The 288,358-nt window shown below is 38.8% G+C and overlaps 2 protein-coding genes, 12 non-coding genes and 3 pseudogenes across 15 annotated transcripts; 5 read left to right on the top strand and 12 right to left on the bottom strand.

Annotated features, from left to right (window-relative positions):
- Nucleotides 1-45,500: 45,500 nt before the first annotated feature.
- Nucleotides 45,501-45,608, bottom strand: LOC148545892 (small nucleolar RNA R71). The gene has a single exon (XR_015901959.1). It is a non-coding gene; the product is annotated as a small nucleolar RNA R71 (small nucleolar RNA).
- Nucleotides 45,609-55,980: 10,372 nt separating this feature from the next.
- LOC148545891 (small nucleolar RNA R71) lies at nucleotides 55,981-56,088 on the bottom strand. Its single transcript, XR_015900284.1, has one exon. It is a non-coding gene; the product is annotated as a small nucleolar RNA R71 (small nucleolar RNA).
- Nucleotides 56,089-97,369: 41,281 nt separating this feature from the next.
- LOC148545880 (4,5-DOPA dioxygenase extradiol-like) lies at nucleotides 97,370-270,910 on the bottom strand (annotated as a pseudogene).
- LOC107617010 (lectin pseudogene) lies at nucleotides 101,757-102,461 on the top strand (annotated as a pseudogene).
- LOC148545890 (small nucleolar RNA R71) lies at nucleotides 127,448-127,555 on the top strand. The gene has a single exon (XR_015900964.1). It is a non-coding gene; the product is annotated as a small nucleolar RNA R71 (small nucleolar RNA).
- Nucleotides 134,553-134,660, top strand: LOC148545889 (small nucleolar RNA R71). Its single transcript, XR_015900821.1, has one exon. It is a non-coding gene; the product is annotated as a small nucleolar RNA R71 (small nucleolar RNA).
- Nucleotides 138,930-139,037, bottom strand: LOC148545888 (small nucleolar RNA R71). Its single transcript, XR_015901403.1, has one exon. It is a non-coding gene; the product is annotated as a small nucleolar RNA R71 (small nucleolar RNA).
- On the bottom strand, nucleotides 164,176-164,279 carry LOC148545887 (small nucleolar RNA R71). Its single transcript, XR_015901700.1, has one exon. It is a non-coding gene; the product is annotated as a small nucleolar RNA R71 (small nucleolar RNA).
- On the top strand, nucleotides 197,848-197,951 carry LOC148545886 (small nucleolar RNA R71). Its single transcript, XR_015901824.1, has one exon. It is a non-coding gene; the product is annotated as a small nucleolar RNA R71 (small nucleolar RNA).
- LOC148545885 (small nucleolar RNA R71) lies at nucleotides 213,436-213,543 on the bottom strand. Its single transcript, XR_015900271.1, has one exon. It is a non-coding gene; the product is annotated as a small nucleolar RNA R71 (small nucleolar RNA).
- Nucleotides 222,731-222,838, bottom strand: LOC148545884 (small nucleolar RNA R71). The gene has a single exon (XR_015900276.1). It is a non-coding gene; the product is annotated as a small nucleolar RNA R71 (small nucleolar RNA).
- Nucleotides 231,995-232,102, bottom strand: LOC148545883 (small nucleolar RNA R71). Its single transcript, XR_015900982.1, has one exon. It is a non-coding gene; the product is annotated as a small nucleolar RNA R71 (small nucleolar RNA).
- Nucleotides 242,578-242,684, bottom strand: LOC148545882 (small nucleolar RNA R71). The gene has a single exon (XR_015901306.1). It is a non-coding gene; the product is annotated as a small nucleolar RNA R71 (small nucleolar RNA).
- LOC148545881 (small nucleolar RNA R71) lies at nucleotides 259,939-260,046 on the bottom strand. The gene has a single exon (XR_015902143.1). It is a non-coding gene; the product is annotated as a small nucleolar RNA R71 (small nucleolar RNA).
- Nucleotides 270,911-272,464: 1,554 nt separating the features above from the next.
- On the bottom strand, nucleotides 272,465-282,034 carry LOC107616667 (SET domain-containing protein). 2 transcript variants are annotated; one of them, XM_016318620.3, is made up of 6 exons: nucleotides 282,003-282,034; nucleotides 275,729-275,826; nucleotides 275,048-275,420; nucleotides 274,402-274,598; nucleotides 273,707-273,983; nucleotides 272,465-273,249 (listed from the first exon to the last, which is right to left on the bottom strand). In XM_016318620.3, exons 2-6 carry the CDS (start codon nucleotides 275,737-275,739, stop codon nucleotides 272,575-272,577), a joined length of 1,533 nt encoding a protein of 510 aa, XP_016174106.1. In that variant the 5' UTR covers nucleotides 275,740-275,826; nucleotides 282,003-282,034; the 3' UTR covers nucleotides 272,465-272,574. The 2 variants fall into 2 exon arrangements, with proteins under 2 accessions (XP_016174106.1, XP_088356426.1); XM_088500300.1 differs by lacking the exon at nucleotides 282,003-282,034 and having other exon boundaries at nucleotides 275,639-275,764.
- Nucleotides 276,675-280,560, top strand: LOC148545879 (uncharacterized). Its single transcript, XM_088499105.1, has 6 exons — nucleotides 276,675-278,474; nucleotides 278,626-279,220; nucleotides 279,297-279,718; nucleotides 279,865-279,927; nucleotides 280,021-280,134; nucleotides 280,228-280,560. Exons 1-6 carry the CDS (start codon nucleotides 276,690-276,692, stop codon nucleotides 280,558-280,560), a joined length of 3,312 nt encoding a protein of 1,103 aa, XP_088355231.1. The 5' UTR covers nucleotides 276,675-276,689.
- A 3,345-nt stretch (nucleotides 282,035-285,379) lies between the features above and the next one.
- LOC110266892 (uncharacterized) lies at nucleotides 285,380-286,003 on the bottom strand (annotated as a pseudogene).
- Nucleotides 286,004-288,358: the final 2,355 nt, after the last annotated feature.

The raw sequence follows: 288,358 nt of genomic DNA, 5'->3' as shown, positions 1-288,358 counted from the left end.
TCTTACCAACAATCTCCGTGGGATTCGACCCTTACTCACGTAAGGTATTACTTGGACGACCCAGTGCACTTGCTGGTTAGTTGTATCGAAGTTGTGACAAATTATGAATGTGACATCACAATTTCGTGCACCATCAACCAACTCAAAGATCAACAAAAACAATGGGACCAAGTGAATGAGAACATACAACAACTCCAAGGGAGTATAGAGCACATGAAGGAGCAGCAAGACCAGATCAATTGGGGAGAGATGCAAGGCAGCCTAAGAATAATTCTGGAACAATAACAACATCAACTAGGGAGCCTTGCTGAGTTTAGGCATCTTTATGAAGCAAAAACCATAGCAAGAGGGGAATATGACTGCTACGCACAAACGAAATTGAGCTACTTATGCAATGAAGTAGCCAACATGAATCCCAATTATCCTACCTATATGCAGAAGATGGAGGAACTTAGTGCAAGGTAGGAAGAAATCACATACCAGCACAAAGAAAATGTGAAATCCTACATGAGAAGGCTAGGATTTTGGAAGCCCAAGGACAAAAAGGCACAAGAGGGATCCTCCAAGAAAGATGACTCCTCCCCCTCCAAAAATAAAGACAAAGGAAAAGGGCCAATGAATTGAAGCTGCTCAAGGTTGTTAAGTCTCATGGTTGACACCCTCAAATTTCTGAATTCCGTTTAGTTTTCTTTATGTTTTAATTTCTGTTTAATAATAAATAGCAATGTTAGGATAGTTTATGTTTAATGCTTAGTTTTCTTATATCCTGAAGTCTTTTATGAGTCCTTTGAATTACAAGAAAGAAAATGCAATGTTAGTTCAAGTTTCATCAACATCAATAAAAGAATAGTTTGTTTCCAAAAGAGTCATTGTGAGTTGTTACAAAAAACAAGAGTAAAAGAGACTAAGACCAAGATAGACCATTCAAAAACTAAGAGACAAGGAACTAAGTGTAGAACCTTGAATGAACTAGAAAGAAAATGAGTCATGAAAAGCAACTAGGCTGATGAGCGGATAATTTATATGCTTTTTGGCATTGTTTTTACATAGTTTTTAGTATGATTTAGTTAGTTTTTAGTATATTTTTATTAGTTTTTAAATAAAAATCACATTTCTGGACTTTACTATGAGTTTGTGTGTTTTTCTGTGATTTCAGGTCATTTCTGGCTGAAATTGAGGGACTTGAGCAAAAATCAGATTCAGAGGCTGAAGAAGGACTGCAGATGCTGTTGGATTCTGACCTTTCTGCACTCAAAATGGATTTTTTGGAGCTACAGAAGTCCAAATGGCACGCTCTCAATTGCGTTAGAAAGTATACATCCAGGGCTTTCCAGAAATATATAATAGTTCATACTTTGCCTGAGTTTAGATGACGCAAACTGGCTTTCAACGCCAGCTTTCTGCCCTATTCTGGCGTTTAACTCCAAGGAAGACCTCTACACGTGAAAGCTTCAATGCTCAGTCCAAGCACACACCAAGTGGGCCCGGGAGTGAATTTCTGCATCATTTACTTATTTCTGTAATCCTAGTAACTAGTTTAGTATAAATAGAACTTTTTACTATCGTGTTAAGAATCTTTTGATCATTTTAGATCTCTAGACCTCCATGGGAGGCTGGCCACTCGGCCATGTCTACCCTATTTTCACTTATGTATTTTCAACGGTAGAGTTTCTATACACCATAGATTAAGGTGTGGAGCTCTGCTGTTCCTCATGAATTAATGCAAAGTACTATTGTTTTTCTATTCAATTCAAGCTTATTTCTTCTCTAAGATATTCATTCGCACACAAGAACATGATGAATGTGATGATTATGTGATGCTCATCATCATTCTCACTTATGAACGCGTGCCTGACAAACACGTCCGTTCTACATGCAAACAAGCTTGAATGCATATCTCTTAGCCTCCTGATCTACGATCAGAGTCTTCGTGGTATAGGCTAGAATTATTGGCGGCTATTCTTGAGATCCGGAAAGTCTAAACCTTGTCTGTGGTTTTCCGAGTAGGATCTGGGAAGGGATGGCTGTGACAAGCTTCAAACTCGCGAGTGCTGGGCGTAGTGACAGATGCAAAAGGATTACTGAATGCTATTCCAGTATGATCGAGAACCGACAGATGATTAGCCGTGCGGTGACAGCGCATTTTGGACCATTTTCACTGAGAGGACGGGATGTAGCCATTGACAACGGTGATGCCTAACATACAGCTTGCCATGGAAAGGAGTATGAAGGATTGGATGAAGACAGTAGGAAAGTAGAGGTTCAGAAGGAACAAAAGCATCTCAATACGCTTATATGAAATTCTCACCAATGAATTACATAAGTATTTCTATCCTATTTTATATTTTATTTATATTTTAATTATTAAAACTCTATAACCATTTGAATCTGCCTGACTGAGATTTACAAGGTGACCATAGCTTGCTTCAAGCCGACAATCTCCGTGGGATCGACCCTTACTCACCTAAGGTTTATTACTTGGACGACCCAGTGCACTTGCTGGTTAGTTGTGCGAAGTTGTGACAAAGAACTAAGATTATGAACGTGCGTATAAAGTTTTTGGCGCCGTTACCAAGGGATGAGCGATCACGATTTCGTGCACCATAGGCTTAGAAGGTATGACAAGTAGAGGCTAAGGGGTGTCCCTTGAATATCCATAGAACCAAAAAGTAGTAAGAAATAAAGACCCAAGGCTCTGAGCATCAACTACTAGGATAGAAAGAAACACTAACTAGCTCAAAAGAGTTGGAACTCCTAGTAGATGCTTGTGGTGTAGATGTGTCAAGAAAAGAGACCTGGGCAAGTAAATTCTTAGGGGTGTTTCAACACCTAGTACCCTAAAGCCAACTGGTTTGGGAGTGCTAATTAAAAGCCTAACTAATGGGTCGTCTTGAGACAAAACACTTAGAGTCGTGGTCAATGAAAAGAAAAATTGAAAAGGAAGAACAACCAAAAGAGAATGGAATAACTCTTACTACTTCAAGGTGACAATCAATAAAAAGGGCCCCTGAGGCATATACTTTGAAGAAACTTCAAGGATCTAGGACTTCTTTATGACATTGAAACAAAAATATTCATGCATGTGTTAAACACTTAGCCCTGTCCTTAGTCATATTTGCATCCATTCAACGTCAAGTCTCAATTCATATAAGAATTACTCACATTGATTTGCTTGGGACAAGCAAAGCTTAAGTTTGGTGTTGTGATGACTTGCATCATCTACTCTCATTTAATCAGTGTAATTTATGAATTAATTGATGAATATTATGGTAAATTGCTTTGAAATAGGTTTGTACTGAATTTCAGCTAGAAAAAAGCAACAAAAAGGGGAAGAAAACAACAAAATAAGCTGAGCGTGTGAAACTGGCATGCCACTTGGAACAAACGCCACGAAAATGTATGGGCGTGGCACACCAGTATTGATTTCCAGAGAGGACTCCCAAAGCCTTTACATGGGCGTGGCACGCCAAGAGCTGGGCGTGGCTGATGAGAGAAACTTTTGCGTGGTCTAGAAATTTGCGGATAAATTCTCGTTGCAAGTATAGTTTCTAAACCTTCAAAAGTCCTTTCATACAAACGTTTTGGTTGTCACAAGTAACAAACCCCTTTTAAAATTGATAACCGAGTATTTAAACCTCGGGTCGTCTTCTCAAGGAACTGCAGGGAAGTATGTTCTTATTATTGGTTATGGAGATTATAAATTTGGGGTTTCAAGAATGAGGAACAAATATGACAAATAATTTAAATGGTAATTACAAATAAATAAATAACTGTAAAATAAACTTTTGGCAAGGTATGAGAAATTAGAGGTCCTATCCTGGCTATCCTTATCAATGATGATAATAATTGAATCTTAATTCCACTTCGTTAGCCTTTACTAATATAAAGGAAGGTTAAGGGATTAATTGGTTTGATCTTCAGATCCTATTTATTTCCTAAGAAAAGATTGGGATTATTGAAGTTCAATTCAATTAACAAGATAACAATTATCAATCATGTTTAAGTTTGACAACTCCTGAGTTACTAATTTCTTAACCAAAACCAAAAGGGAGAAAGTAAATCTACTGGAATAAAAATGTCTTCAGAGTAAAAGCAACAATAGCATAAATAAAAAAAATCAATATTAAACTGAAATACCTCAAATAACATTAATAAAAGAGTAATCTGTAACATGAAAGGATTCATAAAGCGACTTGCAAAAGTAAATAAAAGGAATATTGAACCTGATCAAAAGAGGTAATCCTAAAAGCGAATAAAAATCCTAAATCTAAATCCTAGTCCTAAAGAGAGAGGAGAGAGCCTCCCTCAAAACTAATTCTAAATCATGGAAAGTAAAAATTGGCGAGCTCTCTATGAATGGATGCATTCTCCCACTTTATAGCCTCTGGTCTATGCCTTCTGGACTTGGATTTGCGTCAAAAAGGGCTTCAGAATTTGCTATGAGCGATTTTTGCAATTTCTGGTGCGTGGCCTCTGTCACGTGTCTGCGTGGGTCACGTGGTCGTGTCATTCGGAGCTTTCCTTGTCACGCGGTCGCGTCAGTCATGCGGTCGCGTCATATGTGTTATGCTTAAGGCGCGCGGTCGCGTCAGTCATGCGGCCGCGTCGCCGCTTCTTCGCGCTTGGCATGCGATCGCATCGTCCATGCGATCGCGTGGATGCCAGTTTCTTCAAGGACTCCGTTTTGTGCTTTCCTTCCATTTTTGTATGTTTCCTTTCCATCCTTTGAGTCATTCCTGCCTTAGAAGATCTGAAACTACTCAACACACTAATCACGGCATCGAATGGAAATAAAGGTAATTAAAATAATTTATTTTAAAGCATAGGAAACATGTTTTTCACATACATCACATAATAAGGAAGGAAAAGTAAAACCATGCAATTAATATGAATAAGTGGGTGAAGGATTGAATAAATCACTCAAATTAAGTACAAAATATATCATAAAATAGTGGTTTATCAACCTCCCCACACTTAAACATTAACATGTCCTCATGCTAAGCTCAAGAGAAGCTATAAAGATGAAGAGGAATGGTAGAATGCATGAAATGCAACCTATCTGTATGAATGCAACTATATGCAGAATGTTTCTACCTACTTGGTTAAAAGTAAACAAATCTTTTAAGAACATACATGAACTAGATTTCACTAATTCAAATCATAAAAAATGAAGTACAAATAGACTTGCAGAAGAAAATAGCTCATGAAAGTCGGGAACAAAGAATCGAGCATCGAACCCTCACTGGTAGTGTATACACTCTAATCACTCAAGTGTTTAAGGTTCGATTCTCTCAATTCTCTACTAACCTTGCTTTCTAAGGCTTGCTCTTCATCTAACAATCAACATAAATTTAATGCACAAATACACAAATCAAGAGGTCTTTTAAGGGTTGTAATGGGGTTAGGGTCAAGGTAGGATTGTATTTGGCCAAGTGGACTAAAATCTGAATCCTTAATTAACTTAAACTTGCCACCTAACTTTAGACAATCCATGTAATCATAATATAGTATCTAACTATCCATTAACCATGTTTTCCACATATTCATGCATTCTAATTTCAAGTACAGTACATATGCATTGCTTTCACTTACTTTGGGGCATTTTGTCCCCTATTTGCTTAATTGCTCTTTTTCTTTTCTTTTTCTCTTTTTCTTCTATATATATATATATATATATATAATTTTTTTCTTTTGTTTTTCTCAATGCATATGATTAAATTATTGAATGCATGAACATGTCCTAAACATTTCTTTCACCTTTTCATAAAGATATATAACACCCAACTCTTAAACCAAATATTTTCAAACCCACTTTTCCCCACACTTAATTCATGAGCACTCTCACTAGTCTAAGCTAACCAAGGATTCAAATTAAGGACAATATTGTTTTCCTCTTAGAGTTAATGATGTGCTAAAGTAAAGAACAAAGGGGTAAAATAGGCTCAAATTGGTTTGCAAAGGATAATGAAAGGTAAGGCCATATGAGTATGTAAGCTCAGTGAAACAAAGGCCTCAATCATATAAGTGCGTGTATACATCAAACAATAGAAATATAAAATTAAGCAGGACAAAGATCACAATTTTAGAGAGAAAAATACACACTAAAACAGAATTTTGGTTGATAAAATGTAACCAATTCAAATAGGCTCAAAAATCTCACAGGTTTTGTGTGTTCGAGTTCTAAACCATGTTCCAGTATAATATCTCTTCAAACAAGTGTAACATTAAATTTTATTCAAATTAGTGAAATTTTCTAAAAATTTTCTTGAAAAAGAAAATATTACTTCAATCAAGTGGTAAAGTATGCAAAAAAAAATCAAACAAATATGCAATTAAACATGCAAATGCAACAACTAACAAGGAAAATAAACCATTGGTGTTGAGATAGAAGAGTAACTAACCCATGGAGATCGGTATCGACCTCCCCACACTTAAAGATTGCACCGTCCTCGGTGTATGCTGAGATTTGCAGGTGGACGGGTTGTTTCAACTATTGCTTTTATTATGCAGATGGACTTGTCTGTCTCTCCATGTAAACGTCTTCCGCTTCCCGTCCGGGTGGCCATCCTAAAAGAAAAAGGGAAGAAAGGTAACCCAATAATAAAGATAAGAAAATAAATGAAGTATGGTTGGGTTAATGCCAAAGGATAAGGGTCTCATTTACATGGTAGCTACAACATGCAAATGAGAAAACAGTAGAAGTACATGGCAAATCAAGAGTGCAAAAATTTGCAAAAATAGGGAAGAGAGTGTGGGTAAGGAGAGATAATAAAAATTCATGTCAATGTAAAAGTAATACAGGTATAAAAGATTGGCATTGATATAAATAATATTACCTATCCAGAATAAAACAAGTCACTAAGCACCCAAAATAATTCAAGAGAAGATGCAACAGTTAAATAAGAAAATTTGAACACCAAAGGGAAAATAAAGAATTTAGAAAAGAAAACAAAAATATGCACAAAATTAAGATGCAATGAATGAAATATGCAAATAAATTAAGTAAAATAAAATAAAAGATAAGAAGAATGAGAAGGGAAAGAAGGGAAGAAGAAGTAAGTAAGAAAGGAGGGAGGAAAAATTAGGATTGGGGGAGAAAAGATAAGATATTTGGCAAATTAGGATAAGCTGTCGGCGCAATCGACACGGAAGCGTGGGGCACGCGGTCGCGTGACTTGCACTTATAAGGATTGACGTGGTCGCGTCGATCACGCGGTCGCGTGACACAGTTTATGCTACTGGCGCGAGGGCAGCCTCGCTCTCGCACAACTCTCTGTTCAAAAATCATTAATTGCCAAATATTGGGTGACGCAATCGCATAAGGCATGCGATCGCGCGAGTGGCCACTTAGTAGGATGTGACGCGGCCGCATGGGGTACGCGGTCGCGTGAGATGGACTGCGCGTCCAGCGCCAGTCCAGCACCACTCTAGCACAACTTTCGGCTGTGCACCATTATGACGTCGAATTCCAGGGCACGCGGCCGCGTGGGGCATGTGGTCGCGTGGAAGGCCAGTATTCCCATTCGACGCGGACGCGTCAGCGATGCGGTCACGTGGGATGATTTGTGCCATTGGCACGCCTCTAGCACTGCTCCTGCGTAACTTTCTGTTCATTATTCTCTCCCAATACCTGCGATTTTTTTTATGTAGAATGCAGAATGCAGTATGCAGAATGCAATGCTTATTGTGAATGCTATGCATGATTCCAGGTTCAATATTATAAAATAAAATAAAACCTTAAAACAAACAAAACGAAATAGAAATTTAAAAAAAAAAAACGATCATACCATGGTGGGTTGTCTCCCACTGCTTACTGTGAATGCTATGCATGATTGCAGGTTCAATATTATAAAATAAAATAAAACCTTAAAACAAACAAAACGAAATAGAAATTAAAAAAAAAAACGATCATACCATGGTGGGTTGTCTCCCACCTAGCACTTTTAGTTAAAGTCCTTAAGTTGGACATTGGAGGAGCTTCCTGTTATGGCGGCTTATGCTTAAATTCATCCAAAAATCTCCACCAATGCTTGGAATGCCAATAGCCTCCGGGGTCCCAAACTAGGCATGTAAAGCTTCTGAGTAGCTTCAAACAGATTGTCAAGCTCCCGGGGTGACAAATGTCATAATAGAATCCATGATCCCAAGCCTTGCGTTTAAATCCGCCTCTGTCTTGATATATATTTTTCCATCCGGGCGGTTTAGAAAGTAGATTCTCACCATAGTGACCAAACGTTTTCCGAGATCCATTCAATTGAGCTTGATACCAATCCGTGCGCTTCAATTTGAAGCGTGGAACCTTATTGAACCTTGTACACCAGCTCTGAGTACGAGCCATTTCCCTCTTACTCTTAAAGCCGCAGAGAGCTCTAAGCTGGCCATCTGTTTCAAGTAAACCATATTCAAGTGAATAAGTAAAGTTAAAGGTTAAGGATTGTACCCACTTGAAGCTTTTATTAGGTGGTAATGGCCGTGGGGTAGGTGTTTCTGGTGGTTCTGTAAGTTCTTCTCCCTTGTGCTCTTCTGTGAATTCCTCCACTTCCTTGTAAGGTTCTTCAAATGCATCTGAGTCCTGGTCAAAGTCTTCTATGTCTTCCTCATCACTTGAGTCATAGATTGGAGGTTGAGAGAAATCTACCTCCGCGTCATCTTCGTATTCACTTGGGGAAGATTCTTCGATCTTAGAGAATTCACTTGCGGATGCAAGTTCATTACTAAGAGAGCTAGACTTGTGACTATCATCATCAAGGGAATTTGTGTCCTGGGTTATTCCGTCTAGTTCTTCATAAACGACTTGCCTTGGGGATTGTGCAATATCCTCCTTAGCATTAACTGTAACGTCCTTAACGGAGTTCTCCTCAACTCTGGATTCCCATGGAGGTTCAGCGTCTCCTAGATCTTCAACCAACTCTTCTTCTTGTACAATGACAGCTTCTTCTACTTGTTCTGGTATGAATTCATGCTCTGTCTTGTCCACTGGAGTTTCTAGTGTCTCCTTCATGCTACGCTCTTCATTAGATTGTCCACATGGGGCTGTGGTTGGTCCTTGAATGTTCGCGCGTCTAGAAGCTAATTGAATTACTGCTTGCTCCAGTTGTCGAATGGTTGTTTGAAGTTTATTTACTGTTGCCTTGAGGGGAACCTCGGATTCTCGGGGTGATGGATTTGAACATGAAACATAGGGAAGTGGTGGTGCTTGGGGGTGATTGGATTGGAACTGGGGTAGGAAAGGATCATACGGTGGCGAATGGTGAAAAGAAGCTTGTGAGTGTGGTGGTTCGAGGTTATGTTGAGAAGATGGTCTATAGGCACGGGGTGGGGCTTGTTGGTAGTTACAAGGTTGTCCACCAAATCTTTCAGCTGGGCATGCATTGTAGAATGGTCGTTGTCCGTGATATCTTGGAGGGTGTTGTTGCCTAAAGGGTTGATTAGATCCTCTTGGCTCTATCCATCCTTGATTGGTCTGACCTTGATGCATGTTCCTGCTGTAACTTCTATTTCCTTCAACAAAGTTAGAACTAAACTCAAAGCAAGAGGGGTGAGAGTTCATAGTAGCAAATAAAATTAAAAAGGAAAAACAGAAATAAATAAACAAGTAGAAGAAAAATATGTACAATAACTAATAATAAGGCACACGTTAGCAGATCCCTGGCAATGGCGCCATTTTGATGAGAGGAACTTTTGCGTGGTCTAGAAATTTGTGGATAAATCCTCGTTGCAAGTATAGTTTCTAAACCTTCAAAAGTCCTTTCATACAAACGTTTTGGTTGTCACAAGTAACAAACCCCTTTTAAAATTGATAACCGAGTATTTAAACCTCGGGTCGTCTTCTCAAGGAACTGCAGGGCAGTATGTTCTTATTATTGGTTATGGAGATTGTAAATTTGGGATTTCAAGAATGAGGAACAAATATGACAAATAATTTAAATGGTAATTACAAATAAATAAATAACGGTAAAATAAACTTTTGGCAAGGTATGAGAAATTAGAAGTCCTTTCCTGGCTATCCTTATCAATGTTGATAATAATTGAATCTTAATTCCACTTCGTTAGCCTTTACTAATATAAAGGAAGGTCAAGGGATTAATTGGTTTGATCTTCGGATCCTATTTATTTCCTAAGAAAAGATTGGGATTATTGAAGTTCAATTCAATTAACAAGATAACAATTATCAATCATGTTTGAGTTTGACAACTCCTGAGTTACTGATTTCTTAACCAAAACCAAAAGGGGGAAGTAAATCTACTGGAATAAAAATGTCTTCAGAGTAAAAGCAACAATAGCATAAATAAAAGAAATCAATATTAAACTGAAATACCTCAAATAACATTAATAAAAGAGTAATCTGTAACATGAAAGGATTCATAAAGCGACTTGCAAAAGTAAATAAAAGGAATATTGAACCTGATCAAAAGAGATAATCCTGAAAGCGAATAAAAATTCTAAATCTAAATCCTAATCCTAAAGAGAGAGGAGAGAGCCTCCCTCAAAACTAATTCTAAATCATTGAAAGTAAAAATTGGCGAGCTCTCTATGAATGGATGCATTCCCCTACTTTATAGCCTCTGCTCTATGCCTTCTGGACTTGGATTTGGGTCAAAAAGGGCTTCAGAATTCGCTATGAGCGTTTTCTGCAATTTCTGGTGCGTGGCCTCTATCACGCGTCCGCGTGGGTCACGCGGTCGCGTCATTCGGAGCTTTCCTTGTCACGCGGTCGCGTCAGTCATGCGGCCGCATCATATGTGTTATGCTTAAGGCGCGCGGTCGCGTCAGTCATGCGGCCGCGTCGCCGCTTCTTCGCGCTTGGCATGCGATCGCGTCGTCCATGCGATTGCGTGGATGCCAGTTTCTTCAAGGACTCCGTTTTGTGCTTTCTTTCCATTTTTGTATGTTACCTTTCCATCCTTTGAGTCATTCCTGCCTTAGAAGATCTGAAACTACTCAACACACTAATCACGGCATCGAATGGAAATAAAGGTAATTAAAATAATTAATTTTAAAGCGTAGGAAACAAGTTTTTCACATACATCACATAATAAGGATTGAATAAATGGGTGAAGGATTGAATAAATCACTCAAATTAAGCACAAAATATATCATAAAATAGTGGTTTATCAGTGGCACGCCAGCGTAAGTTTCCAGAGAGCAGTGCTGAAGGCCACAAAAGGGGCGTGGCACGCCAGGTCCATTACACACTATGGGCGTGCCACTTGAACCATGGGGCGTGGCATGCCAGTTCATCAATCCAGAGGGGACAATCACTTGGGCGTGCCACTTGGTATCGAAGGCGTGGCACGCCAAGCTTAAAAGAGCCACTTTAAAGTGGGCGTGCCACTTGAGCATCAAGGCGTGGCACGCCAGTACAAGTTTCTAGAGAAGAGGTTGAAGGCCCAAAAGGCTGGACGTGCCACTTGGTATCGAAGGCGTGGCACGCCAGTTTCAAATCATCACTTGGCCGTGCCACTTGAAGACCCAGGCGTGGCACGCCAGCACTCAAGAAGGCCAAAGCAAAGCTGGGCGTCCCACTTAGTGTCGAAGGCGTGGCACGCCAATCTCTCATCCTCACTCAGGCGTGCCACTTGAGCATCCAAGCGTGGCACGCCAATGTTAAAGAAGGCCAAAGCAAAGGCTGGGCGTGCCACTTGGTGTCAAAGGCATGGCACGCCAGCACTAAATTCTCACTTGGGTATGCCACTTGAAGGACCAGGCATGGCACGCCAGCTACTGGACCAAGGAAGACTGTTGGGTGTGGCACGCCACACACTAGGCGTGGCACGCCAGTTCTATTATCCAGAAAAGAGAGTGGAGCACACATAATGGGCGTGGCATGCCAGACCCTGGGCGTGCCACGCTAGTTCAACTGTCCAGAGAAGAAAAGAAGAAAGAAAAGGGTCGGGCGTGCCACTTGGGTTCGAAGGCGTGGCACGCCAGGCCAACACTAACACTTAAGAAGACCCTAGGCATGCCACTTGGACTCGAAGGCGTGGCACGCCAGGGACATCAACACATGGGGCGTGCCACTTAAAGAGCTTGGCATGGCGCGCCAAGCCAAATTAGAGGCTGGGCGTGGCACGCTACTCAAACGCCTCTCACACGCCAGCCTGGAAGGTCATGCTCATTGAGTTTTCCTTTCCCTCCAAATTGTAATTTTCTTTTCTCTTTTGTATTTTCTTTATTCTAGTGCTAGGAGTAGTATAAATAACCCCTGGAAGTATTCAGAAAGGGAGTTGGGGTTGTAGAGTAGAGTTTTGTTAAAGTATAGTTTGATTTACTTTTCACATCATCTCTTCCATCTCTTGTATTTTTCTCTGAGCTATGAGTAGCTAAATTCCCTCTCATTGAGAGAGGGAGCTCTGTTGTACTTGATGGATTAATGATAGTTAATTTCTTCTTCTCTTCATCTTCTCTTTGATTTGCTAGAAGGAATTTCATTTTAATGTTAGTGTTCAATCATCTTGGGAAAGAGATTGAATGCAAAATGGGTTTCATGGGAACCTTGGAAAAGGAAACATGAAACCATGCTAGAAATCCCTTCTCACACTTGAGTATGATCTGGGTTTTGGTGTTTGGATATGGTGACATATAATCCTCCCTCTACTTAGACCTATGATGATGTGTGGTATAATCAGGGACCAAGCATATCTCTCTTCATGAGCAATTAGACCAAGAAATTGGCTAATGATCAAGATCTAAGAGATTGAATCACCAAGGGATTGGGGTTCAATCAATCATGATTGCCAAGAGGTCAATGAGTTGCATGATTGAAGGTGATATGAACTGGATTTAATCCAAAGAGAACAACAGCTCCTAATCTCAATGAATCCCCCTATTCTTATCTTCCACATTCTTTATAGCTTTCTTTATATTCTGTCAATCCCCATTCCCATTTACAATTAAGTCATTTATGTTTCTGCACTTTACATTATTGCCATTTCCTTTTCTACACTTTACTGTTTATCTTTGCTTTTGAGTCATTTATATTTATGCCCATTTAAAATTCTGCAATCACAATGCTCAGCTTGACTAATTCACCAATTGATTAAAATTGCTCAAATCTACCAATCTCTGTGGATACGATCCCACTCCATTGTGGGTTATTACTTGACGATAATTTTGGTGCGCTTGCCAAAAGAATGGATTCATCATTTTTATATGGGGAGTGAATTCCGGTCATCAGATATTTGGACACTGTTATCATGCTGAGAACATTCGGTTCTCACCCATGCAGATTTTGTGGTTTTCAGATGCAAGACGTGAGGCTCCTCGCTGAGGCATGCTGGAGACTTCCTTTTGGAGGAGATCCTTAGCATTTTGGGATTTTATTTTGATCTTATATACTTGTTTAGATACTATATTCTTCACTGTATATGTATTTTGTATTAACTCCTCCTAGAGAATATTTTGGAGAAACAGGTCCAGTATATTGTCTTTTGGGTTCTTTTGGGCAATTCCTTTATATATGTATGTATAGTTGTATACTCAGACCAGTTATCTTCGCAAGCCAGGTCCCGAGTCTTGATATATGTATTTTGGCACTCTTTTGTATATCTCTTGGTGTCAGTTTACTCTTTTTCTGTTTCATTTACGCTATCGATCGGATTGTTGCATTTTTTATTTAACTATTTTGATTTATCCCTTTTTCTTCAAAGGCTCCTAGTTATAAACATCTTTGCAATACTATACGTATTAAATTTCATTTTTAGAAGTCGTAATACCTCGCCACCTCTGTTTTATGACTTAAGCATAAGACTTTGTGTAGTAGGGTGTTACATTATGGTATCAGAGCAGTTCGTTCTTGTAGAGTCTAAGGGACGGACTGACTATGCTTTTGTGCATTCTCTGTGTTTGTGTTTATGTGCTATTAGGATATCTGATTGATATGACTAGCATAAACGTTCATGAGCATACATTTGAGACTTTGGAGCACTAGACATCCGATATTGAGACTAATCAACTTGATATCGATTGTTTGGTGTGTATAGGGACTAGATGGCACCTCGTGGACGCATTCGAGGCCGTGGAAGAGGACGTGCCGGTACTCATGGGCCGGAAACCAATCCGAATGACCCCGTGAACTTCATGGCTACATTGCAGAACATGGCTGCTACTATGCAGGCTACTGCTGAGGCACTCGGGCAGCACATGAACAACAATAATCATAATCATGAGGGAAACGGTGAAAACGGGACTCAAGGTCCAATGACATTGGCAACCTTCTTAAAGGTCAATCCACTGAAGTTCAAGGGGACTACTAATCTAACTGAGGCTGATACATGGTTTCATGCCATGGAGCGAGCACTGCAAGCACAGTTAGTACCTGAGGAACAATGCACTGAGTTTGCTACTTATCTGCTCACCGGGGAAGCATCACATTGATGGCAGAGAACCCGACATCTCATACAGCAGGGCGATGACCCTATCAACTGGGATACCTTCCAGGAAGAATTCAACAAGAAGTACTTTCCAAATTCTACCAGGACGGCCAAAGAACTAGAGTTATTGCAGCTGAAGCAGGGGACTATGTCTGTATTAGAGTATACAGATACCTTTGAAGAATTGTTTAGATTCTCCCGTATGTGTCAAGGAACTCCGGGAGACTTTGAGGAGTGGAAATGGATAAAGTATGAAGGAGGGCTCCGAAGTGACATCTACAGATCTGTAGGGCCTATGGAGATTAGGACTTTCTCTGAGTTAGTAAGCAAGAGCAGAGCCAAAGAATGTGTGAAGAAGACAACTGCAGAAAGAGGAAGCTAGAGGGGATCATTCCCACTGAACTGAGGAAAGAGTTTTACTCCTAGAGGTTCGCCCTTCAAGCGGAGAGGCTTCGCACCACAGAGGACTCAAGGTCAGAACAGCTTTAGAAGGCCCAGCAACAACAACAATGCTTCAGGGAGGAGATTTGGGAAGCAGCCTTTGAATGAGCAGGCTTGCACTAAATATGGGAGTTACCATCCTGGTGTGCCGTGCAAGGCTGGATGGAGATTGGGTTACTCATGTGGCAAGCTGGGTCATAAAGCCTCCAACTGTCCAGAGAAGTAGAAACAGGGTGCTAGAAGAGCACAACAGCCTGGTCTGGTGTTTACTACTTCAGCTATAGGTGCCGAGGGGTCTGAGGCACTTATCAGAGGTAAATGTGAAATGGCTGGTCAAATTTTAAATGCCTTGTTTGATTCTAGAGCATCGCATTCATTCATTGCATTTGAAAAAGCTAGTGAGTTAGGATTAAAGATTGTGGTCTTGGGCTATGATCTGAAAGTGTATAATGCCACCCATGAAGCCATGGTAACTAGGCTAGGATGTCCGCAAGTTTCATTTAGGGTCAAGCAGCGTGACTTTGTACATGATTTAATTTGTCTGTCGATGATCGGTATTGATCTTATCTTAGGGTTGGACTGGTTGTCTAAGAACCACGTTCTGCTCGATTGTTCTGCAAAGTTGGTGTACTTTAAGCCGGGAGATATAGAAGGGCCGGTGGTGGTAAATAACTATTACTTGAATTCTATGGTAGTGCATTGTTCTGGAGCTGAATGTCAGGGTATTTGTTGTTAACCGCGGGAGTCTCGGGTGATGATCAGAGCTTGGAGCAAATTCCAGTTATGTGTGAGTTTCCGGAGGAATTTCCCGACGATGTTGATGAATTCCCACCGAACCGAGAGGTCAAGTTTGCTATTGAGTTGGTACCTGGAGCGGGACCAATCTCAGTTGCCCCTTACCGAATGTCGCCCTTAGAAATGGCCGAGCTCAAGTCTCAGCTAGAGAATCTGTTGGGTAAGAACTTTATTCGACCAAGTGTTTCACTGTGGGGAGCGCCGGTGTTATTGGTGGAGAAGAAAGACGGGAGTATGCGGCTTTGCGTGGACTACAGACAACTGAATAAGGTCACAATAAAGAATAAGTATCCACTGCCGAGGATTGACGATCTCATGGATCAGTTGCAAGGGGTCGGGGTTTTCTCCAAGATTGATTTGCGATCCGGTTACCACCAGATAAGAGTGAGAGAAGAGAACATCCCTAAGACCCCTTTTAGGACTCGTTATAGTCATTACGAGTACACTGTAATGTCTTTTCGGTTGACAAATGCTCCTGCAGTGTTTATGGACTATATGAATAGGATTTTTCATCCGTTTCTGGATAAATTCGTTGTTGTCTTCATTGATGATATACTGGTTTATTCCAAGACTGAAGAAGAGCATGCAGAACACTTGAGGACCATGTTGCAGATACTAAAGGAAAAGAAACTCTATGCGAAACTATCTAAATGCGAGTTCTGGAAACGTGAGGTGAAGTTTTTGGGTCACGTAGTGAGTAAAAAGGGGATAGCAGTTAATCCTGCCAAGGTGGAAGCGGTGATGGAATGGAAGTGACCGACCTCAGCTACTGAGATAAAGAGTTTTCTGGGATTAGCTGGCTACTATTGGAGATTCATCAAAGGTTTCTCACAATTGGCTCTGCCATTGACAAAGTTAACTCGTAAGGACGCGCCGTTTGTTTGGACTTCCAAGTTTGAGGTAAGTTTCCAAGCGTTGAAGCAAAAGTTCACAACTGGTGCACGGAATTGCAATCACACCTTTGCAACTCCGCATAACTAACCAGTAAGTGCACTGCATCGTCCAAGTAATACCTTACGTGAGTAAGGGTCGATCCTACGGAGATTGTCGGCTTGAAGCAAGCTATGGTTATCTTGTAAATCTTAGTCAAGAGATTAGTGATCAAAATGATTTTTGTTTATGAAAGGTAAATAGCATGAATTGAATGATACTTGTGATTCAGTAATGAGGAACAGGTTGAGGTTCCGGAGATGCTCTGTCGTTTGAATCTCTGCTGTCCTAATATTTTCTTCTCCAAACACGCATGGCTTCCTTCCATGGCAGGCTGTATGTTGGTGGATCACTGTTGTCAATGGCTACCATCTGTCATCTCGGATGAAAAATACCAGGTACGGTTTCTGTACGGCTAATCAACTGTCAGATCTCTCATCTTGGATGAAAAATACCAGGTACAGCTACCGCAGGCTAATCATCTGTCGGTTCTCACTTGTGCCGGAATAGGATCTCTCTATCCTTTGCACACTGTCACTGCGCCCAACATTCGCGAGTTTGAAGCTCATCATAGTCATCCCGTTCCAGATCCTACTTGGAATACCACAAACAAGATTTAGACTTTTTGGATCTCAAGAATGCCGCCAATTGGTTCTAGCCTCTACCACGAAGGTTCTAATCTCACGGACTCGGTCCGTGGATTAGAGACCCAAGAGATACGCACTCAAGCTGTCGCCTAATGACTACGTTGAGCTCGGGTAGAACGAGAGTGGTTGTCAAGCACGCGTTCATAAATTTGAGAATGATGATGAGTGTCACGGATCATCATATTCTCTATATTGAAGTACGAATGAGTATCTTAGAATAGAATCAAGCGTGAGTGAATAGAAAACAATAGTAATTGCATTAATCCATTGAGACACAGCAGAGCTCCTCACCCCCACCTATGGGGTTTAGAGACTCATGCCATAGAAGATAAAATATGAAATGTAAAAATGTCATGAGTTTTCAAATAAATCTCTAAAAGTAGTTTTTATACTAAACTAGTAACTTAGGTTTACAAAAAATGAGTAACTAAGTGCAGATAGTGCAGAAATCCACTTTCGGGGCCCACTTGGTGAGTGTTTGGGCTGAGCTTTCAAGCTTCCACATGCATGTGCTTCAAATTGGAGTTAAACGCCACCCTGGGTGCCAAAATGGGCGTTTAATGCCAAGAAGTGTGCTTATTATGGCGTTTTACGCCAGAAAAAGGTCTCTCACTGGCGTTTAACGCCAGTTTGGGCCATCAGATCTCGGGCAAAGTATGAACTATTATATATTGCTAGAAAGCCTAAGATTTCTACTTTCTAACATAATTGCGAGCGCGCCAATTGGGCTTCTGTAGCTCTAGAAAATCCATTTCGAGTGCAAGAGGGTCAGAATCCAACAACATCTACAGTCCTTTCTCAGCCTTTGAATCAGATTTTTGCTCAGGTCCCTCAATTTCAGCCAGAAAATACCTGAAATTACAGAAAAAAACACAAACTCATAGTAAAATCCATAAACGTGATTTTTGCATAAAAACTAATAAAAATATAATAAAAAGTAACTAAAACATACTAAAAACTACCTAAAAACAATGCCAAAAAGCGTATAAATTATCCGCTCATCACAACTCCAAACTTAAATTGTTGCTTGTCCCCAAGCAACTAAAAACAAATTAGGATAAAAAGAAGAGAAAATACAATAAATTTCAAAAATATCAATGAAGATTAGTTTTAATTAGATGAGCGGGACTAGTAGCTTTTGCCTCTAAACAGTTTTGGCATCTCACTTTATCCTTTGAAGTTCAGAATGATTGGCATCCATAGGAACTCAGAATTCAGATTGTGTTATTGATTCTCCTAGTTTAGTATATTGATTGTTGAACACAGCTACTTTATGAGTCTTGGCCGTGACCCTAAGCATCTTGTTTTCCAGTATTACTACCGGATACATAAATGCCACAGACACATAACTGGGTGAACCTTTTCAGATTGTGACTCAGCTTTGCTAGAGTCCTCAGTTAGAGTTGCCCAGAGTTCTTAAGCACACTCTTTTTGCTTTGGATCACGACTTTAACCACTCGGTCTCAAGCTTTTCACTTAGACCTTCATGACACAAGTACATGGTTAGGGACAGCTTGATTTAGCCACTTAGGCCAGGATTTTATTCCTTTGGGACCTCCTATCCATTAATGCTCAAAGCCTTGGATCCTTTTTACCCTTGCCTTTTAGTTTAAAGGGTTATTGGATTTTTCTGCTAGCTTTTTCTTTTACTCTCTTTTTGTTTTTTTCGTAAGCTTTGTATTTTTCACTGCTTTTTCTTGCTTCAAGAATCAATTTTATGATTTTTCAGATTATCAATAACATTTCTCTTTTTTCATTATTCTTTCAAGAGCCAACAATTTTAACATTCATAAACTTTACTATAAAAAATATGCACTGTTCAAGCATACATTCAGAAAGCAAGAAGTATTGCCACCACATCAAAATAGTTAAACTAATTTCAAGATAAATTTTGAAAGTATGTACTTCTTGTTCTTTTGTAAATATAAACATTTTTCATTTAAGAAAGGTGAGAGATTCATGGAATCATTCATAGCTTTAAGACATGGACTCTAAACACTAATGATCATGCAATAAAACAAGACTTGGACAGAAAATAAACATAAAAACCGACAAATAACAATAAAAGAAAGGAAATTAAGGAGCGGGTCCACCTTAGTGACGGCGGCTACTAATACTTATGGAATAATAATTAAAGACATAAAAATAAACAACTCTAATACTAATGCTCATGTAACTCTTAAAATAGGTCTCTAATAACAAAAATTATCATAGAGTTAGGACTCAACAACCTTTATTTTGAGAGATACGTGCTCCTTCAATCTATGGGACGTCTAGCTCTTCAAGGGGCAGCCTCTGGCGCTTTAGCTCCTGTATCTCACGCCCTTGATTCACTTGTTCTTTGAACAGTTTACAGAGCATGCTATTTTGATTCTTTTGCTCTTCTTTGAGTTGATCCATAGCTTCTTGCAGCTTGGTGACAGATGCTTCTAAGCGGGCCCAATAGTCAAATTGAGGAATTTCTGGGAGGAGCTCATGTGCCCTCCTCTTGATGGGGTTGTCTTAAACTTGAGGTCCATCCATCACCTTCTTGGTGATTGAGCATTCAACTGGGATATATTCATCCACACCCATCTTTACCCCCGCATCATTACATAACAGACTAATTAAGCTTGGGTAAGCCAATTTGGCCTTACTGGATTCCTTGTTTGCAAATATGTAAATTTCACCAGGGATCAGCTGATGAATCTCTACCTCTTTCCCCAGCATAATACAGTGAATCATCACTGCCCTCTTGATAGTGACTTCAGAGCGGTTGCTGGTTGGGAGTATAGAACGTCTAATGAAATCCAGCCAACCTCTAGCAACTGGTTTGAGATCTCCTCTCTTTAGCTGGTTTGGGACACCTTTTGAATTAGTAATCCACTTGGTTCCAGGGAGACATATGTCCTCTAGAACTTGATCTAGCCTTTTATCTTTGGTCATTCTCCTATTAAAGGACTCTGGATCATCTTGTAGTTGAGGAAGTTTGAGAACTTCTCTCACTTTGTCAAAGTGGAAGTAAATAATCTTCCCTCTGACCATAGTCCGAAAGGAGTAGAAAGCAGTTCCCTCTAATCTTTGCTTATCCGTCATCCACAGAATTGCATAGAATTCCTGGATCATGTTTCTTCCAACATGTGTCTCAGGATTAGCCAGGACTTCCCAACCCCTGTTTAGAATTTGCTCTTGGATCTCCGGTTATTCGTCTTCTTTTAGATTGAACTTAACTTCCGGGATCACTGATCTTCTGCACACAATTTTGAAGTAATGGTCTGCATGTTCTTTGGTGCATAAATTCTCATGCATCCAAAGTGACTTTGGAATGCTTTCTTTCTTGCCTCTTGAAGTGGTTTGTCTTCTTTTGGGAGCCATGAGATTCGTTTGTTTTAGCTCAGGGATCATGGAAATCACACCAAACTTAGAGATTTGCTTGTCCTCAAGCAAAAATAAATAAAAAGAAGATGAATAGATGGAGAGAAGGATTCAAATGATGGGTAAAAAGGGTTGGCCGAATGTAAATTTAAAAGGGAGGGAGGGAATGGGTTTCGAATTTTTAGAAAAAGATATGATTGATAAAAGATAAGATTTTTAAAATTTAAAAGATTTGAAAAAGATATGAGGAAGTTAAATCTGAATTTTTGGTTAATGCACCTAAGAAATAAAAGATAATATGGATGAATTAAAAAGATTTGGAAAGAAATTGGAAAGATAAATGAGTTTTTAAAAACGTTTTGAAAAGGAATTGAAGAGAATTTATAAGATTATTAATTTTTGGAATTGGAAATTGAAAGATGAATATTTGAAACATTTTTATGTAGAAAATTATGAATTAAAACATGAAAATTCGAAAAAAATTGAATTGGAAACGAAATTACCTCCCCTTTGCTGTTCTGGCGTTAAACGCCCAGAATGATAGCCATTCTGGCGTTTAACGCCCATCTGGTAGCCATTTTGGGTGTTTAACGCGTTAAACACCAGAAATCCTTTGTTACTGGGCTTTTTTTTTTCTAAACGCCCAGGATGCTGCTGTTTCTGGTGTTAAACGCCCAGAATGCTACCCATTCTGGCGTTTAACGCCCAAAATGCTCCTTTAATGGCGTTTTAATGCTAGTGAGCTCTTTTTCTCTGTGATTCCTCTATTTTATGTCCTGAACCTCCATTTTTCTGACTTATTCACTGAAATGTATTAACTAACATGAGTAACAAAATTAAATAGACTTATATAATTGTTATAAACATCTAAATTTTTATAATGGCTGGGTTGCCTCCCAGCAAGTGCTTCTTTACTGTCTTTAGCTGGACTTTTACTGAGCTTTTAATTTAGTCTCAGTTTTGAGCACTCTTGCTCAACATTGCCTTCAAGATAATGTTTGACTCTCTGTCCATTAACAATGAACTTTTTGTCAGAGTCAATATCCTGAATCTCTACATATCCATATGGTGACACACTTGTAATCATATATGGTCCCTTCCACCGGGATTTCAATTTCCCAGGGAACAATCTGAGCCTAGAGTTAAACATTAGAACCTTCTGTCCTAGCTCAAAGACTCTAGATGACAGCTTTCTATCATGCCATCTTTTTGCTTTCTCCTTGTAAATTTTAGCATTTTCGAAAGCATTGAGTCTGAACTCCTCCAGCTCATTCAACTGGAGTAATCTTTTCTCTCTGGCTACCTTAGCATCAAGGTTTAGGAACCTAGTTGCCTAGTAGGCCTTGTGTTCCAGTTCTACTGGCAGATGACAGGCTTTTTGATACACCAGCTGGTATGGAGAGGTCCCTATAGGAGTCTTGAATGAGGTTCTGTATGCCCACAGAGCATCATCCAGACGTCTTGTCCAATCCCTTCTACAGGTAATTACAGTCCGTTCCAGGATTCGTTTTAGTTCTCTATTTGAGACTTCAGTCTGCCCATTTGTCTGTGGATGATATAGAGTTGCCACTTTGTGGTTAATTCCATATCGGATCAGAGTAGAGTCAAGCTGTTTATTGCAGAAATGAGTGCCTCCATCACTGATCAGTACCCTAGGGACACCGAACATGCTGAAGATATGCTTCTGGAGGCACTTCATCACTGTCTTAGTATCATTAGTGGGTGTTGCAGTTGCCTCTACCCATTTAGATACATAGTCTACTGCCACCAGAATATAAGTGTTTGAATATGATGGTGGAAAAGGCCCATGAAGTCAATACCTCATACATCAAACAACTCAATCTCTAAGATCCCTTGTTGAGACATGGCATAACCGTGAGGCAGATTACCAGCTCTCTGGCAACTGTCACAGTTACGTACAAACTCTCAGGAGTCTCTATAGAGAGTAGGCCAGTAGAAGCTACATTGGAGAACCTTTGTGGTTATTCGCTCACCTCCAAAATCTCCTCCATATTGTGATCCATGGTAATGCCATAGGATCTTTTGTGCCTCTTCTCTAGGCACACATCTACGGATTATTCCGTCTGCACATATCTTAAAGAGATATGGTTCATCCCACAGGTAGTACTTCGCATCAGAAACCAATTTTTTTGTTTGCTGCTTACTGTACTCGTTGGGTATGAATCTCACAGCTTTATAGTTTGCAATGTCTGCAAACCATAGTACTTCCTGAATGGCAAAGAGTTGCTCATCCGAAAAGGTTTCAGAGATCTCAGTAGGAGGTATGGACGCTCCTGCTACTGGTTCTATCCGGGACAGGTGATCAGCTACTTGGTTCTCTATCCCTTTTCTGTCTCTTATTTCTTTATCAAACTCTTACAGAAGCAGCACCCATCTTATGAGTCTGGGTTTTGAATTCTGCTTTGTGAGGAGATATTTTAGAGCAGCATGGTCAGTGTACACAATCACTTTTGATCCCACTAAATAAGATCTGAACTTGTCAACGGCATAAACCACTGCAAGCAACTCCTTTTCTGTGGTTGTGTAATTCTTCTGTGCGTCATTTAAAACACGGCTAGCATAATAAATGACATGTAGAAGCTTGTCATGCCTCTGTCCCAATACTGCACCAATGGCATGGTCACTGGCATCACACATTAGTTCAAATGGTAATGTCCAGTCTGGTGCAGAAATGACTGGTGCTGTGACCAACTTAGCTTTCAGAGTCTCAAACGCCTCCAGACATTCTGTGTCAAAGACAAATGGTGTATCAGCAGCTAGCAGATTGCTCAGAGGTTTTGCAATTTTTAAAAAATCCTTTATAAACCTCCTATAGAATCCTGCATGCCCCAGAAAGCTTCTGATTGCCTTAACATTAGCAGGTGGTGGTAATTTTTCAATTACCTCTACTTTAGCTTGATCCACCTCTATTCCCTTGTTCGAAATTTTATGCCCAAGGATAATTCCTTCAGTCACCATAAAGTGACATTTCTCCCAGTTTAAAACTAGGTTAGTCTCTTGGCACCTTTTCAGAACAAGTGCTAAATGGTCAAGACAGGAGCTGAATAAGTCTCCAAATACTGAGAAGTCATCCATGGAGACTTCCAAAAATTTTTCTACCATATCAGAGAAGATAGAGAGCATGCACCTCTGAAAGGTTGCAGGTGCATTGTACAGACCAAATGGCATCCTTTTGTAGGCAAATACTCCAGATGGACATGTGAATGCTGTTTTCTCTTGGTCCTGAGGATTTACTGCAATTGGTTGTAACCTGAATAGCCATCCAAAAAGTAGTAGTATTCATGCCCTGCCAGTCTCTCTAGCATCTGGTCTATGAATGGTAAAGGAAAATGATCCTTCCTGGTGGCTGTATTGAGCCTTCTGTAGTCAATACACATACGCCACCCTGTAATTGTTCTTGTAGGAACCAGTTCATTTTTTTCATTATGAACCACTGTCATGCCTCCCTTCTTCAGGATAACTTGGACAGGACTCACCCAGGGGCTATCAGAAATAGGATAAATAATCCCAGCCTCTAGTAACTTAGTGACCTCTTTCTGCACCACCTCCTTCATGGCTGGATTCAGCCGCCTCTGTGGTTGAACCACTGGCTTAGCATCATCCTCCAATAGGATCTTGTGCATGCATCTAGCTGGGCTAATGCCCTTAAGATTACTTATGGACCACCCAAGAGCTGTCTTGTCTGTTCTTAGCACCTGAATTAGTGCTTTCTCTTCTCATGGCTCTAAAGCAAAACTTATGATCACGGGAAAAGTGTCATTTTCTCCCAGAAATGCATATTTTAGGGATGGTGGTAGTGGTTTAAACTCGGGTTTAGGAGGCTTCTCCTCTTCCTGAGGAGTCCTCAGAGGTTCTTCTGTTTTCTCTGGTTCCTCCATATCAGGCTGAATGGTGCATAAAATTGTGATTCACACTTTTCACAACTCCGCACAACTAACCAGCAAGTGCACTGGGTCGTCCAAGTAATACCTTACGTGAGTAAGGGTCGATCCCACGGAGATTGTCGGCTTGAAGCAAGCTATGGTTATCTTGTAACTCTTAGTCAGGATATCAATTATAATTATCAGTTGACTTGCAAATGAACAAGAGAGCATGGATTAAATACTTGTTATGCAGTAATGGTGAATATGTTGGAGTTTTGGAGATGCTTTGTCTTCTGAATCTCTGCTTTCCCCCTGTCTTCTTCTTCACGCACGCAAGGTTCCTCCTATGGCAAGATGTGTGTTGATGGATCACCGTTGTCAATGGTTACCATCCGTCCTCTCAGTGAAAATGGTCCAGGTGCGCTGTCACCGCACGGCTAATCATCTGTCAGCTCTCACTCATGCTGGAATAGGATCCATTGATCCTTTTGCGTCTGTCACTACGTCCAACCCTTGTGAGTTTGAAGCTTGTCATAGTCATTCAATCCCTGAATCCTACTCGGAATACCACAGACAAGGTTTAGACTTTCCAGATTCTCAAGAATGCTGTCAATGGATTCTATCTTATACCACGAATATTCTGATTAAGGAATCCAAGAGATACTCATTCAATTGAAGGTAGAACGGAGGTGGTTGTCAGGCACACGTTCATAGGTTGAGAATGGTGATGAGTGTCACGGATCATCACATCCATCATATTGAAGTACGAATGAACATCTTAGATAGAAACAAGTGTGTGTGAAGAGAAAACAGAAATAATTGCATTCATTCCTCGAGACACAGCAGAGCTCCTCACCCCCAACAATGGAGTTTAGAAACTCATGCCATCAAAGAGTACAAAATTCAGATCTAAAATGTCATGAGATACAAAATATATTTCTAAAAGTTGTTTAAATACTAAACTAGTAACCTAGATTTACAGAAAATGAGTAAACTAAGATAGATGGTGCAGAAATCCACTTCTGGGGCCCACTTGGTATGTGCTGGGGCTGAGACTTGAGCTTTACATGTGCCTAGGCTGTTTCCAGAGTTGAACGCCAGGTTGTAACCTGTTTCTGGCGTTTAACTCCAACTTGTAACCTGTTTCTGGCGTTTAACGCCAGAATGCAACATGGAACTGGCGTTGAACGCCAGTTTACGTCATCTATCCTTGGACAAAGTATGGACTATTATATATTGCTGGAAAGCCCTGGATGTCTACTTTCCAACGCAATTAAGAGCGTGCCAATTGGACTCTTGTAGCTCCAAAAAATCCATTCCGAGTGCAGGGAGGTCAGAATCTAACAGCATTAGCAGTCCTTTTTCAGCCTGAATCAGATTTTTGCTCAGGTCCCTCAATTTCAGCCAGAAAATACCTGAAATTACAGAAAAAAACACAAACTCATAGTAAAATCCATAAACGTGATTTTTGCATAAAAACTAATAAAAATATAATAAAAAGTAACTAAAACATACTAAAAACTACCTAAAAACAATGCCAAAAAGCGTATAAATTATCCGCTCATCACAACTCCAAACTTAAATTGTTGCTTGTCCCCAAGCAACTAAAAACAAATTAGGATAAAAAGAAGAGAAAATACAATAAATTTCAAAAATATCAATGAAGATTAGTTTTAATTAGATGAGCGGGACTAGTAGCTTTTGCCTCTAAACAGTTTTGGCATCTCACTTTATCCTTTGAAGTTCAGAATGATTGGCATCCATAGGAACTCAGAATTCAGATTGTGTTATTGATTCTCCTAGTTTAGTATATTGATTGTTGAACACAGCTACTTTATGAGTCTTGGCCGTGACCCTAAGCATCTTGTTTTCCAGTATTACTACCGGATACATAAATGCCACAGACACATAACTGGGTGAACCTTTTCAGATTGTGACTCAGCTTTGCTAGAGTCCTCAGTTAGAGTTGCCCAGAGTTCTTAAGCACACTCTTTTTGCTTTGGATCACGACTTTAACCACTCGGTCTCAAGCTTTTCACTTAGACCTTCATGACACAAGTACATGGTTAGGGACAGCTTGATTTAGCCACTTAGGCCAGGATTTTATTCCTTTGGGACCTCCTATCCATTAATGCTCAAAGCCTTGGATCCTTTTTACCCTTGCCTTTTAGTTTAAAGGGTTATTGGATTTTTCTGCTAGCTTTTTCTTTTACTCTCTTTTTGTTTTTTTCGTAAGCTTTGTATTTTTCACTGCTTTTTCTTGCTTCAAGAATCAATTTTATGATTTTTCAGATTATCAATAACATTTCTCTTTTTTCATTATTCTTTCAAGAGCCAACAATTTTAACATTCATAAACTTTACTATAAAAAATATGCACTGTTCAAGCATACATTCAGAAAGCAAGAAGTATTGCCACCACATCAAAATAGTTAAACTAATTTCAAGATAAATTTTGAAAGTATGTACTTCTTGTTCTTTTGTAAATATAAACATTTTTCATTTAAGAAAGGTGAGAGATTCATGGAATCATTCATAGCTTTAAGACATGGACTCTAAACACTAATGATCATGCAATAAAACAAGACTTGGACAGAAAATAAACATAAAAACCGACAAATAACAATAAAAGAAAGGAAATTAAGGAGCGGGTCCACCTTAGTGACGGCGGCTACTAATACTTATGGAATAATAATTAAAGACATAAAAATAAACAACTCTAATACTAATGCTCATGTAACTCTTAAAATAGGTCTCTAATAACAAAAATTATCATAGAGTTAGGACTCAACAACCTTTATTTTGAGAGATACGTGCTCCTTCAATCTATGGGACGTCTAGCTCTTCAAGGGGCAGCCTCTGGCGCTTTAGCTCCTGTATCTCACGCCCTTGATTCACTTGTTCTTTGAACAGTTTACAGAGCATGCTATTTTGATTCTTTTGCTCTTCTTTGAGTTGATCCATAGCTTCTTGCAGCTTGGTGACAGATGCTTCTAAGCGGGCCCAATAGTCAAATTGAGGAATTTCTGGGAGGAGCTCATGTGCCCTCCTCTTGATGGGGTTGTCTTAAACTTGAGGTCCATCCATCACCTTCTTGGTGATTGAGCATTCAACTGGGATATATTCATCCACACCCATCTTTACCCCCGCATCATTACATAACAGACTAATTAAGCTTGGGTAAGCCAATTTGGCCTTACTGGATTCCTTGTTTGCAAATATGTAAATTTCACCAGGGATCAGCTGATGAATCTCTACCTCTTTCCCCAGCATAATACAGTGAATCATCACTGCCCTCTTGATAGTGACTTCAGAGCGGTTGCTGGTTGGGAGTATAGAACGTCTAATGAAATCCAGCCAACCTCTAGCAACTGGTTTGAGATCTCCTCTCTTTAGCTGGTTTGGGACACCTTTTGAATTAGTAATCCACTTGGTTCCAGGGAGACATATGTCCTCTAGAACTTGATCTAGCCTTTTATCTTTGGTCATTCTCCTATTAAAGGACTCTGGATCATCTTGTAGTTGAGGAAGTTTGAGAACTTCTCTCACTTTGTCAAAGTGGAAGTAAATAATCTTCCCTCTGACCATAGTCCGAAAGGAGTAGAAAGCAGTTCCCTCTAATCTTTGCTTATCCGTCATCCACAGAATTGCATAGAATTCCTGGATCATGTTTCTTCCAACATGTGTCTCAGGATTAGCCAGGACTTCCCAACCCCTGTTTAGAATTTGCTCTTGGATCTCCGGTTATTCGTCTTCTTTTAGATTGAACTTAACTTCCGGGATCACTGATCTTCTGCACACAATTTTGAAGTAATGGTCTGCATGTTCTTTGGTGCATAAATTCTCATGCATCCAAAGTGGCTTTGGAATGCTTTCTTTCTTGCCTCTTGAAGTGGTTTGTCTTCTTTTGGGAGCCATGAGATTCGTTTGTTTTAGCTCAGGGATCATGGAAATCACACCAAACTTAGAGATTTGCTTGTCCTCAAGCAAAAATAAATAAAAAGAAGATGAATAGATGGAGAGAAGGATTCAAATGATGGGTAAAAAGGGTTGGCCGAATGTAAATTTAAAAGGGAGGGAGGGAATGGGTTTCGAATTTTTAGAAAAAGATATGATTGATAAAAGATAAGATTTTTAAAATTTAAAAGATTTGAAAAAGATATGAGGAAGTTAAATCTGAATTTTTGGTTAATGCACCTAAGAAATAAAAGATAATATGGATGAATTAAAAAGATTTGGAAAGAAATTGGAAAGATAAATGAGTTTTTAAAAACGTTTTGAAAAGGAATTGAAGAGAATTTATAAGATTATTAATTTTTGGAATTGGAAATTGAAAGATGAATATTTGAAACATTTTTATGTAGAAAATTATGAATTAAAACATGAAAATTCGAAAAAAATTGAATTGGAAACGAAATTACCTCCCCTTTGCTGTTCTGGCGTTAAACGCCCAGAATGATAGCCATTCTGGCGTTTAACGCCCATCTGGTAGCCATTTTGGGTGTTTAACGCGTTAAACACCAGAAATCCTTTGTTACTGGGCTTTTTTTTTTCTAAACGCCCAGGATGCTGCTGTTTCTGGTGTTAAACACCCAGAATGCTACCCATTCTGGCGTTTAACGCCCAAAATGCTCCTTTAATGGCGTTTTAATGCTAGTGAGCTCTTTTTCTCTGTGATTCCTCTATTTTATGTCCTGAACCTCCATTTTTCTGACTTATTCACTGAAATGTATTAACTAACATGAGTAACAAAATTAAATAGACTTATATAATTGTTATAAACATCTAAATTTTTATAATGGCTGGGTTGCCTCCCAGCAAGTGCTTCTTTACTGTCTTTAGCTGGACTTTTACTGAGCTTTTAATTTAGTCTCAGTTTTGAGCACTCTTGCTCAACATTGCCTTCAAGATAATGTTTGACTCTCTGTCCATTAACAATGAACTTTTTGTCAGAGTCAATATCCTGAATCTCTACATATCCATATGGTGACACACTTGTAATCATATATGGTCCCTTCCACCGGGATTTCAATTTCCCAGGGAACAATCTGAGCCTAGAGTTAAACATTAGAACCTTCTGTCCTAGCTCAAAGACTCTAGATGACAGCTTTCTATCATGCCATCTTTTTGCTTTCTCCTTGTAAATTTTAGCATTTTCGAAAGCATTGAGTCTGAACTCCTCCAGCTCATTCAACTGGAGTAATCTTTTCTCTCTGGCTACCTTAGCATCAAGGTTTAGGAACCTAGTTGCCTAGTAGGCCTTGTGTTCCAGTTCTACTGGCAGATGACAGGCTTTTTGATACACCAGCTGGTATGGAGAGGTCCCTATAGGAGTCTTGAATGAGGTTCTGTATGCCCACAGAGCATCATCCAGACGTCTTGTCCAATCCCTTCTACAGGTAATTACAGTCCGTTCCAGGATTCGTTTTAGTTCTCTATTTGAGACTTCAGTCTGCCCATTTGTCTGTGGATGATATAGAGTTGCCACTTTGTGGTTAATTCCATATCGGATCAGAGTAGAGTCAAGCTGTTTATTGCAGAAATGAGTGCCTCCATCACTGATCAGTACCCTAGGGACACCGAACATGCTGAAGATATGCTTCTGGAGGCACTTCATCACTGTCTTAGTATCATTAGTGGGTGTTGCAGTTGCCTCTACCCATTTAGATACATAGTCTACTGCCACCAGAATATAAGTGTTTGAATATGATGGTGGAAAAGGCCCATGAAGTCAATACCTCATACATCAAACAACTCAATCTCTAAGATCCCTTGTTGAGACATGGCATAACCGTGAGGCAGATTACCAGCTCTCTGGCAACTGTCACAGTTACGTACAAACTCTCAGGAGTCTCTATAGAGAGTAGGCCAGTAGAAGCTACATTGGAGAACCTTTGTGGTTATTCGCTCACCTCCAAAATCTCCTCCATATTGTGATCCATGGTAATGCCATAGGATCTTTTGTGCCTCTTCTCTAGGCACACATCTACGGATTATTCCGTCTGCACATATCTTAAAGAGATATGGTTCATCCCACAGGTAGTACTTCGCATCAGAAACCAATTTTTTTGTTTGCTGCTTACTGTACTCGTTGGGTATGAATCTCACAGCTTTATAGTTTGCAATGTCTGCAAACCATAGTACTTCCTGAATGGCAAAGAGTTGCTCATCCGAAAAGGTTTCAGAGATCTCAGTAGGAGGTATGGACGCTCCTGCTACTGGTTCTATCCGGGACAGGTGATCAGCTACTTGGTTCTCTATCCCTTTTCTGTCTCTTATTTCTTTATCAAACTCTTACAGAAGCAGCACCCATCTTATGAGTCTGGGTTTTGAATTCTGCTTTGTGAGGAGATATTTTAGAGCAGCATGGTCAGTGTACACAATCACTTTTGATCCCACTAAATAAGATCTGAACTTGTCAACGGCATAAACCAATGCAAGCAACTCCTTTTCTGTGGTTGTGTAATTCTTCTGTGCGTCATTTAAAACACGGCTAGCATAATAAATGACATGTAGAAGCTTGTCATGCCTCTGTCCCAATACTGCACCAATGGCATGGTCACTGGCATCACACATTAGTTCAAATGGTAATGTCCAGTCTGGTGCAGAAATGACTGGTGCTGTGACCAACTTAGCTTTCAGAGTCTCAAACGCCTCCAGACATTCTGTGTCAAAGACAAATGGTGTATCAGCAGCTAGCAGATTGCTCAGAGGTTTTGCAATTTTTAAAAAATCCTTTATAAACCTCCTATAGAATCCTGCATGCCCCAGAAAGCTTCTGATTGCCTTAACATTAGCAGGTGGTGGTAATTTTTCAATTACCTCTACTTTAGCTTGATCCACCTCTATTCCCTTGTTCGAAATTTTATGCCCAAGGATAATTCCTTCAGTCACCATAAAGTGACATTTCTCCCAGTTTAAAACTAGGTTAGTCTCTTGGCACCTTTTCAGAACAAGTGCTAAATGGTCAAGACAGGAGCTGAATAAGTCTCCAAATACTGAGAAGTCATCCATGGAGACTTCCAAAAATTTTTCTACCATATCAGAGAAGATAGAGAGCATGCACCTCTGAAAGGTTGCAGGTGCATTGTACAGACCAAATGGCATCCTTTTGTAGGCAAATACTCCAGATGGACATGTGAATGCTGTTTTCTCTTGGTCCTGAGGATTTACTGCAATTGGTTGTAACCTGAATAGCCATCCAAAAAGTAGTAGTATTCATGCCCTGCCAGTCTCTCTAGCATCTGGTCTATGAATGGTAAAGGAAAATGATCCTTCCTGGTGGCTGTATTGAGCCTTCTGTAGTCAATACACATACGCCACCCTGTAATTGTTCTTGTAGGAACCAGTTCATTTTTTTCATTATGAACCACTGTCATGCCTCCCTTCTTCAGGATAACTTGGACAGGACTCACCCAGGGGCTATCAGAAATAGGATAAATAATCCCAGCCTCTAGTAACTTAGTGACCTCTTTCTGCACCACCTCCTTCATGGCTGGATTCAGCCGCCTCTGTGGTTGAACCACTGGCTTAGCATCATCCTCCAATAGGATCTTGTGCATGCATCTAGCTGGGCTAATGCCCTTAAGATTACTTATGGACCACCCAAGAGCTGTCTTGTCTGTTCTTAGCACCTGAATTAGTGCTTTCTCTTCTCATGGCTCTAAAGCAAAACTTATGATCACGGGAAAAGTGTCATTTTCTCCCAGAAATGCATATTTTAGGGATGGTGGTAGTGGTTTAAACTCGGGTTTAGGAGGCTTCTCCTCTTCCTGAGGAGTCCTCAGAGGTTCTTCTGTTTTCTCTGGTTCCTCCATATCAGGCTGAATGGTGCATAAAATTGTGATTCACACTTTTCACAACTCCGCACAACTAACCAGCAAGTGCACTGGGTCGTCCAAGTAATACCTTACGTGAGTAAGGGTCGATCCCACGGAGATTGTCGGCTTGAAGCAAGCTATGGTTATCTTGTAACTCTTAGTCAGGATATCAATTATAATTATCAGTTGACTTGCAAATGAACAAGAGAGCATGGATTAAATACTTGTTATGCAGTAATGGTGAATATGTTGGAGTTTTGGAGATGCTTTGTCTTCTGAATCTCTGCTTTCCCCCTGTCTTCTTCTTCACGCACGCAAGGTTCCTCCTATGGCAAGATGTGTGTTGATGGATCACCGTTGTCAATGGTTACCATCCGTCCTCTCAGTGAAAATGGTCCAGGTGCGCTGTCACCGCACGGCTAATCATCTGTCAGCTCTCACTCATGCTGGAATAGGATCCATTGATCCTTTTGCGTCTGTCACTACGCCCAACCCTTGTGAGTTTGAAGCTTGTCATAGTCATTCAATCCCTGAATCCTACTCGGAATACCACAGACAAGGTTTAGACTTTCCAGATTCTCAAGAATGCTGTCAATGGATTCTATCTTATACCACGAATATTCTGATTAAGGAATCCAAGAGATACTCATTCAATTGAAGGTAGAACGGAGGTGGTTGTCAGGCACACGTTCATAGGTTGAGAATGGTGATGAGTGTCACGGATCATCACATCCATCATATTGAAGTACGAATGAACATCTTAGATAGAAACAAGTGTGTGTGAAGAGAAAACAGAAATAATTGCATTCATTCCTCGAGACACAGCAGAGCTCCTCACCCCCAACAATGGAGTTTAGAAACTCATGCCATCAAAGAGTACAAAATTCAGATCTAAAATGTCATGAGATACAAAATATATTTCTAAAAGTTGTTTAAATACTAAACTAGTAACCTAGATTTACAGAAAATGAGTAAACTAAGATAGATGGTGCAGAAATCCACTTCTGGGGCCCACTTGGTATGTGCTGGGGCTGAGACTTGAGCTTTACATGTGCCTAGGCTGTTTCCAGAGTTGAACGCCAGGTTGTAACCTGTTTCTGGCGTTTAACTCCAACTTGTAACCTGTTTCTGGCGTTTAACGCCAGAATGCAACATGGAACTGGCGTTGAACGCCAGTTTACGTCATCTATCCTTGGACAAAGTATGGACTATTATATATTGCTGGAAAGCCCTGGATGTCTACTTTCCAACGCAATTAAGAGCGTGCCAATTGGACTCTTGTAGCTCCAAAAAATCCATTCCGAGTGCAGGGAGGTCAGAATCTAACAGCATTAGCAGTCCTTTTTCAGCCTGAATCAGATTTTTACTCAGCTCCCTCAATTTCAGCCAGAAAATACCTGAAATTACAGAAAAATACACAAACTCATAGTAAAGTCCAGAAATATGAATTTTGCCTAGAAACCAATAGAAATATACTAAAAACTAACTAAAACATACTAAAAACTACATGAAATTAACCCCAAAAAGAGAATAAAATATCCGGCACCACCAAACTTAAACTGTTGCTTGTCCCGAAGCAACCAGAAAAATAAAATAGGATAAAAAGAAATTAAGAAGTAATAATATCTCAGAGTTTTGAGTGAAGCTCAGATTCTAATTAGATGAGTAGGACTAGTATCTTTTTGCTTTCGAACAGTTTTGGCATCTCACTTTATCCTTTGAAATTCAGAATGATTGGCATCCATAGGAACTCAGAATTCAGATAGTATTATTGATTCTCCTAGTTTAGTATGTTGAGTCTTGAACACAGCTACTTTATGAGTCTTGGTCGTGGCCTTAAGCACCTTGTTTTTCAGTATTACCACCGGATACATAAATGTCACAGACACATAGTTGGGTGAACCTTTTCAGATTGTGACTCAGCTTTGCTAAAGTCCCCAATTAGAGGTGTCCAGGGTTCTTAAGCACACTCTGTTTTTGCTTTGGATCTTGACTTTAACCACTCAGTCTCAAGTTTTCACTTGACACCTTCACACCACAAGCACATGGTTAGGGACAACTTGGTTTAGCCGCTTAGGCCAGGATTTTATTCCTTTAGGCCCTCCTATCCACTGATGCTCAAAGCCTTGGATCCTTTTTACCCTTGCCTTTTGGTTTTAAGGGCTATTGGCTTTTTCTACTGCTCCTTCTCTCTTCTTTTTTTTTTCTTGCTACTTTTTCTTGCTTCAAGAATTAATTTCATGATTTTTCAAATCATCAATAACATTTCTCTTGCTCATTATTCTTTCAGGAGCCAACAATTTTAACATTCATAAAATTCAATATAAAAAACATGCACCATTCAGGCATTCATTCAGAAGACAAAAAGCATTGCCACCACATTTAGATAACTAGAATTTTCATTATTAAAAACTCGAAAAAAAAAATTTTGCCTCCTTATTCTAAAAATTTGCTATTTTATTCATGTTTGATGATGATGAGAAAAATAAACTATAGCTTAATTGGAGATAAAATCAAAATAGAGATACTAATTACTACCACTCATATATGACTTCTAAGGTAAATTTCTAATAAGAATAATTATCACAGAGTATAGGCTAAGATTAGAACTCAACAACCTTGAATTTGGGATGTGGATGCCTCTTTAGTTTGTGGAGTGCTTGGCCCTTCAAGAGATAGCTTTTGGCGCTTCAATTCCTTCAGTTCACGCCCTTGCTCTTCTTGTTCTCTAAGCAGTTTGCAGAGCATGCTGTTTTGATTTTGCTGTTCTTCTTTCAGTTGATCCACAGCTTCTTGCAACTTGGTGATAGATGCTTCTAGGCGCTCCCAGTATTCAATTTGAGGGATTTCCGGAAGGAACTCCCGTGCTTTCTTCTTGATGGAGTCATCCTGCACTTGTTGTCCTTCCATAGACTTTTTGGTGATTGGTTGCTCAACTGAGATATACTCATCTACTCCTATTTTTACCCCAGCATCTTTACATAACAGAGAGACCAAGCTTGGATAAGCCAATCTGGCATGTTTGGAGTTCTTGTTTGCAATTTTGTAAATCTCACAAGCAATCAGCTGATGAACTTTCACTTCTTTTTCCAGCATAATGCAATGAATCATCACTGCTCTTCTGATGGTGACCTTAGAGCGGTTGCTAGTGGGTAGTATAGAGCACCCAATGAAGTCCAGCCAGCCTCTGGCGACTGGTTTGAGATATCCTCTTTTGAGTTGGTTTGGGGCACCCTTTGTGTTGGTTGTCCATTTGGCTCCAGGGAGACATATGTCCTCTAAGATTTTGTCCAAGCTCAGGTTTGATCTCATCATTCTCCTATTAAAGGAGTCTGGGTCATCTTGCAGTTGAGGCAGCTTGAAGATCTCCCTTATTTTGTCAGGGTGGGTGTGAACAATCTTTCCTCTGACCAGAGTTCTATAGTCATAGAATGCGGTTCCAGCTATTCTCTGCCTGTTCGTCTGCCACAGATTAGCATAGAATTCCTGAACCATGTTTCTTCCCACCTTTGTTTCAGGATTAGCTAGGACTTCCCAGCTTCTGTTTCGAATTTGCTCTTGGATTTCTGGATATTCGTCTTCTTTCAGATTGAATTTAACTTCCGGGATCACTGACCTTAGACCCATTATTTTGTAGTAATGGTCTGAATGTTCTTTGGTTAAGAACTTTCCTTGATTCCAAAGTGATTTTGGAATATTCTCTTTCTTGCCTCTTGAGTTGGTTTGTTTTCCCTTGGGGGCCATGATCTTAGTGGGTATTGGCTAAGTGATCACAGATAAACACACCAAACTTAGAGGTTTTCTTGTCCTCAAGCAAAAGAAAGAAAAGAAGAGGGAGATAAGGAGAGCCAAGTCCAAATGGTGAAGGTGGGGGGGAGGCCAAACTAGGATTTAAAGGGAAGGGGGGTGGGTTTCGAAAATTTTGAAGAAGATATGATTTGTAAAAGATAAGTATGATAGGAAAATGATGCACTTTAAAATTCAAAATATATGAATAATATGAAAGATATTTGAAAAAGATAGCTTTGTTTTGAAAAAGATATTGTGAAGATTAAAAAAAGATATTGATGAGTTGAAAAAGATAGGAAAGGAGATAGATTTGTTTTGAAAAAGATTTGAAAAGAATTTGAAGAGGATTTTAAAAAAAAAGTTTATGTTTAGAATTAAGATACATTTGATATCTTTTGAAAAAGGATTTGAAAAATTAGGATTTGTAATATGTTTATGCAAGAAATCATGAATTGAAACATGAAAAATAGAAAAAATTTGAAGTGAAAATGAAATTACCTACTCCCCACAATCCTGGCGTTAAACGCCCAACTACTGCATGTTTTGGGCGTTTAACGCCCAGTTGGTGCTTGGTCTGGGCGTTTAACGCCCAGCTGTTGCTTCTAGCTAGCGTTAAATGCCCAGTAGATGCTCCTTTTGGGCGTTTAACGCCCAAAACAGCTCTTACTGGCTTTTTTTTTCGCACCAGTGAGCTTCTTTTTTCTGTTTTGTATTCTGAATCCTTCTACAACCCTATGAACTTATGCAATTGATTCTTTACCTTGAAGATTATTTATAATAAACCTGTATAAAAATAAAAATAAATAAGAAAAAGTTTTGCTAATGGCTGGGTTGCCTCCCAGCAAGCGCTTCTTTATTGTCTTTAGCTGGACCTTGCTGAGGTTTTAATCTAGCCTCATCCTTGAGCAATCTTGCTCAACATTGCCTTCAAGATAATGCTTGATTCTCTGTCCATTAACAATGAACTTCTTATTAGAATCAATGTCTTAAAGCTCCACATAGCTATATGGTGACACACTTGTAATCACATATGGTCCCCTCCACCGGGATTTCAGTTTCCTGGGGAATAGCCTGAGCCTAAAGTTAAACAGCAGAACCTTCTGTCCTGGTTCAAAGACTCTAGATGATAGCTTTCTATCATGCCACCTCTTTGCTTTCTCTTTGTAGATCTTGGCATTTTTGAAAGCAGTGAGTCTGAATTCCTTTAGCTCATTCAGCTGGAGCAATCTTTTTTCTCTGGCTAAATTGGCATCAAAGTTTAGAAATCTGGTTGCCCAGTAGACTTTATGTTCCAGTTCCATGGGCAGATGACAGGCCTTACCATACACAAGCTGGTAAGGAAAGGTCCCCTATAGGAGTCTTGAATGCTGTTCTGTAAGCCGACAGAGCATCATCCAAGCTTCTCGCCCAATCCTTTCTACGGGTACTTACAGTCCGTTCCAGGATTCTTTTTAGTTCTCTATTAGAGACTTCAGCTTGCCCATTTGTCTGTGGATGATACGGAATTGCCACCTTGTGGCTAATTCCATACCGGACCATAGCAGAGTAAAGCTGTTTGTTACAGAAGTGAGTGCCCCATCACTAATTAGTGCTCTAGGGACACCAAACCTGCTGAAGATATGTTTCTGGAGGAACTTCAGCACTGTCTTAGTATCATTAGTGGGTGTGGCAATAGCCTCTACCCATTTGGATACATAGTCGACTGCAACCAGAATATAAGTGTTTGAGTATGATGGTGGGAAAGGCCCTATGAAGTCAATACCCCATACATCAAACAACTCAATCTCCAAGATTCCTTGTTGAGGCATGGCGTAACCATGAGGCAGATTACTAGCTCTCTGGCAACTGTCGCAGTTACATACAAATTCTCGGGAATCTCTATAGAGGGTAGGCCAGTAGAAGCCACATTGAAGGACCTTAGTGGCTGTTCGCTCACCCCCGAAATGGCCTCCATATTGTGACCCATGGCAATGCCATAAGATCTTCTGTGCTTCTTCTCTAGGCACACACCTTCGGATTATTCCGTCTGCACATCTCTTAAAGAGATAGGGTTCATCCCACAAGTAGTACTTTGCATCAGTAATTAATTTTTTCTTTTGTTGCCTGCTGTACTCCTTGGGTATGAACCTTGCAGCTTTATAGTTTGCGATGTCTGCAAACCATGGCATTTCCTGAATGGCGAACAAATGCTCATCAGGAAAGGTTTCAGAGATCTCAATAGAGGGAGAGGACGCCCCTTCTACTGGCTCTATCCGGGACAGATGATCAGCCACTTGGTTTTCTGTCCCTTTTCTGTCTCTTATTTCTATATCAAACTCTTACAGAAGCAACACCCATCTTATGAGCCTGGGTTTTGAATCTTGCTTTGTAAGTAGATATTTAAGAGCAGCATGGTTAGTATACACAATCACTTTTGATCCTACTAAGTATTATCTAAACTTGTCAATGGCATAAACCACTGCAAGCAATTCTTTTTCTGTGGTTGTGTAATTTTTCTGGGCATCATTTAAAACACGACTAGCATAATAAATAACATGTAGAAGCTTGTCATGCCTCTGCCCCAATACTGCACCAATGGCATGGTCACTGGCATCACACATTAATTCGAATGGTAATGTCCAGTCTGGTGCAGAAATAACTGGTGTTGTGACCAGCTTAGCTTTCAGGGTTTTAAACGCCTGCAGGCACTCTGTGTCAAACACAAATGGCAGGTGGTGGTAATTTTTCAATTACCTCCACCTTAGCTTGATCCACCTCTATTCCCTTGTTCGAAATCTTCTGCCCAAGGACAATCCCTTCAGTCACCATAAAGTGATATTTTTCCCAGTTTAAAACCAGGTTAGTTTCTTGGCATCTTTTCAGAACCAATGTCAGGTGATCAAGACAGGAGCTAAATGAGTCTCCATATACTGAAAAGTCATCCATGAAGACTTCCAGAAAATTTTCCCCCATATCAAAGAAAATAGAGAGCATGCATCTCTGAAAGATTGCAGGTGCATTACACAGCCCAAATGGCATCCTTCTGTAGGCAAAGTGGATTACACAGCCCAAATGGCATCCTTCTGTAGGCAAAGTGCATTACACAGCCCAAATGGTACATTAGCACTTGAGGTAGTGCTTCCTCTTCCTGTGGATTTAAAGCAGAGCTTATGATCACTGGAAAAGTGTCATCTTCTTCTAGAAATGCATATTTCAGGGATGGTGGTAATGGTTTGAGCTCGTGTTTAGGAGGTTTTTCCTCTTCCTGAGGAATTTCCAGAAGCTCTTTCAATTCCTCTGAATCCTCCAGATCAGGCTGAATATCTTTAAAGATGTCTTCCAGCTCTGATTCGAGACTCTCAGCCATGTTGATCTCCTCTACCAAAGAGTCAATAAGATCAAATTTCATGCAGTCTTTTGGTGTGTCTGGATGCTGCATGGCTTTGATAGCATTTAACTTGAACTCATCCTCATTGACCCTCAGGGTTACTTCCCCCTTTTGGACATCAATGAGAGTTCGTCCAGTTGCTAGGAAGGGTCTTCCTAGAATGAGAGTAGCACTCTTGTGCTCCTCCATTTCCAGCACTACAAAGTCAGTGGGAAAGGCGAATGGCCCAACCCTGACAATCATGTCTTCAATCACGCCTGATGGGTATTTAATGGAGCCATTAGCAAGTTGGAGACATATCCTGGTTGGTTTGACTTCTTCAGTTAAACCAAGCTTTCTGATAGTGGATGCATGTATTAGGTTGATGCTTGTCCCAAGATCACATAAAGCTGTCTTGGTGCAATCACCCTCTAATATGCATGGTATCATAAAGCTCCCGGGATCCTTAAGCTTTTCTGGGAAGCTTTTCAAAATGACTGCACTGTATTCCTCAGTGAGAAGAACTCTTTCAGTTTCTCTCCAATCCTTCTTATGACTCAAGATCTCTTTCATGAACTTGGCATAAGAGGGTATTTGCTCAAGTGCCTCTGCAAACGGAATCTTTATTTACAGAGTCCTGAGGTAGTCTGCAAAGCAAGCAAATTGCTTATCCTGCTCCTTGATAAACCCATATTTCATGAGTTATTTTGTGCTTAGTTTGAGTGATTTATTCAATCCTTCACCCACTTATTCATATTAATTGCATGGTTTTACTTTCCCTTCCTTATTAGGTGATGTACGTGAAAAATATGTTTCCTAAGCTTTAAAATTAATTATTTTAATTACCTTTATTTCCATTCGATGCTGTGATTAGTGTGTTGAGTAGTTTCAGATTTTCTAAGACAGAATGACTTAAAGGATGGAAAAGGAAACGTACAAAAATGGAAGGAAAGTGCAAAACGGAGTTTTGAAGAAACTGGCATCCACGCGATCGCATGGACGACGCGATCGCGTGTCAGGAGCGAAGAAGCAGCGACGCGGCCGCATGACTGACGCGGCCGCGCGACTTGAGCATAGCGCATTCGATGCGGACGCGTGACCGACGCGACCGCGCCACAAGGAAAACTCCAGATGACACGACCGCGTGACCCACGCGGACGCGTGACAGAGGCCACATATCAAAATTTACAGAATACACCCCCAGCGACTTCTGAAGCCCTTTTGGCCCAGATCCAGGTACATAACACACAGAATAGAGGCTATAAAGTGGGGGAATGCATCCATTCAAAGGGGAGCTCGCCAATTTTTACTTCCCATGATTTAGATTTAGTCTTGAGAGAGGTTCTCTCCTTTCTCTCTTAGGATTTAGGACTTCTCTTAGTTTGTAAGAGTGACTCTCGATCCAGGTTTTACGTTTCTTTGTTTTAGCTTCCCTTTCACTTTTATTTATTCCAGCACTTGAGTTGATTATTTACTTTTATAATTGAATTTATGAATTATTCCATGTTACAGATTATTATTTGAATTAATGATATTTGAGGTATTTTTAGTTTATGATTGCTCTTTTTAATTTATGTTATCATTGTTTCCGATCTGAAGATATTTTATTCCAGTAATTTACTTTTTCCCCTTTTGGTCTTGGTTAAGAAATCAGTAACTCAACAATTACCAACTCAGCAAAATTGATAATCGTTATTTTGCTAATTGAACTGAACTTCAATAATCCCAACTTTTTCTTAGGAAATAAATAGGATTCGAAGGCCAAACTAATTAGTCCCTTGACTTTCCTTTGCTTTAGTAAAGGTCAACTAAGTGGAATTTAGATTCAACTTTCATTATTGTTGAGAGAGATAATTAAGTTGGACTTCCAATTTCTCTTACCTTGCCAAAAGTTTGCTTTACAGTTTTATTTATTTTAATTTCCAATTACTTTACTTGTCATTTAAATCACTAGCTTCTCACCTTCTAAACCCCGATTACAACCTTTATAGCCAATCATAAGAACATACTTCCTTGCAGTTCCTTGAGAAGACGACCCGAAGTTTGAATACTCGGTTAACAATTTTTAAGGGATTTGTTACTTGTGACAACCAAAATGTTTGCACGAAGGGTGATGAGCGGATAATTTACACGCTTTTTGGCATTGTTTTTAGTATATTTTTAGTAGAATCTAGTTACTTTTAGGGATGTTTTCATTAGTTTTTATGTTAAATTCACATTTCTGGACTTTACTATGAGTTTGTATATTTTTCTGTGATTTCAGGTATTTTCTGGCTGAAATTGAGGGACTTGAGCAAAAATCAGATTCAAAGGTTGAAGAAGGACTGCTGATGCTGTTGGATTCTGACCTCCCTGCACTCAAAGTGGATTTTCTGGAGCTACGAAACTCAAAATGGCGGACTTCCAATTACGTTGGAAAGTAGACATTTAGGGCTTTCCAGCAATGTATAATAGTCCATACTTTGGCCGAGTTTAAATGACGTAAAAGGGCATTGAACGCCAGTTCTACGCTGCTATCTGGAGTTAAACGCCAGAAACAAGTCACAAGCCAGAGTTGAACACCAGAAATACGTTACAAACTGGCGTTCAACTCCAAGATTGACCTCTACACGTGTAACATTTAAGCTCAGCCCAAGCACACATCAAGTGGGCCCCGGAAGTAGATTTATGCATCAATTACTTACTTTTGTAAACCCTAGTAACTAGTTTAGTATAAATAGGACTTTTTACTATTGTATTTGACATCCTGGGACGTTTTGTTCTTAGATCATGGGTGCTGGCCATTCGGCCATGCCTGAACCTTTCACTTATGTATTTTCAACGGTAGAGTTTCTACACTCCATAGATTAAGGTGTGGAGCTCTGCTGTTCCTCAAATATTAATGCAAAGTACTACTGTTTTTCTATTCAATTCAACTTATTCTGCTTCTAAGATATTCATTCGCACTTCAACTTGAATGTGATGAACGTGACAATCATCATCATTCCCTATGAACGCGTTCCTGACAACCACTTCTGTTCTACCTTAGATTGAATGAGTATCTCTTGGATCTCTTAATCAGAGTCTTCGTGGTATAAGCTAGATTGATGGCGGCATTCATGAGAGTCCGGAAAGTCTAAACCTTATCTGTGGTATTTCGACTAGGACTCTGGGATTGAATGACTGTGACGAACTTCAAACTCGCGAGTGCTGGGCGTAGTGACAGACGCAAAAAAAGGGTGAATCCTATTCCAGTATGATCGAGAACCTCAGATGATTAGCCGTGCTGTGACAGAGCATTTGGACCATTTTCACAAGAGGATAGGATGTAGCCATTGACAACGGTGATGCCCTTACAGAAAGCCAGCCATGGAAAGGAGTAAGACTGATTGGATGAAGACAGCAGGAAAGCAGAGATTCAGAGGAACGAAAGCATCTTTATACGCTTATCTGAAATTCTCACCAATGAATTACATAAGTGTTTCTATCCTTATTTTATGTTTACTTATTATTTAATTTCGAAAACTCCATAACTATTTTATATCTGCCTGACTGAGATTTACAAGGTGACCATAGCTTGCTTCATACCAACAATCTCCGTGGGATCGACCCTTACTCACGTAAGGTTTATTACTTGGATGACCCAGTGCACTTGCTTGTTAGTTGTATCGAAGTTGTGAATGAAAAACGATTTATTAAGACGTGCGTACAGAGTTTCTGGCGCTGTTACCTGAGATCACAATTTCGTGCACCAAGTTTTTGGCACCGTTGCCGGGGATTGTTCGAGTTTGAACAACTGACGGTTCATCTTGTTGCTCAGATTAGGTAATTTTCTTTTTGTTTTATTTTCAAAAATTTTTCAAAAACCTTTCAAAAATTTCTCATCTGTTTTCGAAAAAAAATAATAATAATAAAATAAATCTTTTTAAAAATATATTTTTCTTCAGAATTTTTAAAAATGAATTCTAGTGTTTCATGATGAATTGTTGAATCCTGGCTGGCTATGAAGCCATGTCCAAATTCCCTTGGACTGAGGATTCAACTAATCACTCCAATGCATGTAATTATATACTAAAGCTTGGCTGGCTATTAAGCCATGCCTGACCCTTTGATTGGAGCTTTAGTTTAAACAGCATAAGATTCCTGGAATTCATATTAAAAATTTTGGAATCCTTATTTTTCTTTTTCAAAATGATTTTCAAAAAAAAATTAAAAGAAAATACAAAAAAATTCATAAAATCATAAAAATCAAAAAAATATTTTGTATTTCTTGTTTGAGTTTTGAGTCAGATTTAAAGTTTGGTGTCAATTGCATGTTTATCTTGTATTTTTCGAAAAATTCATGCATTCATGGTGTTCTTCATGATCTTCAAGTTATTCTTGGTAAGTCTTCTTGTTTGATCTTGATGTTTTCTTGTTTTGCATCTTTTCTTGTTTTTCATGTGCATTTTTGCATTCATAGTGTCTAAACATGAAAGATTTCTAGGTTTGGTGTCTTGCATGTTTTCTTTGCATATAAAAATTTTCAAAAATAAGTCTTGATGTTCATCATGACATTCAAAGTGTTCTTGGTGTTCATCTTGACATTCATAGTGTTCTTGCATGAATTCATATTTTTGATCCAAAATTTTCATGCATTGAGTCATTTTCATGTTTTTCCCTCTCATCAAAAAAAAAATTTTCAAAAATCAAAAAATATCTCCCCCTTTTTCTCTCATAAATTTCGAAAATTTGGATTGACTTTTTCAAAAATTTTTATAAATCTAGTTGTTTTCATGAGTCAAATCAAATTTTCAAATTTTATCTTTTTCAAAAATCTTTTTCAAAAATCATATCTTTTTCACTTTTCTTATTTATTTTCGAAAATTTTTAAAATATTTTTCAAAAATATTTTTCTTATCTTTATCTCCTAATTTTCGAAAATAACATCATCAATTAATGTTTTGATTCAAAAATTTCAAGTTTGTTACTTGCTTGTTAAGAAAGATTCAGACTTTAAGTTCTAGAATCATATCTTGTGATTTCTTGTGAATCAAGTCATTAATTGTGATTTTAAAAATCAAATCTTTTTCAAAACTAATTTCAATCATATCTTTTCAAAAATATCTCTTCATCTTATCTTTTTCAAAATTTGATTTTAAAATATCCTTTCTAACTTCTTATCCTCTTATCTCTTCAAAATTGATTTTCAAATTTGTTTCAACTAACTAACTAACTTTTTGTTTGTTTCTTATCTTTTTTAAAACTACCTAACTAACTCTCTCTCTCTAATTTTCGAAAATATCTTCCCTCTTTTTCAAAATTTCTTTTTAATTAACTAATTATTTTAATTTTTTATTTTAATTCTCAAAAATTACTAACCTTTTTCAAAAAATTATTTTCGAAAATCACTAACTCTTTTTCAAAAATTATTTTCGAAAATTCTCCTTCTCTCTCATCTCCTTCTATTTAATTATTCATCTACTAACACTTCATCTCACCCAAATTTGAACCCCCTCTTCCATCTGTGTTCGAATTTTTTCTTCTTCTTTTCTTCTACTCACACAGGGACCTCTATACTGTGGTAAATAGGACCCCTATTATTATTATTTTTCTGTCCCTCTTTTTCATATGAGCAGGAGCAAGGACAAGAACATTCTTGTTGAAGCAGATCCAGAACCTGAAAAGACTCTGAAAAGGAAACTAAGAGAAGCTAAATTACAACAATCCAGCAAGCACCTTTCAGAAATTTTCGAACAGGAAGAGGAGATGGCAGCCGAAAATAATAATAATGCAAGGAGGATGCTTGGTGACTTTACTGCACCTAATTCCAATTTACATGGAAGAAACATCTCCATTCCTGCCATTGGAGCAAACAATTTTGAGCTGAAACCTCAATTAGTTTCTCTGATGCAGCAGAACTGCAAGTTTCATGGACTTCCATCAGAAGATCCTTTTCAGTTCTTAACTGAATTCTTGCAGATCTGTGATACTGTTAAGACTAATGGAGTAGATCCTGAAGTCTACAGGCTCATGCTTTTCCCCTTTGCTGTAAGAGACAGAGCTAGAGTGTGGTTGGACTCTCAACCCAAAGATAGCCTGAACTCTTGGGATAAGCTGGTCAAGGCTTTCTTAGCCAAGTTCTTTCCTCCTCAAAAGCTGAGTAAGCTTAGAGTGGATGTTCAAACCTTCAGACAGAAAGAAGGTGAATCCCTCTATGAAGCTTGGGAGAGATACAAAGGACTAACCAAAAAGTGTCCTTCTGACATGCTTTCAAAATGGACCATCCTGGATATATTCTATGATGGTCTGTCTGAATTAGCTAAGATGTCATTGGATACTTCTGCAGGTGGATCCATTCACCTAAAGAAAACGCCTGTAGAAGCTCAAGAACTCATTGACATGGTTGCTAATAACCAGTTCATGTACACTTCTGAAAGGAATCCTGTGAATAATGGGACGCCTATGAAGAAGGGAGTTCTTGAAATTGATACTCTGAATGCTATATTGGCTCAGAATAAAATATTGACTCAGCAAGTCAATATGATTTCTCAGAGTCTGAATGGAATGCAAGCTGTATCCAACAGTACTCAAGAGGCAACTTCTGAAGAAGAAGCTTATGATCCTGAAAACCCTGCAATAGCAGAGGTGAATTACATTGGTGAACCTTATGGAAACACCTATAACCCCTCATGGAGAAATCACCCAAATCTCTCATGGAAGGATCAACAAAAGCCTCAACAAGGCTTTAATAATGGTAGAAGAAATAGGTTTAACAATAGTAAACCTTTTCCATCATCCACTCAGCAACAGACAGAGAACTCTGAACAAAATACCTCTAATTTAGCAAACTTAGTCTCTGATCTATCTAAGGCCACTGTAAGTTTCATGAATAAAACAAGGTCCTCCATTAGAAATTTGGAGGCACAAGTGGGCCAGCTGAGTAAAAGGATCACTGAAATCCCTCCTAGTACTCTCCCAAGCAATACAGAAGAAAATCCAAAAGGAGAGTGCAAGGCCATTAACATAGTCAACACGGCCGAACCTGGAGAGGAAGGGGAGGACGTAAATCCCAGTGAGGAAGACCTCCTGGGACGTCTAGTGATCAATAAGGAGTTTTCCTTTGAGGAACCAAAGAAATCTGAGACTCATCTAGAGACCATAGAGATTCCATTGAACCTCCTTATGCCCTTCATGAGCTCTGACGAGTATTCATCTTCTGAAGAGAATGAGGATGTTACTGAAGAGCAAGCTGCCAAGTTTCTTGGTGCAATCATGAAGCTGAATGCCAAATTATTTGGTATTGAGACTTGGGAAGATGAACCTCCCTTGTTCACCAATGAACTAAGTGATCTGGATCAACTGACATTGCCTCAGAAGAAACAGGATTCTGGAAAGTTTGTAATACCTTGTACCATAGGCAACATGATCTTTGAAAAGGCTCTGTGTGACCTTGGTTCAGGGATAAACCTCATGCCCCTCTCTGTAATAGAGAAACTGGGAATCTATGGGGTGCAAGCTGCTAAAATCTCATTAGAGATGGCAGACAATTCAAGAAAACAGGCTTATGGACAAGTAGAGGACGTGTTAGTAAAGGTTGAAGGCCTTTACATCCCTGCTGATTTCATAGTCCTTGATACTGGGAAGGATGAGGATGGATCCATCATCCTTGGAAGACCTTTCCTAGCCACAGCAAGAGCTGTGATTGATGTTGACAGAGGTGAATTAGTCCTTCAATTGAATGAGGACTCCCTTGTGTTTACAACTCAAGGTTACCCTTCTGTAAACATGAAGAGGAAGCATAAAAAGCTTCTCTCAAAACAGAGTCAACCAAAGCCCCCACAGTCAAACCAAACTCTAAGTTTGGTGTTGAACTCCCATATCCAAACTCTAAGTTTGGTGTTGGGAAGTCTCAACAATGCTTTGAACATCTGTGAGGCTCCATGAGAGCCCACTGTCAAGCTATTGACATTAAAGAAGCGCTTGTTGGGAGGCAACCCAATTTTTATTTATCTAATTCTATTTTTCTTGTTCTTTCATGTTTTATTAGGTTCATGATCATGTGGAGTCACAAAATAAATATAAAAATTGAAAACGGAATCAAAAATAGCAGAAGAAAAATTACACCCTGGAGGAAGACCTTACTGGCGTTTAAATGCCAGTACGAAGCATCTGGCTGGCGTTCAACGCCAGAACAGAGCATGGTTCTAGCGCTGAACGCCTAAAATGGGCAGCATCTGGGCGTTGAACGCCAGAATTGCACCCTAGAGAAGAGCTGGCACTGAACGCCCAGAACAAGCATGGTTCTGGCGTTCAACGCCAGAAATGGGCAACAAATGGGTGTTCAACGCCCAGAACAAGCACCAATCTGGCGCTGAATGCCCAGAGTTGTGTGCAAGGGCATTTTGCATGCCTAATTTGGTGCAAGGTTGTAAATCCTTGAACACCTCAGGATCTGTGGACCCCACAGGATCACCTCAGGATCTGTGGACCCCACAGGATCCCCACCTACCTCCACTCACCTCTTCTCACCCCTCTTTCACACAATCCCATAAACACTCTTCCCCAAAACTCTTCACCAATCACCTCAATCTCTCTTCCCTATCACCACTTCACCACTCACATCCATCCACTCTTCCCCATAAACCTACCTCATAAACACCACCTACCTTCAAAATTCAAAATCAATTTCCCACCCAAACCTACCTTATATGGCCGAAACCTTACCCCCCATCCCTTCCCTATATATAGCCCTCCATTCCTCCTCATTTTCACACAACACAACCCTCTCTTCCCCTTCTTGGCCGAAACACATCTCTCTCTCTCTCCTCCATTTCTTCTTCTTCTTCATCTCTTCTTTCTTCTCTTGCTCGAGGGCGAGCAATATTTTAAGTTTGGTGTGGTAAAAGCATAAGCTTTTTGTTTTTCTACTACCATTGATGGCACCTAAGACCGGAGAATCCTCTAGAAAAGGAAAAGGGAAGACAAAAGCTTCCACCTCCGAGTCATGGGAGATGGAAAGATTCATCTCCAAAGCTCATCAAGACCACTTCTATGATGTTGTGGCCAAGAAGAAGGTGATCCCCGAGGTCCCTTTCAAGCTCAAAAAGAATGAGTATCCGGAGATCCGACATGAAATCCAAAGAAGAGGTTGGGAAGTTCTAACAAACCCCATCCAACAAGGGCATCCTAATGGTTCAAGAGTTCTATGCCAATGCATGGATCACTAGGAACCATGATCAAAGTAAGAACCCAAACCCAAAGAATTATATTACAATGGTTCGGGGGAAATACTTAGATTTTAGTCCGGAAAATGTGAGGTTGGCGTTTAACTTGCCTATGATGCAAGGAGATGCACGCCCCTACACTAGAAAGGTCAACTTTAATCAAAGGTTGGACCAAGTCCTCATGGACATATGTGTGGAAGGAGCTCAATGGAAGATTGACTCCAAAGGCAAGCCGGTTCAATTAAGAAGACTGGACCTCAAGCCTGTGGCTAGAGGATGGTTGGAGTTCATCCAACGCTCCATCATCCCCACTAGCAACCGATCTGAAGTTACTGTGGATCGGACCATCATGATTCATAGCATCATGATTGGAGAGGAAGTGGAAGTTTATGAAGTCATCTCCCTTGAATTCTACAAAATAACCGAAAAGCCCTCTCCTGGGGCAAGGCTAGCTTTTCCTCATCTTATTTGCTATCTATGTTACTCAGCTGGAGCTTTCATAGAAGGAGACATTCCCATTGAGGAAGAGAAGCCCATCACTAAGAAAAGAATGGAGCAAGGAAGAGAGCCCATTCATGGATCTCAAGAGACGCATGAAGCTCATCACCATGAGATCCCGGAGATGCCTCAAATACATTTTCCTCCACAAAACTACTGGGAGCAAATCAACACCTCCCTAGGAGAATTAAGTTCCAACATGGGACAATTAAGAGTGGAACATCAAGAGCACTCCATCATCCTTCATGAAATAAGAGAAGATCAAAAAGCAATGAGGGAGGAGCAACAAAGACAAGGAAGAGACATAGAAGAGCTCAAGGACATCATTGGTTCCTCAAGAAGGAAACGCCACCATCACTAAGGTGGACTCATTCCTTGTTCTTACTTTCACCATTTTTCGTTTTCTATGTTAAGTGCTTATCTATGTTTGTGTCTTATTACATGATCATTAGTATTTAGTAACTATGCCTTAAAGTTATGAATGTCCTATGAATCCATCACCTCTCTTAAATGAAAAATGTTTTAATTCAAAAGAACAAGAAGTACATGAGTTTCGAATTTATCCTTGAACTTAGTTTAATTATATTGATGTGGTGACAATATTTTTTGTTTTCTGAATGAATGCTTGAACAGTGCACATGTCTTTTGAAGTTGTTGTTTAAGAATGTTAAATATGTTGGCTCTTGAAAGAATGATGACAAGGAGACATGTTATTTGATAATCTGAAAAATCATAAAAATTATTCTTGAAGCAAGAAAAAGCAGCAAAGAACAAAGCTTGCAGAAAAAAAAAGAAAAAAATATAGGCGAAAAAAAAAAAAGAAAAAGCAAGCAAAAAAAGCCAATAACCCTTAAAACCAAAAGGCAAGGGTAAATAAAAAGGATCCCAAGGCTTTGAGCATCAGTGGATATGAGGGCCTAAAGGAATAAAATCCTGGCCTAAGCGGCTAAACCAAGTTGTCCCTAACCATGTGCTTGTGGCGTGAAGGTGTCAAGTGAAAGCTTGAGACTGAGCGGTTAAAGTCAAGGTCCAAAGCAAAAGAAGAGTGTGCTTAAGAACCCTGGACACCTCTAATTGGGGACTTTAGCAAAGCTGAGTCACAATCTGAAAAGGTTCACCCAATTATGTGTCTGTGGCATTTATGTATCCGGTGGTAATACTGGAAAACAAAGTGCTTAGGGCCACGGCCAAGACTCATAAAATAGCTGTGTTCAAGAATCATCATACTGAACTAGGAGAATCAATAACACTATCTGAACTCTGAGTTCCTATAGATGCCAATCATTCTGAACTTCAATGGATAAAGTGAGATGCCAAAACTATTCAAGAGGCAAAAAGCTACAAGTCCCACTCATTTAATTGGAGCTATGTTTCATTGATAGTTTAGAATTTATAGTATATTCTCTTTTTTTATCCTATTTGATTTTCAGTTGCTTGGGGACAAGCAACAATTTAAGTTTGGTGTTGTGATGAGCGGATAATTTATACGCTTTTTGGCATTGTTTTTAGTATGTTTTTAGTAGGATCTAGTTACTTTTAGGGATGTTTTCATTATTTTTTATGTTAAGTTCACATTTCTGGACTTTACTATGAGTTTGTGTGTTTTTCCGTGATTTCAGGTATTTTCTGGCTGAAATTGAGGGACTTGAGCAAAAATAAGATTCAGAGGTTGAAGAAGGACTGCTGATGCTGTTGGATTCTGACCTCCCTGCACTCAAAGTGGATTTTCTGGAGCTATAGAACTCAAAATAGCGCGCTTCCAATTGTGTTCGAAAGTAGACATTCAGGGCTTTTTAGAAATGTATAATAGTCCATACTTTGGCCGATTTTAGACGACGTAAAAGGGCATTGAACGCCAGTTCTACGCTGCTGTCTGGAGTTAAACGCCAGAAACAAGTCACAAGCCAGAGTTGAACGCCAGAAATACGTTACAAACTGGCGTTCAACTCCAAGATTGACCTCTACACGTGTAACATTCAAGCTCAGCCAAAGCACACACCAAGTGGGCCCCGGAAGTGGATTTATGCATCAATTACTTACTTCTATAAACCCTAGTAACTAGTTTAGAATAAATAGGACTTTTTACTATTGTATTTGACATCCTGGGACGTTTTGTTCTTAGATCATGGGGGCTGGTCATTCGGCCATGCCTGAACCTTTCACTTATGTATTTTCAACGGTAGAGTTTCTACACTCCATAGACTAAGGTGTGGAACTCTGCTGTTCCTCAAAGATTAATGCAAAGTACTACTGTTTTTCTATTCAATTCAACTTATTCCGCTTCTAAGATATTCATTCGCACTTTAACCTGAATGTGATGAACGTGACAATCATCATCATTCCCTATGAATGCGTGCCTGACAACCACTTCCGTTCTACCTTAGATTGAATGAGTATCTCTTCGATCTCTTAATCAGAGTCTTCGTGGTATAAGCTAGATTGATGGCGGCATTCATGAGAGTCCGGAAAGTCTAAACCTTGTCTGTGGTATTCTGAGTAGGACTCTGGGATTGAATGACTGTGACGAACTTCAAACTCGCGAGTGCTGGGCGTAGTGACAGACGCAAAAGGAGGGTGAATCCTATTCCAGTATGATCGAGAACCTTAGATGATTAGCCGTGCCATGACAGAGCATTTGGACCATTTTCACAAGAGGATGGGATGTAGCCATTGACAACGGTGATGCCCTTATAGAAAGCCAGCCATGGAAAGGAGTAAGACTGATTGGATGAAGACAGCAGGAAAGCAGAGATTCAGAGGAACGAAAGCATCTCTATACGCTTATCTGAAATTCTCACCAATGAATTACATAAGTGTTTTTATCCTTATTTTATGTTTACTTATTATTTAATTTCGAAAACTCCATAACTATTTTATATCCGCCTGACTGAGATTTATAAGGTGACCATAGCTTGCTTCATACCAACAATCTCCGTGGGATCGACCCTTACTCACGTAAGGTTTATTACTTGGACGACCCAGTGCACTTGCTGGTTAGTTGTATCAAAGTTGTGAATGAAAAACAATTTATTAAGACGTGCGTACAGAGTTTCTGGCGCCGTTACCTGAGATCACAATTTCGTGCACCAAAGGGATTTTTGTTGGTTTAGAGACTATATCTACAACGCGACTGTTTTTATGACATTCTTTACTGGCAAAAATCCCAACGTCAAAATGGCGCCGTTGCCGGGGAACTGCTAACGTGTGCCTTATTATTGGTTATTGTAAATATTTTTTTTTACTTGTTTATTTGCTTATTTTTATTTTTATTTGCATTAGTTACCATGAACTCTCACCCCTCTCGCTTTGAGTTTGGTTCTAATTTCTGGAGTTCAGCGCCAGAAATGGATCAAAAACCAGAGTTGAACGCCAGAAATGGATCAAAACCTGGCGTTCAACTCCACAAATGGCCTCTGCACGTGGAAAGTTAAAGCTCAGCCCAAGCACACACCAAGTGCGCCCCGGAAGTGGATTTATGCATCAATTACTTACTTCTGTAAACCCTAGTAGCTAGTTTATTATAAATAGGACATTTTACTATTGTATTTGATATCTTTGGACGCCTGGTTCTTAGATCAGAGGGGCTGGCCATCTCGGCCATGCCTGGACCTTTCACTTATGTATTTTCAATGGTAGAGTTTCTGCACTCCATAGATTAAGGTGTGGAGCTCTGCTGTTCCTCAAAGATTAATGCAAAGTACTACTGTTTTCTATTCAATTCAACTTATTCCGCTTCTAAGATATTCATTCGCACCTCAACCTGAATGTGATGAATGTGACAATCATCATCATTCCATATGAACGCGTGGCTGACAACCACTTCCGTTCTACATTAGATTGAATGAGTATCTCTTAGATCTCTTAATCAGAATCTTCGTGGTGTAAGCTAGAATGATGGTGGCATTCAAGAGAATCTGGAAAGTCTAAACCTTGTCTGTGGTGTTCCGAGTAGGATTCAATGATTGAATGACTGTGATGAGCTTCAAACTCGCGAGTGCTGGGCGTTAGTGACAGACGCAAAAGGAGGGTGAATCATATTCCAGCATGATCGAGAACCGACAGATGAATAGCCGTGCCGTGACAGGGTGCGTTGACCATTTTCACTGAGAGGAGGGGATGTAGCCACTGACAACGGTGATGCCCTTGCATAAAGCCAGCCATGGAAAGGAGTAAGACTGATTGGATGAAGATAGCAGGAAAGCAGAGATTCAGAGGAACAAACGCATCTCTATACGCTTATCTGAAATTCTCACCTATGATTTACATAAGTATTTCTATCCCTATTTTATTAATTATTTTCGAAAAACCCCATTACTATTTTATATCCGCCTGACTGAGATTTACAAGGTGACCATAGCTTGCTTCATACCAACAATCTCCGTGGGATTCGACCCTTACTCACGTAAGGTATTACTTGGACGACCCAGTGCACTTGCTGGTTAGTTGTGCGAAGTTGTGAACCATGGTATTGGCATCATGTTTTTGGCGCCATTACCAGGGAAAGAAAGAGCGATGAATTTTACATAACTAAAGTGTAATCACAATTTCTGCGCACCAAGTTTTTGGCGCCGTTGCCGGGGATTGTTCGAGTTTGGACAACTAACGGTTCATCTTGTTGCTCAGATTAGGTAAATTTTCTTTTTGTTTTCTTTTCAAAAATTTTTCAAAAATCTTTCAAAAATTTTTCTTTTGTTTTCGAAAAAAAAAATATAATAATAAAAATAATGTTTTCAAAAATAAATTATTCTATGACTTCAAAATTTTTAAGAATGAATTCTAGTGTTTCATGAAGCATGTTGAAGCCTATCTGGCTGTAAAGCCATACCCAAACTGCTTTGGGATTGGCCTTCAACTAATCACCTCAGTGGAGTCATGCCCAATCCTTCTGGATAGGGTATGTCAGGCATGTCATGTCTAAGTCACATTCTAAAGCTTGGCTGGCTATTAAGCCATGCCTGACCCTTTGATTGGAGCTTTAGACTACCATGGCAAGATTCCTGGAATTCATATTAAAAATTTTGAATCCTTATTTTTCTTTTTCAAAATGATTTTCAAAAAAAATTAAAAGAATCATAAAATCATAAAAATAAAAAATATTTTGTGTTTCTTGTTTGAGTATTGAGTCATGTTACAAGTTTGGTTTCAATTGCATGTGCATCTTGCATTTTTCGAAAATTTCATGCATTCATAGTGTTATTCATGATCTTCAAGTTGTTATTGGTAAGTCTTCTTGTTTGATCTTTGCATTTGCATGTTTTGTGTCTTTTTTTTTGTTTTTCATATGCATTCTTGAATTCTTAGTGTCTAAGCATTAAAGAATTCTAAGTTTGGTGTCTTGCATGTTTTCCTTGCATTAAAAATTTTTCAAAATTATGTTATTGGTGTTCATCTTGACATTCATAGTGTTCTTGGTGTTCATCTTGACATTCATAGCATTCTTGCATGCATTCATTGTTTTGATCCATAACTCTCATGCATTGCATCATTTTTCTTGTTTTTCTCTCTCATCATAAAAATTCAAAAATCAAAAAAATATCTTTCCCTTTTTCTCTCTTAAAATTTCGAAAATTAGATTTGACTTTTTCAAAAATTTTTAAAATCTAGTTGTTTTTATGAGTCAAATCAAATTTTCAATTTAAAAATCTCATCTTTTTCAAAATCTTTTTCAAAAATCAAATCTTTTTCATTTTTCTTAGTTATTTTCCAAAATTTTAAAAATATTTTTCAAAAATCTTTTTCTTATTTTTATATCAAATTTTCGAAAATAACAATAACAATTAATGTTTTGATTCAAAAAATTTCAAGTTAGTTACTTACTTGTTAAGAAAGATTCAAACTTTAAGTTCTAGAATCATATCTTGTGATTTCTTGTGAATCAAGTCATTAATTGTGATTTTAAAAATCAAATCTTTTTCAAAACTAATTTCAATCATATATTTTCAAAAATATCTTCTTATCTTATCTTTTTCAAAAATTTGATTTCAAAATATCTTTTCTAACTTCTTATCTTCTTATCTTTTCAAAATTGATTTTCAAAATTGTTTCAACTAACTAACTAACTTCTTGTTTGTTTCTTACCTTTTTCAAAACTACCTAACTAACTCTCTCTCTCTAATTTTCGAAAATATCTCCCTCTTTTTCAAAATTTCTTTTTAATTAACTAATTATTTCAAATTTTAAATCTTAATTTTCGAAAATTACTAACTTTTTCAAAAAAAAACTATTTTCGAAAATCACTAACTCTTTTTTTCAAAAATAATTTTCGAAAATTCTCTTCTCTCTCATCTCCTTCTATTTGTTTATTCATCTACTAACATCTCTCCCTTATTCAAAAAAAAAAGAGGATCTCTATTATTATTATTTTTCTTTGCCCTCTTCTTTTTCATATGAGCAGGAGCAAGGACAAGAATATTCTTGTTGAAGCAGATCCAGAACCTGAAAGGACTCTGAAGAGGAAACCAAGAGAAGCTGAATTACAACAAACCAGCAAGCACCTGTCAGAAATTATCAAACAGGAAAAGAAGATGGCAGCTGAAAATAATAATAATGCAAGGAGAATGCTTGGTGACTTTACTGCACCTAATTCCAATTTACATGGAAGAAGCATCTCCATTCCTGCCATTGGAGCAAACAACTTTGAGCTGAAACCTCAATTAGTTTCTCTGATGCAGCAGAACTGCAAGTTTCATGGACTTCCATCTGAAGATCCTTTTCAGTTCTTAACTGAATTCTTGCAGATCTGTGATACCGTTAAGACTAATGGAGTAGATCCTGAAGTCTACAGGCTCATGCTTTTCCCTTTTGCTGTAAAAGACAGAGCTAGAATATGGTTGGATTCTCAACCTAAAGACAGCCTGAACTCTTGGGATAAGCTGGTCAAGGCTTTCCTATCCAAGTTCTTTCCTCCTCAAAAGCTGAGCAAGCTTAGAGTGGATGTTCAAAACTTCAGACAGAAAGAAGGTAAATCCCTCTATGAAGCTTGGGAGAGATACAAAGGACTGACCAAAAAGTGTCCTTCTGACATGCTTTCAGAATGGACCATCCTGGATATATTCTATGATGGTCTGTCTGAGTTATCTAAGATGTCATTGGATACCTCTGCAGGTGGATCCATTCACCTAAAGAAAACGCCTGCAGAAGCTCAAGAACTCATTGACATGGTTGCAAATAACCAGTTCATGTACACTTCTGAAAGGAATCCTGTGAATAATGGGACGCCTATGAAGAAGGGAGTTCTTGAGATTGATACTCTGAATGCCATATTGGCTCAAAACAAAATATTAACTCAGCAAGTCAATATGATTTCTCAGAGTCTGAATGGAATGCAAGCTGCACCCAACAGTACTCAAGAGGCATCTTCTGAAGAAGAAGCTTATGATCCTGAGAACCCTGAAATAGCAGAGGTAAATTACATGGGTGAACCTTATGGAAACACCTATAATCCATCATGGAAAAATCATCCAAGTTTCTCATGGAAGGATCAAAAGCCTCAACAAGGCTTTAATAATGGTGGAAGAAACAGGTTTAGCAATGGCAAGCCTTTTCCATCATCCACTCAGCAACAGACAGAGAATTCTGAGCAGAACTCATCTAATTTAGCAAACTTAGTCTCTAATCTATCCAAGGTCACAGTGAGTTTCATGAATGAAACAAGGTCTTCCATTAGAAATCTGGAAGCACAAGTGGGCCAGCTGAGTAAAAGGATCATTGAAATCCCTCCTAGTACTCTCCCAAGCAATACAGAAGAGAATCCAAAAGGAGAGTGCAAGGCCATTGACATAAGCACCATGGTCGAACCTGTAAGGGAAGGAGAGGACGTGAATCCCAAGGAGGAAGACCTCCTGGGACGTCCAGTGATCAATAAGGAGCTTCCCTCTGAGGAACCAAAGGAATCTGAGACTCATCTAGAGACCATAGAGATTCCATTGAACCTCCTTATGCCATTCATGAGCTCTGATGAATATTCCTCTTCTAAAGAGAATGAGGATGTTACTGAAGAGCAAACTGCCAAGTTTCTTGGTGCAATCATGAAGCTAAATGCCAAATTATTTGGCATTGATACTTGGGAAGTTGAACCTCCCTTGTTCATCAATGAACTAAGTGATCTGGATCAACTGACATTGCCTCAGAAGAGACAGGATCCTGGAAAGTTCATAATACCTTGTAGCATAGGCACCATGATCTTCAAGGCTCTGGGTGACCTTGGTTCAGAGATAAACCTCATGCCCCTCTCTGTAATAGAGAAACTGGGAATCTATGGGGTGCAAGCTGCTAGAATCTCATTAGAGATGACAGATAATTCAAGAAAACAGGCTTATGGACAAGTAGAAGACGTGTTAGTTAAGGTTGAAGGCCTTTACATCCCTGCTGATTTCATAGTCCTGGATACTGGAAAGGAAGAGGATGAATCCATCATCCTAGGAAGACCTTTCCTAGCCACAGCAAGAGCTGTGATTGATGTGAACAGAGGAGAATTGATCCTTCAATTAAATAAGGACAACCTTGTGTTTACAACTCAAGGATCTCTCTCTGCATCCATGGAGAGGAAGCAGAAAAAGCTTCTCTCAAAGCAGAGTCAAACAAAGCCCCCACAGTAAAACTCTAAGTTTGGTGTTGGGAGGCCACAACCAAACTCTAAGTTTGGTGTTGAACTCCCATATCCAAACTCTAAGTTTGGTATTGGAGAGTCTCAACAAAGCTCTGCACATCTGTGAGGCTCCATGAGAGCCCACTGTCAAGCTACTGACATTAAAGAAGCGCTTGTTGGGAGGCAACCCAATTTTTATCTAACTATATTTTTCTTAGTTATATGTCTTTATAGGTTCATGATCATGTGGAGTCACAAAATAAATATAAAAATTGAAAACGGAATCAAAAATAGTAGAAGAAAAATCACACCCTGGAGGAACCATCTGCCTGGCGTTCAACGCCAGAAATGGCAACAAATGGGCGTTGAACGCCCAAAATGGGCACCAACCTGGCGCTGAACGCCCAGAGTTGTGTGCAAGGGCATTTTAAATGCCTAAATTGGTGCAGGGATGTAAATGCCTTGACACCTCAGGATCTGTGGACACCACAGGATCATCTCAGGATCTGTGGACCCCACAGGATCCCCACCTACCTCATCATCTCTCTTTCCATTCATGATCATCCCTTTTGTTTTCCATTTACCACTCACATCCATACACCCACTACCTTCAAAATTCAACATCTCTCTCTCTCCCACCCAATCCCACCCATATGGCCGAATACACACATCCATCCATCTCCTCCATATCTTCTTCTTCTTCTTCTTCTATTCTTTCTTCTTTTGCTCGAGGGCGAGCAACATTCTATGTTTGGTGTGGTAAAAGCATAGCTTTTTTGTTTTTTTCCATAACCATTGATGGCACCTAAGGCCAGAGAAACCTCTAGAAAGAGGAAAGGGAAGACAAAAGCTTCCATCAAGGGTCTATAGCTCAGTGGTAGAACATTTGACTGCAAATCAAGAGATCCCTGAGATACCTCAGGGGATACATTTTCTTCCACACAATTATTGGAAGCAACTAAGGGTGGAACATCAAGAGCACTCCATCATCCTTCATGAAATCAGAGAAGATCTAAAAGCAATGAAGAAGGAGCAACAAAGGCAAGGAAGAGACATAGAAGAGCTCAAGGACATCATTTGTTCCTCAAGAAGGAAACGCCACCATCACTAAGGTGGATTCATTCCTTGTTCTTATTTCTTCTGTTTTTCGTTTTCTATGTTATGTGCTTATCTATGTTTGTGTCTTCATTAAATGATCATTAGTAGTTAGTAACTTTGTCTTAAAGTTATGAATGTCCTATGAATCCATCACCTCTCTTAAATGAAAAATGTTTTAATTTAAAAGAACAAGAAGTACATGAGTTTTGAATTTATCCTTGAACTTAGTTTAATTATATTGATGTGGTGACAATGCTTCTTGTTTTCTGAATGAATGCTTGAACAGTGCATATGTCTTTTGAAGTTGTTGTTTAAGAATGTTAAATATGTTGGCTCTTGAAAGAATGATGACTAGGAGACATGTTATTTGATAATCTGAAAAATCATAAAAATGATTCTTGAAGCAAGAAAAAGCAGCAAAGAACAAAGCTTGCAGAAAAAAAAATAGGCGAAAAAAAAATTAGAAAGAAAAAGAAAAAAAAAGCAAGCAGAAAAAGCCAAAAGCTCTTAAAACCAAGAGGCAAGAGCAAAAATGCAATAACCCTTAAAACCAAAAGGCAAGGGAAATAAAAAGGATCCTAAGGCTTTGAGCATCAATGGATAGGAGGGCCTAAAGGAATAAAATCCTGGTCTAAGCGGCTAAACCAAGCTGTCCCTAACCATGTGCTTGTGGCGTGTAGGTGTCAAGTGAAAACTTGAGACTGAGCGGTTAAAGTCAAGGTCCAAAGCAAAAGAAGAGTGTGCTTAAGAACCCTGGACACCTCTAATTGGGGACTTTAGCAAAGCTGAGTCACAATCTGAAAAGGTTCACCCAATTATGTGTCTGTGGCATTTATGTATCCGGTGGTAATACTGGAAAACAAAGTGCTTAGGGCCACGGCCAAGACGCATAAAGAAGCTGTGTTCAAGAATCATCATACTGAACTAGGAGAATCAATAACACTATCTGAACTCTGAGTTCTTATAGAAGCCAATCATTCTGAACCTCAATGGATAGAGTGAGATGCCAAAACTATTCAAGAGGCAAAAAGCTATAAGTCCCGCTCATCTGATTGGAGCTATGTTTCATTGATAGTTTAAAATTTATAGTATATTCTCTTCTTTTTATCCTATTTGATTTTCAGTTGCTTGGGGACAAGCAACAAATTAAGTTTGGTGTTGTGATGAGCGGATAATTTATACGCTTTTTGGCATTGTTTTTAGTATGTTTTTAGTAGGATCTAGTTACTTTTAGGGATGTTTTCATTAGTTTTTATGCTAAATTCACATTTCTGGACTTTACTATGAGTTTGTGTGTTTTTCTGTGATTTCAGGTATTTTCTGGCTGAAATTGAGGGACTTGAGCAAAAATCAGATTCAGAGGTTGAAGAAGGACTGCTAATGCTGTTGGATTCTGACCTCCCTGCACTCAAAGTGGATTTTCTGGAGCTACAGAACTCGAAATGGCGCGCTTCCAATTGTGTTGGAAATTAGACATCCAGGGCTTTCCAGCAATATATAATAGTCTATACTTTGCTCAAGTTTAGAGGATGCAAACTAGCGTTCAACGCCAGCTATCTGCCCAATTCTGGAGTTCAGCGCCAGAAATGGATCAAAAACCAGAGTTGAACGCCAGAAATGGATCAAAACCTGGCGTTCAACTCCACAAATGGCCTCTGCACGTGGAAAGTTAAAGCTCAGCCCAAGCACACACCAAGTGGGCCCCGGAAGTGGATTTATGCATCAATTACTTACTTTTGTAAACCCTAGTAGCTAGTTTATTATAAATAGGACATTTTACTATTGTATTTGATATCTTTGGACGCCTGGTTCTTAGATCAGAGGGGCTGGCCATCTCGGCCATGCCTGGACCTTTCACTTATGTATTTTCAATGGTAGAGTTTCTGCACTCCATAGATTAAGGTGTGGAGCTCTGCTGTTCCTCAAAGATTAATGCAAAGTACTACTGTTTTCTATTCAATTCAACTTATTCCGCTTCTAAGATATTCATTCGCACCTCAACCTGAATGTGATGAATGTGACAATCATCATCATTCCATATGAACACGTGGCTGACAACCACTTCCGTTCTACATTAGATTGAATGAGTATCTCTTAGATCTCTTAATCAGAATCTTCGTGGTGTAAGCTAGAATGATGGTGGCATTCAAGAGAATCTGGAAAGTCTAAACCTTGTCTGTGGTATTCCGAGTAGGATTCAATGATTGAATGACTGTGATGAGCTTCAAACTCGCGAGTGCTGGGCGTTAGTGACAGACGCAAAAGGAGGGTGAATCATATTCCAGCTTGATCGAGAACCGACAGATGAATAGCCGTGCCGTGACAGGGTGCGTTGACCATTTTCACTGAGAGGAGGGGATGTAGCCACTGACAACGGTGATGCCCTTGCATAAAGCCAGCCATGGAAAGGAGTAAGACTGATTGGATGAAGATAGCAGGAAAGCAGAGATTCAGAGGAACAAACGCATCTCTATACGCTTATCTGAAATTCTCACCTATGATTTACATAAGTATTTCTATCCCTATTTTATTAATTATTTTCGAAAACCCCATTACTATTTTATATCCGCCTGACTGAGATTTACAAGGTGACCATAGCTTGCTTCATACCAACAATCTCCGTGGGATTCGACCCTTACTCACGTAAGGTATTACTTGGACGACCCAGTGCACTTGCTGGTTAGTTGTGCGAAGTTGTGAACCATGGTATTGGCATCATGTTTTTGGCGCCATTACCAGGGAAAGAAAGAGCGATGAATTTTACATAACTAAAGTGTAATCACAATTTCTGCGCACCAGATATCATGGACAAGGACCATTCTACAATGCATACCCAGCTGAAAGATATGGTGGACAACCTTGTAACTACCAACAAGCCCCACCCCATGCCTATAGACCATCCTTTCAACATAACCTCGAACCACCACACTCACAAGCTTCTCTTCACCATTCGCCACCATATGATCCTTCCTTACCCCAGTACCAATCCAATCACTCCCAATCACCGCTACTTTCCTATGTATCATGTCCAAATCCGACAACCCGAGAAGTAGAGGTTTGCCTAAAAGAAACAGTAAATAAACTTCAAACAACCATTCGACAATTGGAGCAAGCAGTAATTCAATGGGTTTCTAGGCGCTCAAATACACAAGGATCAGCCACAGCCCCATGTGAACAGTCTAACGAAAAGCGTAGCATGAAGGAGATACCAGAAACTCCAGTGGACAAGACAGAGAATGAATTCGTACTAGAACAAGTAGAAGAAGCTATCATTGTTCAAGAAGAAGAGTTGGTTGAAGATTTAGGAGATGCTGAACCTCCATGGTTATCCAGAACTGAGGAGAACTCCGTCAAGGACGCTACAGTTGATGCTAAGGAGGATATTGTACAATCTCCAAGGCAAGTTGTTTATGAAGAATCAGACGGAATAACCCAGGACACAAATTCCCTTGATGATGATAGTCACAAGTCAAATTCTCTTAGTAATGAACTGGCATCCGCAAGTGAATTCTCTGAGGTCGAAGAATCTTCCCCAAGTGAATATGAAGACGCTGCGGAGGTAGATTTCTCTCAACCTCCAATCTATGACTCAAGTGATGAGGAAGACATAGAAGACTTTGACCAGGACACAGATACACTTGTAGAACCTTGCAAGGAAGTGGAGGAATTCACAGAAGAGCACAAGGGAGTAGAACTTACAGAACCACCGGAAACACCTATCCCAAGGCCATTACCACCTAATACAAGCTTCAAGTGGGTACAATCCTCAACCTATAACTTTACTTATTCACTTGAATATGGTTTGCTTGAAACAGATGGCCAGCTTAGAGCTCTTTGCGGCTTTAAGAGTAAGAGGGAAATGGCTCGTACTCAGAGTTGGTGCACAAGGTTCAATAAGGTTCCACGCTTCACCTCGAAGTACACAGATTGGTATCATGCTCAATTGCATGGATCACAGAGAACGTTTGGTCACCATGGTGAGATTCTACTCTTTAAACCGCCCGGATGGAGACATGTAGATCAAGACGGAGGCGGATTTAAAAGCAAGGCTTGGGATCTTGGAGTTTATTCTGATGTTTGTCACCCCGGGAGTCTGACAATCTGTTTGAAGCTGTTCAGAAGCTTTGCATGCCTAGTTTGGGATCCCGGAGGCTATTGGCATTCCAAGCACTGGTGGAGATTTTTGGACGAATTTAAACACAAGCCGCCATAGCAGGAAGCTCCTTCAATGTCCAACTTAAGGACTTTAACTAAAAGTGCTAAGTGGGAGACAACCCACCATGGTATGGTCACTTCTTTTTCAATTTAATTCTTGTTAATTGCTTTCATTTTTATTTTCTTTTCATTTTACTTTATTGAACCTGGAATCATGCATAGCATTCATATTAATCATTGCATTCTGCATTTATCTTACATATAAAAAAAAGGGATTTTCGCACGCGACACGACAGCGTCGCCGACGCGTCCGCGTCGTATGTGCATCGGGAAGAAAAGAATTGAACAGAGAGTCACGCGAAAGCGTGGCTGGAGGCGCGCTAATGGCACAATTTGATCCACGCGACTGCGTCGCTGACGCGGCCGCGTCATTTGGAAAAATAGCTTCCCACGCGATCGCGTCACCCACGCGACCGCGTGGCTCTGAGAAGTCGACGTAAATGGGCGTATGGCAGAAAGTTGAGCTGGAGTTGGGCTGGACTCGTGCTGGAAGCCCAAGCCTCACCATGCAAACGCGTGCCCCACGCGTCCACGTCGTTTTTAAAAGATGGCCATTCACGTGATCGCATGCCCCACGCGATCGCGTCACCCAGATTTTTGGCAAAAGAGTTTCGAACAGAGAGTTGCGCGACTGCGAGGCTGCACTCGCGCCAATCGCACAAAACAGGCCACGCGTTCGCGTGACCCACGCGTCCACATCACCTGACCTTATGGCGCACCACGCGACCGCGTCACTCACGCGTCCGCGTCACAAGCGGCTGCACAGAATACCCTGATCAGCCAAATTTCTTATCTTTTATTCTCTAATCCTTATTTTTCTTATCTTTTCTTATTTCTTTCTTCTTGCTTTCTTATTTTCTCTCACTTCCATTCTATTTTATTTAATTTATTTGCATACTTTCATTCATTGCATATTTTTAAAATTATTATTGGTGTTCAAATGTTCTTATTCAACTGTTACATCTTTTCTGGTATTTTCTTGGTGCTTAGTGACTTGTTTCACTCTTATTGAGTAATATTATTTAAATCAATGCCAATCTTTTATATCTGTATTACTCTTGCATTGACATGAATTTATATTATCTCTCTTCCCCACTCTCTTCTCCATTTTTGCAAATTTTGCACCACTGGAATGCCATGTGCTTATATTGTTTTCTCACGTACATGTTGAAGCTTCCATGTAAATGAGACCCTTATCATTTGGCATTAACCCAACCATACTTCATTTATTTTCTTATCTCTATTATTGGATTACCTTTCTTCCCTTTTTCTTTCAGGATGGCCACCAGGAAGAGAACCGGCAGACACTTACATGGGGAGACAAGCAAGTCAATCTGCACAATCTATAGCGAAAAGCATCAGTTGAAGCCACCCATCCACTTGCACATCTCAGCATGCACCGAGGACGGTGCAATCTTTAAGTGTGGGGAGGTCGATACCGATCTCTATGGGTTAGTTACTCTTCTATCTCAACACGAATATTTTATTTTCCTTGTTAGTTGTTGCATTTGCATATTTGATTGCATATTTATTTGATTTTGTGCATTTAGTTACTACTTGGTTAAAGTAATAAATTTCTTTTTAAGACCCTATTTTTGAAAAATTTCACTAATTTAAATTGAAAATTTTTGTGTTAAATTGTTTGAAGTTGTATCTGGAACATGGTTTTTGAGCCAAAGAACACACAACCTGTGAGATTTTGAGCTTATTTATATGGTTACATTATTTAACCATAAATATTTTATTCTTGTGTGTTTACTTCTCTATAATTGTAATCTTTATTTTGTTCCATTCTATATGTCCAATATTTAGTGTATTTACATGCTTGCATATGATTGAGGCCATTATTTGATTTTAGCTCACTTATCCCAAAAAATAAAAAAGCCTACCCTTTAAATCACCCTTGTCAGCCACTTTGAGCCTTTTAATCCCCATTTATTCTATATTTTACCACATCACTAGCCTTAAGCAGAAAAACAAATTAAAAAACCCCAATTGAATCTTTGGTTAGCTTAAGATAGAGATTGTGTATCAACTAAGTGTGGGAAAATTGTGGGAACATGGGTTAATAAGGGAATGTAACATGTTTCTAATTTATTTGAATATTAGAAATTTGGGAACCTACTCATGAAAAACCAAAAATAGAAAAATAATAGAAAATCCATGTGCATTGATAAAATATGTTTATTTCTCTACAAAAAAAAAGAGAAAAAAAAGAAAAAGAAAAAAAGAAAATATATATATATATATATATATATATATATATATATATATATATATATATATATATAAATAAGGGGATAAAATTACCCCAATGTTAAGTTAATAAAAGATCAATGCACATGTGATAAAAATTAAAGAAAATTTGGTACATGAGTATGGGAATTATACAAAAGTGGGAATTATGGGTAGCTAGGCATGAATTTAAAAGTATATAGAGTATATGTATATTAGGTGAGAGCTTAGGTTAATTGAAGATTCATATTATAGCTCACTTGGCCATACATATATCCTTACCTTTACCTCAGTCCCATTACAACCTTGAAAAGACCTCATGATGTTTGCATTGGTACATTAAATATTTGTTGATTGGTTAGATGAAGAACAAGGTTTAGAAAGCATGATTAGAGAAGAGTAGAGTGAATAACCCTATACACTTGAGAGATTAGAGTGATATACACTACCAGAGAGGGTTCAATGCTTGATTCTATGTTCCCTGCTTTCATGAGCTGTCTTCTTACAAGTTTACTTGATTTTTATTGTATAATTTGAATTAGTGGAATTTGATTTATGTTTGTCTTGGAGAACTTATTTACTTTTAACCAAGTAGGTAGAAACATTTTGCATTCATATACATAGGTTGCATTTCATACATTTTACCATTCCTCTTCACTTTTATGGTTCTCTTGAGCTTACCATGAGGACATGCTATTGTTTAAGTGTGGGGAGGTTGATAAACCCATATTTCATGAGTTATTTTGTGCTTAGTTTGAGTGATTTATTCAATCCTTCACCCACTCATTCATATTAATTGCATGGTTTTACTTTCCCTTCCTTATTAGGTGATGTACGTGAAAAATATGTTTCCTAAGCTTTAAAATTAATTATTTTAATTACCTTTATTTCCATTCGATTCCGTGATTAGTGTGTTGAGTAGTTTCAGATTTTCTAAGACAGAATGACTTAAAGGATGGAAAAGAAAACGTACAAAAATGGAAGGAAAGTGCGAAGCGGAGTTTTGAAGAAACTGGCATCCACGAGATCGCATGGACGACGCGATCACGTGTCAGGAGCGAAGAAGCAATGACGCGGCCGCATGACTGACGCGGCCACGCGACTTGAGCATAGCGCATTCGATGCGGACGCGTGACTGACACGACTGCGCCACAAGGAAAACTCCAGATGACGCGACCGCGTGACCCTCGCGGACGCGTGACAGAGGCCACGTATAAGAATTTATAGAATACGCCCCCAGCGACTTCTGAAGCCCTTTTGACCCAGACCCAGGTACATAACACACAGACTAGAGGCTATAAAGTGGGGGAATGCATCCATTCAAAGGGGAGCTCGCCAATTTTTACTTCCCATGATTTAGATTTAGTCTTGAGAGAGGTTCTCTCCTCTCTCTCTTAGGATTTAGGACTTATCTTAGTTTGTAAGAGTGACTCTCGATCCAGGTTTTACGTTTCTTTGTTTTAGCTTCCCTTTCACTTTTATTTATTCCAGCACTTGAGTTGATTATTTACTTTTATAATTTAATTTATGAATTATTCCATATTACAGATTATTATTTGAATTAATGATATTTGAGGTATTTTCAGTTTATGATTGCTCTTTTTAATTTATGTTATCATTGTTTCCGATCTGAAGATATTTTATTCCAGCAATTTACTTTTTCCCCTTTTGGTCTTGGTTAAGAAATCAATAACTCAACAGTTACCAACTCAGCATAATTGATAATCGTTATCTTGCTAATTGATCTGAACTTCAATAATCCCAACTTTTTCTTAGGAAATAAATAGGATTCGAAGGCCAAACTAATTAGTCCCTTGACTTTCCTTTGCTTTAGTAAAGGTCAACTAAGTGGAATTTAGATTCAACTTTCATTATTGTTGAGAGAGATAATTAAGTTGGACTTCCAATTTCTCTTACCTTGCCAAAAGTTTGCTTTACAGTTTTATTTATTTTAATTGCCATTTACTTTACTTGTCATTTAAATCACTAGCTTCTCACCTTCTAAACCCCAATTACAACCTTTATAGCCAATAATAAGAACATACTTCCTTGCAGTTCCTTGAGAAGACGACCCGAGGTTTGAATACTCGGTTAACAATTTTTAAGGGATTTGTTACTTGTGACAGCCAAAACGTTTGCACGAAGGGATTTTTGTTGGTTTAGAGACTATATCTACAACGCGACTGTTTTTATCACATTCTTTACTGGCAGAAATCCCAACGTCACTCCTCTTGGCGGAGTTTTTGAGGATAAGGCATCTTGACTTTGTATTCCTCAACCTTGGTTGCTGCAGGTTTATTTCCTGCAGAAGTGGTTGGAAAAGCCTTTTTAGAGGTGTTGTTATCAGCACTTATGTGTGTCTGATCCCTCACTGGCATTTGAATGCCAGGGTTGGAAGCTTGATTGGCGTTGGACGCCAACTTCCTACCTGTTTCTGGCGTTTGAACGCCAGAACTAAGCTTCCATTGGGTGTTTGACGCCAGCTCCTTGCCTGTTCCTGGCGTTTGAACGCCAAAGCTGCGCATGGGTTGGGCGTTTAACGCCAACCTTGCATCCTCTTCTGGCGTTTGATTCAGAAATTTGAATCAGAAATATTGATTCAGAAATTTGTCTGATAACTGTTTCCATGTCCTTATGCTTGCTGTGGGTTGGTTATTTAACTACCTTTTAGCTTGATCTTTTACAGCAAACAGAAACAGTAATAGTCTATATACATCCTGATCTACCTCCTTGTCACGTACTGTGTCAGCAATTTGCAAGAATTTTGCCAGAAACTCAGTAGGTTCTTCCTGTGGAAGACCGGAATACTAGCAGTTTTGCTGCACCATGACAATGAGCTGAGGATTTAGCTCAAAACTGCCTGCTTTGATGGGGGTATACAGATACTACTCCCATATGCAGTAGTAGTGGGATTAGCATATGATTCCAGAGTCCTTCTGGACTGTTCATTTCCACTTAGATCCATGATGGATAAAATGAAATTGATGTGAATTGCAAAGAAGATATATTTTTGTTTTTATTTTATTGAAGTAGAACAAACCAAATTATTAAGATAAATAAAAATAATAAGATAAAATAAAATAAAATAATTAGAAATTAAAATGTAAATTTCAAAAACCAAGGGAAAAATAAATTTGAAAATGAGAATAATTGGTTAATTGAGAAGATTTGAAAAACTCTGGATATGATTTTTGAAAAAGATTTTGAATTTTGAAAGGATTTGTTTTTAAAATAAAAATCTGAACTTTTTTAAAAGTAATTTTCGAAAATTAAATTTAAAATAAAGAGAAAATATATTTTTGAATTTAATGAGGAAAGAGAAAAATAATAAAATGACACAAGACTTAAAATTTTTAGATCTAATGCTCCTTATTTTCGAAAACTTGGAGGAAAAACACCAAAGAACACCAAACTTAAAATTTTTAGAAAACCAAAAACAAATTTTTGAAAATTAAACAAGAACTAACAAGAAAACACCAAACTTAAAACTTGACACAAGATTTAATCAAAGAAAAATTATTTTTGGAAAAGTTTTAAAAGGAGGATACCCAATCACCAAAAACATAAGCGCAACGCTCTAACCAAATGAGCTATAAACTTAATGTGTTTTACTAAGGTATTTAATAAATAAAAAAAAATTTTGAAAAACTAAAAATTTGAAAAAGCACAAGAAAAACAAGAAAAGACACAAAACAAGACAAACCAAAGATCCATCAAGTAAAATAAACAAGAACAACTTGAAGATTAAGAAAGAACAATGAACACAAATTCAAAAATTTAAAAGAGAATAAAAACATGCAATTGACACCAAACTTAAAATATGAAACTAAACTCAAACAGAAAAACTCAATTATCAGTTTATAAAATTTTTGAAAAATTTAAAAAGAGAAAATAAGGCTTAAAGAAAAAGGAAATTTCAACCAAAAACAATAATAGAAGACTCTAAACCAAAAAGAAAAATTTTTCCTAATCTAAGCAACAAAATAAACCGTCAGTTGTCCAAACTCGAACAATCCCCGGCAACGGCGCCAAAAACTTGGTGCACGAAATTGTGATTCACACTTTTCACAACTCCGAACAACTAACCAGCAAGTGCACTGGGTCGTCCAAGTAATACCTTACGTGAGTAAGGGTCGATCCCACGGAGATTGTCGGCTTGAAGCAAGCTATGGTTATCTTGTAACTCTTAGTCATGATATCAATTATAATTATCAGTTGACTTGCAAATGAACAAGAGAGCATGGATTAAATACTTATTATGCAGTAATGGCGAATATGTTGGAGTTTTGGAGATGCTTTGTCTTCTGAATCTCTGCTTTCCCCCTGTCTTCTTCTTCACGCACGCAAGGTTCCTCCTATGGCAAGCTGTGTGTTAATGGATCACCGTTGTCAATGGCTACCATCTGTCCTCTCAGTGAAAATGGTCCAGGTGCGCTGTCACCGCACGACTAATCATCTGTCGGCTCTCACTCATGCTGGAATAGGATCCATTGATCCTTTTGCGTCTGTCACTACGCCCAACGCTTGTGAGTTTGAAGCTCGTCACAGTCATTCAATTCCTGAATCCTACTCGGAATACCACAGACAAGATTTAGACTTTCCGGATTCTCAAGAATGTTGCCAATGGACTCTAGCTTATACCACGAAGATTCTGATTAAGGAATCCAAGAGATACTCATTCAATCGAAGGTAGAACGGAGGTGGTTGTCAGGCACACGTTCATAGATTGAGAATGGTGGTGAGTGTCATGGATCATCACATCCATCATATTGAAGTACGAATGAACATCTTAGATGGAAACAAGCGTGTTTGAATAGAAACAGAAATAATTGCATTAATTCCTCGAGACACAGCAGAGCTCCTCACCCCCAACAATGGAGTTTAGAGACTCATGCCGTCAAAGAGTACAAAATTCAGATCTAAAATGTCATGAGATACAAAATAAATTTCTAAAAGTTGTTTAAATACTAAACTAGTAACCTAGGTTTACAGAAAATGAGTAAACTAAGATAGATGGTGCAGAAATCCACTTCTGGGGCCCACTTGGTGTGTGCTGGGGCTGAAACTTGAGCTTTACACGTGCCTAGGCTGTTTCCAGAGTTGAACGCCATGTTGTAACCTGTTTCTGGCGTTTAACTCCAACTTGTAACCTGTTTCTGGCATTTAACGCCAGAATGCAACATGGAACTGGCGTTAAACGCCAGTTTATGTCGTCTATCCTTGGACAAAGTATGGACTATTATATATTTCTGGAAATCCCTGGATGTCTACTTTCCAACGCAATTGAGAGCGCGACAATTGGACTCCTGTATCACCAAAAAATCCATTCCGAGTGCAGGGAGGTCAGAATCCAACAGCATTAATAGTCCTTTTTCAGCCTGAATCAGATTTTTGCTCAGCTCCCTCAATTTCAGCAAGAAAATACCTGAAATTATAGAAAAACATACAAACTCATAGTAAAGTCCAGAAATATGAATTTTGCCTAGAAACTAATAAAAATATACTAAAAACTAACTAAAACATACTAAAAACAACATGAAATTAACCCCAAAAAGCATATAAAATATCCGCTCATCACTGAACATCTTTAAAAATGTTCTCTAGCTCTGATTCGAGACTCTCAGTCATATTGACCTCTTCCACCAAAGAGTCAATAATATCAACGCTCATGCAGTCTTTTGAGGTGTCTGGATGCTGCATAGCTTTGACAGCATTCAACTTAAACTCATCCTCATTGACTCTCAAGGTCACCTCCCCTTTTTGGACATCAATGAGGGTTCGTCCAGTTGCTAGGAAAGGTCTTTCTAGAATGAGAGTTGCACTCTTGTGCTCCTCCATTTCCAGCACCACAAAGTTAGTGGGAAAGGCAAATGGCCCAACCTTGACATCATGTCCTCAATTATGCCTGATGGAATCTTAATGGAGCCATCAGTAAGTTGGAGGCATATCCGGGTTGGTTTAACTTCATCAGTCAAACCAAGCTTTTTAATAATGGATGCAGGTATCAGGTTGATACTTGCCCCAAGATCACATAGAGCTGTCTTGGTACAAGCATCCTCTAATGTGCATGGTATCATAAAGCTTCCGGGATCTGTAAGCTTTTCTGGTAAGCTTTTCAGAATGACTGCACTGCATTCTTCAGTGAGGAAAATTTTTTCAGTTTCTCTCCAATCATTCTTATTACTTAAGATCTCTTTTATGAACTTAGCATAAGAGGGTATTTGCTCAAGTGCCTCTGCAAATGGAATCTTTATTTCAAGAGTCCTGAGATAGTCTGCAAAGCAGGCAAATTGTTTATCCTGTTCTGCTTGGTAGAGTTTCTGAGGATAAGGCATCTTGGCTTTATATTCTTCAACCTTAGTTGCTGCAGGTTTACTTCCTACAGAAGTGGTTGGAGAAGCCTGCCTAAGGGGGTTGTTATCAGCACTTGCAGGTGTCTGATCCCTCATTGGCATTTGAACGCTAGAATTGGGTGCTGTATGGGCGTTTAACGCCGGATTGCCACCCTTTTCTGGCGTTTGGACACCATAATTGGCCATCCACTGGGCATTTAATGCCAACTTTTTACCCTTTTCTGGCATTTAAACGCCAGAATCATTCTTCTCTGGGCTCTTACTGTCCTCAGAGGGATTTTGGGCAGTGGTTTGGTCATCCTCTGTCAGTTGTTCTTTCTTGGCTTTCTGCTGCCTTGAGTTGGGACATTCAAGGTCTTTCCACTCCTCAAATGAATAGCTTGGCAATCTTCTATTATCTGTTTAGATAACTGTTGTCTTGTCTGATTCAATTGTGCTTCCATATTCTTGTTAGCCTTTTTAGTGTCTTGTAACATCTCTTTAAATTCTGCTAACTGTTTTGTTATAAAAATCAATTGCTGATTGAGTTCAACAAGTTGTTCTGAAGGACTAAGTTCAGTAGATACTGCTTTAGCCTCTTCTTTCATGGAGGACTCAGTACTTAAATACAGATGTTGATTTCTAGCAACTGTATCAATGAGCTCTTGAGCCTCTTCAATTGTCTTTCTCATGTGTATAGATTCACCAGCTGAGTGGTCTAGAGACATTTGGGCCTTTTTTGTAATCCTGTAGTAGAAGATGTCTAACTGCACCCATTCTGAAAATATTTCAGAGGGGCATTTCCTTAGCATCTCTCTGTACCTCTCCCAGGTATTATAAAGAGATTCATTATCCTCTTGTTTAAAGCCTTGGATGTCCAGCCTCAGCTGTGTCATCCTTTTTGGAGGAAAATATTGATTCAGAAAATTGTCTGATAACTATTTCTATGTTCTTATGCTTGCTGTGGGTTGGTGATTTAACCACCTCTTAGCTTGATCTTTTACAGCAAATGGAAAGAGTAATAATCTGTAGACATCCTGATCTACTTTCTTATCACATACTGTGTCAGCAATTTGTAAGAACTGTGCCAGAAACTCAGTAGGTTCTTCCTGTGGAAGTCCGAAATACTGGCAATTTTGCTGCACCATGATAATGAGCTGAGGATTTAACTCAAAATTGCTAGCTCTGATGGGGGGTATACAAATACTACTCCCATATGAAGCAGTAGTGGGGTTAGCATATGACCCCAGTGTACTTCTGGACTGTTCATTTCCACTTAGGTCCATGATGGAGAAAGGGAGATGATGTGGATTGTAAATAAAAAAAAATTCTCTTTTTTTTTTGAATACCGAAATTAAAAGAAAATAAAATAAAATAAAATAAAATAAAAAATCGAATATACGTTCAAAAATTAGAAGAAAAAGAAATAAAAGAAAATTGAAAACTAAAATAATTAATTAATTAAAAAGATTGGAAAAATTATGGGTGAGGATTTTCGAAAAATGAAGAGAGAGAAAGTGGTTAGGAAGTTTTGAAAAAGATATGTCTTAAAATTAAAGATACTTGTAAGAAAATAATTAAAAGAAAAGATTTGAAAAAGATATGATTTTAAAATTTTAAAGATTGAAACTTTCTTAACAAGGAAACACCAAACTTAAAATTTTTCAATCAAAATAATAAAATAGGACAAGTAATTCAAAAATTATAAATAAAAAGAAAAAGATTTTGAAAAATTTTATAAAATATTTTCAAAAAAAAAAGAAAATTGAAAAAGAATTTGTTTTGAAAAAGATTTAAAAAGATAAAATTTTAAAATTGAAATTTTAACTTGACTAACAAGAAACTACCAAATTTTAAAAATTTTGACTAAGTTAACCTAAGGAATTCGAAAATGATGAGTAAATAAAGGAAAAGATATATATATATATATATATATATATATATATATATATATATATATATATATATATATATATATATATATATATACTTTTTTTTTGAATTTAATGAGGAAAGAGAAAAACAATAAAAGGACACCAAACTTAGAATTTTTAGATCAAAACAAAGAAAACAAACAAGAAAACTTTGAATGTCAAGATGAACACCAAGAACACTTTGAAGATCAAGATGAACAACAAGAACAAACTTTGGAAATCTTTAGGAAAATAAAAACACAAAGGACACCAAACTTAAAAATTTTTATACTTTGGACACTAATAATTTGAAAATGCACAAGAAAAACAAGGAAAGACACAAAACAAGAAAAACAAAAGATCAAACAAGGAAAATAAACAAGAACAACTTGAAGATCAAGAAAGAACAAGGAACATAAAACTCGAAAATACGAAGAATAAAAAGAACATACAATTCGAAAAATTGAAGGAAAATAAAAACATGCAATTGACACCAAAATTAAAACATGAAACTAAACTCAAACAGAAGACTCAAATGTAAATTAAAGATTAATAAAGAAAAATAAGATTTTTGAAAAGAAAATAAAAGACTCAAATTTAGTGACTCTAAACCAAAAAGATAAATTTTTCCTAATCTAAGCAACAAGATGGACCGTCAGTTGTCCAAACTCGAACAATCCCCGGCAACGGTGCCAAAAACATAGTGCACGGAATTGCAATCACACCTTTGCAACTCCGCACAACTAACCAGCAAGTGCACTGGGTCGTCCAATTAATACCTTACATCAGTAAGGGTCGATCCCACAGAGATTGTCGGCTTGAAACAAGCTATGGTTATCTTGTAAATCTTAGTCAGGAGATTAGTGATCAAAATGATTTTTGTTTATGAAAGGTAAATAGCATGAATTGAATGATACTTGTGATTCAGTAATGAGGAACAGGTTGAGGTTCCGGAGATGCTCTGTCGTTTGAATCTCTGCTATCCTATTGTTTTCTTCTCCAAACACGCATGGCTTCTGATAAACCACTATTTTATGGTTTATCTTGTACTCAATTGAGTGAATTTTATCAACCCTTTACCCACTTATTTATAATATTTGCATGGTTTTATATTTCCTTCTTGATTTTGTGCTATGATTGAAAACATGCTTCTTTGATCTTATATTTGCTTATTATTAATCCTCTCTTATTACCATTAGATGTCTTGATATGTGTGTTAAGTGATTTCAGAGATTACAGGGCAGGAATGGCTCAGAAGATGGAAAGGAAGCATGCAAAAGTGGAAAGAATACAAGAAGTTGGAGAAATTGCTAAGTTGTCCAGCCTGACTTCTTCGCACTCAAACGGCTATAACTTTAGCTACAGATGTCCAAACGATGCGGTTCTAGTTGCGTTGGAAAGCTAACGCCCGGGGCTTCGATTTGATATATAATATGCTATGGTTTCCCTGACGCTAGGTGACGCGACCGCGTGCTCCATGCGGCTACATCGCAGTGACGGAAATCCAGCGTGATTGAATTCGAGACCAGCGAATTCTGGGCTATTTCTGACCCAGTTCTCGGCCCAGAAAACACAAATTAGAGGCTATAAAGTGGAGAAATGCATCGATTCATAAGGAGGCTCATATAATTCACAATTTTAGCAGTAGATGTAGTTTTTAGAGAGAGAGGTTCTCTCATCTCTCTTAGATTTAGGATTTAGGACTTCTCTTAGTTTTAGGAGTGACTCTCAATCCCAGGTTCAATGTTCCTTTTATTTATTTCTCCAATTTAATTTGTATGTCAGATTTAAGTTCTTTTGTGAATACAATTTGAGGTATTTTCAGACTTAATTTTGCTTTGCTCTATTTATATGAATGCTTTTAATTTAATTTAGATATTTTCCCTTTTGGTCTTGGTTAAGAAATCAGTAACTCAGGAATTATCCAACTCAATAGCATAATTGTTAATTGTTATCTTGCCAATTGAGTTGAACTTTAATAATCCCAATCTTTTCTTAGGAAATAAATAGGATTCGAAGATCAAACCAAATTGTCCCTTGACTTTCCTTTGCCTTAGTAAAGGTTAACTAAGTGGAATTAAGATTCAACTTTCATTGTTGTTGATAAGGATAACTAGACTGGACTTCCAATACCTTGCCAAAAGTTTATTTTACAGTTATTTATTTATTTTATTTGTCATTTGAATATACCTGTGCCCATTGCCCAAACTCAACATCCCCCAGTTTACAAACTCATAACCAATAATAAGAACATACCTCCCTACAATTCCTTGAGAAGACAACCCGAGGTTTAAATACTCGGTTATCAATTTTAAATGGGGTTTGTTACTTGTGACAACCAAAACGTTTGTACGAAGGGATTTCTATCGGTTTAGAGACTATATCTACAACGCGACTGTTTTTATGAAATTCTTTACTGGCAAAAATCCTGATCGTCAAAATGGCGCCATTGCTGGGGAATTGCAAATGTGTGCCTTATTATTGGTTATTGTAAATATTTTCTTTTACCTGTTTATTTGTTTTTATTTTTGCTTTTTTCGTAAATTAAGAGGTTATTGGTTTTTATTTTAAAATTTTTATCTTATCTTATTTCAAAAATCAAAATTCAAAATTCAAAAATTCAGAATTCAAAATTTACATAACCTTTTAATTTAAATTTATTTTTATTTTCGTTTTTAATTTTTATTTGTTACTATGAACTCTCACCCCTTTGGCTATGAGTCTGGTTACAATTATGTTGCAGGAAGAATAAATTACAATAAGAACAGGCATCAAGGTTGGAACAATCAAAGATGGGAGGAGCCACAAGGATTTGATCAACCCTCATGGCAACAACCACCTTCAATGGACTATCAACACCCACCACCATACGCCTATGAACCCCCTCCTCAACATAACTTTGGACCACTAAACTCACAAGCCTCTTTCCGCCATTCACCTCCATATGACCCTAACCCTCAACCACCATACCAACCACCTTATGAGCCATATGAACCATATATAGAACCACCCCAATTCCAACCCAATTACTCACAAGAACCACCACTTCAATATTTACCATCTCCATATCCATCAATCCAAGAGCACTATGATCCTATTTATGAAAGCCGAGTGCATCAAGAGACAAAGGATCGTTTCAAAGAAATAGTGGATCGATTTCAGGCAACCATTCATCAATTGGGGCAAGCAATAATGAGTCAATTAGTTTCCCGACGTTCGGACACTCAAGGAACCCCCATGGCTTCATGTGGACAATCTAATGAAGAACGTAGTATGAAGGAGATACTAGAAACTCCAGTGAACAGTACAGAGCATGACTTTGTACTGGAACAAGTAGAGGAAGCCGGAATTATTGAAGAAGAAGAATTGGTTAAAGACTTAGGAGATGCTGAACCTCCTTGGGAAAGTCAAAACATAGAGCCTCCTTCCAAGACGGTTGCAATTGATGTTGAGGAGGGTGTACAACCTCCAAGGCATATCACAGTTGAAGACTTGGAAGAGGTTGATCAAGAGATGGAGATTCAAGAAGAAGAAGCACAACCTCCCATGCCCTTGGAAAGCAATGAAGAGGAGATTGAATTGGAAGAAAGCTACCAAGAGGAAGAGGTTGAAATTGAAGAAGCTTGCAAAGAGGTGGTAATTATCAGAGAAGAGCACAAAGGAGTGTCGCTTGCAATTTCATTGAAAATACCTCCCCCTAAGTTGCCATCATCCTTCACAACATTCAAGTGGGTAAATTTCATATCTCTTAGCTTTCTAATCCCACTTGAATATGGGCTACTGGAGACGGATGGTCAACTTAGAGCTCTTTGTGGCATTAAGAGTAAGAGGAAGATGGTCAGTGGTAAGAATTATCCTGCAAGGTTCATCATGGTTGGAAGCTTTAAGTTTAAATGCAAAGGTTGGTGTAAAGCTCAACTGAATGGGTCTAGGAAGTTGTTTGGCCGCTTACGTGAGAATTCAGACTGCTTGCCACCCGGATGGAACAATATTGCTCAACCAAAAGACGGGTGCAAGGGCAAGGTCTGGGACCCCGGAATCCATTCTATCAATAACCACTCTTGGGGCCTGGTCACTTGCTTTAACTTACTTGAAGGCTTTCTGCGCCTAGTTTGGGATCCCGGAGGTTACTGGAGATACAAACTTTGGTGGAGATTCCTGGATGAGTTCAAGCACAAGCCACCATAACAGGAAGCTCACCAAATGTCCAACTTAAGGACTCTAACTAAAAGTGTTAGGTGGGAGACAACCCACCATGGTATAATCATTCCTTTCTCAATTTTAATTTTATTTAGTTTTATTTGTTTTTGAATTTTATTTTATTTTGTTATATTGAACCTGGAGTTTTGCATCACATTCATATTAACACTACATTCTACATTTTTCAGATTACAAAAAAAAAGGATTTTCGCACGTGACGCGACAGCGTCGCCGACGCGTCCGCGTCGTATGTGCGTCGGGAAGAAAAGAATTGAACAGAGAGTCACGCGAAAGCATGGATGGAGGCGCGCTAATGGCAAAATTTGATCCACACGACTGCGTTACTGACGCGGCCGCGTCATTTGGAAAAATTGCTTCCCACGTGATCGCGTCACCCACGCGACCGCGTGGCTCTGAGAAGTCGACGTAAATGGGTGTATGGCAGAAAGTTGAGCTGGAGTTGGGCTGGACTCGTGCTGGAAGCCCAAGCCCTACCACGCAAATGCATGCCCCACGCGGCCGCGTCGTTTTCAAAAAATGGCCATTCACGCGATCGCGTCAACCACGCGACCGCGTCACCCAGAATTTAGGCAAAAAGAGTTTCGAACAGAGAGTTACGCGACCGCGAGGCTGCACTCACGCCAATCGCGCAAAATAGGCCACGCGATCGCGTGACCCACGCGTCCGCGTCACCTGACCTTCTTGCGCACCACGCGACCGCGTTACTCACGCGTCCGCGTCACAAGCGGCGCACAGAATATCCAGATCAGCCAAATTTCTTATCTTTTCTTCTCTAATCCTTATTTTTCTTATCTTTTCTTATTTCTTTCTTCTTCCTTTCTTATTTTCTTTCACCTCCATTTTATTTTACTTAATTTATTTGCATATTTCATTCATTGCATCTTAATTTTGTGCATATTTTTATTTTCTTTTCTAAAATTAATTATTTCTCCTTTGGTGTTAAAATTTTCTTATTTAACTGTTGCATTTTCTCTTGAATTATTTTGGGTGCTTCATGACTTGTTTTATTCTGATTGGGTAATATTATTTAAATCAATGCTAATTTTTATGTTACTGATATTCCTCTTACAATGACATGAACTTACATTGTCTTTTGTTACCCACTCTCTTCCCCATTGTTGCAAATTTTGCACCACTGGTACGCCATGGCTTCTATTGTTTTCTCACATACATGTTGAAGCTTCCATGTAAATGAGACCAATATCATTTGGCATTAACCCAACTATACTTCAATTATTTTCTTATCTCTATTATTGGGTTACCTTTCTTCCCTTTTTCTTTCAAGATGGCCACCAGAAAGAGAACCGGAAGACGTTTACATGGGGAGATAGACAAGTCCATCTGCACAAATCTTTGGAGAAAAGCATCAGTTGGAGCAGCCCATCCACTTGTACATCTTAACATGCACCGAGGACGGCGCAATCTTTAAGTGTGGGGAGGTCGATACCGATCTCCATGGGTTAGTATTTTCTTTTCAACACCATTGTTTTATTTTCTTTGTTTGTTCATTATTGCATCTGCATATTTAATTGCATGTTTGTTTGATTTTATGCATTTAGCTATTGCTTGGTTGAGAAATAATAAGTTTCTTTTTAAAGACCCTATTTTTGAAAAATTTTCACTAATTTAAAATCAAAATTTTTGTGTTAAACTTATCAGAAGTTGTATTTGGAACATGATTTTTGAGCTAAAAAAACACACAACCTGTGAGATTTTGAGCTTATTTACATGGTTACATTATTTAACCATAAATTTTTATTCTTGTGTGTTTTATTCTCTATGATTGTAATCTATATTTTGTTCCAATCTATATGTCCATTATTTAGTGTATTTACATGCTTGCATATGATTGAGGCCATTATTTGTTATTAGCTCACTTATCCCAAATAAGCCTACCCTTTAAATCACCATTGTTAGCCACTTTGAGCCTTTTAATCCCCTTCTGTTCTATTTTACCACATCACTAGCCTTAAGTAGAAAAACAAAAGTAATATCTCAATTGAATCTTTAGTTAGCTTAAGATAGAGATTGTGCATCAACTAAGTGCGGGGAAACTGTGGGAACATGGGTTAATAAGGGAATGTATCATGTTTCTAATTTATTTGAATATTGGGAATTTGGAAACCTACTCATGAAAAACCAAAATAGAAAAATAATAGAAAATACATGTGCATTGATAAGTTATGTTTGCTTTTATGTTAAAAAAAAGGAGAAAAAGAAAAAAAAAAAAATATATATATATATATATATATAAATAAATAAATAAGGGGACAAAATTACCCCAATGCTAAGTTAATGAAAATATCAATGCACATGTGACAAAAGTAAAGAAATATCAAAATTTGGTACATAAGTATGGGAATCATACAAAAGTGGGAATTATGGGTAGCTAGGTATGATTTTAAAGTTATATAGAGTGTATGTATGTTAGGTGAGAACTTAGGTTAGTCAAAGATTCAAATTATAGCTCACTTAGCCATATATATATCCTTAGATTTACCTTAGCCCCATTACAACCTTGAAAAGACATCATGATGTTTGCATTTGTATGCTAAATATTTGTTGATTGGTTAGATGAAGAACAAAGTTTTAGAAAGCATTATTAGAGAAGACTAGAGTGAATTACCCTATACACTTGAGAGATTAGAGTAATATACACTTCTAGTGAGGGTTCAACGCTTAAATTCTATGTTCCCTGCTTTCATGAGCTGTCTTCTTACAAGTTTACTTGCTTTTTATGGTATGATTTGAATTAGTGGAAATTGATTTGTATTTGTCTTGGAGAACTTATTTACTCTTAACCAAGTAGGTAGAAACATTTTGCATGTAGTTGCATTCATATAGATAGGTTGCATTTCATACATTCTACTACTCCTCTTCAGCTTTATAGCTTCTCTTGAGCTTAGCATGAGGACATGCTAATGTTTAAGTGTGGGGAGGTAGATAAACCACTATTTTATGGTATTCTTGTGCTCAATTGAGTGGATTTTATCAACCCTTTACCCACTTATTCATAATATTTGCATGGTTTTATATTTCCTTCTTGATTTTGTGCTATGATTGAAAACATGCTTCTTTGATCTTATATTTGCTTATTATTAATCCTCTCTTATCACCATTAGATGCCTTGATATGTGTGTTAAGTGATTTCAGATATTACAGGGCAGGAATGGCTCAGAGGATGGAAAGAAAGCATGCAAAAGTGGAAAGAATACAAGAAGTTGGAGAAATTGCTAAGCTGTCCAGCCTGACCTCTTTGCACTCAAACGGCTATAACTTTAGCTACAGATGTCCAAACGACGCGGTTCTAGTTGCATTGGAAAGCTAACGTTCGGGGCTTATATGCTATGGTTTCCCTGACGCTAGGTGACGCGACCGCATGCTCCATGCGGCCGCATCGCAGTGATGGAAATCCAGCGTGATTGAATTCGAGACCAGCGAATTCTGGGCTGTTTCTGACCCAGTTCTCATCCCAGAAAACACAAATTAGAGGCTATAAAGTGGAGGAATGCATCCATTTATAAGGAAGCTCATATAATTCACAATTTTAGCAGTAGATGTAGTTTTTAGAGAGAGAGGTTCTCTCCTATCTCTTAGATTTAGGATTTAGGACTTCTCTTAGTTTTAGGAGTGACTCTGAATCCCAGGTTTAATGTTCCTTTTATTTTTTTCTCCAACTTAATTTGTATGTCAGATTTAAGTTCTTTTGTCAATACAATTCGAGGTATTTTCAGACTTAATTTTGCTTTGCTCTATTTATATGAATGCTTTTAATTTAATTTAGATATTTTCCCTTTTGGTCTTGGTTAAGAAATCAGTAACTCAGGAATTATCCAACTCAATAGCATAATTGTTAATTGTTATCTTGCCAATTGAGTTAAACTTCAATAATCCCAATCTTTTCTTAGGAAATAAATAGGATTCGAAGATCAAACCAAATTGTCCCTTGACTTTCCTTTGCTTTAGTAAAGGTTAACTAAGTGGAATTAAGATTCAACTTTCATTGTTGTTGATAAGGATAACTAGACTGGACTTCCAATTTCTCATACCTTGCCAAAAGTTTATTTTACAGTTATTTATTTATTTTATTTGTCATTCGAATATACCTGTGCCCATTGCCCAAACTCAACATCCCCCAGTTTACAAACTCATAACCAATAATAAGAACATACCTCCCTGCAATTCCTTGAGAAGACGACCCGAGGTTTAAATACTTGGTTATCAATTTTAAAAGGGGTTTGTTACTTGTGACAACCAAAATGTTTGTATGAAAGGAATTTTGAAGGTTTAGAAACTATACTTGCAACGAGGATTTATCCGCAATTTCTAGACCACGCAAAAGTTCTCTCATCAGCTTCCTTCCATTGTAGGTTGTATGTTGGTGGATCACCGTTGTCAATGGCTACCATCCGTCCTCTCAGATGAAAAATACCAGGTACGGTTTCTGTACGGCTAATCAACTGTCGGATCTCTCGTCTCGAATGAAAAATACCAGGTACAGCTACTGCACGGCTAATCATCTGTCGGTTCTCACTTGTGACGGAATAGGATCACTCTATCCTTTTGCACACTATCAATGCGCCCAACATTCGCGAGTTTGAAGCTCGTCACAGTCATCCCGTTCCAAAACCTACTCGGAATACCACAGACAAGGTTTAGACTTTCTGAATCTCAGGAATGCTGCCAATTGGTTCTAGTATCTACCACGAAGGTTCTAATCTCACGGACTTGGTCTGTGGATTAGAGACCCAAGAGATACGCAGTCAAGCTGTCGCCCAATGACTACGTTGAGCTCGGGTAGCACGGGAGTGGTTGTCAAGCACGCGTTCATAAATTTGAGAATGATGATGAGTGTCACGGATCATCATATTCTCTATATTGAAGTACGAATGAGTATCTTAGAATAGAATCAAGCGTGAGTGAATAGAAAATAATAGTAATTGCATTAATCCATTGAGACACAGCAGAGCTCCTCACCCCCACCTATGGGTATAGAGACTCATGCAGTAGAAGATACAATATGAAATGTAAAAAGGTCATAAATTTTTAAATGAATCTCTAAAAGTAGTTTTTATACTAAACTAGTAACTTAGGTATACAGAAAATGAGTAACTAAGTACAGATAGTGCAGAAATCCACTTCCGGGACCCACTTGGTGAGTGTTTGGGTTGATCTTTCAAGCTTCCACATTCATGTGCTTCAAATTAGAGTTAAATGCCACCCTGGGTGCCAAAATGGGCGTTTAACGCCAAGAAGTGTGCCAGTTCTGGCGTAAAAATACCAGAAAAAGGTCTCTGGCTGGCGTTTAACACCAGTTTGGGCCATTGGATCTCAAGCAAAGTATTGACTATTATATATTGCTGGAAAGCCCAAGATGTCTACTTTCTAACGCAATTGAGATCTCACCAATTGGGCTTCTGTAGCTATAGAAAATCTACTTCGAGTGCAGGAGGGTCAGAATCCAACAACATCTACAGTCCTTTCTCAGCCTCTGAATCAGATTTTTGCTCAGGTCCCTCAATTTCAGCTAGAAAATACTTGAAATTATAGAAAAACACACAAACTCATAGTAAAGTCCAGAAATGTGATTTTTGCATAAAAACTAATAAAAATATAATAAAAAGTAACTAAAACATACTAAAAACTACCTAAAAACAATGCCAAAAAGCGTATAAATTATCCGCTCATCAACGACCGTGCCTGTGTTGGTGTTACTGAACCGAATGAACCATTTGAGGTATTTTGTGATGCCTCATTAAAGGGTCTGGGGTGCGTGCTGATGCAGCACCGGAAGGTGGTGGCTTATGCCTCACGGCAGTTGAGACCTCATGAAGTTAACTACCCAATGCATGACCTAGAACTTGCTGTGGTTGTGTTTGCATTGAAGGTGTGGAGGCATTACCTCTATAGAGTTTAGTTCCGAGTTTTCTCTGATCACAAGAGCTTGAAATACCTCTTTGATCAGAAAAAACTTAATATGAAGCAGAGGAGGTGGATGGAGCTACTGAAAGACTACGACTTCGAGCTGAATTACCATCCGGGGAAAGCGAATGTTGTAGCGGATGCGCTAAGTCAGAAATCGCTGCATGTTTCATGGATGATGCTTCGAGAAGAGGAGTTGCTTAGAGCATTTGAGAGTTTGAAAATCGGTGTTCAAGAAGTGTTTGGAACTCTGTGTTTGAGCCAATTACAGATCTCAAGTAATTTTAAATCCAAACTCCTGAAGGCTCATCAAAACGATGACGCGTTATCGAAGGTGTTGCCGGCTATTGAGCAATGGAAGCAGTGGAGAGTGTTCGAGGATCAAGATGGATTATGGAGGTTCAAGGGTAGGATCATTGTGCCGGATGTTGGAACCTTGCGGCATATATATTGAAGGAAGTGCACAAAAGCGGATTTTCTATCCACCCTGGGAGTACCAAGATGTATAATGATCTAAAGGCTATGTTCTGGTGGCGTGGTATGAAGAATGATGTGGTGGAATACGTCTTGAAGTGTTTAACTTGTCAAAAGGTGAAGATTGAACATCAGAGACCTTCCAAGATATTGCAGCCCTTAGAGATTCCACAATGGAAGTGGGAGAGCATTGCGATGGATTTCGTGTCGGGATTGCCGAGAATTAGAACCGGTCTTGATGCTGTCTGGGTAATTGTGGACTGGCTGACAAAGTCGGCTTACTTTCTACCCATTCGGATGAACTATACTCTTGAGGAGTCAGCGCTTGTATATCAAGGAGATTGTGAGACTTCATGGTGTGCCTACGACTATAATTTCCAACAAAGATCCCCGTTTCACTTCGAGGTTCTGGGGTGCATTTCAGAAAGCTTTTGGAACCTGTTTGAGCTTAAGTACAGCTTACCACCCTCAAATAGATGGTCAATATGAGAGGACGATCCAAACCCTAGAGGACATGTTGAGGGCTTGTGTTTTGGATCAGCCCACGAGCTGGGATCGGTATATGCCGCTAGTGGAGTTTGCGTACAACAACAGCTACCATGAGAGCATCGGAATGGCTCCGTATGAGGCTCTGTGTGGGAGGAAATGCCAATTTCTGCTCTGTTGGAATGAAGCTGGGGAGAAAAGTCTGTTAGGGCTGGAACTAATAGCTGAGACTACTGAGCAAGTTAAGAAAATCAGAGATAGGATGCTCACTACTCAGAGTCGTCAGAAGAGTTACGCCGATCAGAGGTAGAAGCCCTTAGAGTTTGAGGAAGGAGACCATGTTTTCCTTAAAGTTACTCCGACAACAGGAGTAGGTAGAGCGATTAAGACAAAGAAGCTGAATCCCCGATACATCGGTCCATTCCAGATTCTCGAGAGAGTTGGACCGGTGGCGTATCGGGTAGCTCTACCGCGTCACCTTTCGAACCTGCACGACGTATTTCATGTGTCGTAGCTTCGGAAGTATACTCCTAATGCTAGCCATGTGTTAGAACCAGAATCGGTTCAGTTAAGAAAAGATTTGACCCAGTTTCCAGCCCAGAAAACACAGATTAGAAGCTGCAGAATGGACGAAACAAGTGGTCCCCATCCATCAATTGAAGACTTGCTGATTATTTGATTAATTCTGATTTAAATTCAAATCTTATTTTGAAGAAAATATATTATTTTAGTTTTAGAAGATAGATTTTAAATTAATTAAGATTATATATAAAAGGGAATTGGAATTATTCCAGAAGAGAGGATTCCATTCTAGACTACCTAAATATATTTTATCAGAATCCTTATTTTTCTCTCTGAACCATGAGCAACTAAACCTCCACTGTTAAAGTTAGGAGCTCTATCTATTGTATGGATTGATTTTATTATTTTTCTATTTTAATTCATGACTTGATTTATATTTCAAGAATTGTTTTCGTTCTTTATTTTATGAATTTGGGTGGAACGGAAGTATGACCCTCTTTCTAATTGAGTTCTTATATAACTTGGAAAAGCTCTTTACTTGAACAACAGCTTAAAAACATATTCTCCTAAATTTTAATTATCTGGATTTAACGGGATATGTGACATATAATCCTCTTATATTTGGTTAATTAGGATTTTTGTGGCATATAACTAGAATTGAACTTCACCCCCTAATTGGAATTAATTGACCAAGGAATTGGCTGTTGATGAATTTTAGAGGAGACTAGAAAGGTCTAAGGAATTAGGGTCTAGTCACATATAGTTGCCATAAATTAAATCTTGCATGATTAGAATAAATTAATAAGAAAAGTCAATCCAGAAAATAGATAACTCTGAAGCCTTAACTACTTTCTCAATACTTTATTCCCAACTTATTTACTTGCTTTTCTTTAATATTCTTGCTATTGTTTAATATCTTTGAACTCTCAAACATTATTTTCTGCTTGTTTGACTAAGTCAATCACCCAATTATTGTTGCTTGATCCATCAATCCTTGTGCGATCAACCCTCACTCACTTGAGGTATTACTTGGTATGACCCGGTGCACTTGTCGGTTAGTTTGTGGTTAGAAAATCCGCACCAAGTTTTTGGTGCCGTTGCCGGGAATTGATTGTGATTAACAACTATCAGTTGTTTGATTGCTTAGATTAGGCATTTTTGTTTTAATTTTATTTAAATTTTGCCTTATTATTTTCGAATTTTTCTTTAATAATAGTATTAATATTTTTCCTTAATTTCTAAAATTAAGTTTGGTGTTACCCAGTTAAATTTACTATAATTTTCCTATTAATTTTCAAAATTTTGTTATTTAATTTATATTATTATTTTTGAATTTATTTATTTAGTATTTTTATTTTATTTCTTTACACAAGTTACCTCACTGGGAGTTCTCTACACTCTGACGTAGAGAATCCCATTTTTTCTTGTCTTCTGTCTGTTTATGAGCAGAAACAGGGACAAGAAACCTCTGTTAGACTTTGATCCTGAATCTGAAAGGACTTTTAGGCGACGTTTACAACAAGCAAGACTTTACAAGGCTGCAGAGTCCACTATGGATCCTAATAATGCTGTTAATGCCAATGTGGTAAATCCGAATGGGGATGAGCAACAAAGGAGAATGCTTGGCTCTTATTCTGCCCCTACTGCGGATCTTTATGGAAAAAGCATTGTGGTGCCTCCTATAGCTGCAAACAACTTTGAGTTGGAGCCACAATTGGTCACCCTGGTGCAACAAAATTACCAGTATCATGGACTTCCTCATGAAGATCCAAATCAAGTTATATCTGATTTTCTACAGATTTGTGATACTGTGAAGACAAACGGAGTGAACCCAGAGGTGTACAGACTCATGCTCTTCCGGTTTGCTCTGAGGGACAAAGCAAAGTTATGGCTAGATTCCTAACCAAAGGAGAGTTTGAATACGTAGGAGAAGGTTGTTACTGAGTTTTTTACTAAATTTTTCCCACCAAAGAAGCTGACTAAGCTTAGGTTGGAGTTCCAGACTTTCAGGCAAAAGGAGGGTGAAACTCTTCATGAAGCTTGAGAGAGATATAAGCTACTGACTAGGCAATGCCCTCCAAACATGTTCTCCAAATGGACCCAACTAGATATCTTTGTTAAAGTGGGACCATTTATTTTTCCTGTTGACTTTGTTATATTAGACATGGAAGAGGAGGTAAAATCCTCTATTATACTTGGTAGACCCTTTTTAGCTACAGATAGAGCTCTGATTGATGTGCAAAAGTGTGAATTAACCCTGAGGGTCAATGAAGAACATGTGGTCCTTAATGTTTTTGAAGCTCTCAAGCACCCTAATGATTCTGAAGGGTGTATGAAAATAGATGTTATTGAACCATTTGTTCAAGAGGTACTGGAAGCTGAGGTACTTGATGACATCCTGGATCCTATTTCTGAGTATGAATTAATGGAAGTTGATGATTCACCACCCCAGAAGGCTGTGATTCACACGCCTAAAATAGAGAAGGAAGCCCCCAAGCTTGAGCTCAAACCCCTACCTCCCTCTCTGAAATATGTGTTCTTGGGTAAAAATGATTCCTATCTAGTGATAATTAGCTCTTCCCTGAAGCCTGAAAAGGAAGAGGTGCTTATTTCAGTGCTCAGGAGCCATAAAACAGCTCTTGGGTGGACCATTAGTGACTTGAAAGGGATTAGTCCAACCAAGTGTATACACAAGATCCTCCTTGAAGATGATGCTAAACTAGTTGTGCAACCACAAAGGAGACTCAATCCAACCATGAAAGAGGTGGTCCAAAAAGAGGTAATGAAATTATGGGAAGTAGGTATTATTTACCCTATTTCTGACAGTCCTTGGGTAAGTCCTGTGCAGGTGGTTCCTAAGAAAGGAGGGATGACAGTGATTAAGAGTGAAAAGAATGAGCTTATTCCTACAAGAACAGTCACAGGATGGAGAATGTGCATAGACTACAGGAGGCTCAACACTGCTACAAGGAAGGATCATTTCCCCTACCTTTCATTGATCAGATGCTTGAGAGATTAGCTGGTCATGCTTTTTATTGTTTTCTAGATGGATATTCTAGATATAATCAAATTGCAGTAGACCCTCAAGATCAAGAGAAGACAGCATTCATATGCCCCTTTGGAGTATTTACCTACAGGAGAATGCCATTTGGACTTTGTAATGCTCTAGCAACTTTTCAAAGGTGTATGCTTTCAATTTTTTCTGACATGGTTGAAAAGTTCATTGAGGTATTTATGGATGACTTTTCTGTTTTTGGTAATTCTTTTGAATCCTACCTTAAGCATTTATCTCTTATCTTGAAATGGTGTCAAGAATCAAACCTTGTTTTGAATTGGAAAAAATGCCATTTTATGGTCACAGAAGGCGTTGTTCTTGGATACCGGATTTCAAGTAAGGGGATTGAGGTTGATATAGCAAAGGTAGAGGTAATTGAAAAATTACCACCACCAACTAATGTTAAGGCAGTTAGGAGTTTCTTGGGTCATGCAGGATTTTATAGGAGATTTATAAAGGACTTTTCTAAAATTGCTAAACCATTAAGCAACATGTTGGTTACTGATGTTCCTTTTGTCTTTGATTCTGATTGTCTGCATGCTTTTGAAACTCTGAAAGCAAACCTTACCTCTGCTCCCATTATAGCTCCCCCTGATTGGAATTTACCATTTGAATTAATGTGTGATGCTAGTGACTTTGCTATAGGAGCTGTTTTAGGACGGAGGCATGGTAAGCTTGTACATGTCATTTACTATGCCAGTCGTGTGTTAAATGATGCCCAAAAGAATTACACAACTACAGAAAAGGAATTATTAGCTGTTGTGTATGCTGTTGATAAGTTTAGGTCCTATTTACTTGGTTCTAAGGTTATTGTTTATATTGATCATGCTACTTTAAAGTACCTTCTAACCAAGCAGAACTCTAAACCAAGATTAATCAGATGGGTGTTGCTCCTTCAGGAGTTTGATATTGAGATAAAAGACAGGAAAATGTCAGAAAATCAAGTAGCTGACCATCTCTCCAGAATTGAGCATGAAGCAGGAGTGCAACCACCCACAGCTGTGACTGAGACGTTTTCAGATGAGCAATTGTTCCTCATTCAGTAGGCTCCATGGTTTGCAGACATTGTAAATTATAAGGCCACGAATTTTATTCCAAGGGAGTACAGTAGGCAACAAGTGAAGAAGCTATTGACTGATGCAAAGTACTATATTTGGGAGGAACCATACCTTTTTAAAAGGTGTTCAGATGGTATAATCCAGAGATGTGTCCCAGATGAAGAAACACAGCAAATCCTTTGGCATTGTCATGGTTCTGATTATGGAGGCCACTTTGGTGGTGAGAGGACAGCTACAAAGGTTCTTCAGAGTGGGTTTTACTGGCCGAATCTCTTCAGAGACTCAAGAGCATTTGTGAAGCGCTGTGACAGATGTGAAAAAGCCACAAATCTCCCTGTCAACCATGAAATGCCATAGCAGGGGATTCTTGAAGTTGAGTTGTTTGATATGTGGGGTATTGATTTCATGGGACCTTTCCCACCCTCACATTCAAACAACTATATTCTAGTGGCAGTTGATTATGTGTCCAAATGGGTGGAAGCTGTGGCTCTACCCACCAATGACGCCAAGGTGGTAATGAGCTTTCTTCAGAGATATATCTTTAGCCGGTTTGGTGTCCCAAGGACACTCATTAGTGATGGAGGCAGTCATTTCTGCAATAGACAGTTAGACTCTCTTCTGCAGAGATATGGAGTCCGTCATAAAGTGGCAACCCCCTATCACCCTCAGACAAGTGGATAGGTTGAAGTTTCCAACAGGGAACTTAAGAAGATTCTAGAGAAGACCGTCAGTGTTTCAAGAAAGGACTGGCCTAGGAAGCTTGATGATGCTCTCTGGGCATACCAGACAGCGTACAAGACTCCCATTGGCATGTCCCCTTATCAGTTGGTCTATGGCAAAGCCTGTCACTTACCAGTTGAGCTAGAGCATAAAGCTTACTGGGCAATTAGGTATCTGAATCTTGATTCAGAAGTTGTAGGAATCAAGTGAATGCTTCAGTTGACTGAGCTTGATGAATTCAGATATTCAGCCTATGAGAATGCCAATCTCTATAAGGAGAGAACCAAGCTACTGCATGACAAGAAGATTTCCATCAGAGTCTTTGAGCCAGGACAGAGAGTGCTTCTATATAATTCAAGGCTCAAATTCTTTTCCGGGAAGCTGAAATCCCGATGGTCAGGACCATTTGTGGTTACCAGAGCTTCACCATATGGTCATATGGAAATACAAGAAGAGAATTCTGACAGAAAATTTCCAGTAAATGGCCAGAGGTTGAAGCATTATCTGGGAGGCGAGATTGATCGCCAGAGGTCCACTCATCTACTGAATTAGCAGAACTGACCGTCCAGCTAGTGATGTTAAAGAAGCGCTTATCGGGAGGTAACCCCATAATTTCGTATCCTTAGTTACTTTTCATAGTAGTAGTTTTTCTTACTTGTTTGAATTTTATTGAATTTTTACTGTTTTTCTGATCATGCAGCTATTTATCACAGGAACCGAATACTTCAGGCGAAAAAAAATGAGCACACGACGCGCAAGCGTCGCTAACGCGTACGCGTCATATGTGTGTGTGTCAAAAAATAAAAGTAAACAGAGAGTTACGCGGGAGTGGCACAGGAAAAGTGCCTTGCGCACAAATATGCTCACGCGTACGCGTCCATGACGCGTGCGCATCATTTGCGATTTTGGCACTCCACACGTACGTGTCAAGTACGTGCACGCGTGGATGAGTAAAATCGACGTAAAAGGTGTTTGGGCAGAGAGTTGTGCTGATTTGGGGCTAGAAGTGTGCTAGAAGCACAAACTTGATCACGCGAACGCGTCCCTGACGCGTGCGCGCCCTTTGCACAGACTGCCATCCACGCGTGCGCGTGCATGACGCGCACGCGTCGTATGAAAATTTTGGTCCCCCAGCCACGAGAACAGAGAGTTACGCGTGAACGCGGTTGTCTTCGCGCGATGCACACAAATCATGGGCACGCGTACGCGTGCCTGACGCTCACGCGTCATTTTGAAATTTTCGCGCCCCACGCGTACGCATGCTGTACGCGTACGCGTCGCATGCACCGCACAACTCCATTAGTTTGCCGTCCATCTTTTAAATTTTCATTCTCTCTCTCCCAAATCCTACTTCTCTCTTGTTCTTTTATCCTTTTATTCTTCTTTCATCATAATATTTGTTTCTTTTTGTTTTCAATTCTTCTTTGCTTGAGGACAAGCAAACCTTTAAGTTTGGTGTTGACGCTTCACTCATGGGTTTTCTCTCTAATTTTATAATACCAAAGGGAGGCGAATCATCTTCACGGAGGAGCACAAACCGAAGAATAAAATGACTGCTAGGATAACTAAGGTGGTTGAGTTCCTTTCATTATATATTCCCTCCCGCTTTCACTATGTTATGTTCTGGTTTTCTGCTATTTTACTTTGTTTATTGCATGATCCTTTATTAGTTAGATTCCTAGGTTCTATTTTAGTTTTCTGTTAGTTGCTTTAATTCTGAAAGATGTCTCATGTATTGCCCACTAAGCTTGAAATCAAAAAAGAAAGAGAAAAAGAGGATGTAATGCATGAGAATTTGAGTTAATTTTAAGAGTAGTCTTATTTACTTAAATGTGGTGGTATTAATTGTAATTCTGAATGCATGATATGAACAGTGCATAGTTGAATCTGAATCAAAAAATGTTAATGTATAAGAAACAGGAATTTAGAGAACTATTATGATTTCTCTGAATTTAATGAAAGTTTAATCCTTGAAGTAAAAGAAACAGCAAAAGAAAAATAAAAGCAAGGTCCAAGGCTCTGAGCATCAATGACTAGGGAGGTTAGACATAATTAAAAGCTCAAAGAGTTATTTGCCTAGTTACATACTTGTGGTGTTCTTGTGGCAAGTAATCCTTGAGACAAAATATTTAGAGTCGAGATCAATTGCATTTAACTGAGTACGCCAAAGGCTTTGAGCACCACTGTCTGGGAGTAACTGAAAAAAAATATCTTAGAACTTAAAGAGAGTTCCCCAGTTAAGTGCTCATGGTGTTTTTGTGTCAAGTAAAACTTGAGACAATACATTTAAAGTCATGACTAGGCTCAAGGTGCAAAGCACCAAGGAAAAGAAAAAAAATTGTTGTGTTCAAGGGTTAAATTGAGTTACAAAAGATCAGAGAATTCATAATATTATCCGGATTCTAATTCCGAATGACAATAACATCCTTCTGATTCAAAGGAGAGTGAGATGCCAAAACTATTCAAGATTGCAATTGTAAACCCCACTATAAGAAGAGACATGAGCTTAATCGAAGTCTCATTCTCATGCAAATTCACACCCTAGGCCTATATTAGTCTTGGTTGCTTGAGGACAAGCAACAATTCAAGTTTGGTGTTGTGATGTGTGAGCATCTTTCCTATCTTTTTCTAGTGAATTTGCATTGAATTTGTTGAGTTTAATCAAGAATTAATTATATTTTAGCCACTATGGATGCTACTTTGAGTCTTGTGCAATTCTGTTTATTTTAGGTAGCATTCGGCTGGATTTGATGGAGTTTCTGCAGCACAAGAACTAAAGGAGATGACAGCGAGGAGCGACGCATACGCGTACCTGACGCGTGCGCGTGATTTGGAACTTTCCATGGTGACGCGTGCGCGTACTTGACGCGTATGCCTGAAAAGCAAAGATGCACAGCGACGCGTGCGCGTACCTGACGCGTACGCGTGAATGACGCGTATGCGTGACATGCGCCACGTGCAGAAAACACAGAAAAATGCTGGAGGCGATTTCTGGGCTGTTTTGACCCAGTTTCCAGCTAAGAAAACACAGATTAGAAGCTGCAAAATGGACGAAACAAGTGGTCCCCATCCATCAATTGAAGACTTGCTGATTATTTGATTAATTCTGATTTAAATTCAAATCTTATTTTGAAGAAAAGATATTATTTTAGTTTTAGAAGATAGATTTTAAATTAATTAAGATTATATATAAAAGGGAATTGGAATTATTCCAGAAGAGAGGATTCCATTCCAGACTACCAAAATACATTTTATCAGAATCCTTATTTTTCTCTCTGAACCATGAGCAACTAAACCTCCACTGTTAAGGTTAGGAGCTCTGTCTATTGTATGGATTGATTTTATTATTTTTCTATTTTAATTCATGACTTGATTTATATTTCCAGAATTATTTTTGTTCTTTATTTTATGAATTTGGGTGGAACGGAAGTGTGACCTCTTTCTAATTGAGTTCTTGTATAACTTGGAAAAGCTCTTTACTTGAACAACATCTTGAAAACATATTCTCCTAAATTTTAATTATCTGGATTTAACGGGATACGTGACATATAATCCTCTTATATTTGGGTAATTAGGATTTTTGTGGCATATAACTAGAATTGAACTTCACCCCCTAATTTGAATTAATTGACCAAGGAATTGGCTGTTGATGAATTTTAGAGGAGACTAGAAAGGTCTAAGGAATTAGGGTCTAGTCACATATAGTTGCCATAAATTAAATCTTGCATGATTAGAATAAATTAATAAGAAAAGTCAATCCAGAAAATACATAACTCTGAAGCCTTAACTACTTTCTCAATACTTTATTCCCAACTTATTTACTTGCTTTTCTTTAATATTCTTGCTATTGTTTAATGTCTTTGAACTCTCAAACATTAGTTTTTGCTTGTCTGACTAAGCCAATCACCCAATTATTGTTGCTTGATCCATCAATCCTCGTGGGATCGACCCTCACTCATCTGAGGTATTACTTAGTATGACCCGGTGCACTTGCCGGTTAGTTTGTGGTTAGAAAATCCGCACCACACAACGGGGCGTCACGGATATCGCCGGTTGCACTCTACTTTTGATGAGTTGGATTTATCAAAGATTTCCTCAATGGTGTCCACCAGATAGAGGAATCTACCAGTATCCGCTAGTAGCGAGGTAACCAAATATTATTTTTGTATTTGCATTAAATATTGTTGTCAATTCATATGGTTTGTTACTTAACGAATCGTACATATCTCCGTTACTATCAGGTTGGTTGGATTGCAGCAACAGAGTAGGGATCAGCATCAGGCCAGGGTCTTGCTTTGGAGGGTTTCAATCGACCGGTTACGGTTCGATGAGGTAAGTCATGAATAAAATATATTGTGATTTTAAATACTTGCTGTGTAGTATTACGGTATATTTTCGACAGTTAGATAGATAGGGTATGGTTACTGATGTCGAACATATTTTTTATTCAGTTTGCATGGAGAGTCTACGATGATCTTGCGATGCAGGCCTTGTGCCTACTCTGGTTCCGTGAGAAGGAGGAGGAGTGGGGTACCTAGTTGTCAGCCGTCCCGCTGGTCTGCTTCAACATTGTCCGGTTTCACCACGTTGATCAGCTGAAATGGCAGTTCAACGCGGAGGAGCAGATGCCAGGCACTCCAGTGAATCTTGACAAGTATGAATCGTGGATAATTTCTTGAATTTATATGACTGTAGTTGTTTGTTATTCTGATAGTGATACTAGTTTATTTACTTACTGTGTTGAACAATAGGTATCTGACCACCACTGGCCGTGGTGAGGATGTCTGGTGGCCGGAGCGACTTCAGCAGTGGTGCGATGGTTGGACCCAGAAGTTCGATCCCGGTCGTAGGATCACCGTGCATCATACGTTTGACACCAAGCCTACTAGAGAGTACTATGATTGGTGGCGTGGGGCTTGCCGTGTGCGACATCTATCGGGGCAGGAGGTTTTGGAAGACCCGAGGCTAGTAGAGTTGCCCCCCGACGTCTAGCCCACTGCCAGCCAGCCGAGAGACAATCTTACCCTCCCGAGGGGCGTGCCGGATCGGAGGAGACGTGCGACGGAGGTTAGAGAGGACACTCGACGACCTAGTAGGAGGGAGCGGGCCAGGCCTCAATGGGCTAGGGGTGATGCAGAGTCTGAGGAGGAAGCGGAGTACAACCACCAGGAAGATAATAGTGATCTGACATCCCACATCACAGTGTGGCTTCACCTACGGGACCGACTGCTCCACCTCCTCCCCCTCCCCCGGGGCACAGAGCGTGGCATTCATCCGGTTCCGCGCGGGCAGCGATCTCGGCCAGCTTGGGATACATCACCACCGGGTTAGTATGAGGGAGGTCCATCCGGGACCCAGCAGGAAGAGGAGGTCCTCCTTGACAAGATCCTCATTGACGACGCCTTCAAGCTTCACACCGTCCTACCCGTCACCATGGATCGGTTAGCCGAGTTATTCCGTACAGGCAGGGAGGTTGGCATCGGGGATTCCCAGCACCCATCAGCTCCCGCCCAGACCACGTTCTGGATGCCCCAGATTTCAACGGCTTCTGGCTCGTCATATGGGACAGGTCTTTGAGCAGGTAGCCAGTACGCGACACCCCCTTTCCACGACTATGTATGTACCTGACCCGGTCCTAGCCTCAGGTGACCCCACTGGCAGCTCCACATTCCCAGCCCCAGCTTCGTTTACATCAATATGCCACAGCTCCACCGTTTGGAGGGCTCCAGCCATATCATGCTCATATTCACCAGGATCCAGCTGCCCTAGTCGGAAATCTTCGACCATCTCGACCTCAGCGCCAGGCTCAGCCTCTGCCATGTGGCACCGGGCACAGGCGCCACCACTAGGATCCCCACCAGCGATGATGATTGCGTATGTGGATTGGAGTTATTTTTATTATATTGTACTTTAGTTAGATTAAGGTTATGTATGTACTTTTGTATTTTAGTTGGATTGTAATTATGTATATTGTTACTAGAACATAAAATATTGCATTCGAAGTTAAAATATTACACATCCAAAGTTACTAGAACATAAAATATCACACTACCAAAAAAACACCAACACATGCCAACTACAGTAAATCTAGAAGCATTGTACGACTTAGGCATCTCCCGTGGGCTGATTAGGACATTCCCTTCTTGAATGACCGACTTGCCTACAGAGGCCACACCGCTTCTCATGTCGCTCGGTCTCGTCCATATCATTCCGGAATCTGGTGGACACGGGTCTTACAGTCGCCTTCCGACGCATGACTAGGTTAGGATGCAATATCGTCCTATGCCACTCCGCCCACATCGACTCGTCAGGGATAGGGGAAAACTCATTCTCATACACCTTGAACACAGCTTCCTATTTGTACACAGGATGCACATACGGGCCCACTCAATGCTAGCTGCGGCGCACCCGGCAAGTGCGTGGTGGCATGGATAGTGGAGAGATTGGAATAAGCAACAATCACACATACCGTCCGAACGAGATACATGAATTGTCATCTTATTTACACTGTAAACGATATATGACTTGGAAATGCAAAACGATAAATATTTTTTAAATTATTTATTTCGATAATTGTTACATTTATTTTATTTCTTTAAATAAAAAATCCTATTCTATATATATACATAAAACATTATATAAATAGTTAAATTGATTACTATCTTTTAGCCTACATGAAGCGCCATATAATATTATATCATAGTAAAAGATTATGATTTGATAAAATATTTTGATTAATAATATTTGAATTAAGTTACACCAATTAAAAAATAGCAGTTCATGTTACTTTTTCGGCTTAATCCTATAAGAAATTATCAACTTCAGCCAATATTTTCTGAAACTGTACTGTTATTTATCTTTATATTTTTCTTTCAACCAATATCATCAGTTTCATTTCTTTCTCCTTTCTAACGCACTATAACTTTACCCCCATGCTATCAGTCATATACTTCCATACCTGATTACCGTTGTTGGCCAATCATTATTAGCCACCCTAAACCTTAATACAAACTGTCATAAAATATTTTTTTCTAAAAATTTAAATTAATAAAAAAAATTTATATAATATATATATATATATATATATATATATATTTTTTTTTTTCAAGAGCTTTTTTTAATTGATTTTTGCATAAATTTTTTTTATTAACTTTATAATGAAGTAATTATTATTTTTTAAAGTTAAAAAAATTATTAACTCTAGAATGTTATGTCACAAAAATTCTGATATTATATTATAAAATTATTTTTTTAAATAATTTAAAATAATAAAAAATATATAAATAATTATATCTCTAATACCAACTATATATGAAATAAATTTCAAAAATTATATATATACTAGCATTTACAAGAAATCAATAACAAATGCTCAGGTACCATCAACGACACGTCCTTATTATATAGATGACAATAGCACTCTGGTTTTATTAAGGATCCATGAAGACTAAAATTAATTAAAGATTATGATTTATGAAATAGAATCGGAGGTGAAATCAAAAGATGCATAAAAAATGAAATTACCATCCCAATTATCATGAATAACTGTGGCCTTACAGTTCTGACCAGCAGCCCACAGCCACATGCAATGGATACAAGTCATCATCAGACCAAGGATGAGCCAATTTTCATATGGAGCCTTCTCTTCAAAATGATTTAATTCTTCATATCTATAACCATATATCACGTATATGAATAGTGTTATATCTTGAATCAACAGTTAAAATAACAACAGTATTACTCTCAAAGTAATTAATAAGTTATTATACCATGATAAAAGAAACAAGAGAAATAGCTAGATTAGCTACTTATTATTCTATTTTTACAAACGGTCTAACCGTCAATAATTTATTAAAATTAATAGAATGCGATTATAATTCAAAAATAACTAAGTCGTCAATAATAAATTTAAGAAATCTTTAAAACAATAAATTTATTTTTAAACATAATTAGAAACGACTCGACTATGATAAGTTAACATTTAATCATAGTCATTAAAATAAGTTACCAACGACTTCAATAAAGTATTTAAATATATTTTTTAATTCAAGTTATAGACTGGTTGGTCATTGATACTTTATTATTCAAATTATACACCTATTGTTTTCACTCAAGGTTCTAAAAACTGGTTTGAATCGGCTGATCGAATCGATCAAACCGAAAACCAGCAAAAAAAGCAGTTTGACTAACATGCATAACCGTCTATTTTAAAAGTTGTTTTTGAATTGTTGAACTGGTTGAGAATCATCTTTCGGTCGAACCTAATCGGGATTCGGATGGGTTTGCTTTTAACAAAGAAACGGTTTTGTTTTGATCAATTAAAAAAAAAAAAAAAGAAAACAGTAACCCTAGGCACTCAGCCACTCTCAGTAACAGCATCTCCTTCCTCTTGAGCTCCTCCCGCACTCCCTCAAAAGCACCTCACTATTGCTTCGTCTAGCCACCGCCGTGTCACCGCCATCATCGCAACTGTTTAAAACCGCCGTCTCACTACGATCATCTCTGCCACTGCTCAAAGCCGATGTTGCCATTGCAACTCGTGTTGTGTCGCTGTGCCGGCTCTATTCTACCACGCTCTAGCCCTTCTCTACTCTAGTCCCGCCGTGCACCACCCTCCTCGGCTTCAGTGTCGCGGTTCAAGCCACTTTTTCTCCAGTTCTACCGCGTCCAGCCTTTCGTCATGCTCTCATTTCTGTGCTCTAGAAGGTATTTTTTTACTATTATTGTTATTTTAATTAGTTTAGGATTGTTAATATGTGATTTTCTTCTTAAATAATTGTTGTCATTATTGTGGTTTAGGATTTTTGATGATGTTCTTGATTCCGTTATGCTATTGTTGTTCTGTTGTCTTTAATTGGTCCTTCCGTTGCTTGTTCGATTTCTAGGCCTCCATTCCTCTGTTGTTGCCACGCTTCTGCCTCTGTTTTTTTCGAGCTTTCACTACAGTATCATCGTGCTTCTGTCGGTGTCCAGCCCTCATTTGAGCTACCTTTTCACCGCGTGTTTGAGCTCCAGCATCATCTGTTCAAGTTTCATCAGAACTTGTGAAAGGTGATGATTTCTTTTTCGTGTTTTTTTTATATTTGGTTGATATTCTTTCTTGGTTTTAACTGTCTTAATTATTGTTGTGGTGCTAATCTTAATTCATGTTGTTGTTGATATTGTTAATTTGATAATTTGATAAATTGTTTGTGGTACTGTTCTTTGACTTTGTTATTGTTAAATTGCTGTATTTTTGCTTAAGTATTGTTGATTTGAACAATTATTTTGATCTAATATAAATTCATGATCTTGATCTTATTAATTTGAAACTTTGATAAGTTGTTGTGGAGGTGCTTTGTGAATTGTGATTGCTAGGCTGTTGTATTTTTGTCTAATTATTAATTTCAATAATTATTTTTATCTGAGTTCATATTTTTAAATTTAGTAATTTGATAAATTATTATTTTTGTTGTGCTATTTTTTATTTTGTGATTATTAATTTGAATAATTGTGATTTTTAATTGTTGTGAGTTTTTATTTAGATGAGATTATATAATTGTGGTTGATGTAATACTTTTAATTTAAATGACATTTTAAAGATTACGTTAGACTATAATTATGTTTTAATATATTTATTTATATTTTATTTATTATTTTATTATAAAATAATTATTTCAGTTAAATTACAATTAAATTGATTGGACTGACAAAATAATAAACTAATAATTAAAAATTCAATGACCGGTTTGATTAATAAAACCTTATTTTTATGAGATAGTTGCTCTCTCTCTCAACCACTACCTAATTAAAATGTCTAAACTATGAGCTTGGACTAGATTATCATGTATAATATACCTATAAAAAAAATGAGGAATGATAAGAGTCAGTAATTTTGATATTTTGTAACCATTAATTGACCATCAATAATATTTTTAATGGTGTGAAATTACATCTAATAATAGGAGATCACTCACATTTATTTTAATAGTTAAGTGCTAACTAAAAAACATAAAAGTTACTGACGCTAAACTTTTCTTAAAAAAAAACCTCTCTCTCACACACATATACACACGCGCACACACACATTAATCATTATCTAACTAAAATGTCTAAAACATGAGCTTGTACTAGATTATCATGTCTAATATACCTATGAACAAATCTCCTCCGATCCCTTTTCTCTCTCTCACACACACAAATTAAAATGTCTAAATTATGAGCTTGTACTAGATTATCATGTCTAATATACTTATAAAAAGAAATTTCCCTCTCTCTCTCTCCACTACTTCATTAAAATGCCTATAATATAAGTTTGTATATACTAGATTATCATGTCTAATATACCTATAAAAAAAAATCTCCGAAGTAATACCAATTTTGACATAATAATTAAATATAAATAGAATCTAAATAATCCATCTGCTTGTGCCCACATACACATATAAATAATCAAAATTATAATTAAAATTTTTTGACAAGTTGATTTTCTTTTCTTTCTTTTTTATTTCATTGTTGTGCCTTATGTCCTAATTCGGGAAATACTTGTTTGCTATTAACTAATGATTTGTGATTAATTTTCATATAAATAATATATTTGGTTTAAAGATTATTTCTCTAAACATGATTTAAAAGGAAATAAATTCATGATTTTATTTCGGTAATTTAAAAGTATAAAATATTTTATATCAAAATAAATTTTAAAACAAGACATATTTTTTTATGTTGCATTAAATATTCAATGTTCAAAATAATTTTTAAGAGAAATAATAATAAAAACCAAAGAAATGAACAACCAAGTTAAATAATCCCGTGATATTATTATGAATATAAATTAAATACTAGTTATCAAATTTGTTTTTATCATTTCTTATTAATTATCTTCTCTCGTCATGCAGCCACCCAAAACAAAAAATCTTCTCTCGTCATGCAACAGACTTAGATGAAGAAGGGAAAAATTAAAGAAAAATTCCACGCGGAGGATGGTTGGAACCCAGAGGAATAGAGGATTAATATATGTTGCTAATTTATTAGAAATGTTTAATAATAAAAAAAGATTAATAAAAAATAGTCCGAATTTATTATATTTAATATTAATTATTATATAATTAATAAATATTAAATAAGATAAATTTTAATTATTTTTTTTATTTCTCTAAAATCACCGTCAATAAATATATTCATATAACGTGTATCGTCATGCATGCAAGTCGCAATAGAAATAATAAAACTAATTTGTAATGTAGAAAATTTTCATGTATTATGTACTATGTAGCTACTTAAATAAAATTGGAGACTATATTAGCACGGTCTTATTATAATAAATCTAGTTTAAGGGCTCTTAGATTGTAATCGTTTATAATTTGACACCTATGTTGCATTATATAAAAAATAAATAATTGAGTTTGAATAACGTGTATTTTATATAGAAGCATTATTTATGGGGAGCTACTCAAATGAAGATGCAAAAAACATCTTTTTATGAAGATGCTTTGTATAAAAATGTGATTTATTGATTTGGCCACACTTCAAATAAAAACAACACTTTTATAACATATCAAAATCTAACCCTACACTCTATCATCTAAGGGTCAAAAAGAAAAATCATCACATGAAGATAATTATAATATCTTCATGGGAGTACCCACCTTATTTATGATAGGTGATGAGGCTAGAGGATGACACCATATATGTTACCGTATGGACGTGACGTAGTGTTAATGGTTGTTAGAGACCATGCATATGAAACTACCTAATTAAGAAGCTAAGATTGCTTACCCCAATCGCCACACTATAAATACTGAGCCGCTGCGGTAGGCTTGACATCCCAACCCAAACTCACATCTCATTTCATTTCCAAAAACCACAAAGCCATAGCCATGGGTGTCTCCTTTAACTTGCACAAATTTGTCCCTAATAACTCCAGGGAGATCATATTCCAAGGGGATGCAACCATTACCGATCATAATGTCATTCGACTCACCAACTTGGACAGCGATGGCAATCCACTAGGGAATAGAGTTGGCCGAGTTTTATTCTCCAACACTGTGCACCTCTACGACCACAGTGGCTTTCGAGCAGGCTTTGAAACCACTTTCATCTTTCGCATCTCAAAACCCTACAATAGCGAATTTGCTCCCGGACCTGGTGACGGTCTTGCCTTTTTCATTACTAATGCCGGCACTGAAATTCCACCTCAATCTTCTGGAAAGTTTCTCGGCCTCTTTAACGATGCATCTGACAGGATTGTTGCTATTGAATTTGATACCTTTTCCAATTTTGAGATTGGAGATCCCAATTATCCCCACATTGGAATTAACATCAACTCTATCAAGTCATCAGCTATTGGTTACTGGAATTGGCATGATGGAGCCGTAACCACTGCAAAAATAACATATAACTCTGCTCTTAAGAAGATAACTGTCAGTGTTTCTACATATCTTGACAGCCAACCCGACACTCTTACATACGACATCGACTTGAGCACTAAGCTTCCTGAAAAGGTTGTGGTAGGGCTATCTGCTTCTACTGGGCAATTCTCACAAAATACCGAGATTTTATCTTGGACCTTCAAGTCCAACTAAAGAGGAACAACGATAAATATTGAATAAGGCGATCCTCTTCCTATCTTGTCGTCAGACTATGTTGTGATTTTTATTTTAATTTGAGTCAATAAGAACAAGCCTACTAGTCTTCAGTTTACCTGAGTAAGTGATATGCCACTACGGATAAGGCAAGGGTAGTCCACTGTAGTTATTGGTCTCTTCAGTGTGCATTTCGTCCATGTTTCTTTGTTTGGGTTTAGATTGTTGTCTTCAATGATATATGCTTGCTTTTCTTTCTGTTTGCGTTTCTGTTTTTCTTTTCTTTTTGTCTTTTCTTTTCAAAAGTAATATAAAATATCATTTGAATAGTTTATACTTTTAGTTAATTACATTGACAAACGATCAAGTGCTAAAAGTTAATGAGTTAGAGGAACAAAATCTTTAAGATATCAAATTGTATATACGGGCGAAGCTTGATAGTTTTTTTTATATAGGTTTTACATCTCCAATTTAGATTACAATCCCGGCTTGTCAGATAATCAATAGGGGTCCAGCTAATTTCTACCAACTCTTATTGGGCTGGACCCAAAATCCTACTGCAATAAAAAATATTTCACTAGAATAACTCAAACCTAAACTTAATTTCATCTTTTACCTTAGTTCACAATACAGATTAAGAAAAGACAACCGTACTGCCCCTGATGAGCCGAATTCACTCCCCATATAAAAATAATGAATTCGTTCTTTTGGCAAACGCACCAAAATTATCGTCAAGTAATAACCCACAGTGGAGTGGGATTGTATCCACAGAGATTGGTAGATTTGAGCAATTTTAATCAATTGGTGAATTAGTCAAGCTAAACAGAATAGATTGTGATTGCAGAATTATAAATGGGCAGAATTATAAATGACTCAAAAGTAAAGAAAAGCAGTAAAATGCAGAAATGGAAATGGCAGGAATGTAAAGGGCAGAAACTTAAATGACTTAATTGTAAATGAGAATGGGATTTGCAGAATGTAAAGAAAGCTATAAAGAAAGTGAAAGATAAGAATATGGGGATTCATTAAGATCAGGAGATGTTGTCTCTTTGGATTAAATCCAGCTCATATCTTCTTCAATCATGCAACTCATTGACCTCTTGGCAATCATGATTGATTGAGCCCCAATCCCTTGGTGACTGAATCTCTCAAATCTTGATCAATAGCCAATTTCTTGGTCTAATTGCTCATGAAGAGAGATATGCTTGGTCCCTGATTATACCACACATCATCATAGGTCCAAGTAGAGGGAGGATTGCATGTCACCATATCCAAACACCAAAACCCAGATCCTACTCAAGTGTGAGAAGGGATTTCTAGCATGGTTTCATGTTTCCTTTTCCAAGGTTCCCATGAAACCTATTTTGCATTCAACCCCTTTTTCAAGATGATTGAACACTAACATTAAACAGAAATTCCTTCTAGAAAATCAAAAAGAAGATGAAGAGAAGAAGAAATTCACTATCGTTAATCCATCAAGTACAACAGAGCTCCCTCTCTCAATGAGAGGGAATTTAGCTACTCATAGCTCAGAGGAAAGTATAAGAGATGGAACAGATGATAAAGTGAAAAGTAAATCTAACTATATCTAATAGCTCCACAACTTAGCTACCTAACTGCTTAACCCCTTTTTCAGTATCTTCATGGGGTATGTATACTACTTCTAGCTCTAGAAAATAAAGGAATTACAAAAGTGAAAAGAAAAATACAATTTGGAGGGAAAAGAAACTCAATAAACGTGATCTCCCAGCTGGCGTGTGGTTGGCGCTTCAGTGGCGTGCCACGCCTAACTCTGAATCTGGCTTGGCGTGCCATGCCTAACTCTCAAATGGCACGCCTTCCTTCATTGGCCTCCCTGGCGTGCCACGCCTTCGAGACCAAGTGGCATGCCCAGGGTTCTTTAAACACTTGTATAGCCTGGCGTGCCACGCCTTCGACTTCAAGTGGCACGCCCAGGCCTTTTTGAAAACCTTGGATAGCCTGGTGTGCCACGCCTTCGAGCCCAAGTGACATGCCCTGGCCTTCTCCCTCTTCTTCTTGCTTCTGGAAAGTTGAACTGGCGTGGCACGCCCAGGGTCTAGCGTGCCACGTCCATTATGTGTGCTTGGACTTCCTCTCTGGAAAATTGAACTAGCGTGGCACGCCCAGGGACTGGCGTGCCACGCCCATTTGTATGCTTGGTTCCAGTAGTTGGCGTGCCACGCCCAGAACTCAAGTGGCACGCCCAGGCCTTCTCTTGGTTGATTGGTGATGATGGCGTGCCATGCCTGAGACTCAAGTGGCACACCTTATATGGTTGGCCTCCCATTTTCCTCTCTGAAAAATATAACTGGCGTGCCACGCCCATTATTCCTCTTTGTTCCAGTGGCTGGCATGCCACGCCCAACATTCAAGTGGCATGCCTAAGTAAGAAGTTAAAGCTGGCGTACCACGCCTTCGACACCAAGTGGCACGCCTAGCCTTTGCTTTGCCCTTTTGCTCATTGGCGTGCCACGCCTTCGACACCAAGTGGCACGCCCAGCCTTTTGGGCCTTCAACTCCTTCTCTGGAAACTTGTACTAGTGTGCCACGCCTTGATGCTCAAGTGGCACGCCCATTGGTGTGTGGCTTTCTCAAGCTTGGCGTGCCACGCCTGGCTTATCAAGTGGCACGCCCAAGTGACTTTTGAAGCTGGCGTGCCACGCCTTCGATACCAAGTGGCACGCCCAGGTGATGGTCCCTTCTAGAGTGATGGAGTGGCGTGTCACGCCCCATGGCTCAAGTGGCACACCCATAGTATGTGAGGGATTAGGCGTGCCACGCCCAACTTGGCGTGCCATGCCCATTCAGTGGCCTTCATCATTGCTCTCTGGAAAACTACACTGGCGTGCCACGCCCAGCTTGTTATGTTGTTTTCTCCCCTTTTTTTATGTCTTTTTCACCTGAAATTCAGCACAAACTCATTTCAAAGCAATGTACCATAATATTCATCAAATGATGCAAGAATTGAAATGATCAAATGAGATTATGCTCTTTTATGGTCCTTTTTATGCAATAAAAAAGGGTAGATGATGCAAGTCATCACAACACCAAACTTAAGCTTTGCTTATCCCATGGAAATCAATGTGAGTAATCCTTAATTGGATTGAGACTTTGACCTTGAATGAATGTAAAAAATTACTAAGAAAGGGACTAAGTATTTAACACATGAATATTTTTGTTTCAATGCTACAAAGAACTCCTAGGTCTTTGAGGGTTTTTCCAAGTATAAGCTTCAGGGCCCTTTTCATTGATTGTCACATTGAAGTAGTAAGAGTTATTTCATTCTCTTTTGGTTGTTCTTTCCTTTTCACTTTGTCTTTTTCATTGACCACGACTCTAAGTGTTTTGTCTCAAGACAACCCTTTAGTTAGGCTTTCAATTAGCACTCCCAAATTAGTTGGCTTTAGGGTACTGGATGTTGAAACACCCTTAGGAATTTACTTGCCTAGGCCTCTTCTTGACACATCTTCACCACAAGCATCTACTAGGTTTTCTAACTCTTTTGAGCTTTTTAGTGTTTCTTTTCACCCTAGTAGTTGATGCTCAGAGCCTTGGGTCTTTATTGCATACTACTTCTTGGTTCTATAGATATTCAAGGGACACCCCTTAGCTCTTACTTGTCATACCTTCTAAGCCTAGTTGCTTTTTGATGAGCGGATAATTTATACGCTTTTTGACATTGTTTTTAGTATGTTTTTAGTAGGATCTAGTTACTTTTAGGGATGTTTTCATTAGTTTTTATGTTAAATTCACATTTCTGGACTTTACTATGAGTTTGTGTGTTTTTCTGTGATTTCAGGTATTTTCTGGCTGAAATTGAGGGACTTGAGCAGAAATCAGATTCAGAGGTTGAAAAAGGACTGCTGATGCTGTTGGATTCTGACCTCCCTGCACTCAAAATGGATTTTCTGGAGCTACAGAACTCGAAATGGCGCGCTTCCAATTGCGTTGGAAAGTAGACATCCAGGGCTTTCCAGAAATATATAATAGTCCATACTTTGGCCAAGAATTGACGACGTAAACTGGCGTTCAACGCCAGCCTTCTGCCCAAATCTGGCGTCCAGCGCCAGAAAAGGATCCAAAACCAGAGTTGAACGCCCAAACTGGCACAGAAACTGGCGTTCAACTCCACAAATGGCCTCTACACGTGCTACACTTAAGCTCAGCCCAAACACACACCAAGTGGGCCCCGGAAGTGGATTTATGCATCAATTACTTACTCATGTAAACCCTAGTGACTAGTTTATTATAAATAGGACCTTTTACTATTGTATTAGGTATCTTTTGATCATCTTAGGATCTTAGGATCATCTTTGGACGCCTGGTTCTTAGATCAGAGGGGCTGGCCATCTCGGCCATGCCTGAACCTTCACTTATGTATTTTCATACGGTAGAGTTTCTACACTCCATAGATTAAGGTGTGGAGCTCTGCTGTTCCTTAAAGATTAATGCAAAGTACTACTGTTTTCTATTCAATTCTTCTTATTTCGCTTCTAAGATATCCATTCGCACCCAAGAACGTGATGAAGGTGATGATTATGTGTGACGCTCATCATCCTTCTCCCTTATGAACGCGTGCCTGACAAACACTTCTGTTCTACATGAAATAAGCTAGAATGAGTATCTCTTAGATCTCCTAACCAGAATCTTCGTGGCGTAAGCTAGAATGATGGCGGCATTCAAGAGAATCCGGAAAGTCTAAACCTTGTCTGTGGTATTCCGAGTAGGATTCAATGATTGAATGACTGTGACGAGCTCCTAACTCGCGATTGCAGGGCGTTAGTGACAGACGCAAAAGGATAGTAAATCCTATTCCAGCATGATCGAGAACCGACAGATGAATAGCCGTGCCGTGACAGGGTGCGTGAGCATATTATTCACCGAGAGGATAAGATGAAGCCATTGGCAAGGGTGATGCCTCCAGACGATTAGCCGTGCCGTGACAGGGCATTGGATCATTTTCCCGAGAGATGACCGAAAGTAGCCATTGACAGTGGTGATGTATCACATAAAGCCAGCCATGGAAAGGAGTAAGACTGATTGGATGAAGATAGCAGGAAAGTAGAGGTTCAGAGGAACGAAAAGCATCTCCATTCGCTTATCTGAAATTCCTACCAATGATTTACATAAGTATTTCTATCCCTATCTTATTATATTAAATTCGAAAACACTATCATCACTTTATATCTGCCTGACTGAGATTTACAAGGTGACCATAGCTTGCTTCATACCAACAATCTCTGTGGGATTCGACCCTTACTCACGTAAGGTATTACTTGGACGACCCAGTGCACTTGCTGGTTAGTTGTATCGAAGTTGTGACAATTATGAATTAAGATCAGAGCACCAAGCTTTGGAGCCATTACCAGGATCTATTCGAGCCTGGAGATCACAATTTCGTGTACCAAGTTTTTGGCGCCGTTGCCGGGGATTGTTTGAGTTTTCGGCAAGCTTTTGGTCCGGTAACATCAGTGCCAAGTCTGATCCGGCAACAACGCCAAGTTTTTGGCGCCGTTGCCGGGGATTGTTTGAGTTTGGACAACTGACGGTTCATCTTGTTGCTCAGATTAGGTAATTTTCTTTTTATTTTCTTTTCAAAAATTTTTCAAAAATAATTTCAAAAATCTCTCATCTATTTTCGAAAAAAAATAAAAATGTTTTCAAAAAAATTTCGTTCAAAATTTTTAAGAATGAATTCTAGTGTTTCATGAAGCATGTGAAGCCTGGCTGGCTGTAAAGCCATGTCTAAATTTATTTGGACTGAGGCTTGCAATTTGTTATCAAAGAGCAATATACTCTCGTGTTAAAGGCTAAGGCTTGGCTGGCCATTGGCCATGTCTAGTGTTTTGGACCGGAGCTTTCATTGAAAGCTTGGCTGGCTAGTGAGCCATGTCTAATTCCTGGACTGAAGCTTTAGACTAACATGGCAAGATTCCTGGAATTCATATTAAAAATTTTGGAATCCTTATTTTTCTTTTAATTTTCGAAAAATATAAAATAAAAATCCAAAAAAATTAGAAAATCATAAAAATCAAAAATATTTTTCTGTTTCTTGTTTGAGTCTTGAGTCATGTTATAAGTTTGGTGTCACTTGCATATGCATCTAGCATTTTTCGAAAATATCATGCATTCATAGTGTTCTTCATGATCTTCAAGTTGTTCTTGGTAAGTCTTCTTGTTTGATCTTGATGATTTTTTGTTTTGTGTCTTTTCATGTTTATCATATGCATTCTTGAATTCTTAGTGTGTAAGCATTAAAGAATTCTAAGTTTGGTGTCTTGCATGTTTTCTTTGCATTAAAAATTTTTCAAAAATGTGTTCTTGATGTTCATCATGATCTTCATAGTGTTCTTGGTGTTCATCTTGACATTCATAGCATTCTTGCATGCATTCACTGTTTTGATCTAAAAATTTCATGCATTGCATAATTTTCATGTTTTTCTCTCTCATCATAAAAATTCAAAAATAAAAAAAATATCTTTCCCTTTTTCTCTCTCATCAAATTCGAAAATTTGAGTTGACTTTTTCAAAATTTTTTAAAAATCAAGTTGTTGCCAATGAGTCAAATCAAATTTTCAATTTGAAAATCTTATCTTTTTCAGAATCTTTTTCAAAATTCAAATCTTTTTCAAAATTCTTAGTTATTTTCGAAAATTCCAAAAATATTTTTCAAAAATCTTTTTCTTATTTTTATATCAAATTTTCGAAAATAACATAATCAATTAATGTTTTGATTCAAAAATTTGAAGTTTGTTACTTGCTTGTTAAGAAAGATTCAAACTTTAAGTTCTAGAATCATATCTTGTGATTTCTTGTGAATCAAGTCATTAATTGTGATTTTAAAAATCAAATCTTTTTCAAAACTAATTCCTATCATATCTTTTCAAAAATATCTTCTTATCTTATCTTTTTCAAAATTTGATTTCAAAATATCTTCTCTAACTTCCCAACTTCTTATCTTTTCAAATTTGTTTCAAATAACTAACTAACTTTTTGTTTGTTTCTTAACTTTTTCAAAACTACCTAACTAACTCTCTCTCTCTAATTTTCGAAAATATCTTCCCTCTTTTTCAAAAATTTCTTTTTTATTAACTAATTATTTTTATTTTTTAATTAAAAAAAAATTTCGAAAAAAATACTAAACTTTTTCAAAAACTATTTTCAAAAATCACTGACTCTTTTTCAAAATAATTTTCGAAAATTTTCCCTCCCCCATCTTATTCTATTTATTTATACATCTACTAACATCTCTTCCTCACATCATCACCAAATTCGAACCCCCTCTTCTATCTGTGTTCGAATTTCTTCCCCTTTTCTTCCACTCACAAAGGGATCCCTATACTGTGGTATAAAGGATCTCTATTATTATTATCATTTTTCTGGCCATTCTTCTTTGTCATATAAGCAGGAGCAAGGATAAGAACATTCTTGTGGAAGCAGATCCAGAACCTGAAAGGACTCTGAAGAGAAAATTAAGAGAAGCTAAAATACAACAATCCAGAGATAACCTTTCAGAAATTTTCGAACAGGAAAAGGAGATGGCAGCCGAAAATAATAATAATACAAGGAGAATGCTTGGTGACTTTACTGCACCTAATTCCAATTTACGTGGAAGAAGCATCTCCATTCCTGCCATTGGAGCAAACAAGTTTGAGCTGAAACCTCAATTAGTTTCTCTAATGCAGCAGAACTGCAAGTTTCATGGACTTCCATCTGAAGATCCTTTTCAGTTCTTAACTGAATTCTTGCAGATATGTGATACTGTTAAGACTAATGGAATAGATCCTGAAGTCTACAGGCTCATGCTTTTCCCTTTTGCTGTAAGAGACAGAGCTAGATTATGGTTAGATTCTCAACCTAAAGACAGCCTGAACTCTTGGGATAAGCTGGTCACGGCTTTCTTAGCCAAGTACTTTCCTCCTCAAAAGCTGAGCAAGCTTAGAGCTGATGTTCAAACCTTCAGACAGAAAGAAGGTAAATCACTCTATGAAGCTTGGGAAAGATACAAACAGTTGACCAAAAAGTGTCCTTCTGACATGCTTTCAGAATGGACCATCTTGGATATATTCTATGATGGTCTGTTTGAGTTATCTAAGATGTCATTGGATACCTCTGCAGGTGGATCCATTCACCTAAAGAAAACGCCTGCAGAAGCTCAAGAACTCATTGACATGGTTGCTAATAACCAGTTCATGTACACTTCTGAAAGGAATCCTGTAAGCAATGGGACGCCTATGAAGAAGGGAGTTCTTGAAGTTGATACTCTGAATGCCATATTGGCTCAGAACAAAATATTGACTCAGCAAGTCAATATGATTTCTCAGAGTCTGCATGGAATGCAAGCTGCATCCAACAGTACTCAAGAGGCATCTTCTGAAGAGGAAGCCTATGATCCTGAGAACCCTGCAATAGCAGAGATAAATTATTTAGGTGAACCTTATGGAAACACCTATAACTCAACATGGAGAAATCATCCAAATTTCTCATGGAAGGATCAAAAGCCCCAACCAGGCTTTAATAATGGTGGAAGAAACAGGTTTAGCAATAGCAAGCCTTTTCCATCATCAACTCAGCAACAGACAGAGAACTCTGAACAAAATGCTTCTAATTTAGCAAATCTAATCTCTGATCTATCTAAGGCCACTGTAAGTTTCATGAATGAAACAAGGTCTTCCATTAGAAATCTGGAAGCACAAGTGGGCCAGCTGAGTAAAAGGATCACTGAAATCCCTCCTAGTACTCTCCCAAGCAATACAGAAGAGAATCCAAAAGGAGAGTGCAAGGCCATTGACATAAGCGCCATGGCCGAACCTGTGAGGAGAGGAGAGGACGCGAATCCCAAGGAGGAAGACCTCCTGGGACGTCCAGTGATCAATAAGGAGCTTCCCTCAGAGGAACCAAAGGAATCTGAGACTCATCTAGAGACCATAGAGATTCCACTGAACCTCCTTATGCCCTTCATGAGCTCTAATGAGTATTCCTCTTCTGAAGAGAATGAGGATGTTACTGAAGAGCAAACTGCCAAGTTTCTTGGTGCAATCATGAAGCTGAATGCCAAATTATTTGGCATTGATGCTTGGGAAGTTGAACCTCCCTTGTTCATCAATGAACTAAGTGATCTGGATCAACTGACATTGCCTCAGAAGAGACAGGATCCTGGAAAGTTCATAATACCTTGTACCATAGGCACCATGATCTTTAAGGCTCTGTGTGACCTTGGTTCAGGAATAAACCTCATGCCCCTCTCTGTAATAGAGAAACTGGGAATCTATGGGGTGCAAGCTGCTAAAATCTCACTAGAGATGGCAGACAGCTCAAGAAAACAGGCTTATGGACAAGTAGAAGATGTATTAGTAAAGGTTGAGGGCCTTTACATACCTGCTGATTTCATAGTCCTGGATACTGGAAAGGAAGAGGATGAATCCATCATCCTAGGAAGACCTTTCCTGGCCACAGCAAGAGCTGTGATTGATGTTGACAGAGGTGAAATAGTCCTTCAATGGAATGAGGACTCCTTTGTGTTTAAAACTCAAGGATCTCCCTCTGCAACCATGGAGAGGAAGCAAAAAAGGCTTCTCTCAAAGCAGAGTCAACCAGAGCCCCCACAGTCAAACTCTAAGTTTGGTGTTGGGAGGCCACAACCAAACTCTAAGTTTGGTGTTGAACACCCATATCCAAACTCTAAGTTTGGTGTTGGAGAGTCTCAACAAAGCTCTGCACATCTGTGAGGCTCCATGAGAGCCCTCTGTCAAGCTATTGACATTAAAGAAGCGCTTGTTGGGAGGCAACCCAATGTTTATCTAATTCTTATTTTTATTGTTTTTCATGTTTTCTTAGGTTCATGATCATGTGGAGTCACAAAATAAACAAAAAAATCAAAAACGGAATCAAAAACAGCAGAAGAAAAACCACACCCTGGAGGAGCATCTGTCTGGCGTTCAAACGCCAGAACAGAGCATAGTTCTGGCGCTGAACGCCCAGAATGGGAGCATCCTGGCGCTGAACGCCCAGAACAAGCATGGTTCTGGTGTTCAACGCCAGAAATGGCAGCAAAGGGGCGTTGAACGCCCAAACTGGGCACCAACCTGGCGCTGAACGCCCAGAGTTGTGTGCAAGGGCATTTTACATGCCTAAATTGGTGCAGGGATGTAAATGCCTTGACACCTCAAGATCTGTGGACCTCACAGGATCATCTCAGGATCTGTGGACCCCACAGGATCCCCACCTACCTCCACTCACTCTCTTCTCTCTTCTCAATCATCCTATATTCCCAACAAACACTCTTAACCCTTTACCACTCACATCCATACACCCACTACCTTCAAAATTCAACATCTTTCTCCCACCCAATCCCACCCATATGTCCGAATACACACTCCCATCCATCTTCTCCATATCTTCTTCTTATTCTTCTATTCTTTCTTCTTTTGCTCGAGGGCGAGCAACATTCTAAGTTTGGTGTGGTAAAAGCATAGCTTTTTTGTTTTTTTCCATAACCATTGATGGCACCTAAGGCCAGAGAAACCTCTAGAAAGAGGAAAGGGAAGACAAAAGCTTCCATCAAGGGTCTATAGCTCAGTGGTAGAACATTTGACTGCAAATCAAGAGATCCCTGAGATACCTCAGGGGATACATTTTCTTCCACACAATTATTGGAAGCAACTAAGGGTGGAGCATCAAGAGCACTCCATCATCCTTCATGAAATCAGAGAAGATCTAAAAGCAATGAAGGAGGAGCAGCCAAGGCAAGGAAGAGACATAGAAGAGCTCAAGAAGGAAACGCCACCATCACTAAGGTGGATTCATTCCTTGTTCTTCTTTCTTCTATTTTTCGTTTTATATGTTATGTGCTTATCCATGTTTGTGTCTTCATTACAGGATCATTAGTAGTTAGTAACTGTGTCTTAAAGTTATGAATGTCCTATAAATCCATCACCTCTCTTAAATAAAAACTGTTTTAAATCAAAAGAACAAGAAGTACATGAGTTTCGAATTTATCCTTGAACTTAGCTTAATTATATTGATGTGGTGACAATGCTTCTTGTTTTCTGAATGAATGTTTGAACAGTGCATATGTCTTTTGAAGTTGTTGTTTAAGAATGTTAAATATGTTGGCTCTTGAAAGAATAATGACTAGGAGACATGTTATTTGATAATCTGAAAAATCATAAAAATGATTCTTGAAGCAAGAAAAAGCAGCAAAGAACAAAGCTTGTAGAAAAAAAAAATAAGCGAAAAAAATAGAAAAAAATAGAAAGAAAAAGCAAGCAGAAAAAGCCAAAAGCTCTTAAAACCAAGAGGCAAGAGCAAAAAAGCCAATAACCCTTAAAACCAAACGGCAAGGCCAATAAAAAGGATCCCAAGGCTTTGAGCATCAGTGGATAGGAGGGCCTAAAGGAATGAAATCCTGGTCTAAGCGGCTAAACCAAGCTGTCCCTAACCATGTGCTTGTGGCGTGTAGGTGTCAAGTGAAAACTTGAGACTGAGCGGTTAAAGTCAAGGTCCAAAGCAAAAGAAGAGTGTGCTTAAAAACCCTGGACACCTCTAATTGGGGACTTTAGCAAAGCTGAGTCACAATCTGAAAAGGTTCACCCAATTATGTGTCTGTGGCATTTATGTATCCGGTAGTAATACTGGAAAACAAAGTGCTTAGGGCCACGGCCAAGACTCATAAAGAAGCTGTGTTCAAGAATCATCATACTGAACTAGGAGAGTCAATAACACTATTTGAAATCTGAAGTTCCTATAGATGCCAATCATTCTAAACTTCAAATGGATAAAGTGAGATGCCAAAACTATTCAAGAGGCAAAAAGCTATAAGTCCCGCTCATATGATTGAAGCTCTGTTTCATTGATAGTTTCGAATTTGTAGTATATTCTCTTCTTTTTATCCTATTTGATTTTCAGTTGCTTGGGGACAAGCAACAATTTAAGTTTGGTGTTGTGATGAGCAGATAATTTATACGCTTTTTGACATTGTTTTTAGTATGTTTTTAGTAGGATCTAGTTACTTTTAGGGATGTTTTCATTAGTTTTTATGTTAAATTCACATTTCTGGACTTTACTATGAGTTTGTGTGTTTTCATATGATTTCAGGTATTTTCTGGCTGAAATTGAGGGACTTGAGCAGAAATCAGATTCAGAGGTTGAAAAAGGACTGCTGATGCTGTTGGATTCTGACCTCCCTGCACTCAAAGTAGATTTTCTGGAGCTACAGAACTCGAAATGGCGCGCTTCTAATCGCGTTGGAAAGTAGACATCCAGGGCTTTCCAGCAATATATAATAGTCCATACTTTGGCCAAGAATTGACGACGTAAACTGGCGTTCAACGCCAGCCTTCTGCCCAAATCTGGCATCCAGCGCCAGAAAAGGATCCAAAACCAGAGTTGAACGCCCAAACTGGCACAGAAACTGGCGTTCAACTCCACAAATGGCCTCTACACGTGCTACACTTAAGCTCAGCCCAAACACACACCAAGTGGGCCCCGGAAGTGGATTTATGCATCAATTACTTACTCATGTAAACCCTAGTGACTAGTTTATTATAAATAGGACCTTTTACTATTGTATTAGGTATCTTTTGATCATCTTAGGATCTTAGGATCATCTTTGGACGCCTGGTTCTTAGATCAGAGGGGCTGGCCATCTCGGCCATGCCTGAACCTTCACTTATGTATTTTCATACGGTAGAGTTTCTACACTCCATAGATTAAGGTGTGGAGCTCTGCTGTTCCTCAAAGATTAATGCAAAGTACTACTGTTTTCTATTCAATTCTTCTTATTTCGCTTCTAAGATATCCATTCGCACCCAAGAACGTGATGAAGGTGATGATTATGTGTGACGCTCATCATCCTTCTCCCTTATGAACGCGTGCCTGACAAACACTTCTGTTCTACATGAAATAAGCTAGAATGAGTATCTCTTAGATCTCCTAACCAGAATCTTCGTGGCGTAAGCTAGAATGATGGCGGCATTCAAGAGAATCCGAAAAGTCTAAACCTTGTCTGTGGTATTCCGAGTAGGATTCAATGATTGAATGACTGTGACGAGCTCCTAACTCGCGATTGCAGGGCGTTAGTGACAGACGCAAAAGGATAGTAAATCCTATTCCAGCATGATCGAGAACCGACAGATGAATAGCCGTGCCGTGATAGGGTGCGTGAGCATATTATTCACCGAGAGGATAAGATGAAGCCATTGGCAAGGGTGATGCCTCCAGACGATTAGCCGTGCCGTGACAGGGCATTGGATCATTTTCCCGAGAGATGACCGAAAGTAGCCATTGACAGTGGTGATGTATCATATAAAGCCAGCCATGGAAAGGAGTAAGACTGATTGGATGAAGATAGCAGGAAAGCAGAGGTTCAGAGGAACGAAAAGCATCTCCATTCGCTTATCTGAAATTCCTACCAATGATTTACATAAGTATTTCTATCCCTATCTTATTATATTAAATTCGAAAACACTATCATCACTTTATATCTGCCTGACTGAGATTTACAAGGTGACCATAGCTTGCTTCATACCAACAATCTCTGTGGGATTCGACCCTTACTCACGTAAGGTATTACTTGGACGACCCAGTGCACTTGCTGGTTAGTTGTATCGAAGTTGTGACAATTATGAATTAAGATCAGAGCACCAAGCTTTGGAGCCATTACCAGGATCTGTTCGAGCCTGGAGATCACAATTTCGTGTACCACTTTTCATGACTTATTTTCTTTCTATTTCATTCAAGGTTCTACACTTAGTTCATTATGTCTTAGTTTTTGAACATTCCCACTTGGTCTTAGTCTCTTTTGCTCTTATTTTTGTAGCAACTCACAATGACTCTTATGGAAACAGCTATGCTTTTGTTGAAGTTGAAAAGGCTTAATCTTAACATTGCATTTTCTTTCTTGCTTTTGAAAAGACTCACAAAAGACTTCAGGCATAAAAAAAACTAAGCATTAATCATAAACTATCCTAGCATTACTATTTATTTTTAAACAAAAATTTAAAACATAAAGAAACTTAAACAGAAATTTCAGAAATTTGAGTGTCAACCATGAAACTCAACAACCTTGAGCAGCTTCGGTTCATTAGTCCCTTCCCTTTGTCTTTCTTTTTGGAAGGGGAGGAGTCATCTTCATCCTTTTTGGAAGATCCTTCTTGTGCCTTTGCATCCTTGGGCTTCCAGAATCCTAGCCTTCTCATATAGTTTCTTTCATCCTTCTTGTGTTTAGCTAGAATTTCCTCTTGTCTAGCACTCAACTCCTCCATCCCTTGCATGAATGTTGGGTATCCGGGGTTTAGAGCGGCCACAGCATTGCACAAGTGATTTAGCTTCGCTTGTGTGTTGATATCATATTGCCTCCTTGAAATGGTTCTGGCATCATAAAGATGCCTGAACTTAGCAAGGTTCCTCTGTTGCCATTTGTTCTGCTCTACTATTTTGTTGAGTGCACTTTGCATCTCTCCCCAGTCGAATTGTTCTTGCTGCTCCTTCCTCATGTGCTCCAAGCTCCCTTAGAGTTGTTGTATGTTCTGATTCATTTGGTTCTATTGTTGTTTTTTATTATCCTTGAGTTGGTTGACATCCTCTCTCAGATGGTGTATGTATCCTTTTATTTGTTGTATGTCTCCTTGCACTTGCTCCCAGTTGAATCCTTCAGGAAATTGTTGGTGTTGTTGGTATGGTGGAGTTGAAGTGCTTGGTGGTATGGTTGCTCCTCAGCCCCTTCTTCTTCTTGTTGTGGTTGCCCTTGTGGTATATGAGCATGAGCTTTGTGTTCCCTAGCCCTTTGAAGTGGGTTGACAGCCACCACCTTGGCCATCTTCTTGGCAATTATGGGCTTTTCTTGCTCCACTAGCACTTCATCAATAATTTTTTCCACCCCTGCTTCATCACACAGCCTTTGGATGATGCTGGAGAATGCCAACCTTGAGCTATCTTTGGTGCTTTTCAGCACTTTGTTGATGTTGTTGGCAATCAACTCCCCAACATTGATATTTTCTCCCTTCATTATGTTGTATATGAGCACAGCTCTCTCTTTGGTTACCTCTAAAGTGTTGGATATGGGAATTAGAGACCTTCTCATAAAATCTAGCCACCCTCTAGCTTGGGGGCTTAAATCCCTTCTTCTCAGCTGGTTGGGCCTCCCATCCTTGTCATTTATCCATTGCACATTCAGTACACAGATCTCATTGAGGATCTCATCAAATCCTGGGTCTTGTTGCTTCATTCTTTCCTCATAGCTCCGGGTGGAGTTTGTTTGCTTCACCATTAGCATCCTCTCTATGTTGGAGGGGCTATAATCAATGGACTTCCCTCTCACATAGCTAAGATAGCCATGTGGTTGCCCTGGCTGAGGCATAGCGTTGGCATAGAACTCTCTCACCAAACTTTCCACTACTTTTCTTGGTGGGTTGCACAAGAGTGCCCAGCCTCTATTATTTATCTCCCTGTTGATCTCAGGATGTTCATTTCTTCCCAGCTGAAAACCAACCTCTGGGATGATTTGCCTCTCACTCATCCAACCATAGAATTGGTTTTGGTTGAATGAGGAGAGGAACTTGTACTCATTGAAGCTTGAACTTGAGGATCCAGAAACTGGTTCCTTGGTCTTTCTTTTCTTTGATGCTGAGATTTTTGGTGGTGTCATTGGGTTGAGGAAAGATGTTTGAAGGTTTAAAGAAAGTTGGAAAATATTGCAAGAGAAAGCAAGCAAAACACACTTTTGCCTCAACACCAAACTTAGGACTTGATTGTCCTAATCAAGAAAAAGAAGAAAGGTAAAGAAAAGAGGAAAGAAACGAGAAGAAAGAAGGAATTGTGAGGCTGGGGTTTGAAGTGGGAGGAGAGGTGGGAAAAGTAGAGGTTTTTATAGGGATGGAAAGTGTGGTCTGAATGGTGGAAAGTGAAAGTAATTAAATATTTTCCCACTTGGGAGTGGCGCCTAGCGTGGAAAGAGGCACCAATCCTTATCTCACTTTGCTTTCTGCATGTGTTGAGTTCCAAAGTGCAAGTACACTTTGACTCTCTTCTTGATGACTTATCAATCATGTGGGCCCATTCTCTCTCCTGGAAAATGAAACCGAAACCCCATCAGTAGTGACAAAAGAGTCCTCCACATTCCTTTTTATATGAATGAATGAGATTGCAACTGATGAGTGTCCCTTGGGACACCAAACTTAATCCCATTGCATCTTAATAAATTGGGTTCATCATTGGGTTTTTAATGTGTTCATAAGGGTGAATTAAATCTCATCCTTTCACATTCCATTGCTTTCAACCCCTTCCAAACACATTTAAAATCTACTTTCATGCACTTACCAACTTATTAATTGCTTTCAATTTGGATGGTATTGGGCTTGCTAGATGGGATTTTGTATGGTGGTGGCCACACCAAACTTAATCTCTGGGCTTATTTTCAAATTTAATTTGCTCAAAAGGTTGTAAGTCTAGATTAAGTGGGTTGGTGGCCACACCAAACTTAGCTTTTTAGCTAGTTCTCATTCCAATTACTCATCCTTAGAATTTATGTTCATCAAATTGCATTTCCAGAAAGAAAAGAAATAGAATGTGAAGATTTTCTAACTATCAAAACTAAAATTTAAAATTCCTAATCTACTACCTACGATCTACCTTTAGAAAGCTATGAAAACAGAATATTAAACTAAAACTTAAACTACCTAAATTGACAATTTTAATCTACTTCTAAGAAAGCAGTAAATAAAAAGGATATAAAGTGTTAGTGTGCCTCCAACTAGCGCTTCTTTAGCGTCACTAGCTTAACATCCTTCCTTCTTTAGCTGAGATGGTAGCTCACTCTCTCTTCATCCAGTGAGTCTCTGAAGTAATGCTTAAGTCTATGGCCATTCACATTGAAAGTTCTTTGTGTTTTGTCCTCCATGAGCTCTACATGACCATAGATGGTGAAGGGTCCAGACCATCGAGACTTGAGCTTCCCTGGGAAGAACTTAAGTCTTGAATTGTATAGCAACATTCTTTGTCCTTCTTTGAACTCTCTTCTTGCTATCTTTTTATCATGACACCTCTTTGTGTTTTCCTTGTAAATCTTTGCATTGTCATAGGCTTGATTTCTGAATTCCTCCAGCTCATTGAGTTGCCTTAGCCTCTTTTCTCCAGCAGCTTGATCATCAAAGTTTAACATTTTTAAAGCCCAGAATGCTCTATGTTCAAGCTCAACTGGTAAGTGACAAGCCTTGCCATACACCAGTTGGTATGGAGACATCCCAAAAGGTGTTTTGAAGGCTGTCCTGTAGGCCCATAATGCATCATCCAGCTTCTTAGACCAATCCTTTCTTGAGCTTCCAACAGTTTTTTCAAGAATTCTTTTGAGCTCCCTGTTTGAAATCTCAGCTTGTCCATTAGTCTGCGGATGGTATGGAGTTTCCACTTTGTGCTTGACTCCATATTTAGAGAGGAGTGCTTCAAGTTGCCTATTGTAGAAGTGTGTTCCTCCATCACTGATGAGAGCTCTAGGAACTCCAAATCTACTGAAGATATTCTTTCTCAAAAAGTTCATCATAACCTTATTGTCATTTGTTGAAGTGGCTATGGCTTCTACCCACTTTGACACATAATCTACAGCCACCAATATATAACTGTTTGAGTAGGAGGATGGGAAATGTCTCATGAAATCAATTCCCCACACATCAAACAACTCTAACTCCATTATGAACCTCTGTGGCATCTCATTTTTCTTGGGTAGATTGCCAGTCCTTTGGCATTCATCACACCTTGATACCAAATCCCTTGCATCCTTGAACATGGTTGGCCAATAGAATCCACATTGTAGCACATTTGCTGCAGTTCTTTCTCCACTGAAATGACCTCCATATGCAGATCAATGACATTGCCAAAACACTTCTTGTCCTTCTTCATGGGAGATAGCGACCTTCTCAAGATCCCAGCTGCACACTTTTTGAACAAATAGGGCTCATCCCAGATGTAATGTTTAGCATCTTTGACTAGCTTTTTCCTCATGTGTTTGTTGATGTTAGTTGGTAGTTCTCTAATAGCCTTGAAATTGGCTATGTCCGCGAACCAAGGGGCCTCTTGGATCATCATCAACTACTCATCAGGAAAGCTCTCATTCACTGCAAATTGGTGTGCCCCATCATCTTCTTGTGGGATCCTTGAAAGGTGATCAGCCACTTTGTTCTCTGCTCCACTCCTATCTTTAATTTCAATATCAAACTCTTGGAGTAGTAGGACCCACCTTATTAGTCTGGGCTTGGACTCTTGTTTGATAAGCATGTATTTGAGTGCTGCATGATCAGTGAATACAATTAGTTTGGAGCCAATGAGATATGATCTAAATTTATCAAAAGCAAAGACAATGGCAAGTAGTTCCTTTTCTGTAGTGGTATAGTTTCTTTGATTTTTATTGAGGACTTTGCTGGCATAGTAAATAACATGCACCAATTTGTCCTTCGTCTGTCCTAAAACAGCACCCACAGCAAAATCTGATGCATCACACATCAACTCAAAGGGTAAATCCCAGCATGGTGGTGCTATGATAGGAGCAGAGGAGAGTTTGTTCTTAAGTTCTTCAAAGGCTAGCATGCATTCATTATCAAAAACAAAAGGTACATTAGAGACAAGTAGGTTGCTCAAAGGTTTGGCAACCTGGTGTGCGAAATCGTGATCATTCCATTCCTTCGTAACGGTGCTAAAAACTCAATACGCACGTTAATGATCTTATATCTGTTTCACAACTTCGTACAACTAACCAGCAAGTGCACTGGGTCATCCAAGTAATAAACCTTACGTGAGTAAAGGTCGATCCCACGGAGATTGTCGGCTTGAAGCAAGCTATGGTCACCTTGTAAATCTCAGTCAGGCGGATTAAATTGTATTAAGAAATTATAGTGGATGAAAATTAAATAAAATATAAAATAGGATAGTGGTATTTATGTAATTCATTGGTGAGAATTTCAGATAAGCGTATAGAGATGCTTTCGTTCCTCTGATCTCTGCTTTCCTGGTGTCTTCATCCAATCAATCCTACTCTTTTCCATGGCAAGCTTTATGTAGGGCATCACCGTTGTCAATAGCTACATCCCATCCTCTTGTGAAAATGGTCCAATGCGCTGTCACTGCATGGCTAATCATCTGTCGGTTCTCGATCATACTGGAATAGGATTTACTATCCTTTTACGTCTGTCACTACGCCCAACACTCGCGAGTTTGAAACTCGTCACAGCCATCCCTTCCCAGATCCTACTCAGAATACCACAAACAAGGTTTAGACTTTCTGGATCTCAGGAATGGCCATCCATGGGTTCTAACTTATACCACGAAGACACTAATAACTCAGACTCGGTCCCCTGTATTAGATATCCAAGAGATATCCATTCAATCTAAGGTAGAACAGAAGTGGTTGTTAGGCACGCGTTGATAAGTTGAGAATGATGATGACTGTCACGATCATCACATCCATCATATTGAAGTGCGAATGAATATCTTAGAAGCAGAATAAGTTGAATTGAATAGAAAAACAGTAGTACTTTGCATTAATCTTTGAGGAACAGCAGAGCTCCACACCTTAATCTATGGTGTGTAGAAACTCTACCGTTGAAAATACATAAGTGATGAAGGTCCAGGCATGGCCGAATGGCCAGCCCCCGAACATGATCAAAGGACCAAAAGATAATCCGAACATCCAAAGATGTAAATACAATAGTAAAAAGTCCTATTTATACGAAACTAGTTACTATGGTTTATAGAAATAAGTAAATGATGTAAAAATCTACTTCTGGGGCCCACTTGGTGTGTGCTTGGGCTGAGCTTAAAGTTTACACGTGGAGAGGTCATTCTTGGAGTTGAACGCCAGTTTCTAACGTGTTTCTGGCGTTGAACTCCACTTTACAACTTGTTTCTGGCGCTGAACGCCAGTTTGCATCATCTAAACTCGGGAAAAGTATGGACTATTATATATTTCTGGAAAGCCCTGGATGTCTACTTTCCAACGCAATTGGAAGCGCGCCATTTGGAGTTCTGTAGCTCCAAAAAATCCACTTTGAGTGCAGGGAGGTCAGAATCCAACAGCATCTGCAGTCCTTCTTCAACCTCTATAAATTCCAAAATATCAATGAAACTTAGCTCCAATCAGATGAGCGGGACTTGTAGCTTTTTGCCTCTTGAATAGTTTTGGCATCTCACTTTATCCATTGAAGTTCAGAATGATTGGCATCTATATGAACTTAGAATTCAGATAGTGTTATTGATTCTCCTAGTTCAGTATGTTGATTCTTGAACACAGCTACTTTATGAGTCTTGGCCGTGGCCCTAAGCACTTTGTTTTCCAGTATTACCACCGAATACATAAATGCCACAGACACATAACTGGGTGAACCTTTTCAGATTGTGACTCAGCTTTGCTAAAGTCCCCAATTAGAGGTGTCCAGGGTTCTTAAGCACACTCTTCTTTTGCTTTGGACCTTGACTTTAACCGCTTAGTCTCAAGTTTTCACTTGACACCTTCACGCCACAAGCACATGGTTAGGGACAGCTTGGTTTAGCCGCTTAGGCCAGGATTTTATTCCTTTAGGCCCTCCTATCCACTGATGCTCAAAGCCTTGGATGCTTTTTATTACCCTTGCCTTTTGGTTTTAAGGGTTATTGGCTTTTTGCTCTTGCCTTTTGGTTTAAAGAGCTTTTAGCTTTTTCTGCTTGCTTTTTCTTTTTCTTTCTCTTTTTTTTTTGCTATATTTTTTTTCTTCTTTTTTCTTTCTGCAAGCTTTTGTATTCACTGCTTTTTCTTGCTTCAAGAATTATTTTTATAATTTTTCAAATTATCAAATAATATTTCTCCTGTTCATCATTCTTTCAAGAGCCAACATATTTAACATTCTTAAACAACAACTTCAAAAGACATATGCACTGTTCAAGCATTCATTCAGAAAACAAAAAGTATTGTCACCACATCAAAATAATTAAACTAGTTTCAAGGATGAATTCGAAACCATGTACTTCTTGTTCTTTTGTAATTAAAACATTTTTCATTCAAGAGAGGTGATGGATTCATAGGACATTCATAACTTTAAGGCATAGACACTTAAATACTAGCGATCATGAAGACAAAAACATAAACAAACATAAAGCATAAAAATCGAAAAATAGAAAAATAAATAAACAAGGAGATTAAGGAATGAGTCCAGCTTAGTGAGGGTGGCGTCTTCCTCTTCTTGAAGAACCAATGGTGCTTTTGAGCTCCTCTATGTCTCTTCCTTGTCTTTCTTGCTCCTCCCTCATAGCTCTTTGATCTTCTCTAATTTCATGGAGGATGATGGGGTGCTCTTGATGTTCCACCTTAATTGTCCCATGTTGGAACTTAATTCACCTAGGGAAGTGTTGATTTGTTCCCAATAGTTTTATGGAGGAAAGTGCATCCCTTGAGGCATCTCAGGGATTTCATGGTGAGGAATTTCCTCATGCTCATGTTGAGGTCCATGCTCTCTTGTTTGCTCCATCCTTTTCTTAGTGATGGGCTTGTCCTCTTCAATAAAGATGTCTCCATCTATGTCAATCCCAGCCGAATTGCAGAGGTGGCAAATGAGGTGAGGAAAGGCTAACCTTGCCAAGTTGGAGGACTTGTCAGCCACCTTGTAGAGTTCTTGAGGTATAATCTCATGAACCTCCACTTCCTCCCCAATCATGATGCTATGGATCATGATGGCCCGGTCTATAGTAACTTCAGACCGGTTGCTAGTAGGAATAATTGAGCGTTGAATAAACTCCAACCATCCTCTAGCTACTAGTTTGAGGTCAAGCCTTCTTAGTTGAACCGGCTTGCCTTTTGAGTCAATTTTCCATTGAGCTCCTTCCACACATATGTCCATGAGGACTTGGTCCAACCTTTGATCAAAGTTGACTCTTCTAGTGTAGGGGCATGCGTTCTCTTCCATCATTGGCAAGTTGAACGCCAGCCTCACATTCTCTGGACTGAAATCTAAGTATTTCCCCCGAACCATGGTGAGCCAATTCTTTGGGTTTGGGTTCACACTTTGATCATGGTTCCTAGTAACCCATGCATTTGCATAGAACTCTTGAACCATTAAGATCCTGACTTGTTGAATGGGGTTGGTTAGAACTTCCCAACTTCTTCTTTGGATTTCAAGTCGGATCTCTGGACACTCATTCTTTTTGAGTTTGAAAGGAACCTCAGGGATCACTTTCTTCTTGGCCACAACTTCATAGAAGTGATCTTGATGGACCTTAAAGATGAATCTCTCCATCTCCCATGACTCAGAGGTGGAAGCAATTGCCTTCCCTTTCCTCTTTCTAGAGGTTTCTCTGGCCTTAGGTGCCATGAATGGTTATGGAAAAACAAAAAGCAATAATTTTACCACACCAAACTTAAAATGGTTGCTCGTCCTCGAGCAAAAGAATTGAGAAAGAAGTAGAAGAAGAAGAGAATGGAGGAGATGGAGGGAGAAGTGGTTTCGGCCAAGTGGAAGAAGAGAGGGTTGTGTTGTGTGAAAATGAAGAAGGAATGAGGGGTTTATATAGGAGTGGGGAGGGGTTAGGGTTCGGCCATTTAGGGTTGGTTTTGGGAGGGAAATATTTTGAATTTAAAGGTAGGTGGGGTTTTTGGGGAAGAGAGGATGGATGTGAGTGGTGAAGAGGTGATAGGAAAGAGTGATTGAGTTGATTGGTGAGGGGTATTTGGGGAAAAGTGATATGAAAAGGTGTGAAGAGGAGAAAAGAAAGGTAAGTGGGGATCCTGTGGGGTCCACAGATCTTGAGGTGTTTGAGGATTTCTCATCCCTTCACCTTTGAGGCGTGTAAAACGCCCTATATATGCAATCCTGGCGTTTAACGCCAGACTGCAGCATATTTCTGGCGTTAAACGCCACTTCCATGCTTGTTTTGGGCGTTCAACGCCAGTCTGCAGCATGTTTCTGGCATTGAACGCCAGTATGGTGCATGTTTCTGGCGTTAAACGCCAATCTGATGCTTGTTTCTGGCGTTTAACGCCAGCTTTTCTCTGGGTGCAATCCTGGCATTTAAACGCCAGACTGCTGCTTGTTTCTGGCGTTTAACGCCAGTTTCATGCTCTGTTCTGGCGTTAAACGCCAACCAGATGCTCCTTACTGGCGTTTAAACGCCAGTAAGCCCTTCCTCCAGGGTGTTCTGTTTTCAATGCTGTTTTTCATTCTGTTTTTGATTTTTCAGTAGTTTTTTTGTGACTCCACATGATCATCAACCTAATAAAACATGAAATAACAAAGAGAAAATAAAATAAAAATGATTAAATAACATTGGGTTGCCTCCCAACAAGCGCTTCTTTAATGTCAATAGCTTGATAGTGGGCTCTCATGGAGCCACACAGGTGATCAGGTCAATTTTATAGACTCCTAACACCAAACTTAGAGTTTGACTGTGGGGGCTTTGGTTGACTCTGCAGTGAGAGAAGCTTTTCATGCTTCCTCTTCATGGTTACAGAAGGAGATCCTTGAGTTTTAAACACAAAGGAGTCCTCATTCAGTTGAAGGATCAATTCTCCTCTGTCCACATCAATCACAGCTCTTGCTATGGCTAGGAAGGGTCTTCCAAGAATGATGGATTCATCCTCATCCTTCCCAGTATCCAGGATTATGAAATCAGCAGGGATGTAAAGGCCTTCAACCTTTACTAACACGTCCTCTACTTGTCCATAAGCCTGTTTTATTGAGTTGTCTGCCATCTCTAATGAGATTCTGGCAGCTTGCACCTCAAAGATTCTCATTTTCTCCATTACAGAGAGGGGCATGAGGTTTATCCCTGACCCAAGGTCACACAGAGCCTTCTCAAAGGTCATGGTGCCTATGGTGCAAGGTATTAAGAACTTTCCAGGATCCTGTTTCTTCTGAGGCAATGTCAGTTGATCCAGATCACTCAGTTCATTGATGAGCAAGGGAGGTTCATCTTCCCAAGTCTCATTACCAAATAGTGAATAGAGCTTCATGATTACACCAAGGTACTTGGCAACTTGCTTTCAATAACATCTTCATTCTCTTCAGAAGAAGAATACTCATCAGAGCTCATGAATGGCATAAGGAGGTTCAATGGAATCTCTATGGTCTCTAGATGAGCCTCAGATTCCTTTGGCTCCTCAAAGGGAAACTCCTTATTGATCACTGGACGTCCCAGGAGGTCTTTCTCACTGAGATTCACGTCCTCCTCCTCTCTTGTGGGTTCGGCCATGATGGTTATTTCAATGGCCTTGCACTCTCCTTTTGGATTTTCTTCTGTATTGCTTGGGAGAGTACTAGGAGGGGTTTCAGTGATCTTTTTACTCAGCTGGCCCACTTGTGCTTCCAGATTTCTAATGGAGGACCTTGTTTCATTCATGAAACTTAAAGTGGCCTTAGATAGATCAGAGACTATATTTGCCAAGCTAGATGGATTCTGCTCAGAACACTCTGTCTTTTGCTGAGTGGATGATAGAAAAGGCTTGCTATTGCTAAACCTGTTTCTTCCACCATTATTAAAGCCTTGTTGAGGCTTTTGTTGATCCTTCCATGAGAGATTTGGGTGATTTTTCCATGAGGGATTATAAGTGTTTCCATAGGGTTCACCCATGTAATTCACCTCTGCTATTGCAGGGTTCTCAGGATCATAAGCTTATTCCTCAGAAGATGCCTCTTGAGTATTGTTGGATGCAGCTTGCATTCCATTCAGACTCTGAGAAATCATATTGACTTGCTAAGTCAATATTTTGTTTTGAGCCAATATGGCATTCAGAGTATTAATTTCAAGAACTCCCTTCTTCTGAGGCATCCCATTACTCACAGGATTCCTCTAAGAAGTGTACATGAACTGGTTATTAGCAACCATGTCAATGTGTTCTTGAGCTTCTGAAAAGGCATTTTCTTTAGGTGAATGGATCCACCTGCAGAAGTATCCAATGACATCTTAGCTAATTCAGACAGACCATCATAGAATATATCCAGGATGGTCCATTCTGAAAGCATGTCAGAAGGACACTTTTTGGTCAGTTGCTTATATCTCTCCCAAGCTTCATAGAGGGATTCACCTTCTTTCTGTCTGAAGGTTTGAACATCCACTCTAAGCTTACTCAGCTTTTGAGGAGGGAAGAACTTGGCTAAGAAAGCCGTGACCAGCTTATCCCAAGAGTTCAGGCTATCTTTGGGTTGAGAGTCTAACCACACTCTAGCTCTGTCTCTTACAGCAAACGGGAAAAGCATAAGCCTGTAGACCTCAGGATCAACCCCATTGGTCTTAACAGTATCACAGATCTGCAAGAATTCAGTTAAGAATTGAAAAGGATCTTTAGATGGAAGTCCATAAAACTTGCAGTTCTGCTGCATCAGAGAAACTAATTGAGGTTTCAGCTCAAAATTGTTTGCTTCAATGGCAGGAATGAAGATGCTTCTTCCATGTAAATTGGAATTAGGTGCAGTAAAGTCACCAAGCATCCTCCTTGCATTATTATTATTTTTGGCTGCCATCTCCTCTTCCTGTTCGAAAATTCCTGTAAGGTTGTCTCTGGATTGTTGTATTTTAGCTTCTCTTAGTTTTCTTTTCAGAGTCCTTTCAGGTTCAGGATCTGCTTCAACAAGAATGTTCTTGTCCTTGCTCTTGCTCATATGAAAAAGAAGAAAATAGAAAATAATAGGGATACTCTTTGCCTCAGTAGAGAGAGGTTCCTTTGTGTGATTAGAAGAAGAAAAGAATGTAATGTAAGGAAGAAAAGAGGGAAAACTTGAACACAGAGAGGGAGGTGGTGTTCGAATTTTTGGATGGGAGAGAAGTGTTAGTAGATGAATAAATAAATAGAAGGAGATGAGAGAGAGAATTTCGAAATTAATTAAAATAAAAATTAAATTTAAAGTTAAATTTCGAAAATTAAAGTTTGAAATTAAATTAAAAATTAAAATTTAAAATAATTAGTTAATTAAAAAGGAATTTTGAAAAAAAAAAGAGAGAGAGATTTTCGAAAATTAAAGGTAGAAAGTTAGTTGGGCAGTTTTGAGAAAGATAAGAATCAAACAAAAAGTTAAGTGGTTAAGAGATTTTGAAAATCAAATTTTGGCAAGATAAGATTGAAATTTGAAAAAGATGTGATTGAAACAAAAAGATAAGATTGATTGAAAAAGATTTGAAAGTCAAATTTTGAAAAGATAGGGAGTTAGAAAAGAAGTTAGAAAAGATTTTAAATTTGATTTCGAAAAAGATATGATTGAAATTGAAAAAGATATGATTGAAAATTATTTTGAAAAAGGTTTGAAAAAGAAATTTAAAAAGATTTGATTTTGAAAATTAAAGTTGATTACTTGACTAACAAGAAACTAAAAAGATATGATTCTAGAGTTTAAAGATTGAATCTTTCTTAATAAGCAAGTAACAACATGAAATTTTTCAATCAATCATATTAAATGTTAGTAAAGATTTTGAAAATTAAGAAATAAAATAAGAAAAATATTTTGAAAATCAAATTTAAAAATTTTTCAAAAATATGAAGGTAAAATGAAAAAGATTTGATATTTGAAAAAGATTTTGGAAAGATAAGATTTTTAAATTGAAAATTTGATTTGTTTCACAAGAAACAATTACATTTAAAAACTTTTTGACTAAATCAAATCATATTTTCGAAAATTTTGAGTAAAATAAGGAAAAGATATTTTTTTTTATTTTTGAATTTTAATGATGAGAGAGAAAAACATAAAAAAGACTCAATGCATGAAAATTTTGGATCAAAACATGTGATGCATGCAAGAACACTTTGAATGTCAAGATGAACACCAAGAACACTTTGAAGATCAAGATGAACATCAAGACTTATTTTTGAAAATTTTTAAGAAAAGAAAAACATGCAAGACACCAAACTTAAAAATTTTTATTCTTTAGACATTAATAATTCAAGAATGCATATGAAAAAAAGGAAAGACACAAAACAAGAAAATATGAAGATCAAACAAGAAGACTTACCAAGAACAACTTGAAGATCATGAAGAACACTATGAATGCATGAATTTTCGAAAATTTTTAGAAAAATAAAAATAAAAATATGCAATTGACACCAAACTTAAAAATTGACTCAAGACTCAAACAAACAACATAAAATATTTTTTATTTTTATGATTTTATTAATTTTTTTGGATTTTTGTATATTTTTATTTTTCAAAAACATATAGGGAAAAGGAAGCAATGAATTCAAAGTCCTCAATCAAGATTCCAGGAATCATACCAGGTTAGTCTAAAGCTTGATGGCCAGCCAAACTTCAGCATACCATTTTGAAACTTTAGAATTCATTCTTAAAAATTTTAAAATAATTTTCAAAAACAAAGGAAAAAAATTTTTTTTTGAAAGATTTTTGAAGATTTTTTTGTATTTTTAGAGAATTAAGAAATAAAAACAAAAAGGTTACAATTAAAATAAAGTTACCTAATCTGAGCAACAAGATGAACCGTCAGTTGTCCAAACTCGAACAATCCCCGACAACGGCGCCAAAAACTTGGTGTGCGAAATCGTGATCATTCCATTTCTTGGTAACGGCGCTAAAAACTCAATACGCACGTTCATGATCTTATATCTGTTTCACAACTTTCTACAACTAACCAGCAAGTGCACTGGGTCGTCCAAGTAATAAACCTTACGTAAGGGTCGATCCCACGGAGATTGTCAGCTTGAAGCAAGCTATGGTCACCTTGTAAATCTCAGTCAGGCGGATTAAATTGTATTAAGAAATTATAGTGGATGAAAATTAAATAAAATATAAAATAGGATAGTGGTACTTATGTAATTCATTGGTGAGAATTTCAGATAAGCGTATAGAGATGCTTTCGTTCCTCTGATCTCTGCTTTCCTGGTGTCTTCATCCAATCAATCATACTCCTTTCCATGGCAAGCTTTATGTAGGGCATCACCGTTGTCAATGGCTACATCCCATCCTCCAGTGAAAATGGTCCAATGCGCTGTCACTGCATGGCTAATCATCTGTTGGTTCTCGATCATACTGGAATAGGATTTACTATCCTTTTGCGTCTGTCACTACGCCCAGCACTCGCGAGTTTGAAGCTCGTCACAGCCATCCCTTCCCAGATCCTACTCGGAATACCACAGAAAAGGTTTTGACTTTCCGGATCTCAGGAATGGCCATCCATGGGTTCTAACTTATACCACAAAGACACTAATAACTCGGACTCGGTCCCCTGTATTAGATATCCAAGAGATATCCATTCAATCTAAGGTAGAACGGAAGTGGTTGTCAGGCACGCGTTCATAAGTTGAGAATGATGATGACTGTCACGATCATCACATCCATCATATTGAAGTGCAAATGAATATCTTAGAAGCGGAATAAGTTGAATTGAATAGAAAAACAGTAGTACTTTGCATTAATCTTTGAGGAACAGCAGAGCTCCACACCTTAATCTATGGTGTGTAGAAACTGTACCGTTGAAAATACATAAGTGATGAAGGTCCAGGCATGGCCGAATGGCCAGCCCCCAAAGGTGATCAAAGGACCAAAAGATAATCCGAAGATCCAAAGATGTAAATACAATAGTAAAAAGTCCTATTTATACTAAACTAGTTACTAGGGTTTACAGAAATAAGTAAATGATGCAAAAATCCACTTCCAGGGCCCACATGGTGTGTGCTTGGGCTGAGCTTGAAGTTTACACATGGGGAGGTCATTCTTGGAGTTGAACGCCAGTTTGTAACGTGTTTCTGGCGTTGAACTCCACTTTGCAACTTGTTTCTGGCGCTGAACGCCAGACTGCAACATGGAACTGGCGTTGAACGCCAGTTTGCATCGTCTAAACTCGGGAAAAGTATAGACTATTATATATTGCTGGAAAGCCCTGGATGTCTACTTTCCAACGAATTTAAAAGCGCGCCATTTGAGGTTCTGTAGCTTTAGAAAATCCACTTTGAGTGCAGGGAGGTCAGAATCCAACAGCATCTGCAGTCCTTCTTCAACCTCTAAATATGATTTTTGCTCAGGTCCCTCAATTTCAGCCAGAAAATACTTGAAATCACAGAAAAACACACAAACTCATAGTAAAGTCCAGAAATGTGATTTTTAATTAAAAACTAATAAAAATATAATACAAACTAATTAAATCATACTAAAAACATATTAAAAACAATGCCGAAAAGCGTATAAATTATCCGCTCATCACAACCTTGGAGAAGTCTCTAATAAACTTCCTGTAGAAGCCAGCATGTCCTAGAAAACTTTTAATTGCATTGACATTGCAAGGTGGGGGTAACTTTTCAATCACCTCTACCTTAGCCTTGTCCACCTCTATGCCCTTTTTTGAGATCTTATGACCAAGAACCACCCCTTCTGTGACCATGAAATGGCATTTTTTCCCAATTTAAAACAAGGTTGGTTTCTTGGCATCTCTTTAGCACCAAGGCCAAGTGGTGCAAGCAATTAGAATATGAATCACTAAAAATAGAAAATTCATCCATAAACACCTCAATGAATCTTTCAATCATGTCTGAAAATATGGAGAGCATGCACCTTTGGAATGTTGCAGGTGCATTGCACAATCCAAAGGGCATTCTCCTATAAGCAAAAACACCATATGGACAAGTAAATGAGGTTTTCTTCTGGTCCTTGGGGTCTACAACAATTTGGTTGTAACCAGAATAACCATCCAAAATACAATAATATTCATGTTCGGCCAGTCTCTCAAGCATCTAATCCATGAAAGACAGAGGGAAGTGATCCTTCCTGGTGGCTGCATTAAGCTTCCTATAGTCAATGCACATGCACCAGCCAGTCACTATTCTTGTGGGTATCAGCTCATTCTTCTCATTTGGTACAACAGTGACCCCTCCTTTCTTTGGCACTACCTGCACAGGGCTTACCCAAGGGCTGTCTGAGATGGGGTAAATCACCCCTGCTTGCCACAGCTTCAACACCTCTTTTTGGACCACTTCATTCATGGTTCGGTTCAGCCTTCTTTGTTGCTGTCTTGAGGGCTTAGCACCTTCTTCAAGTAGGATCTTGTGCATGCACATTGAAGGACTAATTCCCTTTAAGTCTGCAAGTGTCCATCCTATAGCATCTTTGTGTTATTTCAGCACTTGGATAAGCTCCTCTTCTTGTTCCTTACTCAAGCTTAAGTTAATGATCACTGGGTAAGTGTTGTTGTTACCCAAATATGCATATTTCAAACTTGGAGGTAAGGTTTTCAGCTCCAGTTTAGGTGCTTCCACTTCCTTGTTGTCCTTGTGGTTCAGCATGATTGAGTTCTCTATGGTTCCTTGTGGTAATTCTCCACCTTGTGCGTGTTGTTCTAGCTCCATAATCTCTTCACATTATTCTTCCTCCAACACTCTTTGAACTATCTTCTCTATGGTATCTACCATCATACACTCTCCTATAGATTCCTTGGGGTAACTCATTGCCTTAAAGACATTGAAGACCATCTTCTCTTCATGCAACATCAAGACTAGCTCCCCTTTTTGGACATCAATAATGGCTCCAGCAGTAGCTAGGAATGGCCTTCCTAGGATGATTGATGTGTTGGCTTCTTCTTCCATATCCAGCACAACAAAGTCAGCTGGGAAAATAAACTTTCCCACCTTCACCAACAAGTCCTCCACCACCCCATGAGGGAATTTGAATGTTCTATCAGCCAATTGGAGTGCCATCCTTGTTGGTTTGGCTTCCTCAATCTTCATCCTTCTCATCATGGCCAAGGACATGAGATTGATGCTAGCTCCCAGGACACATAATGCTTTTTCAATGTTGATATCCCTATGATGCATTGGAAACTCCTAGGGTCTTTCATCTTCTGAGAGAGCTTCTTTTGTATGATGGCACTACATTCCTCAGTTAGCACTATGGTCTCTTTTTCTCCCCAGTTCCTCTTTCTTGTCATAAGCTCCTTTAAAAATTTGGCATAGAGTGGCATTTGCTCTAATGCCTCAGCAAATGGTATGTTGATTTGGAGCTTCTTGAAGATCTCTAAGAATCTAGAAAACTGGCCATCCTTCCCATCCTTCCTCAGCCTTTGTGGATATGGTGCCTTTGGCACATAAGGCTTCAAGACTGGCTTTGGTAAGGATAGGGCAGGGGTTTCTTCTTCATTCTTGTTTCCAGGCTTTTCTGCAGCTTCTTTTTCATGGTTGCTCTGGCTTGGGGTTGCTTCTTCTACAACTTTCCTGCTTCTAAGTATGATGGCCTTGCACTCCCCTCTTGGATTAGCCATGGTATCACTGGGAAATATATGTGTGGACATTGGAATTTGCTTGGATAAAATCCCTACTTGTGCTTCCAATTTTGAGATTGCTGTGCCTTGATTCTTTAGATTTGATCTGTATTCTTCTTGGTTGGCATCTATCTTTCTGTCAGCCTGTGTTTGTCTCTCCAAAAGAGTGGAAATAGCTCTTGTCAGCTGTGATGACAGTTGTGCTATTGCAGCCTCTATTCTCTCAAAGTTGCTCTTGATTTCACATGGTTGGATGATTGAGGTTGATGTGTCTTGATGGTGGTTGTTGTGTGTTTGTTGAGTGCAATGGTATGATGTGTTTTGTGAGTTGTTGTAGGGTCTATTGTTGCTTGATTGATGGTTGGGGTTATGATTATGGTATTGGTTGGATTGGTATGGCTTGCTATGGTCTTGGTTGTGGCTTTGTTGGTTCTCCCACCCAAAACTTGGGTGGTTCTTCCAACCTGGGTTGTATGTCTTAGAGTTTGGATCATATGGGGGTCTAAAATTGTTCACATAGTTAGCTTGCTCCCATTCACATTCAACTTCTGGTGCATCTCCTTCTTGTTGAGGGGCTTGGGCTTGGATGGCTGAGACTTGATTATTCTCCATCTTCTTGGTCAAGGCTGCTAGTTGTGCAGTAATCACTTTGTTTTGGGCTAACAAGGCATCCATTAAATTGAGCTCCATTACTCCTCTCTTTTGAGTTCTATCTGAAGCATAGAAATACTCATTCTCAGCCACAGTCTCAATGACATCTATAGCTTCTTCAATGGTTTTCTTCTTATTGAGTGAGCCTCCTGAAGAATGATCTACTACTTGTTTTGACTCATATAACAGCCCTTCATAGAAGATGTGTAGTTGTACCCACTCATTGAACATATCCGGTGGGCATTTTCTTGTCAAATCTTTGAACCTCTCCCAGGCCTCATAAAGTGTTTCACCATCTTGCTGTCTGAAGGTTTGCACCTCAGCTCTTAGTCTATTAACTCTCTGTGGAGGGTAGAATCTTGCTAGGAATTTGTTCACAACTTCATCCCATGTTGTTAGGATCTCCTTGGAAAATGCTTCCAACCACTTTGCTGCCTTATCTCTGAGTGAGAAGGGGAACAAAAGTAGCTTGTAAGTATCAGGGTGTACACCATTGGACTTTACAGTGTCACAAATCCTCAAGAATATAGAGAGATATTGGTTTGGGTCCTCTTGGACACCTCCTCCATATGAACAGTTATTCTGGACAAGTGTGATGAGTTGAGGTTTCAACTCAAAATTGTTAGCATAGATTGTTGGTTTGAGGATACTGCTACCACAGTTTTCTGGATTTGGGTTGATGTAGGAGCCTAAGACTCTGACTATGCACTTCTTCCTCTCCAATATTGTTATGCACTTCTTCCTCCATAGTAGTTTCTAGATCTCCCTCTACTACTTCCTCTCTGACTATGCCTTTGCCTCTTGCTTCCTTCCTTAATCTAAGGAAGGTCCTCTCAGGTTCACGATCGAAGGAAGATGAAGTTTCTCCCCTTCTACCTATCATACATTCAACAAACAGTAAGAAGAGAGCAAGTAAAGGAATCACTCTTGTCAAAATTAGCGGTTAGCTTGGTTGATGCAATTAATCAAACAGTTAGAAGAATAGAAATATGAACAATGAATCACTGAAATAATCAAAGCAAAAAGAAAACAGAACGGAAAGAAGAATTAAAGAACTAAAAGAAAAATAATAAGGTAATTAAATTGCTTAATCTAGCTCTCCAATCAATTTAATCATTGTCAAATTCAAACCAATCCCCAGAAACGGCGCCATAAAACTTGATGAGCCGAATTCACTCCCCATATAAAAATGATGAATCCGTTCTTTTGGCAAGCACACCAAAATTATCGTCAAGTAATAACCCACAGTGGAGTGGGATCGTATCCACAGAGATTGGTAGATTTGAGCAATTTTAATCAATTGGTGAATTAGTCAAGCTAAACAGAATAGATTGTAATTGCAGAATTATAAATTGGTAGAATTATAAATGACTCAAAAGTAAAGAAAAGCAGTAAAATACAGAAATGGAAAAGGTAGGAATGTAAAGGGCAGAAACTTAAATGACTTAATTGTAAATGGGAATGGAGATTTGCAGAATGTAAAAAAAGCTATAAAGAAAGTGAAAGATAAGAATAGGGAGATTTATTGAGATCATGAGATGTTGTCTCTTTGGATTATATCCAGCTCATATCTTTTTCAATCATGCAATTCATTGACCTCTTGACAATCATGATTGATTGAGCCCAATCCCTTGGTGACTCAATCTCTCAGATCTTGATCAATAGCCAATTCCTTGGTTTAATTGCTGATGAAGAGAGATATGCTTGGTCCCTGATTATACCACACATCATCATAGGTCCAAGTAGAGGGAGGATTGTATGTCACCATATCCAAACACCAAAACCCGGATCCTACTCAAGTGTGAAAAGGGATTTCTAGCATGGTTTCATGTTTCCTTTTCCAAGGTTCCCATGAAATCCATTTTACATTCAACCCCTTTTCCAAGGTGATTGAACATTAACATTAAACTGAAATTCCTTCTAGCAAATCAAAGAGAAGATGAAGAGAAGAAAAAATTTACTATCATTAATCCATCAAGTATAACAGAGGTCCCTCTCTCAATGAGAGGGAATTTAGCTACTCATAGCTCAGAGGAAAGTATAAGAGATGGAAAAGATGATAAAGTGAAAAGTAAATCTAACTATATCTAATAGCTCCACAACTTAGCTACCTAACTGCTTAACCCCTTTTTCAGTATCTTCAAGGTGTACTTATACTACTTCTAGCTCTAGAAAATAAAGGAATTACAAAAGTGAAAAGAAAAATACAATTTGGAGGGAAAAAAACTCAATAAATGTGATCTCCCAGCTGGCGTGTGGTTGCCGCTTCAGTGGCGTGCCACGCCTAACTCTGAATCTGGCTTGGCGTGCCACGCCCAACTCTCAAGTCGCACGCCTTCCTTCATTGGCCTCCCTGGCGTGCCACGCCTTCGAGCCCAAGTGGCACGCCCAGGGTTATTTAAACACTTGTATAGCCTGGCGTGCCACGCCTTCGACTTCAAGTGGCACGCCCAGGCCTTTTTGAAAACCTTGGATAGCCTGGCGTGCCACGCCTTCGAGCCCAAGTGGCATGCCCAGGCCTTCTCCCTCTTCTTCTTGCTTCTGGAAAGTTGAACTGGCATGGCACGCCCAGGGTCTGGTGTGCCATGCCCATTATGTGTGCTTTGACTTTCTCTCTGGAAAACTGAACTAGCGTAGCACGCCCAGGGTTTGGCGTGCCACGCCCATTTGTGTGCTTGGTTCCAGTAGCTGGCGTGCCACGCCCAGAACTCAAGTGGCACACCCAGGGCTTCTCTTGGTTGATTGGTGATGATGGTGTGCCACGCCTAAGACTCAAGTGGCATGCCCCATATGGTTGGCCTCCCATCTTCCTCTCTGGAAAATATAACTGGCGTTCCACGTCCAGCTTCTGGCGTGCCACGCCCATTATTCTTCTTTGTTCCAGTGGCTGGCGTGCCACGCCTAGCATTCAAATGGCACGCCCAAGTAAGAAGCTAGAGCTATTGTGCCATGCCTTTGACACCAAGTGGCACGCCTAGCCTTTGCTTTGCCCTTTTGTTCATTGGCGTGCCACGCCTTTGACACCAAGTGGCACGCTCAGCCTTTTGTGCCTTCAACTCCTTCTCTGGAAACTTGTACTATCGTGCCACACCTTGATGCTCAAGTGGCACGCCCCTTGTTGTGTGGATTTCTCAAGCTTGGCGTGCCATGCCTGGCTTATCAAGTGGAATGCCCATGTGATTGAAGCTGGCGTGCCATGCCTTCAATACCAAGTGGCACGCCCAGGTGATGGTCCCTTCTAGAGTGATGCACTGGCGTGCCATGCCCTATGGCTCAAGTGGCACGCCCATAGTATGCGAGGGGTTAGGCGTGCCACACCCATTCAGTGGCCTTCATTATTGTTCTCTGGAAAACTACACTGGCGTGCCACGCCCATGCAATTTTGTGCCGTTTGTTCCAAGTGGCACGCCAGTTTCACACGCCCAGCTTGTTATGTTGTTTTCTCCCCTTTTTTGATGTCTTTTTCACCTGAAATTCAGCACAAACTCATTTCAAAGCAATGTACCATAATATGCATCAAATGATGCATGAATTGCAATGATCAAATGAGATTATGCTCTTTTATTGTCCTTTTTATGCAATAAAAAGGGTAGATGATGCAAGTCATCAGCCCCCACTCTCCTTTTCCCCGAATTTCGTATCTGCATCGTCGTCGTCGTCGTCATTTGACTCAGCCTCCACATTTCGCCAATTATAACTAATCCAACAACAATTTTACAAAAATAAATACAAAAAAAATCAGATGATTTTAAAAATATTTGTTCTTATGTTTATTGATTACTCTACACAAAATCAATGAAAATAATTTCATTGGAGGAAAAAAAATTCATTTTATTTTTTTATTAAATGAAAACTAAATCATGCAGTAATATTATATTTACTTGTATTATTTATTTATAATATTTACATATATATTATTTATTTATGGACCAATCAACTTATTTTATTAACAGATAAAATTATTTTATTTTATAACTCATATATTGAATTATATTTTAAATAATATAATTAAAAATATTTAAAATTATAAATATACTTTAAAATTAATTAGTCTCTCTTTCTATAATTTTAAGAAAATTAGTTACACATTTTTTTAATTTTAAACACATTAATTACACATATATATTTTTTTAAAATTTTATAGTCTAATCCTAACTACTTATTTAAATTTAATATTTATAATTGAACTCTTTCATTTCCCATATACGAATATTTTTCTCACTATATACCACCTAGTGAGAAAAGAACACTATAAAAACACTTTTTTTCAGTGTAAGAATAGTTTTCTCATCAAAATCCAAGGTATAATATTAATATGTATAGTATTCTAAATCTAGAATACTAATAAATGCGATATATTAGATACTCAATTTATGAGTATATTTAACAAGAAATAAGAAATATATATATTTTAATTTTCTCTTTTTTTGGAATAGAATATTTACAGAATCTCCATGAATAGGATCAAACCTTATTCCATGGTATTTACATAAGATTTCTCATTGATTAATACGTAATCGATCGAACACTATTTATAAACTGGTGGCCTAGGGTTTACAGAAATAAGTAAATAATGCAGAAATTCAGAAGAAAAAATTGAGCAAGCTTAGAGTGGAAGTCCAAACCTTCAGACAGAAGGAAGGTGAATCCCTCTATGAAGCCTGGGAAAGATACAAGCAATTGATCAGAAGGTGTCCTTCTGACATGCTTTTAGAATGGAGCATCATAGGTATTTTCTATGATGGTCTATCTGAACTGTCCAAGATGTCATTGGATAGCTCTGCTGGAGGATCTCTTCATTTGAAGAAGACGCCTGCAGAAGCTCAGGAACTCATTGAAATGGTTGCAAATAACCAATTTATGTACACTTCTGAAAGGAATCCTGTGAATAATGGGACAAATCAGAAGAAAGGAGTTCTTGAGATTGACACTCTGAATGCCATATTGGCTCAGAACAAAATATTGACTCAACAAGTCAATATGATTTCTCAGAGTCTGTCTGGAATGCAAGCAGCAACAGGCAGTACCAAAGAAGCTTCATCTGAAGAAGAAACTTATGATCCTGAGAACCCAGCAATGGAAGAGGTGAATTACATGGGAGAACCCTATAGAAGCACCTATAATCCTTCATGGAGAAATCATCCAAACCTCTCATGGAAGGATCAACAGAGGCCTCAACAAGGCTTCAACAACAATAATGGTGGAAGAAATAGGTTTAGCAATAGCAAGCCTTTTCCATCATCTTCTCAGCAACAAACAGAGAATTCTAAGCAGAGCCACTCTGAATTAGCAACTATAGTATTTGATTTAATTAAAACCACTCAAAGTTTCATGACTGAAACAAGGTCCTCCATTAGAAATTTGGAGGCACAAGTGGGTCAGCTGAGCAAGAAAGTTACTGAACTCCCTCCTAGTACTCTTCCAAGCAATACAGAAGAAAATCCAAAAGGAGAGTGCAAGGCCATCAACATAACCCACATAGCCGAACCTGGAGAGGAGGAAGAGGCAGTGATCTCCACTGAGGAAGACCTCAATGGACGTCCACCGGCCTCCAAGGAGTTTTCTAATAAGGAACCATGGGAATTTGAGGCTCACACTGAGACCATAGAGATTCCATTGAATTTACTTTTCCCATTCATGAGCTCTGATGAGTATTCTTCCTCTGAAGAGGATGAAGATATTACTGAAGAACAAGTTGCTAAGTACCTTGGAGCAATCATGAAGCTAAATGCCAAGTTATTTGGTGATGAGACTTGGGAGGATGAACCCCCCTTGCTCACCAAAGAACTAGATGACTTGACTTGGCAGAGATTACCTCAAAAGAGACAGGATCCTGGAAAGTTCTCAATACCTTGTACCATAGGCACCATGACCTTTGAGAAGGCTCTGTGTGACCTATGGTCAAGCATAAACCTCATGCCTCTCTCTGTAATGGAGAAGCTAGGAATTCTTGAGGTACAAGCTGCAAGAATCTCACTAGAGATGGAAGACAATTCAAGAAAACAGGCTTATGGACTTGTAGAGGATGTCTTGGTAAAGGTTGAAGAACACTACATCCCTGCTGATTTTATAATCCTAGACACTGGGAAGTATATGGATGAATCCATCATCCTTGGCAGACCCTTCCTAGCCACAGCAAAAGCTGTGATTGATGTTGACAGAGGAGAATTGGTCCTTCAAGTGAATGAGGACTCCCTTGTGTTTAACGCTAAGGATCTCCCTCTGTAACCATGGAGAGGAAGCATGAAAAGCTTCTCTCAATGCAGAGTCAAACAAAACCCCCACATTAAAACTCTAAGTTTGGTGTTGGGAGGCCACAACCAAACTCTAACTTTGGTGTTGAGAGGCCATCATCATGCTCTGAGTATCTGTGAGGCTCTATGAGAGCCCACTGTCAAGCTACTGACATTAAAGAAGCGCTTGTTGGGAGGCAACCCAATTTTACTTATCCATGTTAAATTTCTATTTTTCATTGTTATTTTATGTTTTTTGTAGGTTGATGATCATGTGAATTCACAAAAACAATTGAAAAAGCAAAAATAAATTGAAAAACAGAATGAAAAATAGCACACCCTGGAGGAGAAGCCTACTGGCGTTTAACGCCAGAAATGGGCACTAGACTGGCATTTAACGCCAGAAAAGGGCAAGAAGCTGGCGTTAAACGCCAGAAACGGGCAGCAACCTAGCGTTTAATGCCAGGATTGGCAACAGAGGGCATTTTGCACGCCTAATTGGTGCAGGGATGAGAAATCCTTGACACCTCAGGATCTGTGGACTCCACAGGATCCCCACCAACCTCAACTCACTCTCTCTCTTCTTCACACCTTTTCATAACACTCTTCCCCAAATACCCTTCACCAATCAACTCAATACCTCTTCCCCAAAAACCCCTCACCTATCAAATCCTACCCTTTTCTCTATAATCCCTTCACCAATCCACATCCATCCATCATAAAACCCCACCTACCTCACCATTCAAATTCAAATCACTTTCCCTCCCAAACCCACCCATACATGGCCGAACCCTACACCTCTCTCCACTCCTATATAAACCCATCTTCACTCCTTCATTTTCACACATCTTAAACACTACTTCACCCCCTTGGCCGAAACACTAACCCCCTTCATCTCCTCTATTTCTTCTTCTTCTACTCTCTTCTTTCCTCTTTTGCTCGAGGACGAGCAAACCTTCTAAGTTTGGTGTGGTAAAAGCGTTGCTTTTTGTTTTTCCATAACCATTTATGGCACCAAAGGCCGGAGAAACCTTTAGAAAGAGGAAATGAAAGGCAAAAGCTTCCACCTCCGAGTCATGAGAGATGGAGAGATTCATCTCAAGGGTGCATCAAGACCACTTCTATGAAGTTGTGGCCAAGAAGAAAGTGATTCCCGAGGTCCCTTTCAAGCTCAAAAAGGGTGAATATCCGGAGATCCGACATGAGATTCGAAGAAGAGGTTGGGAAGTTCTCACCAACCCCATTCAACAAGTCAGAATCTTAATGGTTCAAGAGTTCTATGCCAATCCATGGATCACCAAGAACCATGATCAAAGTGTGAACCCGGACCCAAAGAATTGGCTTATAATGGTTCGGGGAAAATACTTAGATTTTAGTCCGAAAAATGTAAGGTTAGCATTCAACTTGCCAATGATGCAAGGAGATGCATACCCCTACACTAGAAGGGTCAACTTTGATCAAAGGTTGGACCAAGTCCTCATAGACATTTGTGAAGAGGGTGCTCAATGGAAAAGAGATTCAAGAGGAAAGCTGGTTCAACTAAGAAGGCATGACCTCAAGCCCGTGGCTAGGGGATGGTTGGAGTTCATCCAACGCTTAATCATTCCCACTAGCAACCGGTCTGAAGTTACTATAGACCGAGCTATCATGATCCATAGCATCATGATTGGAGAGGAAGTAGAAGTTCATGAGGTTATATCCCTAGAACTCTACAAGGTGGCGGACAAGTCTTCTACTTTGGCAAGGTTAACCTTCCCTCATCTCATTTGTCATCTCTGCAATTCAGCTGGAATTGACATAGAGGAAGACATCCTCATTGATGAGGACAAGCCCATTACTAAGAAAAGGATGGAGCAAACAAGAGATTCCACTCATGGACAAGAGCATGAGAAAATTCCTCATCATGAAATCCCTGAGATGCCTCAAGGGATGCATTTTCCTCCACAAAACTATTGGGAGCAAATCAACACCTCCCTAGGAGAATTAAGTTCCAATATGGGACAACTAAGGGTGGAGCACCAAGAGCATTCCATCCTCCTCCATGAAATTAGAGAAGATCAAAGAGTCATGAGAGAGGAGCAACAAAGGCAAGGAAGAGACATTGAGGAGCTCAAGCACTCCATAAGATCTTCAAGAGGCAGAACTAGCCGCCATCACTAAGGTGGACCCGTTCTTTAATTTCCTTGTTCTTTATTTTCTATTTTTCGAATTTTTATGCTTTATGTTTATCTATGTTTGTGTCTTTATTACATGATCGCTAGTGTCTTAGAGTCTATGTCTTAAAGTTATGAATATCCTATGAATGCATCACCTTTCTTAAATGAAAAATGTTTTTAAATTACAAAAAGAAAAAGAAGTACATGAATTTTGAATTTTAAAATAGTTTAATTATTTTAATGTGGTGGCAATACTTTTTGTTCTTCTGAATGAATGCTTGAACAGTGCATATTTTTGAATTTGTTGTTTATGAATGTTAAAATTGTTGGCTCATAAAAGAATGATGGAAAAGGAGAAATGTTATTGATGATTTGAAAAATCATTAAAATGATTCTTGAAGCAACAAAAAGCAGTGAATAAAAAAAGGAAGAAAAGCAAACAGAAAAAGCCAATAGCCCTTTAAATCAAAAGGCAAGGGTAAAATAAAAAGGATCCAAGGCTTTGAGCATCAGTGGATAGGAGGGCCCACAGAAATAAAATCCTGGCCTAAGCGGCTAAACCAAGCTGTCCCTAACCATGTGCTTGTGGCCTGAAGGTGTCAAGTGAAAACTTGAGACTGAGCGGTTAAAGTCATGGTCCAAAGCAAAAAGACTATGCTTAAGAGCTCTGGACACCTCTAATTGGGGACTCTAGCAAAGCTGAGTCACAATCTGAAAAGGTTCACCCAGTTATGTGTCTGTGGCATTTATGTATCTGGTGGTAATACTGGAAAACAAAATGCTTAGGGCCACGGCCAAGACTCATAAAGTAGCTGTGTTCAAGAATCAACATACTAAACTAGGAGAATCAATAACACTATCTGAATTCTGAGTTCCTATAGATGCCAATCATTCTGAAATTCAAAGGATAAAGTGAGATGCCAAAACTGTTCAGAAGCAAAAAGCTAAAAGCCCCGCTCATCTAATTAAGACTGATCTTCATAGATGTTTTTGGAATTCATTGTATATTCTATTCTTTTTATCCTATTTGATTTTCAGTTGCTTGGGGACAAGCAACAATTTAAGTTTGGTGTTGTGATGAGCGGATAATTTATACGCTTTTTGGCATTATTTTTAGTATGTTTTTAGTATGTTTTAGCTAGTTTTTATTATGTTTTTATTAGTTTTTAAATAAAAATCACATTTCTAGACTTTACTATGAGTTTATGTGTTTTTCTGTGATTTCAGGTATTTTTTGGCTGAAATTGAGGGACCTGAGCAAAAATCTTATTCAGAGGCTGAAAAAGGACTGCAGATGCTATTGGATTCTGACCTCCCTACACTCGAAGTGGATTTTCTGGAGCTACAAAAGCCCAATTGGCGTGCTCTCAATTGCGTTGGAAAGTTGACATCCTGGGCTTTCTAGCAATATATAGTAGTCCATACGTTTTCTGAGATTTGATGGCCCAAACCGGCATTCCAAGTCAACATAGAAATTCTGGCGTCAAAACGTCAGAATTGGCATAAAAGCTGGAGTTAAACACCCAAACTGGCACAAAAGCTGGCGTTTAACTCCAAGAAAAGTCTCTACACGTGAAAGCTTCAATGCTCAGCCCAAGCACACACCAAGTGGGCCCGGAAGTGGATTCTGCATCATTTACTCATTTTTGTAAACCCTAGGTTACTAGTTTTCTACAAATAGGATCTTTTGCTATTGTATTTTACACACTTGATCATACTTTTCATCTTGGAACTTGTATGTTCACGCTTTGGGAGGCTGGCCATTCGGCCATGCCTAGACCTTTTGTTCTTATGTATTTTCAACGGTAGAGTTTCTACACACCATAAATTAAGGTGTGGAGCTCTGCTATTCCTCATGAATTAATGCAAAGTACTATTGTTTTCCTATTCAATTCACGCCTACTTCTTCTCTAAGATATACACTCGTTCTTCTACCTTAAGGATGTGATGATCCGTGACACTCATCATCATTCTCACCTATGAATACATGCCTGACAACCACCTCTGTTCTACTTGCAATAGCTTGAGTGCGTATCTCTTAGCCTCCTGATTCATGACGCATGGTTGCCTCACCTGACAACCGAGCCTTCCATTCCATGAGATCAGAGTCTTTGTGGAATAGGCTAGAATCAATTGGCAGTATTCCTGAGATCCGGAAAGTCTAAACCTTTTCTGTGGTATTCCGAGTAGGATCTGGGAAGGAATGACTGTGACGAGCTTCAAACTCGCGATTGTTGGGCGTAGTGACAGATGCAAAAGGATCAATGGATCCTATTCCAACATGATCGAGAACCAACAACTGATTAGCCGTGCGGTGACAGCGCGTTTGGACCATTTTCACTAAGAGGACGGGAGGTAGCCATTGATAACGGTGAAACCCAACATAAGCTTGCCATGGAAAGGAGTATGAATGATTGGAAGAAGGCAACAGGAAAGCAGAGGTTCAGAAGGAACAAAGCATCTTCATACGCTTATCTGAAATTCCTACCAATGAATTACATAAGTATCTCTATCTTTGTTTTATGTTTTATTTATCTTTTAATTATCAATTCTCCATAACCATTTGAATCTGCTTGACTGAGATTTACAAGATGACCATAGCTTGCTTCATGCTGACAATCTCTGTGGGATCGACCCTTACTCACGTAAGGTTTATTACTTGGACGACCCAGTGCACTTGCTGGTTAGTTGTGCGGAGTTGTGATAAAGAGTTGAGATTACAATTGTGCGTACCAAGCTGTTGGCGCCATTGATGATCACAATTTCGTACACCACCTAGACCTTGTTCTTATGTATTTTAAACGGTGGAGTTTCTACACCCCAAAGATTAAGGGGTGGAGCTCTGCTGTTCTTCATGAATTAATGCAAGTACTATTGTTCTTCTATTCAATTCACGCCTACTTCTTATTCTAAGATATTCACTCGCACTTTAACCTGATGAATGTGATTATCCGTGACACTCATCACCATTCTCACTTATGAACACGTGCCTGACAAACACTTCCGTTCTATCTGCAATAGCTTGAGTGTGTATCTCTTAGCCTCCTGGTTCACGATGCATGGTTGCCTCTCCTGACAACAGAGCCTTCCATTCCATGAGATCAGAGTCTTCGTGGTATAGGCTAGAACCATTGGTAGCATTCTGGAGATCCGAAAAGTCTAAACCTTGTCTGTGGTATTCTGAGTAGGATCTGGAAAGGGATGACTGTGACGAGTTTCAAACCTGCGAATGTTGGGCGCAGTGATAGTGTGCAAAAGGACAATGGTCCTATTCCGGCGCTAGCAGGAACCGACAGATGATTAGCCCTGTGGTGACAACGCAGATGGATTTGTTTTCATCCGAGAGGATCATACAGCTTACCATGGAAGGAGGTAACGCATGGCTGGAAGAAGGCAGTAGGAAAGTAGAGGTTCAAAAGCAACAAATCATCTCCATACACTTATCTGAAATCCTACCAATGAATTATATAAGTATTTCTATCTTATTTTCTATTTTAATTATATTTTAATTATCAAAACCTCATAACCATTTGAATTTGCCTGACTGAGATTTACAAGGATGACCATAGCTTGCTTCAAGCCGACAATCTCCATGGGATCGACCCTTACTCACGTAAGGTATTACTTAGACGACCCAGTGCACTTGCTGGTTAGTTGTGCGGAATTGCAAAAGTGTGACTGTAATTTTGTGCACCATGTTTTTGGCGCCGTTGTCGGGGATTGTTCGAGTTTCGACAACTGACGGTTCATCTTGTTGCTTAGATTAGGTAATTTTATTTTATGTTTAAAGCTTTTATTTTTAATTTTCGAAAAAAAATTTCAAAAAAATTTTATTCTGTTCTTCAGAATTCTCAAGAATGGATTCTATAGTTTCAGATGATATGTGAAGTCTGGCTGGCTGTTAAGCCAAGTCTAATCTTTTGGACCGAGGCTTCAACTTATCATCAGAAGAGCTTGTTGATTTCTATCAATCTTGCTGTTGAATGTAATGATCTGCTAAAGCTTGGCTGGCCAGTGGCCATGTCTAGTGTTTTAGACCGAAGCTTTCACTTAAAGCTTGGCTGGCTAGTAAGCCATGTCTAATTCCTGGACCGGAGCTTTAGACTAACATTGCATGATTCCTGGAATTCTCATTAAGAATTTTGAATTCCTTATTTTCTTTTTTTTCAAAACACTTTCGAAAAATACAAATAAATTTATAAAACCATAAAACCAAAAATATTTTGTGTTTCTTGTTTGAGTCTAGTGTCAAATTTTAAGTTTGGTGTCAAGTGCATGTTTTTCTTTTTCTTGCATTTTTCGAAATTTTATGCATTATATTCTTTGTTGATCTTCAAGTTGTTCTTGATGATTTTCTTTGTTCTGATCTTTAAACTCTCCTGTTTGGTGTCTTTTGTTGTTTTTCATATGCATTTTCAAATTGTTATTGTCCCTAGTATACAAACTTCTAAGTTTGGTGTCTTGCATGTCTTTGTTTTCTTGAAAATTTTCAAAAATATGTTCTTGATATTCATCATGTTCTTCAAAGTGTTCTTGGTGTTCATCTTGGCATTCAAAGTGTTCTTGCATGCATTATTTATTTTGATCTTAATTTTCCATGTTTAGTTTCATTCTGTTGTTTTTCTCTCTCATCATAAAAAAATTCAAAAATTCAAAAATATATCTTTTCAAGTCAATAATACAGAGAATTGAAGATTCAGAACATATAGCAGAGGAATCACAGAGAAAAAGCTGGGAGTTCAGAAAAACGCCCAGTAAGGAAGGATTTCTGGCGTTCAAACGCCTGGCTGGGCGTTAAATGCCCAAAAAGGTAGTATTTTGGGCGTTAAACGCCAGAATGGATACCATTCTGGGAGTTTAACGCCAGGATGACACAAAGGAGGCATGTTAGTTTTCAATCAAATCTTTTTCAAATTTTCATGTTTTAATTCTTATTTTTGAAATCATATCTTTCAAAATCAAATATTTTTAATCATATCTTTTTCAAAAATCAAATGTTTTTCATTTTTCTCTCATTATTTTCAAAAATCCTTGCTAACAATTAATGATTTGATTCAAAAATCTCAAGTTTGTTACTTTCTTGTTAAGAAAGGTTCAATATTTGAATTTCAGAATCATATCTTTTAAATTTCTTGTTAGTCAAGTTATCAATTTAAAAAAAATCAAATCTTTTTAAATTGTTTCTCAACCATATCTTCTCAATCACATCTTTTTTAAAATAATTTTCAATCATATCTTTTTTATTACTAATTTCAAAATCTTCTTCAAAATTATCTAACCACTTTCTCACTTTTAATTTTCGAAAAACCATCAACCACTTTTTCAAAATTCTTTTTAGTTATTTTAAAATTTTTAGTTTTATTTAAAAACTTGTTTTCGAAAATGTTTCCCCCTCCTCACCTCCTTCTATTTAAGGACTAACACTCCTCCTCAATTAGCAATTCAGACTCTCTCTCCTTCTTTGTATGTTCGAATTCTTATCTACCTACCTCATCCCCCTATTCCTGTTTTCCTCTGACACCTCAAGGAATCTCTATACTGTGACATAGAGGATTCCATACTTTCTTGTTCTCTTCTCTTTCATATAAGTAGAAACAAGGACAAAGGCATTCTTGTTGAAGCTGATTGGTGTACGAAATCGTGATCGTTCATTCCTTGGTAACGACACTGAAAACTTAATACGCACGTTCATAATCTTAGTTCTTTGTCACAACTTCGCACAACTAACCAGCAAGTGCACTGGGTCGTCCAAGTAATAAACCTTACGTGAGTAAGGGTCGATCCCACGGAGATTGTCGGCTTGAAGAAAGCTATGGTCATCTTGCAAATCTCAGTCAGGCGGATTCAAATAATTATAGAGTTTTAATAATTAAAATATAATTAAGACGTAAAATAAAGATAGAGATACTTATGCAATTCATTGGTGAGAATTTCAGATAAGCGTATAGAGATGCTTAGTTCCTTATGAATCTCTGCTTTCCTACTGCTTTCATCCAATCCTTCATACTCCTTTCCATGGCAAGCTGTATGTTGGGCATCACCGTTGTCAATGGCTACATCCTGTCTTCTCAGTAAAAATGATCCAAAATGCGCTGTCACCGCACGGCTAATCATCTGTCGGTTCTCGATCCTGCTGGAATAGGATTCAGTAATCCTTTTGCGTCTGTCACTACGCCCAGCACTCGCGAGTTTGAAACTCGTCACAGCCATCCCTTCCCAGATCCTACTCAGAATACCACAGACAAGGTTTAGACTTTCTGGATCTCAAGAATGGCAGCCAATAATTCTAGCTTATACCACGAAGACTCTAATATCTCGGACTCGGTCCCCTGTATTAGATATCTAAGAGATACTCATTCTAGCTTGTCTTCATATAGAACGGAAGTGGTTGTCATGCACGCGTTCATAAATGAGAATGGTGATGAGCGTCACATAATCATCACATTTATCATGTTCTTGGGTGCGAATGAATATTTTAGAATAAGAATAAGCTTGAATTGAATAGAAAAACAATAGTACTTTGCATTAATTCATGAGGAACAGCAGAGCTCCACACCTTAATCTATGGTGTGTAGAAACTCTACCGTTGAAAATACATAAGTGATAATGGTATTCATTGGCTTCGGCCCCAGAGAGGGAACCAGAATGACCAAGATTCTCAATACAATAATAAAAGGTCCTATTTATATTGAACTAGTAACCTAGGGTTTACAGAAATAAGTAAATGATGCAGAAATCCACTTCCGGGCCCACTTGGTGTGTGCTTGGGTTGAGCATTGAAACTTTCACGTGTAGAGGTCTTCCTTGGAGTTAAACACTAGTTTGTAACCTATTTCTGGTGTTTAACTCTGCTTTGCAACTTGTTTCTGGCATTAAACGCCAGAATAGGGCAGAGAGCTGGCGTTGAATGCCAGTTTGCGTCATCTAAACTCGGGCAAAGTATGGACTATTATATATTGATAGAAAGCCCTGGATGTCTACTTTCCAACGCAATTGAGAGCACACCATTTGGACTTCTATAGCTCTAGAAGATCTACTTTGAGTGCAGAGAGGTCAGAATCCAATAGCATCTGCAGTCCTTCTTCAGCCTCTGAATCTGATTTTTGCTCAAGTCCCTCAATTTCAGCCATAAATTACCTGAAATCACAGAAAAACACACAAACTCATAGTAAAGTCCAGAAATGTGATTTTTATTTAAAAACTAATAAAAATATACTAAAAACTAACTAAATCATACTAAAAACTATGTAAAAACAATGCCAAAAAGCGTATAAATTATCCGCTCATCACAACACCAAACTTAAATTGTTGCTTGTCCCCAAGCAACTGAAAATCAAATAGGATAAAAAGAAGAGAATATACTATAAATTCCAAATATCAATGAAACTTATCTCCAATTAGATGAGCGGGACTAGTAGCTTTTTGCCTCTAAACAGTTTTGGCATCTAACTTAATCCATTGAAGTTCAGAATGATTGGCATCTATAGGAACTTAGAATTTAGATAGTGTTATTGATTCTCCTAGTTCAGTATGTTGATTCTTGAACACAGCTACTTTATGAGTCTTGGCCGTGGCCCTAAGCATTTTGTTTTCCAGTATTACCACCAGATACATAAATGCCACTGACACATAATTGGGTGAACCTTTTCAGATTGTGACTCAGCTTTGCTAAAGTCCCCAATTAGAGGTGTCCATGGTTCTTAAGCACACTCTGTTTTTGCTTTGGACCTCGACTTTAACCGCTCAGTCTCAAGCTTTTGGCTTGACATCTTCACGCCACAAGCACATGGTTAGGGACAGCTTGGTTTAGCCGCTTAGGCCAGGATTTTATTCCTTTGGGCCCTCCTATCCGCTGATGCTCAAAGCCTTGGATCCTTTTTATTACCCTTGCCTTTTGGTTTAAAGGGTTATTGGCTTAAAGGGTAATAAAAAGGATCCAAGGCTTTGAGCATCAGTGGATAGGAGGGCCTAAAGGAATAAAATCCTGGCCTAAGCGGCTAAACCAAGCTGTCCCTAACCATGTGCTTGTGGCGTGAAGGTGTCAAGTGAAAACTTGAGATTGAGTGGTTAAAGTCAAGATCCAAAGCAAAAATAGAGTGTGCTTAAGAACTCTGGACACCTCTAATTGGGGACTTTAGCAAAGCTAAGTCACAATCTGAAAAGGTTCACCCAACTATGTGTCTGTGGCATTTATGTATCCGGTAGTAATACTGGAAAACAAGGTGCTTAGGGCCACGGCCAAGACTCATAAAGTAGCTGTGTTCAAGAATCAACATACTAAACTAGGAGAATCAATAATATTATCTGAATTCTGAGTTCCTATGGATGCCAATCATTCTGAATTTCAAAGGATAAAGTGAGATGCCAAAACTGTTCGGAAGCAAAAAGCTGAAAGCCCCGCTCATCTAATTTGAATCTGAGCTTCACTCAAAACTCTGAGATATTATTACTTCTTAATTTCTTTTTATCCTATTTTATTTTTCTAGTTTGTTGGGGACAATCAACAGTTTAAGTTTGGTGTTGTGATGAGCGGATATTTTATACGCTTTTTGGGGTTAATTTCATGTAGTTTTTAGTATGTTTTAGTTAGTTTTTAGTATATTTTTATTAGCTTCTAGGCAAAATTCATATTTCTAGACTTTACTATGAGTTTGTGTGTTTTTCTATAATTTCAGGTATTTTCTGACTGAAATTGAGGGAGCTGAGCAAAAATCTGATTCGGGCTGAAAAAGGACTGCTAATACTGTTGGATACTGACCTCCCTGTACTCGGAATGGATTTTTTCGAGCTACAGGAGTCCAATTGGTGCGCTCTCAATTGCATTGAAAATTGGACATCCAGGGCTTTCCAGCAATATATAATAGTCCATACTTCGTCCAAGGATAGATGATGTAAACTGGCGTTCAACACCAGTTCCATGTTGCATTCTGGCGTTAAACGCCAGAAATAGGTTACAAGTTGGAGTTAAACGCCAGAAACAGGTTACAACCTGGCGTTCAACTCTGGAAACAGCCTAGGCACGTGTAAAGCTCAAGTCTCAGCTCCAGCACACACCAAGTGGGCCCCAGAAATGGATTTCTGCACCATCTATCTTAGTTTACTCATTTTCTGTAAACCTAGGTTACTAGTTTAGTATTTAAACAACTTTTAGAAATTTATTTTGTATCTCATGACATTTTAGATCTGAATTTTGTACTCTTTGACGGCATCAGTCTCTAAACTCCATTGTTGGGGGTGAGGAGCTCTGCTGTGTCTCGATGAATTAATGCAATTATATCTGTTTTCTATTCAAACATGCTTGTTTCTATCTAAGATGTTCATTCGTACTTCAATATGATGGATGTGATGATCCATGACACTCATCACCATTCTCAACCTATGAACATGTGCCTGACAACCACCTCCGTTCTACCTTCGATTGAAAGAGTATCTCTTGAATTCCTTAATCAGAATCTTCGTGGTATAAGCTAGAATCCATTGGGAGCATTCTTGAGAATTTGGAAAGTCTAAACCTTGTCTGTGGTATTCTGAGTAGGATTCAGGGATTGAATGACTGTGACAAGCTTCAAACTCACAAGGGTTGGGCGTAGTGACAGACGCAAAAGGATCAATGGATCCTATTCCAGCATGAGTGAGAGTCGACAGATGATTAGCCGTGTGGTGACAGCGCACCTGGACCATTTTCACTGAGAGGACGGATGGTAGCCATTGACAACGGTAATCCATCAACATACAGCTTGCCATAGGAGGAACCTTGCGTGCGTGAAGAAGAAGACAGGGGGAAAGCAGAGATTCGGAAGACAAAGCATCTCCAAAACTCCAACATATTCTCCATTACTGCATAACAAGTATTTAATCCATGCTCTCTGGTTCATTTGCGAGTCAACTGATAATTATAATTGATATCCTGACTAAGAGTTACAAGATAACCATAGCTTACTTCAAGCCGATAATCTCCGTAGGATCGACCCTTACTCACGTAAGGTATTACTTGGACGACCCAGTGCACTTGCTGGTTAGTTGTGCGGAGTTGTGAAAAGTGTGAATCACAATTTCGTGCACCAAGTTTTTGGCGCCGTTGCCGGGGATTGTTCGAGTTTGGACAACTGACGGTTTATTTTGTTGCTTAGATTAGGAAAAAATTTTCTTTTTGGTTTAGAGTCTTCTATTATTGTTTTTGGTTAAAATTTCCTTTTTCTTTAAGCCTTATTTTCTCTTTTTAAATTTTTCGAAAATTTTATAAACTGATAATTGAGTTTTTCTTTTTGAGTTTAGTTTCATATTTTAAGTTTGGTGTCAATTGCATGTTTTTATTCTCTTTCAAATTTTCGAATTTGTGTTCATTGTTCTTTCTTAATCTTCAAGTTATTCTTGTTTATTTTACTTGATTGATCTTTGGTTTGTCTTGTTTTGTGTCTTTTCTTGTTTTTCTTGTGATTTTTCAAATTTTTAGTTTTCCAAAAAAAAAATTTTATTTATTAAATAACCAACCCACAGCAAGCATAAGGACATCGAAACAGTTATCAGACAAATTCCTGAATCAATATTTCCTTCCAAAAAGGATGACACAGCTAAAGCTGGACATCCAAGACTTTAAACAAGAGGATGATGAATCCCTTTATAATGCCTGGGAGAGGTACAGAGGGATGCTAAGGAAATACCCCTCTGAAATGTTTTTAGAGTGGGTGCAATTAGACGTCTTCTGCTATGCGCTTACAGAAGGAGCTCAGATGTCCTTAGACCACTTAGCTGGTAGATCTATACACATGAGGAAAACTATTGAAGAGGCTCAAGAGCTTATTGATATAGTTACCAGAAATCAGCATCTGTACATAAGCAGTGAGTCCTCCATAAAAGAAGAAGCCAAAGCAGTGTCTACTGAACTTGATCCTCCAGAACAAGTTGCTAAACTCAATCAACAATTGTGTTTTCTAACAAAACAGCTAGTAGAATTTAAGGAGATGCTACAAGACACTAAAAATGCTAATAAAAATATGGAGGCACAATTGAATCAGACAAAACAGCAGTTATCAAAGCAGATAACAGAAGAGTGCTAGGCAGTTCAATTAAGAAGTGGGAAAACATTAAATACCTCACTTCAGAGCAGCAGAAAGCCAAGAAAAGAACAACTGAACGAGGATGAGCAAAAAATTATCCAAAATCCCCCTGAGGACAGTAAGGGCCCAGAGAGGAACAACTCTGGCGTTCAAACGCCAGAAGAGGATGCAAGGTTGGCGTTAAACGCCCAACCCACGCACAGCTCTGGCGTTCAAACGCCAGGAACAGGCAATGAGCTAGCGTCAAACGCCCAATGGAAGCTCAGTTCTAGCGTTCAAACGCCAGAAACAGGTAGGAAGTTGGCGTCCAACGCCAATCAAGCTTCCAACCCTGGCATTCAAACGCCAGTGAGGGATCAGACATACACAAGTGCTGATAACAACCCCTCTAAAAAGGCTTCTCCAACCACTTCTGCAGGAAATAAACCTGCAGCAACCAAGGTTGAAGAATACAAAGCCAAGATGCCTTATCCTCAAAAACTCCGCCAAGAGGAGCAGGATAAGCAATTTGCTCGCTTTGTAGACTACCTCAGGACTCTTGAAATAAAGATTCCGTTTGTAGAGGCACTTGAGCAAATACCCTCTTATGCTAAGTTCATGAAAGAGATCTTGAGTCATAAGAAGGATTGGAGAGAAACTGAAAGAGTTCTCCTCACTGAGGAATGCAGTGTAGTCATTTTAAAAAGCTTCCCAGAAAAGCTTAAGGATCCCGGGAGCTTTATGATACCATGCATATTAGAGGGTGATTGCACCAAGACAGCTTTATGTGATCTTGGGACAAGCATCAACCTAATACCTGCATCCACTATCAGAATGCTTGGTTTAACTGAAGAAGTCAAACCAACCAGGATATGTCTCCAACTTGCTGATGGCTTTATTAAATACCCATCAGGCGTGATTGAAGACATGATTGTCAGGGTTGGGCCATTCGCCTTTCCCACTGACTTTGTAGTGCTGGAAATGGAGGAGCACAAGAGTGCTACTCTCATTCTAGGAAGACCCTTCCTAGAAACTGGACGAACTCTCATTGATGTCCAAAAGGGGGAAGTAACTCTGAGGGTCAATGAGGATGAGTTCAAGTTAAATGCTGTCAAAGCCATGCAGCATCCAGACACACCAAAAGACTGCATGAAAGTTGATCTTATTGACTCTTTGGTAGCGGAGATCAACATGGCTGAGAGTCTCGAATCAGAGCTGGAAGACATCTTTACAGATGTTCAGCCTGATCTGGAGGATTCAGAGGAATTGAAAGAGCCTCTGAAAATTCCTCAGGAAGAGGAAAAACCTCCTAAACCCGAGCTCAAGCCATTACCACCATCCCTGAAATATGCATTTCTGGGAGAAGGTGACACTTTTCCAGTGATCATAAGCTCTGCTTTAAATCCACAAGAAGAGGAAGCACTACTTCAAGTGCTAAGGATACACAAGACAGCTCTTGGGTGGTCCATAAGTGACCTTAAGGGCATAAGCCCAGCTAGATGCATGCACAAGATCCTATTGAAGGATGATGCTAAGCCAGTGGTTCAACCACAAAGGCGGTTAAATCCAGCCATGAAGGAAGTGGTGCAGAAAGAGGTCACCAAGTTACTGGAGGCTGGGATTATTTATCCTATTTCTGATAGCCCCTAGGTGAGCCCTGTCCAAGTTGTCCCCAAAAAGGGAGGCATAACAATGGTTCATAATGAAAAAAATGAACTGGTTCCTACAAGAATAGTTACAGGGTGGCGCATGTGTATTGACTATAGAAGGCTCAATACAGCCACCAGAAAGGATCATTTTCCTTTACCATTCATAGACCAGATGCTAGAAAGACTAGCAGGTCATGATTATTACTGCTTTTTGGATGGCTATTCAGGCTACAACCAAATTGCAGTAGATCCCCAGGATCAAGAGAAAACAGCATTCACATGTCCATCTGGAGTATTTGCCTACAGAAGGATGCCATTTGGGCTGTGTAATGCACATGCAACCTTTCAGAGATGCATGCTCTCTATTTTCTCTGATATAGTGGAAAAATTTCTGGAAGTCTTCATGGATGACTTCTCAGTATATGGAGACTCATTTAGCTCCTGTCTTGATCACCTGACACTAGTTCTGAAAAGATGCCAAGAGACTAACCTGGTTTTAAACTGGGAAAAATGTCACTTTATGGTGACTGAAGGGATTGTCCTTGGGCACAAGATTTTGAACAAGGGAATAGAGGTGGATCAAGCTAAGGTGGAGGTAATTGAAAAATTACCACCACCTGCCAATGTTAAGGCAATCAGAAGCTTTCTGGGGCATGCAGGATTCTATAGGAGGTTTATAAATAATTTTCAAAAATTGCAAAACCTCTGAGCAACCTGCTAGCTGCTGACACGCCATTTGTGTTTGACACAGAGTGCCTGCAGGCGTTTGAAACCCTGAAAGCTAAGCTGGTCACAGCACCAGTTATTTCTGCACCAGACTGGACATTACCATTCGAATTAATGTGTGATACCAGTGACCATGCCATTGGTGCAGTATTGGGGCAGAGGCATGACAAGCTTCTGCATGTCATTTATTATGCTAGCCATGTTTTAAATGATGCCCAGAAAAATTACACAACCACAGAAAAAGAATTGCTTGTAGTGGTTTATGCCATTGACAAGTTTAGATCATACTTAGTATGATCAAAAGTGATTGTGTACACTGACCATGCTGCTCTTAAATATCTACTTACAAAGCAGGGTTCAAAACACAGGCTCATAAGATGGGTGTTGCTTCTGCAAGAGTTTGATATAGAAATAAGAGACAAAAAAGGGACCAAAAACCAAGTGGCTGATCATCTGTCCCGGATAGAGCCAGTAGAAGGGGCATCCTCTCCCTCTATTGAGATCTCTGAAACCTTTCCTGATGAGCATTTGTTTACCATTCAGGAAATGCCATGGTTTGCAGATATCGCAAACTATAAAGCTACAAGGTTCATACCCAAGGAGTACAGCAAGCAACAAAAGAAAAAATTAATTACTGATGCAAAGTACTACTTATGGGATGAACCCTATCTCTTTAAGAGATGTGCAGACGGAATAATCCAAAGGTGTGTGCCTAGAGAAGAAGCACATAAGATCTTATGGCATTGCCATGGGTCACAATATGGAGGCCATTTCGGAGGTGAGCAAACAGCCACCAAGGTCCTTCAATGTGGCTTCTACTGGCCTACCCTCTATAGAGATTTCCGAGAGTTTGTACGTAACTGCGACAGTTGCCAGAGAGCTGGTTATCTGCCTCATGGTTACGCCACGCCTCAACAAGGAATCTTGGAGATTGAGTTGTTTGATGTATGGGGTATTGACTTCATGGGGCCTTTCCCACCATCATACTCAAACACTTATATTCTGGTTGCAGTCGACTATGTATCCAAATGGGTAGAGGCCATTGCCACACCCACTAATGATACTAAGACAGTGCTGAAGTTCCTCCAGAAACATATCTTCAGTAGGTTTGGTGTCTTTAGAGCACTAATTAGTGATGGGGGCACTCACTTCTACAACAAACAACTTTACTCTGCTATGGTCCGGTATGGAATTAGCCACAAGGTGGAAACTCCATATCATCCACAGACAAATGGGCAAGCTGAAGTCTCTAATAGAGAACTAAAAAGAATCCTGGAACGTACTGTAAGTACCCGTAGAAAGGATTGGGCGAGAAGCTTGGATGATGCTCTGTGGGCTTACAGAACAGCATTCAAGACTCTTATAGGGACCTCTACATACAAGCTTGTGTATGGTAAGGCCTGTCATCTACCCGTGAAACTGGAACATAAGGCCTACTGGAAAACCAGATTCCTAAACTTTGATGCCAATTTAGCCGGAGAAAAAAGATTGCTCCAGCTGAATGAGCTAGAGGAATTCAGACTCACTGCTTTCGAAAATGCCAAGATCAACAAAGAGAAAGCAAAGAGGTGGCATGATAGAAAGCTATCATCTAGAGTCTTTGAACCAGGACAGAAGGTTTTGCTGTTTAACTCTAGGCTCAGGCTATTCCCCGGGAAACTAAAATCCCGGTAGAGGGGACCATATGTAATTACAAGTGTGTCACCATATGGCTATGTGGAGCTTCAAGACATTGATTCTAATAAGAAGTTCATTGTTAATGGACAGAGAATCAAGCATTATCTTGAAGGCAATGTTGAGCAAGATTGCTCAAGGCTGAAGCTAGATTAAAAGCTCAGCAAGGTCCAGTTAAAGACAATAAAGAAGCGCTTGCTGGGAGGCAACCTAGCCATTAGCAAAACTTTTTCTTACTTATTTTTATTTTTATACAGGTTTATTATAAATAATCTTCAAGGTAAAGAATCAATTGCATAAGTTCATAGGGTTGCAGAAGGATTCAGAATACAAAACAGCAAAAAGAAGCTCACTGGTGCGAAAAAAAAGCCAGTAAGAGTTGTTTTGGGCGTTAAACGCCCAAAAGGAGCATCTACTGGGCGTTTAACGCTAGTAGAGATAGCCATCTGGGCGTTAAACGCTAGATTTATAGATCCTGGGCATTCAGAAAAATGCCCATTGACAAAGGAGTTTCTGGCGTTTAACGCCAGCTAGAAGCAACAGCTGGGCGTTAAACGACCAGACCAAGCACCAACTGGGCGTTAAACGCCCAAAACATGCAGCAGTTGGGCGTTTAACGCCAGGATTGTGGAGAGTAGGTAATTTCGTTTTCACTTCAAATTTTTTCCATTTTTCATGTTTTAATTCATGATTTCTTGCATAAACATATTACAAATCCTAATTTTTCAAATCCTTTTTCAAAAGATATCAAATGTATCTTAATTCTAAACATAAACTTTTTTTTTTAAAATCCTCTTCAACTTCTTTTCAAATCTTTTTCAAAACAAATCTATCTCCTTTCCTATCTTTTTCAACTCATCAATATCTTTTTTTAATCTTCACAGTATCTTTTTCAAAACAAAGCTATCTTTTTCAAATATCTTTCATATTATTCATATATTTTGAATTTTAAAGTGCATCCTTTTCCTATCATACTTATCTTTTACAAATCATATCTTCTATCATATCTTCTTTAAAATTTTCGAAACCCACCCCCCTTCCTTTTAAATCCTAGTTCGGCCTCTCCCCCACCTTCACCATTCGGACTTGGCTCTCCTCATCTCCCTCTTCTTTTCTTTCTTTTGCTTGAGGACAAGCAAACCTCTAAGTTTGGTGTGTTTATCCATGATCACTAAGCCAATACACACTAAGATCATGGCCCCCAAGGGAAAACAAACCAACTCAAGAGACAAGAAAGAGAATATTCCAAAACCACTTTGGAATCAAGGGAAGTTCTTAACCAAAGAACATTAAGACCATTACTACAAAATAATGGGTCTAAAGTCAGTAATCCCGGAAGTTAAATTCGATCTGAAAGAAGACGAATATCCGGAGATCCAAGAGCAAATTCGAAATAGGAGCTGGGAAGTCCTAGCTAATCCTGAAACAAAGGTGGGAAGAAACATGGTTCCGGAATTCTACGCTAATCTGTGGCAGACGGATAGGCAGAGAATAGCTGGAACCGTATTCTATGACTATAGAACTCTGATCAGAGGGAAGATTGTTCACATCCATCCTGACAAAATAAGGGAGATCTTCAAGCTGCCTCAACTGCAAGATAACCCAGACTCCTTTAATAGGAAAATGATGAGATCAAACCTGAGCTTGGACAAAATCCTAGAGGACATATGTCTCCCTGGAGCCAAATGGACAACCAACACAAAGGGTGCCCCAAACCAACTCAAAAAAGGAGATCTCAAACCAGTCGCTAGAGGCTGGCAGGACTTTATTGGGCGCTCTATACTGCCCACTAGCAACCGCTCTGAGGTCACCATCAGAAGAGCAGTGATGATTCATTGCATTATGCTGGAAAAAGAAGTAGAAGTTCATCAGCTGATTGCTTGTGAGCTTTACAAAATTGCAAACAAGAACTCCAAAGATGCCATATTGGCTTATCCAAGCTTGGTCTCTCTGTTATGTAAAGATGCTGGGGTAAAAATGGGAGTAGATGAGTATATCTCAGTTGAGCAACCAATCACCAAAAAGTCTATGGAAGGACAAGTGCAGAATGACCCCATCAAGAGGAAAGCACAGGAGTTCCTCCCAGAAATCCCTCAAATTGAATACTGGGAGCGCCTAGAAGCATCTATCACCAAGTTGCAAGAAGTTGTGGATCAACTGAAAGAAGAATAGCAAAATCAAAACAGCATGCTCTACAAACTGCTTAGAGAACAAGAAGAGCAAGGGCGTGAACTGAAGGAATTGAAGCGCCAGAAGCTATCTCTTGAAGGGCCAAGCACTCCACAGACTAAAGAGGCATCCACATCCCAAATTCAAGGTTGTTGAGTTCTAATCTTAGCCTTAATACTGTGATAATTATTCTTATTAGAAATTTACCTTAGAAGTCATATATGAGTGGTAGTAATTAGTATCTCTATTTTGATTTTATCTCCAATTAAGCTATAGTTTATTTTTCTCATCATCATCAAACATGAATAAAATAGCAGATTTTTAGAATAAGGAGACAAATTTTTTTCGATTTTTTAATAAGGAAAATTCTAATTATCTAAATGTGGTGGCAATATTTTTTGTCTTCTGAATGAATGCTTGAATAGTGTATATTTTTTATATTGAATTTTATGAATCTTAAAATTGTTGGCTCCTGAAAGAATGATGAGCAAGAGAAATGTTATTGATGATCTGAAAAATCATGAAATTGATTCTTGAAGCAAGAAAAAGCAGCAAAAAAAAAAAAGAAGAGAGAAGGAGCAGTAGAAAAAGCCAATAGCCCTTAAAAACAAAAGGCAAGGGTAAAAAGGATCTAAGGCTTTGAGCATCAGTGGATAGGAGGGCCTAAAGGAATAAAATCCTGGCCTAAGCGGCTAAACCAAGCTGTCCCTAACCATGTGCTTGTGGCGTGAAGGTGTCAAGTGAAAACTTGAGACTGAGCGGTTAAAGTTAAGATCCAAAGCAAAAATAGAGTGTGCTTAAAAACCCTGGACACCTCTAATTGGGGACTTTAGCAAAGCTGAGTCACAATCTGAAAAGGTTCACCCAACTATGTGTCTGTGGCATTTATGTATCCGGTGGTAATACTGGAAAACAAGTTGCTTAGGGCCACAACGAAGACTCATAATGTAGTTGTGTTCAAGAATCAACATACTAAACTAGGAGAATCAATAATACTATCTGAATTCTGAGTTCCTATGGATGCCAATTATTCTGAATTTCAAAGGATAAAGTGAGATGCCAAAACTGTTCGGAAGCAAAGAGCTACTAGTCCCGCTCATCTAATTAGAATCTGAGCTTCACTTAAAACTCTGAGATATTATTACTTCTTAATTTCTTTTTATCCTATTTTATTTTTTTGGTTGCTTGGGGACAAGCAACATTTTAAGTTTGGTGTTGTCATGAGCGGATATTTTATACGCTTTTTGGGGTTAATTTCATGTAGTTTTTAGTATGTTTTAGTTAGTTTTTAGTATATTTTTATTAGTTTCTAGGCAAAATTCATATTTCTGGACTTTACTATGAGTTTGTGTGTTTTTCTATAACTTCAGGTATTTTCTGGCTGAAATTGAGGGAGCTGAGCGAAAATCTTATTCAGGCTGAAAAAGGACTGCTAATTCTGTTGGATTCTGATCTCCCTGCACTCAGAATGGATTTTTTGGAGCTACAGAAGTCCAATTGGCACGCTCTCAATTGTTTTGGAAAGTAGACATCCAGAGCTTTTCAGCAATATATAATAGTCCATACTCTGTCCAAGGATAGATGACGTAAACTGGCGTTCAATGCCAGTTCCACGTTGCATTCTGGCGTTAAACACCAGAAACAGGTTACAAGTTGGAGTTAAACGCCAGAAACAGGTTACAACCTAACGTTCAACTCTGGAAACAGCCTAGGCACATGTAAAGCTCAAGTCTCAGCCCCAGCACACACCAAGTGGGCCCCAGAAGTGGATTTCTGCACCATCTATCTTAGTTTACTCATTTTCTGTAAACCTAGGTTACTAGTTTAGTATTTAAACAACTTTTAGAAATTTATTTTGTATCTCATGACATTTTAGATCTGAATTTTGTACTCTTTGACAGCATGAGTCTCTAAACTCCATTGTTGGGGGTGAGGAGCTCTGCTGTGTCTCGATGAATTAATGCAATTATTTCTGTTTTCTATTCAAACACGCTTGTTTCTATCTAAGATGTTCATTCGTACTTCAATATGATGGATGTGATGATCTGTGACACTCATCACCATTCTCAACCTATGAACGTGTGCCTGACAACCACCTCCGTTCTACCTTCGATTGAATGAGTATCTCTTGGATTCCTTAATCAGAATCTTCGTGGTATAAGCTAGAATCCATTGGCAGCATTCTTGAGAATTCAGAAAGTCTAAACCTTGTCTGTGGTATTCCGAGTAGGATTCAGGAATTGAATGACTGTGACGAAATTCAAACTCACAAGGGTTGGGCGTAGTGACAGACGCAAAAGGATCAATGGATCCTATTCTAGCATGAGTGAGAGCCGACAGATGATTAGCCGTGCGGTGACAGCGCACCTGGACCAATTTCACTAAGAGGACGGATGGTAGCCATTGACAACGGTGATCCATCAACACACAACTTGCCATAGGAGGAACCTTGCGTGCGTGAAGAAGAAGACAGGGGGAAAGCAGAGATTCAGAAGACAAAGCATCTCCAAAACTCCAACATATTCTCCATTACTGCATAACAAGTATTTAATCCATGCTCTCTTGTTCATTTGCAAGTCAACTGATAATCATAATTGATATCCTGACTAAGAGTTACAAGATAACCATAGCTTGCTTCAAGCCGACAATCTCCGTGGGATCGACCCTTACTCACGTAAGGTATTACTTGGACGACCCAGTGCACTTGCTGGTTAGTTGTGCGGAGTTGTGAAAAGTGTGAATCACAATTTCGTGCACCAATACTCATTCTAGCTTGTCTTTATATAGAACAGAAATGGTTGTCAAGCACGCGTTCATAGATGAGAATGGTGATGAGCATCACATAATCATCACATTCATCATGTTCTTGGGTGCGAATGAATATCTTAGAATAAGAATAAGATTGAATTGAATAGAAAAACATTAGTACTTTGCATTAATTTATGAGGAACAGCAGAGCTCCACACCTTAATCTATGGTGTGTAGAAACTCTACCGTTGAAAATATATAAGTGATAATGGTGTTCAATGGCTTCAGCTCCAGAGAGGGAACCAGAATGATCAAGATTCTCAATACAATAATAAAAGGTCCTATTTATATTGAACTAGTAACCTAGGGTTTACAGAAATAAGTAAATGATGCAGAAATCCACTTCCGGGCCCACTTGGTGTGTGCTTGGGCTGAGCATTGAAGCTTCCACGTGTAGAGGTCTTCCTTGGAGTTAAATGCCAGTTTGTAACCTGTTTCTGGCGTTTAACTCTGCTTTGCAACTTGTTTCTGGCGTTTAACGCCAGAATAGGGCAGAGAGCTGGCGTTGAACTCCAGTTTGCATCATCTAAACTCGGGCAAAGTATGGACTATTATATATTGCTGGAAATCCCTGGATGTCTACTTTCCAACGAAATTGAGAGCGCGCCATTTGGACTCTTGTAGCTCCAGAAAATTCACTTTGAGTGTAGGGAGGTCAGAATCCAACAGCATCTGCAGTCCTTCTTCAGCCTCTGAATCTGATTTTTGCTCAAGTCCCTCAATTTCAGCCAGAAATTACCTGAAATCACAGAAAAATACACAAACTCATAGTAAAGTCTAGAAATGTGATTTTTATTTAAAAACTAATAAAAATATACTAAAAACTAACTAAATCATACTAAAAACTATGTAAAAACAATGCGAAAAAGCGTATAAATTATCTGCTCATCACAGATCCTGAACCTGAAAGGACCTTGAAGAGGAAGCTAAGAGAAGCTAAAGCACAACTCTCTGGAGAGGACCTAACAGAAATTTTCGAAAAAGAAAAAGACATGGAAGCCGAAAATAACAATAATGCCAACAATGCAAGGAAGATGCTTGGTGACTTTATTGCACCCTCTTCTGACTTCTGCGGATGGAGCATCTCGATTCCTGCAATTGGAGCAAACAACTTTGAGCTTTAGCCTCAATTAGTTTTTCTAATGTAGCAGAATTACAAGTATCATGGACTTCTATTGGAAGATTCTCATCAGTTTTTAGCTGAATTCTTGCAAATTTGTGACGCTGTTAAGACCCATGGGGTTGACCCTGAGGTCTACAGACTTATGCTCTTCCCTTTTACTGTAAGAGACAGAGCTAGGACATGGTTGGACTCACAACCTAAAGAAAGCCTGAACTCTTGGGAAAATCTGGTCAATGCCTTCTTGGCAAAGTTCTTTCCATCTCAAAAATTGAGTAAGCTTAGAGTGGAAGAATAGACCTTTAGACAGAAGGAAGGCGAATCCCTCTATGACGCTTGGGAAGGATACAAGAAATTGATCAGAAGATGTCCTTCTGGCATGCTTTCAGAATGGAGCATCATATGCATATTCTATGATGGTCTGTCTGAATTGTCCAAGATGTCATTGGACAACTCTGCTGGTGGATCTCTTCTTCTGATGAAGACGCCTGAAGAAGCCCAGGAACTCATTAAAATGGTTGCAAATAACCAATTCATGTACACTTCTGAAAGAAATCCTGTGAATAATGGGAAAACTCAGAAGAAAGGAGTTCTTGAGATTGATGCTCTGAATGCCATATTGACTCAGAATAAAATATTGACTCAGCAAGTCAATATGATTTCTCAGAGTCTGACTGGAATGCAAGCTGCATCCAGCAGTAATAAAGAAGCATCTTCTGAAGAAGAAGCTTATGATCCTGAGAACCCTACAATGGAAGAGGTGAATTACATGGGAGAACCCTATGGAAAAACCTATAATCCTTCATGGAGAAATCATCCAAATCTCTCATGGAAGGACCAACAGAAGCCTCAACAAGGCTTCAACAACAATAATGGTGGAAGAAATAGGTTTAGCAATAGAAAACCTTTTCCATCATCTTCTCAGCAACAAACAGAGAACTTTGAGTAGAGTCGTTCTGGCTTAGCAACTATAGTCTCTGATCTATCTAAGACCACACTAAGTTTCATGAATGAAACAAGATCCTCCATTAGAAATTTGGAGGCACAAGTGGGTCAGCTGAGTAAGAGAATCACTGAAACTCCTCCTAACACTCTCCCAAGCAATACAGAAGAAAATCCCAAGAGAGAGTGCAAGGCCATAACCATAACTAACATGGCCGAACCTGGAGAAAGAGAGGAGGACGTGATTCCCATTGAGAAAAACCTCATGGGATGTCCTCTGAACGAAAAGAAGTTCCCCTTTGAGGAACCAAGGGAATTTGAGGCTTATACAAAGAGAGACCATAGAGATTCCATTGAACCTACTTCTACCATTCATGAGCTCTGATGAGTATTCTTCCTTTGAAGAGGATGAAGATATTACTGAAGAGCAAGTTGCTAAGTACCTTGGAGTAATCATGAAGCTGAATGCCAAGTTATTTGGTAATGAGACTCTGGAGGATGAACCCCCTTGCTCACCAATGAACTGAATGACTTGATCAGGCAGACATTACCTCAGAGGAAACTGGATCCTAAAAAATTCTTAATACCTTGTACCATAGGCACCATGACTTTTGAGAAGGCCCTGTGTGACCTAGGGTCAAGTATAAACCTCATGCCTCTCTCTGCAATGGAGAAACTAGGGATCCTTGAGGTGCAAGCTGCAAGAATCTCACTAGAGATGGCAGACAATTCAAGGAAATAGGCTTATGGACTTGTAGAGGATGTCTTGGTAAAGGTTGAAGGCCTTTACATCCTTGCTGACTTCATAATCCTGGACACTGGGAAAAGTAAGGATGAATCCATCATCCTTGGCAGACCCTTCCTGGCCACAGCAAAAGTTGTGATTCATGTTGACAAAGGAGAGTTGGTCCTTCAAGTGAATGAGGACTACCTTGTGTTTAAAGCTAAAGAATCTCCTTCTGTACACATGGAGAAGAAGCATGACAAGCTTCTCTCAATGCAGAGTCAAACAGAGCCCCCACATTCAAACTCTAAGTTTGGTGTTGGGAGGCCATCATCATGCTCTGAGTATTTGTGAGGCTCCATGAGAGCCCACTGTCAAGCTATTGACATTAAAGAAGTGCTTGTTGGGAGGCAACCCAATATTACTTAATTATATTTATTTATTTTCCATTGCTATTTTATGTTTTCTTTAGGTTGATGATCAAGTGAAGTCACAAAAACAACTGAAAAATCAAAAACAGAATAAAAAACAGCATTAAAAATAGCACACCCTGGAGGATGAGCTTACTGGCATTTAAACGCCAGTAAGGGTAGCAGAATGGGTGTTAAACGCCCAGTCTGGCACCATTCTGGGCGTTTAACGCCAGAAAAGGGCACCAGACTGGCGTTTAACGCCAGAAAGGGAAGAAAAGTTGGCGTTTAACACCAGAAAGGGAAGAAAAGCTGGCGTTAAACGCCAGAAATGGGCAGCAACCTGGAGTTTAACGCCAGGATTGGCACTTAAAGGGGCGTTTACACGCCAACATGGTGTAAGGACTCAGATTCCTTGACACCTCAGGATCTGTGGACCCCACAGGATCCCCACCTAGCCTACCTCTTCTTCTCTCCTCTTCACACCTTTCCATAATCTCTTCACCAACTCACATCCATCCATCATAAAACCCCACCTACCTCACCATTCAAATTCAAACCACTTCCCTCCCAAACCCACCCACACATGGCCGAAAACCCCCTCTCTCTTACCCTATAAATACCCCTCCTCACCACCTTCATTTTCACACAACATACATACTTCTCTCCAACTTGGCCGAACCTACATCAACCCTCCATCTCCTCAATTTCTTCTTCTTCTACTCTTTTCTTTCTTCTTTTTCTCGAGGACAAGCAACCATTCTAAGTTTGATGTGGAAAAAGCTAAAGCTTTTTGTTTTCCATAACCACTAATGGCACCTAAAGCCGGAGAAACCTCTAGAAAGAGGAAAGGGAAGGCAATTGCTTCCACCTCCGAGTCATGGGAGATGGAGAGATTCATCTCAAAGGTGCATCAAGACCACTTCTATGAAGTTGTGGCAAAGAAAAAGGAGATCTCCGAGGTCCCCTTTAAGATCAAAGAGTGAATATCCAGAGATCCGACATGAGATTTGAAGAAGAGGTTGGAAAATTCTCACCAACCCCATTCAACACGCCGGGATCTTAATGGTTCAAGAGTTCTATGCCAATGCATGGATCACCAAAAACCATGATCAAAGTGTGAACCCGGACCCAAAGAATTGGCTTACAATGGTCCGGGGGAAATACTTAGATTTCAGTCTGAAAAATGTAAGGTTGGCATTCAACTTGCCAATGATGCAAGGAGATGCACGCCCCTACACTAGAAGGGTCAACTTTGATCAAAGGTTGGACCAAGTCCTTATGGACATTTGTGTGGAAGGCGCTCAATGGAAGAGAGAATCAAGAGGGAAGCTGGTTCAACTAAGAAGGCTTGACCTCAAGCCCGTGGCTAGGGGATGGTTGGAGTTCATCCAACGCTCAATCATTCCTACTAGCAACTGGTCTGAAGTTACTATAGACTGGGTTATCATGATCCATAGCATCATGAATGGAGAGGAAGTAGAAGTTCATGAGGTTATATCCCTAGAACTCTACAAGGCGGCGGACAAGTCCTCTACTTTGGCAAGGTTAGCCTTCCCTCATCTCATTTGTCACCTCTGTAATTCAGCTAGAATTGATATAGAGGAAGACATCCTTATTAATGAGGACAAGCCCATCACTAAGAAAAGGATGGAGCAAACAAGAGAGCCCACTCATGGACCTCAACAAGAGCATGAGGAAATTCCTCATCATGAAATCCCTGAGATGCCTCAAGGGATGCACTTTCCTCCACAAAAATATTCGGAGCAAATTAACACCTCCCTAGGAGAATTAAGTTCCAACATGGGACAACTAAGGGTGGAGCACCAAGAGCATTCCATCCTCCTCCATGAAATTAGAGAAGACCAAAGAGCCATGAGGGAGGAGCAACAAAGGCAAGAAAGAGACATTGAGGAGCTCAAGAACTCCATAAGATCTTCAAGAGGAAGAACAAGCCGCCATCACTAAGGTGGACCCGTTCTTTAATTTCCTTGTTCCTATTTTTCTGTTTTTCGAAAATTATGCTTTATGTTTTATTTATGTTTGTGTTTTATTACATGATCATTAGTGTCTAAGTGTGTATGCCTTAAAGCTATGAATGTCCTATGAATCCTTCACCTTTCTTAAATGAAAAATGTTTTAATTACAAAAGAACAAGAAGTACATGGTTTCGAATTCTATCTTGAAATTAGTTTAATTATCTTGATGTGGTGACAATACCTTTTATTTTCTGAATGAATGCTTGAACAGTGCATATTTTTGATATTGTTGTTTATGAATGTTAAAATTATTGGCTCTTGAAAGAATGATGAAAAAGGAGAAATGTTATTGAGAATCTGAAAAATCATAAAATTGATTCTTGAAGCAAGAAAAAGTAGTGAAGAACAAAAGCTTGCGAAAAAAATGGCAAAAAAAAAATAAAAGAAAAAGAAGAAAAAGAAAAAGCAAGCAGAAAAAGCCAATAGCCCTTTAAACCAAAAGGCAAGGGTAAAATAAAAAGGATCCAAGGCTTTAAGCATTAATGGATAGGAGGGCCCACAGGAATAAAATCCTGGCCTAAAAGGCTAAACCAAGTTGTCCCTAACCATGTGCTTGTGGCGTGAAGATGTCAAGTGAAAAGCTTGAGACTGAGCAGTTAAAGTCGTGATCCAAAGCAAAAAGAGTGTGCTTAAGAACCCTAGACATCTCTAATTAGGGACTCTAGCAAAGCTGAGTCACAATCTAAAAAGGTTCACCCAGTTATGTGTCTGTGCCATTTATGTATCCGGTGGTAATACTAGAAAACAAAATGCTTAGGGCCACGGCCAAGACTCATAAAGTAGTTGTGTTCAAGAATCAACATAACGAACTAGGAGAATCAATAACACTATCTAAATTCTGAGTTCCTATAGATGGCAATCATTCTGAACTTCAAAGGATAAAGTGAGATGCCAAAACTATTCAGAAGCAAAAAGGCTACAAGCCCCGCTCATCTAATTGAAGCTAATTTTCATTGATAAGTTTAGAATTCATCGTATATTTTCTTCTTTTTATCTTATTTTCTTTTCAGTTGCTTGGGGAGAAGAAATAATTTAAGTTTGGTGTTGTGATGAGCGGATAATTTATACCCTTTTTGGCATTATTTTTACATAGTTTTTAGAATGTTTTAGTTAATTTTTACTATGTTTTTATTATTAATTATGCAAAATTCACATTTCTAGACTTTACTATGAGTTTGTGTGTTTTTCTATGATTTTAGGTATTTTCTGGCTGAAATTGAGAGACCTGAGCAAAAATCTGATTCAGAGGCTGAAAAAGGACTGCAGATGCTGTTGGATTCTGACCTCCCTGCACTCGAAGTGGATTTTCTGGAGCTACAGAAGTCCAATCGGCACGCTCTCAATTTGCATTGGAAAGTAGACATCCTTTTCCAGCAATATATAATAGTCCATACTTTGCCCGAGATTTGATGGCCCAAACTGGCGTTCAAAGTTAGCCCTAGGAATTCTGGCGTAAAACGCCCAAACTGGCACCAGAATTGGAGTTAAACACCCAAACTGGCACCAAAGCTGGCATTTAACTCCAGGAACAGCCCAAGCACGAAAAAGCTTCAATGCTTAGCCCAAGTACACACCAAGTGGGCTCCGAAATTGGATTTCTGCATTATTTACTTATTTCTGTAAACCCTAGGCTACTAGTTCATTATAAATAGGACCTTTTACTACTGTATTTTCATCTTTGAAATATCCTTGGATCATCTTTTGATCTTTTAATCATCTTTTAGAGAGCTTCATTTCATATTTAGGGAGGCTGGCCTCTCGGCCATGCCTAGACCTTGTTCTTATGTATTTTCAACGGTGGAGTTTCTACACCACATAGATTAAGGTGTGGAGCTCTGCTGTTCTTCATGAATTAATGCAAGTACTATTGTTCTTCTATTCAATTCATGCCTACTTTTTATTCGAAGATATTCACTCACACTTCAACCTGATGAATGTGATGATCTTTGACACTCATCACCATTCTCACTTATGAACGCGTGCCTGACAAACACTTCCGTTCTATTTGTAATAGCTTGAGTGTGTATCTCTTAGCCTCCTGGTTCATGACGCATGGTTGCCTCTCCTGACAACAGAGCCTTCCATTCCATGAGATCAGAGTCTTCGTGGTATAGGCTAGAACTATTGGTAGCATTCCGAAGATCTAGAAAGTCTAAACCTTATCTGTGGTATTCCGAGTAGGATCTGGGAAGCGATGACTGTGACGAGCTTCAAACCTAGGAATGTTGGGCAAAGTGACAGTGTGCAAAAGGACAATGGTCCTATTTCGACGCTAGCGGAAACCGACAGATGATTAGCCCTGTGGTGACAGCGCAGATGGATTTGTTTTCATCCGAGAGGATCTTACAGCTTGCCATGGAAGGAGGTAACGCATGGTTGGAAGAAGGCAGTAGGAAAGTAGAGGTTCAGAAGCAACAAAGCTTCTCCATACGCTTATCTGAAATCCTACCAATGAATTACATAAGTATTTCTATCTTATTTTCTGTTTTAATTATATTTTAATTATCAAAACCTCATAACCATTTGAATTCGCCTGACTGAGATTTACAAGGATGACCATAGCTTGCTTCAAGTCGACAATCTCCGTGGGATCGACCCTTATTCACGTAAGGTATTACTTGGACAACCCAGTACACTTGCTGGTTAGTTGTGCGGAATTGCAAAAGTGTGATTGTACTTTCGTGCACCAATTCTCCTTGCTTATTAGGGTAGGGGTTGTATTGTTTCTCCATCCCCTATGCATATTCCTCTTGGGACCTTCCTCCTTAGTAGGTGATGTCTGCCCAACACTAAACTTAAGTTTGATGTCTGGGAAAACTGAATGAGTTTTCACTAGGGGAGGAGGCTCTAGTATTGTCCTCTGCATGGAAGTATCTCCTTTGTCAGGGGGTAGTGGAGGTTGAAAGACCTTGATAACCATGTAATCCTTCTGTAACCTCATCACTAATTCGCCTCTCTCAGCATTAGAGAGGTTACTTCCAGTAGATAGAGACCATTGTTCCACAACCTCAACAAAAGAAATATTGATTTACATCTTTTCAGAGTCTTCCAAGGGTTCTGAGCATTGCTCATCCTTGGTCTCCTTTTGGGGCATCTGAGGGTGTGGTACTTCATGCTTTCTTCCCATAAGAGGGGCGTGCAACAATGTGCTCCTAGCCTCTTCTTGAGTCTTTCCTTCATTTAGTTCCTCATCAGTGTATACTATCTAAGGCTCAGCCTCCTTGGTACTAATGAGGGCTAGACACTCTTCTCTTGGACTCACTTCTGTGTCTTTGAGAAGAGTGTTAGGGTGTCTCTGCAGTTTCTGAGGAAGGTTCCTCTTAATGATTGCATTGCACTCTTTAGTAAGAGTTACTGTCTCTACTTCACTCCAATCCCTCTTGTTGTTCAGTATTTCCTTCATGAACTTAGCATATGAAGGCATTTGTTCAAGAGCCTCTGCAAAAGGGATCTTGATCTCTAATGTTCTGAGATAATCCGCAAAGCGGGCAAACTGTTTATTTTTCCTCTTGACAGAGTTTCTGAGGAAATGGCATCTTAGCCTTATACTCATCAATCTTGGTCGATAAAAGCTTAGTGTTGTGTGTGTTGGAAGGGCAGTTACTAGCTTGCTTAGGAGGGTTGTTATCAGTATGTGACTGGCCTCCCTTGCTTAGGCGTTTAACGCCCATATTGCTGCCCCCTTTCTGGCGTTCAATGCTAGGAATACTTCTTCCTTTTGGGCATTCAACGCCCTTGTTGGTGTCCCCAATTGGGCATTCAATGCCAGAGATGGATACCCCTTTTTGGCATTGAACGCTAATGACATTCCTCTTTGGGCATTCAATGCCCTCAGATATTCTTGGACATCAGTCTGGTGTTCCTCTGTTAGCTTTTCTTTCTTGTTATACTGAGGTTGGGTGTTTAAGGATTTTCCACTTCTCAGTTGAATATCCTAGCATTGCTCTGTTATCTACTTAGATAACTGCTGCCTTGTTTGACTCAGTTGGGATTCTACATTCCTGTTAGAAGCCTGAGTTTCTCACAAAGCCTCTTGCAGTTTCAGTAGTTGCTGGGCAAGGGTGTACAGCTGCTGAGTCAACGGGCCATCTTGCTTTGGAGGGTTAGGTTCACTAGATATTGCCCTAACCTCTCCTTTCATAAAAGTCTCAGCAGCTAAGTACAGATGCTGATTAGTAGCAACTGTCTCAATAAACTCATGAGCCTCTTTAATGGTCTTTCTCATGTGTATGGAACCACCAACAGAGTAGTCCAGAGACATTTTAGCCATGTTTGAAAGTCCATAGTAGAAGATTTCTAATTGTACCCATCCTGAAAACATTTCAGTGGGACATTTTCTTAGCATCCTTCTATACCTCTCCCAGGCATCATAAAGAGATTCACTGTCCCCTTGTTTGAAGTCTTGGATATCCAGTCTCAGCTGGGTCATCTTTCTTGGAAAAAAGTATTGATTTAAAAACTTGTCTACTAACTGTTTCCAAGTTTTCAAGCTAGCTTTGGGCTGATTATCCAACCACCTCTTTGCTTGGTCCTTTACAGCAAAAGGAAAGAGTAATAATTTGTAGACATCTTGGTCTACTCCCTCATTGTGTACTGTGTCAGAAATCTATAAGAAATCTACCAGGAACTCAGTAGGTTCTTCCTATGAAAGTCTAGAATACTGGCAGTTTTGCTGCACTTAGGTAATGAGTTGAGGGTTTAGTTCAAAGCTACATGCTCTGATGTGAGGTATGCTAATACTTCTTCCATAGAAGTCAGTAGTGGGGTTTGTATAGGACCCCAGAGTTCTTCTGAACTCTTCATTCCCATTTGGGCTCATGATGAAGAAAGGTAGAAGAAGAAGAATTAAGAAATAAGATGTAAATTGTAATTAAAATATTTTTATTTTTATTTTATTTATTTATTAAATTCAAAAAATAAAAGTTAATTAATTAAAAAGAATTGAAAATTAATCAATAAATTTTGAAAAAGAAGAGAGAGAAATAGAAGAAAAAAATTCAAAAATTAGAAGATAGTGGAATTAGTTAGGAAGTTTTGAAAAAGAAGAGAGAGAAAACAAGCAACTAATTAAGAAAGATTTGAAAACAAGATAAGATAGAAGATAAAAAAAGATTTGATTTTAAAAATATTTGAAAAAGTCAACAAGATAAGATAAGAATTAAAAAGATTTGAAAAAAATTTAATTTTAAAATTTAAAAGAAGATAGGATAGAAAAGATAAGATAAGTTACGTAAGAAAGATAAGATAAGGAAGTTAAGAAAAGATAAGTTTTAAATTAAAAAGATTTGAATTTTAAAATTTCAAATTTGAAAATTAAATTTTAAATTTTGAATTTTGAATTTTGAATTTTGAATTTTAAAATTTAAATTTTGAAATTTTTGAATATTGAATTTGAAACAAGATAAGATAAAAATTTGAAAAAGATATGATTTTTTGAAAAGGTTTGATTTTGAAATTTGAAATTTGATATTTGAAATTTGATATTTGAAATTTAAATTTTGAATTTTGAAATTGAATTTTAAAATTTGAGAAAAGATAAGATAAGACTTTTGAATTTTGAATTTTAAATTTTTGAATTTTAAAGAAAGACAAAAGGATAAGATAAGATTTTGAAAAAGATATGATTTTTGAAAAGATTTGATTTTGAAATTTGAAAACTAAGATAAGATAAGATAAAAATTTTGAAATTAAAATCTGAAATTTTAATTAAAATTTTCAAAAAATTAATTAAAAATAAGAAAAGATATTTTATTTTTTTGATTTTTGAATTTAATGAAGAGAGAGAAAAACAACAAAAAGACAACAAACTTAAAATTTTTAGATCTAAGGACACCTACTATGGGAAAATTAGAAGGAAAAACACAAAGGGACATCAAACTTAAAAATTTTAAGATCAAAATAAAAAGGAAAACAAGAACACTTTGAAGATCAAGAAGAACACCAAGAACAAAACTCAAAGACTTCAAGGAACACAAGAACATGCAAAAGACACCAAACTTAAAATTCTTGAAAACCAAGAACACTATTTTCGAAAAATTAAAGAAAACACACAAGAAGACACCAAACTTAAAAATTAACATAAGATTCAAACAAAAGAAACTATTTTTGAAAATTTTTTTTTTGAAAGAAAGACTCAAAGAATTCAAAAATTTCAACAAGAACAAAAACAAAAGACTCAAACAAAAGATAAAGATTAATAAAGAAAAGAAAATATTTTTGAAGAAATTTTGAAAAAGAAAACAAGAAATAGGTAAGACTCAAAGTAAGAAAAATCAAAAGAAAATACATAGCCAAAAACAGAAAAGGATTTTAAAAAAAAATTGAAAGAAAACAAAAAAAATTCAAACTTTAAGCAAGAACAAGAAAAAAAATCAAAAGACTCAGATAAAATAAAATTAAACCTGTAAAGAAAAAGAAATTTACCTAATCTAAGCAACAAGATAATCTGTTAGTTGTCCGAACTCAAACAATCCCCGGCAACGGCACCAAAAACTTGGTGCACAAATCCCCACGCTTTGTACAGCTGAACCAACAAGTGCACTGGGTCGTCCAAGTAATACCTGAGTGAGTCAGGGTCGATCCTACGAGGATTGTGGTTTGAAGCAAGCTATGGTTATCTTGCAGGTCTTAGTCAGGCGGATAGAAGAGTTAGTTTGATTTGGAAGATGGAATTATAATGTTTAATTATAAGAATAAGAAGATGGTTGAGGATTAGAGTTGCTTTGTCCTTTTGGATTAACTCTAGTCTTAGTGTCTTCTTCAATTGTGAATGATTTCTTCAATGGCAGGTGATAAATCACTATTTTGTGGTTTATCTTGTACTAATTTAAGTGGTTTTTATCAACTCTTTACTTACTTATTCATACTATTTGCATGATTTTACAATTCCTTCCTAATTATGCCATGATTGGAAACCTGCTTCCCAAGCCTTTAAATTGTATATTCTTAATCTCCTCTCGTACAATTCGATGCCGTGATCCATGTGTTCAGTGTTTTCAGGCTTTACAGGGCAGGAATGGCTTAGAGGATGGAAAGAAAGCTTGAAAAAATGGAAGGAGCACAAGAAATAAAGGAGACAACCAGCGAGAAGTGACGCGCACGCATGGCTCACGCGTGCGCGCGATTTGGAGAAATGCACAGCGACGTATGCGCGTACCTGACGCGTACGCGTCAAAGCGAATCTGCACAACGACGCAAGCGCGTGCCTGATGCGCACGCGTGGCAAGAAAAATCATCAAGCCACGCATACGCGTGACGTGCGCGATCTGCATAAATTATAGAAAATGCTGGGGGCAATTTCGGGCCGAGTTTTAACCCAGTTTTTGGCCCAGAAACACAGACTAGAGCCAGGAAATAGCAGAGACTCAAGACACATTCTCATTACGCATAGTTTTAGTTTAGATCTGGAATCTTAGAGAGAGAATTCTACTCCTTCCTCTAGGGTTTTTCATATTCATAGTTTCAGAGTTTCATGCTTTTGCTTTTGGATACTGAGAAGACTCATTACCTCCGTGGAAGTTTCATTACTCTAGTTTGTTTTCTTATTCCTTTACTTTTTACTGCCTATTAACCCTGTTTAGATAAGTATGTTGCATTTTGGGATTTAATACAAGAACCATTTTTATTTTTATTTGATTTTTAATTATTGTCTATCATGATTTCCTTTTATTCCCTTTTTAACTCTGTGAAGTTTATATTCATGATAATGGAGTAGTTCCCCAACTTGATTGGGAGTTGATTAAAAGGAGAACCTTGAGTTGGAATACTCAAGTGTTAATCCTAATGGATAGTTGATGACTGACAACTCTAATCTCTAACTCTAACCCTTCCTTAGGAGAGGATTAGGACTTGAGGATATAGTTTGTTGGTTAGTTACTTGACTTTTCCTTATTTATTAAGGGATGACCAAGTAAGACAACAGCCTGTTAGGATTGCACTTGGGAAAATCCAACAAGGATGAAAATTCCAATTAATCTTCTCCCGGTCAAGGCTTTTAATAAGGATTATATAATTTCTCTCGTTAATTTCCATTGCTTAATTTTAGTATTATTTATTTCTCTGTTTCTCAAACTCAAAATTTTTGGGAAAACCTCTAACCAATAAGCTGCACTCTTTTGTCAACTCGTTGGGAGACAACCTGGGACTCATACTCCCAGTAATCTTATTCTTAAATCTGTGATAACTCTTTTCTAAATTGACAAGTGGATTTTTGCTAGTTAAGAACTATACTTGCAACGTATTCCTATTATTAATTTTTTAATCGGCTAATTTCTGTCACGTCAATTTTTGGCACCGTTGCCGGGGAGTTGCAATAGTGTGCTAATTTATTGGTTGGAATTTATTTATTTGCATTTTATTTTATTTTGTTTTATTACCATGAGCTGTATGTTTCTTTCGTTGAATGACGCATTCACTGCCTGACCCGAGCTTAGCCGCATTTGATCCTGAAATTGAAAGAACTCTTTCATGTATTAGGCGAGCTAGGCGTCGATTAGCCTCTGAGGGTGGTGAAGTGGTTGTTGCCAATTCACCAGTCTTATCTGAGAGCGAATCTGAACCGCCATTTGAGGAAGAAACAAGCTCCTCTACTACTGATCCAGTTGATTTACGTGCAGGTAATATGGCGGAGCCCAGGAGGATTACTCTCCAGGAAGCTGGAGCCCCAGACTTCACCCTGCAACCGTATCACGCGCGCCACCCAAATCTGGCTACAGATTTTGAACTAAAGACTTCGCTAATCAACTTGATACCCAAGTTTCATGGCTTACCTGCTCAGGAGCCTATAAAGCACCTAAGGGTTTTTAGACAGCCTATTCTACTGTTAGGCGTCATGGTGCAGATGAAACTTCTATTCTGCTAATTGCCTTCCCATTTTCTCTTGAGGGAAAGGCGAGGGAGTGGTACTACACTCAACCTGAAGCGGTCGTGACCAACTGGGATTCACTCAGAAGGGAGTTCCTGGACAAATACTTTCCAGCTGATGTTACAAACAGACTGAGGAAAGCGATCTCCTGCATTATCCAAGGAGAATTGGAGACCCTCTACGAATACCGGGAACGCTTCAGAACCCTCTTAGATTCCTGCCCCCCACCACAAGATTGATGAGATGGTGTTGATTAGCTACTTCACACAAGGCATGAAGCGTCAGGTTAAGACTACATTAGATGCTGCAAGCAATGGCTCTCTGAAGAAGTACAAGACGGCGACAGAAGCATGGGAGCTGATCGCTGATCTGGCTGAATCTACCCAGAATGCTAGGCATAGGACCAACCATCCCAAGACTGTTGTGGAGGTTTCCACTAGCAGTGAGACTGCTGCTCTCACACAGACTCTAGAAGAGATGACCAACATACTAAAGCAGCTACAAATGAATCAACAACAATCTCAAACTCCCTCACCACAACATAGTCAACAACTAGTTCCTCAGAGAGTGTGTGGGATATGTGCATGCTACAGTCATTACACTGATGAGTGTCCCCAGCTCCAACAAGAGGACAATACCTTGGCAGCTACTCACAATTTCTATGACCGCCCAAATCAAGGCTCATATCAACAAGGTGGCAACTACAACCAAGGTGGAAACTATAACCAGAGTTGGCAAGACAACTCCAACCAGGGTTGGAGAGATAATTCCAACCATGGCTGGAGGGACAACTATAACAGAGGAGGCAGAGACCATAACAGCAATCAGAGGTGGAATAATAATAACAATCAGCAGAACCAGAATCAGCAGAACCATGTCTATCAATAGCAGAATCAGAACCAGCCTTACAGAGCACCCCACCTAAGGTAGTCCCAAGGACCTCAGAACAACCAACAGCAGATTTCTCAGATCACATACCCCTCTTCTTCTAATGACGAGTTGCTTCACTCCCTTGCACAAGGACAAAAGACCATGGAGAGCACACTTAACGGTCTAACTTCTGCTATACAAGCTCTCGTCTCCCAAATGGGATCATCGAGTACCTCTAACACTCAACCTGCAAGCTCCAATGGGATTCCTTCTCAACCGTTACCCAACCCCAAGGGTGGCATCAATGCCATCACTTTGAGGTCCGGAACCACACTGCAAGAGAGGAATCAGGAGGAGCCAAGGCCACAAAAGCACGCCCGAGATGCGGACATGGTTGACGTGGAGGATGTTGAAGAGGAAGATGAAGTGCAAGACATGGTTGAAGAAGAAGCAGCTCAACCAATGAATGGAGAACCCAAGCAAGCTGAAGCTATAAGAGACATCATTCCTATCCCATGTCCACACCTTGCAAGGAAATCTAGAAAGCAGATGGAACTTGATCCCAAAATGGTAGAAATCTTCAAAAAGGTTGAGGTAACTGTTCCCCTTTTTTATGTTATTCAGCAAGTACCTAAATATGCGAAGTTTCTAAAGGATTTGTGCATACATAAGGATAGGATTAATGAATTAGAAACTATTCCTTTAGGTAGTTCCATATCTGCTTTAATGGGAGATATCCTGAAAAATGTAGTGACCTAGGTCCGTGCATGCTTAACTGTACCATTCAAGGTGTAATATTTTCTGACTGCATGTGTGATTTAGGAGCGTGCGTGAGTATTATGCCTTTGTCTATATACGATGCTTTGAGGCTCCCTCTGATAAGCGGATATTTTATACGCTTTTTGGGGTTAATTTCATATAGTTTTTAGTATGTTTTAGTTAGTTTTTAGTTTATTTTCATTAGTTTCTAGGCAAAATTCATATTTCTGGACTTTACTATGAGTTTATGTGTTTTTCTATAATTTCAGGTATTTTCTGGCTGAAATTGAGGGAGCTGAGCAAAAATCTGATTCAGGCTGAAAAAGGACTGCTGATGCTGTTGGATCCTGACCTCTCTGCACTCGGAATGGAATTTCTGGAGCTACAGAAGTCCAATTGACGCGCTTCTAATTGCTTTGAAAAGTAGATATCTAGGGCTTTCTAGAAATATATAATAGTCCATACTTTGCTCAAGGATAGAGGACGTAAACTGGCGTTCAACGCCAGTTCCATGTTGCAGTCTGGCGTCCAGCGCCTGAAACACGTTACAAGTTGGAGTTCAACGCCAGAAACAGGTTACAGCCTGGTGTTGAACGCCCAAAACAGCCCAGGCACGTGAGAAGCTTAAGTCTTAGCCCCAGCACGCACCAAGTGGGCCCCAGAAGTGGATTTCTGCACTATCTAACATAGTTTACTCATTTTCTGTAAACTTAGGTTACTAGTTTAGTATTTAAACAACTTTTAGAGATTTATTTTGCATCTCATGACATTTTAGATCTGAACTTTGTACTCTTTGACGGCATGAGTCTCTAAACTCCATTGTTGGGGGTGAGGAGCTCTGCTGTGTCTCGATGAATTAATGCAAGTATTTCTGTTTTCTATTCAATCACGCTTGTTCCTATCTAAGATGTTCATTCACGCTTTATTATGATGAATGTGATGATCTGTGACACTCATCACCATTCTCAACTTATGAACCTGTGTCTGACAACCACTTCCGTTCTACATTAGATTGAATGAGTATCTCTTAGATTCCCTAATCGGAATCTCCGTGGTATAAGCTAGAATTCATTGGCAGCATCCTTGAGAATCCGGAAAGTCTAAACCTTGTCTGTGGTATTCCGAGTAGGATTCTGGGATTGGATGACTGTGACAAGCTTCAAACTCGCGAGTGCTGGGCGTAGTGACAGACGCAAAAGGATAGCAAAACCTATTCCGGTATGATCGAGAACCTACAGATGATTAGCCATGCGGTGACAGCGTATTTGGACCATTTTCACTGAGAGAAAGGATGGTAGCCATTGACAACGGTGATCCACCAACACACAGCTTGCCATAGGAGGGACGTGCGTGCGTGAAGAAGAAGATAGGGAGAAAGCAGAGAATCAAAGGACAAAGCATCTCCAAAACTCTAACATATTCTCCATTACTGCATAACAAGTATTATTTGTGTTCTGCCCTTCTACTTTTTACAATTCAAACTAAAAAAATTATCATTGATACTATATCCTGACTAAGAGTTACAAGATAACCATAGCTTGCTTCAAGCCAACAATCTCCGTGGGATCGACCCTTACTCACGTAAGGTATTACTTGGACGACCCAGTGCACTTGCTGGTTAGTTGTGCGAATTTGTGAAGAATTGTGATTTCTAATTTCGTGCACCAAGTTTTTGGCGCCGTTGCCGGGGATTGTTTGAGTTTGAACAACTAACGGTGAATCCTGTTGCTTAGATTAGGAAAATTATGTCTTTTGGATCAGAGTCTTTTATATTCTTTTCAAAAAATTTTCAAAAATATTTTTTTTTCTTTATTAGTTTTTAGTTTTTCTTGTTCTGTCTCTTTTCTTGTTTTTTGTGTGCCTTTTCAAAACATTAGTTTTCAAAAAAAAAATTTCTTAGTTATTAAAAAAATACTTCTTCAAAACAAGTGTTACATTTACAGCTCAATTGGCTAGAGCATTGGGTTATGTTCTTGATGATTGGCCACTGGTTCTATTAAAAATCTTTTTCAAAAATAATTTTTCTTGATTTAATCTTGTGCCAAACTTTAAGTTTGGTGTTTTCTTGTTAATCTTTCCATAATTTTCGAAAATTTTAGTTTGGTTTTCTAAAAATTTTAAGTTTGGTGTTCTTTCTTCATGTTCTTGTGTTCTTGTAAGTCTTCAAAGTGTTCTTGAGTTTTCCTTGTGTCTTGATCTTAAAATTTTTAAGTTTGGTGTTCCTTGGTGTTTTCCCTCCAAAATTTTCGAAAACAAGGAGCATTAGATCTAAGAATTTTAAATCTTGTGCTATCTTATTGTTTTTCTCTTTCTTCTTTAAATTCAAAAATATCTTTTCTCTCTATTTTAAAAAAATTTTTCGAAATTTACTTTTAAAATTCAGATTTTTATTTCAAAATTTAAAATCTTTTTCAAATCATATCTTTTTCAAAACTTCCTAACCATTTTTTTTACTCTCTCCCCTCTTTTTTTTCGAAAATCTTCACCTATTTTTATTTTACATCATCTCCCTTTCTCCATCATGGATCTAAGTGGAAATGAACAGTCCAGAAGGACTCTGAGGTCATATGCTAACCCCTCTACTGCTTCATATGGGAGTAGTATCTGTATACCTTCTATTGGAGTCAGTAGCTTTGAGTTGAATCCTCAGCTCATTATCATGGTGTAGCAAAGTTGCCAGTATTCCAGTCTTCCATAGGAAGAACCTAGAGAGTTTCTGGCATAGTTTTTACAAATTGCTGACACAGTACATGATAAAGAAGTAGATCAGGATGTCTACAGATTATTACTATTTCCATTTGCTGTAAAAGACCAAGCCAAGAGGTGGTTAAATAACCAACCTAAGGCTAGCATAAAGACATGGAAACAGCTGACACAGAAATTCCTGAATCAATACTTTCCTCCAAAACGGATGACACAGCTAAGGCTGGACATCCAAGGCTTTAAACAAGGAGATAATGAATCTCTTTATGATGCCTGGGAGAGATACAGAGAGATGTTAAGAAAATGCCCCTCTGAAATGTTTTCAGAGTGGGTTCAGTTAGACATCTTCTATTATAGGCTTGCAGAAAGAGCTCAGATGTCTCTAGATTACTCAGCTGGTGGATCTATCCACATGAGAAAGACAATTGAAGAAGCTCAAGAGCTCATTGATACAGTTGCCAGAAATCAGCATCTATACCTAAGCAGCGAACCTTCCATGAAAGAAGAAGCTAAAACAGTGACTACTGAACCCAGTCCTGCTAAACAAGCTACTGAATTCAATCAGCAATTGGACTTTCTAACAAAGCAGTTAGCCGAATTCAAAGATAGACTACAAGAGACAAGGATGGCTAATATAAATATGGAAGAACAATTGAAGCAAACAAAGCAGCAGCTGTCAAAACAAATAACAGAAGAATGCCAAGCAGTTCAATTAAGAAGTGGAAAAACATTAAATATCCCACCTCAAGGCAGCATGAAGCCAAGAAATGAGCAAACCACCCAAAATCCATCTGAGGACAGTAAGAGCCCAGGGAAAAATACTTCTGGCGTTAAAACGCCAGAAATTGGGTGGAAGGCTGGCACTAAACGCCCAGACCATGCTCAGGACTGGCGTTCAACGCCAGAAACAAGCAAGGAACTGGCGTTGAACGCCCAAGAGAAGCACAGTTCTGGCGTTCAGACGCCAGGAACAAATGAGGAGTTGGCGTCTAATGTCACTCCAACTTCTAACTCTGGCACTCAATTGCCAGTGAAGGATCAGACACACACAAGTGCTGATGACAACCCATCTAAAAAGGCTTCTTCAACCACTTTTGTAGGAAATAAACCTACAACAACCAAGGTTGAGGAATATAAAGCCAAGATACCTTATCCTCAAAAACTTCGCTAAGAGGAGCAGGATAAGCAATTTGCTCACTTTGCAGATTATCTCAGGACTCTTGAAATAAAGATTCCATTTGCAGAGGCACTTGAGCAAATACCTTCTTATGCCAAGTTCATGAAAGAGATCTTGAGTCATAAGAAGGATTGGAGAGAAACTGAAAGAGTTCTCCTCACTGAAGAATGCAGTGCAGTCATTCTGAAAAGCTTTCCAGAAAAGCTTAAGGATCCCGGAAGCTTTCTGATACCATGCACATTAGAGGGTAATTGCACCAGGACAGCCTTATGTGATCTTGGGGCAAGCATCAACCTAATACCTGCATCAACTATCAGAAAGCTTGGTTTAAAGGAAGAAGTTAAACCATCCCGGATATGTCTCCAACTTGCTGATGGCTCTATTAAATACCCATCAGGCGTGATTGAGGACATGATTGTCAGGGTTGGGCCATTCGCCTTTCCCACTGACTTTGTAGTGCTGGAAATGGAGGAGCACAAGAGTACTACTCTCATTCTAGGAAGACCTTTCCTAGCAATTGGACGAACTCTCATTGATGTCCAAAAGGGGGAAGTCACCCTGTGGGTCAATGAGGATGAGTTTAAGTTGAATGCTGTCAATGCCATGCAGCATCCAGACACACCAAAAGACTGCATGAAAGTCGATCTTATTGACTCTTTGGTAGAGGAGATCAACATGGCTGAGAGTCTCGAATCAGAGTTGGAAGATATCTTTAAAGATGTTCTACCTGATCTAGAGGATTCAAAGGAATTGAAAGAGTCTCTGAAATTTCCTCAGCAAGAGGAAAAACCTCCTAAACCCGAGCTCAAACCATTACCACCATCCCTGAAATATGCATTTATGGGAGAAGGTGATACTTTTCCAGTGATCATAAGCTCTGCTTTAAATCCACAGGAAGAGGAAGCACTAATTCAAGTGCTAAAGACACACAAGACAGCTCTTGGGTGGTCCATAAGTGACCTTAAGGGCATAAGCCCAGCTAGATACATGCACAAGATCTTATTGGAGAACAGTGCTAAGCCAGTGGTTCAACCACATAGGCGGCTAAATCCAGCCATGAAGGAAGTGGTGCAGAAAGAGGTCACCAAATTACTGGAGGCTGGGATTATTTATCCTATTTCTGATATCCCCTGGGTGAGCCCTGTCCAAGTTGACCCCAAAAAGGGAGGCATGACAGTGGTTCATAATGAAAAAAATGAACTGGTTCCTACAAGAACAGTTACAGGGTGGCGCATGTGTATTGATTACAGAAGGCTCAATACAGCCACCAGAAAGGATCATTTTCCTTTACCATTCATAGACCAGATGCTAGAAAGACTAGCAAGTCATAATTATTACTGCTTTTTGAATGGCTATTTAGGCTACAACCAAATTGCAGTAGATCCCCAGGATCAAGAGAAAATAACATTCACATGTCCATCTGGAGTATTTGCTTACAGAAGGATGCCTTTTGGGCTGTGTAATGCGCCTGCAACCTTTCAGAGATGCATGCTCTCTATTTTCTCTGATATGGTGAAATAATTTCTGGAAGTCTTCATGGATGACTTCTCAGTATATGGAGACTCATTCAGCTCCTGTCTTGATCATCTGACACTGGTTTTGAAAAGATGCCAAGAGACCAACCTGGTTTTAAACTGGGAAAAATGTCACTTTATAGTGACTGAAGGGATTGTCCTTGGGCATAAAATTTCAAATAAGGGAATAGAGGTGGATCAAGCTAAAATAGAGGTAATTGAAAAATTACCACCACCTGCCAATGTTAAGGCAATTAGAAGCTTCCTGGGGCATGCAGGATTCTATAGGAGATTTATAAAGGATTTTTCAAAAATTGCAAAACCTCTAAGCAACCTGCTAGCTGCTGACATGCCATTTTTGTTTGACACAGAGTGCCTGCAGGCGTTTGAAACTCTAAAAGCTAAGCTGGTCACAGCACCGGTTATCTCTGCACCAGACTGGACATTACCATTCGAATTAATGTGTGATGCCAGTGATCACACCATTGGTGCAGTACTGGGGCAGAGGCATGACAAACTTCTGCATGTCATTTATTATGCTAGCCGTGTTCTAAATGATGCCCAGAAAAATTACACAACCACAGAAAAGGAATTGCTTGCAGTGGTCTATGCCATTGACAAGTTTAGATCATACTTAGTAGGATCAAAAGTGATTGTGTACACTGACCATGCTGCTCTTAAATATCTACTTACAAAGCAAGATTCGAAACCCAAGCTTATAAGATGGGTATTGCTTCTGCAAGAGTTTGATATAGAAATAAGAGACAGAAAAGGGACAGAAAACCAAGTGGCTGATCATCTGTCCCAGATAGAACCAGTGGAAGGGGCGTCCTCCCCCTCTATTGAGATCTCTGAAACCTTTCCGGATGAGCATTTATTCGCCATTCAGGAAATACCATGGTTTGCAGACATTGCAAACTATAAAGCTGCAAGGTTCATACCCAAGGCATACAGCAAGCAACAAAAGAAAAAATTAATTTCTGATGCAAAGTACTACCTGTGGGATGAACCCTATCTCTTTAAGAGATATGCAGACGGAATAATACGTAGGTGTGTGCCTAGAGAAGAAGCACAGAGGATCCTATGGCATTGCCATGGATCACAATATGGAGGCCGTTTCGGAGGTGAGCGAACAGCCACCAAGGTCCTCCAATGTGGTTTCTACTGGCCTACACTCTACAGAGATTCCCGAGAGTTTGTGCGTAACTGTGACAGTTGCCAGAGAGCTGGTAATTTCCCTCATAGTTACGCCATGCCTCAACAAGGAATCTTGGAGATTGAGTTATTTGACGTATGGGGAATTGATTTCATGGGGCCTTTCCCACTATCATACTCAAACACTTATATTCTGGTGGCAGTTGACTATGTATCAAAATGGGTAGAGGCCATTGCCACACCCACCAATGATACTAAAATAGTACTGAAATTCCTCCAGAAACATATATTCAGCAGATTTGGTGTCCCTAGGGTACTAATCAGTGATGGGGGCACTCACTTCTGTAACAAATAGCTTTACTCCGCCGTGGTCCGGTATGGGATTCGCCACAAGGTGGCGACTCCATATCATCCACAGACAAATGGGCAAGCTGAAGTTTCTAACAACGAACTGAAAAGAATCCTGGAACGGACTGTAAGTACCTGTAGAAAGGATTGGGCACGAAGCTTGGATGATGCTCTGTGGGCTTACAGAACAGCATTCAAGACTCCTATAGGGACCTCTCCGTACCAACTTGTGTATGGTAAGGCTTGTCACCTGCCTGTGGAACTGGAACATAAGGCCTACTAGGCAACCAGATTCCTAAACTTTGATGCCAAATTAGCTGGAGAAAAAAGATTGCTCCAGTTGAATGAGCTAGAGGAATTCAGATTCACTGCTTTCGAAAATGCCAAGCTTTATAAAGAGAAATCTAAAAGGTGGCATGATAGAAAGCTATCATCTAGAATCTTTGAACCAGGACAAAAGGTTCTGTTGTTTAACTCTAGGCTCAGGCTATTCCCAGGAAAACTGAAATCCCGGTGAAGGGGACCATATATGATTACAAGTGTATCACTATATGGTTGTGTGGAGCTTCAAGACATTGATTCTGATAAGAAGTTCATTGTTAATGGACAGAGAATAAAGCACTATCTTGAAGGCAATATTGAGCAAGAGTGCTCTAGGCTGAAGCTAGATTAAAAGCTCAGCAAGGTCCAGCTAAAGACAATAAAGAAGCGCTTGCTGGGACGTAACCCAGCCATTGGCATCACTTCCTCTAAGCATTTTGCCCTATTCTTGATTTTATTGGTTTATATAAAGTTCATTGATACTAAAGTAAAGAATCAATTGTATAAGTTCACAGGGTTACGGAAGGATTCAGCACACAAAACAGAGAAAAAGAGCTCACTGGCAAGAAAACGCCAGTAAAAGTCTGTTTTGGGCGTTCAACGCCCAAAAGAAGCATCCACTGGGCGTTGAACGCCAGTAAGGATAGCCATCTGGGCGTTAAATGCCAGAAAGAAGCATCTTCTGGGCGTTGAACGCCAGAAAGAAGCTCCTTCTGGGCGTTTAACGCCAGATTTACAGCGTCCTGGGCGTTCAGAAAAATGCCCAGTGACAAAGGAGTTCCTGGCGTTCAACGCCAGAAAGAAGCAGCAGCTGGGCGTTGAACGCCCAGGACAAGCAGCATTTGGGCGTTGAACGCCCAAAACATGCAGCATTTGGGCGTTCAAACGCCAGGATGGTGGGGAGGAGGTAATTTCGTTTTTACTTCATATTTTTCATTTTAATTTTAATTTTCATGTTTCAATTCATGATTTCTTGCATAAACATGTTACAAACCCTGATTTCTAAAATCCCTAATTTCTAAAAACCCTACTTTAAAAATATCAAATGTATCTTAATCCATAAGCACAAATCCTTTTTTCAGTCCAATTCAACTCTTTTTCAAATTTTCAAAATAAATCTATCTCTTTTCATTCTAAAATCTTTTCAACTAATCAATATCTTTTTTCAAATCTCCATATTATCTTTTTCAAAAATCAAAATTTATCTTTTTCAAATATCTTTCATATCTCTTCAATTTTAAATTATATATTTTCTTATCATACTTATTTCTTTTTAAATCATATCTTCTATCTTATCTTTCTCTTTATTTTCGAAAAAACCCACCCCCTCCCTTTTAAAAACACATTCGGCCTCCCTCCTCTCATCCACCATTCGACACTAGCTCTCCTTCTATCCCTCTCCTTTCTTTTCTTTTGCTTGAGGACAAGCAAACCTCTAAGTTTGGTGTGGTTATCCGTGATCACTAAACCATACCCACTAAGATCATGGCTCCTAAAGGAAAACAACCCACTCCAAGAGGCAAGAAAGAGAGTGTTCCAAAAACACTTTGGAATCTAGGGAGATTCTTAGCCAAAGAACATTCAGACCATTACTACAAAATAATGGGTCTAAGATCAGTGATCCCGGAAGTCAAGTTCGATCTGAAAGAAGATGAATATCCGGAGATCCAAGAGTAGATTTGAAACAGGAACTGGGAAGTCCTAGCTAATCCTGAAACGAAAGTGGGAATGAATATGGTTCAGGAATTCTATGCTAATCTGTGGCAAACAGACAGGCAGAGAATATCTAGAACTTCCCTCTATGACTATCAAACTTTAGTCAGAGGAAAGATTGTTCACATCCATCCTGACAAAATCAGGGAGATCTTTAAGTTACCTCAGCTGAAAGATGATCCAGACTCCTTCAATAGGAGAATGATGAGAACAAACATGGGCCTGGATAAAATTCTAGAGGATATATGCATCCCTAGAGCCAGGTGGACCACCAGCAGCAAGGATGTCCCAAATCAACTCAAGAGAGAAGATCTCAAACGAGTCGCCAGAGGTTGGCTGGACTTCATTGGGCGTTCTATATTACCCACAAGCAACCGTTCTGAAGTCACTGTTAAAAGAGTAGTAATGATCCATTGCATTATGTTGGGAAAAGAAGTAGAAGTTCATCAACTGATCCCATCTGAATTTTACATACTTGCTAACAAGAACTCCAAGGATGCCAGGTTGGCTTATCCAAGCTTAATCTCTATGCTCTGCAAAGATGCTGGAGTAAATATGGGAATAACAGAGTATATCTCAGTAGAGCAACCAATCACTAAAATCACAATGGAAAAACAACAAATGCAGGATGACCACACCAAGAGGAGGGCGCAAGAATTCCTCCCAGAAGTCCCTCAATTTGAATATTGGGAACAGCTTGAAGCATCTGTTACCAAGTTGCAAGAATCTATGGACCAAATAAAGGAAGAACAGCAAAATCAAAATAGTATGCTCTGTAAACTGCTCTGGGAACAAGAAGAGCAAAGGCGTGACTTAAAGGAACTGAAGCGTCAGAAGTTATCTCTTGAAAGACCAAGCATTCCACAGACTAGAAGAACATCCACATTCCTAACTCAAGGTTGTTGAGCCCTAATCTTAGCCTTAACTCTGTGATAATTATTCTTATTTGAGTTCTACCTTAGTAGTTATAGTGGTAATTAGTAGTTATTTTATCTCCAATTAAGTTATAATTTATTTTTCTCATCATCACTAAACATGAATAAAATAGAAGATTTTCTTTAGGATAAGGAGGCAATATTTTTCGAGTTTTTAATACAAGAAATTCTGATTAATTACATGTGGTGGCAATGCTTTCTGCCTTCTGAATGAATGCTTGAACAGTGCATATGTCTTTGGAATTTGATGTTCTTGAATGTTAAATATGTTGGCTCTTGAAAGAATGATAAACATGAGACATGTTATTGGTAATCTGAAAAATCATAAAAATGATTCTTGAAGCAAGAAAAAGCAGTGAATACAAAGCTTGCAAAAAAAAAAGCAAGCAAAAAAAGCCAATAACCCTTAAAACCAAAAGGCAAGGGTAATAAAAAGGATCCAAGGCTTTGAGCATCAGTGGATAGGAGGGCCTAAGGGAATCAAATCCTGGTCTAAGCGGCTAAACCAAGTTGTCCCTAACCATGTGCTTGTGGCGTGAAGGTGTCAAGTGAAAACTTGAGACTGAGCGGTTAAAGTCAAGGTCCAAAGCAAAAAGAAGAGTGTGCTTAAGAACCCTGGACACCTCTAATTGGGCACTTTAGCAAATCTGAGTCACAATCTAAAAAGGTTCACCCAATTATGTGTCTGTGGCATTTATGTATCCGGTGGTAATACTGGTGATGCACATAAACTAGTTATGCTACGATTTAGGAAATTGCACGATCGGCAAAATTCCTTCCGGCAAGTGCACCGGTTATCGTCGTCAAGTAAAAACTCACAATAGAGTGAGGTCGAATCCCACAAGGATTGGTTGAGTGAGCAATTCGGATTAGAAGTGTGTTCTAGTTGAGCGGAATCAAGATTTGAGATGAGAATTGCGGAATGTAAAATTGGCGGGAAAAGTAAATGACAAGAAAATTAAATGGCTGAATCTTAAATTGCATGAATTAAAGAGCAGAATGTAAATTGCTGAAATTAAAAGGGAATGGGGATGATTGCAAGAATTGAATTGCAGAATGTAAAGAGAAAGTAGAAATCAGAAATGGGGAATTCATTGGGTTTAGGAGATATTGAAATCTCCGAATCAAAACATGTATATCTCTTCCTCAACCAATGCATTCATTGAATTTTGCTTGGCAATCTTATATGATTGGATCCCAATTCCTTGGCTCACCAATGCTCTCTAAAAACAAACAAATTCCCAATCCCTTGGTTTAAATGTTCATAAGAAGAGATGATGCTTGATCACTGATTATACCACACAATTTCATGAACCACAATTTGGTAGGATTACATGTCACAATATCCATCCAAACCCCAATCCAATCCACTGTGAGAAAGCTTCTCTAGCATGAATCCTCCATTCCTTTCCCAAGGCTCCGAAGGATTCCAAGTATGAGTAGTTTCTTTCCCAAGACAACTACTCAATGGAATTAGATCGAGAAGCTTTCTAACAAAATTCAAGAGAAAAGATTGAAGAAGAAGATAAACTATTATTGATTCATTGAATTACAATAGAGCTCCCTAACCCAATGAAAGGGGGTTTAGTGAATCATAGCTCTGAATTCAATTACAAAGAAAAGGAAAACTAGCTAAAAGTGAAAAGTAAAAAGTCCTCTCTAACTTAACTTCTATCCTATTTATACACTTTCTATATTGAGCTTCAGTTGTGCTTCTTGGGCTTTGAGGCCTCTCCTTGCTTTCCTTTTGCCTTGGGTTTATGATCCATAATCTTGATGAGGTTGTTGATCCAAATCCTGTAACATTTATTGAGCCAACTTAGTGATAATCAAATAATGACACATGACTCAATAAATTGAGATTTCAAACTCATCAATCCTTCAGGCCCAATCCCATAAACCATGATATTCAATTGGGTTTCATACCAAAGTAAGTTTAAGTTAATAATTGTGCTCAAAGACTAACTTAAATCACAATATTTTTGGCCCAGAAACCTTTTTCAAGAGTGGCGTTTAAGTTGTAGTTTAAGCTTAAACTGCAACTTAAACGCCAGACACTTCCAGTGAGGCCATTTGTAGAAGCACGTTTAAGCTTCAGTTAAGGTTAAACTGAAGCTTAAACGTGGAAATGGAAGAAGGTAGCCCTGGAGAGTCATGTAGTCGAACACGTTTAAGCTTCAGTTTAAGGTTAAACTGAAGCTTAAACGTGGAGATAGGAAGGGCAGCCCTGGAGGTCGAACACGTTTAACCTCCAGTTTGAGGTCAAACTGGAGGTTAAACGTGGAAAAGGGTGGAGGCATACTAGAGGTCGAACACGTTTAACCTCCAGTTTGAGGTCAAACTGGAGGTTAAACGTGGAAGCTTATAATGGTGGCCCTGGAGGTGTCGAACACGTTTAACCTCCAGTTTGAGGTCAAACTGGAGGTTAAACGTGGAGATGGAGAGAGCAACCCTGGAGTAGAAAAGCTATCGAACACGTTTAAGCTCCAGTTTGAGTCAAACTGGAGCTTAAACGTGGAGTGGCTCCCTGGTACTCTTCCTGGTTCTGGCGTTTAACCTCCAGTTTGAGGTCAAACTGGAGGTTAAACGTGGAACTCCTCCCTGGGTGGCATACTCATTCTGGCGTTTAACCTCCAGTTTGAGGTCAAACTGGAGGTTAAACGTGGAATGCTCCTTAAGTGAGGCTTTTCATTCTGGCGTTTAACCTCCAGTTTGAGGTCAAACTGGAGGTTAAACTTCAATCCCAGCATTTCTTATCCTTCATGATTTTGGCGTTTAAGCTCCAGTTTAGGCTTAAACTGGAACTTAAACTCCACATGTGATATTCAAGCTTCCTTTGTTGATTTTGTTGCTTCCTTGCTTAGCCTCTTCTTCCCTGAAATCATCCAAACAATTGCATCAAAGTCTTGCAAAATTTCATGAGAAATCTTTCATTCATAGCATTTAAGTAATATAACTAAAACTCATGGAATTTGCATCAAAATCATATTGTTTGGATGGTTCATTACTTTGTTCTTCATTTAACCATTTTTGGTTACTTTAAGCTCAAGAAAATGCATAAAACAACTAAAACTAACAGAAAAATGCTAGTGAAACTAGCCTATGATGCCTTGGCATCACAACACCAAACTTAATACTTGCTTGTCCCTAAGCAAGTCCTGAGTTAATTGAGAAGAAAGTATGAAACAGAAAGCAATTACATTGGCTATATTAGCAAGCATTTGAAGTTCATCAGAAGGGTTTTATGCAGAAAGTTGCAGCATCACTTTTTCATACTTATCAGGTAGGATTATCACTTTTTCATTGCATCCATCAAACATTGCTATGGCCTCTTGTTATTCTTATGTCTTTGGCACTTTTCTCTTCTTTGTTTTTCTTTTCTTTTTCTTAGAGCTTCTTTTGCTCCTTGTTTGCTTAGTGTCATGTGTTGCACAAGCCTTTGGCATTTTCTTTTTCTTATCAGTGCACTACACATATCCACTTTAGGCATTTTAGTTCACATTTCTTCTTGAGACATTGGTGCCCAGCACCTCTTTGTGTGACTAAATGTTTTGTATTTAGGTTGCTCTTGATAATGGACTTTTGGTTGATAATCCCAGGTTAGTTAACCCAAGTTACCAAGTGTTGAAACACTCCTCAGAACCTATTCATCCAAGCATATCCTTAATACATAAACACCACAGGCATTTGTCTCAGAAGTTCAAACCATTGGTACCTAGCTTATTTTCTCAATTTTTTTTGCTTTTTGGTTGCCTTTTTCCGTGGCTTTTTCTTTTTCTTTTTCTTTCTTTTTCATGGCCAAAGACATTTATTCATCAAGATCCATAGACAATGTTCACTTTCTACATGAAAAATGATAATTCTACACTCTAATTTTTAGTGATCTGACTAAACAATCAAGCATGCATACCACCACTTAATTCTACTTGATTTGTCACTAATTTAGCCAAGTTACTTTTGTTCAAACTTTTCTTTTATTTTTGGAAACAGAACAAGCATGGCACGCACTTGTTTAAGAAGGTGAAGTTATATCCAAACATCTAGGCATTCACTTTATTCAAAGCAATTAACAAAAAAAAAAAAACTACACATTCCAGAAAGATTCAACATTTACAGTTTAAACAAGAACACGCATGCTTTTGTTTGCCCTTTTTAAAGAATTATCAAGGAACAATATCACCTTGTGAAATTCCTTGTTTTCTCTTTGTTGTCAGGAAACACTTTGATTTCTCCTTCTTCTTCCTAAATGTTGCTTCATGCTTTAAGGTTCTTGTTTCCTTTCCTGCAAAGAGTAATGAAGTTGCTTGCTTCTCAAGCACTTGAGTGGTTAGCTCAACTATGTGTGGGTAAGTATCGGATTCTTAAGTTGGTGTGTGAACACCAAACTTAGTCTCCCACTTACTTCTCTCTGTTCTTTGAATCCTTGAGTTATCTTGGAATGATGTTGCTACTAAGGGTTTTAAGCATTTCTGTGACTGCTTAGAATAGTTGTTCCTTTCATATAATTCAAAGGTTGTTGTGTTCAGTTGATCTTTATGGTGGAACACCAAACTTAGAGTCACACATTCCCCTTTGACTTATTGATCCATGAATTCATTGTTTGGTGTGAAACACCAAACTTAATTCTTTGCAATGCACAGAAACTACTTTACCCTTTTTATTGAAACAAATAAAAGAAACAGCAAAAGGGTATTACCTCAGGTTGGGTTGCCTCCCAACAAGCGCTTGTTTAACGTCATTAGCTTGACGGTCAGCTTCCTCAGTTGAGGTGATATTTAATTTTGTCCTTCTCCTCCACATCTCCCAAGTAATGTTTGAGTCTTTGACCGTTAACAATGAAGGTTCGTTGTGACTTTTCTTCCATGATTTCTACTTGTCCATAATTGGAGACCTTGGTGACAAGGAATGGTCCAGACCACCTTGATTTTAGCTTCCCTGGAAATAGCTTCAGCCTAGAATTGTAGAGCAATACTTTTTGCCCTTCTTCAAATTTCCTTGGGGCTATGTTGCTGTCATGCTTCTTCTTTGCTCTTTCTTTGTAAATTTTGGCATTCTCATAAGCTTCCGCTCTGAATTCTTCCAACTCTTGAATTTGCAACATCCTTCTTTCTCCAGCGGCTTTGTTGTCCAAGTTCAGACGTTTCAAGGCCCAGTATGCCTTGTGCTCCAACTCCAGTGGCAGATGGCAAGCTTTTCCATATACTAGTTGGTAAGGAGACATTCCAATTGGTGTTTTGAAAGCTGTCCTATATGCCCAAAGAGCATCATCTAGCTTAATCGACCAGTCCTTTCTTGAAGTTCCCACAGTTTTTTCCAGGATTCTTTTGAGTTCTCTGTTAGATATTTCGGCTTGCCCACTTGTCTGTGGATGGTATGGTGTGGCTACCCTGTGTTTGACTCCATATTTTAGGAGCAATGCCTCTAATGGTTTGTTGCAAAAGTGGCTTCCTCCATCACTGATGATTGCTCTTGGAACCCCAAAACGGCAAAAAATGTGTTTTCTGAGGAAGTTCATGACTACCTTATTATCATTGGTTGGAGTTGCTATTGCTTCAACCCATTTGGAGACATAATCTACTGCCACAAGAATGTAATTATTTGAGTATGAGGAGGGAAATGGTCCCATGAAATCTATCCCCCATACATCAAACAATTCAAGTTCCAGAATGAATTGTTGTGGCATTTCATTTCTTCTTGGCAGGTTCCCAGCTTTCTGGCATTCATGGCAGTGCTTCACTAATTCTTTTGCATCTTTGAAGATAGTAGGCCAATAAAAACCACACTGCAACACCTTAGCTGCTGTTCTTTCCCCTGCAAAGTGCCCTCCATAAGTGGAGCCATGGCAGTCCCATAAAACTTCCCTTCCTTCTTCCTCGGATATGCATCTTCTGAGTATGCCATCGGAACATTTTTTGAACAAGTATGGTTCGTCCCAGATGAAGTATTTGGCATCATTTACCAATTTCTTCCTTTGATGTTTGTTAAATTCCAAAGGTAAACTCCCAGTGGCCTTGAAGTTTGCTATGTCTGCAAACCAGGGTGCTTTGTGAATTATCATGAGTTGTTCATCAGGAAAGCACTCATTTACATGTGTGCTTTGTGTGCTTCCTTCTTCACATGGTATCCTTGATAAATGATCTGCCACCTTGTTCTCTACACCCTTCTTGTCTTTGATTTCAATGTCAAATTCCTGCAACAAAAGAACCCATCTAATAAGTCTCGGTTTAGATTCTTGTTTGGCAAGTAAATATTTTAAAGCTGAATGATCAGTGAAGACAATGACTTTAGATCCAATGAGATAAGATCTAAATTTTTCAAATGCAAAGACTATTGCCAAGAGTTCTTTTTCAGTGGTTGTGTAATTCCTTTGGTTAGCATTCAAGACTTTACTGGCATAATAAATCACATGTACCAAATTGTCTTTCCTTTGTCCTAACACTGCCCCAATAGCAAGGTCTGATGCATCACACATCAGTTCCAACGGTAAGTTCCAATCAGGTGGGGCAATGATAGGTGCAGAGGAAAGTTTTTGCTTCAAAAGTTCATAGGCTAGCATGCAATTTTTATCAAATACAAAGGGTGTATCAGAGACAAGCAAGTTACTCAAAGGTTTGGCTATTTTAGAAAAGTCTCTAATAAACCTTCTGTAAAAACCAGCGTGTCCCAAAAAGCTCCTAACTGCCTTGACATTACTTGGTGGAGGTAGTTTTTCAATGATTTCCACCTTAGCTCTGTCCACCTCCATGCCTCTATTAGAGATTTTGTGGCCAAGGACTATTCCTTCTGTGACCATGAAATGACACTTTTCCCAGTTTAATACTAGGTTAGTCTCTTGGCACCTCTTAAGCACCAAGGCAAGGTGGTGTAGGCAGCTGGGAAAAGAATCCCCAAACACAGAAAAATCGTCCATGAAGACCTCAATAAATTTTTCAATCATGTCCGAAAAGATGGACAGCATGCATCTTTGGAAAGTGGCAGGTGCATTGCACAATCCAAAGGGCATGCGTCTATAAGCAAAAACTCCATATGGACAAACAAATGATGTTTTCTCTTGATCACTAGGATCAACTACTATTTGGTTGTAGCCCAAATATCCATCCAAGAAGCAATAGTAAGCATGTCCGGCAAGCCTTTCAAGCATCTGATCCATGAATGGGAGTGGGAAATGATCTTTTCTGGTGGCTTCATTGAGTTTCCTGTAGTCTATGCACATCCTCCACCCAGTAACGGTTCTTGTGGGTATGAGTTCGTTCTTCTCATTTGGAACCACAGTTATGCCACCTTTCTTGGGAACTACATGGATGGGACTAACCCATGGGCTATCAGAAATGGGGTATATTACCCCTGCCTGCCATAACTTCCTCACTTCCTTTTGTACCACTTCTTTCATGACGGGATTCAATCTTCTCTGAGCTTGAATGGAGGGTCTAGCATCTTCTTCTAACAAGATTTTATGCATGCATATGGATGAACTTATCCCCTTCAAATCAGCTAGGGTCCATCCAATGGCATCTTGATGAGTTTGCAGCACCTTGATCAATTCTTCTTCCTGTTCTTGGCTCAAGGCCGAGCTAATGATAACAGGGTGACTCTCATCACTACCCAAGTATGCATACTTGAGATTAGGGGGCAATGCTTTGAGCTCAGGTTTTGGTGCTTCCTTTTCTTCTTTCACTTTCTCTGGCCTGCTTAGCATGGTTGTGTCAGCACCCTTGATATCACTAACTTCAATATCCTTGGTGAACTCCTCCTCTGCCACTTCCTTTATTGTTTCCTCAAAAGTTTCTTGTACTGCAATGTCCACTACATCAACCCTCATGCATTCCCTTAGTGATTCTGATGGATAGCTCATTGCCTTGAATACATTAAACACCAATTTCTCATCATGGAGTCTAAGAGTGAGTTCGCCCTTTTGTACATCTATGATGGCTCCAGCAGTCGCTAGGAAGGGTCTTCCCAGAATTATTGAAGCTTTGGCTTCTTCCTCCATATCTAACACCACAAAATCAGCAGGAAATATAAATTCTCCCACTTTCACCAACAAATCCTCAACTATCCCATGAGGGAATTTAAAAGTTCGATCTGCCAATTGGAGGGCCATTCTTGTTGGTTTGGCTTCTTCAATCTTCATTCTTCTCATCATTGTTAGTGACATCAAATTGATGCTGGCCCCTAAATCACACAAGGCCTTCTCCACCATGACTTCTCCTATAATACAGGGGATTTGGAAACTGCCTGGGTCCTTCAATTTCTGAGGCAATTTGTGCTGAATGATGGCACTGCATTCTTCAGTTAACAACACAGTTTCCTCATTTCTCCAGCTTCTCTTCTTGGTCATTAATTCTTTTAAGAATTTTACATAGAGTGGCATTTGCTCTATTGCCTCAGCAAAGGGAATGTTGATTTGAAGCTTCTTGAAAATCTCCAAGAACCTGGAGAATTGGCCATCCTTTTCACTTTTCATCAAACGTTGAGGATAAGGTGCTTTAGGTGTGTAAGGCTTCAAGACCTCTTTTTCTTTTTCTTTTGTTGCAAACGGTGTAACAGATTGTCCTTGTTCTTTGTCTTTCACATTTTCCTTTGCTTCATCCTCTGTGGTTTCCCTTGAAATCTCCTTTAGATTCTTTCCACTTCTGAGGGTTATGGCCTTACATTCCTCCCTTGCAATAGCCTTGGCAGCATGAGAACCGCTTGTCCCAGGGGCTTGCTTAGTCAAATACAAAATTTGATTTTCTAGCTTCTGGATGGCAGCTCCTTGGTTTTGCAAGTTAGAATTTACTTCTTCCTTAAAAGCTTTCAATTCAATTATGTCTTGGCTCATGGTTGCAAGCATTCCTTCTATCCGGTTTAATTGATCTTGAAATTGTTGGTTCGGATTAGGTTGGGTATGTTGATTATTTTGGCCATGATATGATGATTGGGGGTAAGTGTTTTGTGTGGCTTGGTATGATCTTTGGTTGGAGTTTTGGTATGTGGAATTGTTATGTTGGTGGTGGTTGTAAGGTTTGTGGTTTTGTGGTTGGGTTTGTTGGTTTCCCCACCCAAAGTTCGGGTGGTTTCTCCAGCCTGGGTTGTAAGTGTTGGAATGTGGATCATATGATTGCCTTTGTTGGTTTCCCACATAGTTAGCCTCATCCCAATCACCTCCTTCAATGCCTACCTCCTCTTGATCTTGTGTGTGTATTGCAGCTACTTGCTTTGTTTCTAATTGCCTGGTAAGCTCTGCTAGTTGCTTGGCAAACACCTTGTTTTGGGCTAGAATTGTATCAACATGGTTCAGCTCCATGACTCCCTTAGTGTTGTGCCTTTCTGATGCATAGTAGTACTCATTCTCAGCCACTGTCTCGATCACTTCAATGGCTTCTTCCACAGTCTTTTTCCTGTTCAATGAACCTCCTGATGAATGGTCTACAGCCTTCCTTGATTCATAAGAGAGCCCATCATAGAAGATGTGCAGTTGCACCCAATCATGGAACATGTTTGGTGGGCATTTCCTTGTCAAGTCCTTGAATCTCTCCCATGCCTCGTAGAGAGTTTCACCATCTTGTTGTCTAAAAGTCTGAACCTCAGATCGAAGCCTATTGACCTTTTGTGGAGGGTAGAAACGTGCCAGAAACTTGCTTTCCACCTCATCCCATGTTGTTAGACTTCCCCTTGGGAATGATTCCAGCCACTTAGCTGCTTTGTCCCTAAGTGAAAATGGGAACAAAAGCAGTTTATAGGCATCTTCCTGGACTCCATTGGACTTCACAGTGTCACAAATTCTCAGGAATTTTGTGAGATGTTGGTTTGGGTCTTCATTAGCACTTCCTCCAAAGGAACAATGATTTTCCACAAGTGATATTAGCTGTGGCTTGAGCTCAAAATTGTTGGCCTGAATGGGTGGTTTCTGGATGCTACTACCACAATTCCCAGAGGTTGGGTTTATGTATGAACTAAGAACCCTCCTCTCAGGGATGGCATCGTTTCCATCAGCTCTCTCATGGTTGTGAACTTCTCTATCCATGTTGAGATCTAAAGCTTCCTCAAAATTGTCCTCAGATTCTCCTTCAGATTCCTCTTCTCCCACTACTCTCTTCCCTCTTGCTTCCCTTCTAAGTCTATGAAGGGTCCTCTCTGGTTCGGTATATGGAGGAGTTGATGTCTCTCCTCTCCTACCTGTTATACAAGAACACAGCTCAAACACAAACAAGTGAAATACTCTTGGTTAATGGAAGAGTATGGTTAGCTCAATTGAGGAATTAATTCAAACAGTTAGTGAGTCAGTGAGTTAGTTGCATGAATTTAAAGGGCATAAAGAAGGAAAGCATGTAACCAAGTGCAGAAATTAAAATTCAACAAGTATCTAGAACAGAATTAACAAAGCAAGAGAAAATTGCTCAATCTAGTTAGCTTCCAATTTGAGAATTGTCAATCGAAAACCAATCCCCGGCAACGGCGCCATAAACTTGATAAACATAAACTAGTTATGCTACGATTTAGGAAATTGCACGATCGGCAAAATTCCTTCCGGCAAGTGCACCGGTTATCGTCGTCAAGTAAAAACTCACAATAGAGTGAGGTCGAATCCCACAAGGATTGGTTGAGTGAGCAATTCGGATTAGAAGTGTGTTCTAGTTGAGCGGAATCAAGATTTGAGATGAGAATTGCGGAATGTAAAATTGGCGGGAAAAGTAAATGACAAGAAAATTAAATGGCTGAATCTTAAATTGCATGAATTAAAGAGCAGAATGTAAATTGCTGAAATTAAAAGGGAATGGGGATGATTGCAAGAATTGAATTGCAGAATGTAAAGAGAAAGTAGAAATCAGAAATGGGGAATTCATTGGGTTTAGGAGATATTGAAATCTCCGAATCAAAACATGTATATCTCTTCCTCAACCAATGCATTCATTGAATTTTGCTTGGCAATCTTATATGATTGGATCCCAATTCCTTGGCTCACCAATGCTCTCTAAAAACAAACAAATTCCCAATCCCTTGGTTTAAATGTTCATAAGAAGAGATGATGCTTGATCACTGATTATACCACACAATTTCATGAACCACAATTTGGTAGGATTACATGTCACAATATCCATCCAAACCCCAATCCAATCCACTGTGAGAAAGCTTCTCTAGCATGAATCCTCCATTCCTTTCCCAAGGCTCCGAAGGATTCCAAGTATGAGTAGTTTCTTTCCCAAGACAACTACTCAATGGAATTAGATCGAGAAGCTTTCTAACAAAATTCAAGAGAAAAGATTGAAGAAGAAGATAAACTATTATTGATTCATTGAATTACAATAGAGCTCCCTAACCCAATGAAAGGGGGTTTAGTGAATCATAGCTCTGAATTCAATTACAAAGAAAAGGAAAACTAGCTAAAAGTGAAAAGTAAAAAGTCCTCTCTAACTTAACTTCTATCCTATTTATACACTTTCTATATTGAGCTTCAGTTGTGCTTCTTGGGCTTTGAGGCCTCTCCTTGCTTTCCTTTTGCCTTGGGTTTATGATCCATAATCTTGATGAGGTTGTTGATCCAAATCCTGTAACATTTATTGAGCCAACTTAGTGATAATCAAATAATGACACATGACTCAATAAATTGAGATTTCAAACTCATCAATCCTTCAGGCCCAATCCCATAAACCATGATATTCAATTGGGTTTCATACCAAAGTAAGTTTAAGTTAATAATTGTGCTCAAAGACTAACTTAAATCACAATATTTTTGGCCCAGAAACCTTTTTCAAGAGTGGCGTTTAAGTTGTAGTTTAAGCTTAAACTGCAACTTAAACGCCAGACACTTCCAGTGAGGCCATTTGTAGAAGCACGTTTAAGCTTCAGTTAAGGTTAAACTGAAGCTTAAACGTGGAAATGGAAGAAGGTAGCCCTGGAGAGTCATGTAGTCGAACACGTTTAAGCTTCAGTTTAAGGTTAAACTGAAGCTTAAACGTGGAGATAGGAAGGGCAGCCCTGGAGGTCGAACACGTTTAACCTCCAGTTTGAGGTCAAACTAGAGGTTAAACGTGGAAAAGGGTGGAGGCATACTGGAGGTCGAACACGTTTAACCTCCAGTTTGAGGTCAAACTGGAGGTTAAACGTGGAAGCTTAGAATGGTGGCCCTGGAGGTGTCGAACACGTTTAACCTCCAGTTTGAGGTCAAACTGGAGGTTAAACGTGGAGATGGAGAGAGCAACCCTGGAGTAGAAAAGCTATCGAACACGTTTAAGCTCCAGTTTGAGTCAAACTGGAGCTTAAACGTGGAGTGGCTCCCTGGTACTCTTCCTGGTTCTGGCGTTTAACCTCCAGTTTGAGGTCAAACTGGAGGTTAAACGTGGAACTCCTCCCTGGGTGGCATACTCATTCTGGCGTTTAACCTCCAGTTTGAGGTCAAACTGGAGGTTAAACGTGGAATGCTCCTTAAGTGAGGCTTTTCATTCTGGCGTTTAACCTCCAGTTTGAGGTCAAACTGGAGGTTAAACTTCAATCCCAGCATTTCTTATCCTTCATGATTTTGGCGTTTAAGCTCCAGTTTAGGCTTAAACTGGAACTTAAACTCCACATGTGATATTCAAGCTTCCTTTGTTGATTTTGTTGCTTCCTTGCTTAGCCTCTTCTTCCCTGAAATCATCCAAACAATTGCATCAAAGTCTTGCAAAATTTCATGAGAAATCTTTCATTCATAGCATTTAAGTAATATAACTAAAATTCATGGAATTTGCATCAAAATCATATTGTTTGGATGGTTCATTACTTTGTTCTTCATTTAACCATTTTTGGTTACTTTAAGCTCAAGAAAATGCATAAAACAACTAAAACTAACAGAAAAATGCTAGTGAAACTAGCCTATGATGCCTTGGCATCAACTGGAAAACAAAGTGCTTAGGGCCAAGGCCAAGACTCATAAAAGTAGCTGTGTTCAAGAATCAACATACTGAACTAGGAGAATCAATAACACTATCTAAATTCTAAGTTCCTAAAGATGCCAATCATTCTGAGCTTCAATGGATGAAGTGAGATGCCAAAACTGTTCGGAAGCAAAAAGCTACTAGTCCCGCTCATTTAATTAGAATCTGAGCTTCACTCAAAAAAAAAACTCTGAGATATTATTGCTTCTTGACTCATTTGTATTCTATTTTATTTGTCTAGTTGCTTGGGGACAAGCAACAGTTTAAGTTTGGTGTTGTGATGAGCGGATATTTTATACGCTTTTTGGGGTTAATTTCATATAGTTTTTAGTATGTTTTAGTTAGTTTTTAGTTTATTTTCATTAGTTTCTAGGAAAAATTCATATTTCTGGACTTTACTATGAGTTTGTGTGTTTTTCTGTAATTTCAGGTATTTTCTGGCTGAAATTGAGGGAGCTGAGCAAAAATCTGATTCAGGCTGAAAAAGGACTGCTGATGCTGTTGGATCCTGACCTCTCTGCACTCGGAATGAAATTTCTTGAGCTACAGAAGTCCAATTGATGCACTTTTAATTGCGTTGGAAAGTAGACATCCAGGACTTTCCAGCAATATATAATAGTCCATACTTTGCTCAAGGATAGATGACGTAAACTGGCGTTCAACACCAGTTTCATGTTGCAGTCTGGCGTCCAGCGCCAGAAACACGTTACAAGTTGGAGTTCAACGCCAGAAACAGGTTACAGCCTGGCGTTGAACGCCCAAAACAGCCCAGGTACGTGAGAAGCTTAAGTCTCAGCCCCAGCACACACCAAGTGGGCCCCAGAAGTAGATTTCTGCACTATCTATCATAGTTTACTCATTTTCTGTAAACTTAGGTTACTAGTTTAGTATTTAAACAACTTTTAGAGATTTATTTTGCATCTCATGACATTTTAGATCTAAACTTTGTACTCTTTGATGGCATGAGTCTCTAAACTCCATTGTTGGGGGTGAGGAGCTCTACTGTGTCTCGATGAATTAATGCAGGTATTTCTGTTTTCTATTCAATCACGCTTGTTCCTATCTAAGATGTTCATTCACACCTTATTATGATAAATGTGATGATCCGTGACACTCATCATCATTCTCAACTTATGAACGTGTGCCTGACAACCACTTTCGTTCTACATTAGATTGAATGAGTATCTCTTAGATTCCCTAATCGGAATCTCCGTGGTATAAGCTAGAATTCATTGGCAGCATCCTTGAGAATCCGGAAAGTCTAAACCTTGTCTGTGGTATTCCGAGTAGGATTCTGGGATTGGATGACTGTGACGAGCTTCAAACTCGCGAGTGTTGGGCGTAGTGACAGACGCAAAAGGATAGCAAATCCTATTCCGGTATGATCGAGAACCTACAGATGATTAGCCATGCGGTGACAGCGTATCTGGACCATTTTCACTGAGAGGAAGGATGGTAGCCATTGACAACGGTGATCCACCAACACACAGCTTGCCATAGGAGGGACGTGCGTGCATGAAGATGAAGATAGGGAGAAAGCAGAGATTCAAAGGACAAAGCATCTCCAAAACTCCAACATATTCTTCATTACTGCATAACAAGTATTATTTGTGTTCTGCCCTTTTACTTTTTACAATTCAGACTAAAAAAATTATTATTGATACTATATCCTGACTAAGAGTTACAAGATAACCATAGCTTGCTTCAAGCCAACAATCTCCGTGGGATCGACCCTTACTCACGTAAGGTATTACTTGGACGACCCAATGCACTTGCTGGTTAGTTGTGCGAATTTGTGAAGAATTGTGATTTCCAATTTCGTGCACCACCTTCCTTTGAAAAGGTTGGCAGCTCATTTTGTGTTAGCGGATAAAAGGATTATTATAGTGGTTGGAGCTGAGGACGTGCTGGTGAGCATTAAGGGGCTCACATTTCCCATTGACTTTTATATCCTGGAGATGCCCCAAAATGACTCAGGAAAGCCATCATCCATCCTGCTTAGAAGACCATTCCTGAAGACTTCGAAGTTCAAGCTGGATGCCTTCTCAGGAACCTATTCTTTTGAGATAGATGGCCGAGCAGTGAGCTTCAATCTAAATGAAGCTATGAAGCATCCTCCAGAAGATCATTCTGTCTTCCATTATGACATCATTGATGAGATTGTAGCTGCAGTCCACCAGGAAGAAATAGAAGAGATGCACATGGATCTAAGTCCAAGTGTGGGGAAACCCTCTGAACACAATGGGGACACCTTGCCATTATCACCAGCTTCAGAGGATCTAGTGCCCAGTCAGGAGCAGAAATTGGAGTTAAAGCCCCTTCCACCCCACCTCAAGTAAAAGAAGCGCTTATTGGGAGGCAACCCAAGGTTATTTAATTATATTTATATATTTGTTTTCCATTGTCATTTTATGTTTTCTTTAGGTTGATGATCATGTGAAGTCACAAAAACAACTGCAAAATTAAAGCGGAATCAAAAATAGCATTAAAAATAACACACACTGGAGGACAGGCTTACTCGCGTTTAAACACCAGTAAGGATAGTAGAATGGGCGTTTAACGCCCAGTCTGGCAGCATTCTGGGTGTTAAACGCCAGAATGGGTAGCATTCTGGGCGTTTAATGCTAGAAAAGGGTGTCTGGCATCTGGCTGGCGTTAAACACCAGAAATGGCAGACAGACTGGCGTTTAACGCCAGAAAAGGGTGTCTGGCTGGCGTTAAACACTAAAAAAGGGTAGCAGACTGGCGTTTAACGCCAAGAAAGGTAGCAGAGTTGGCGTTAAATGCCAGAATTAGCACACAGTGCGCGTTTAAATGCCAGAATGGTGCAGGGAGCAGAATTCCTTGACACCTCAATATTTGTGGACCCCATAAGATCCCCACTTACCCCACCTCTCCTTCTCTCCTCTTTACACGTTTTCACAACACTCTTCCCCAAATACCCTTAACCAATCCAATCAATACCTCTTCCCCAAACACCATTCACCTATCAAATCCAACCTTCTTCTCCATACTCTCTTCACCACTCACATCCATCCATCATAAAATCCCACTACCTCACCATTCAAATTCAAACCATTTCCCTCCCAAACCCACCCCTTCTAACTGAATTCCGCCTCTCTCTTAACCAATAAATACCCCCTCCTTACCACCTTTAATTTCACACATCTTACACACTTAAACTACCTTGGCCAAATCCATCACTCCCCTCCATCTCCTCCATTTCTTCTTCTTCTCCTTCTTTCTTTCTTCTTTTGCTCAAGGACGAGCAAACCTTCTAAGTTTGGTGTGGAAAAAGCTTTGCTTTTTATTTTTCCATAACCATTAATGGTACCTAAGACTAGAGAAACCTCTAGAAAGAGGAAAGAGAAGGCAATTGCTTCCACCTCCGAGTCATGGGAGATGGAGAGATTCATCTCAAAAGTACATCAAGACCACTTCTATGAAGTTGTGGCCAAGAAAAAGGTGATCCCCGAGGTCCCCTTCATGCTCAAAAAGAGTGAATATCCAGAGATCCGATGTGGGATTCGAAGAAGAGGTTGGGAAACTCTCACCAACCCCATCCAACAAGTCAGAATCTTAATGGTTCAAGAATTCTATGCTAATGCATGGATCACTAGGAACCATGACCAAGGTGTGAACCCGAACCCAAAGAATTGGCTCATAATGGTTTGGGGAAAATACTTGGATTTCAGTTCGAAAACTGTAAAGTTGGCATTCAACTTGCCAATAATGAGAGGAGACCCTCATCCTTTTACTAGAAGAGTTAACTTTGATCAAAGGTTGGACCAAGTCCTCATGGACATCTGTGTGGAAGGAGCTCAATGGAAGAGAGACTCAAGAGACAAGCCGGTTCAATTAAGAAGTCCTGACCTCAAACCATGGCTAGGGGATGGTTAGAGTTCATTCAACGCTCCATCATTCCTACTAGAAACCGGTCTGAAGTTACTGTAGATCGGGCTATCATGATCCATAGTATCATGATTGGAGAGGAAGTAGAAGTTCATGAGATCATATCTCTAGAACTATATAAGATGGCTGACAAGCCCTCCACTTTGGAAAGGTTAGCCTTCCCTCATTTCATCTGTCACCTATGCAATTCAGCTGGAGTTGTCATAGAGGAAGACATCCTCATTGAAGAGGACAAGCCCATCACTAAAAATAGGATGGAACAAACAAGAGAGCCCACTCATGGACCTCAACAAGAGCATGAGGAAATTTCTCATCATGAAATTCCTGAGATGCCTTAAGGGATGTATTATCCTCCACATAACTATTGGGAAAAACTCAACATCTCTTTAGGAGATTTGAGTTCTAACATGGAGCAACTAAGAGTGGAGCACCAAGAGCACTCCATCATCCTCCATGAAATAAGAGAGGACCAAATGGCCATGAGAGAGGAGCAACAAAGGCAAGGAAGAGACATAGAGGAGCTCAAGCACTTCATAAGATCTTCAAGAGGAAGAACTAGCCACCATCACTAAGGTGGACCCATTCTTTAATTTCCTTGTTCTTATTTTTCTGTTTTTCGATTTCTATGCTTTATGTTTTATCTATGTTTGTGTCTTTATTACATGATCATTAGTGTCTAGTGTCTATGTCTTAAAGCTATGAATGTCCTATGAATCCTTCACCTTTCTTAAATGAAAAATGTTTTCTGAAAAAGAAAAAGAAGACATAAATTTCGAATTAGATCTTGAAAATAATCTAATTATTTTGATGTGGTGGCAATACTTTTTGTTTTCTGAATGAATGCTTGAACAGTGCATATTTTTTAGATTGTTGTTTATGAATGTTAAAATTGTTGGCTCTTGAAAGAATAATGAAAAGGGAGAAATGTTGTTGATAATCTTAAAAATCATAAAATTGATTCTTGAAGCAAGAAAAAGCTGTGAAATTCAAAAGCTTGCGAAAAAAAAAGGCAAAAAATAAAAGAAAAAGAAATAAAAAGAAAAAACAAGCAGAAAAAGCCAATAACCCTTTAAACCAAAAGGCAAGGGTAAAAAGGATACAAGGCTTTGAGCATTAATGGATAGGAGGGCCCAAAGGAATAAAATCCTGGACTAAGCAGCTAAACCAAGCTGTCCCTAACCATGTGCTTGTGGGATGAAGGTGTCAAGTAAAAAGCTTGAGACTGAGCGGTTAAAGTCGTGGTCCAAATCAAAAAGAGTGTGCTTAAGAGCTCTGGGCACCTCTAACTGGGGACTCTAGCAAAGCTGAGTCACAATCTGAAAAGGTTCACCCAATTATGTGTCTGTGGCATTTATGTATCCGGTGGTAATACTGGAAAAAAATGCTTAGGGTCACGGCCAAGACTCATAAAGTAGATGTGCTCAAGAATCAACATACTGAACTAGGAGAATCAATAACACTATCTGAATTCTGAGTTCCTATGGATGCCAATCATTCTGAACTTCGAAGGATAAAGTAAGATGTCAAAACTATTCAGAAGCAAAAAGCCACTAGCCCCGCTCATCTAATTGGAACTGAGCTTCATTGATATTTGAAATTTATTGTATTTTCTCTTCTTTTTATCCTATTTTGTTTTTAGTTACTTGGGGACAAGCAATAATTTAAGTTTGGTGTTGTGATGAGCGGATAATTTATACCCTTTTTGGCATTATTTTTACATAGTTTTTAGTATGTTTTAGTCACTTTTTATTATATTTTTATTAATTTTTATTCAAAAATCACATTTCTGGATTTTACTATGAGTTTGTGTGTTTTTCTGTGATTTCAGGTATTGTATGGCTGAAATTAAGGGACCTGAGCAAAAATCTGATTCAGAGGCTGAAAAAGGACTGCAGATGCTGTTGGATTCTGACGCTCTTGCACTCGAAGTGGATTTTCTGGAGCTACAGACACCCAATTGGCACGCTCGCAATTGCGTTGGAAAGTAGACATCTTGGGCTTTCCAGAAATATATAATAGTTCATACTTTACCTGAGATTTGATGGCCCAAACTGGCGTCTAAAGCCAGCCTAAAACTTTCTGGCGTAAAACGCCAGAACTGGCACCAAAACTGGAGTTAAATGCCCAAACTGGCACCCAAGATGGCGTTTCACTCCAAGAACAGCCTATGCACCTTAAAGCTTCAATGCTCAGCCCAAGCACACACCAAGTGGGCCCCGAAAGTGGATTTCTGCACTATCTGCACTTAGTTACTCATTTTTCTGTAAATCCTAGTTACTAGTTTAGTATAAAAACTACTTTTAGAGATTTATTTTACATCTTTTGATCAACTTTTGATCTTTTGATCTAGCTTATGTATTTTCACTTATGTATTTTCTACGGTGGAGTTTCTACACCCCATAGATTAAGGTGTGGAGCTCTGCTGTTCTTCATGAATTAATGCAAGTACTATTGTTTTTCTTTCAATTCACACCTACTTCTTCTCCAAGATATACTCTTGTACTTAATTTAGTTAAGTCAGAATGAAGGGGTGACCCGTGACAATCACCCACTATCTTCGTTACTCGCTTAGCCAAGATCCGCATGCCTGACAACCACAAGCGGTCTACATGATGTTCAACGTAGTCATTGGACGACATCCAGAGTATATTCTCTTGGGTATCTAATACACAGACCGAGTCCGTGAGATTAGTATCTTCGTGGTATAGGCTAGAACCAATTGGCAGGCATTCCTGAGATCCGGAAAGTCTAAACCTTGTCTGTGGTATTCCGAGTAGGATCTAGGAAGGGATGACTGTGACGAGTTTCAAACCTGCGAATGTTGGGCGCAGTGACAGTGTGCAAAAGGACAAGGGTCCTATTCCGACGCTAGCGGGAACCGACAGATGATTAGCCGTGCGGTAGCTGTACCTGGTATTTTTCATCCAAGACGAGAAATCCGACAGTTGATTAGCCGTACATATATCGTACCTGGTATTTTTCATCCGAGAGGATCATATAGCTTGCCATGGAAGGGAGCACGCATGGTTGGAAGAAGGCAATAGGAAAGCAGAGGTTCAGAAGCAACAATGCATCTCCAAACGCTTATCTGAAATTCCCACCAATGAATTACATAAGTACCGTTATCTTATTTTATGTTTTATTTATCTTTTAATTATCAAATACTCACAACCATTTAATTCCGCCTGACTGAGATTTACAAGATGACCATAGCTTGCTTCAAGCTAACAGTCTCCGTGGGATTGACCCTTACTCACGTAAGGTATTACTTGGACAACCCAGTGCATTCGCTGGTTAGTTGTGCGGAGTTGTGAAAAGTGTGATCACAATTCCGTGCACCAAGTTTTTGGTGCCGTTGCCGGGGATTGTTCGAGTTTGGACAACTGACGGTTCATCTTGTTGCTTAGATTAGGTAATTTTATTTTATGTTGAAGTTTTTTTTCGAAAAAAAAATACAAAAAAATGTGTTCTTCAGAATTTTTAAGAATGAATTCTAGAGCTTCATGAGATATGTTGAAACCTAGCTGGCTATTAAGCCATGTCTAATCTTTTGGACTGAGGTTTCCACTTTCCATTGCAAAAAGGACATGCTTGTATGTGTTATGTTAAAGCTTGGCTGGCCATTTGGCCATGTCTAATTCTTTTGGACCGGAGCTTTAGAATAACATTGCATGAGCTTTGGGATTCTCAATTATAATTCTATGCTAAGGCTTGGCTGGCCATTGGCCATGTCTAATTCTTTTGGACTAGAGCTTTAGACTAACATTACATGAATCTTGGAATTCTTATTAAAAATTTTGAATTTCTTTATTTTCTTTTTCAAAATAATTTTCGAAAAATATACAAAAAAAATTTAATAAAACCATAAAAACAAAAAACATTGTTTTTTGTTTGAGTATTGTGTCAAATTTTAAGTTTGGTGCCAAATTTTAAGTGAGAAAAGAAGAGGAGAGGAGGAGAGAGGAGAGAAGAAAGAAGTAAAGAGAAGGGAATGAAAAATGGGATGCGACGCATGCGCGTGGATCACGCGTACGTGTGAGTGGTTTGGAAGCAAAAGGACGCGCACGCGTCAGGGACACTGATGAGCGGATAATTTATACGCTTTTTGGCATTGTTTTTAGTATGCTTTTAGTAGGATCTAGTTACTTTTAGGGATGTTTTTATTAGTTTTTATGTTAAATTCACATTTCTGGACTTTACTATGAGTTTGTGTGTTTTTCTGTGATTTCAGGTATTTTCTGGCTGAAATTGAGGGACTTGAGCAAAAATCAAATTCAGAGGTTGAAGAAGGACTGCTGATGCTGTTGGATTCTGACCTCCCTACACTCAAAGTGGATTTTATGGAGCTACAGAACTCAAAATGATGCGCTTCCAATTGCGTTGGATAGTAGACATCCAGGGCTTTCCAGAAATATATAATAGTCCATACTTTGGCCGAGTTTAGATGATGCAAAAGGGCGTTGAACGCCAGTTCTACGCTGCAGTCTGGAGTTAAACGCCAGAAACACGTCACAAGCCAGAGTTGAATGCCAGAAACACGTTACAAACTAGCGTTCAACTCCAAGAATGACCTCTCCACGTGTAAACTTCAAGCTCAGCCCAAGCACACACCAAGTGGGCCCCGGAAGTGGATTTATGCATCAATAACTTACTTCTGTAAACCCTAGTAACTAGTTTAGTATAAATAGGACTTTTTACTATTGTATTTTCATCTTATGATCTTTTGGAAGATCCTAGATTATATTTTTGATCCTGTGATCACATTTTGGGGGCTAGCCTCTCGGCCATTCCTGAACCTTTCACTTATGTATTTTCAACGGTAGAGTTTCTACACTCCATAGATTAAGGTGTGGAGCTCTGTTGTTCCTCATGAAGTAATGCAAAGTACTACTGTTTCTCTATTCAATTCAACTTATTCCGCTTCTAAGATATCCATTCTCACCCAAGAACATGATGAATGTGATGATTATGTGACGCTCATCATCATTCTCACTTATGAACGCGTGCCTGACAAACACTTCCGTTCTACATGCAACCAAGCTAGAATGAATATCTCTTAGATATCTAATACAGGGGACCGAGTCCGAGTTATTAGTATCTTCGTGGTATAAGTTAGAACCCATGGATGGCCATTCTTGAGATCCAGAATGTCTAAACCTTGTCTGTGGTATTCCGAGTAGGATCTGGGAAGGGATGGCTGTGACGAACTTCAAACTCGCGAGTGCTGGGCGTAGTGACAGACGCAAAAGGAGGGTGAATCCTATTCCAGTATGATCGAGAACCTCAGATGATTAGCCGTGCCGTGACAGAGCATTTGGACCTTTTTCACAAGAGGATGGGATGTAGCCATTGACAACGGTGATGCCCTTACATAAAGCTTGCCATGGAAAGGAGTAAGACTGATTGGATGAAGACAGCGGGAAAGCAAAGATTCAGAGGAACGAAAGCATCTCCATACGCTTATCTGAAATTCTCACCAATGATATACATAAGTATTTCTATCTTTATTTTCTGTTTATTTATTATTATCATTCGAAAACTCCATAACCATTTGATATCCGCCTGACTGAGATTTACAAGGTGACCATAGCTTGCTTCATACCGACAATCTCCGTGGGATCGACCCTTACTCACGTAAGGTTTTATTACTTGGACGACCCAGTGCACTTGCTGGTTAGTTGTGCGAAGTTGTGAAGTTATGCTTGGACCATGGTACTGTGCACACGTTTTTGGAGCCATTACCAGGGAGAGAACGAACAACAAATTTTACAACCTCAGAGTAACAATTTCGCATACCAAGTTTTTGGCGCCGTTGCCGGGGATTGTTCAAGTTTGGACAACTGACTATTCATCTTGTTGCTCAGATTATGTAATTTTCTTTTTGTTTTATTTTCAAAAAAAAAATTTTCAAAAATATTTCAAAAATTTCACATCTGTTTTCGAAAATTATTCTTCAGAATTTTTAAGAATGAATTCTAGAGTTTCATGAAGCCTGTGAAGCCTGGCTGACTGTAAAGCCATGTCTAAATTCATTTGGACTGGGGCTTCCAACCCAACATTATCAAGAGCAAGCTAGTTGTTGCTAATCCACCTGCTGTTGTTCCTGATCCACCTGATTTACATGCTAAAGCTTGACTGGCTATTAAGCCATGTCTAACCCTCAGATTGGAGCTTTAGACTAAGAGTGCAAGATTCCTGGAATTCACATTAAAAATTTTGGAATCTTTATTTTTCTTTTTCACATTAATTTTCGAAAAATCCAAAAAAAATCATAAAATCATAAAAATCAAAAATATTTTGTGTTTCTTGTTTGAGTCTTGAGTCAATTTCAAGTTTGATGTCAATTGTATTTTTTCAAAAAATTCTCTGCATTTTTCGAAAAATCATGCATTCATGCATTCATAGTGTTCTTCATGATCTTCAAGTGTTCCTGGCCAGTCTTCTTGTTTGATCTTGATGTTTTCTTGTTTTGTGTCTTTTCTTGTTTTTCATGTGCATTTTTGCATTCATAGTATCTGAACATGAAAGATTTCTAAGTTTGGTGTCTTGCATGTTTTCTTTGCATTGAAATTTTTTCAAAAATATGTTCTTGATGTTCATCATGATCTTCAAAGTGTTCTTGGTGTTCATCTTGACATTCATAGCATTCTTGCATGCATTCATTGTTTTGACCCATAACTTTCATGCATTGAGTCTTTTTCATGTTTTTCTCTTTCATCATTGAAAATTCAAAAATCAAAAAAAATATCTTTCCATTTTTCACTCATAAATTTCGAAAATTTGGATTGATTTTTTCAAAAATTTTTAAAATCCAGTTGTTCTTATGAGTCAAATCAAATTTTTAATTTAAAAATCTTATCTTTTTCAAAATCTTTTTCAAAAATCAAATCTTTTTCATTTTTCTTAGTCATTTTCGAAAATTTTTAAAAAAAAATATTTTTCAAAAATCTTTTTCTTAATTTTGTCTCATAATTTTCGAAAATATCTTCAACAATTAATGTTTTGATTCAAAAATTTCAAGTTTGTTACTTACTTGTTAAGAAAGATTCAAACTTTAAGTTCTAGAATCATATCTTGTGATTTCTTGTGAATCAAGTCATTAATTGTGATTTTAAAAATCAAATCTTTTTCAAAACTAATTTCAATCATATCTTTTCAAAAATATCTTTTTATCTTATCTTTTTCAAAATCATATCTTTTTAATCATATCTTTTTAAAACATATCTTTTTCAAAAATTTGATTTTCAAATATCTTTTCTAACTTCTTATCTTCTTATTTTTTCAAAATTGATTTTTAAATCTTTTTCAACTAACTAATTGACTTTTTGTTTGTTTCTTGTCTTTTTCAAAACTACCTAACTAACTCTCTCCCTCTAATTTTCGAAAATCTCTTCCCTCTTTTTCAAAAATTCTTTTTAATTAACTAATTATTTCAAATTTTAATTTTAATATTTCTTCTTTTAATTTTCAAAAATCACTAACCATTTTTCAAAAATAATTTTCGAAAATCCTTCTCTCTCATCTCCTTCTATTTATTTATTCATCTACTAACACTTCTCTCCCATCCAAAAATTCGAACACTACCTCCCTCTCTGTGTTCGAGTTTTTCTTCTTCCCTTCTTTACATTACATTCTTTTCTTCTTCTACTCACACAGGGGAGCCTCTATACCTGGGTAAAAAGGATTTCTATTATTATTATTATTTTTCTGTTCCCTCTTTTTAATATGAGCAGGAGCAAGGACAAGAATATTCTTGTTGAAGCAGATCCTAAACCTGAAAGGACTCTAAAAAGAAAACTAAGAGAAGCTAAAATACAACAATCCAGAGACAACCTTACAGAAATTTTCGAACAGGAAGAGGAGATGGCAGCCAAAAATAATAATAATGCAAGGAGGATGCTTGGTGACTTTACTGCACCTAATTCCAATTTACATGGAAGAAGCATCTCCATCCCTACCATTGGAGCAAACAATTTTGAGCTGAAACCTCAATTAGTTTCTCTGATGCAACAAAACTGCAAGTTTCATGGACTTCCATCTGAAGATCCTTTTCAGTTCTTAACTGAATTCTTGCAGATATGTGATACTGTTAAGACTAATGGAGTAGATCCAGAAGTCTACAGGCTCATGCTTTTCCCTTTGGATGTAAGAGACAGAGCTAGAATATGGTTGGACTCTCAACCTAAGGATAGCCTGAACTCTTGGGATAAGCTGGTCAAGGCTTTCTTAGCCAAGTTCTTTCCTCCCCAAAAGCTGAGTAAGCTTAGAGTGGATGTTCAAACCTTCAGACAGAAGGAAGGTGAATCCCTCTATGAAGTTTGGGAGAGATACAAGGAACTGACCAAAAAGTGTCCTTCTGACATGCTTTCAGAATGGACCATCTTGGATATATTCTATGATGGTCTGTTTGAATTAGCTAAGATGTCATTGGATACTTCTGCAGGTGGATCCATTCACCTAAAGAAAATGCCTATAGAAGCTCAAGAACTCATTGACATGGTTGCTAATAACCAGTTCATGTACACTTCTGAGAGGAATCCTATGAGTAATGGGACGCCTCAGAAGAAGGGAGTTCTTGAAATTGATACTCTGAAAGCCATATTGGCCCAGAATAAAATATTGACTCAGTAAGTCAATATGATTTCTCAGAGTCTGAATGGAATGCAAGCTGCATCCAACAGTACTCAAGAGGCATCTTCTGAAGAAGAAGCTTATGATCCTGAAAACCCTGCAATAGCAGAGGTGAATTACATGGGTGAACCATATGGAAACACCTATAATCCCTCATGGAAAAATCACCCAAATCTCTCATGGAAGGATCAACAAAAGCCTCAACAAGGCTTTAATAATGGTGGAAGAAATAGGTTTAACAATAGTAAACCTTTTCCATCATCCACTCAGCAACAAACAGAGAACTCTGAACAAAATACCTCTAATTTAGCAAACTTAGTCTTTGATCTATCTAAGGCCACTGTAAGTTTCATGAACGAAACAAGGTCCTCCATTAGAAATTTGGAGGCACAAGTGGGCCAGCTGAGTAAAAAGATCACTGAAATCCCTCCTAGAACTCTCCCAAGCAATACAGAAGAAAATCCAAAAGGAGAGTGCAAGGCCATTGATATAACCATCATGGCTGAATCCAAAGAGGAAGGGGAGGACGTGAATCCCAAGGAGGAAGACCTCCTAGGACGTCCAGTGATCAATAAGGAGTTTCCCTCTGAGGAACCAAAGGAATCTGAGACTCATCTAGAGACCATAGAGATTCCATTAAACCTCCTTATGCCATTCATGAGCTCTGATGAATATTCTTCTTCTGAAGAAAATGAGGATGTTACTGAAGAGCAAGATGCCAAGTTCCTTGGTGCAACCATGAAGCTGAATGCCAATTTATTTGGTAATGAGACTTGAGGAGATAAACCTCCCCTGTTCACCAATGAACTAAATGCATTGGATCAACTGAGATTGCCTCAGAAGAAACAGGATCCTGGAATGTTCCTAATACCTTGTACCATAGGCACCATGACCTTTGAGAAGGCTCTATGTGACCTGGGGTCAGGAATAAACCTCATGCCACTCTCTGTAATGGAGAAACTGAGAATCTTTGAGGTACAAGCTGCTAAAATCTCATTAGAGATGGCAGACAATTCCAGAAAACAGGCTTATGGACAAGTAGAGGACATATTAGTAAAGGTTGAAGGCCTTTACATCCCTGCTGATTTCATAATCCTAGATACTGGGAAGGATGAGGATGAATCCATCATCCTTGGAAGACCCTTCCTAGCCACAGCAAGAGCTGTGATTGATGTTAACAGACGTGAACTAGTCCTTCAATTGAATGAGGACTCCCTTGTGTTTACAACTCAAGGTTATCCTTCTGTAAACATGGAAAAGAGGCACAGTAAGCTTCTCTCAAAACAGAGTCAACCAGAGCCCCCACAGTCAAACTCTAAGTTTGGTGCTGGGAGGCCACAACCAAACTCTAAGTTTGGTGTTGAACTCCCATATCCAAACTCTAAGTTTGGTGTTGGGGAGTCTCAACAATGCTCTGAACATCTGTAAGGCTCCATGAGAGCCCACTGTCAAGCTATTGACATTAAAGAAGCACTTGTTGGGAGGCAACCCAATTTTTATTTATCTAATTTTAATTTATTTTTATTGTTATTTCATGTTTTATTAGATTCATGATCATGTGGAGTCACAAAATAAATATAAAAATTGAAAACGGAATCAAAAACAGCAGAAGAAAAATCACACCCTAGAGGAGGATCTTACTGGCGTTTAAACGCCAGTAAGGAGCATCTGGCTGGCGTTCAACACCAGAACAGAGCATGGATCTGGCGTTGAATGCCAGAAACAAGCAGCATCCTGGCGTTCAGATGCCAGAAATGTACACTGAGGAAGAGCTGGCGCTGAACGCCATAAACAAGCATCTGGCTGGCGTTCAACGCTAGAAATATGCTGCATCTGGGCGCTGAACACCCAAAACAAGCATCAATTCGGCGTTTAAACGCCAGAATTGCATGCAAAGGCATTTTACATGCCTAATTGGTGCAGGGATGCAATTCCTTGACACCTCAGGATCTGTGGACCCACAGGATCAACTCAGCATCTGTGGACCCCACAGGATCCCCACCTACCACCACTCATTCTCTTCCCTCTTCTCAATGTTCATCCTCTCTTCCCAATAAACACTCTTCCCCAAAACTCTTCACCAATCACCTCAATCTCTCTTCCCTATCACCACTTCACCACTCACATCCATCCACTCTTCCCCATAAACCTACCTCATAAACTCCACCTACCTTCAAAATTCAAAACCAATTTCCCACCCAAACCCACCCTATATGGCCGAACCTTAACCCCCCTCCCTTCCCCATATAAAGCCCTCAATTCTTCCTCATTTTCACACAACACAACCCTCTCTTCCCCTTCTTGGCCGAATACACCTCTCCCTCCTCTCCTCCATATTTTCTTCTTCTTCTTCATTTATTCTTTCTTTTCTTGCTCGAGGGCGAACAATATTCTAAGTTTGGTGTGGTAAAAGTATAAGCTTTTGTTTTTCCATTACCATTGATGGCACCCAAGACCGGAGAATCCTCTAGAAAAGGGAAAGGGAAGACAAAAGCTTCCACCTCCGAGTCATGGAAAATGGAAAGATTCATCTCCAAAGCTCATCAAGACCGCTTCTATGATGTTGTGGCCAAGAAGAAGGTGATCCCCGAGGTCCCTTTCAAGCTCAAGAGAAATGAGTATCCGGAGATCCGACATGAAATCCAAAGAAGAGGTTGGGAAGTTCTAACAAACCCCATCCAACAAGTCAGCATCCTAATGGTTCAAGAGTTCTATGCCAATGCATGGATCACTAAGAACCATGATCAAAGTAAGAACCCGAATCCAAAGAATTATATTACAATAGTTTAGGGGAAATACTTAGATTTTAGCCCGAAAAATGTGAGGTTGGCATTCAACTTGCAAATGATGGAAGAGAACGCACGCCCTTACACAAGGAGAGTCAACTTTGATCAAAGGTTGGACCAAGTCCCCATGGACATATGTGTGGAAGGAGCTCAATGGAAGATTGACTCCAAAGGCAAGCCGGTTCAACTAAGAAGATTGGACCTCAAGCCTGTGGCTAGAGGATGGTTAAGGTTCATCCAATGCTCCATCATCCCCACTAGCAACCGATCTGAAGTTACTGTGGATCGGCCCATCATGATTCATAGCATCATGATTGGAGAGGAAGTAGAAGTTCATGAAGTCATCTCCCTTGAACTCTACAAAATAGCCGAAAAGCCCTCTCCCTGGGCAAGGCTAGCTTTTCCTCATCTTATTTGCCATCTATGTTACTCAGTTGGAGCTTTCATAGAAGGAGACATTCCCATTGAGGAAGAGAAGCCCATCACTAAGAAAAGGATGGAGCAAGCAAGAGAGCCCATTCATGGATCTCAAGAGACGCATGAAGCTCATCACCATGAGATCCCGGAGATGCCTCAAATGCATTTTCCTCCACAAAACTATTGGGAGCAAATCAACACCTCCCTAGGAGAATTAAGTTCCAACATGGGACAATTAAGGGTGGAACATCAAGAGCACTCCATCATCCTTCATGAAATTAGAGAAGATCAAAGAGCAATGAGGGAGGAGCAACAAAGACAAGGAAGAGACATAGAAGAGCTCAAGGACATCATTGGTTCCTCAAGGAGAAAACGCCACCATCACTAACGTGGACTCATTCCTTGTTCTTACATTCTCTGTTTTTTGTTTTCTTTATGTTAAGTGCTTATCCATGTTTGTGTCTTATTACATGATCATTAGTATTTAGTAACTCTGTCTTAAAGTTATGAATGTCCTATGAATCCATCACCTCTCTTAAATGAAAAATGTTTTAATTCAAAAGAACAAGAAGTACATGAGTTTCGAATTTATCCTTGAACTTTGTTTAATTATATTGATGTGGTGACAATGCTTCTTGTTTTCTGAATGAATGCTTGAACAGTGCATATGTCTTTTGAAGTTGTTGTTTAAGAATGTTAAATATGTTGGCTCTTGAAAGAATGATGACAAGGAGACATGTTATTTGATAATCTGAAAAATCATAAAAATGATTCTTGAAGCAAGAAAAAGCAGTGAATACAAATAGCTTGCAGAAAAAAAAAAGAAAAAAAATGGCAAAAAAAAATAGAAAAAGAAAAAGCAAGCAGAAAAAGCCAAAAGCTCTTAAAACCAAGAGGCAAGAGCAAAAAGCCAATAACCCCTTAAAACTAAAAGGCAAGGGTAATAAAAAGGATCCCAAGGCTTTGAGCATCAGTGGATAGGAGGGCCTAAAGGAATAAAATCCTGGCCTAAGCGGCTAAACCAAGCTGTCCCTAACCATGTGCTTGTGGTGTGAAGGTGTCAAGTGAAAACTTGAGACTGAGCGGTTAAAGTCAAGGTCCAAAGCAAAAAAAAAGAGTGTGCTTAAGAACCCTGGACACCTCTAATTGGGGACTTTAGCAAAGCTGAGTCACAATCTGAAAAGGTTCACCCAATTATGTGTCTGTGGCATTTATGTATCCGGTGGTAATACTGGAAAACAAAGTGCTTAGGGCCACGGCCAAGACTCATAAAGTAGCTGTGTTCAAGAATCAACATACTGAACTAGGAGAATCAATAACACTATCTGAATTCTGAGTTCCTATAGATGCCAATCATTCTGAACCTCAATGGATAAAGTGAGATGCCAAAACTATTCAAGAGGCAAAAAGCTACAAGTCCCGCTCATCTGATTGGAGCTATGTTTCATTGATAGTTTGGAATTTATAGTATATTCTCTTCTTGTTATCCTATTTGATTTTCAGTTGCTTGGGGACAAACAACAATTTAAGTTTGGTGTTGTGATGAGCGGATAATTTATACGCTTTTTGGCATTATTTTTAGCATGTTTTTAGTAAGATCTAGTTAATTTTAGGGATGTTTTTATTACTTTTTAGGTTAAATTCACATTTTTGGACTTTACTATGAGTTTGTGTGTTTTTTTGTGATTTCAGGTATTTTCTGACTGAAATTGAGGGACTTGAGCAAAAATCATATTCAAAGGTTGAAGAAGGACTACTGATGCTGTTGGATTCTGACCTCCCTGCACTCAAAGTGGATTTTCTGGAGCTACAGAATTGAAAATGGCACGCTTCCAATTGCGTTGGAAATTAGACATCCAGGGCTTTCTAGCAATATATAATAGTCCATACTTTGGCCAAGTTTAGGCGACGCAAAAGGGCATTGAACGCCAGTTCTATGCTGCAGTCTGGAGTTAAACGCCAGAAACACGTCAAAAGCCAGAGTTGATCGCCAGAAACACGTTACAAACTGGCGTTCAACTCCAAGAATGACCTATCCACGTGTAAACTTCAAGCTCAGCCCAAGCACACACCAAGTGGGCCCCGAAAGTGGATTTATGCATCAATTACTTACTTCGGTAAACCCTAGTAACTAGTTTAGTATAAATAGGACTTTTTACTATTGTATTTTCATCTTATGATCTTTTGGAAGATCCTGGATTATATTTTTGATCCTGTGATCACGTTTTGGGGGCTGGCCTCTCGGCCATGCCTGAACCTTTCACTTATGTATTTTCAACGGTAGAGTTTCTACACTCCATAGATTAAGGTGTGGAGCTCTGCTGTTCCTTATGAATTAATGCAAAGTACTACTGTTTCTCTATTCAATTCAACTTATTCCGCTTCTAAGATATCCATTCGCACCCAAGAACATGATGAATGTGATGATTATGTGACACTCATCATCATTCTCACTTATGAACGCGTGCCTGACAAACACTTCAGTTCTACATGCAAACAAGCTAGAATGAATATCTCTTAGATATCTAATACAGGGGACCGAGTCCGAGTTATTAGTATCTTCATGGTATAAGTTAGAACCCATGGATGTCCATTCCTGAGATCCGGAAAGTCTAAACCTTGTCTGTGGTATTCCGAGTAGGATCTGGGAAGGGATGGCTGTGACGAACTTCAAACTCGCGAGTTCTGGGCGTAGTGACAGACGCAAAAGGAGGGTGAATCCTATTCCAATATGATCGAGAACCTCAAATGATTAGCCGTGCCGTCACAGAGCATTTGGACCTTTTTCACAAGAGGATGGGATGTAGCCATTGACAACGGTGATGCCCTTACATAAAGCTTTCCATGGAAAGGAGTAAGACTGATTGGATGAAGACAGCGGGAAAGCAAAGATTCAGAGGAACGAAAGCATCTCCATACGCTTATCTGAAATTCTCACCAATGATATACATAAGTATTTCTATCTTTATTTTCTGTTTATTTATTATTATCATTCGAAAACTCCATAACCATTTGATATCCGCCTGACTGAGATTTACAAGGTGACCATAGCTTGCTTCATACCGACAATCTCCGTGGGATCGACCCTTACTCACGTAAGGTTTTATTACTTGGACAACCCAGTGCACATGCTGGTTAGTTGTGCGAAGTTGTGAAGTTATGCTTGGACCATGGTACTGTGCACACGTTTTTGGAGCCATTACCAGGGAGAGAACGAACAACAAATTTTACAACCTCAGAGTAACAATTTCGCATACCAAGTTTTTGGTGCCGTTGCCGGGGATTGTTCGAGTTTAGACAACTGACGGTTCATCTTGTTGCTCAGATTAGGTAATTTTCTTTTTGTTTTATTTTTAAAAAAAATTTCAAAAATCTTTCAAAAATTTCTCATCTATTTTCGAAAATTATTCTTCAGAATTTTTAAGAATGAATTCTAGAGTTTCATGAAGCATGTTAAGCCTGGATGGCTGTAAAGCCATGTCTAAATTCATTTGGACTGGGGCTTCCAACCCAACATTATCAAGAGCAAGCTAGTTGTTGCTAATCCACCTGCTGCTGTTCCTGATCCACCTGATTTACATGCTAAAGCTTGCCTGGCTATTAAGCCATGTCTAACCCTCAGATTGGAGCTTTAGACTAAGAGTGCAAGATTCCTGGAATTCACATTAAAAATTTTGGAATCTTTATTTTTCTTTTTCACATTAATTTTCGAAAAATCTAAAAAAAATCATAAAATCATAAAAATCAAAAATATTTTGTGTTTTTTGTTTGAGTCTTGAGTCAATTTCAAGTTTGGTGTCAATTGCATTTTTTCTAAAAATTCTCTGCATTTTTCGAAAAATCATGCATTCATGCATTCATAGTGTTCTTCATGATCTTCAAGTGTTCCTGGCCAGTCTTCTTGTTTGATCTTGATGTTTTCTTGTTTTGTGTCTTTTCTTGTTTTTCGTGTGCATTTTTGCATTCATAGTATCTGAACATGAAAGATTTCTAAGTTTGGTGTCTTGCATGTTTTCTTTTCATTGAAAATTTTTCAAAAATATGTTCTTGATGTTCATCATGATCTTCAAAGTGTTCTTGGTGTTCATCTTGACATTCATAGCATTCTTGCATGCATTCATTGTTTTGACCCATAACTTTCATGCATTGAGTCTTTTTCATGTTTTTCTCTTTCATCATTGAAAATTCAAAAATAAAAAAAAATATCTTTCCATTTTTCACTCATAAATTTCGAAAATTTGGATTGACTTTTTCAAAAATTTTTAAAATCTAGTTGTTCTTATGAGTCAAATCAAATTTTCAATTTAAAAATCTTATCTTTTTCAAAATATTTTTCAAAAATCAAATCTTTTTCATTTTTCCTAGTCATTTTCGAAAATTTTTAAAAAAAAAATATTTTTCAAAAATCTTTTTCTTAATTTTGTCTCATAATTTTCGAAAATATCTTCAACAATTAATGTTTTGATTCAAAAATTTCAAGTTTGTTACTTACTTGTTAAGAAAGATTCAAACTTTAAGTTCTAGAATCATATCTTGTGATTTCTTGTGAATCAAGTCATTAATTGTGAGTTTAAAAATCAAATCTTTTTCAAAACTAATTTCAATCATATCTTTTCAAAAATATCTTTTTATCTTATCTTTTTCAAAATCATATCTTTTTAATCATATCTTTTTAAAACATATCTTTTTCAAAAATTTGATTTTCAAATATCTTTTCTAACTTCTTATCTTCTTATCTTTTCAAAATTGATTTTTAAATCTTTTTCAACTAACTAATTGACTTTTTGTTTGTTTCTTATCTTTTTCAAAACTACCTAACTAACTCTCTCCCCCTAATTTTCGAAAATCTCTTCCCTCTTTTTCAAAAATTTTTTTTAATTAACTAATTGTTTCAAATTTTATTTTAATATTTCTTCTTTTAAATTTCAAAAATCACTAACCATTTTTCAAAAATAATTTTCGAAAATCCTTCTCTCTCATCTCCTTCTATTTATTTATTCATCTACTAACACTTCTCTCCCATCCAAAAATTCGAACACTACCTCCCTCTCTGTGTTCGAGTTTTTCTTCTTCCCTTCTTTACATTACATTCTTTTCTTCTTCTACTCACACAGGGGAGCCTCTATACCTGGGTAAAAAGGATCCCTATTATTATTATTATTATTATTCTGTTCCCTCTTTTTCATATGAGCAGGAGCAAGGACAAGAACATTCTTGTTGAAGCAGATCCTAAACCTGAAAGGACTCTGAAAAGAAAACTAAGAGAAGCTAAAATACAACAATCCATAGACAACCTTACAGAAATTTTTGAACAGGAAGAGGAGATGGCAGCCGAAAATAATAATAATGCAAGGAGGATGCTTGGTGACTTTACTGCACCTAATTCCAATTTACATGGAAGAAGCATCTCCATCCCTACCATTGGAGCAAATAATTTTGAGCTGAAACCTCAATTAGTTTCTCTGATGCAACAAAACTGCAAGTTTCTTGGACTTCCATCTGAAGATCCTTTTCAGTTCTTAACTGAATTCTTGCAGATATGTGATACTGTTAAGACTAATGGAGTAGATCCAGAAGTCTACAGGCTCATGCTTTTCCCTTTTGCTGTAAGAGACAGAGCTAGAATATGGTTGGACTCTCAACCTAAGGATAGCCTGAACTCTTGGGATAAGCTGGTCAAGGCTTTCTTAGCCAAGTTCTTTCCTCCCCAAAAGCTGAGTAAGCTTAGAGTGGATGTTCAAACCTTCAGACAGAAAGAAGGTGAATCCCTCTATGAAGTTTGGGAGAGATACAAGGAACTGACCAAAAAGTGTCCTTCTGACATGCTTTCAGAATGGACCATCTTGGATATATTCTATGATGGTCTGTCTGAATTAGCTAAGATGTCATTGGATACTTCTGCAGGTGGATCCATTCACCTAAAGAAAACGCCTGCAGAAGCTCAAGAATTCATTGACATGGTTGCTAATAACCAGTTCATGTACACTTCTGTGAGGAATCCTGTGAGTAATGGGACGCCTCAGAAGAAGGGAGTTCTTGAAATTGATACTCTGAATGCCATATTGGCCCAGAATAAAATATTGACTCAGCAAGTCAATATGATTTCTCAGAGTCTGAATGGAATGCAAGCTGCATCCAACAGTACTCAAGAGGCATCTTCTGAAGAAGAAGCTTATGATCCTGAAAACCCTGCAATAGCAGAGGTGAATTACATGGGTGAACCATATGGAAACACCTATAATCCCTCATGGAAAAATCACCCAAATCTCTCATGGAAGGATCAACAAAAGCCTCAACAAGGCTTTAATAATGGTGGAAGAAATAGGTTTAACAATAGTAAACCTTTTCCATCATCCACTCAGCAACAGACAGAGAACTCTGAACAAAATACCTCTAATTTAGCAAACTTAGTCTTTGATCTATCTAAGGCCACTTTAAGTTTCATGAATGAAACAAGGTCCTCCATTAGAAATTTGGAGGCACAAGTGGGCCAGCTGAGTAAAAAGATCACTGAAATCCCTCCTAGAACTCTCCCAAGCAATACAGAAGAAAATCCAAAAGGAGAGTGCAAGGCCATTGATATAACCATCATGGCCGAATCCAAAGAGGAAGGGGAGGACGTGAATCCCAAGGAGGAAGACCTCCTAGGACGTCCAGTAATCAATAAGGAGTTTCCCTCTGAGGAACCAAATGAATTTGAGACTCATCTAGAGACCATAGAGATTCCATTAAACCTCCTTATGCCATTCATGAGCTCTGATGAATATTCTTCTTCTGAAGAGAATGAGGATGTTACTGAAGAGCAAGTTGCCAAGTTCCTTGGTGCAACCATGAAGCTGAATGCCAATTTATTTGGTAATGAAACTTGAGGAGATAAACCTCCCCTGTTCACCATGAACTAAATGCATTGGGTCAACTGAGATTGCCTCAGAAGAAACAGGATCTTGGGAAGTTCCTAATACCTTGTACCATAGGCACCATGACCTTTGAGAAGGCTCTATGTGACCTGGGGTCAGGAATAAACCTCATGCCACTCTCTGTAATGGAGAAACTGAGAATCTTTGAGGTACAAGCTGCTAAAATCTCATTAGAGATGGCAGACAATTCCAGAAAACAGGCTTATGGACAAGTAGAGCACATATTAGTAAAGGTTGAAGGCCTTTACATCCCTGCTGATTTCATAATCCTAGATACTGGGAAGGATGAGGATGAATCCATCATCCTTGGAAGACCCTTCCTAGCCACAGCAAGAGCTGTGATTGATGTTAACAGACGTGAACTAGTCCTTCAATTGAATGAGGACTCCCTTGTATTTACAACTCAAGGTTATCCTTCTGTAAACATGGAAAAGAGGCACAGTAAGCTTCTCTCAAAACAGAGTCAACCAGAGTCCCCACAGTCAAACTCTAAGTTTGGTGCTGGGAGGCCACAACCAAACTCTAAGTTTGGTGTTGAACTCCCATATCCAAACTCTAAGTTTGGTGTTGGGGAGTCTCAACAATGCTCTGAACATCTGTGAGGCTCCATGAGAGACCACTGTCAAGCTATTGACATTAAAGAAGCACTTGTTGGGAGGCAACCCAATTTTTATTTATCTAATTTTAATTTATTTTTATTGTTATTTCATGTTTTATTAGGTTCATGATCATGTGGAGTCACAAAATAAATATAAAAATTGAAAACGGAATCAAAAACAGCAGAAGAAAAATCACACCCTGGAGGAGGATCTTACTGGCATTTAAACGCCAGTAAGGAGCATCTGGCTGGCGTTCAACGCCAGAACAAAGCATGGATCTGGCGTTGAATGCCAGAAACAAGCAGCATCCTAGCGTTCAGATGCCAGAAATGTACACTGAGGAAGAGCTGGCGCTGAACGCCAGAAATATGCTGCATCTGGGCGCTGAACGCCCAAAACAAGCATCAATTCGGCGTTTAAACACCAGAGTTGCATGCAAAGGCATTTTACATGCCTAATTAGTGCAGGGATGCAATTCCTTGACACCTCAGGATCTGTGGACCCACAGGATCAACTCAGCATCTGTGGACCCCACAGGATCCCCACCTACCACCACTCATTCTCTTCCCTCTTCTCAATGTTCATCCTCTCTTCCCAATAAACACTCTTCCCCAAAACTCTTCACCAATCACCTCAATCTCTCTTCCCTATCACCACTTCACCACTCACATCCATCCACTCTTCCCCATAAACCTACCTCATAAACTCCACCTACCTTCAAAATTCAAAACCAATTTCCCACCCAAACCTACCCTATATGGCCAAACCTTAACCCCCCCTCCCTTCCCTATATAAAGCCCTCCATTCTTCCTCATTTTCACATAACACAACCCTCTCTTCCCCTTCTTGGACGAATACACCTCTCCCTCCTCTCCTCCATATTTTCTTCTTCTTCTTCATTTATTCTTTCTTTTCTTGCTCGAGGGCGAACAATATTCTAAGTTTGGTGTGGTAAAAGCATAAGCTTTTATTTTTTCCATTACTATTGATGGCACCCAAGACCGGAGAATCCTCTAGAAAAGGGAAAGGGAAGACAAAAGCTTCCACCTCCGAGTCATGGGAAATGGAAAGATTCATCTCCAAAGCTCATCAAGACCACTTCTATGAAGTTGTGGCCAAAAAGAAGGTGATCCCCGAGGTCCCTTTCAAGCTCAAGAGAAATGAGTATCCGGAGATCCGACATGAAATCCAAAGAAGAGGTTGGGAAGTTCTAACAAACCCCATCCAACAAGTCAGCATCCTAATGGTTCAAGAGTTCTATGCCAATGCATGGATCACTAAGAACCATGATCAAAGTAAGAACCCGAATCCAAAGAATTATATTACAATGGTTCGGGGGAAATACTTAGAGTTTAGTCCGAAAAATGTGAGGTTGGCATTCAACTTGCCAATGATGGAAGAGAACGCACGCCCCTACACAAGGAGAGTCAACTTTGATCAAAGGTTAGACCAAGTCCTCATGGACATATGTGTGGAAGGAGCTCAATGGAAGATTAACTCCAAAGGCAAGCCGGTTCAACTAAGAAGATTGGACCTCAAGCCTGTGGCTAGAGGATGGTTAAGGTTCATCCAATGCTCCATCATCCCCACTAGCAACCGATCTGAAGTTACTGTGGATCGGCCCATCATGATTCATAGCATCATGATTGGAGAGGAAGTAGAAGTTCATGAAGTCATCTCCCTTGAACTCTACAAAATAGCCGAAAAGCCCTCTCCCTGGCCAAGGCTAGCTTTCCTCATCTTATTTGCCATCTATGTTACTCAGTTGGAGCTTTCATAGAAGGAGACATTCCCATTGAGGAAGAGAAGCCCATCACTAAGAAAAGGATGGAGCAAGCAAGAGAGCCCATTCATGGATCTCAAGAGATGCATGAAGCTCATCACCATGAGATCCCGGAGATGCCTCAAATGCATTTTCCTCCACAAAACTATTGGGAGCAAATCAACACCTCCCTAGGAGAATTAAGTTCCAACATGGGACAATTAAGGGTGGAACATCAAGAGCACTCCATCATCCTTCATGAAATTAGAGAAGATCAAAGAGCAATGAGGGAGGAGCAACAAAGACAAGGAAGAGACATAGAAGAGCTCAAGGACATCATTGGTTCCTCAAGGAGAAAACGCCACCATCACTAAGGTGGACTCATTCCTTGTTCTTACATTCTCTGTTTTTTGTTTTCTTTATGTTAAGTGCTTATCCATGTTTGTGTCTTATTACATGATCATTAGTATTTAGTAACTCTGTCTTAAAGTTATGAATGTCCTATGAATCCATCACCTCTCTTAAATGAAAAATGTTTTAATTCAAAAGAACAAGAAGTACATGAGTTTCGAATTTATCCTTGAACTTTGTTTAATTATATTGATGTGGTGACAATGCTTCTTGTTTTCTGAATGAATGCTTGAACAGTGCATATGTCTTTTGAAGTTGTTGTTTAAGAATGTTAAATATGTTGGCTCTTGAAAGAATGATGACAAGGAGACATGTTATTTGATAATCTGAAAAATCATAAAAATGATTCTTGAAGCAAGAAAAAGCAGTGAATACAAATAGCTTGCAGAAAAAAAAAGAAAAAAAATGGCGAAAAAAAATAGAAAAAGAAAAAGCAAGCAGAAAAAGCCAAAAGCTCTTAAAACCAAGAGGCAAGAGCAAAAAGCCAATAACCCCTTAAAACTAAAAGGCAAGGGTAATAAAAAGTATCCCAAGGCTTTGAGCATCAGTGGATAGGAGGGCATAAAGGAATAAAATCCTGGCCTAAGCGGCTAAACCAAGCTGTCCCTAACCATGTGCTTGTGGCGTGAAGGTGTCAAGTGAAAACTTGAGACTGAGCGGTTAAAGTCAAGGTCCAAAGCAAAAAAAAAGAGTGTGATTAAAAACCCTGGACACCTCTAATTGGGGACTTTAGCAAAGCTGAGTCACAATCTGAAAAGGTTCACCCAATTATGTGTCTGTGGCATTTATGTATCCGGTGGTAATACTGGAAAACAAAGTGCTTAGGACAACGGCCAAGACTCATAAAGTAGCTGTGTTCAAGAATCAACATACTGAACTAGGAGAATCAATAGCACTATCTGAACTCTGAGTTCCTATAGATGCCAATCATTCTGAACCTCAATGGACAAAGTGAGATGCCAAAACTATTCAAGAGGCAAAAAGCTACAAGTCCCGCTCATCTGATTGGAGCTATGTTTCATTGATAGTTTGGAATTTATAGTATATTCTCTTCTTTTTATCCTATTTGATTTTCAGTTGCTTGGGGACAAGCAACAATTTAAGTTTGGTGTTGTGATGAGCGGATAATTTATACGCTTTTTGGCATTGTTTTTAGTATGTTTTTAGTAGGATCTAGTTACTTTTAGGGATGTTTTTATTAGTTTTTATGTTAAATTCACATTTCTGGACTTTACTATGAGTTTGTGTGTTTTTTTGTGATTTCAGGTATTTTCTGGCTGAAATTGAGGGACTTGAGCGAAAATCAGATTCAGAGGTTGAAGAAGGACTGCTGATACTGTTGGATTCTGACCTCCCTGCACTCAAAGTGGATTTTCTGGAGCTACAAAATTGAAAATGGCACGCTTCCAATTGCGTTGGAAAGTAGACATCCAGGGCTTTTTAGCAATATATAATAGTCCATACTTTGGTCGAGTTTAGACGACGCAAAAGGGCATTGAACGCCAGTTCTATGCTGCAGTCTGGAGTTAAATGCCAGAAACACGTCACAAGCCAGAGTTGAACGCCAGAAACACGTTACAAACTGGCGTTCAACTCCAAGAATGACCTATCCACGTGTAAACTTCAAGCTCAGCCCAAGCACACACCAAGTGGGCCCCAGAAGTGGATTTATGCATCAATTACTTACTTCTGTAAACCCTAGTAACTAGTTTAGTATAAATAGGACTTTTTACTATTGTATTTTCATCTTATGATCTTTTGGAAGATCCTGGATTATATTTTTGATCCTGTGATCACGTTTTGGGGGCTGGCCTCTCGGCCATGCCTGAACCTTTCACTTATGTATTTTCAACGGTAGAGTTTCTACACTCCATAGATTAAGGTGTGGAGCTCTGCTGTTCCTCATGAATTAATGCAAAGTACTACTGTTTCTCTATTCAATTCAACTTATTCCGCTTCTAAGATATCCATTCGCACCCAAGAACATGATGAATGTGATGATTATGTGACGCTCATCATCATTCTCACTTATGAACGTGTGCCTGACAAACACTTCCGTTCTACATGCAACCAAGCTAGAATGAATATCTCTTAGATATCTAATACAGGGGACCGAGTCCGAGTTATTAGTATCTTCGTGGTATAAGTTAGAACCCATGGATGTCCATTCCTGAGATCCGGAAAGTCTAAACCTTGTCTGTGGTATTCCGAGTAGGATCTGGGAAGTGATGGCTGTGACGAACTTCAAACTCGCGAGTGCTGGGCATAGTGACAGACGCAAAAGGAGGGTGAATCCTATTCCAATATGATCGAGAACCTCAGATGATTATCCGTGCCGTGACAGAGCATTTGGACCTTTTTCACAAGAGGATGGGATGTAGCCATTGACAACGGTGATGCCCTTACATAAAGCTTTCCATGGAAAGGAGTAAGACTGATTGGATGAAGACAGCAGGAAAGCAAAGTTTTAGAGGAACGAAAGCATCTCCATACGCTTATCTGAAATTCTCACCAACGATATACATAAGTATTTCTATCTTTAATTTCTGTTTATTTATTATTATCATTCGAAAACTCCATAACCATTTGATATCCGACTGACTGAGATTTACAAGGTGACCATAGCTTGCTTCATACCGACAATCTCTGTGGGATCGACCCTTACTCACGTAAGGTTTTATTACTTGGATGACCCAGTGCACTTGCTGGTTAGTTGTGCGAAGTTGTGAAGTTATGCTTGGACCATGGTACTGTGCACATGTTTTTGGAGCCATTACCAGGGAGAGAACGAACAACAAATTTTACAACCTCAGAGTAACAATTTCGCATACCAAGTTTTTGGCGCCGTTGCCGAGGATTGTTCGAGTTTGGACAACTGACGGTTCATCTTGTTGCTCAGATTAGGTAATTTTCTTTTTGTTTTATTTTTAAAAAAAAATTTTCAAAAATCTTTCTAAAATTTCTCATTTGTTTTCGAAAATTATTCTTCAGAATTTTTAAGAATGAATTCTAGAGTTTCATGAAGCATGTGAAGCCTGGCTGGCTGTAAAGCCATGTCTAAATTCATTTGGACTGGGGCTTCCAACCCAACATTATCAAGAGCAAGCTAGTTGTTGCTAATCCACCTGCTGCTGTTCCTGATCCACCTGATTTACATGCTAAGGCTTGACTGGCTATTAAGCCATGTCTAACCCTCAGATTGGAGCTTTAGACTAAGAGTGCAAGATTCCTAGAATTCACATTAAAAATTTTGGAATCTTTATTTTTCTTTTTCACATTAATTTTCGAAAAATCCAAAAAAAAAATCATAAAATCATAAAAATCAAAAATATTTTTTGTTTCTTGTTTGAGTCTTGAGTCAATTTCAAGTTTGGTGTCAATTGCATTTTTTCTAAAAATTCTCTGCATTTTTCGAAAAATCATGCATTCATGCATTCATAGTGTTCTTCATGATCTTCAAGTGTTCCTAGCGAATCTTCTTGTTTGATCTTGATGTTTTCTTGTTTTGTGTCTTTTCTTGTTTTTCATGTGCATTTTTGCAATCATAGTATCTGAACATGAAAGATTTCTAAGTTTGGTGTCTTGCATGTTTTCTTTGCATTGAAAATTTTTCAAAAATATGTTCTTGATGTTCATCATGATCTTCAAAGTGTTCTTGGTGTTCATCTTGACATTCATAGCATTCTTGCATCCATTCGTTGTTTTGACCCATAACTTTCATGCATTGAGTCTTTTTCATGTTTTTCTCTTTCATTATTGAAAATTCAAAAATAAAAAAAAAATATCTTTCCATTTTTCACTCATAAATTTCGAAAATTTGGATTGACTTTTTCAAAAATTTTTAAAATCTAGTTGTTCTTATGAGTCAAATCAAATTTTCAATTTAAAAATCTTATCTTTTTCAAAATCTTTTTCAAAAATCAAATCTTTTTCATTTTTCTTAGTCATTTTTGAAAATTTTTTAAAAAAAATATGTTTCAAAAATCTTTTTCTTAATTTTGTCTCATAATTTTCGAAAATATCTTCAACAATTAATGTTTTGATTCAAAAATTTCAGGTTTGTTACTTACTTGTTAAGAAAGATTCAAACTTTAAGTTCTAGAATCATATCTTGTGATTTCTTGTGAATCAAGTCATTAATTGTGATTTTAAAAATCAATTCTTTTTCAAAACTAATTTCAATCATATCTTTTCAAAAATATCTTTTTATCTTATCTTTTTCAAAATCATATCTTTTTAATCCTATCTTTTTAAAACATATCTTTTTCAAAAATTTGATTTTCAAATATCTTTTCTAACTTCTTATCTTCTTATCTTTTCAAAATTGATTTTTAAATCTTTTTCAACTAACTAATTGACTTTTTGTTTGTTTCTTATCTTTTTCAAAACTACCTAAATAACTCTCTCCCCCTAATTTTCGAAAATATCTTCCCTCTTTTTCAAAAATTCTTTTTAATTAACTAATTCTTTCAAATTTTATTTTAATATTTCTTCTTTTAAATTTCAAAAATCACTAACCATTTTTCAAAAATAATTTTCGAAAATCCTTCTCTCTCATCTCCTTCTATTTATTTATTCATCTACTAACACTTCTCTCCCATCCAAAAATTCGAACACTACCTCCCTCTCTGTGTTCGAGTTTTTCTTCTTCCCTTCTTTACATTACATTCTTTTCTTCTTCTACTCACACAGGGGAGCCTCTATACCTGGGTAAAAAGGATCCCTATTATTATTATTATTTTTCTGTTTCCTCTTTTTCATATGAGCAGGAGCAAGGACAAGAACATTCTTGTTGAAGCAGATCCTAAACCTGAAAGGACTCTGAAAAGAAAACTAAGAGAAGCTAAAATACAACAATCCATAGACAACCTTACAGAAATTTTCGAACAGGAAGAGGAGATGGCAGCCGAAAATAATAATAATGCAAGGAGGATGCTTGGTGACTTTACTGCACCTAATTCCAATTTACATGGAAGAAGCATCTCCATCCCTACCATTGGAGCAAACAATTTTTAGCTGAAACCTCAATTAGTTTCTCTGATGGAACAAAACTGCAAGTTTCATGGACTTCCATCTGAAGATCCTTTTTAGTTCTTAACTGAATTCTTGCAGATATGTGATACTGTTAAGACTAATGGAGTAGATCCAGAAGTCTACAGGCTCATGCTTTTCCCTTTTGCTGTAAGAGACAGAGCTAGAATATGGTTGGACTCTCAACCTAAGGATAGCCTGAACTCTTGGGATAAGCTGGTCAAGGCTTTCTTAGCCAAGTTCTTTCCTCCCCAAAAGCTGAGTAAGCTTAGAGTGGATGTTCAAACCTTCAGACAGAAGGAAGGTGAATCCCTCTATGAAGTTTGGGAGAGATACAAGGAACTGACCAAAAAGTGTCTTTCTGACATGCTTTTAGAATGGACCATCTTGGATATATTCTATGATGGTCTGTCTGAATTAGCTAAGATGTCATTAGATACTTCTGCAGGTGGATCCATTCACCTAAAGAAAACGCCTGCAGAAGCTCAAGAACTCATTGACATGGTTGCTAATAACCAGTTCATGTACACTTCTGTGAGGAATCCTGTGAGTAATGGGACGCCTCAGAAGAAGAGAGTTCTTGAAATTGATACTCTGAATGCCATATTGGCCCAGAATAAAATATTGACTCAGCAAGTCAATATGATTTCTCAGAGTCTGAACGGAATGCAAGCTGCATCCAACAGTACTCAAGAGGCATCTTCTGAAGAAGAAGCTTATGATCCTGAAAACCCTGCAATAGCAGAGGTGAATTACATGGGTGAACCATATGGAAACACCTATAATCCCTCATGGAAAAATCACCCAAATCTCTCATGGAAGGATCAACAAAAGCCTCAACAAGGCTTTAATAATGGTGGAAGAAATAGGTTTAACAATAGTAAACCTTTTCCATCATCCACTCAGCAACAGACAGAGAACTCTGAACAAAATACCTCTAATTTAGCAAACTTAGTCTCTGATCTATCTAAGGCCACTATAAGTTTCATGAACGAAACAAGGTCCTCCATTAGAAATTTGGAGGCACAAGTGGGCCAGCTGAGTAAAAAGATCACTGAAATCCCTCCTAGAACTCTCCCAAGCAATACAGAAGAAAATCCAAAAGGAGAGTGCAAGGCCATTGATATAACCATCATGGCCGAATCCAAAGAGGAAGGGGAGGACGTGAATCCCAAGGAGGAAGACCTCCTAGGACGTCCAGTAATCAATAAGGAGTTTCCCTCTGAGGAACCAAATGAATTTGAGACTCATCTAGAGACCATAGAGATTCCATTAAACCTCCTTATGCCATTCATGAGCTCTGATGAATATTCTTCTTCTGAAGAGAATGAGGATGTTACTGAAGAGCAAGTTGCCAAGTTCCTTGGTGCAACCATGAAGCTGAATGCCAATTTATTTGGTAATGAAACTTGAGGAGATAAACCTCCCCTGTTCACCATGAACTAAATGCATTGGGTTAACTGAGATTGCCTCAGAAGAAACAGGATCTTGGGAAGTTCCTAATACCTTGTACCATAGGCACCATGACCTTTGAGAAGGCTCTATGTGACCTGGGGTCAGGAATAAACCTCATGCCACTCTCTGTAATGGAGAAACTGAGAATCTTTGAGGTACAAGCTGCTAAAATCTCATTAGAGATGGCAGACAATTCCAGAAAACAGGCTTATGGACAAGTAGAGCACATATTAGTAAAGGTTGAAGGCCTTTACATCCCTGCTGATTTCATAATCCTAGATACTGGGAAGGATGAGGATGAATCCATCATCCTTGGAAGACCCTTCCTAGCCACAGCAAGAGCTGTGATTGATGTTAACAGACGTGAACTAGTCCTTCAATTGAATGAGGACTCCCTTGTATTTACAACTCAAGGTTATCCTTCTGTAAACATGGAAAAGAGGCACAGTAAGCTTCTCTCAAAACAGAGTCAACCAGAGTCCCCACAGTCAAACTCTAAGTTTGGTGCTGGGAGGCCACAACCAAACTCTAAGTTTGGTGTTGAACTCCCATATCCAAACTCTAAGTTTGGTGTTGGGGAGTCTCAACAATGCTCTGAACATCTGTGAGGCTCCATGAGAGACCACTGTCAAGCTATTGACATTAAAGAAGCACTTGTTGGGAGGCAACCCAATTTTTATTTATCTAATTTTAATTTATTTTTATTGTTATTTCATGTTTTATTAGGTTCATGATCATGTGGAGTCACAAAATAAATATAAAAATTGAAAACGGAATCAAAAACAGCAGAAGAAAAATCACACCCTGGAGGAGGATCTTACTGGCATTTAAACGCCAGTAAGGAGCATCTGGCTGGCGTTCAATGCCAGAACAAAGCATGGATCTGGCGTTGAATGCCAGAAACAAGCAGCATGCTGGCGTTCAGATGCCAGAAATGTACACTGAGGAAGAGCTGGCGCTGAACGCCAGAAACAAGCATCTGGCTGGAATTCAACGCCAGAAATATGCTGCATCTGGGCGCTGAACGCCCAAAACAAGCATCAATTCGGCGTTTAAACACCAGAATTGCATGCAAAGGCATTTTACATGCCTAATTAGTGCAGGGATGCAATTCCTTGACACCTCAGGATCTGTGGACCCACAGGATCAACTCAGCATCTGTGGACCCCACAGGATCCCCACCTACCACCACTCATTCTCTTCCCTCTTCTCAATGTTCATCCTCTCTTCCCAATAAACACTCTTCCCCAAAACTCTTCACCAATCACCTCAATCTCTCTTCCGTATCACCACTTCACCACTCACATCCATCCACTCTTCCCCATAAACCTACCTCATAAACTCCACCTACCTTCAAAATTCAAAACCAATTTCCCACCCAAACCCACCCTATATGGCCGAACCTTAACCCCCCCTCCCTTCCCTATATAAAGCCCTCCATTCTTCCTCATTTTCACACAACACAACCCTCTCTTCCCCTTCTTGGCCGAATACACCTCTCCCTCCTCTCCTCCATATTTTCTTCTTCTTCTTCATTTATTCTTTCTTTTCTTGCTCGAGGGCGAACAATATTCTAAGTTTGGTGTGGTAAAAGCATAAGCTTTTATTTTTCCATTACCATTGATGGCACCCAAGACCGGAGAATCCTCTAGAAAAGGGAAAGGGAAGACAAAAGCTTCCACCTCCGAGTCATGGGAAATGGAAAGATTCATCTCCAAAGCTCATCAAGACCACTTCTATGATGTTGTGGCCAAGAAGAAGGTGATCCCCGAGGTCCCTTTCAAGCTCAAGAGAAATGAGTATCCGGAGATCCGACATGAAATCCAAAGAAGAGGTTGGGAAGTTCTAACAAACCCCATCCAACAAGTCAGCATCCTAATGGTTCAAGAGCTCTATGCCAATGCATGGATCACTAAGAACCATGATCAAAGTAAAAACTCGAATCCAAAGAATTATATTACAATGGTTCGGGGAAAATACTTAGAGTTTAGTCCGGAAAATGTGAGGTTGGCATTCAACTTGCCAATGATGGAAGAGAACGCACGCACCTACACAAGGAGAGTCAACTTTGATCAAAGGTTGGACCAAGTCCTCATGGACATATGTGTGGAAGGAGCTCAATGGAAGATTGACTCCAAAGGCAAGCCGGTTCAACTAAGAAGATTGGACCTCAAGCCTGTGGCTAGAGGATGGTTAAGGTTCATCCAATGCTCCATCATCCCCACTAGCAACCGATCTGAAGTTACTGTGGATCGGGCCATCATGATTCATAGCATCATGATTGGAGAGGAAGTAGAAGTTCATGAAGTCATCTCCCTTGAACTCTACAAAATAGCCGAAAAGCCCTCTCCCTGGGCAAGGCTAGCTTTTCCTCGTCTTATTTGACATCTATGTTACTCAGTTGGAGCTTTCATAGAAGGAGACATTCCCATTGAGGAAGAGAAGCCCATCACTAAGAAAAGGATAGAGCAAGCAAGAGAGCCCATTCATGGATCTCAATAGACGCATGAAGCTCATCACCATGAGATCCCGGAGATGCCTCAAATGCATTTTCCTCCACAAAACTATTGGGAGCAAATCCACACCTCCCTAGGAGAATTAAGTTCCAACATGGGACAATTAAGGGTGGAACATCAAGAGCACTCCATCATCCTTCATGAAATTAGAGAAGATCAAAGAGCAATGAGGGAGGAGCAACAAAGACAAGGAAGAGACATAGAAGAGCTCAAGGACATCATTGGTTCCTCAAGGAGAAAATGCCACCATCACTAAGGTGGACTCATTCCTTGTTCTTACATTCTCTGTTTTTTGTTTTCTTTATGTTAAGTGCTTATCCATGTTTATGTCTTATTACATGATCATTAGTATTTAGTAACTCTGTCTTAAAGTTATGAATGTCCTATGAATCCATCACCTCTCTTAAATGAAAAATGTTTTAATTCAAAAGAACAAGAAGTACATGAGTTTCGAATTTATCCTTGAACTTTGTTTAATTATATTGATGTGGTGACAATGCTTCTTGTTTTCTGAATGAATGCTTGAACAGTGCATATGTCTTTTGAAGTTGTTGTTTAAGAATGTTAAATATGTTGGCTCTTGAAAGAATGATGACAAGGAGACATGTTATTTGATAATCTGAAAAATCATAAAAATGATTCTTGAAGCAAGAAAAAGCAGTGAATACAAATAGCTTGCAGAGAAAAAAAGAAAAACTTGGCGAAAAAAAATAGAAATAGAAAAAGCAAGCAGAAAAAGCCAAAAGCTCTTAAAACCAAGAGGCAAGAGCAAAAAGCCAATAACCCTTTAAAACCAAAAGGCAAGGGTAATAAAAAGGATCCCAAGGCTTTGAGCATCAGTGGATAGGAGATCCTAAAGGAATAAAATCCTGGCCTAAGCGGCTAAACCAAGCTGTCCCTAACCATGTGCTTGTGGCGTGAAGATGTCAAGTGAAAACTTGAGACTGAGCGGTTAAAGTCAAGGTCCAAAGCAAAACAAAAGAGTGTGATTAAGAACCTTGGACACCTCTAATTGGGGACTTTAGCAAAGTTGAGTCACAATCTGAAAAGGTTCACCCAATTATGTGTCTGTGGCATTTATGTATCCGGTGGTAATACTGGAAAACAAAGAGCTTAGGGCAACGGCCAAGACTCATAAAGTATCTGTGTTCAAGAATCAACATACTGAACTAGAAGAATCAATAGCACTATCTGAACTCTGAGTTCCTATAGATGCCAATCATTCTGAACCTCAATGGACAAAGTGAGATGCCAAAACTATTCAAGAGGCAAAAAGCTACAAGTTCCGCTCATCTGATTGGAGCTATGTTTCATTGATAGTTTGGAATTTATAGTATATTCTCTTCTTTTTATCCTATTTGATTTTCAGTTGCTTGGGGACAAGCAACAAGTTAAGTTTGGTGTTGTGATGAGCGGATAATTTATACGCTTTTTGGCATTGTTTTTAGTATGTTTTTAGTAGGATCTAGTTACTTTTAGGGATGTTTTTATTAGTTTTTATGTTAAATTCACATTTCTGGACTTTACTATGAGTTTGTGTGTTTTTTTTGTGATTTCAGGTATTTTCTGGCTGAAATTGAGGGACTTGAGCAAAAATCAGATTCAGAGGTTGAAGAAGGACTGCTGATGCTGTTGGATTCTGACCTCCCTGCACTCAAAGTGGATTTTCTGGAGCTACAGAATTGAAAATGGCACACTTCCAATTGCGTTGGAAAGTAGACATCCAGGGCTTTCCAGCAATATATAATAGTCCATACTTTGATCGAGTTTAGGCGACGCAAAAGGGCATTGAACGCCAGTTCTATGCTGCAATCTAGAGTTAAACGCCAGAAACACGTCACAAGCCAGAGTTGAACGCCAGAAACACGTTACAAACTGGCGTTCAACTCCAAGAATGACCTATCCACGTGTAAACTTCAAGCTCAGCCTAAGCACACACCAAGTGGGCCCCGGAAGTGGATTTATGCATCAATTACTTACTTCTGTAAACCCTAGTAACTAGTTTAGTCTAAATAGGACTTTTTACTATTGTATTTTCATCTTATGATCTTTTGGAAGATCCTGGATTATATTTTTGATCCTGTGATCACGTTTTGGGGGCTGGCCTCTCGGCCATGCCTGAACCTTTCACTTATGTATTTTCAACGGTAGAGTTTCTACACTCCATAGATTAAGGTGTGGAGCTCTACTGTTCCTCATGAATTAATGCAAAGTACTACTGTTTCTCTATTCAATTCAACTTATTCCGCTTCTAAGATATCCATTCGCACCCAAGAACATGATGAATGTGATGATTATGTGACGCTCATCATCATTCTCACTTATGAACGCGTGCCTGACAAACACTTCCGTTCTACATGCAACCAAGCTAGAATGAATATCTCTTAGATATCTAATACAGGGGACTGAGTCCGAGTTATTAGTATCTTCGTGGTATAAGTTAGAACCCATGGAAGTCCATTCCTGAGATTCGGAAAGTCTAAACCTTGTCTGTGGTATTCCGAGTAGGATCTGGGAAGGGATGGCTGTGACGAACTTCAAACTCGCGAGTGCTAGGCGTAGTGACAGACGCAAAAGGAGGGTGAATCCTATTCTAATATGATCGAAAACCTCAGATGATTAGCCATGCCGTGACAGAGCATTTGAACCTTTTTCACAAGAGGATGGGATGTAGCCATTGACAACGGTGATGCCCTTACATAAAGCTTTCCATGGAAAGGAGTAAGACTGATTGGATGAAGACAGCGGGAAAGCAAAGACTCAGAGGAACGAAAGCATCTCCATACGCTTATCTGAAATTCTCACCAATGATATACATAAGTATTTCTATCTTTATTTTCTGTTTATTTATTATTATCATTCAAAAACTCCATAACCATTTGATATCCGCCTGACTGAGATTTACAAGGTGACCATAGCTTGCTTCATACCAACAAACTCCGTGGGATCGACCCTTACTCACGTAAGGTTTTATTACTTGGACGACCAGTGCACTTGCTGGTTAGTTGTGCGAAGTTGTGAAGTTATGCTTGGACCATGGTACTGTGCACACGTTTTTGGAGCCATTACCAGGGAGAGAACGAACAACAAATTTTACAACCTCAGAGTAACAATTTCACATACCAGACACGTGCGCGTGGGTGATTTTGTGCCTCTAGCACAGTTCCAGCGCAAGGGCAGCACAACTCTCGGATTAGCACGCCATTTACGCCGATTGCAATACCCACGCGTGCGTGTGCTTGACGCGTACGGTGGTATTCCCAGGTTGCAGGTGACGCGCATGCATCCTATAGGCATTTGCATGGGTCAAATTATGCTTTTTATTTTTGCACACCAGCCGCACGATTCCATCACAACTTTCTGTTCGTTGGATGGGGGAGCGAAATTGCTATCGACGCCCACGCGTGGCCTGCGCGCACGCGTGGTTTGCCCCCTTTTTTTTATGCAGAATGTAGAATGCAGAAAGTATGAATGAACATTGATAAAAATAAAATAGAATAAAACTAAGAATAAAATTGAAAGATCATACCATGGTGGGTTGTCTCCCACCTAGCACTTTTAGTTATTGTCCTTAAGTTGGACATTTGGTGAGCACGTTGTCATGGTGGCTTGTGCTTGAACTCATCCAGGAATCCTGATGCCAGGGCATTTTGGCCAGTTTCACTGACCTTTTCTTTACTGTTTTTAGGGTAGTTTCATGCATTTTCTTAGAAAATAAGCTCTTTTTGGGTAGATATTCACTTACATCTTGATTCAAGCATACATTGTGCACTTTACATGATTTCATGAGGATTTTGCATGAATTTAATGACAAATTGGATGTTGCATTTCCCATGACTTGGATTAGAACTTTGATGCACTTTATTGCTTGATTTCAGGACAAAAGAAGCAAGGAAGAACCACGTTAGCAGCCATGTTAATCTAACTAACGTGACCTCTAACGTGGAATGAGAGCTAATTTGTAAAGTTAATGAGAAAAGTAATCACCAATAACGCCCTCGAAGCCATCATAGCCCACGTTAAGAGTCACGTTAACTTAACGTGAACTCTAACGTGGAAGAAGACAATAAGGCCAACGTTAGTGACACTCCCCTTTGTCACTAACGTTGGATCAAGCTCATAATTGGCCACGTTAGTTGCCACGTTAACTTAGTTAACGTGGCTTCTAACGTTAAGAAGCAAAAGGGAAGCCAACGTTAGTGACATTCACCTTTGTCACTAACGTTGGCCAAGCTTCCATAAGCCACGTTAACTCCCACGTTAACTTAGTTAACGTGGAAGCTAACGTGGAGAGAGCAATTGGTCGTCAACGTTAGTGACACTTACCTTTGTCACTAACGTTGGGGTGAACCACCAAGAGCCACCATGAGCAAAATTAACTCCCACGTTAACTTAGTTAACGTGGAAGCTAACGTGGATAAAGAGGTAATGAGCCAACGTTAGTGACACTCACCTTTGTCACTAATGTTGGAGATGGCTAGCATAACTACGTTAGAAGCCACGTTAACTTAGTTAACGTGGACTCTAACGTGAGAAAGAGGGGCACATTGGAACGTTAGTGACAAAGGTAAGTGTCACTAACGTTCTCGAAGGATTGGCAAGCTTACGTTAAGAGCCACGTTAACTAAGTTAACGTGGACTCTAACGTAGGGAAGAGGGAGGCTTATCAACGTTATTGGGAAAGGTAAGTCCCAATAACGTGTGCGAAGGACCAAGAGCCAACGTTAGTGGCAACGTTTGTGCCACTAACGTTGAGGTTAACGTGGCTCATACTTGGGTGAGCAACGTTAGTGAAAAAGGTGATTGTCACTAACGTTCTCAAACCCACACTTTCACTTAACGTTAACACCACTAACGTCCTGAGCTAAAAGTCCCTACCTACTTTCTCTCTGCAAGCAAAGCTAAGCCCAATGATGAAGATAACTGCTTCAAACTCAGGATCCAAAGGCCCATACCCAAGACTTGAAGAGCCAACTAGAAGATCAGAAGAGTAGTATATATAGGAGTAGCTTTGAATTAGTTGAGAGGGTCGGAAACTATAGGGAGCCTTTGGCCTAGAATTACTCTATGTATTTTACTTTCTCTGCACTTCTAGTTTACTTTCAGCATGTATTCTCCATCTTTGTTTTCATTTTCCAGAGCTATGAACAACTAAACCCCTTTCATTGGGTTAAGGAGCTCTGTTGTAATTTGATGGATCAATTTTAGTTTTCATTCTCCTTCTTCTATCTTTTCTCTTGATTTTACTAGAAAGCTTTCGATCTTCATCCAATTGGGTAGTTATCTTGGAAAAGAAGCTATTCATACTTGGATCTCTTCTGAACCTTGAAAGAGGAATAAAGGGATCATGCTAGAAATGCTTTCTCATGCTGGACCAAATTGAGTGTGGATGGATATGTGACTATAATCCTTCCAACACTTGATTTGGGAAATGCATGTGGTATAATCAGTTACCATACTTCATCCCTTCTCATGAGCAATTGACCAAGGAATTGGCTATTGATCAAGATTTGAGAGATTGAATTACAATGAATTGATTGTAATTCGATCACTTAAGATTGCCAAAGAGATCAATGAATGCATTGATTGAGGAAGAGATGAAAATGAACTTGATCCGGAGAATGCAACATCTCCTTAGCCCAATGAACCCCCCATTTCTGATCTTACCCATTCTCTTTAATTTCTGCCATTTACTTTTATGAGCAATTACCCCATTCCCATTTAAGATTCTGTAATTTACTTTCCGCCATTTACATTCAGCTCTTTATTTCCAGCATTTACTGTTTCTGCCATTTACTTTCCCGCCATTTAATTTTCTGCAATTCTCAACTCAAATTCTGATTCGTTCAACTAGAACATTCCTCTAATTAAAGTTGCTTGATCAATCAATCTTTGTGGGATTCGACCTCACTCTATTGTGAGTTTTTACTTGACGACGAATTCGGTACACTTGCCGAAGGAAATTTGTTGCAAGACAAGTTTTCCGCGTATCAAGTTTATGGCGCCGTTGCCGGGGATTGATTTTGAATCAACAATGATTAAATTGGAGGATAACTAGATTGAGCATTTTTAGTTTGTTTGATTTAATTTTCTGTTTGAGTAATTTACTTTCAGTTTTAGTTAATTTCTCTCCCTCCCCCTACTTTTTTGTTTTTTTTTTTTTTTGTTATTTACAATTCAGTTCACTGACCCACTAACTGTTTGATATATTGCATCACTCACACTAACAGTAATTCTAACAGAAATACTTCCTGCATCTATTTTCCTTGCTTGTGCTTTGTTGGTTGTATGACAGGGAGAAGAAGCAGGGCTTCAACTTCCTTTGATTCAGAACCTGAGAGAACCTTCCTTAGATTAAGGAGGGAAGCAAGAGAAAAACGAGTAGTGGGTGCCGAGGAAGAGGAGGAATACTTTGAACCAAACATGGAAGAAAACATGGAAAACCATCATGAAGAAGAGGCTCACAACCATGGCAGAGAAGGTCGAGCAAATCATGCTGGGGAGGAGAGAAGAGTTTTAGGCTCTTACATCAATCCAAACCCAGGAAACTGTGGAAGTAGCATTCAAAAGCCGACCATCCATGCCAATAATTTTGAACTAAAACCGCAGCTCATCACCCTTGTTCAGAACAACTGTTCATTCGGAGGAGGAGTCCAAGAAGACCCCAATCAACATCTAACCACCTTCCTGAGGATATGTGACACGGTGAAGTCTAATGGTGTTCATCCTGACGCCTATAGACTGCTCTTATTTCCATTCTCACTCAAGGATAAGGCAGCCAAGTGGCTGGAGTCTTTTCCGAAGGAGAGTTTGACAACTTGGGAAGATGTGGTGAACAAATTTTTAGCCAGATTCTATCCTCCCCAAAGAATTAACAGGCTGAGAGCTGAGGTCCAAACTTTCAGGCAACAAGATGGTGAGACTCTATATGAAGCATGGGAGAGGTTTAAGGACCTGACAAGGAGGTGTCCACCAGATATGTTCAATGAATGGGTGCAGCTACACATTTTCTATGAAGGCCTTTCTTATGAATCAAAGAAAGCAGTAGACCACTCATCCGGGGGATCTCTAAACAAGAAGAAGACCATTGAGGAGGCCATAGATGTCATTGAAACTGTAGCAGAAAATGACTATTTCTATGCTTCTGAAAGAGGTAACACTAGAGGAGTGATGGAGCTAAACAATGTAGATGCTCTGCTGGCCCAAAATAAGCTCATTACCAAGCAGCTGGCTGACCTCACCAAGAAGATGGAGAGGAACCAAGTAGTAGCAATCACCACTTCATCAGCAACCCAAGAAGGAGTGAATGAAGAAGCAGAGGGTAGTCAGGAGCAAGCCAACTACATTGGGAATTCACCTAGGCAAAACCATGATCCATACTCCAAGACCTACAACCCTGGTTGGAGGAATCACCCAAACTTTGGGTGAAGAAATCAACAAGATCAAGGCCAAGATCGGAGACATCACAACCCCAACAACAATGCAGCTCACCAACAATTCACACAGAGAACATATCAACACCACCATGACAACACCTCTCCATATCCATATCAAAACCAAAATAACATTTCTCATCCTTCCACTTCTAATCCCAATCACCCATCATTTGATGACAGACTCTCAAGGATTGAGAATCTACTTGAAGGCATAGGCAAAGAGATTCAAGACAACAAAGCGTTCAAGGAGGAAGTGCGAGCAAATTTTAAGAACCAGGGAGACACCATCAAGAGGTTGAAATCTCAAGTAGGGTATCTCTCTGAGCAGATTCCCAAACCTACAGATGGATTCCCAAGTGACACGGAAAAAAATCCGAGAGGAGAAACAAAGAAAGTAAGATGGGAAGATTGCAAGATGGTCACTATAAGTGATAAGGAGACTGAGGACAAGCCAAACAAGTCGTCAGAACAACCTGGAGATACCTCAGCAGAGGAGAAGGAAAAAGATCACCAAGAACCAAAAATCTCACAACAAGAGCTGCTGAGACTCTATGCACCCTTTCCCCAAATACTCAATGGTGCTGTGGAGAAGAGAATATACTCAAGATTTCTTGACTTGTTTGCATCTCTGCATGTAAACATACCATTCGTCAAGACCATCCAACAAATGCCTGCATACATCAAGTATATGAAGGAACTGCTTCCCAGGAAAAGCTCACTCAAGGGAGGCCAAACTATAGTGATGAACAAGGAGTGCAGCGCCCCCATTCAACCAGAGTTGCCTACAAAAAGAAAGGACCCAGGGAGTTTTCACAAACCCTGTGCCATAGGAGAAACAATGTTTGATAGAGCACTCTACGATTTGGGAGCAAGCATCAACTTAATGCCCTTGGCCCTTGTGAAGAGGCTACATATCAATGAGATAATGTCCACAGATGTAGTCATCAGGCTGGCTGACAAAACTCAAAAACAAGCAATAGGAGTGGTGGAAAATGTGTTGGTAAAGGTTGGGAAATACTTCCTCCCAGCAGACTTTGTCATATTGGACATGGAAGAGAGTTACACTCACCCAATCATATTGGGAAGACCATTCCTAGCTACAGCCAGAGCATTCATAGACGTGGAGCGAGGGGAGCTAATTTTGAGGATCCATGATGAATAGCTCGCCTTCACTGTTTTCAAACACTCACAAGAAGCAGATCAAGAGAACAAGGAACTAAGGAAGGATCACAGTGAGATACTGAAGGAAGAGATGAGTATTGAAGAACAACAAGCTCATCCGAAAACTCCCTTGGTTGATGGACAAGGAAACAAGCAACTGTCACAGCTCAAGGAAAAGCTGGAGGAACCTAAACCACCAGAGGCATGTGAAGACAACATCAAAATTCCTTTAGAAGAAGAGGCCGCAAAGAGTAAGACAACATCACAAGGAACAAAGAAGAAGGTACCAAGGAGGTGGAGGAACAAAAAGATCCCTACAGAGGACTTCTCTCCAGGGGATAAAGTGATCTCAGCTTACTTCCCAGATATCCCCCCTGATCTCCCCACTGTGCCATCTCAGCTACCTAAGGTCTTCGCTATCAACAGAGTTCTCTCCTTGGAACATGTAGAGATCATTGATACAACTACTGGATATAGGTCTACTGCCAGAGGAGAAGACTTGAAGCACTATCGACCTCCCTGATGAAGGCAAAACGTCAAGCTAGTGACTCTAAAGAAGCGCTTCATGGGAGGCAACCCATGTTTTATATGCTTTTAGAAAATAGTTAATAAGTCAATTTTTATGAATTCCAACCCAAACTTGACTAACACTTGGTGAAATCCTTGTTATGCAGTATATAGTGAAGAACAAGTTTGGTGTTCAAAGCATGCCAAGAAAGCATGAATGCAACTCAGAGCATGCTAGTCTTGGAGCTTTGAACAAAGACTTTTTCATCACAATGCTCCAAACTAAGTTTGGTGTCACCCAAGGTGCCACGAATATGCATATAAGGATGCACAGTTAGTTAGTTAGTTGGTATTCATGAATAAACAATCTAATTCTTTTTCTTTATTATTCTAGTTGTAAAGTTTAAATCTTTTTTTTATGATATTGATTTTTTTTATTTTATTTTTATAGGAAAAAGGAAAGGAGCATTGAAGAGGATTGATTGGACAATTAAATGAAGAAGGTTTGGACACCACAAAAGGAGGATACAACATACGTGCCCCAAAGGGGGATGTATTGGAAAATGTTGCCATGCAACATTGAAGAAAGGAGACCCTTGAAGACAACCAATAGCCTTCATAAAGATGAGGATCCTTGTGCTCATGCCCTGCAAAACCCCATCCGTCCATCCAACAACCTCCACATCAATCCATACCTTTCATCCCCTCATCATCTCCCTATATAAGTGAGTCCTAGTGCGTACTTACCCCTCACACTTGAATTCCCACTCTCCACACTTCACACTTCCGGCATCCAAAATTCCTTCATCACACCTCGTCCTAACCAACCATATTCCTCATCTATCCGTACCTTCCAATCTCCTCACACAGCAACTCAAGTTCATGGCATCATCAAGCTCCAAGAGGCAAAAGAGGAAGGAACCAATGGAGAGCATTCCTTTTGATGAGAAGAGATTCAAATCTGCGTTCCATGAATAAGAATTTGAGCGGATAAAGCTCAAAAAGATACTGCCCGAGTTAACCTTCCAAATCAATGAAGACGAGTGCCCACAGATTCGGGAGAAAATTGAACAAAGAGGGTGGCAAAGGCTCACGAATCCAGAGGGGAAGATCAATGCAAACCTCATCAAAGAGTTCTATGCAAATGTGGTTAGAGAAGACAAAACCAAGGCCCCAACCTTCAAAAGCTACGTAAGAGGAAAGGAGGTGGACTTCAGCCCAATGCTATAACAAGAACTCTTCACCTGAAATCACCACATTTTGATGAGCTCAGTTATCATGCAAGGATAAATAAAAGCCCTGACAATGATGAGCTCACAGAAATCATGACTGATATCTGTGTTATAGCAGCTGACTGGGAGAGGTATGCAGATGGGAGACCCCGATTCATCAAGAGGGGAGACCTTAGCCCAGAGGCCAAGGGATGGTTTGAACTCATAAGGATGTCTATCCTCCCAGCTGCAAATAATTCAGAGGTCAATATCAATCGAGCGACTATGGTATATTGCCTAGTACAGGGTGGAGAAATCAATGTGCATGAACTCATAGCTGAGAGGATTCAAGAGTCAGCTGAGAAGGTTGATCCGGGTGCCAGGCTTTGGTACCCCAGCACTATTCTCAGATTGTGTACAAGAGCCAAGGTAGTCTTCGAGGATAGCAATCCAGACTGGGTGAATCCTGGGAGGCTAGTTACGCTCCAGCGTCTGATCTATACTACTCCCACCCAACAACAAAGAAGACCCCAAATAGGAAAGCAAAAAGCGAAAGAAGGAGCTCATCAAGAGGAATCTCATCGGGAAGAATATCAACAAAAAGAACATCATGACCCAACCAACTTGAATATGAATCACCTTCTAAGAGCCATTAAAGATTTGGAGATGAGACATATGGAAGGACAAGAGCAAATACTAAACCTTCAGTCCAACTGGATGAGCCAACAAGAAGAGTGGCAGAAACAACAAATGGAACAGCAACAGGAACACTACTCCCAGCTCACTCAAGCCATCCACCAAGTTACTGAGAGGCAAGAACGTCAAGATAAGCACTTGCAAAAACTCAATCAGCGGCAAATAGCTCAGATGAAAGCATTCAATGAGTTCACTGTGCTTAATGAAGGACGGTAACTACATAGGGAGGAGTTCAACGTAAACACTCAAGCCAAGTTGAACTACATGTCTAGTCATATGCATCATCTACACTATGCTATCCCTACATATGATGAGGTTCAAAAAGATTTTGTAGAACAAGAAGAAAGGAAAGTGAAACAGCAGAAGGAAACACTAAAGAAGAAGATGAAAGATGGTGGTTTCTGGAAGAAGTTGATTGGAAAGAGCAAAGGGAGTGGGAGTACGAGCACTCAAGAGGGACACAAAGAGGACAAGCAAGGAGGAGAGCATGGGCAACCACATGAGTAAAAGGTAGTGGAGTTCCTTCTTTGGTCCATCTTTTTCTATGCTTTGAATAAGGAAGATCTTGTATGAGATAGAACATGCTTCCATGTTAGTTTGAACCTTTTTCAATTCTGTCTTTTAAACTTTTTGTTGATTAGGGCTGTGTTTGCTAGTCTGAATGTCATTACTGCATCATTTCCTTACTTATTTGTATGCTTGTCCTTTTGAATCAAATGAAAAGAGAATGAGTGTTTTATAAAAGACCAGAGTGGAGTTCATACTATGGAGTAAGTTCCTGAGTTTGTGGTGTGGTCATAAGTTAGCTAAGTTGGTTCAACCACAAGGTGGGAAGACAACTATCTGTCATGAATACTATGCTTTGAACGCACCCCATAAGACTAGCTAAATAACAAGATCCTAATAAGAAAAAGGGAAAGAACAATCAAAGTTGAAGAATAAAAGAAAAATAGCAAGAAAAGAGGCTAGGCACCAAGGGTTTGAGTCTTGAGGGATGTGTCTGTGGTGTTCCTGAACCAAGGATCTGCTTGGATTACTAAGCTCTCAGGGGTGCTTTATCACTTGGTAACTTGGGTTAACTAACCCGGGATTATCAGCTGAAAGTCCACTATCAAGAGCAATCTTTGCTACAGAACATTTAGTAACCCAAAGAGGTGCTGGACACCAAGACCTCAAGGAAAGAAAATAAACAAACCATGTGCCTGTGGTGTGTATGTATGGGGGAGAGACTTGAGGAAGTAAGTCCTTAGGGGTGCTTCAACACCTAGCACCTTGAACCAACGGGTTCGGGAGTGTTGGCTGAAAGCTTATTTTAAAGAGTTGCCTCCTTACAGAGCACTTAGCCTAAGAACACAAATAAGCCCTGAAATGACAACAAAAGGATCACTGAATAAAAGTCTCATGGGATGCAATCACAGTGAGTATTCTAGGACATGATAAAGGTCTGAAAGCCAGTGAAGGAATGAACCTAAGTTGCTATGCATGAAACCACCATAAAACCAGAAACATGACTTCCACAAAAATGACTCATTTCTCTTGGGATTCCATTCATCATTCTCTTGTTCCAATACTTGCTTAGGGACAAGCAAGCTTTAAGTTTGGTGTTGTGATGCCAGCGCATTTTGGCCAGTTTCACTGACCTTTTCTTTACTATTTTTAGGGTAGTTTCAAGCATTTTCTTAGAAAATAAGCTCTTTTTGGGTAGATATTCACTTACATCTTGATTCAAGCATACATTGTGCACTTTACATGATTTCATGAGGATTTTGTATGAATTTAATGACAAATTGGATGTTGTATTTCCCATGACTTGGATTAGAACTTTGATGCACTTTATTGCTTGATTTCAGGACAAAAGAAGCAAGGAAGAACCACGTTAGCAGCCACGTTAATCTAACTAACGTGACCTCTAACATGGAATGGGAGCTAACTTGCAAAGTTAATGAGAAAAGTAATCGCCAATAACGCCCTCGAAGCCATCATAGCCCACGTTAAGAGTCACGTTAACTTACTTAACGTGAACTCTAACGTGGAAGAAGACAATAAGGCCAACGTTAGTGACACTCCCTTTTGTCACTAACGTTGGACCAAGCTCATAATTGGCCACGTTAGTTGCCACGTTAACTTAGTTAACGTGGCTTCTAACGTTAAGAAGCAAAAGGGAAGCCAACGTTAGTAACATTCACCTTTGTCACTAACGTTGGCCAAGCTTCCATAAGCCATGTTAACTCCCACGTTAACTTAGTTAACGTGGAAGCTAACGTGGAGAGAGCAATTGGTCGTCAACGTTAGTGACACTTACCTTTGTCACTAACGTTGGGGTGAACCACCAAGAGCCACCATGAGCAACGTTAACTCCCACGTTAACTTAGTTAACGTGAAAGCTAACGTGGATAAAGAGGTAATGAGCCAACGTGAGTGACACTCACCTTTGTCACTGACGTTGGAGATGGCTAGCATGACTACGTTAGAAGCCACGTTAACTTAGTTAACGTCGACTCTAACGTGAGAAAGAGGGGCACATTGGAACGTTAGTGACAAAGGTAAGTGTCACTAATGTTCTCAAAGGATTGGCAAGCTTACGTTAAGAGCCACGTTAACTAAGTTAACGTGGACTCTAACGTAGGGAAGAGGGAGGCTTATCAACGTTATTGGGAAAGGTAAGTCCCAATAATGTGTGCGAAGGACCAAGAGGCAACATTAGTGGCAACGTTTGTGCCACTAACGTTGAGGTTAACGTGGCTCATACTTGGGTGAGCAACGTTAGTGAAAAAGGTGATTGTCACTAACGTTCTCAAACCCACACTTTCACTTAACGTTAACACCACTAACGTCCTGAGCTAAAAGTCCCTGCCTACTTTCTCTCTGCAAGCAAAGCTAAGCCCAATGATGAAGATAACTGCTTCAAACTCAGGATCCAAAGGCCCATACCCAAGACTTGAAGAGCCAACTAGATGATCAGAAGAGTAGTATATATGGGAGTAGCTTTGAATTAGTTGAGAGGGTCGGAAACTATAGGGAGCCTTTGGCCTAGAATCACTCTCTGTATTTTACTTTCTCTGCACTTCTAGTTTACTTTCAGCATGTATTCTCCATCTTTGTTTTCATTTTCTACAGCTATGAACAACTAAACCCCTTTCATTGGGTTAGGGAGCTCTGTTGTAATTTGATGGATCAATTTTAGTTTTCATTCTCCTTCTTCTATCTTTTCTCTTGATTTTACTAGAAAGCTTTCGATCTTCATCCAATTGGGTAGTTATCTTGCAAAAGAAGCTATTCATACTTGGATCTCTTCTGAACCTTGAAAGAGGAATGAAGGGATCATGCTAGAAATGCTTTCTCATGCTGGACCAAATTGGGTGTGGATGGATATGTGACTATAATCCTTCCAACACTTGATTTGGGAAATGCATGTGGTATAATCAGTGACCATACTTCATCTCTTCTCATGAGCAATTGACCAAGGAATTGGCTATTGATCAAGATTTGAGAGATTGAATTACAATTCCTTGTAATTCGATCACTTAAGATTGCCAAGGAGATCAATGAATGCATTGATTGAGGAAGAGATGAAAATGAACTTGATCCGGAGAATACAACATCTCCTGAGCCCAATGAACCCCCCATTTCTGATCTTACCCATTCTCTTTAATTTCTGCCATTTACTTTTATGAGCAATTACCCATTCCCATTTAAGATTCTGCAATTTACTTTCTGCCATTTACATTCAGCTCTTTATTTCTAGCATTTACTGTTTCTGCCATTTACTTTCCCGCCATTTAATTTTCTGCAATTCTCAACTCAAATTCTGATTCGTTCAACTAGAACATTCCTCTAATTAAAGTTGCTTGATCAATCAATCTCTGTGGGATTCGACCTCACTCTATTGTGAGTTTTTACTTGACGACGAATTCGGTACACTTGCCGAAGGAAATTTGTTGCAAGACAAGTTTTCTGCGTATCAAATCCCACCAGTGCTTGCAAGTCCAATAGCTTTTGGGATCCCAAACTAGGCGCAGAAATTCTTCAAGTAAGTTAAAGAAAGTGACAAAGCCCCAAGAGTGTTGATTGTTGGAATGAATTCCGGGGTCCCAAACCTTGCTTTTGCACCCGTTTTCTTGTTGATCATCATTTTTCCACTTGGGTGGTGAGCAATCGGAATTCTCACTGAGACATCTAAACATCCTCCTAGACCCATTCAATTGAGACTTATACCAACCATGGCACTTAGACCTTGAACATCCAACTATAACGAACCTAGGATTGTATTGCCAACCATTAACTATCCCCTTTTTGCTCTTAAAACCACAAAGAGCTATAAGTTGTCCATCCGTCTCAAGCAGACCATATTCAAGTGGAAAGGTAAAGTTCAAGGATAAGGAGTTAACCCACTTGAATGTTGTGTTGGATGGCAATGGCTTGGGGAGAGATGTTTTTAATGATCTTGCAAGCTCCACTCCCTTGTCTTCTTCCTTGACAACTTCCACGTCTTTGCAAGCTTCTTTAATTTCAACCTCTTCCTCTTGGTAGCTCTTTGCCAATTCAATCTCTTCTTCATTGCTTACCAAGGGCATGGGAGGTTGTGCCTCTTCTTCTTTAATCTCCGTCTCTTGATCAACCTCTTCAAAGTCTTCAACCATGATATGCCTTGGAGGTTGTACACCCTCCTCAACATCAAATTCAAACATCTTGGAAGGAGGCTCTATGACTTGACTTTCCCATGGAGGTTCCGCATCTCTTAAGTCTTCAACCACTTCCTCTTCTTTGATAATTTCGGCCTTCTCCACTTGCTCTAATACAAAATCAAACTCCTCCTTGATGTCGCTTAGTGTAGAGTTGTCTTCAATGATGGAGCTTCCCTCTTATCCAACCTTCACTAATTTGTCAACTGTCTCATCTTCAAGGGTCTCTCCTACCTCCACTCTTTGGGCCTCCTCTTGCTTTTTTTGAAGTATGAATTCGTGAAACCGATCCATTATGTCCCTAAGACGATCCCTTCTCTCTTGTTTCATGTCACTAGCATAATTAGGATCGTGTTGCTCTTGGATTGATGGATGTGGGTGCTCTTCCATGGAGGGTGGTGGTGTACTAAAGCTTGAGGGTTGAGTATTCGAGGTAGAGGATTGATCCATGCGGGATACAAAAGCTTGGATAGTAGAGATTAGACTAGTGAAAGCAGAGGTAAGTATGGTTTGAAGCTCTATTTGCCCTTGGCGAATAACATTAAGGGTGTTGTCATCCAGTGGAGGTTGGGGTAGATAGGAGGGTTCATTATTTTGGAGAAAGGGTTCATAATAGGAAGGTGGTTCTGGGTATGGTTCATATGGTTCGTATGGTGGTTTGTGTGGTGGATAAGGGTTGGGGTCATATGGAGGTGAATGGTTGTAGGTGGCTTGTGAGTATGGTGGTTCAAAGCTATGTTGAGGAGGTGGGTCATAAGCATATGGTGGGGCTTGTTGGTAACTACAAGGGGGTCCACCATAGCTATTAGATTGATATGCATCTTCGAATGGCTCTTGCTCATAGTAATTTGGTGCAGGTTGGTTGTCACGAAATGGTCCACCATAACCATTGTCTTGGGATGCATCGTAGAATGGTCGTTGCCCATGGCACATTGGAGGAGGTTGTTGCCAAGAGGGTTGATCAAATCCTTGTGGCTCCTCCCATCTTTGATTGTTCCGACCTCGATGCATGTTCTCATTATAGCTTCCATTCCCTACAACATAATTTGAACTAAACTCATAGCCAAAGGGGTGAGAATTCACAGGAGCAAAAGAAAGTAAAAATAAAAACTAAGAAGAATTAATGAAAATAAACTCCTAAAACTAGAAACACTAACAAAGAAACGAAAAAAAAAACAAAATTATTCACAATATTCACAATAACCAATAATAAGGCACATGTTTGCAATTTCCTGGCAACGGCACCATTTTGATGAACGGATTTTTGCTAGTAAAGAATTCACAATAAATTTTCATTGCTAGTATAGTTTCTAAACCAACAAAGAATCCTTTCATACAAAGGTTTTGGTTGTCACTAAAGCAAACCCAATAAAATTAAACCGAAGTATTTAAACCTCGAGTTGTCTCTCAAGGAATTGCAGGGAGGTATGTTACTATTGGTTATGGAAAAGTATCTTTTTGGGTTTTTGAAAGGTTGAACAAGGAATGTAAATGACAAGAAAATAAGCTAATAATTAATAAAGCTCTTGGCAAGGTATGAGAACTAGAAGTTCTATCCTAGTTATCCTTATCAATTGTGATGAGAATTGTCCATTGCTCCCATTTAGTTAACCTCTAGCTATGAAGGAAAGTCAAGTGGATGAATCAATTTGATTCCTCAAGTCCTAGTCAACTCCTAAGGAAAGACTAGCTTTTGAGGGATCCAAATCAACTAGCAAATTTCAATTATCAATCAACAAAGGAGTTTGATAACTCAAGAGTCTCCAATTACTCAACCAAAGCCAAAAGAGGAGAAATCTATACTAAAATCCAACCAAGCATTTTGTCAAACACTTGGAAGGCATAACATAAAAACATAGAAATTAATAAGAGATGATAAAACCTAAACAACCAATTGCAAGGAATTAATAACAACAAATGAAAGGAGAAGCAATAAATATAAAATACCTCAAATTGCATTAAATAGAAAATCAGATCTACCATGAGAGTTCATAAACTAAAGTGGATAAACAAATAAATCAACAAGAGAAGATAAACTAGAGTAGTAGAATAATTAAAAGTAGAAGATAAGCTAAATTGAAATAAAGCAGAAATCTGAAGTTGAAAATAGCTAAACCTAAGAATCCTAAAACCTAGAGAGAGGAGAGAGCCTCTCTCTCTAGAAAACTATATCTAAAACCTAAAATTGTGAATAATGATTAGTGTCGAGTCTCTGCTTGTCCCCTGGCTTTAGTCCGCGTTTCTGGGCCGAAAACTGGGTCCAAACTCAACCTAAATCGCTCCCAGCATTTTCTGCGTTTTCTGCATGTGGCACATGTCACGCGTACGTGTCAGTCACGCGTACGCGTCGATGGTCATCTTCGCATGTCACGCGTACACGTCAGGTACGTGCACGCGTCACTGTGTAATTTTGCTTTTCACGCGTACGTGTAAGGTACGCGCACGCGTCGCCATGGAAAGCTCCAAATCACGTGCACGCGTTAGGCACGCGCGCGCATCGTTCCTTGCTGGTCAGCTCCTTAGTTTCTTGTGTTCCTTCCATTTTTGCAAGCTTCCTTTCCATCCTTTAAGCCATTCCTGCCCTGTAAAGCCTGAAAACACTTAACACACAGATCACGGCATCGAATGGTATAAAGGGGAATTAAAAATACACAATTTAAAGGCTTAGGAAGCAAGTTTTCAATCATATAGCAAAATCGGAAAGGAATTGTAAAACCATGCAAATTATATGAATAAGTGTGTAAAGACTTGATAAAAACCACTCAATTAAGCATAAGATAAACCATAAAATAGTGGTTATCACCCCCCCCCAATCACCCATGACATCCCGAGGGGTTCAACGGCCTATCCTTAAATATCGCCAACAGAACATCGGCAATATCTTTATTTTTAGGGAATAATCCCTCATAGGTGATCCTCGTCAAGAAGGATGCACCCGCACCAAATTCTAGTAAGTGGAAAAACGGTGCTCCCCCTTCAAATCAGCCAAAAAAGGTGATGGCGCCGTGTGGAACGCATCTAAAAATATTCCTCCTTGAACCCATGGAAGGAATCTTTGAAAAACTAAAAATTTAGCAATTCGGCTAAGCTCGGAACAAAACATAACCCTTCTTATACTTTTTCTCCTTAATCAAAATAGTGCATAGAAAGAAATATAAGAAGACTTCTATCCAAGCAAGAAGTTCCAAGAATTCACACACCAACTCAAAAGTCTGAATCACCACTTGATGGGTGGAAATTAGATTTCCACACAAAACTCACTGGCAAGTGTACCGGGTCGCATCAAGTAGTAAAACTCACTTAGAGTAAGGTCGATCCCACAGGGATTGATGGATCAAGCAACTTTAGTGGGTGATTAGTTTAGTCAAGCTAACATTGGTGAATTGAGTGAAAATTGGAGCAACAGAAAGTAAATTGCAAGGAATTTAAAATGCAAAAAGTAAATTGCACTAAATTGCAGTGAAACTTAAAGAACAAGGAATGTAAATTGGCAAAATCTTAAATGACAACAAAGGTAAATTGCATGAAATGTAAAGGGGGCTGGGTGCTATAAATTAAAGAAAGCAATAAATCAGTAACTTAGAGCAATTGCAGAAAATGTAAATTTGCAGGAAATGTAAATCAAGCTCACAGCAAGCATCAAATGTAAAGTGCAGAGGAACAAGAAGATTTAAATTGCATGAAAGTAAATTGGAAGCAATGGGAACAGAAAGCAATGAGAACAGAAGATTAAAATCAAGCTCAATGGAAATTGAATTGTAAAATTTGTAGAAAAAGTAAAATTGCAGAAGAAGGTAAATCAGAAAGAAACACATGAGATCCGATCTTTAATTCATAGATTCAAAAAACAGAAAAGAAATGGAACTCCAAGATGAAGATCTTCAGAGAATTCTTCAATCAGAGTTCAAAAACCAGAAGCAGAGAAGTGAATTTGCAAAAGAAAGAAAATGAATACAGAAAGTAAACTCAGATCTAATCCCAATCTCCAAAGTCAAAAGAAAATTAAAAGAGAGCTTTCTATTCTATCCTACTCCTATTGCTCTCTAGGAGAGCCAGCCTCCTTAATGAAATGAAATTGATGCCTTTATATAGGCTTTAGAAAATGAAATTGAAATTAAAAATAAATTACAACTTAAATGAAATTCCTATTCTAACTATCTCTTGTGCCTTTGAGTGATGATAATGGGATTTGCTTACTTTGGATTTGAAGAAGAGTGGATCCAGATGACTTGGTTCAAGTGGCATGGGTCATGGTGTATCTCCCTTGTGTCATGGCATGCACCTAGCGCTCAATAAGTGAGCGCTGCGCTCAAATAATGAGCGCTACTCCTTGTGTTGAATGCGTGCTGCCTTGGTTCCCTCTTCGAACCTTGGTATGAGCGTTATGCTTCCTTAATTTCCTTGGGAAAGTCACGAAAATGCTCACTCTTGTGAGCACTGCCCTCACTTCTTTGAGCACTCTTTGAATGCTACCTTGCTTTCCTTGCTGCTCCCTCTTCGAGTCTTGGTGAGAGCACTGTGATGAGCGGATAATTTATACACTTTTTGGCATTGTTTTTAGTATGTTTTTAGTAGAATCTAGTTACTTTTAGGGATGTTTACATTAGTTTTTATGTTAAATTCACATTTCTAGACTTTACTATGAGTTTGTGTGTTTTTCTGTGATTTCAGGTATTTTCTGGCTGAAATTGAAGGACATGAGCAAAAATCAGATTCAGAGGTTGAAGAAGGACTGCTGATGCTGTTGGATTCTGACCTCCCTGCACTCAAAGTGGATTTTCTAGAGCTACCAAACTCAAAATGGCGCGCTTCCAATTGCGTTAGAAAGTAGACATTCAGGGCTTTCCAGAAATGTATAATAGTTCATACTTTGGCCGAGTTTAGACGACGTAAAAGGGTGTTGAACGCCAGTTCTATGCTGCTGTCTGGAGTTAAACGCCAGAAACACGTCACAAACCAGAGTTGAACGCCAGAAATACGTTACAACCTGGCGTTCAACTCCAGAAAGCGCCTCTGCACGTGTAACATTCAAGCTCAGCCCAAGCACACATCAAGTGGGCCCCGGAAGTGGATTTATGCATCAATTACTTACTTCTGTAAACCCTAGTAACTAGTTTAGTATAAATAGGACTGTTTACTATTGTATTAGACATCTTTGGACGCCTAGACCTCCATGGGAGGCTGGCCACTCGGCCATGCTTACCCTATATTCACTTATGTATTTTCAACGGTAGAGTTTCTGCACTCCATAGATTAAAGTGTGGAGTTCTGCTGTTCCTCAAAGATTAATGCAAAGTACTACTGTTTTTCTATTCAATTCAACTTATTCCGCTTCTAAGATATTCATTCGCACTTCAATCTGAATGTGATGAACGTGACAATCATCATCATTCCCTATGAACGCGTGCCTGACAACCACTTCCGTTCTACCTTAGATTGAATGAGTATCTCTTGGATCTCTTAATCAGAATCTTCGTGGTATAAGCTAGATTGATGGCGGCATTCATGAGAGTTCGGAAAGTCTAAACCTTGTCTGTGGTATTCCGAGTAGGACTCTGAGATTGAATGACTGTGACGAACTTTAAACTCGCGAGTGCTGGGCGTAGTGACAAATGCAAAAGGAGGGTGAATCCTATTCCAGTATGATCGAGAACCTCAGATGATTAGCCGTGCTGTGACAGAGCATTTGGACCATTTTCACAAGAGGATAGGATGCAGCCATTAACAAGGGTGATGCCTCCAAACGATTAGCCATGCAGTGACAGTGCATCAGACCATTTTCCAGAGAGGATTAAAAGTAGCCATTGACAACGGTGATGTCCTTACATAAAGCCAGCCATGGAAAGGAGTAAGACTGATTGGATGAAGACAGCAGGAAAGCAGAGGTTCAGAGGAACGAAAGCATCTCTATACACTTATCTAAAATTCTCACCAATGATATACATAAGTGTTTCTATCCTTATTTTCTATCTATTTATTATTTATGTTCGAAAACTCCATAACTATTTTATATCCGCCTGACTGAGATTTACAAGGTGACCATAACTTGCTTCATACCAACAATCTCCGTGGGATCGACCCTTACTCACGTAAGGTTTATTACTTGGACGACCCAGTGCACTTGCTGGTTAGTTGTATCGAAGTTGTGAATGAAAAACGATTTATTAAGACGTGCGTACAGAGTTTTTTAGCGCCGTTGCCTGAGATCACAATTTTGTGCACCAAGTTTTTGGCGCCGTTGCCGGGGATTGTTCGAGTTTGAACAACTGATGGTTCATCTTGTTGCTCAGATTAGGTAATTTTCTTTTTGTTTTATTTTCAAAAAAAAAATTTCAAAAATATATTTTTCTTCAGAATTTTTAAGAATGAATTCTAGTGTTTCATGAAGCATGTTGAAGCCTGGCTGGCTATAAAGCCATGTCTAATTTTCTGGATAGGGAATGTCAGGCGTGTCATGTCTGAGTTACATACTAAAGCTTGGCTGGATATTAAGCCATTCCTGACCCTTTGATTAGAGCTTTAGACTAAAGAGCATAAGATTCCTGGAATTCATATTAAAATTTTTGGAATCCTTATTTTTCTTTTTCAAAATGATTTTTGAAACAATTAAAAGAAAATACAAAAAAAATCATAAAATCATAAAAATCAAAAAAAGATTTTGTATTTCTTGTTTGAGTCTTTAGTCAGATTTACAGTTTGGTGTCAATTGCATGTTCATCTTGCATTTTTCGAAAAATTCATGCATTCATGGTGTTCTTCATGATCTTTCAAGTTGTTCTTGGTAAGTCTTCTTGTTTGATCTTGATGTTTTCTTGTTTTGCATCTTTTCTTGTTTTTCATGTGCATTTTTGCATTCATAGTGTCTAAACATGAAAGATTTCTAAGTTTGGTGTCTTGCATGTTTTCTTTGCATATAAAATTTTCAAAAATATGTTCTTGATGTTCATCATGATCTTCAAAGTGTTCTTGGTGTTCATCTGGACATTCATAGCATTCTTGCATGTATTCCTTGCTTTGATCCATAACTTTCATGCATTGCATCATTTTTCATGTTTTTCTCTTTCATCATTAAAATTTCAAAAATCAAAAAAATATCTTCCCCTTTTTCTCTCTCAAAATTTCGAAAATTAGATTTGACTTTTTCAAAAATTTTTAAAATCTAGTTGTTTTTATGAGTCAAATCAAATTTTCAATTTAAAAATCTTATCTTTTTCAAAATCTTTTTCAAAATTCAAATCTTTTTCATTTTTTTTATTTATTTTCGAAAATTTTAAAAATATTTTTCAAAAATCTTTTTCTTATCTTTATCACATAATTTTCGAAAATAACATCATCAATTAATGTTTTAATTCAAAAATTTCAAGTTTGTTACTTACTTGTTAAGAAATATTCAAACTTTAAGTTCTAGAATCATATCTTGTGATTTCTTGTGAATCAAGTCATTAATTGTGATTTTAAAAATAAAATCTTTTTCAAAAACTAATTTCAATCATATCTTTTCAAAAATATCTTCTTATCTTATCTTTTTCAAAAATTTGATTTTAAAATATCTTCTCTAACTTCTTATCTTCTTATCTTTTCAAATTTGATTTTCAAATTTGTTTCAACTAACTAACTAACTTTTTGTTTGTTTCTTATCTTTTTCAAAACTACCTAACTAACTCTCTCTCTCTAATTTTCGAAAATATCTTCCCTCTTTTTCAAAATTTCTTTTTAATTAACTAATTATTTTAATTTTTTATTTTAATTCTCGAAAATTACTAACCTTTTTCAAAAACTATTTTCGAAAATCACTAACTCTTTTTCAAAAATTATTTTCGAAAATTCTCTCTCTCCTATCTCCTTCTATTTGTTTATTCATCTACTAACACTTCATCTCACCTAAATTCGAACCCCCTCTTCCATCTGTGTTCGAATTTTTTCTTCTTCTTTTCTTCTACTCACACAGGGACCTCTATACTATGGTAAAAAGAACCCCTATAATTATTATTTTTCTGTCCCTCTTTTTCATATGAGCAAGAGCAAGGACAAGAATATTCTTGTTGAAGCAGATCCAGAACCTGAAAGGACTCTAAAGAGGAAACTAAGAGAAGCTAAATTACAACAATCCAGCAAGAACCTTTCAGAAATTTTCGAACAGGAAGAGGAGATGGCAGCCGAAAATAATAATAATGCAAGGAGGATGCTTGGTGACTTTACTGCACCTAATTCCAATTTACATGGAAGAAGCATCTCCATTCCTGCCATTGGAGCAAACAATTTTGAGCTGAAACCTCAATTAGTTTCTCTAATGCAGCAGAACTGCAAGTTTCATGGACTTCCATCTGAAGATCCTTTTCAGTTCTTAACTGAATTCTTGAAGATATGTGATACTGTTAAGACTAATGGAGTAGATCCTGAAGTCCACAGACTCATGCTTTTCCCTTTTGCTGTAAGAGACAGAGCTGGAGTATGGTTGGACTCTCAACCCAAAGATAGCCTGACTCTTGGGATAAGCTAGTCAAGGATTTCTTAGCTAAGTTCTTTCCTCCTCAAAAGCTAAGTAAGCTTAGAGTGGATGTTCAGACCTTCAGACAGAAAGAAGGTGAATCCCTCTATGAAGCTTGGGAGAGATACAAAGAACTGACCAAAAAGTGTCCTTCTGACATGCTTTCAGAATGGACCATCCTGGACATATTCTATGATGGTCTGTCTGAATTAGCTAAAATGTCATTGGATACCTCTGCAGGTGGATCCATTCACTTAAAGAAAATGCCTGCAGAAGCTCAAGAACTCATTGACATAGTTGCTAATAACCAGTTCATGTACACTTCTGAGAGGAATCTTGGGAGTAATGGGACGCCTATGAAGAAGGGAGTTCTTGAAATTGATACTCTGAATGCCATATTGGCTCAGAATAAAATATTGACTCAGCAAGTCAATATGATTTCTCAGAGTCTGAATGGAATGCAAGCTGCATCCAACAGTACTCAAGAGGCATCTTCTGAAGAAGAAGCTTATGATTCTGAGAACCCTGCATTAGCAGAGGTGAATTACATGGGTGAACCTTATGGAAACACCTATAACTCATCATGGAGAAATCACCCAAATCTCTCATGGAAGGATCAAAAGCCTCAACAAGGCTTTAATAATGATGGAAGAAACAGGTTTAGCAATAGCAAGCCTTTTCCATCATCCACTCAGCAACAGACAGAGAACTCTGACCAAAATACTTCTAATTTAGCAAACTTAGTCTCTGATATATCTAAGGCCACTGTGAGTTTCATGAATGAAACAAGGTCCTCCATTAGAAATTTGGAGGCACAAGTGGGCCAGCTGAGTAAAAGGATCAATGAATCCCCTCCTAGTACTCTCCCAAGCAATACAGAAGAAAATCCAAAAGGAGAGTGCAAGGCCATTGATATAACCATCATGGCCGAATCCAAGGAAGAAGGGGAGGACGTAAATCCCAGTGAGAAAAACCTCCTGGGACGCCCAGTGATCAATAAGGAGTTTCCCTTTGAGGAACCAAAGGAATCTGAGGCTCATCTAGAGACCATAGAGATTCCATTAAACCTCCTTATGCCATTCATGAGCTCTGATGAGTATTCCTCTTCTGAAGAGAATGAGGATGTTACTGAAGAGCAAGTTACCAAGTACCTTGGTGCAATCATGAAGCTGAATGCCAAATTATTTGGTATTGAGACTTGGGAAGATGAACCTCCCTTGTTCACCAATGAACTAAGTGATCTGGATCAACTGACATTGCATCAGAAGAAACAGGATCCTGGAAAGTTCTTAATACCTTGTACCATAGACACAATGACCTTTGAGAAGGCTCTATGTGACCTTGGGTCAGGGATAAACCTCATGCCCCTCTCTGTAATAGAGAAACTGGGAATCTATGGGGTGCAAGCTGCTAAAATCTCATTAGAGATGGCAGACAATTCAAGAAAACAAGCTTACGGACAAGTAGAGGACATGTTAGTAAAGGTTGAAGGCCTTTACATCCCTGCTGATTTCATAATCCTTGATACTGGGAAGGATGAGGATGAATTCATCATCCTTGGAAGACCCTTCCTAGCCACAGCAAGAGCTGTGATTGATGTTGACAGAGGTGAATTAGTCCTTCAATTGAATGGGGACTCCCTTGTGTTTACAACTCAAGGTTATCCTTCTGTAAACATGGAGAGGAAGCATAAAAAGCTTCTCTCAAAACAGAGTCAACCAGAGCCCCCACAGTCAAACTCTAAGTTTGGTGTTGGGAGGCCACAACCAAACTCTAAGTTTGGTGTTGAACTCCCATATCCAAACTCTAAGTTTGGTGTTGGGAAGTCTCAACAATGCTCTGAACATCTGTGAGGCTCCATGAGAGCCCACTGTCAAGCTATTGATATTAAAGAAGCGCTTGTTGGGAGGCAACCCAATATTTATTTATCTAATTTTATTTTTCTTGTTCTTTCATGTTTTCTTAGGTTCATGATCATGTGGAGTCACGAAAAAAATAGAAAAATTAAAAACAGAATCAAAAACAGCAGAAGAAAAATCACACCCTGGAGGAAGACCTTACTGGCGTTTAAACGCCAGTAAGGAGCATCTGGATGGCGTTCAACGCCAGAACAGAGCATGGTTCTGGCGCTGAACGCCCAAAATGGGCAGCATCTGGGCGTTTGAACGCCAGAATTGCACCCTGGAGAAGAGCTGGCGCTGAATGCCCAGAACAAGCATGGTTCTGGCGTTCAACGCCAGAAATGGGCAACAAATGGGCGTTCAACGCCCAGAACAAGCACCAATCTGGCGCTGAACGCCCAGAGTTGTGTGCAAGGGCATTTTGCATGCCTAATTTGGTGCAAGGTTGTAAATCCTTGAACACCTCAGGATCTGTGGACCCCACAGGATCACCTCAGGATCTGTGGACCCCACAGGATCCCCACCTACCTCTGCTCACTTCTTCTCACCCCTCTTTCACACAATCCCATAAACACTCTTCCCCAAAACTCTTCACCAATCACCTCAATCTCTCTTCCCTATAACCACTTCACCACTCACATCCATCCACTCTTCCCCATAAACCTACCTCATAAACCCCACCTACCTTCAAAATTCAAAATCAATTTCCCACCCAAAACCCACCCTTATGGCCGAACCTTACCCCCCCTCCCTTCCCTATATAAAGCCCTCCATTCTTCTTCATTTTCACACAAAACAACCCTCTCTTCCCCTTCTTGGCCGAATACACCATCCCCCTTCTCCTCCATATTTTCTTCTTCTTCTTCATCTATTCTTTCTTCTCTTGCTCGAGGGCGAGCAATATTCTAAGTTTGGTGTGGTAAAAGCATAAGCTTTTGGTTTTTTCATTACCATTGATGGCACCCAAGACCGGAGAATCCTCTAGAAAAGGGAAAGGGAAGACAAAAGCTTCCACCTCCAAGTCATGGGAGATGGAAAGATTCATCTCCAAAGCTCATCAAGACCACTTCTATGATTTTGTGGACAAGAAGAAGGTGATCCCCGAGGTCCCTTTCAAGCTCAAGAAGAATGAGTATCCGGAGATCTGACATGAAATCCAAAGAAGAGGTTGGGAAGTTCTAACAAACCCCATCCAACAAGTCGGCATCCTAATGGTTCAAGAGTTCTATGCCAATGCATGGATCACTAGGAACCATGATCAAAGTAAGAACCCAAACCCAAAGAATTATAATACAATGGTTCGGGGGAAATACTTGGATTTTAGTCCTGAAAATGTGAGGTTGGCGTTTAACTTGCCTATGATGCAAGGAGATGCACGCCCCTACACTAGAAGGGTCAACTTTAATCAAAGGTTGGACCAAGTCTTCATGGACATATGTGTGGAAGGAGCTCAATGGAAGATTGACTCCAAAGGCAAGCCGGTTCAATTAAGAAGACTGGACCTCAAGCCTGTGGCTAGAGGATGGTTGGAATTCATCCAACGCTCCATCATCCCCACTAGCAACCGATCTGAAGTTACTGTGGATCGGGCCATCATGATTGGAGAGGAAGTAGAAGTTCATGAAGTCATCTCCCTTGAATTCTACAAAATAGCCGAAAAGCCCACTCCTGGGGCAAGGCTAGCTTTTCCTCATCTTATTTGCCATCTATGTTACTCAACTAGAGCTTTCATAGAAGGAGACATTCCCATTGAGGAAGAGAAGCCCATCACTAAGAAAAGGATGGAGCAAGCAAGAGAGCTCATTCATGGATCTCAAGAGACGCATGAAGCTCATCACCATGAGATCCCGGAGATGCCTCAAATGCATTTTCCTCCACAAAACTATTGGGAGCAAATTAACACCTCCCTAGGAGAATTAAGTTCCAACATGGGACAATTAAGGGTGGAACATCAAGAGCACTCTATCATCCTTCATGAAATTAGAGAAGATCAAAAAGCAATGAGGGAGGAGCAACAAAGACAAGGAAGAGACATAGAAGAGCTCAAGGACATCATTGGTTCCTCAAGAAGGAAACGCCACCATCACTAAGGTGGACTCATTCCTTGTTCTTATTTTCTGTTTTTCGTTTTCTTAATGTTAAGTGCTTATCCATGTTTGTGTCTTATTACATGATCATTAGTAGTTAGTAACTTTATCTTAAAGTTATGAATGTCCTATGAATCCATCACCTCTCTTAAATGAAAACTGTTTTAATTCAAAAGAACAAGAAGTACATGAGTTTCGAATTTATCCTTGAACTTAGTTTAATTATATTGATGTGGTGATAATGCTTCTTGTTTTCTGAATGAATGCTTGAACAGTGCATATGTCTTTTGAAGTTGTTGTTTATGAATGTTAAATATGTTGGCTCTTGAAAGAATGATGACAAGGAGACATGTTATTTGATAATCTGAAAAATCATAAAAATGATTCTTGAAGCAAGAAAAAGCAGCAAAGAACAAAACTTGCAGAAAAAAAAATAGCGAAAAAATTAGAAAGAAAAAGAAAAGCAAGCAGAAAAAGCCAAAAGCTCTTAAAACCAAGAGGCAAGAGCAAAAAGCCAATAACCCTTAAAATCAAAAGGCAAGGGTAAATAAAAAGGATCCCAAGGCTTTGAGCATCAGTGGATAGGAGGGCCTAAAGGAATAAAATCCTGGCCTAAGCGGCTAAACCAAGTTGTCCCTAACCATGTGCTTGTGGCGTGAAGGTGTCAAGTGAAAACTTGAGACTGAGCGGTTAAAGTCAAGGTCCAAAGCAAAAACAGAGTGTGCTTAAGAACCCTGGACACCTCTAATTGGGGACTTTAGCAAAGCTGAGTCACAATCTGAAAAGGTTCACCCAATTATGTGTCTGTGGCATTTATGTATCCGGTGGTAATACTGGAAAACAAAGTGCTTAGGGCCACGGCCAAGACTCATAAAATAGCTGTGTTCAAGAATCATCATACTGAACTAGGAGAATCAATAACACTATCTGAACTCTGAGTTCCTATAGATGCCAATCATTCTGAACTTCAATGGATAAAGTGAGATGCCAAAACTATTCAAGAGGCAAAAAGCTACAAGTCCCGCTCATTTAATTGGAGCTATGTTTCGTTGATAGTTTGGAATTTATAGTATATTCTCTTCTTTTTATCCAATTTGATTTTCAGTTGCTTGGGGACAAGCAACAATTTAAGTTTGGTGTTGTGATGAGTGGATAATTTATACGCTTTTTGGCATTGTTTTTAGTATGTTTTTAGTAGAATCTAGTTACTTTTAGGGATGTTTTCATTAGTTTTTATGTTAAATTCACATTTTTGGACTTTACTATGAGTTTGTGTGTTTTTCTGTGATTTCAGATATTTTCTGGCTGAAATTGAGGGACTTGAGCAAAAATCAGATTCAGAGGTTGAAGAAGGACTGCTGATGCTGTTGGATTCTAACCTCCCTGCACTCAAAGTGGATTTTCTGGAGCTACAAAATTCAAAATGGTGCGCTTCCAATTGTGTTGGAAAGTAGACATTCAGGGCTTTCCAGAAATATATAATAGTCCATACTTTGGCCGAGTTTAGACGACGTAAATGGGCGTTAAACACCAGTTCTACGCTGCTGTCTGGAGTTAAACGCCAGAAACACGTCACAAACCAGAGTTGAACGCCAGAAATACATTACAACCTGGCATTCAACTCCAGAAAGAGCCTCTGCACGTATAACATTCAAGCTCAGCCCAAGCACACACCAAGTGGGCCCCGGAAGTGGATTTATGCATCAATTACTTACTTCTGTAAACCCTAGTAACTAGTTTAGTATAAATAGGACTGTTTACTATTGTATTAGACAACTTTGGATGCCTAGACCTCCATGGGAGGCTGGCCACTCGGCCATGCTTACCCTATATTCACTTATGTATTTTCAACGGTAGAGTTTCTGCACTCCATAGATTAAGGTGTGGAGCTCTGCTGTTCCTCAAAGATTAATGCAAAGTACTACTATTTTTCTATTCAATTCAACTTATTCCGCTTCTATGATATTCATTCGCACTTCAACCTGAATGTGATGAACGTGACAATCATCATCATTCCCTATGAACGCGTGCCTGACAACCACTTCCGTTCTACCTTAGATTGAATGAGTATCTCTTGGATCTCTTAATCAGAATCTTCGTGGTATAAGCTAGATTGATGGCGGCATTCATGAGAGTTCGGAAAGTCTAAACCTTGTCTGTGGTATTCCGAGTAGGACTCTGAGATTGAATGACTGTGACGAACTTTAAACTCGCGAGTGCTGGGCGTAGTGACAAACGCAAAAGGAGGGTGAATCCTATTCCAGTATGATCGAGAACCTCAGATGATTAGCCGTGCTGTGACAGAGCATTTGGACCATTTTCACAAGAGGATAGGATGCAGCCATTAACAAGGGTGATGCCTCCAAACGATTAGCCATGCAGTGACAGTGCATCAGACCATTTTCCAGAGAGGATTAAAAGTAGCCATTGACAACGGTGATGTCCTTACATAAAGCCAGCCATGGAAAGGAGTAAAACTGATTGGATGAAGACAGCAGGAAAGCAGAGGTTCAGAGGAACGAAAGCATCTCTATACACTTATCTGAAATTCTCACCAATGATATACATAAGTGTTTCTATCCTTATTTTCTATCTATTTATTATTTATGTTCGAAAACTCCATAACTATTTTATATCCGCCTGACTGAGATTTACAAGGTGATCATAGCTTGCTTCATACCAACAATCTCCGTGGGATCGACCCTTACTCACGTAAGGTTTATTACTTGGACGACCCAGTGCACTTGCTGGTTAGTTGTATCGAAGTTGTGAATGAAAAACGATTTATTAAGACGTGCGTACAAAGTTTTTTAGCGCCGTTGCCTGAGATCACAATTTCGTGCACCACACTGCTTGGTTAGTTTTTGGGCCTTAAAGATGCCTATCACTTGTACTTCAATTTTGTGCCAAATATAAATTGCTATATATCATTGGAAGACTCTGAATGTCAGCTTTCCAACGCAACTGGAAGCACATCAATTGGACATCTGTAGCTCAAGTTATGGCCCTTTGAAGGAAGCATGGTCATGCTGTCAAAAAGCCCGAAAATGCTCACTAGAGTGAGCATAGTGCTCACTTAATTGAGCACCAGCCTTATCTTGGCCTTGCTTCCCTTGCTGAAGCGCACGCAAATGCTCACTTGATTGAGCATTCCTTGGTTCTTGATGTGTGCCTTCCTTGGTTGAGCGCCACGCTTTATTTTCATGGGCCACACTTTTTAAAGCGTGGCCTAAGGTCCAAAGCGTGCCCAAACTTCAAAAGTGTGCCAAAATTCCTCTTTTCTTCCTTTTAGCTTATTTTGTGCTTTTTTGTTTCTTTTTCTTCTTATTTCCTACAAAGTTTATAAAATCAAAAGATCAAAGAAATATACCATTAAGTACAAAAGAATGCAATATTTAAGCACTAATTATCAATTTCTTATATGAAAAAGCATAGAAAAACATGACATGGTGACATGTCATCACCACCCAATTGTTTGGATGCAGTTGAGACGAAACTACCGAACATCAGTTCAGAAGGGCCTGGACGAACTCAAAGAAAGCGAACTGAACCCCCAATTTCGTGAATAAGGGTTTATAAACCCACGTCCAATCGGTGACTCTGGGGGATCAAGGTTGATATAGCAAACCCACTCATCTTTTCCAAAAAGCACCAACTCGTATTGGCGCTCCACTTCGCCGCCCCACAAATCACACCCTCGTCGTGCAGCTTCTAAAGATCCTCCTCCATCAGTCAAGAAGAAGTACCCATCACATCAAACGTAACCCAGCAGTAATCATTGGACGCCTCCCACCGAGTAAACGGGCACCCTAGCACCCTGATCGGGCCTCCTCCTCGCCATGCCTATAATAAAGAGGGTACCACTGTTAACCCACTCTCCGAAAATTCAAACATGCAATCAAGCCCCTAATATGCTAAACTACACTAAAATAGTGGCACCATCCCCCCTACTATCATACATAGGGGGAACCACTTACTACTATCACACAGCAAAAGGATCACTACCAAAAGAAAAATCTAAGGCTAGCCAAACGCAGCAATAACTAAAGGAACACAAAGGTAAAGGCAAATTAATAAAGCATAACTAAAACAACAAATAAAGAACAGAAAAAGCACACACCTTTTGTGAAGAAGAACGAAAGAAGATGACGATAAAAAAATCACAGAACAAACACGGCGACCGAAAAAGCCAAACGAAACCTGAAAGGAGGAAATGCAACCCAGAGAAAACACATCATAGAAGAAATATATAAAAAAAAAATAGCAGAAAAAAGGACCCAAAACCAAAAGATAAACCCCCCGTAAAATATAAAAGGGCAAGAACAAGAAGGAGAAATCACAACAAAAAGGTAAAAAGGGAAAAAGCATGGAAAATCCCTCTCCCCCTCTCCACTGTGCGCATTTAATGGTGCCTTGAAAGCTGCAAAATGGTCATTTTCTCGAGAAACATAACGGACAGAACACAAAGCCCACTCGTCCATTCAACCTTGATGACCACACGATCCAACGAACTCAAAGCAAGCTAGACCATCAGCATCAAGACTCCGACCAATGAGTGATGCTCCAGGGCAACTGTTATGGACTCAATCTCCCAGGTTCCATGGGCCCTCCACAATTTGACCCAATCGAGGCAACTCCAACAAACCTGCTAAAACCTCAGAAAGTGGGACCACATCATAAGATAAGATAACCAAGGTTTAGCCCAACCACTATCCCAAGTATGATTTAATTTCGCCTAAACACATAAATCCTACCTCATTAACTCTTTGACTTAGACATTGGAGTGTCTTTATAGGTACCATAACCCGGGCACTCCTAAAGTCTGATCGTGCGGTCGTGCCATCGTCAAGACCGACAGCTTCCCGATCCGATTCATCAACCCGTCCAAGTGACACCTTGTACACGATCCATAACATTTTTGTAACAATTCTAGAAATCTAATTTTTGCAAATTTTTCTTTTGATTATTGTATTCTTGTTTTTCATCATCATGCCCGTATATACACATGAAATATCAATCACCATGAACGTAGAAAACAGATCAAAAGATAGAAGACTAAGTTACTTCCCTTGAACAACAGAATTCCTCAACCAAGAATCAAATTTTCAAGAGCCCAAGGGGCTGGAGGGCTGTTGCGAGGTCCAATGGCTCTCAAATTATGAGTTTCACTGCTAGATCCAATGATAAGAACACCTTCATCCATAAGAGGAGTCAATGCTTTCCCCAATTCATAGTGGTAAGTTCCATATTTGTATATCAGCTTCAGAGTACATCAACATAAGGGGAACAGATGCGAAGAGGTCCAGGCCATGCCTTCTATCCTCGTCGACGCGGCGCAGAACCCCGACGCTTGGAGAAGTTCCTTCACCTTCTTTGGCACATGTGGATCCCCTGCTGCTGGATAGTTGAGCTTGTCATGAAAGGGAATTAAGTTTAAAATATTGTTGGAAATTTGAAGATATCCACACCCTTTTTTTTTTTTACATTTGTTTAGTGTTCTTTTGGAGACAGGAATTGAACATCATCACAATAGGTCCATTTGCTATTTACTTACAGATTGATTATAATATCAAAGATGATAGTGTCCAAATTAAATCAGGATACAGATTGTTGATGGTGTCATATAAATTGCATAAACTTGCACCGAAAAATAACTAGTTTGCAAACCCATGACAAAGAGAAATGATATTGATCTTTATTTTTCACTTCATACAAAATCAAGTTTGTAAAACTAATTCACACATTCAAATAGTCTTCCTTCTTTATTATTATATCATATGGATAAGGACTATATAATGATCACCTATAGACCACCATTTCGAGATTAGTAATGATAGTGATTAAAAAGTTACATATATGCTTTGTAGACTTTGTAGTATAAGACTTGCAATGAACAAATCAAGCATATGCACACAAGATGATTAGTAATGACATTCATTGTTAAAAAAATACATAAAATACAAAAAAAAAAAAGAAAGAGAGAGAGATAATTATACTTTTGATATTGAATATTTGACCGACTCAACTTCTTTTCTATTAAATGAACAATTTTACTATGTAACCAACCAGGATTCTATCAACTTTTGTCAACTCTTGCTTATGGTTGTGTTTAATGAAAGTAAGGATGTATCTAATAGAAATATTTTTTTTTTGTGTCTAATAAAAATGTCTTTATAGATGTGTTTTTTGAATATGTCCCTTTATACATGTCTTCTAGTGAAAGTGTTTTTCATTTTAATTATTGTTGGCAATAAATTGACAGATAATATATTGGTATTCTATACTTTTGCTTAAATGAAATACTAACAAGATTCACACCTATTCAAATCTTGTTGTGAGTCGACACAGTATCTCACACTAAATGAATATAAATAACATAACTCCGAAATCGAAAAAGAGAAAGTTGATGGAGTAAAATATAAAAGGTTGCGTTTGTTTACAAGAACGAGATATTGAGAGATGGACACAAAGACATAAAATTATGTTTGATAAATGAAATATGAATAGAGACATTGAATTAGCGTATTTTCATATTTTGTGTCCATCCTGATAGGAAGGACATAAAGATACTAACAAATAATACAATTTATTTTTTATTATTTTTATTAATTTTTTATAATTATACTTTTTATTATTATATTTTTCTAAATTTTTTTTAATGAAAAAAAATAAGAACAAATTAAATTTTTATAATTTATTTTAGTTTATTACTAAACAGAATACAAAAATATAAAATTTTATGTCTCTGAATTCTTTGTATGTTGTTTTCAATATCTTGTCTTATCCTATTCTGGAAAACAAATGTATGCAGCGAAACAAACATGTTCATGACCATGGGGAAGCCATAGAAGTAATAGATGGAATCATTGTGACCATGAACAACATTGACTGTTGTCCCGCTGACCAGGTACCATAAGAATGGTAGAGGGTCTATTGGGAAACTCCTTCCATGATTTCAAGAACTTCCATGCTGGAACTGAATCTTCTATTTCCAGTTCTGGTGATCCATGTGATATGTAGAATGTCTCCTTCAAAGCCATATTTATATTCCCTTTCACTCTTCTCTTTATGTTCTTTGTTTGTGTAAAATAAAAATAAACACCATATTTGATCACTATCCATTTATTCGAAGGATAACGCGACCCTTAACAAAAATCTTGTTTGTTACCTATACTTTTCCTTCTATTAAAAACTCCATCAAATGCTATTTGAACTTAATTTAGCAGCGTTTTATTTGTAAGAGGAGAATTTTAAGCCCTACAAATTATTAATCTGTTTATGTTTTTGGAAAATTATCCTTCACTAGTAATGGTATGGTAAACAAAGACTATTGTTGAGAATAATGCCACCAAAAAAAAAAGTAAGTACAGTATGAAAATTGTTTTGGAATAGACAAAATGGTATCCAATGAGAAATGAGATAAGAAAATGGTGACATTATTTTCCAGAGGGTGTGAGAAGAAAAAGAATGGAAAAAGGGAGATATTGATGGTGATGGGGTTAGCGGTGGAAGTCTAGTAGAAGAGATAGTAATAATAATGTGGTATGATTACACAATAGAAGTAGCGAAGCTTAGTGGTGCAGATGGTGGTGGTTGGTCATTGAGTGCTTATATTGTTAGTATTTGATGAGTCGAAATTTTTAATGGAAGAGTCACGTTGTCTTAATTATAAAGTTAGGAGACGTGTTTTTTATTTTGGTAAAAAGACAGGGCTAGCGCTCAAAAAAGACCTAATTATAAACTATACAGGACAAGGAGATTCCTTTTTCATCATCAACAAGAACATTCTTCACCTCTCTAAAAAGTAAATTCCAAAAGAAAAAGGCTAAATCAAGATCTAAACTTTTACAGTTTAAGCAATCTGCATATTTATTGTCTTCTCTATGAATATATACAAAAAAAATGTCCCAGGTCTTTGTTTTCCAATGGTTACTGTTTCTGATAGTTTGCTTAGATCTTATCATGGATATTGCCGTTTGTGAGTCGCTCTCCACAATAATCTTCCTTAACCCCTTAGTGAGTCAGGAGACGTGTTATTCCTCCACAATGGTCATATGAATTTAGAAATAAACAGAAATCAGATTGGGTGTTTATCCCTGAAATAATAACAATAAACCTTGGTTTTGTTGCAAAATCTGAACGTGGTGTTAAATTTACTTATATGGGCATATGAATCTAGACAATAGAAAGGGAAAAGGTGACATAACAATGGACTTAAATCATCTCATGGTCCTATATAGCTTAATTAATATTGGCTATCTAAATAACAAATACTATTGAATGGAGTAGCATATTCATCGGGTCAATAGAACGGTTAAACAGCAAGCTTCATATATGTTCTAATAAAAACACAATTTCAATTTGAATCATAAACTTTCTTTTATTATTCTAGAACTAGAACTAGAAACTTCGTATTTTGTATTTTAATTTTTAAACTTCTAGTATCCAACATTCAAGTACAAAGGGAGAAAATAAACAAGATACAAAAACCCAGATATCATCTTCATTTCTCTAAGTTTTTGTTGGGCTCTTGGTTTGTACTCTCTCTCTACTAGAGAGCATCAAAGACTAATATAACCAAAAAAAAAGACTAATATAACAAAATTAATTGATTTTTTGAATGGTAAATTGGTTAATCAACAAGGCAAAATTTGAGAATAGATATTGCATCATTCTCATTGGAAAAAAAGACTACATAAAAGAATTATCTTTTTCTCTTTGTTGACTTCAACTTCTTCCTTGAAGAACTATGATTATTGATTTCAAATGGCTCAGAAGCATAATGTCTGAGTCTCTGAAGGATCCTCCTTTCGCACATGCGCAGCATCAAAGAATGATACAACTTCCTCTCTCTAACCGAACTACACTTTCCCAGTCGCGCAATATCGTCTTCTATTGGTTCCAAACCATAGAGACCCTCCCTCATGTCTGCAAGTGCTAACAAACCATCACGTACTTTTTTTGTCAGCAGAGATCTCTTGCTCACATTACATGATTTGATTGCAAATATGTTATCATCCAACAGATTAGCATCGCTTGATTCATGCCCAGATCTGGCAACCGATAGCGAAAGGTCCAACATATGGTATGCATTATCTGGCAACAGCATGACATACAACAAAACCATGAGTTCAGTCTGTGGTTCTCCTTCAAATGAAATCTCGAAATATTCCGAGTTTTGGTCACCGCATGCAGAATAGCCTAACCTTCTCCATAGGGAGACCCTTGACCTACTGTGCCGATCAGAAAACAAACAAGAGCACCATTGAATCACCATTTCCAAATCAATGTTAACAATGTCATACGGATTATCTTGCTCAGTAAATCCATATCTATGAAGCAATGCAGCATTACCCATCAACCCATAAGTATTAAACACCTGATAAAGAGGACAATAATCAAGTGAACATACGAGGTCAATAATCAAGAAACTATAATATTTTGAATCAAGTGTAGCATAGTGACATTGGAGGTCATTGAATGCAAAACCATCAAAGGATATAAGTAAACAAAAATATTTCCACCAATTAATATTATCGATTCATTTAGAAAAATGTTCTAGTTTTATATATTTGTCATTCACTCATTCTCATGTCTCAATATAACATTTAATAAGTACTTTTCACCTTTACCTTACAATTTAAACACGTTAAACAATGAAGCATTTACACTATAAAGTAGTTGAGTTCCTTAATCAGCATGCAAATCACTAAATTGACAGATATTGTGAACTGGAGGGATTATACATACTGGTTTCTGTGAAGACTTGTAGAAGTGATCAGTAACTCACACAAGGAAGTTAAGAAAAGCTGCATAAACAAGAGGAGAATTCTTACCTCTGCTCCACTGCTGACATCTTTTACCACAATCATTTCCAGCATTGAAGGATCGTCATCTCCTGTATCCGACAAACAGTCTGTGTCACTAGCATTGCCATTCTCAACATGAGTAGCATCCAGATCAGTTGTATCTGTGGAAGATTTCTCAGCCAATGCTTCTTCATCAGCAATGCCCTCATCATTGTTACTATTATCATCATCGACATCATCATCAGCTACAGAATTAGATGAGGCGGTGAAATGCACATCCTCGGCCCCTGTTTTATGATTGAATCTGGAGCACATGACGGTACAAACACCATTAGAATATGAAAAGCCTCCAGGTCAAGATCATGCAAATAAATGTCTGCTTGGTCTGTCACGCTAAAATATATAGTATTAGAAACAGAATAGGCCCATGTTCTCTAATATATTCAAATAAACATGCATTACTTTATGAAAAAGAAGGATTCTCAGTATGCAGTATACTTGAAAAGGTTTAAATGCTACGCCTCATTTGGCATAATCATGCTACTTTGGTATAGACTGCACAGCTCATAAAACGAGCTTTCTTCAATCAGGAGTGGAGCAAAACCATCTTGAAATTGACATACAAACTAGACTCTAAGACTTGTCATGCATCTTTGAGATCTTTGAATGAAAATGATAGAAATAAGCATGTTAAAGAAACAAGGGTATAAGAGTTTACTTACAGGTCTGCCAGGGGAACCATACCAAAACCATGGAAATCATCTATCTCGAAACCCCGTGAAGAAATAAGACTTTTTGCAGCAAAATATTGTTCTATACCAAAAAATGTTGGGTTAAGCCTTGAAGGCACTGAATCCAATAGGGGAAAAATATTTTCTTTCCAGTCGTCACAGATAAGAGCTTTGTCTTCTTGTACCGTCTGCCTACAATTGTAAGAGATCAGAACATTTCCATGAACAGAAAAGCATCATAGTTTAAACACCCTCCCCCGGGCAATTCTCATTTATCGATTATTATCACATTTTGGTGTATCCTTTCATCAATGTATTTGGATACAAAAAGAGCAGGGAGATATTTCTAAACACCAGAAAAATGCCACTAATTTATCAGATATTCTTTGAACTTATTTCCTTTATAAGTTCAGCAAAAACTCAGCATCATACACAATAAAACATGCATATCATTCTCCAGTCGACCATTTAAACTCTCTTTCAATGGCTCCCTGCCATAGCAAACAAAAAGCAAAAAGCAAACAACAAAAGCACAGTATCGTTTTACCATTTTGACAAAATTATATATTGTAGCAAAGAATTACAAGTTACACATGGTCCATTTTAATTCAAGCCATGATGTCTATAAGTCTTATACCTGATGAAGCTCGGTTCCATGCAGAAGCTCATCGACTTCATTGAGGGTCCAAACCAATGGCACACACTCTTGTTTGGGCAAGACCTGAAGGTACCCTGCCCAAGGAGATTCTTCACCCAAACTCCTCTCATACATGATGGCAACTGCAAGTCCCAAATAGCCGCCCAAACCGGCATCTTCGATTATCTGGCGCGCACCGCTAGTCCTTACAGTGAGGCATGCCTCCTTCGGCATCTTAGCCACAATATCACCTTCCTTCAGTTGGCACAGTGCTCTAACAGATATTCCCTCTTCCGGGGTGTCAACAAACTCCAACGCATTGCTCCATTCGAATCCATTGGAACTCATCCATCGCTTGAATGCCCTCAAACGCCTACGCACACAAATGCATTGAATGAATCTAAATCAATAATTTCATTTAACAATTCACACAGAAAGAGTTGCAATATACATAACAGAAGTAATTAAATAACTAACTAAGAAGAGGAATGGAACCGGAAGTATTTGAAATTGCAGCATTTGAATATAAATATACAAGAAGAAAACTATCCGTATTGCTAAGAAGTAAGAGAAAGTTAGGAACTTTGATACTTTGATGGGTGAGGGTGTAAAAGCTTTGATTTTTGGAACAACCTTTGTTGAGTTATGAAGCAAAAGGTGAGAGGAACTAGATAGCAATACCTGGTGGCCATGGACGAAAAAAGAGAGGCTTGTTTGTGTTAATTGTAAAGGGTTTTAGGTTGGGAGCTGCAGCTTGCATGCCAATACAGATGCAGATGCTGCAGTTGCTGCAATTTTTCAGGTTTGGGAAATAGAGTAAAGTACCAACCCGGTCCCTGTCCATTTACCAAAATGTCAAGACGATCCTTAACCAAAAACACGTTCCATTACGGTCCCTGACCCTGAACTCCGTCCGCCAACCCGGTCCTTCTGTCACTCTCACGGCGAAAAGTCGACGGAAAATGCTGAGGTGTAAAGGCTCGGGTGTGACACGGATGGCTCGGGTTGTGACGTGGAAGATGGAATCCTATCTGGCAAGATGAAATGGACAGGGGTCTTGCTGTCGTCGTCCCCAACACAAAAACGATGGCGTTTTGAGGCTTCCAGGCTTGTCGTTTGGTTTTGCGCCTTATAGGTTATCCCCTAAAGGCCCCTTGACTCTGTAATAGAATTACATTCTAAACCCTAGCAGACAGCTCTGTTCTCCACAAAGGCAGTGGTGACTGGTGAAAATCTTGGTGACAAGGTTGCTGACGAAGCTCTTGACGGAGACGTGGACGGTTGTTGGACGGCGCTCTTGACGGAAGTTGGACGGTTCGGCACACTGCGCAGTGATTGCTGAGGTAGGTGTCGTTACTGTCCCTTTCACTGTTTTGCTTGTGTGTGGTCCTTCTCCTACCATTGTTGTTTACATTCAGCGTTGGTGGGGTAGAGAGAGGTTAAAAAAGTGTTTCTGCTGCCATATCGTAGGAGTTGTATGTATTTAAAGAAAATGAAACTGTAGAGATGAGTTAAAAAATTAGTGATAGGAGGAACAAATTATTAGGCTTGACTGTTTAAATTGATGTAAGCTTGAAGAAACTGTGTTGCATGTTAAAATTTTTTATTTAGGGATTAACAAAATTTTATTGCACTTTTTCAGATGTCTGAATGTCTTGTTACCCCTGTGTTTCACCATGGGGGGAATTTCACTAAGGACAGTGAAGGAAATCTTAGCTACATGCATGGAAAAGTTCATAGGTGGCCACCAATGGATGTTGACCTGATTAATTACTTTGATTTGGTTGTTTTGTTTAAAGAGTTAGGCTATGTGAAGTTTAAGGCAATGTATTGGTGTGATATGACTGCCTCTAATATGGAATCTGGCCTTCATCAAATTCATGGGGATAAAGAAATTAATGAACTGAGGGAGGGTATTGATAAGAACAGGCACACAGATGAATTTTACATCTACTTTGATCATCCTGTGGACTTGCCAGAGGAAGTTGCTGAGGGGATTGTAGAGGAGGATGTGATTGCCAGTGATGTGAATTCGCTTAGGTCATCATCATCTTCCTCGGATGATGGATACGAAAGCGCTGAGGATGAGGCTTACAAACCGCCTCCTCCTGGTTATGAGTCTGATGACAGTGGGAGTGATGACAGTTTGAATAAGAAGAAGAAAAAGCAGAAGACCCGAGTTAAAGAGAATATGTCAGGTAAAGGAAGAAAAGAAACTGGTGTGGCTAGGAAGAAGGGGACTAAGCCAGTAGAAGATGGGCCAAAGATGTCTCCTAAAACAGCTAAGAGAAGGGCAAGTAAGAAATACTCTGGTGCTAGGAGAAAACATGTGCTAAAGGAGGGGCTTGGTAGGCAAGATATGCAGGGGGAGAATAGTGGGCCTGGGCCAGAGCTGGGAGGCCCAAGAAGCTCCAGACAACATGGGCCTGGGGGGCAGGATACAACAAATGTTGCTAATGGAGCTGAAGACCATGCACCAGACCCAACTGCAGCAGAGCAAGATAGTGAGTATGAGAAACCTTATGAGTATGAAAGTGAAGTGTTCAACAGTCCAGTTTCATCTGGAGATGAGGGTAAAACAGCCTATGATACTTTTGATGAGGAAACTGAATATGGTGAGGTCCAGTTTAAGGTTGGACAGTTGTTCCCCACCATGGAGTCATTCAAGAAAGCCTTGAAAGATTATTTTGTGCACGAGGGTAAAGATGTTTTATACATTAAGAATGAGAAGCTGAGGGTGAGAGCAGCTTGTGCAGGTGAAAAATGTCCTTGGCTAATTTTTATAAGCTGGAACAGTTCAAAAGGTTGCTTTCAAGTCAAAACCCTTTACAATGAACACAATTGTGGAAGGGATTTTGGTAGCAACTTGGCTGACAGAGCATGGGTCACTGATAAGTTAGTTAAGAAGCTTTTCACAGAACCTGACCTGAAGCTAGGTGCAGCCAGGGATCATATCATAGATGAATACAATGTGAAGGTGAACATTAGAATGGTAGCTAGAGCATTGAAGGTTGCGAGAGAGGTTGTCATTGGGAGTGAAAAGGCACAGTATGGAAAGACACGGGATTACCTGATGGAATTGCACAGAAGTAACCCAGGATCAACTGCCTTGATGGAAGTAATTCCCCAGCCTGAATCCCTGCCACTATTCGATAGGTTATACATTAGTTTGGATGCCTGCAAGAAGGGGTTTAAAGAGGGATGTAGGCCACTAATAGGATTGGATGGCTGTTTCTTGAAGGGACGTTATGGTGGCCAGCTTCTAAGTGCGGTGGGGCAGGACGCAAATAACCACTTCTATGTCATTGCATATGCAGTGGTCCCGAATGAATGCAAGGAGACATGGAAGTGGTTCTTAACTTTACTGAAAGAGGACTTGGGTGAAGTTCCACAACATGGCTGGAACTTTATTTCCGATCAACAAAAAGTAAGTTAATTATGTTAAGTTATTTTAAGTATACCTGCTTATCATAATTAAATTATTTTAAGTTATTAAACTTTTCTGTTAAATGTCACATGTTCAGTTTACCTTTTTCTGATAATAATCACACTGTTATTGTGTTATGAATCTGCCATAGGGTTTGGAACTGGCAATGAAGGAAGTTAACCCTACTGCCCATCACCGAAACTGTGTTCTTCATATTTGGAAGAACTTTATAAAACATTTCAAAGATGAACAAACAAAGCAGATGGTATGGGAGTGCTGTCGTTGTACAACAATTCAAGAATTCAGAAGTGCAATGCAGAAATTAAAGAATCTGAATGAGGGAGCCTGGGAGTATATGCAGAGGTTTGACCCGGGTGTGTGGTGCAAGGCCTATTTCAGCCATGGCCCCAAGGTTGATAACATAACGAACAATATGTGTGAGGTGTGGAACGCAAAAATTGTTGAATACAGAAAGAAGCCAATTTTGTCAATGTGTGAAGACTTGAGGTGTTACATCATGAGGAAAAGGGCTATGCACAAGAAGAGACTGGAGCACCACCCTGGTATGTTGGCCCCTGTGCAGCAGAAGAAGCTTGATCAATTTATCAAACCCAAGAGTACAAAGTGGAGAGCAACTTGGGCTGGTGATTCTGATAGAGTGCTGTTTGAGGTTCATATGCAAAATCACAAAGTTGGAGTAAACTTACAAAGCAAGACATGTACTTGCAATGTGTGGCAGCTAACTGGTATACAGTTCATCGTCTTAATATTTTTTTAAGTTCTTTAACTACTTAATATTTTTTTAACATAATCTGTGTGCAGGCATGCCTTGCAGACATGCGGTTGCAGCCATGGCTAAGATGGGGTTGAAGCCAGAAGACTTTGTGCATAAATGGCTCACTATGGATGCTGTCAGAGCAGCCTACTCTGTCTGCATTAATCCAGTTAACAGTGAAGAATACTGGAACCCAACTGATTCACCACAGCCACTACCTCCCCCAATTAAGAAAGCTGCGCATCGTCCAAAGATGAAGAGAAAAGTTGATTCTGTGGAGACGGAGATGAATTTCCACAAAGCCAAAAAGTCATTCGATGTGACTTGTAACAGGTGTGGCCAAAAGGGTCATTACTATAAAACATGCTCCAATCCACCTAAAGACCCAAACTGGAAGCCTATGACCAAGAAAGAAAGGAGGAGTTTGAAGCATTCTGCTCCAGCAGTGGACTCTGCTAGCACCACACAGGTATGCTTGTTTCAGGGTTCGATTTGTCATCTTTTTATAATGTTTAAGGATTTAAGTGTCACCTGATAGATTGGTTAGGGATTTAATTGTTACACCAATTATTGATCCAATATTTAAATGCCTGTTCTGTATGATGACCCACATAGAACCAGGTTGGTAAGGAAAACAACATGAGTACTGGTGTTGAAGGAACAAAGCTGGATCCTGTGGTAAGTAGTTTGTAGAGTTAATTGAGGTTCACATGTTCACATGAGGTCTATTGTTGACTCCATATTGAGATAGATTATTATTCTTGAATGTAGACAAAGGCAAAAAAACAAAAAAAGAAGCTACCTAAATCAACACCAAAGGAAGGTACAACTCTGGGACAAGGAGATGAAATTCCTCTTTCACAGTCTGCTCCCGAACCAGAAGTTGTAAGTGACCATTGTAATTCACAACTAGATTATAAATAGCAACGCCTTAGTCTGACTTTTTGTTTCATATAATGCAATCTTGTTGGTTTGTAGGCTGCATCTGAGACCCCCATTTTCAATAACCCACCTCCACAAAGGATGAAGCAACCAATTGTTAGGCCACCAATCTCCTCCACCTTTGTTCAAACTTCTGTGGTGAATCAGATTTCCCCAGTCATTGGACCTCACTTCAGGCCTCCCACTCCTACCAACACAGAAATTCCACTCAACAATGATACTAATGTTGCTACTGATTCAAGGATGCCTAAACCAAGTCAACAACATGGACTTAGTGCCGAGACAATAGCCGCAGCAGCTTCCGGGACTGCATCAAGATTATTCAAGTTCATCCCCACTCCTGGATTTAGGCCTCCTAGGAAGAACTAGAAGTGTGGTCCTAGGTTTAAATCAAGTTAAAAGAAGATGCTGACTTTTGGATAAACTATCTTATATATAGCCACCACAAACAGTTTTTTGCTTTCTTTTTTGATAGCATATGTGAATTAAGGGCCTATAATACTCTTTTTATTTTGGTGTTGCTGATGTTGGTATATAGGGCTATATGTTGCCCACTTTTGGAGTTATTTTGTGACCAAATGTTGACATTTGGTGGCTGTTTGTAGTTGTTAATGTTACATATTACTATTAGTTATTAATGGATTACTTTTCATGGTATGAACAGATTCGAGTATAATACATTCGAGTATAACACATTCTTAATTTTGACACAATGAAACTTTTCCAAACAACCACCACACCTGTTTCATTTAATAAAATCGGTTTTACCAGTGTGAAGTGATACAATACAACTATTTCAGCAACATGAACTTCCAACACAAAATCAACAAGATACACTAACTAACTTTCTGTTATCCACTCTAAAGGAGATATTTAGCACATACAACTCCAAAGACAAACACAACAAGAGTGAATGGATAACTAAACCACCTATTACACTTAACATGGCTACAATTTTTCATCTGCAACTCTAACCCTGAAACTCTGTCCTCTAGCTTTGTCACTTTCCCCTCCATCCAAACAGCTTCATCAGAAAAATGATTTTCATTTCGATAACGACCATAAGGACTCCCATCAATTCTTTGCTCCTCTTCACACAGTGAAACATATTCATCCAACCATTGAAAATATTTGCAACGACCTTGTGCAGTCTGCACAGTAAAAATAAAGAAAACTCAAATTATTAATGCAGACATGCCTGCTACAGATCTTGGCATGAATAGCAACATTACTAACTGTTTCATACCTTAAAATTTGGGCATCCAAAGAATAGCCTCTTAGGGTTTGACTGTGTTGATGACATGAATAGAATTGCATGAATACCACAATTGCATTTCGGGGCAACGAATCTTTTCTTCATCCTCGCTCCAGCACTACCAACGGAGCTCACAGAAATACTCCTGCCCTCGTCGTCCGACGCATCTCTTCCAATCCCATGATCTCTGATGTTGCTCATGGTGGTATCAGTTCCATACATGAAACAGGGAAGATAGACGACCAGATTCGTCTAATAAACAAGCCTGGAAGCCTCAAAACGCCATCGTTTTTGTGTTGGGGACGACGACAGCAAGACCCCTGTCCATTTCATCTTGCCAGATAGGATTCCATCTTCCACGTCACAACCCGAGCCATCCGTGTCACACCCGAGCCTTTACACCTCAGCATTTTCCGTCGACTTTCCGCCGTGAGAGTGACAGAAGGACCGGGTTGGCGGACGGAGTTCAGGGTCAGGGACCGTAATGGAACGTGTTTTTGGTTAAGGATCGTCTTGACATTTTGGTAAATGGACAGGGACCGGGTTGGTACTTTACTCTTGGGAAATATGGGTACTATCGTTTTAGTTAAGGTAGGTTTGGAACTTTGGAAGTCTGGATACTTTCCGTCCTTTTTTAAATTAATTCTCTAATTATATTAAGAAAGTTAAGTTGAGATTTGTGAAGGATAATATTGTAAATGACATAAATTGTAGAGAGTGCGGTTAAATAGTTGAGTTAGTTACTATGTATTATTTTGTTACAATTTGATTTACATAGTTCTAATTCATCTTCTTTCTCAATTTTTTTTTCTCTTTCAAATGCTTTAGTTCTTTATCTTCAATTAGTCTTATAACTATTTTTCGTGCTGCTCAAATAATCATTCAAGAATCGATTCATGGTATTAAGAACTAAGGATTAGAGATTTATGGCAGACTTTAAAAAAGATTCAGATAACTCAATCAAATTAAATATAGCAATCATTACTCTTCAAACAATTGCATCTCTACCTCCCAATTTCTTTCAGTAATGATCTTTCAATCCCATTACAGATAAGCTCACAGAAATCAACTATAAAACTTGACAACAACAAGTATTATTTACAATTTAGGGCCAAAATCTATAAGATCACCTTCATCAAAATTGAGTTTCTGTTCAATTTGATTCACCAGAAATAATTGCATGTATTGAAAACTCTCAATTACAAGCAATACGCCAGGATGATTCTAATTTGATTTCTTGAATGGTAGCATCCATGGATGTGACATTCAAGAATAAGATGGTGGAATGTATCTTTGCATATAAAATCTGGTCAAGCATTGAAGATTATTTTACAAAATCTACTAAATACAAGATTAAACAACTGAAGACACAATTAAAGTCCATAAAGAAACAAGCTTTGAGTGCTTCTGACTATATCACTAAAATCAAGAATATTGCAGACTCACTTGCTATTTTGGGTGAGCCTCTTCAATCAACTCAGCATATTGAAACAATTTTAGAATGATTGAATGAGGATTATCATGTTCTATTAATGATGGTTAATTCTAAATATGAAATGTTCAGCTTGATTGAAATAGAGACTATGGTGCTCACACATAATGATATGGCTGAAAAATTCAGAAAATCTACAAAACTCCATGATCCAGGCAAACATAGCTCAAGGTTTTTTTCCTCAAATTTTCAACAATATACAATTTAATGGAGGAAGAAAAGGTAGAGGTGGACGTTTTTGGTAGAGGTGGCAGATCTTTCTTTGATAACATTAGACCTTAGTATCAAGTATGTGAAAGATTTGGACACATTGCATAGAATTGTTTCTATCAGTTTAATCAAGAAACTTTATCTCTCTCTCAATTCCAGAACAACAATTCTAGTTCTTCAATCTCCTAATCCAACTTGTTTAGCACAGCTTCTCAATCAAATTCAACATTTACTGTCATGGCCCGAACTAAGTCATGATTGGCGCTCAAGGGACAAGTCCCTCAGCAAGCCAAACGGCCAAATTTTCAGAAAAACGGATAGAATCTCCTCTGTTTTTAGGATCTTACCAACATAAATATTAACTCCTTGTATCAATAATAAACATTCATTTCCAAAGACAACAACATATTCCAATCATATCCACAACCAAATATATCCAAAATACGCATCATATATATATATATATATATATATATATATATATATATATATATATATATATATATATATATATATATATATATATATATATATATATATCAAGTTGATAACTAGAGTATATAGTTAAATCCATAAGTCTTACATAACCAAATTATAATCACTATCTAAACAGTTCAAGAATAAAAAAACATAACACACACGAGGATCCTGCCTATGATATATGGAGCATTAACATAATCTAAGTTTTGAACAAAGGTTTCATTACATAATTACTTAGCCCTTGGAAAGAAGAAGGGCTCACCAAAATGACTAAGATCTATTGAGGGGCAGGTGGAATGGAACCTGGAATGACTCCTATATCTGAAAAATATGGGAATATAATAGGGTGAGTTTTACAACTCAGTGAGCAAACATTACATGTATAACCCACACAAGACAATACAGAGTTTACCTTGAAAATTATATTTCTTTTCGGAGATGAGAAATTCATATTAATTAATTATGCAAACAAATAGATAAGTAGTTAAGCGGATGAACTGAAATGGGAGTTCTCATTCCAGAAGTCAAATCAAATCAAATATTACACACCTAGGGCGGCTCCACCTCTAAGAGTAGCCCTTTCCTCTAGTGTGCCCGTATGGTATAACAGATCTAACATGTGGCCTACACGTTGGGCTAGCAACGCCCCTGCTAACTGAGGTCTGAGTTAGATGCATCTAAGTTAACGTCATAACCGCCGTTAACTACGGTTTTCTAGTCAGAGTCTCCCAAACCAATCCAAACCAAATCATTTATAACAAATCTCTAATAATTATAACATATTACTAAATTTTCATAGTAAATCAAACATATATAAGAATGCATACTAAAATTTAATTAAAATTCAATAGAGTCAAATAAGAAAACATGTATGCTTTACAAAATATATAAATATCGTCTCGTGTGTATTTTTATAAAATTATAAATTTCACAAATCAATTTTTATTTCGAAAATTCAAAAGTCACAAAAATCAAATATTTTCAAACTCCAAATAATGATTCAATTTACATATTGATAATAATACACTTAAAAATAATTATAGACATAATATCCACTCACAAGTTGATTCCAAGAAACTGGAAGCAACTCTGAGCGCGTTAACGAGCTACCGAATGATGTCCAATAACTCTACAACTCTAGAAATATGACAATAATGATATTTGTGAGATACTAATGTTGTCAATTAACATAATCTTACTCACTTTGATAAAAGCCCCAAATTTCCTAATCTTAATCACCCTAATTCGGATTTTGCTATATCCACATGTATAGAGATGACAAAAATTGGAGATATAACTAATTATTGAGTCAAAGAGTTACCTTAAAGCCTCAATAGTAACTGAAACTCAAAAGTTGAATGCTTCCTTTACTCATTAAGATGAACTCTCTGATTTGGGATTGTGAAAACTAAAATTTATCTTTGATTATAAATGATGTATTAAAATGGAGATAAAATAGAAGGATAAAATGAAATTTAGTGTGTTGTGGTTGAAATAAAAATTTTTGAAATGTGGAAGATAGGATAGAAGAGAAGATGAAGGGAATGAGAGGGTTTGTTGTTTCTTGTATGAAGGAATGAAAAAAGAAACGAGAGATAGAGAGGGATATGGAGCTCAAGAGAGTTCAGGAAGAGAAAAAAAAAGGGATTAAGTGGGGGCATGTGCTCCCCACGTGCTACTCTCTCCTTTTTTTTTTCTTTCGGTTATTACATTCTCTCCCCCTTAAGAAATTCGGTCCCCGAATTTTGAATTTATATACAGTAATAAGTGTGATAATTAGACTCAAACAAATACGGATATTTGTCGCGCATAGCGTCCTCCACTTCCCAAGTTGCTTCTTCTATCGAATGATTCTTCCAAACAACTTTCACAGATACTATCTCTTTAGAACGTAGTGTCTTTACTTGGCGATTAACTATAGCAACTGGTTCCTCTTCAAATGATAAATCCTCCTTTAGCTCTATGGCTTGTGGTGCAAGCACATGAGATGGGTCGGGAAGGTATTTGCGCAACATTGATACGTGAAAGACTGGATGAATCATAGACAACTCATGCGGCAATGCCAAGCGGTAAGCAACTACACATATTCTGTCCAAAATCTCAAATGGACCAATGTAACGAGGATTAAGCTTGCCTCTTTCCCAAACCTCATCACTCCTTTTATAGGCAACACTCGAAGAAATACTTGATCACCCACTGAAAACTCTAAGTTACGCCTTCTGTTATCAACATAAGCCTTTTGCCTACTCTAAGCTGCTAATAGACGTTCTCTTATTATGCGAAGCTTCTCAACTGCGTCTTGTACCAAATTTGGCCCCACCACCCGTAACACAGGCATTTCACAATCCATCTACATATCTCACAGTTCCAAACATAGTTTCAGACCCTTCTTGGTACAAAATATTGGGAGAACACACAATGTCACTGCTAATCAATCTAATATATTAGCATCATCTGAGTATCTTGGTCCAAAACAAGTTCAGCTTGGTAATGGTTTAGGTATTTTCATCTCTCATATAGGTAGCTCTTTTCTTTATGCTTTAGACTCTAAAAGGTGATTTTTCATGCAAATATTGATACATTCTCCTCAGATTACTAAAATTCTCATTAGTGTTTCTAAATTTGCTGAAAATAATTGTGTATATTACTCTATTTTAAATTTTACACTTACCGTTATACTGTGAAATGCAGTTCACTCAGAAATTGCTTCTACTAAGTTTTAGAAATAATGGTCTTTATCAATTTGTCATTGTTGTTGTGCCAAAGTCTTGTTCAACAACGGCTTCTCCTCATGTTTTAGCAATTTCTTTATATTCTTTTTATTTATAGCATAAGAGACTGGGATATTCAGCTACAAAAACTATAAAGACTATCTTGAATAAGTGTAACATTAGCACATCTAATAAAATGTCTGATTTTGCTGTCCATGTGTGTGAAAATTATGCTCAAGATAAGATGCATAATTTATCCTTTCGTGATTCCATTGCCACTTATACTCAACCTTTATAATTGGTATATTCAGATGTTTGAGTCCTATCTCTTATTATTTCTCATCTTGGCTTTAGGTATTATGTAACATTTATAGATATTTTTTCCAGATATACTTGCACTTTCTTGCTGGTTAATAAATCTCAAGTTCTGTATACTTTTCAACAATATGAAACCTTTATGGAAAGATTAACTAATTGCATATTAAAAGAGTTGCAATCTGACCGTGGTAATGAGTATACTTCTAAAACTTTTGCCAATTATATGTTACAATGAGGGATACATTATATATTTTCTTGTCCTTATATACCATAGCAAAATGGTAGAGCTAAAAGAAAACATAAACATCTCATTGAGATGAGTTTGGCTATGCTTTTCACAGCTTCTATGCCAATGCTTTATCGAGGTGAAGTTGTTATGACTGCCACATATTTGATAATAGAGTATCTACTGAAGTATTGTCTAATAACTCTCCCTTTGAAGTTCTTTTTGAACAATTACTAGAGTATCAATCTTTTAAGAGTGTTTGGCAGTGCTTGTTTTTCTTCTCAAACCATATAATAAGACTAAGCTAGATTTTAGATCCCAAAAATGCATCTTTTTAGGATATGATGCACATTATAAAGGTTATATATGTTTTACTAAAAGTTAAAAGGTTTACATTTCTAGAAATGTTATGTTTGATGAGAATAAATATCCATATAATGAATTGTTTGGTGCTAATAGTTCTGATTTTGCTTCTCAATGTGTTTCTGATATGCCTAGTATAGGACCTCAGATAAGTAACCAAAATCATCATTGTCTTGAAACTGTTTCTTATGCCTTTTAATTCTTCATCTGTATTTGCATCTCAACACTAATTTAATTCATCTAATGCGTATTATACTACTACTATTGATATTTATGAAGCTAAACCTATTGATAATTCTACTGATTATAATAGCAATCCAGCATGTATTGCTGCTTCTGATTCTCTATATATAACACAAAACATTAAGACAGATACTCCTCATAATAGAATTTTCATTTCTGGAATTGAAATATGTCTCCCCCCTTTGGAACAAAATGTTTCTGATACTAGTCCTACTACTAAGCTCCCTTATTACTCTAAAAGTACTCACTCTATGTTAACTAGATCTAAGACTAGTAATATTAAGCCTAAAGCCTTTTTTTTCACCAAAACAACTAATAATACTCAAGAAGAGCAGACACTGAAACTGCTAAGCTTTCTTTGCAACTTTCTTCGTGGAAAAATGCCATGAAAGCAGAATAATATGCTGTGATAAGAAAACAATACTTGGACATTAGTCCTTGAACCTTTAGATGCTAAAGTCACTGGATGTAAATGGGTGTTCTCTATCAAGAGAAATCCTAATAGCAGTGTGCAAAAGCATAAGACCAGACTTGTTGCATAATGCTTCCATCAGGACGAGGGTTTTGACTTTGAGTCAAGTCTTTATCCCAGTGATTCGACCAACTACCATTAGAAAAGTTGTATGCTTGGCCTTATTGAGAAATTGGACATTTCGGTAGTTTGACTTTAATAACAAATTCATAAATGGTGATCTTCGCCAAATTATTTACATGAAATAGCCTCTTGGTTTTGAACAAAAAGCAGAAACACATGTTTGTAAACTCAACAAATCTCTTTATGGCTTGAAACAAGATCCTAGAGAGTAGTTGCTTAAGTTGAGTACCACATTATATAATTTTGGTTTCTTGAATGCCAAGTCCGATATCTT

Source organism: Arachis ipaensis, chromosome B9 (assembly GCF_059453495.1).
Source record: "Arachis ipaensis isolate K30076 ecotype BB chromosome B9, ASM5945349v1, whole genome shotgun sequence".
NCBI lineage: Eukaryota > Viridiplantae > Streptophyta > Magnoliopsida > Fabales > Fabaceae > Arachis > Arachis ipaensis.
This window is presented reverse-complemented; position numbering and strand designations above follow the sequence as displayed.

Excerpts from the sequence above, each read along its gene's own strand:
- LOC107616667 (XM_088500300.1), bottom strand. The coding sequence starts at position 275,739 with ATGGCCACCAGGTATTGCTATCTAGTTCCTCTCACCTTTTGCTTCATA. Across the intron at positions 275,421-275,638 it reads TTACACCCTCACCCATCAAA|GCGTTTGAGGGCATTCAAGC; the intron begins GTATCAAAGTTC and ends TTGTGTGCGTAG. Across the intron at positions 273,984-274,401 it reads ATGGTTCCCCTGGCAGACCT|ATTCAATCATAAAACAGGGG; the intron begins GTAAGTAAACTC and ends CATGTGCTCCAG.
- LOC148545879 (XM_088499105.1), top strand. The coding sequence starts at position 276,690 with ATGTCTGAATGTCTTGTTACCCCTGTGTTTCACCATGGGGGGAATTTC. Across the intron at positions 279,928-280,020 it reads GAACAAAGCTGGATCCTGTG|ACAAAGGCAAAAAAACAAAA; the intron begins GTAAGTAGTTTG and ends TCTTGAATGTAG. Across the intron at positions 280,135-280,227 it reads CTGCTCCCGAACCAGAAGTT|GCTGCATCTGAGACCCCCAT; the intron begins GTAAGTGACCAT and ends GTTGGTTTGTAG.